Consider the following 288358-nt stretch of genomic DNA (forward strand, 5'->3'; position numbering starts at 1 on the left):
CGTGGGAGGGTGAGCCTTCTCATGTAGCTTTCCTTCGATACAAGCACTGCAAGCACGATCTTTGGCAAAACTAACATTTGTTAGTCCACGGACATGGTCCCCCTTGAGAAGACTTTGCAAAGATCTCATATTGACATGGGCTAAACGGCGATGCCAAAGCCATCCCACGTCAACTTTAGCCATTAGGCATGTCGCGGTCTTAGTGGGTCGCTCCGAGAAGTTAATCACATAGAGACCATTCTCGACATGCCCAACAAAGGCTACTTTAAGAGTCTTGCTCCACAAGAGGGCCACGGTATCAATATCAAAGAAAGTGGCAAAGCCCATGAGTGCAAGTTGACGAACGAAAAGTAAATTGTATGCAAGGGACTCAGCAAGCATGACCTTCTCGATCGTGAGATCATGAGAAATGACAACCTTGCCAAGTCCCAATACCTTAGAGGACGAGGCATCACCCCACTCGACATTGGTGGGCATAGATGGAATCTTGTGCACGTCCACCACCAAGTCCTTGCTTCGGTCATATGATTAGTGGCTCCACTATCGAGCAACCATGATCCCCCACCGGAAGCAAACACCTACAAGAGATCAATGCTTGGTTTTAGGTACCCATTTTGTAATGGGTCCTTTGATGTTAGTGACAAGGGTCTTAGGAACCCAAATAGACCATTCAATGTACTCATAAGGAGAACCAACAAATTTAGCATAAACATGTCCATCACTAGCACGACATAACACATAAGAAGGGTTAAAGTCGCCGGCTTTGTTGGAAGGGGTGGCATTGCCCTTCTGGACACCGCCACCCTTCACATTGTTCTTCTTCTCCTTAGAAGAACCCTCTCCCTCCTTCACAAAAGTTTGCTTGAGAGGAGGAGGTCGTTTGGCCTTGTCATTCTTCTTCTTGTTCTTGGACTTGGGTGCGAACCCAATTCCCTCCTTGGCCATAACTTCCTTTTGATTTCTCAAAAGGTCGTTGAGGCTCTTCTCACCTTGTATGCAAGACACAAGGCCTTTCTCAAGTTGCTCCTTCAACTTTGCATTCTCCTCAACAAGGTGCATATGCTCACAACAAGGGTTAGTAGCATTTGCATTATCAATTAAAACCATATGAGGAAAAGTGGCTTTCTCCTTGGTTAGCTTCACTTGGAGTTGATCATGAGACTCTTTAAGACTAGCATGCGTACCCTTCAAGGCCTTGTGAGCCTTGTTAAGTATATCAAACTCTTCCTTGAGTCTAGCAAGATCAACCCCAAGTTTGGCCTTCTCGGAATTTAGCACACGAGATACAACAAGAGCATGACCAAGATCTTTCTTTAGTTTAGCATGGTCGTCGTTGTGTGACTCCTCAAGAGCCAAACGGTGACCACACTCTTCCTCAAGAGCATTAGAGAGATCCGATATCTCATCGGCATAGTCACGACTATGCCCCTCCATCTTAGAGACGGTTTCTTCATGATCCTCGATCATGTCATTGGCTTCACCAAGTTGTTCCAAGAGAGCAACAAAGTGCTTCTTGGATTTACCGTTGAGCTTACTCATAAACGACTCAAATTCATTTTCCTCCTCATTAGGCCCCTCATGTTCATCAATGCAATCCGTCAAAGAAGGATTGGTAATGATGGTAGTTTTGATGTTGGGGGTTACCTTGTTGGTGGCTTTAGCCATGAGGCACTTGGCGGTGATGTTCTCATTGGGTGAGTCGAAGAGAGACACCCGTGGAGTTGTCGCAATGGCAATGGAGGCCATGGCAACTGACTCACCGTCTTCATCATCATCATCATCCTCATTGTACTCTTCTTGTGCCACCAACCCCTTGGGAGGAGTCTTCTTGGTGAAGTTACTCTTGTTGGGGAAGGACTTGGCCTTGTCTTTTCGAATGAGCTTGCCACCATTGTCTTCCCTCTTCTCATATGGGAAGTCCGCAACAAAGTGACTCACATTGCCACAATTATAGCAAGTCCTCACTCGTTGCTTGCCCTTCGTGCCACTTGAGTTGTTCTTGTTGAAGTTGGGCCTCGTGTTCTTCTTGCTCCAAAATTGCCTTGAAGCAAGAGCCATGTGCTCATGATAAGCATACTTTGTATCTTCGGGTTTGCTCTCCTCTTCTTCCTCTTTGTCCTCTTCTTCCACACTTGCCTTGGCCTTCAAAGCAAGGTTGGGCTTCTTTGCTCTTTGAGAATGCAACACCGCATTGTCGACGGTCTTGTCCAAGATCCTCATTGCCACAAACTCATCCAACACTTCACTTGAGGACAAGGTGTGGAAGTCCGGCCTTTGACAGATGACGGAGGACATGGCCTTGTGGTAAGGCATCATAGCCTTGAGAAACTTGCGCTTGATCCAATTGTCATCCGTATCCTTGCTCCCATGATCTCGGAGTGAGACGCGAGAGTGGTTAATCTCTGATAAAGCTCACGAGGTTCTTCATCTTCATTCATTGCAAACTCATCGGCTTCATCTTGCACCACTTCATAGTTGGATCATTGAATGCTTGCGATTCCCTTGTAAAGAGAAACAACATGGTGCCATGCTTCCTTGGCCACGGTGAAGGGTCGAAGATGTGCAATATCTTCGGGTGGAATTGCATCTTGGATAATGAAGAGAGCATTCTCATTGAATTGATTATCCGCGGCTTCTCTCGGGGTGAAGTTGCTTTGGTCATGCGGATAGAAACCTTCTTCAATGATTCTCCAAAGATTAGTATTAACATGGTTTAAATGGCGCTTAAAGCGATAGACCCAAGCGTCAAAATCCTCATTTTTCTCAATTTTAGGGGGAGAACCGGCATGATTCAAATGAGTGGAAGGAACCGGTCCACCATAAGTAAGCGGAGGTTCAACATGGGCAAAGATGCCATTTCCACTTCTACCACTAGATAAAGGAACTTTGTCATTAGTAGCTTCCCCCTTGTCGGAGTTAGCATCCGTCACCTTGTTAGTGGGATCGATCACTTCCAACAGTGTGGTTGATAATTTAAGGCCATCAAGAAAGTTCTTAAGCATGCCTTTGACCTCAGTCGTCATGGAGGTTTTCAATGTGTCCAAAGCCACATTAAACTCCTCACGTTAGACCGAGGTTTCCCCATCGGCCGTAGACGAGGACGGAATCACACCGGGGTGCTCCTCCTCACCTTCTACGGTGTCAACCATACTCTTCAGACGCCAAAGTCCTTAATAAAGAGACGATGATCTAATACCAATTGAAAGGATTGATATAGTTGACTAGAGGGGGGGGGTGAATAGGCAACTAACAATTTTTAGCTTTTCTTTACCAATTTAAACTTTGCATCAAAGTAGGTTGTCTAGATATGCAACTAGGTGAGCAACCTATATGATGCAACAACAACAAGCATACAAGCAAGCAAAGGATACAACACAATATAAGCTTGCACAAGTAAAGGTACGAGATAACCAAGAGTGGAGCCGGTGAAGACAAGGATGTGTTACCGAAGTTCCTTCCTTTTGAGGGGAAGTACGTCTCCGTTGGAGCAGTGTGGAGGCACAATGCTCCCCAAGAAGCCACTAGGGCCACCGTATTCTCCTCACGCCCTCACACAGTGCGAGATGCCGTGATTCCACTATTGGTGCCCTTGAAGGTGGCGACCAGACCTTTACGAACAAGGTTGGGGCTCTCTCCACAACTAAATTGGAGGCTCCCATCGAAACCACGGAGCTTCACCACAATAGAATGTGGCTCCGAGGTGACCTCAACCATCTAGGGTGCTCAAACACCCAAGAGTAACAAAATTCACACAAGAATGTATGGGGGAAGAAAATATCCTTTGGTGGAAGTGTAGATCTAGGTCTCCTCCTTCAATCCCTAGCAAATCATCGAGTTTGAGTGGCTAGAGAGAGAGAGATCGGGCAAGAGAGCTTGAGTGGCATTAATGGTGGAGTGAGAGAGGCGAGAGGTAAATGTGGTAGGTGGAATAACCACCCTTATATAGCAAACCCTAAAATCCAACCGTTACTGCGAAATCAGCATTGCAGCGGTACAACCGCTCCTCGTCCCGGTACAACCGGAACTCATGGTTTACCTGCAGAACCCTACCAGGCGGTACAACCGGGCGAGCAGGCGGTAGTACCGGTCGGTGTGAACAACCGGAACAACCGTGCATCCACTGCTCAACCACCGCTTTGAAATAGTAGGGTGTCACCCTGTGTGCGGTGATCGAGCGGTATAGCACTGGTGCAACCGCCTGGCCTTGGACGCTTGGGTGGCTAAGTCCCAAGCGGTAGAACCGCTCAGGTCACCGGTGGTACCGGTGTGCGGGGCACAACCGGACCAACCGGGCCACCACCACCCAAGTACCACATCAAAACGGAAGTCTGTCCGGTTGTTGAGCGGTACATGGCCGGTACAACCACCACAGTCATTTTTGAGCTTGGTGGCGGTACCACCGCCCGGCAGCAGCGGTACAACCGCTCGTTCATGGCTGGGTTGTTCAACCCCAGGGTATCACCCCTAGGGTGGAGGTTGGGTAAGCGCCAATAGCCAGCGGTACAACCGCTCGCACGAGCGGTTGTACCGCTGGGAGAACACAACAAGTAGTAGAGAAAGAATGGGAGCTCTCTCTCTCATAAGACAAAGAAGGCAAAGGAGGGTGTGGCAAGTGTGTACGTGAAAAGATCCCCCCAACTCCTTCCATTGTGAATTCCCTCTTGATAGTATGGGTTCCCTACGACCAAAGAGATAAACACGTAGAAAACACCGTCTTCGATCTTTTCCTTCCAGAGAGAATAGCTAACCGATGTAAGCCTAATCACCGAGAACCTGAAGCACTTAGCGCACGATTAGACCAACAAAGGGTTGTCATCATCATCCAAAACACAAAGTAGGGAAATGCCTTTACAAATAGAACAACCACTGGTGCGCGTCGGTCCTAAACTAATGGTTTAAAAACCCTTTCCGCGACGGCATTTGGAACCATCGCCAAGTGAGTGTGGGTGATAGGGGGGTCCATCCCACATGACCCAGAAACCGTCGGGGATATGCCCTCCTGGCACACACGCTCGGCAAAATGAGGTTGTGTGCGACCGACGAGCGCTCAAATACGGAAATACGTATAGTAGAGCTAAATTTTTTCTGGTCGCAAGTACATCCCACACAGTCAGTCCTCGCTAAACGTTTCCATTCGTATGTACATCCCACACAATCGCTCCAAGGAAAACATTTTCGTTCACAGGTACATCACACACAATTTTTCCCATTAAATCGTTTGTGATAGCGTTGCCATTGCACATGATATTAATAATTTTACCGTTTGCGTTATTGAATGCATCACACACGGTACGTACAAGAAACTGTGTGGCAAAGGCTGTCCATCACACACACTTTTTATGTGGTAAACGTTTGCGCAAGGTGGCCTAACGCAAATAGTTTTCAAGAGAAAGTCGTGTGTGCAGTGGAGATTGATCGCACACGTAGTGGATCCTAGAAACGTTTCTGATCTCCACGTATATCACAGACGTTTCACTTTCGCAAACTGTGTGCAGTGTAATCCTTAATTAATCCCTAATTAATCCAATTAATCCCTAATTTAAAAATTAGATGTTTTGAATTTGAAAGTAGGCAATCACTTATTTCATACCCAACCATGTTTATTACAAATATAGGTTCAACCACGAATCCATAATTCAATGCACAGGTACATATACTTAAGAACTACAGAAGCACAAAGTAAAGAATGATGAACCATAGTTGTACTAAAGACTGTAAAGAGAGAGGCGAAAGACATTCTGGTTGCTGGAGAAGGTGAAGCGGAATGCCCATATTGTGCCCTCCTCCATGCGTAATGCGCGCACGACTCTAGGCCAACCCCTTGTGATGGCTGCCCGTCCATCCTTCACTATCTTCATTAGGACTTCTCGATGCTCATTGTAGTCTGGATGAAATACTTTAACCTTCATTGTGTGTCCACCAATCATGTACTTTGCGAGGTAATCTTGAGTGAACTGCTTCGGGAACCACTGGGAACGAAAAACATTCAGACATTGTTGTCTAACAACTCATTATGGGCAGTAAAAAGAGAAGGCTGCAGAGTTTGTAGTTACCATCCTACAACTCACTGTTGTGTTGGATAGAGCATAAACAAATAATTTGCTTTCCACCATTCGTATCTTTTTGCTAATAATCCTTATCAGTTTCCTCACTTGATGCTTGTTCATCAATATCTCAATGCCCCATACGCAAAAGGGTCGATGCATGGATCCTTGCCAAGGGCATATGTACCTACAAGCAACAAGTCAATATTGGAAGCTAACTAGTGTCCAAGCCTGGATCTATATGCACTACATTATGGAATGACGGGGGGAGTACAAGCCGAGGGATGAAGCTAACCTCAGCGGAAAATGGTGGCCACTCCCGTTGTTGTCCTGCATAAGTAGTGGAAAGGCATGATAAGTACAACAATCTTAACATCAAACAAGTATAGCAAAGGTAAACAACATCATCTCCAAATGATAGCTTGAATAAAATGGAAGGCGATGTTAGCGACAGTAGGCTTAACAGCCATCAAATATTGCAATTCAAACTGGTATTGTTGAAAATGAATAGAACATAGGTAATGCTTAAACGTCACACTGGATAAATGTGTAAAACTGAAATAAAGGGCATGTGTTAACTACACCAGGAATAACTGGAACCAAATATAGCCATTCAAACTAGTATCGATGTAGTCGAGTGACACAGTTCCGACTTGCACATAATGAACAACACATTGTGAATGACTGAAATAAACAAGGCATAAATGACCAGTATAACAACCAAATATAGCCATTGAAAACTGGACAGAGTCTCACTGCAACCAACCTAACAAGCAAATACAGATAAACAGGGCATATGCTTGAAAACTGGACAAATGCTCACTGCAACCAACCTAACAAGCAGATAAAGATAAACAAGGCATCTGCTTGATAACTGGACAAATGCTAAAAAAAGTAACCTAACAACCAAATGTAGATAAACAAGGCATCTGCTTGATAACTAGACAAATGCTAAAAAAAATCAACCTAGCAACCAATTATAGAGAAACAAGGCATCTGCTTGATAATTGGACAAATACTCACCACAACCAAACTAAGAACCAAATACATATAAACAAGGCAACTGCTCGATAACTGGAAAAATGCTCACTCCAACCAACCTAACAACCAAATACAGATAAACAAGGCATCTACTCACTATAAACATCCAAATATAGCCATTCGTGAAACTAAAGTGGACAATTCATACTTAAATATCACATAGACCTATTGAACAATACATTTTTGCATAACTGAAATAATTAAACACGGCACAGTTAAAGCACCACACGACAAATGCTACTACAATGAAGGGTACGGGTTGGCAAGCTAGAAAAGGTAAGATTTGCTGATAGAATGTTGCCTCACATTTCATGGACGGGATACTTCCAGTTGGAAGAGCACATGCCCATGGTGCGCTCTCTGATGTCACAGTTGGGCTGTTTCACCTTGGAAGAACCTTCGTGGGTGCCCTCCTCGTGGTCGTGGTCGTGGTCGATGAGATCTGACTTGGCAATTGAGGATCCCAAGCCACCGTCGTAGAACGTGTCCTTCAGAAGTGACAAAATGGGCTCGATGGTGTATAAAGTTCGCAAATCCTTGACCGCTTGGTGGAGGAGATCAGCGGCAGGGCTGTCGAAGAGATCGACGGCGGTTGAACCAGAGGGGTTGGGGATGGACCACTTAACCCGTGACATGGCCCGCGTGAAGCCGTCGGTGTGGACGAGCTTGATGTTGTAGCTAGCTTTCCCGAGATACAGTAATATGCTAGCCCGCTGACATGAAGCCTTCAACATGGCAATGTAGTCAATGTCTTCACTAACTTCCGCGACTACGTGTTGCTCCGGGATCGACAGGTCGGGGCGAACGGCGGCCACCTCGCCAACGTCCCCCGGAGAGGCCATGATAAACCTCTTCTTGGTCGAATGCTCGTCGGGCTCCTCGAGATACGTGGTAGAGCTTAGGCTGCGACATTCTGGAGCAGGGATGTGGATCTGGCGGGGAGGGACAACGCAGGACTCATCTAAAAACTCAGGGAGTGGGGCGACGGTATGGGAATCGCTGGGTAACCTGAACTTTATTATCTAAGCTAGGAGGAACGGGCAGACCGACAGGGTTGGAGGCGGCGGCGGCGGCCGCGAGCTAGGGTTCGAGGGGGGGGGGGGGGGGGGAGGGGGCGGGAGGGGTGTAGGTGGGGGACTGTGGAGGGGGAGGTGGTGTTTTAGGATATGCCATGGCTATTGAAAATTTTAGTAATGGTGGGTGGAGATGGTGGTGGACGAGGGAGGGTGACGGTTCAAATGCCTCGGCTACTGCAATTTTACTATAAGGTCGGTGCTGGAGGAGTGTGGGCGACGGTTGAAGTACGACGGTTACTATAATTTGGGTAAAGGAATTTATGCGGGGCGAGAGTGCCCAAGATCGCGCACGGTCCAATAATAATATGCATGTATGATAATAAGGAAAAGTGGCGCAGATCCGCCGATTTTTGCAACGCCAAGGCGGGTAGTTTGTTTTTTATATTTCTAGCTAGCTGGTCTATCACACACGGTTCGTCCTAATTTCCAAATGAACTTACCCGCCTTTAGCTTGCACAGGTGGTGGTTTTACAGCGCACTTGCATCACACACGGTTAAGCCAGTACCTCCACCCTTTGCTCGCGCTTGCGCGGTCGTGGTGATTTCAGCGCACTTGCACCGCACACGGTTGAGCCAGTACCTCCACCCTTTGCTCGCGCTTGCGCGGTCATGGTGATTTCGGTGCACTTGCATCGCACACGGTTGAGCCAGTACCTCCACCTTAATTTGCTCGCGCTTGCACGGTCGTGGTGATTCACACCACACTTGTATCGCACACGGTTAAGATATTATACCCCATGTCCGTTGAGGGTCATCAGAGTCTTTGCAGCAAAAAATAACGTTAGAGAGGGTCAAAAGATAGCCACACCAGCATGTGGCCCGAATATATATGGTGTGAAAAGGGTGGTCTGTGATGTTCAAAATTCCAATGCACAACTTTGACCCCGCGGGCCCACGGTTGGGTGCGTCGTTGAAGATCGATGAGAGGGGCCAAAAGTCAAGAACCACCTGGAAGTGGCCAAATATATGTACGAACATTGGGGATGTTTAAAACTTTAAATACACAATGCATAACTTTGGTGGCGCCTGCCTCGCAAACCCGAAAGCACCCTAACAACCACCTAGCTACAATATATATAATGACATAATGTCGTACCTAGCTAGGATGCTTGGCCCACCACCTCCCACTTCGTGTCAGCGGGGTGGATGCACGTAATGATCGATACTTTGGTCATACATGCATGTCGCCATGACCTACCATAAGACGGACCAATGAATCTTTTGTTTGGTCAAACGACAGTTGTTGTTGTCGATAAACCGCTTGGGCCAATAGATTGGTCATAAAAATCACACGAGAGGGACCACAAAACCAGCACCTCTTTGCATGCGGCCCAAAATGATGTACGTTGGGAAGGGGGGATGTGTGTTTTCAATATAGAATAATGTACAATTTAGATGTGGTGCCTACCTCTCAATACAGACAACAACCTGTAGCGACCTGACCCGAATGGATCAAGTCTCTGTGCTTAAGTGTCATCCCTGGATCGGTATGCTGACACACACAGTACTCGAAGGATTTATAACAGAGGTAAATCACATGTAATAAAGTAACATAAATACTATTACCTCAATCCATATAGCGAAAGCAACAAGGTTGTGGATTCCCATCAACACCAACGGCAAAGTTGAGTGTAGAAATCGTAACCCTAACGTATCACTTACTCATCATAAGAAACCTGCAACATGAGACGTTGCAGCCCGAAACGGGTCAGTACATTGAATGTACTGGAAAATTCACACTATAGAGCAATGCTGAAGTATGGCTATCACTACATGCATATATGGCTGGTGGAAAAGCTCTATGGTTATAAGGTTTTTGCGAAAAGCCAATTTTTCCCTACTGCAAAGGAATAAATTTTATTAACTATCATGGTGGTTGTTAAACACTGAGAATGGCTGACAGCATTCTCAATCCCAATTAAGCATCATCATTAAAACCCAACAAAATTAATTTAAAATAACATGATGAGATTCACATGATATCCAGGTACTAGATACTCAAAACGTCCATAACCGGGGACACGGCTAACCATGATTAGTTTGTACTCTCTGCAGAGGTTTGCGCACTTTTCCCAACAAGACTCGATCGCCTCCGTTTGATTTCTTGCACTACATGGTGTTTGAGAAAACGGATGACCGATACATAGTCTTTCAGAAGTGCTAGCACCTTACGACGTGATAGACCGTACCAACCTACATCCCCTACATCTGCTAGTCTACCACTGTAAGAGTTCGCACGACTTAGTCAACTATGCCAGAGCCCATAATGGCTTGTGGCTGCACACGAAAGTTTCTAGCATGAATAATCTCATGATCCCTTTGAGCCTGGGTGGCGGTCCAAAAGAAAACAGGCAAGTCCTGTAAACCAGGTGCCTCAATCCACCCAGATGTGTGTTTAAGTTGCCACCTTAGATAAACCATTAATTAACAATACTCACATCTGTCATGGATATCACTCACCCAATCCACGTCTACCAGCATAGCATGGCATGATAAGCAAATGTAGAAGTAACTCCCAAGGGTTTGATAATAAACAGGTAATAGGTACTACCTCAACTACTTCCCATCCCACAGTTTAATTAGATCCTAACCATGTAATTGTTTGAGGATTGATCTAATGCGATAAAAACTGGGTAGTAAGAGGTATGATCAAAGTGTGAACTTGCCTGCAATGTTGATGAAGATGATTCGCACTCAAAACTCTTGATAGTTCTACTCATCACACTCCGGTCAATCTATCGTAAGCAAGCAATGGTAACCACACATAAGCAATCACTCAAAAGATCGGGAAAAACGAAGAAGACAGTTCGGAAAACATCAAAACCAAGCAAATAGCTCTTGCAAGATAAAACAATTTCTAACAGTACAAAAATTATGTGAATTTGGCCTTATCAGAAAGTTTAGGTGAAGAGCTTCGATTTGCAAAAAGAATCAATTAAATCGGAGTTATAAAACTCAAGTTATGATCAAACGAAGTTCAAACTCAAATCTGATCTATTTCAAATTTTAAACTTTTAAAAAACATGTTTGAGTTGGATTACTGGATAGAGGAGATCGTAACGAAAAAGTGGGCGTTGGTTTCATCTAACTTGGATGAACGAGTAAAAAGTTATGGCTATTTGAAAAATCAAGGCCAAGCTGTTTAACGGAAAAAAAATAGCTACGGCTAAGGTCTAATGTATAAATACGTAGACTAATTGATAATCTAATTATTCTATTGTATTAATCTATAAATAATAAACTACAAAAGTATAAAAAGACCAAAAAGATACCTTTATAAGACAGAGAAAAGACAACTTCGGAGAGAAAAGACAATTTCCATAAGTCGCGCCGGAGAGGAGAAAAATATTTTTTTAAAATGAATCTAGTCAAACCAAATTTTTTTTGTTGTTGTTCGACAAACCAAAATATTGATTTAACCTGAATCGGATGATTTTTGGAGGTTCTATGCGTTTATATTTATAGATGGAAAAGAGGTTTAAGAGTTAAAGGTTAGCCAATGTGGGACTAAACGTAGACGTAATTTTTTTTTGAGCATCTAAACGTAGACGTAATTAAACGAAACAGACAAGAAAAAGGCTAACGCCTCGCACAGGCCTAAAAGCCCATCGGCCGGCCGCACGCGTACGTGCTGCATTTTTTTTGCCAAAGGAAAATAAAATCTGAAAAGGAAAAGGCTGGCTGGGCCTGGCCCATATAGGATAAAGAAAAAGAAAAGATGGGGCGCCCACTGGTACTATGATGTGCACGTGGGCGACTGTTAGTTTCAGGCGCGCGCGCAGTTTTTGTTATTGTTTTTTTAAACAGAAAGTGGTAAACTGAAAAACGAAAATAAAAGTAAGTTTGTACATAGGCATATTATATATCATAATTTTTAGAAAAATATTTTCTACAACTTGAACATTTTTCTAGCATCAAATAAAATACACACAAATTCCAATAATACAAACAGTGCTACTGGTCTAATAAAATCCAATAAAAATCATTTTAAAAATACCAAAATGATTTCAAATTTATTTCTCTCCAATTTTATGATGTAGGGAATCATGTTACCCTAATTTCCATATATTTCATTTTTGGAGAAAAATAATTTGAATAAAACTCAAATAACTCCGAATTGAAAATAATTTCAAAAGGACTTTGAATTTGATCCTTTTAAACTCCCAACTCATATTTCATATAATTTGAAGAAGTCATATTATCTTCTCTCGTGAAAATCATTGAGTTGCTTGAAGTTTCTGAATTGGAAATATTTTTCCAAATGGAATTCAAACACTCTTTTCATTTAATTAAATGGAAGAAGTCATGTCATCTTCTCTCTAGGGTTTTGTGGTGAAAAGAATTTCAATTCACGGAGATCATAAAATGCAAAATGAAAGTTTGGGAAAGTCCTTTTATTCCCTCTCATTTAACTTTCAAAAAGTTTCGTATTTCACTCAATTTCACTCAAGCAATCAAACAATCAATCAAATCTATCTATTTAATATAACATTCCAAAATTTAGAATTTTGGGATGTTACACAACCATTAAGGCAAGGTAGTTAAGGACGAGATACATACGCAGGGTTTGATGTAGGTCGAACCCAGAAATCTGAGCATCTGGGAGGGAATCCTGACAACGCATGAGCTTGAGCTTTGGTTGACCGACATTTGATGGTGACTGACCCTAACACGAACTAGGAGGAATCCATTAATGGCCAACACATACCCCTCATTATCGGTCAAAGAGATGATATATATACACTCGGGGAGCCCACAGATATCCGTGTCATCACAAAAAACCGCACAAGGGAGATGTGGTCGATCATAAGACCCCTTATACACTGCATGCGGCCCGAAAATATGTATGGGTACGATGGTATATGATGTGTTTAAATCCCAAATGCACAACTTCGATGGGCCACACGAACTACATTACAAACCGAACACCATACCCGACTCCAAGCCTGGTTCAATACCTATGATTTCAGTTTCCCAACTTCGAGGCGGGGGCGGCGGGGAGGGGGGGTCGTCCCACGCATGCGCTCAAACTTTATTTTGTCTAGCATGGGACACACACACACACACACACACACACACACACACACATATATATATATATATATATATATATATATCTATACATCTATAAACCTATATAGTGTGCGAATAACTTTGAAAGTTGCTCGTTGGATGAAGCCAATCTGACGGTACAGAGATGGCAAATCCGAGCACTACTGGCCATTGGATATCATCTACATTCCACCAGATTCTGCCACATGTACAATCTAGAAGACTCCATGGTTGAACTTAAGCATAATGCACAAACCTCAAAACACAAGCACTTCTCCTTTGTTCTCTAGAATCTTCCATATCTTAATTGCCCAAACCTTTTTTTTCTAAATGAATTGTCACTTTTTGTTTTTACCTTTACAATGCACAATTCCATGAATCTTAAAATGGTTTTTTTATGAAACTAATTGATTTTGGATGAGATGAACTATAAGAATTAAACGAACATCTACATCATGCATATCTAGGAGAAGAGGCGGGAAATCGATGAGAGGAGTGGCGAGAAACGGTAGCCTGTTTTGAATGAAAACCTAGTAGAGAAGGAAGCGTGAGCTACACGACGCATGCGCACAATGCTTACCCATGTACTGCATGTGCTGTCGAAAGGGCTCAGGGTTGCCGTTCGATCTGGGAGCATCCAATGGTGCACACGTACGATCCGTGGGGTTTGGGTTCTGGCCAGTCAGAACGCACGACTCAGATCATGAGCGTAGTGGGGGGGGGATATCATACGGAAACCAACATTCGGTGGAAACCGGTGAAAAACATGAGAAAAAGATGTTTTGAAGTTTCAAAAAAATGCGGGATGATAAAAGGATGATGTTTTATTGCCACACAAAATTTCAAGTTGAAACACATTACGAGATGTGAGCTATGAAAAAGACAAAATCAGTGTTGAATAGTGCCGAACAGTAATGTCACTATTTAGGGTGGAATTTGTCTTTTTCATAGCTCACATCTCGTAATGTTTTTCAACTTGAAATTTTGTGTCACAATAAAACATCACCTTCTTAACATCCCACATTTTTTTCAGATTTTTATGAAACTTTAAAATATAGTTTCCACAAAGTTTTCACTGAATATCGACTTTCATGAGTGAACCGCGTGCTATTTGAAAACATTTCATGATAAGAATCTCGGTTTTTAAATCCCCGTAAACCCAAAACTAAGCTGAAAATCATGAAACCTGCCATAGTGTCATGACATGGCACTTATATGTCGAGGAATTTTTTTCGTCCATTGTGGCGCAAATTTTATTACAAGCCTCTTACGAACCGGAGCTTCTCTCAAAGAAGCCTCGTGGTTCCGATAGGGAAACGTGTCCTTCTTGTGGGCGAAACGTAATCACTGCCTCTTTTTGCCTTGTGTTTTCTTCTATGGGCAAGATGGGACGACATGATATCCGTGCTGAAATTTAAACTTATCCAGGGTTCGTTGGCCTTTTTATACACTAATTGAGTTTCCTAGGCATTTAATGTCCATAATTCAAATCTGAACTACAAATACATGCTCCAGTTCACCAAAAGGGCTAGAAAAATTATACATGTGTCCTTGGGTGCATGTGTACGTCCCATGCCAGGAATGGGAATGAATTGCAACCGTACCGGTGTCATGGCTCATCTTCAAACATTTCGAATCTCGGTTTTTAAGTCCCCATAAATCCTAAACTCACCAGAAAGTCATCAAAGGTGGCATGGTGTCACGTCATGGCACAAATATGTTGTGGTAAAAATATTGTCCAATTTGGGCCAAGCTTTATTACAAACCTCTTACAAAAACTGGAGCTTCTCTCAAAGAAGCCTCGTGGTTCTGATAGGAAAACGTGTTCCCCTTGTGGGCAAAACGTAATCACTGCCTCTTTTTGTCTTGTATTTTCTTCCACGGGCAACATGGAACAACAGGATATCGGTGCTGAAATGCAAACTTATTCAGGGTTCGTTTGGCCTTTTTATACACTAATGGAGTTTCCTAGGCATTGAATGTCCATAATTCAAATATGAACTACAAATACATGCTCCAATTCACCAAAATGGCTAGAAAAATTATACATGTGTCCTTGGGTGCATGTTTAGGTCTCATGCCAGGAATGGGAACGAATTACAACTGTACCAGTGTCCTGGCTCGTCCTCAAACATTTCGAATCTCGGTTTTTAAGTCCCCATAAATCCTAAACTCACCAGAAAGTCATCAAAGGTGGCATGGTGTCACGTCATGGCACATATATGTCATGGTAAAAACATTGCCAATTTGTGCCAAGCTTTATTACAAACCTCTTACAAGCTGGAGCCTCTCGCAAGAACCCTCGTGGTTTCGAAAGGGAAACGTGTCCCCTTGTGGGCCAAACGATAATCACTCCCTCTTCTAGCCTCGTATTCTCTTCTACACGCGACACGAAACAACTGGAGATTCGTGCTGAACTTTGAAATTATTCAGGGTTCGTTTGACCTTTTTTATTCATTAATTGAGTTTTCTAGGCATTTAATGTCCATCATTCAAATCCGAACTACAAATACATGCTCCAGTGCACCAAAATGGCTAGAAAAAACATACATGTTTCCTTGAGGTGCATGTTTAGGTCCCATGGAATGAATGTGAATGAATTCAACCATCTCGTCGTCCTGGCTTGGCCACAAACATTACGAATCTTGGTTTTTAAATGTCTGCAAATCCAAAACTCATCAGGAAATCATGAAACTTGGCATGGTGTCACTACATGGTACATATAATTGTCCAATTTGGGCGAAGCTATATTACAAGCCTTTTACAAACCGGAGCCTATCACTACCCTAGTGGTTCCATTAGGGAAACATGCCCTCTTATGGGTGAAACGATAATCGCTGCCTCTTCTCGCCTTGAACTTTGTTTTCTACAGGCAACATAGAATAACAGGAGTGTCGGGCTAAAATTTGAAACTGTTCAGGGTTCGTTTGGCCATTGTATATATATTACTAATTACTAAGTTTTCTATGCGTTTAATGTAGTCCATAATTCAAATTTGAACTACAACCACATGCTCCAGTGAAGCAAAATGGGTGGGAAATCGTACATGTGTCATTGGATGCATATTTAGGTCTCATTTAAGGAATGAGAATGAATTACAAACTTGTCGTCATCCTGAAACAATGAGAATATCAGATTTTTCAATCCCAGTAAATCAAAAAGTCACCCAAAAAACATGAAACTTGGCATGGTTTCATGACATGGCACATATATGCCGTGGTAAAAAAATCGTCCAGTTTGAGAAGAGGCACACACATTAGTAGCCAACGAAGTCCTTTTTGAAACAAAAAGCTGACACGTTAATATCGCAAACAATTGTATTACATTAACCATGTGGAAATTTAACCATACTCGGTGGCGTGCGTGTGATACGTCTCTGTTGTATATACTTTTCCAAACACTTTTGCCCTTGTTTTGTACTCTAACTTGCATGATTTGAATGAAACTAACCCGGACTGACGCTGTTTTCAGCAGAATTGCCATGATGTTATTTATGTGCAGAAACAAAAGTTCTCAGAATGACCTGAAACTTCACGGAACAACTTATCAGAAATAATAAAAAATCCTTGCAAAAGATGAAGGCCAGGGGGCCCACCACCTGTCCACGAGGGTGGGGGGCGCGCCTGCCCCCCTAGGGCGCGCCCCCTACCTTGTGGGCCCCCTGGAGCTCCTCCGACGCCAACTCCAACTCTATATATTTGCTTTCGGGGAGAAAAAAATCAAGGAGAAGAAATCATCGCGTTTTACTATACGGAGCCGCCGCCAAGCCCTAAAACCTCTCGGGAGGGCTGATCTAGAGTCCGTTCAGGGCTCCGAAGAGGGGGATTCGTCACCGTTGTCATCATCAACCATCCTCCATCACCAATTTCATGATGCTCACCGCCGTGCGTGAGTAATTCCATCGTAGGCTTGCTGGACGGTGATGGGTTGGATGAGATCTATCATGTAATCGAGTTAGTTTTGTCAGGGTTTGATCTCTAGTATCCACTATGTTCTGAGATTGATGTTGCTATGACTTTGCTATGCTTAATGCTTGTCACTAGGGCCCGAGTGCCATGATTTCAGATCTGAACCTATTATGTTTTCATGAATATATGTGTGTTCTTGATCCCATTTTGCAAGTCTATAGTCATCTACTATGTGTTATGATCCAGCAACCCCGAAGTGACAATAATCGGGACCACTCCCGGTGATGACCATAGTTTGAGGAGTTCATGTATTCACTATGTGCTAATGCTTTGTTCCGGTACTCTATTAAAAGGAGGCCTTAATATCCCTTAGTTTCCATTAGGACCCCGCTGCCACGGGAGGGTAGGACAAAAGATGTCATGCAAGTTCTTTTCCATAAGCACGTATGACTATATTCGGAATACATGCCTACATTACATTGATGAATTGGAGCTAGTTCTGTGTCACCCTATGTTATGACTGTTACATGATGAACCGCATCCGGCATAATTATCCATCACCGATCCAATGCCTACGAGTTTTCCATATATTGTTCTTCGCTTATTTACTTTCCCGTTGCTATTGTTACCATCACTACAAAACACCAAAAATATTACTTTTGCTTCTGTTACCTTTGTTACCGTTACCACTACTATCATATTACTTTGCTACTAAATACTTTGCTGCAGATACTAAGTTATCCAGGTGTGGTTGAATTGACAACTCAACTGCTAATACTTGAGAATATTCTTTGGCTCTCCTTGTGTTGAATCAATAAATTTGGGTTGAATACTCTACCCTCGAAAGCTGTTGCGATCCCCTACACTTCTGGGTTATCAGCGTGCAACTCTTTGATTAGATGGGACGAGTGCGAGAAGTCCGCCGTGCAGGCTCGATGGGACGCGTGCATCCTGTCCACCTCGCAGGCTCGACGGGACACGTGCGAGCAGCAAGGCCGCCCATGCTCACCGGGAAGTGATCTCTTTGACCTCCATGCACCAGCCGCCGCCCGCCTCGCTCACAACTTCTCCATTAGTGGGTTAATTAAAGCACCTGGACGGATGGTATTTGCTTGTGATCCCATAGCAGCATTTTCTTTGTTCGTGTTTTCAACTCGTATTCCGCCCTAATTTAAATTGCCACATAGGGCAACGGATAATACGACCACAAATAAAATGGCAACGGATAATACGACGGCATATTTACAATGGCGCAGATAATAATTGTCTTACATATTCTGGATAATTTAAAATGCCACATGTGGCAAAGCCCAGAAGACACAGGGGCAAGAGAAGAAGGAAATTGCAGACAACGATCTGGGTCGCTACTGTCTCTACTCGTCGATGGATCGCCGGGCGGTGAAATCCTCCAGCTCCTTCTTCAATTCCTCACGACTTTGCTTGAAAGCAGCCACAGATTCCTCCACCTCCTGCTCGCACTCGATCCGGAGCTTCCTCATGCCACCCATCAGTTCCTCGACGACTACTTCCAGCGTCATCTCCGAGGCACTGCTCTGCTCATGCAGCATCTTCCAGCCGGCGGCCTCCTCCTCCAAGGCGACCAACTTGAGGAGCTTTTCATTGTCACCCATGAGTTGTTGGACGAGGCCGGTCTCCTTGTCAACCGAGGCATCACTGATCTTGAGCAGCTTCATCAAGCTGTCGACCAGCTCCTGCTGCGTAGTGATACCAGCGAGAATGTCATCATCGCCGGTGAAGGACTTCAGGAACGCCGGCTCATCGCGATGGCCGATGCCGTGAATGTGCTTGTGAGAGCCCTCGCGTGCCCGTGAGAGCTCGTTCGAGAGCTCCGCAGCGCGCCGGGACATCTCTGCTGCGGCTGCGGCTTCGCGCTGGGACATCTCTGCTGCGGCTGTGGCTTCACGCCGGGACATCTCTGCTGTGGCTGTGGCTTCGCGGCGGGACCTCTCTAGTGCTTCCGCAGCCTTGGTCTTTGCTGCCTGGTTATATGTCCACCCTAAACTTCTCCTACCGGTCATGGCTGAACGACTTGACAGAAAAAACCAGTTTTGTGGGTGATGAGGAGAGGAACTGTGAAGTAATTTTCGAGTGGGTGGTTTTTATAGTCCGGTGCTAAGTGTGGACACATATTAGTTTGATAATTGTGAACATATTTGCAATTACTTATTGCGTTGTAATCAGCAATGTGAAGAGAAACAAGGTTAAAATTTATTGATGGCAGAAGGTTGACCACGTGGTTGCTCGACGTTGAGGCGGCCGCGGCGCGCTCCGCTCTAGCGTCCCTGCGCGCGCTCTGCTCGCCATTGAGGCAAAGTTACAATGTCAACTGTTAATAATTCTTAATAATTGTCTTACATATTCAGGATAATTTAAAATGCCAAATGCGGCAAGGCCCAGAACACTCACGACCTGCATATGCATACAATTATAATAAAATATAAGCTAAAAGGCTGAGTTGGCGGCCTTCTGACGATGGTCTTCTCGCACTCCATGATCAGCATAGCACCCTTCTGGCCGTTCACTCCAAATGTCCCGACCCGCCTCCGCCTACGGAGCTACTGGCGCTGGGAGGCTCTTTGGGCTGTTGGGCCTCTTCCAGAAGAGCTTGACAGCGTGCAATTGCGCGCATGACAACTCTGCGGAACCGCTCCATTTCCATGTCTCTGGCCTGGTAGCAAATTCCATCGATCACCTGCATCCTCAAGATATCACGTTGGTGATGTTCTACTTCGTCGGGGACGTCAACTCTGCCAAGGATGCGCTCGAGCCTGGCCACCACATCATCGGGATCGAGGTTGACATGGCCGCCGCGGGCAATGATGAAGCCGCAGGCTCCTTTGTCTTGACTGAATCACAAAGGTCCTCTGCCCATTCCTTGCGGGGCATCAGGCTCTCGATGAGCACTGGGGACGGTGGCTCTTCGAGTGGGTCGTCGATCATGCCGCCGAGCAACTCTGGATCTTTGGATGGTGGATGGAAAACTGCTCATCACACCTCCTCTGCAATATGTCGATTGTGCTCCCAAGGACTGTGACGCCGATATCGCTGCTGATGGGCCATGGTGCCTGCACCAGCCGATGAAGCTCTTGCTCCCCGACCTGCTCCAGCTCGCTCTCCTCGCCGAAGATGTAAGGCAGTTAGGCGTCGACGTCAAAGCTTTGGTCGTTGCCTGGCATGCTTGGAATAACTAATGGTAGATGGGTGAGGACTAGATCTTCGCAGAGTGTCGCGGCGGTGCATTGCCGCCTGCGTTATATGCAGCAAGCCGTTAGCTAGTGGCGGGAAACCGGTGAGGGAATAGGCGTGGATTTTACAATTCACCCATGTGGAGTGCGGGAAGCATTCGCTGGAGCGCGGGAAGACTAAGTGGAGCACACAAACAAGCCGAATACTGTATCCAGTGCCACATGTTATTTATCACACAAAGTGTTAACATAAGGAAACGTATGTGTAACTTACTAATCAACGCACACGAGTACTCGTAGACGCATCGTGTGCGATACTCCTAGCCACCGCAAGCAACTAGTTTGCATTTTTCAAAGTTTTTTCTACACACAGAATCGCACACGAACTAACTGTATTAACCATCTGTGTTGTAAATTCTTATCGCAAACAGTTCATCCGACTCAGTTGTTTGCCACATATCACACACTTCTTGTTAAGTTGAACCGTTTCTGTTGCGTTCGGTAATTGAAAACAGTTCGTCTGAGTGAACCATATGCCCTATATGACGCACACCTTGATCTGCCCGTTTCTGTTGTTCTACCTCATCGCAAACAGTTCGAACGGGTTAACCGTGTGCCCTTCATCGCACACGCAACTAAAATCTGAATCGTGTTTGATGCATCCTCCATCTCTAACATTTTGCACCTTTTTTAACAGTTTTTTTACATCTCCGTTTGTGATTGATGCACCGCACACAGTTTCGTGAAAGGGTCTCTGATCGTAGTGTCGCGTTAGCAGCATCCTGCAGTAGTGAACCATTATTCTCTGATTTAAATGAATAACCGTCTCGCATCAAACAAGATCTAGATATAATGTTCATGCTTAACGCTGGCACCAAATAACAATTATTCAGGTCTAAAACTAATCCCGAAGGTAGATGTAGAGGTAGCATGCGACGACGATCACATCGACTTTGGAACCATTTCCCACGCGCATCATCACCTTGTCCTTAGCCAATCTTCACTTAATCCGTAGCCCCTGTTTCAAGTTGCAAATATGAGCAACAAAACCAGTATCAATTACCCAGGCACTACTGCGAGCATTAGTAAGGTACACATCAATAACATGTATATCAAATATCTGTCACTTTGCCATCCTTCTTATCCGCCAAATACTTGGGGCAGTTCCGCTTCCAGTGACCAGTCCCATTGAAGTAGTAGCACTCAGTCTCAGGCTTAGGTCCAGACTTGGGCTTCTTCACTTGAGCAGCAAATTGCTTTCCATTCTTCTTGAAGTTCCCCTTCTTCCCTTTTGTAGGATCGGAAGTATGTCTAGATGGGGGGGGGGTGATTAGACTACTTGACCAAATAAAAATCTATCCTTTTCCCAATTTTAGTTCTTGGCAGATTTTAGCTATCTTAGCACAAGTCAAGCAATCTCCACACAATTCAAGCAATCATGCAAAAGAGTATATGAGCAGCGGAAACTAAAGCATGCAACTTGCAAGAATGTAAAGGGAAGGGTTTGGAGGATTCAAACGCAATTTGGAGACATGGATGTTTTGGCGTGGTTCCGATAGGTGGTGCTATCGTACATCCACGTTGATGGAGACTTCAACCCACGGAGGGTAACGGTTGCGCGAGTCCACGGAGGGCTCCACCCACGAAGGGTCCACGAAGAAGCAACCTTGTCTATTCCATCACGACCGTCGCCCACGAAGGACTTGCCTCACTAGCGGTAGATCTTCACGAAGTAGGCGATCTCCTTGCCCTTACAAACTCCTTAGTTCAACTCCACAATCTTGTCGGAGGCTCCCAAGTGACACCTAGCCAATCTAGGAGACACCAGTCTCCAAGAAGTAACAAATGGTGTGTTGATGATGAACTCCTTGCTCTTGTGCTTCAAATGATAGTTTCCCCAACACTCAACTCTCTCTCACAGGATTTGGATTTGGTGGAAAGAAGATTTGAGTGGAAAGCAACTTGGGGAAGGCTAGAGATCAAGATTCATATGGTAGGAATGGAATATCTTGAGCTCAACACAAGTGTAGGTGGTTCTCTCTCAGAACATGTGTATTGGAAGTGTAGAGGTGTTCTGATGGCTCTCTCCACGAATGAAGAGTGGGTGGAGGGGCATATATAGCCTCCACACAAAATCTAACCGTTACACACAATCAACCAAACTCGGTGGGACCGAATTGTTAAACTCGATCGGACCGATTCAGCAAACCTAGTGACCGTTAGGATTTTCGGTGGGACTGAGATGCAACTCGGTAGGACCGATATGGTTAGGGTTTGGGCATAACGTAATCTCGGTGTGACCGATTACACAAACTTGGTGGGACCGATTTTGGTAATAAGCTAACCAGAGAGTTGGTCAGGCAAACTCGGTGGGACCGATTCGCTCTTTTCGGTGAGACCGAAATGTTACGAAAAGGAAACAGTGAGTTTACATTGCAATCTTAGTGGGACCGATCGCTCACTTCGGTTAGACCGAAATGTTACGAAGGGAAACAGAGAAATTGCAATCCCATCTCGGTGAGACCCAGATCCCTATCGGTGAGACCGAATTGCTAGGGTTTGTGGCAGGTGGCTATGACATGTGAAGCTCGGTGGCACCGGATAGAAAAAATCGGTGGGGCCGAGTTTGACTTTTGGTTTAGGTCATATGTGGATGTGGGAAGATAGTTGAGGGTTTTGGAGCATATCACTAAGCACATGAAGCAAGAGGCTCATTAAGCAACACCTCATCCCTCCTTAATAGTATTGGCTTTTCCTATAGACTCAATGTGATCTTGGATCACTAAAATATAAAATGTAGAGTCTTGATCTTGAAGTTTGAGCCAATCCTTTGTCCTTATAATTTTGAGGGATCCACTTTCCTCATCCATGCCATGCCATCCATTGAGCTTTTCCTGAAATACTGATCTTGGAATAGTGTTAGCTCAATGAGCTATATGTTGTTAGGAATTACCAAAACCACCCAGGGATAGTTGCACTTTCAATCCCCCCCGTTTTGGTAATTGATGACAACATATAGATCAAAGCTTCGACAAATGATAATAAGAATGAAATATATCGTCGCTTTGAGAAGTATGTGATAAGCAAGAGCTCCCCCTAAATTTGTGCATATTTTAAGATTTGCTTTGGACTGCAAATGCAAAATAAGTTAGGATCATGGGTTACTCTTCCATGTCACATACATCTTGGTGGAGCGCTCAAAATGATAAGAATTAAATACATGCACTCATCACCAAGCAAAGTGAATGATCAAAATAAGAGTAAACTGATAATAACATCCAACAAGCATTAAGTGTAGCTTATGATCAAACACATGATCATCAATGTCTCATAGATTAAGGCATAGTATCTCAAGCACTCAAAAGCAAATAAAGTTTCAACCAAGAAGACAAGAGAGAACAAATGCAAACTCTCTCTCTCTCGAAGCCTATGATCTATACATTTTCTCTCCCTTTGGCAACAAGTTACCAAAAAGTTCATAGGAAATGCATAGCACTAAATGACTCTCAGGCTTGGTCTTTAGTTGGTGGAGTCCGGATGACGCCAAGGACGAAGGCTTCAGTAGAAGTGGTTGGAGCTGCCGGGGTAGGAGCTGGAGCTGGTGGAACCGAAGCTGTAGCTGGTGCAGAAGTGGTGGCTCTGGTGTCAGGAACTGGCACTGTAGACGATCTTTGAGCTCTGGGCACTCTGGCAAATGCATCAGTTGTGGTCTTTCCCTCCCTCTCCTGCATATCATCCTGTAATTGCTCCACCGCAGACTGAATCTCAGTTACTTTTACATCTAGGTCATAGAACTTTTGTTCCATGATTCTTTCTAGGCTCTCTTGGTTTCGAGTCAGGGTGGCCAGTCCTTTCTCAATTCTCACAGTGGATGCTATCAGGTAACTGAGCTGCTCCTGCTTGTTCTTCAAGAAGTACTCAGATGCCTCCTCTTGAGTTGGCATCTTGGAAGCTTTCTCCATTTTTGCCTTCTCCTTCTTTGCTTGAGCATGTGCAGATGATGGTTCATTCTCATTCATGACAACTTGATTGTCCTCAAAATCTGGATGGATGGGCAGGTGTTCCTTATCCAGCAGGTATGTGACTGTGCCCATCTTTGAGTTAATCAACTCCTAAATTTGTGGGGCATATCCACAACTCCTCTTCTGATCAGCTGCTGTCCTCTTGATGGTTTCAACCATGAGGCTCATCACCTTGAATTTCTGTGGCACATCAAATATGTGAAGCAAGTTTATTGCATGGCCTCAGATCATCTTGTGATCACCTGACTTGGGCAAGAGAGTGTGCCTTAGAATCCAGTTGATTGTTGGCAGCCCTGACAGAAGGAAGTGCACTGAGCCAAACTTGAAGGTTTCAAGTGCTTTGTCTGGGATCTCCTTGTACATGTTTGACATGGAATTGTGACCCATCTTCTTCTTGGCATAGACATCCAAGTCATCTTCCTGCTCTTCTGGGGCATTGATCAGCTGTGCCCATTCAGCAACTGTAGACTGATATCTAGTGCCTTCTGACATCCAAACTATCCTGCCATCTGGATAGAAATGTGATGTGGAGTAGAATTGCATAATGAGCTCCTCATTCCACTTTGTGAGCTTTTGCCCAACAAAGTCTGCAACTCCACAAGCTTTGAAGCTGTCAAGCACTCCAGGATAGTGTTCTTCATTCTCCTTGATATATTCCCAGTCAACCCATCTCATGTCACACACTATGGGCTTCTTATCCAGCAGCACTGTCTCATAGAAATCCTTCTGTTCCTTGGTGTGAAACCTGTAATCCATAGCAGTTCTTCTCCTTGAAGCATATGGATTTTCCTCTCTCCACTTCCTTAGCCCTAAATCTCTTCTAATTTTCATGTCCTCAGCCACAGGATGAGCATCATTGTGGTCTGGGATCTTGGGCTTGAGCTCTGTTAATATCATCTTTCAAAATGGAATCAGGAGTCATAGGAAGCAAAGTAATATTTTTATCATTATGAACAAGAGTATACTAATTGTTTCTACCATGGTGTACATATTTTTTATCAAATTGCCATGGTCTACCAAGTAATAAGGAACATGCTTGCATAGGTACCACATCACAATCAACATAATCAGCATATGTAGAGATACTAAAATGCAGACGAACAGTACGTGTTACCTTAACCTTGCCGCTGTTGTTGAACCATTGGATGTAGTAAGGATGTGGATGTGGTCTTGTGGTGAGAGATAGATTCTCCACCATCTCCATGCTAGCCAAGTTGTTGCAGCTCCCTCCATCGATGATGACGCGAATAGAAGGTTCCTTCACAACTCCCTCTGTATGGAACAAATTATTCCTCTGATTTTGCTCAGCTTGTGTAACCTGCACACTCAAAACACGTTGAGCAACTAAACATTCATACCGTCAGCATCTTCAGCAGCCATGTATTGTGTATCATGATCAGAATCATCTCCACCGTGTTCCTCATGTGTAATAAGAGCCAAAGTCTCCTCAGCATAGTCACTAGCGGACTCATACCCACCATCCTCCGTAGCAATCATCACACGCTGAGATTTGCATTCTCTCGCAAAATGTCCTGTTCCCTTACAATGACGACAAATAATATCACTTGTGTGCCCTGTTGACGCCATGGAAGAAGAAGAGCTCTATGCAGGTCCGGCAGGTGTGCTCTTGGCAGATAGTGGTGGTTGTGCCTGCTTTCGTGTATCACGGTTGGAGGTGGCACCTGAAGGAGGTGATGGTGCAGTGGAAGTAGATGATGCACGTGGTGTCCATGATGAAGGTCGACCTGCAGAAAAGTTAGTGCGCGCCAATGCTTGTCGATCCTGCACTTCACGTTCAGCTTTACAAGCAAGATGGAATAAACGAGTGATATTATTATAATCCTTATAGTCTAGAATGGTCTGAATCTCTCTATTTAATCCACCCAGAAAACGTGCAAGCATAGCTTCATTCTCCTCAACAATACCACATCTAATCAAGCTAGTTTGTAGTTCCTGATAATATTCTTCTACCGAATTTTTTCCTTGTCTTAAGCGCTGCAATTTTTGAAGTAATTCATGTTGATAATATGGTGGAACCCAACGAGTATGCATAGCAGTTTTCAAAGCAGCCCAAGTAGCTGGAACAGGATATAATCGACAATGTTCAGACCACCAAACACATGCAAAGCTAGTGAAAGCACAAACAGCAGTAGGAACACGTCTCTCGTCAGGATATTGTAAACATGTAAATCGTTGTTCAGTTTCTAACTCCCAAGTAAGATATATATCAGGAACATATCTACCCTCAGATGGTGGAATATTCAATTTCAGATTAGGGAGATGGTCATGATCTCGTACCTGAAGTGGTGGTGCAGGCCTACCATTGCGATTATATACCTGAGGTCGACCTGTTGGTGGTGGTGCTGGTGGCTGCACGTAGTTCTGATTTTGATCAACCTCATCCTCATAATCACCCGCATACTCATCATCCTCCTAGGTACCAGCAGTAGCAGTAGCAGGAGCCAAAGAAGCATGAACAACAGGTACAACAGCACCAGAAGTTTGGCCATCCTCAAGAGGAACACGCTGCACTCGTCCATACTGATTCGGAAGGGGGCGTTGTTGTTGTCGTTGCAGAGGTGCAATAGGTGCAGTCGGCGGTGGTTGTGGAAAATGCGCGAGCAATTCATTAAATTTGTTATCAAGCTTTGTTTCGAACGTCTTCTCAATGCCATCTATCTTCTCCATGGCCTCTTCAAATCTGTTTAGCACATCTTGTACCTGTCCACTCATCATTTGCTGAAATTTATCATGTAACTCTTTATTCGTCATGTTCTCCCAGTCAGTCTCATCGGCTTGTGATCCTGGCATGGTTAGCAGCAATAGAAACACACAAGAATATGATCCTACAGACTACTAACAAGAGGTGGTGGTGGGTGTCACAAATTCGTCAAGCAAATCTCAAATTCTTACCAGTTCTTACCCAGCAGCAGGCGGTGATCGGCAACCGTTGTAGTCAAAACTCTCAAAAGCTTGGATAGAGCGATTGCCAGGGAGAGTCAAACGCACGACGTAGATGTATGTGGAGCTGGGAAGGCTTATAATATGGTAGCAAAAAGGGTCAGCAATAATCAATTCAGAGATGCAAAGTTGAATAAACGCTCAACGACGGTACTGTGCTGGTCCTAGGCTAGACCGTGCTAGAGACGCGAGCCTAGAACACTAACAAAATCACGGTGCTGCACGTAAACAAGGGAGGAGCACACTCTGATTTTTTTCTCTCTTTTTTTCTTTTTTTGCACTTTTTTCCTCTTTTTTTTGCTCCGCAACATTTTTTTTTGAAAAGTCTATAAATGTCCTAAAAACTGCCTAGCCAGAATTTTCCAGACTTAGTTTTTTTTGAAACTGGAACTATTTTTCTTCTGCGGATGGCTCAGAAATTGGGGAGTCCTCCGCTGTCACGACTCGGAGTATCACGGGATCTGGAAATCGAGAACAAAGCAACAATTACTGGACTCGGACTAGGACTGGTGGCGGAGATGAATCTGGTGGAAACTCAGACTGGTGGCGGATATATGCAGGGCGGTGGAACACGGACTGTGGCGAATCTGTGATGGAGGTAGACTCGGATTAGCGTGATGGCGGTGGATATGTGGTATATGGCAGCGGCGATGACGATGGTGGTATATGGCAGCGGTGATGACGATGGTGGTATATGCCAGCGGTGATGATGGTGGTGCGGCGGCGGCGTGACAACTTGTGAACAGAACTCGAAACTCTAAAGGACTAGACGCTAAGACCAGCAACTTGACACGACGATGCAACCGCAAATTCGACAAAGCAAAATACTGAAAAGACTATGCAAAGGCTCAGACTGGTTCGGATATGATGAACTAACCCTAATTTTTTTGTGGCTTTTTCGTGGACTGTAGGTATGAAGAACAGACTCGATCTAAACTATGAAAAACTATAAAATCTCACCGAGCAACCTGAAAATCTGATACCACTTGATAGAGGCAAAGGTGTCCCGTCTTTCGGTGAGATGATGGATATCACTTTGGTGGAAATCGACTTTGACGATCCGACTACGAACGTGCGAGGACGTCGCGCCTTAGCAATCGCTAAACCAACTCCGAGAGGTTATTGACCACGCCAGAGCACGATCAACCTGACCACGAGGGTCTGTTTCCTGGGAGCAAAAGAAGAACAAGCAAGAAACTGAGATTGCAATCTAGATACTGCGAATATAAGATGAAAGCTTTATTGATCAAGGTGGGGTTCTGTGACGCCTTGGTCTGGTCGTTGAACACAAACGAAGTGCGCGAAGTTGCAGCTATGGCGAACTTTTAATCTAAGCAAAACCCAAAGTCTAAACGGTGCCCTAAGGGCTGTATATATGGAGAAAGAGGGGGGGGGGAATTTCGTGGCCCTTGGTGAAGGGGTCCGAAACCAACCCTATCTCTTGTTTCCCCACACATACGGACTCTAAAAACAGCCTATACTTATGTATTTCAAAATTACATGGGCCTGGCCCAATAACAAGGTGACGCAACATCTAGAATAGCCTCTGGACGAAGTTTATGAAGTGGCATCTTGTATATTTCGTCCAAGGCTTCATGTACTCATTATGGTGGCTTCAAAGTCCTGAAATCATCACTTGTAACTCCGTTCTTGTTCCCCTTGCGCATGCCATCATCTCCATGCTTGTTCTTGCTCCAATGTTCATCCTTCTCCAAGCTAGGCCCTTCATTAGTAAGCAAAACAAATGTATCCAATTTAGGCAACATCATATTCTCATGAACATTAGAATCATTACCAAGAAATGAAAGTACCTGGTAATTTAGTTGGCGTGTGCGAGCTCTAGTAATTGGTCCAGTATGTATAGCAGCAGGCGTTGTGGGTGTAACAATGGTATTGATGTCCTCATCAGCTTCGTGACGAGATAAAGCGGAAAACTTGGAACTCCAGAAAAGAAAAGATGAAACACTAGAACCGAGAATTACTTCATCATGAACAATCTCCGAAAGAAAAAGAATTGAATAACCTCGAGGAAATAAGAATAAGATTTATTGTATGCTTATCCTTCATCAAATTAAATTGATGACAAGCAATGGATTTGGCATACTACTTATTCCCATAGAAAGGATTAAGAGAGATATAGCGCAAACTTGAGAAGGTATTGATGGAACCACCGGTGGAATTTGGAAACAACGAATGAATTAATATGATAACGAAGGAAGTGAAATATTGAACGAACCACCATAAGAATTGAAAATGAACGTAGAAAAGGCACAATTCATCGGGAAGAATTGGAAAATGAATGAAGATACTTGAGGGGATTTAGATACAAGTGAATGAATAGATGACGAGCTGATTGGAGAATACTTGAATGATGCACCGGTAAGATTTGGAGAATGATAGCTACGCCCTGAGAATGAAGAATTATGACATGATGGCCTTCGGAGGAAAGAAATGGAAACAACTCATGAAATGCTCCGGATGGTAAGAAAAGAATTGTCACAATCAAAACAATTATGAGGATAGCATGAAGCTAGAACCATGAATCTTCAAGAGAATGGACCAAGATTTAGAGGAAACACTTCTTCGGTCTTCTGTGTTGAGAAAGACGATGAGAAACACCACCAAGAGTTGTTGATCCACTCTGGGAGAATGAAAAACAAAGAGGTTGAGCCAACAATGAAAAGAATTTGAAAGCGATCTTGGAGAAGGAATATGACTGATGATAATTCATTCTTACGTCAAGCTTCGAAAAGAATTTGGGAATAGCTCCGGGAAAATTAGAAGAGTCGGGTAAGATCCTGGGAAAAGACCTATGGGTTAGGGCCCACTCAAAAGAAAACACCATTGAACAATTTTAAAGAGAGGTTGCACCGGTTGAATTAAATGGCTTGAATGAGATAACAACCTCGAAATATCTTGAACGTATTGAGAATGGAAACACAAGTCTTGTGAGATATCTTCAGCACTCCGGAAAAAAATGAATAGGGAGAAGTGAATGATTAAGAGGTGCATCGGCATGAGAAAGCATTAGAAACGAGAAAAGGAATATGATGAATATCGAAAGCTTGAGTTGGGTCCACCGGAGAAGAAAGAACAAAGAAGGATGATGAACTTGAAACTGTTGAGCATCTTCATGGGAAATCACCGGATAAGAACATCGAAAGAAAAGAATGAAGAGACTTCTCTCAAATAAAAAGGATACATGATTAAGAAATCTGAGTCCTTGAAGAAAAAGGGTGGGAGGGCGGGAAAACAAAGGCAACTTGGGACGGATGAAACGTACACCGTTGAGAAAAACTTAGAATTAATCTTGCGGATGTTGAAATGATCGGATCCACTTAAAGAGAAGCACGCCGGTTGGAAAAGAATTAACATGACGACCTCGATAATCAAGAAGGATTAGTATTCACATAGCAATATGAGAACACCGTTTAGGGAAGGTATGGATTCAACATTTGACTTTGAAGCAACTCGAATACCACAAATAAAACAAAACAAAGGATTTCGCTTGCAGAATAAGCCGGAACAAATACATATGATAGAGTTTACCCAATCTCATATCATGCATCTATCGGAAAGATATTCTAGGAGCTACTTGAATTCCCACCTATAAACTCCCGAAACTTTCTGGTTATGCAATCAGGTGTTGGGGATACAGGGGACACAAAATATATCACCCAAACTAACAATACCTAGATCCAGCTGTATCCATCCGTCAACACATAACCAAGAAAAATCCGGAAATCGTGTACCTCAACCTTCGAAAAGCATCCGTTATACAAGCTATGGCAATACTCCCGAACTCCCCAGTACTGGGTGGCATCGAGGTTATCTCACCAACAACTGCATAAAAGAGATTTTCAATGTCGGCAAAACTCAGGTATTCCAGAACTGCAACGATAAAATTGTGACGACAACACCTCGGAGCTCAACTCCCCGGAACACTGCCACAACCCCTAATGTCAGGAGGCACAAAGAACAATGTTCTCGTCACAAGACTATCGGAACGATACCAAGATACCCGTGTGATCGTAAAAAAATTTCGTGAAATTTGAGGAGAGGAAAGACAAAACATCTACATCAGGAGGCCTCACCAGAGCGACCAAGGGAATGAGGAGTAAAAAGAATCCTACTCTCCGATACATATAATCCTAAGACTCAAAATAGTTTTCTTCTAGACTCAACAACGGCCAACAAACAAGGGGGCTCCTAGGGTCGGTCGAGGCTCTGATACCAACTTGTCACGCCCAAGATGCGACCCTATCCTAAAGGAACTCGAAGGTCCCACCAAGGATAGAAGCGCATCTTGAAGACGCTTTTGCAAGGTGGATATCATTACATCAACATTACATAATAGTGGGGATACATCCAATACATACAATGCCACATGAATACAACAATACAACAATACAACATACAAGATCAACATCCGACTACGGATGAATCATAAACAGAAACTCAAACAATATCCACCCTGCTAGCCCAGGCTGCCGACCTGGAACCTATCCCCTGATTGAAGAAGAAACAGAAGGAGAACTCCAAAACAAGCAAACATCGCTCTCGCGTCATTATCATCGCAAAACCTGTACCTGCAACTGTTGTGTAGTAAACTGTGAGCCGCGAGGACTCAGCAATCCCATTACCATGGGTATCAAGACTAGCAAAGCTTAAAGGATAAGGAAGGGGCAAAGTGGTGAGGTTGCAGCAGCGACTAAGCATTTATGGTGGCTAACTTACGAAACAAGAGCGAGAAGAGGAGCTTAGCAAGCGGTCGTCAACTAGTAATGATCAAGAAGTGATCCTGAGCTCCTACTTACGTCAGACATAACCCAGAAACCGTGTTCTCCTCTCGGTCAACCCCGAAAAGAGACACTCACGGTTACGCACACGGTTGGTGTATTTTAGAAGAGTTTGCTTCAAGTTTACTACAACCAGACATTAACAAATTCCCATCTGCCACATAACCGCGGGCAGGCTTTCGAAAGTTCAAACCCTGTAGGGGTGTCCCAACTTAGCCCATGATAAGCTCTCACGATCAACGAAGGATATTCCTTCTCCCGGGAAGACCCGATCAGTCTCGGAATCCCGTTTACAAGACATTTCGGCAATGGTAAAACAAGACCAGCAAGACTGCCCGATGTGTCGACAATCCCGATAGGAGTCGCATGTATCTCGTTCTCCGGACACACCGGATAAGCGAAGCGTACAGGTACCGACGTAACCCAAGTTGCCAAGGGATGGTCCCGCACGGTGCTCTAGTTTGGACCAACACTTAGACAAGCATTGGCCCTGGGGGGCTAAAATAAAGATGACCCTTGAGAGCGCGACTCCCAAGGGAAAAGTAGGTGGTGGTGAGGCAAATGGAAAAACCAAGGTTGGGCCTTGCTGGAGGAGTCTTATTCAAAGCAAACTGTCAAGGGGGTCCCATAAATCACCCAACCACGTTAGGGACGCAAAATCCGGGAACATAATACCGATATGACGGAAACTAGGGCGGCAAGAGTGGAACAAAACACCAGGCATAAGGCCGAGCCTTCCACCCTTTACCAAGTATATAGATGCATTAATAATATAAGAGATATTGTGATATCCCAACATAAACATAAACCAACATGGAGCAATCTTCATCTTCACCTGCAACTAGCAACGCTATAAGAGGGGCTGAGCAAAAGCGGTAACATAGCCAAACAACGGTTTGCTAGGAAGGGTGACAAAGGTTAGAGGTTCATGGCAATTTGGGAGGCTTCATAAGCAAGTGGTAGGTAACGCGGCATAGCGATAGAACGAAGCAACTAGCATAGCAATGATAGTAATGAGATCCAAGGTGACGGTCATCTTGCCTGAAATCCCGCTAGGAAGAAGAACGAGTCCATGAAGAAGATGAAGCCACGAAGACGAACCAAGCGTAGAAGAACGAATCCTCAGGATCGCAACGAAACAGGAACTAACGAGAAGAAGCGATACCGGAAAGAAACAAACAACATGGTAAACACACAAGCATAATCATGGCATTATGCACAATCAAGTATGATGCATGTCCGGTTTAATGAGGCATGGCATGGCAAAGTGCAACAAACAATACTACAAATTAAGTGGAGCTCAATATGCAACGAGTTGCATATTGACGAAACACCACATGCAATTATTTAGTTTGATCTCGTTATAAGCTACTCAACAATATTAAATGTTGTTAAACATGGCAAGGGGTGAAGCATAAGTAAACTAACTATTTAGGCAAGTTTAAATGAGGCCGGAAACAACAAACAACAAATTCGGAAAATCCTCATGTCCATAATTTGACTTAGCTGCTGTTCTGCCCTAAACCATATTTTATTGTTGTTAAACAGGAAAATAAAGTCCACCATGTTAGACTAGGCATTTTTCCACCCCATTTACATATAAAGTTTATTTAAAACCGAGCTACGGTTATTTAGTTATGAAATAAATCATTTTAACATGGCATTTGAGCAAATTTAATCAAACAACATTTTAAACATTTTAAACATGGATGAAAATAGCAGATTATGAAACTAGATGAAAAACTAAGCATTTTGCATATATAAGTTGTTTTAATCTGATGCATGGTTTGTGAGATATTAAATGCATGAACATGAGGGTTTTTCTGTAAAATTGCAGTTTTGGATAATTAGCAAAATCATGGAACAGGAAAAAAACATGACACGGGCCAAATCCACTGGAACTGGGCCAGACTAGTGAGCGTTGGATCTGGGACTGCTCACCAAGTGGCCTTGGGCCATTCGGTGTAGAGGCCGCTGGCTGGGCCGGATCTGGAGGAGCTGCAGGACTTGGCGCTGGATGAGCGAGGCGACTGGTCAACGGAGCGGCTGAATCGAGCGGGACTTGGTGCTACGGTCGTCCTTGAAGCAGAGGAAGTAGGTGTGCGACGACGCCGGGGACAGCAAGGAGGTGGGCTCCGGACGGCGGGTCGAGGGACTTGGGGTGGAGGAAGGAGGTCCGGCGGGGCGCGGGTCTCCAGGGCGTCGGATCCGGCCGGCGGGAGCCCATCTCTGATGATGGTGGCGCCGATGATGCTCCTGCAGGGCTCCAGCGACAAGGCAAGGCGGCGGCCACGGACTTGGCGAAGGAGGGGAGCTCCGGGACAAGCGGGACGCGGGGATGGACGCGGGAGGACGGATCCGTCCGTCTCCCGGCTGGCCTTGTGCAAACGGCGGCGAGGGGGCAGTGGCCAACCATGGTTGTCCTGGTACAGAGAGGGAGAGGCATGAGAGACGAGGGAGATAACCAGAGGGAGGAGGGACGGAGGAGAAGGAAGGAACCACAGGAAGGAAGGGAAGGGAGAGGTGGTGCGACGGGACCGGCCTGGTGGTGGTTGCCGGCATCGAGGTTCGCCGGGGCAGCGGGGTCGCGAGGTTGGAGGAGCTCGAACCTCAGGAGCGCTCCACAGGGCTGGATCGAGAGCGGCTATTCTGGGAGGCTGGAGGCGACGCTGGTTGGGGACGAGGAGGTGGAGCTCGGGCGCCGTGGCCTGGGGGTTGGTCGCCGGCTCAGGCAGAAGAGCTCGCCGGCTCACGCGAGGGAACAAGGCCGAGCGCTCCTGCTCGGGGCGTCGGGCAGCTTCACGATCAAAGGGGATCGAGGGGAGGAGAGGTGTCTTCGGGCGCCTGGTGCTGAAAACAAGGGGCGTGGTCGGATTGGCTGCGTGGAATTGATGGATTGGATCGGGGAATCCCGAGGAAGAGGGTGGCAGCGGCAGGGAATAGGTGGATGGGATAGGTTAGGACTAGGGTTGGGCTGTTTATATAGTAGGTTGATTTTGGGTAGGGGTTCTCTCGTCCCTCCGATCGCAATCGGATGATCGAGAAATAAATAGGTAGGGAGTCCAAACAAGAAAACGGAGATGTTTTATAGATGTTAGGAGATGATCTGAATGCAACGGTGACGACTGAGCGATTTGGGTTCGGGGCAGTTCCGGACACGGGCGAGGGGTCGATGCACTGTACAAAGAGACTCCGATTTAGGCAAGAGGGCAAACGAAGAACAATGTTGGTCTCGGAACGGTCAACGAAAGCAGGGAGGGACGCGGCAACTATGAGTGGATGCAAGTTTTAAAAACAATGACGGCAACGAGTGCCGATGCAATGCGGATGATGCAATGAGATGAGATGCATGACATGAATAAAATGCAAAACAAAAGACAAAAACCCAACCACGGAGGAAATAATATATCGCATCTCCGGAAAAGGCAAGAGTTGGAGTTACGAATATGGAAAATTGTATCCGGGGCGTTACAATAAGCTTTTACTTGTGTCGGTGTGAGAACCGACAAGGATTGGTACCAATAGTGCTATTTCATTGTCCGCATTTGAGTGAACTTGATTCATCATCAACATCGGTCAAAGGTCCATTGGTATAAGTTCTTCTCCTTCTACCACTCACATTTTTGCTTGGAATGATGGATAGGCCAAGTACTTCTACCAACCCACTCTTCCTCGAGCAAGACGACGACATGTCATCATACGTCACCAAGAGCCACCTCTTTGGTGCACAATGAGAATTGCACCAAGAACAACAAGCAATGAGCGACTGCATCGACAACCTCGCCACCGACTTGCGACTCTCCGAGCAACGTACAAGAGACTACTTCAACAACAAGTTCGACGCTCACAAGCAAGAGAATGATGCAAGAATGGACGAGATCCGCGCCTTGATGAGGAACCGGCATCATTCCACTACTTCATCCTCAAGACGGAGCCGCTTGAGTCGACACTCCAATGACACCTTCTACGACTCAAGTACACCGTCATCGAACACTCTTCGACGAGCCGCGCATCAAGATCGTCATGCATCTCGCAACCCGCTACATGACAAGCATTCACAAGAGCAGGTCGATGAGCCAGTCTCTCGTCCTCAATCAAACCAAGCCGCTTTTGCCCAAGCTCAACAAAGACAACGACTACGACGCCAAGATGAAGAACAAACGCGCCTACACCAAGAAGAACAAGATGCCGAGGCTCAACGTCTTCAACAACAACAACGAGAAGCGCAAGCTCTTGAGGCGCAATGTGCCCTCCAAGAATCAAGTCGAGCCATCGCCAACCGCAACCGCGAACGGCGCAATCGAGAGGAAGCCCTTCGAGAAGAAATCGAAGAGAGGAACTACCAACCCCATGTGCAACGTCAAGTTCCTCAAGCTCCTCCACAAGCTCGTCAAGCTCCATCTCAACATCAAGTTCAACAAGAGCAAGTTGATCATGGTCTTCCTCCACGCCAAGAGCAACATGAAGATGATTACCCTCCTCGTCAAGGGCGTCATCATCACCATCGCCAACAACATAATGAAGAGCAATGCTATGGAAAGCTCAAATTCACCATGCCCAAGTTCAATGGAAGCAATGATCCCGAAGAGTACCTCTCATGGGCATTGAAGGTTGACAAATCTTCCGGTTGCACAACTACGATGAAGAGAAGAAGATCCCAATGGCATCACTTGAGTTTCAAGACTATGTGCTCATATGGTGGGAACAAATCCTTGAGCGCCGCCGAGCAAGAGGTGAACCTCCAATCACCACTTGGACTCAAATGAAAGATGTCATGCGAGCACGTTTTGTGCCCACCCACTACAACCGCGACCTCTTCAAGAAACTCCAACTCCTCAAGCAAGGAACAAAGAGTGTTGAAGAATACTACAAGGAAATGGAGATAGCCATGATTCGAGCCAATCTGAAGGAAGATGATGAGCAAACAATGGCACGTTTCTTGAATGGACTCAATCATCCCATCAAGAAGATCGCCGACTTCCAACCCTACTCCAACCTCATTGAGCTCGTGCATCAAGCTACAAAGGCGGAACATCAAGTGCAAGATGACTTCAAGTATGCCAAGTACTCATCCAAGACCTACAGCTTCTCCAACTACCAAGCTTCAACAACTACTCCAACATCTACTTCAACCAAGCCTTCTCCAAGCAATTACGACAAGTCAAGTTACAAGAAAACTTCGGCAAGTTCAAGTCGTCTTCCTCCTACTACAAGCAACTTCAAGCCGCGTGCTTCATCATCTACTCCAACCGATGAGACCGTCAAGACAAGCTCCTTCAAGTGTTTCACTTGCAGCGGCCGAGGTCACAAGTCCTTTGAGTGCACAAACAAGCGCACCATGATCTTCAACGACGACGGCACCTACGACTCCATGAGTGAAGGAGAAGTGGAAGCCCTTGCGCAAGTGGCCATGCACCGACAAGTGAACAACGAGGACGAAGATGAACAAGTCTTTTGTGATGAAGATTCAAGTCCCGCTCTTGTTGTCTCCAAGGCCTTGACTCTTCAACATCAACAAGAAGAAGACCAACGATGCCACATCTTCCACACAAAGGCAGGCATCAATGGAAGGTCCGTCAAGGTCATCATCGATGGAGGTAGTTGTCACAACTTGGCAAGTGAAGAACTATGCTCCAAGCTTCAATTAGTCAAGAGGAAGCACCCACACCCCTACAAGGTTCAATGGCTAAGTGAATTCGGCACTATCCGAATAGAGCATACGGTCCAAGTCTCCTTCAAAATTGGTGCATATGAGGACACTTTGGAGTGTGATGTGGTCCCAATGACCATTTGCCACCTCCTTCTTGGTCGACCATGGCAATTCGACCGTGGTGTCATCCACAATGGGTGTACCAATCACTATAGCTTCAAGATGAAAGGGAAGGAGTATGTGCTACGACCTATGTCTCCTAGTCAAGTGCTAGCCGACAAGCAAGCCACCCATCATGGAGAGAAAAGTGAGAAAGTGATCCACCAAAAAGTGAGCGAGAGCCACAAGCCAAACTTGAGCGACTCTTCGCCTAGAGAGAAAAACCTCATCCTATTTGCCACCAAAAGTGAGATGAGAGAAGTGTGTGAGAACCCATCAAGTGTGATGCACTTTGTCCTTGTGTGCAAGGATGGAGAACCAAAAACTAACACCATTCACGAGCTACCTTTGGTGTTTCAATCTCTTTTGCAGGAATTTCAAGATGTTTTCCCCGACGAGCTACCTCCGGGTCTACCTCCTCTACGAGGCATTGAGCATCGAATCGACCTCATCCCCGGAGCGCCTCTACCAAACAAAGCTCCATACCGAGTCAATGCAGAAGCAACCAAGGAGATTCAACGGCAAGTACAACAACTAATCGACAACAGTCATGTACGTGAAAGCTTAAGCCCTTGTGCCGTTCCGGTTATACTTGTGCCTAAGCCCGATGGCAGTTTCCGCTTGTGTTCCGATTGTAGACCTATAAATGCTATTACCGTTCGGTATAGGCATCCCATTCCTCGCTTAGATGATATGCTTGATGAACTTAGTGGAGCCAACTTTTTCTCAAAAATTGATCTTAAAAGTGGCTATTATCAAATGCACATACAAGAGGGTGATGAATGGAAAACTGCTTTCAAAACCAAATTTGGCTCCCGGTACTTTTGTGCATCTCATGCATTATGTCCTTCGGCCTTACATTGGAGTCTTTGTTGTGGTTTACTTCGACGATATTCTTGTGTTTAGCAAAACCATGAAAGAACATCTTAATCATGTTAGGGCTGTTTTGCAAACCCTTCACAAGGAAAGCCTTTATGCAAACATGAAAAAGTGCACATTTGGTGTTGACAAAGTGGTTTTCTTGGGTTTTGTTGTCTCTTCCAAGGGTGTCCATGTTGATGAAACTAAAATTGAAGCAATTAAAACTTGGCCCCAACCCACCAATTTGCAACAAGTGCGTAGTTTTCTTGGTCTTGCGGGTTTTTATCATCGCTTTGTGAAAGATTTTAGCACAATTGCCTCTCCTTTGCATGCCTTGAGTAAGAAAAATGCTCCTTTTGTTTGGGGATCTTTGCAATCCACCACTTTTGATGAGCTCAAGTCTTTGCTTACTCATGCTCCGATTCTTGCTTTGCCCAACTTTGACAAAACTTTTGAGGTTCATTGCGATGCAAGTGGTACCGGAATTGGTGGAGTTTTGATGCAAGAAAAATGAGCAATTGCATATTTTAGTGAAAAACTCTCCGGTGCTCAACTTAACTATCCCATATATGATAAAGAATTGTATGCTTTAGTGCGTGTGCTACATGTTTGGGAACATTATCTTAGACCTCATGAGTTTGTCATCCATACCGATCATGAAACGCTTAAGTACTTAAAAGGTCAAACTAAGTTGAACAAGCGTCATGCCAAATGGAGTGAATTTATTGAATCTTTCCCATATGTGATCAAGTACATTAAGGGTAAGGAAAATGTAGGTGCGGATGCGCTTTCGCGCATATGCACGCTAGTCACTAAACTTGAGTTGAATGTTATTGGCTTTGAGCACATAAAAGACTTGTATGCAAATGATCCATCTTTTGCTACTCCTTATGCTAAATGCTTGACACATACATCTTGGGAACAATATTACATCAAGGATGGTTATCTTATGAAAGCTAACAAACTATGCATTCCCGAGTCTTCTCTTTGTTTGCTCCTTTTGCAAGAGGCTCATGGAGGCGGACTCATGGGACACTTTGGACGCGACAAGACATTCGCCACGCTCTCCAAGAACTACTTTTGGCCCAAGATGTTCCGTGACGTCTCACGCTTCACCACCCGATGCTCTACATGTCGCAAAGCTAAGTCTAAAGCTCAATCCCATGGTCTTTACATGCCTCTTCCTATTCCTTATCAACCTTGGGAAGACATTAGCATGGATTTTGTACTTGGTTTACCTAGAACTAAAAATGGCAAGGATTCCGTGTTTGTTGTTGTGGACCGATTTTCTAAGATGGCACATTTCATTCCTTGCAACAAGATAGACGATGCTTCACACGTTGCACATCTCTTTTGTAGGGAAATCTTGCGCCTCCATGGAGTACCAAAGACAATCGTCTCCGGCCGCGACGTCAAATTCTTGAGTTACTTTTGGAAGACGCTATGCGCCAAGCTCGGAATCAAGCTCTTGTTCTCATCCGCATACCATCCTCAAACCGATGGCCAAACGGAGGTGACGAACCGGACACTATCCACTCTACTTCGCGTGTTGATCAAGAAGAACATCAAGGAGTGGGAGGCCTGTCTACCCATCGCCGAGTACGCCTACAACCGTGCAAGACATTCGACTACCGGCAAGTCCCCCTTTGAGGTCGTCTACGACTTCAACCCGTTGTCCCCTTTGGACATTCTACCTCTACCTCTACAAGAGCGCACCAACATGGATGCGCGTGCACGAGCAAGCTACATCAAGAAGATGCATGGAGATACAAGGAACGTCATCGAGCGCCAAGTACAATGACTAGCAACCAAGCTCAACGTCAACAAGCAACCCATGATCTTCAACATAGGCGATCTCGTGTGGCTACACCTTCGCAAGGACCGCTTCCTCAACGAACGCAAGTCCAAACTTCTCCCTCGAGCCGATGGACCATTCAAGGTGCTAGCACGCTACAACGACAACGCCTACAAGATTGAACTCCCACGAGACAAGTATAACGTGAGCGACATCTTCAACATCAAAGACCTCACGCCTTTCCATGGTGATGAAGATTTTGATCCGAGGTCGGATCTTTCCCAAGGGAGGGGAGATGATGCGGAGCATCCTTCCATCATCCCCATGGACTCTACATCGACACATCCAACCCCATGAGGACCCATGACGAGGGCTCAAGCACGTGCTATTCAATTCGAGGTAACTCTCTCCTTGTTGAACTTCCCTTTGACCCACTTGAGACATGGCTACTACCTCAAACGGAGATGCTCTGTGTACTTAGGTACCAATAAAGTAACCAAGGAGAAGTTACGACGCAAGATGAACATCGAGAACATGTAGACGATCTGCCCATCCCAGAAGGACCGGAACAACCGCCCGACCACTGCCCGGGCGGAACAACCGGCCAGCTACCGCCCAACAACCGGCCCACCTTCTGTGATCAAGCGGAGCAAGGCAGGTGCCGCACCAGTTTTACCGGTTTCTGCTGAAATACCGGAACAACCGCCTCGACATCCGGTACAACCGCTGGCTCCTTCAACGTCCATCTCCAGAAGCCAGCACCTGACCTCCCAGCGGTAGTACCGCCTTCCGCGTCCGGAACTACCGCCCTGCATGAGCTCTCAGCGGAACTACCGGCCCTATGACCGGTACTACCGGCCTGCCTGCGCGCAGTACAAGGGGTTTCGCCCCATGTATCCTCTCCCACTTACCCCTTCGTGGCTTAGCACTATATATACTCGTCTCCTAGCTTCGTATTAGGGTTAGCATTGATTTAGCTCATATTTTGTGTGAGAGCCCTTGCTCATCCACTTGGCTACTTCTCCTCGGAGCTCAGGACCTCTTCGGAGAAGATCCCCCAAGCGGATTCAAGTCCCCTTCAAGGGAAGAGCATCAAGACCTCCTCTTGGAGAAGAACGGCTACTCGTGTATCTTTCCTTTGTTGATTTTGAATCTTGTGCTACCTTATGTGTTCGGTGATCTAGCCCTTGTGTGATCGATACTTGTCGGTTTAGTGTTTCTCTTGTGTGATTTCCTTGTGTTCTTCCGCTCGTTCGTCGTGTTCTCCTCGTAGGATCCCCTACAAACGTGAAAGATCTCCGTATAGGGCACCGCCCTACATCATAGGGGCTCCAAAAACGTGATCAACGTGGCTCTGATACCAAGATGATGTACGGCGGTGCCCTGTGCGGAGATCTTTCACATTTGGAGCGGATCCTACGAAGAGAGCACGACGAACAAGCGGAAGAACACAAGGAAAACACACAAGAGAAACACTAAACCCACAAGTATCGATCACACAAGGGCTAGATCACCGAACACATAAGGTAGCACAAGATTCAAAATCAACAAAGGAAAGATACACGAGTAGCCGTTCTCCTCCGTGAGGAGGTCTTGATGGTCTTCCCTGGAAGGGGTCTTGAATCCGCTTGGGGGATCTTCTCCGAAGAGGTCCTGAGCTCCGAGGAGAAGTTGCCATGTGGATGAGCAAGGGCTCTCACACAAAATATGAGCAAAACCAATGCTAACCCTAATATGAAGCTAGGAGACGAGTATATATAGTGCTAAGCCACGAAGGGGTAAGTGGGAGAGGATACATGGGGCGAAACCCCTTGTACTGCGCGCAGGCAGGCCGGTAGTACCGGTCATAGGGTCGGTAGTTCCGCTGAGAGCTCATGCGGGCGGTAGTTCCGGACGCGGAAGGCGGTACTACCGCTGGGAGGTCAGGCGCTGGCTTCTGGAGATGGATGTCGAAGGAGCCAGCGGTTGTACCGAATGTCGAGGCGGTTGTTCCGGTCTTTGAGCAGAAACCGGTAAAACCGGTGCGGCACCGGCCTTGCTCCGCTTGATCACAGAAGGTGGGCCGGTTTTTGGGCGGTAGCTGGCCGGTTGTTCCGCCCGGGCGGTGGTTGGGCGGTTGTTCCGGTCCTTCTGGGCTGGGCAGATCGTCTACATGTTCTCGATGTTCATCTTGCGTCGTAACTTCTTGATGCGGAGCATCCCACGATCATCCCCATGGACCTACAACTGTCTCATCAAGAGCCAAGAGGACCCATGACACGAGCACGAGCTAGAGCTCTCGAGAACGAGGTGACTTCCTTCCTTAGTGATATCACATATGATCCACTCGGGACATGGCTACTACCTAAGTCCGATATGCTATGCATCATTAGGTGTCAAGAGGAGCCTTCCGAAGATGCACGCGAAGACGGACAAGCCGCCAAGTCCATGTATGAAGAGGACCACGGAAACGGGCAAGTTCACCTTCCAGGACCCGGACATCCGGCCAAGACCCCGGACATCCGGCCCCTGGGGATGCCAACACAGCAGCCGCAGCCCAGCCAGGAAAACTACAGGGCCCGGACATCCGGCCCTAGGCCCCGGACATCCGGCCTCCCACGAAGCTCCGGAAATCCGGCCCCGGCCTGGAAATCCGGCCTCACCTATCCAGAGAGCACAGAAGCTCGCCCCACCAGCCCGGACATCCGGCCCCCAGCCTGGACATCCGGCCGCCCACGAAGCCCCGGAAATCCGGCCCTTTGCCGGGAAATCCGGCGCCCCGCACCAGAGACTACAGAAGGTTGCGCCGCTAGCCCGGACATCCGGCCTCCCCAGAAGCCCCGGACATCCGGCCCGACGCGCGGACATCCGGCCTCGCCTGCGCGTGAACAGTGAAGGGCCTAAGCCCATGTACCCTTTCACCCTGTAGACTATATATACTCCATCCCCTTCCTCTTTCTAGGGTTAGCATTGGTTTAGCTCATATTTTGGTGTGAGAGCCCTTGCTCATCCACTTGGCTACTTCTCCTCGGAGCCCAGGACCTCTACGGAGAAGATCCCCCAAGCGGATTCAAGACCCCCTTCTAGGGTGGACCCCATCAAGACCTCCTCTCGGAGAAGAACGGTTACTCGTGTATCTTTCCTTTGTTGCTTTTGAATCTTGTGCTACCTTATGTGTTTAGTGATCTAGCCCTTGTGTGATCGAATCTTGTCGGTTTAGTGTTCCTCTTGTGTGTGTTTTCCCTTGTGTTCTTCCGCTTGTTCATCGTGTTATCCTCGTAGGATCCCCTCCAAACGTGAAAGATCTCCGCATAGGGTTCCACCCTACATCACTTCTCCTTGGTTACTTTCTTGGTTCCTCGGATTGAATAGCACGTGCTTGAGCCCTCGTCATGGGTCCTCGTGGGGTTGGATGTGTCGATGTAGAGTCCATGGGGATGATGGAAGGATGCTCCGCATCACCTTTGTTGTTCATGTACCTTATGGATCTTGTGTGTTTGATTGTCTAGTGTATGTGTGATTGGACTTGTTCTTGAGTGTTCCTCTTGTTTTCCCTCTTGTATTCATCTTGTTCTTTGGGATTCCCCCTCCAATTCGTGAAAGATCTCCCCATAGGTTTCCACCCTACATCACTTCTCCTCGGAGATCGCGCCTCCTCAGAGAAGATCCTTCCAAGGGATTCAAGACCCCCTCTAGGGTGGACCCCATCAAGACCTCCTCACGGAGAAGAACGGCTACTCGTGTATCTTTCCTTTGTTGATTTTGAATCTTGTGCTACCTTATGTGTTCGGTGATCTAGCCCTTGTGTGATTGATACTTGTCGGTTTCGTGTTCCTCTTGTGTGTTTTCCTTGTGTTCTTTCGCTCGTTCGTCGTGTTCTCCCCATAGGATCCCCTCCAAACGTGAAAGATCGCTGATTAGGGTTCCGCCCTACATCATCTTGGTATCATGAGCCACGTTGATCATGTTTTTGGAGCCCCTACCCCGTGTTTTCTAGCTTGATTTTGTTGTTTTTGTCCTTAATCCGAAAATTCCTCACCAGAAATAGCCCCAATTTTTTTTTTGTAATTTGTTGGTGAGTTGAGATTTTGTTGGATTTGGTCCGTGGATTTGAGTTGCTACGTGTGGATCTTGCCTTTCAAACCTTCCCCACCCTTTTCCATCCATCATTCCGGTCAACTTTGACCTCACCATCTTCTTCTTCCACCTCAAAATCGCCACGGCCCAACCTGCGTTGACCCCGACCACCGGACGTACGACTTTTCCGGACAACCGGAACCTCCTGTCCTGATTCAAATTTACGGATGACCGGACCCTGCCGGACATCTGACAACCGGACGACCGGAAAAACCGGACATCCGTGAAACCCTGTCAAAACTGAAATTCGTAAGTGCAGCCACCACCACCACCCCACCTTCCACCACATCTTCCAAAACTACATACACCACCATCCTCCCCAATACATCCTATGACGATTTTGCCACATTTTGGTCCTTGAGATTTTGAGTTGTGGTTCCCGTGTCCTATTGTGTTTCGGCTATATAGGTACGGTTCGACTTCAACATCACCACCGCTCATCTTCGCCAAGGACTCATCATCGCCAAGGACGGTAACCTCGACGACATCTTTGTCATCTCTCGCAATTGCATTGTTAACCATCATAGCCCATCTTTTGCGTTCTTATCCATCGAGACTAGCCATTGAGTATTGCCGGCAATGTGACTTGTGCACATTAGTGATCATACTCCATAGCATACATACCATACCACCGTGGTCAATATCTTGGGATCCACTTGTATGTCACAAAAGTTGTCATAGCATACACAATTGCTATCTTGGTTCGTGAAGTTTTGCATGAGAAAAGAGCTCAAAAGTGAAAGAGCCACCAAAGCTTTTAAGCAAAGAGGAAAGATAAGCAAAGAGCTTATGAGCAAGAACCATAGCATCATACCACATTAAGATTGTCATATTGGATCATCTTGGATCATAGCACCGAAATACCATACATATAGCATACATGGGATAGAGATAGTTGCATTTTTGCCTCGTAGGTTGTGCACAAGTTTCGTATCCGCCTATAGTGCAATCGTGCTAGCATCTCTCTAGTATAGTGCAACAAGAGCATTTTCGTGGATTCCACATTTTGGCTCACTTTTGGTTTGCAGAATCCCACTTATCTATTTGCCTGTGTGTTTCCGTGTACCACTATTTGCTTGGTCTACTTGTTGCATTTGCAAATTTGTGAACCTTTTCCAACATTATTGATGCTCACTTACAATTGCATCAAACTTTGTGCCACCATCCTCACCAAGCTCCACCATAAGCTTTTATTTGTGTAGGTGTGAGAACCGACAAGGATTGGTACCAATAGTGCTATTTCATTGTCCGCATTTGAGTGAACTTGATTCATCATCAACTTCGATCAAAGGTACATTGGTATAAGTTCTTCTCCTTCTACCACTCACATATTTTTCTTGGAATGATGGATAGGCCAAGTACTTCTACCAACCCACTCTTCCTCGAGCAAGACGACGACATGTCTTCATACGTCACCAAGAGCCACCTCTTTGGTGCACAACGAGCGTTGCACCAAGAGCAAAAAGTAATGAGTGACCGCATCGACAACCTCGCCACCGACTTGCGACTCTCCGAGCAACATACACGAGACTACTTCGACAACAAGTTCGACGCTCACAAGCAATAGAATGATGCAAGAATGGACGAGATCCGTGCAATGATGAGGAAACGACATCATTCCACTACTTCATCCTCAAGATGGAGCTGCTCGAGTCAACACTCCGACGACACCTTCTACGACTCAAGTACACCGTCATCGAACACTCTTCGACGAGCCGCGCATCAAGACCGCCATGCATCACGCAACCCGTTACGTGACAAGCATTCACAAGAGCAAGTCGATGAGCAAGTCCTTCGTCCTCCATCTAACCAAGCCGCTTTTGCCCAAGCTCAAGAACGACAAAGACTATGGCGCCAAGAGGAAGAACGAGTGCGTCTCCACCAAGAAGAACAAGACGCCGAGGCGCAACGTCTTCAACAACAACAACGCGAAGCGCATGCTCTTGAGGCGCAACGTGCCCTTCAAGAATCAAGTCGAGCCATCGCCAACCGCAATCGCGAACGGCGCAATCAAGAGGAAGCCCTTCGAGAAGAAATCCAAGAGAGGAACTATCACCCGCGCGTGCAACATCAAGTTCCTCAAGCTCCTCCACAAGCTCGTCAAGCTCCACCTCAACCTCAAGTTCAACAAGAGCAAGTTGATCATGGACTTCCTCCACACCAAGAGCAACATGAAGACGATTATCATCCATGTCAAGGACGTCATCATCACCATCGCCAACAACACAATGAAGAGCAACGCTATGGAAAGCTCAAATTCACCATGCCCAAGTTCAATGGAAGCAATGACCCCAAAGAATATCTTTCATGGGCATTGAAGGTCGACAAAATATTTCGTTTGCACAACTATGAGGAAGAGAAGAAGATCACTATGGCATCACTTGAGTTCCAAGATTATGTGCTCATATGGTGGGAACAAATCCTTGAACGCCGTCAAGCAAGAGGTGAACCCCCAATCACCACTTGGGCTCAAATGAAAGAAGTCACGAGAGCACATTTTGTGCCAACCTACTACAACCGCGACCTCTTCAAGAAACTCCAACTCCTCAAGCAAGGAAAAAAGAGTGTTTAAGAATACTACAAGGAAATGGAGATAGCCATGATTTGAGCCAATGTGAAGGAAGATGATGAGCAAACTATGGCACGCTTCTTGAATGGACTCAATCATCCCATCAAGAAGATCGGCGACTTCCAACCATACACCACCCTCATTGAGCTCGTGCATCAAGCTACAAAGGCGGAACGTCAAGTGCAAGATGACTTCAAGTACGCCAAGTACTCGTCCAAGACCTACGGCTTCTCTAACAACCAAGCTTCAACACCTCCTCCAACATCTACATCACCCAAACCTTCTCCAAACAACGACGACAAGCCAAGTTACAAGAAAAATTCGACAAGTTCAAGTCATCCTCCTCCTACTACAAGAAACTTCAAGCCGCGTGCTTCGTCATCTACTCCGACCGATCAGACCGTCAGGACGAGCTCCTTCAAGTGTTTCACTTGCGGCGGCTGAGGCCACAAGTGATGTAGGGCGGAACCCTAATCGGGGATCTTTCATGTTTGGAGGGGATCCTACGGGGAGAACACGACGAACGAGCGGAAGAACACAAGGGAAACACACAAGAGGAACACGAAACCGAGAAGTATCGAGCAGACAAGGGCTAGATCATCGAACACATAAGGTAGCACAAGATTCAAATCAACAAAGGAAAGATACACGAGTAGCCGTTCTTCTCTGTGAGGAGGTCTTGATGGGGTCCACCCTAGAAGGGGGTCTTGAATCCGATTGGGGGATCTTCTCCGTAGAGGTCCTGAGCTCCGAGGAGAAGGTAACCAAGTGGATGAGCAAAGCTCTGACACAAACATGAGCTAAACTATTGCTAACCCTAGAAAGGTGGGGAAGAAAGAGTATATATAGTCTAGGGGGCGAAGGGGTACAAGGGCTGCGGCCCAATCAAAGTCAACACACAGGCGTCAGACGTCCGGAAGTCACTGGCCATCTGGAGGTTCGTGAGGGTCCGGACGTCCTGTGGCCTTCGGACGTCTGTAGATTCGGTTCGGGCGTGCATCGGTCGGACGTCCGGAGGCTTCGGTCGTCCGTGAGTTTCCATTCGGGTGCCCAGCTGCCGGACGTCCGGAGGGCGTCGGTCGTCCATGGCCTGGGAGTCGTCGGACGTCCGAACTTGGTCGGACGTCCGATGCCTGTAGCTTCAGCAGATTCTCTTCTTCTACTTCAACATGCTTGGGGTCCTCGTCGTCTTGGCTCTTGCAGGTAGTTGTCCCTTGGCTCATCTCCATGTACCTGATTACACATAGAGTTTCCGAATGAGGTAGTAGCCATGTCTCGTGAGTAGGAAGAGGGAGTTCGGAGAGGAGCGAGTTCACCTTTTCTTCGATAGCCTTAGCTCGGGCTCGAGTCATGGGTCCACGTGGTGTTGAGGAAGATGTAGGTGCGTCCATGGGGATGAGTGAGGGATGCTCCGCATCATCTCCCCCCCCCCTTGAGAGAGATCTGACCTCAGATCAAAAGCTTCATCTCCATGGTATGGTGCGAGGTCCTTCACGTTGAAGATGTCGCTCACATTGTACTTGTCTCGAGGTAGGTCGATCTTGTAGGCATTGTCGTTGTAGCGTGCTAGCCGTAGACGAAGCTGTAGAGGAAGAGGTAGAATGTCCAATGGGGACAACGGGTTGAAGCCATAGACGACCTCGAAGGGGGACTTGCCGGTAGTCAAACGTCTTGCACGATTGTAGGCGTACTCGGCGATGGGTAGACATGCCTCCCACTCCTTGATGTTCTTCTTGATCAAGACGCGAAGTAGAGTGGAGAGTGTGCGGTTCGTCACCTCCGTTTGGCCGTCGGTTTGAGGATGGTATGCTGATGAGAACAAGAGCTTGATTCCGAGCTTGGCGCATAGGGTCTTCCGAAAGTAACTCAAGAACTTGACGTCACGATCGGAGACGATTGTCTTTGGTACTCCATGGAGTCGCAAGATTTCCCTACAAAAGAGATTTGCAATGTGTGAAGCATCGTCTATCTTGTTGCAAGGAATGTAATGTGCCATCTTAGAAAATCTATCCACAACAACAAACATGGAATCCTTTCCATTTTGAGTTCTAGGCAAACCAAGTACAAAATCCATGCCAATGTCTTCCCAAGGTTGATAAGGAATAGGAAGAGGCATGTAAAGACCATGAGATTGAGCTTTAGACTTAGCTTTGCGACATGTAGAGCATCGGTTGGTGAAGCGTGAGACATCACGGAACATCTTGGGCCAAAAGTAGTTCTTGGAGAGCCTGGCGAATGTCTAGTCGCGTCCAGAGTGTCCCATGAGTCCGCCTCCATGAGCCTCTTGCAAAAGGAGCAAACAAAGAGAAGACTCAGGAATAGATAGTCTGTTAGCTCTCATAAGATAACCATATTTGATGTAATATTGTTCCCAAGAAGTATGCGTCAAACACTTAGCATGAGGAATAGCAAAAGATGAATCATTAGCATACAAGTCTTTTATGTGCTCAAAGCCAATAACATTCAACTCAAGTTTAGTGACAAGCGTGCATATGCGTGAAAGTGCATCGACAACTGCATTTTCTTTACCCTTAATGTACTTGATCACATAGGGAAAAGATTCAATAAATTCACTCCATTTGGCATGACGCTTGTTCAACTCAGTTTGACCTTTTAGGTACTTAAGTGTTTAATGATCGGTATGGATGACAAACTCATGCGGTCTAAGGTAATGTTCCGAAACATGTAGCACACGCACTAAAGCATACAATTCTTTGTCATAAATGGGATAGTTAAGTTGAGCACCGGAGAGTTTTTCACTAAAATATGCAATGGCTCGTTTTTCTTGCATCAAAACCCCGCCAATTCCGGTACCACTTGCACCACAATGAACCTCAAAAGTTTTGTCAAAATTGGGCAAAGCAAGAATCGGAGCATGAGTAAGCAAAGACTTGAGCTCATCAAAAGCAGTGGATTGCAAAGTTCCCCAAACAAGAGGAGTATTCTTCTTACTCAAAGCATGCAAAGGAGCGGCAATGGTGCTAAAATCTTTCACAAAGCAATGATAAAAACCCGCAAGACCAAGAAAGCTACGCACTTGTTGCAAATTGGTGGGTTGGGGCCAAGTTTTAATTGCTTCAATTTTAGATTCATCAACATGGACACCCTTTGAGGATACAACAAAACCCAAGAAAACCACTTTGTAAACACCAAATATGCATTTTTTCATGTTTGCATAAAGATTTTCCTTGCGAAGGGTTTGCAAAACAGCCCTAACATGATCAAGATGCTCTTTCATGGTTTTGCTAAACACAAGAATATCGTCGAAGTAAACCACAACAAAGACTCCAATGTAAGGCCGAAGGACATAATGCATGAGACGCACAAAAGTACCTGATGAGGACATCAGTACCATTGTTACACCCACAGCCCCTACTACAACATATACTGGACCAATTACTAGAGCTCGCGCACGCCAATTAAATTATCAGGTACTTTCGTTTCTTGGTAATGATTCTAATGTTCATGAGAATATGATGCTGCCTAAATTGGATACATTTGTTTTGCTTACAAATGAAGGGCCTGGCATGGATAAGAGGGATGAACATTGGAGCAAGAACAAGCATGGAGTTGATGGCATGCGCAAGGGGAACAAGAACGGAGTTACAAGTGATGATTTCAGGACTTTGAAGCCACCATAATGAGTACATGAAGCCTTGGACGAAATATACAAGATGCCACTTCGTAAACTTCGTCCAGAGGCTATTCTAGGTGCTGCGTCACCTTATTATTGGGCCAGGCCCATGTAATTTCGAAATACATAAGTATAGGCTATTTTTAGTGTCCGTATGTGTGGGGTAACAAGAGATAGGGTTGGTTTTGGACCCCTTCCCCAAGGGCCACGAAATTCCCCCCTCTTTCTCCATATATACAGCCCTTAGGGCACCGTTTAGACTTTGGGTTTTGCTTAGATTAAAAGTTCGCCATAGCTGCAACTTCGCGCACTTCGTTTGTGTTCAACGACTAGACCAAGGCGTCACAGAACCCCACCTTGATCAATAAAGCTTTCCTCTTATATTCGCAATATCCAGATTGCAATCTTAGTTTCTTGCTTGTTCTTCGTTTGCCTGCAGGAAACAGACCTTCGTGGTCAGGTTGATCGTGCTCCGGCGTGGTCAATAACCTCTCGGAGTTGGTTTAGCGATTGCTAAGGCGCGACGTCCTCGCACGTTCGTAGTCGGATCGTCAAAGTCGACTTCATCCTAAATGATAGCCACCATCTCATCGAAAGACGGGACACCTTTGCCTCTCTCAAGTGGTATCCGATTTCTAGGTTGCTCGGTGAGATTTTACAGTTTTTCATAGTTTAGATCGAGTCTGTTCTTCATACCTATAGTCCACGAAAAAGCCAAAAAAAATTTAGGGTTAGTTCATCCCATCCGAACCAATCTGAGCCTTTGCATAACCTTTTCTATATTTGCTTTGTTGAATTTGCGGTTGCATCGTCGTGTCAAGTTGCTGGTCTTAGCGTCTAGTCCTTTAGAGTTTCGAGTTCTGTTCACAGGTTGTCACGTCGCCGCTGCCATATATCACCACCGCATCATCATCGCTGCTGCCATATACCACCACCGCACCAACTTCATCACCGCTGCCATATACCACCACCACATATTCAACGCCAATCCTAGTCCATATATGCCACCACATATCCGCCGCCATCACGCCAATCCGAGTCCACCTACAACATATATCCGCCACCAGTCCGAGTTCCACCAGATTCATCTCCGCCACCAGTCCGAGATTCCACCAGATTCCTCTCCACCACCAGTCCTTGTCCGAGTCCAGTAATTGTTGCTTTGTTTTGGATTTCCAGATCACGCCATACTCCAAGTCGTGACAGAGAAGGACTCCCCAACTTCCGTGTTACCCGCAGTAGAAAAATAGTTCCAAACTCAAAAAAAAAAACTAAGTCTGGAAAATTCTGGCTAGGCAGTTTTTAGACCATTTGTAGACTTTTTTGAAAAAAGTTTGTTGCGGAGCAAAAAAAAGAGGAAAAAAAGTGCAAAAAAAAGAAAAAAAAGAGAAAAAAATTCTAGAAGCAAAATTCAATCCGGCATAAGTTTTTTTTGTATAATCATCCATAAGTTCAAACCATGTGTAGGGCAATTACGTATCATTAATTTCACCCTCTCCCAAGCTTGTGCAACATGTTCATGATCAAGTTGCTTAAAATTCATAATATCATTTCTAAGAGAGATGATCTTAGCGGGATGAAAATACTTAGAGATAAAAGCATCTTTGCACTTATTCCAAGAATCAATACTATTTTTAGGCAAAGACGAAAACCAAGTTTTAGCACGATCTCTACGCGAAAAAGGAAATAGCTTCAATTTAACAATATCATTGTCCACATCTTTCTTCTTTTGCATATCACACAAATCAACAAAGCTATTTAGATGGGTAGCGGCATCTTCACTAGGAAGGCCGGCGAATTGATCTTTCATGACAAGATTCAGCAAAGCACCATTAATTTCACAAGATTCAGCATCGATAAGATGAGCAATCGGAGTGCTAAGAACATCATTGTTGTTGGTATTGGCAAAGTCACACAATTTTAGTATTATCTTGAGCCATCATGACAAACAAGCAATCCAACACACAAGCGAACAAGAAGCAAGCAAAAAAGAGGCGAACGGAAAGAGAGGGCGAATGAAACGGCAAGGGTGAAGTGGGGGAGAGGAAAATGAGAGGCAAATGGCAAATAATGTAATGCGAGGGATAAGAGTTTGTGATGGGTACTTGGTATGTCTTGACTTGTGCATAGACTCCCCGGCAACGGCGCCAGAAATGGCTCGTTGTCGGGAGATCAAATCTTGAGTTGACTTGGTGTACACCTCCCCGGCAACGGCGCCAGAAATCCTTATTGCTACCTCTTGAGCATGCGTTGGTTTTCCCTTGAAGAGGAAAGGGTATTGCAGCAAAATAGCGTAAGTATTTACCTCAGTTTTTGAGAACCAAGGTATCAATCCAGTAGGAGGCCACATGCAAGTCCCTCGTACCTACACAAACAAATAAGAACCTTTCAACCAACGTGATAAAGGGGTTATCAATCCCTTCACGACCACTTGCAAAAGTGAGATCTTATAGAGATGATAAGATAATATTTTTGGTATTTTTATGATAAGATTGAAAGTAAAGATTGCAAAGTAATATAGATTGGAAACTTATATGATCGAAAATAGATCCGGGGGACATAGGCTTCACTAGTGGCTTCTCTCAAGATAGCATAAGTATTACGGTGGGTGAACAAATTACTGTCGAGCAATTGATAGAAAAGTGCATAATTATGAGAATATCTAGGCATGATCATGTATATAGGCATTACGTCCGTGACAAGTAGACCGACTCCTGCCTGCATCTACTACTATTACTCCACACATCGACCGTGATGTAGGGCGGAACCCTATGTGGACGATCTTTCACGTTTGGAGAGGATCCCTACGAGGAACACGAAGAACGAGCGGAAGAGCACGAGGAAAATCACGGGGGAAAACACAAGAGAATCACTCAAACCAACAACATTCAATTACACATGCGCTAGTTCCACGAACACATAGAGATCACACGGTCCAAATCCAACAAAGGACGATACAAGAGGTAACCGATTCTTCTCCGTGAGGAGGTCTTGATTGTCTTCCCTTGAAGGGGTCTTGAATCCGCTTGGGGGATCTTCTCCGAAGAGGTCGTGAGCTCCGAGGAGAAGTAACCAAGTGGATGAGCAAGGCTCTCACACAAAATATGAGCTAAACCATTGCTAACCCAAACTAGGAGGAGGGGTGGTCTATTTATAGTCTAAGCCACGAAGGGGTAAGTGGGAAAGGGTTACATGGGCTTCGGCCCGAGTCTTTGCACGCAGGCAGGCCGGAAGTTCCGGGCAGGGCCGGAAGTTCCGTGCTCCGGAAGTTCCGTGCAGGTTCTGGCCGGGTTCTGGGCTATCCAGAGAGTTGGCGCGCTCGGGGCTGGTCTGTACTCTGGGGGCCAGAGGTTCCGTGCAGGCCGGAAGGTCCGGGCTTTCCAGAAGCTTGTCCCTGCTTCTTCTTCCTTCTCCTCTTCAATGCTTGGCCTTGGTCCTTGGATCCTCCATGGTCGTCTCGGTTGTACCTAAGTGTATGCGAGGTCCATGCATGAGGTAGTAGCCATGTCTCATATGTGGAAAGTGACGGTTCGAAGAGGAGTGAGTTCACCTTGTGTCCAATGGCGTATGGTCGAGGTCTCATCGTATGTCCTCTTGGGGCTTGGGGAGTAGTCGAAGTGTACATGGGGATGACTGTAGGATGCTCCGCATCATCTCCCCTCCCTTGGGAAAGATTCGACCTCGGATCGTGATCCTCATCACCATGGAAACGGTTGTCATGGACGAACTTGTAGTTGAACGGAGTTGAAGGCATGACGCAATCCAAGTACTCCAAGGTGTCTCCGGTATGTGGTACATGCAAAATGAGCAAACACAAGCGACACTCGGAAATACAATGGTTAGCGCACACAAAATGTCCATCAATTAAGCGTGAGTCCGTGCGAAGGGATAGTACGTGACAAAGCGCATGAAGCTTATCAAGATGATATAGAATGATATGCAAAGCATTCATGGGATAATTAGCATGGTGCACAAAGCGAAAAATTCTACCATTGTGCAAAATGATGTCATAGAGGGATGGTTTATCAATAGCATGAATATGGCAATGGATGCTCAATATGATTATGTTATCATGCAATTGATGGTAAGCAATGTGATCATTATGTATGAATATGCCATCAAGAAAGATCACAACAAATTTGCTAAGGAAATGCACAAGCTGATATATCATGGATGACATGGAAATAGGTGTAACAAGACAAGCATAATCGGTGTCAATCCATGCATAGGGTGCAAACTTGTGGTGAGCATGATATGTCCATCGAGCATGACATGTATGAGCACAAACAACAAATATGGAGGTGGTGGTATACCAATGCTCGATGCCGTGGCATGAGTGGAGTTTCAAAGGTGCATCCAATAAGTCCGAGCGCTCCTCAATGTGAAGGTCCATAGAGCCAATCTTCAATGTCGCTCCTCCGTTCACGAGATGTATCATGTAGAAAACAAGAAGGAAACAACAATGAAAGAGTGACCCATCCAATATGCGTAATTGAGGATGGCTCAAAAGGAAGGAATTCACCTTTAGGAGTTTCTCAAGAGTGTTGGAGTTGCACATCGTGTATGCCTTCTCATAACTAAGATGTCTCGTGATGGTACCACCTTGTGAATCCTTCAAAACGAAAGAACATGGCAAACACTCGGAAAAACAAATGAGGTTAGTGCAAATTCAACACCTATCATTCGTGTGGTAAGATACCCAACAAGTGTATGCATCATGCTCATCATAATAAAGGAAAAGGGAGCATTTCATAGTATGGAGGCATATGATGCAAGAACAACCAAATACAAGAGGCTCAAGTAAACATGCATGCATCACAAGTAAAGTGTCAAAGTCTCCAAGATCAATAAGCATAGTATGGTTGCACTCAATACAAGTGTATATGAAAGAGGCAACTAATGGACACAAGAGACAATGATCAAGATATATCAAGTGAGAGGCATGAACATATATGTCATCAACCCAAGAAAGTGAGTAATGGAACATGGGTGATGCGACAAAGCAAGCAATCATAGAGATCAAGTCAAGCAAGCTAGTAGTGCGAATATGCAATGTACTAGAAGGAATCATGGCAAGCATGTCATTGGTGCAAATAGTGGGCATGAATAATTCACATGTCATAGCACAAGCATAAAGGCAAGATATGAGCAAAATAGCATCAATAGCATGGGGCACATGATAAACATGGCAATAGCAACAAGGATCTCCACCAAGCATGCAAATACACATAGGAGTAGCATAATGGTGAATCATGGGTAGATGCAAGCAAGGGTCACAATTGCATGGCCAAGGTATAGAAGCAAGCATAGCATGCAAAGTGAACACGGTAAAATGAGCATAAGGTGAGAAGTGGTAAATAGCCCATAGCCATGTGAGAGACAAGTAAAAGAGATGCGCGTAGTCCTTTGCGGAGGGAATGGTGGTAAGGATAGTCCACGGGATCCCAAATCGTCATTGCTCTCAAGAGCTCGTTTCGTCAACTCTTGGGATTGAGAGGTTGACGAGTATATGTGAGTACCTACACAAAACAAAGGCAAAGGAAAAATTGTGTGTGCGTGGTATATGTACACATCATCCATCATGATGCGCACGTGCTTGTGTTGGTTAGCACTAAATAGCAAATGCTCAAATAAATGAGATGCACGATATAGAAACATGTCATCCATCATGAGAGGTTTGTTGTTATGCATGTCATAATGGAGACTCAAATTGTGTAATGCATCATGAGAAATATCTAGAGCATTTGATGTAGGGTGGAACCCTATGGGGAGATCTTTCACGAATTGGAGGGGGAATACCCAAGAACAAGATGAACACAAGAGGGAAAACAAGAGGAACACTCAAGAACAAGTCCAATCACACATCCACTAGACAATCAAACACACAAGATCCACAAGGTACATGAACAACAAAGGGAAATAAGATACATGGTAGAGTTCATCCCAAATCCTATGAAGGAGATGAGGGCTTGAATCCTAGAAGGATCTTCCCACGAAGGGGGGCTTGAATCCCTCGGGATCTTCTCCAATGGAGGCCTTGAACTCCAATGGAGTGTCTCTCTCAAGAGAAATCCCACAAGGGGAGATACATGAGCTAGGCTCTAGTGTTTAGATCTATCCTTAGCTAAGTCTAAATGGAGGAGATGAAGGAGTATATATAGTCCTAGGCAAAGAGAGGGATATGTGGGGGCGAAATGGTAAAACAAGGGCAAAGCCCGCAGCATCACACAGGGGGCCCCATGCGCACGGGTTAAGTGGAACCCGTGCACACGGGGTATCCAGAGACCTGACGCAAGGGCCCGTGCGCACAGGGTCCGTGAGGCTCATGGACACGGGGGTCTCGTGGGCACGGTACACGCCCGTGCGCACGGGGTCTTCAGGACCGCCAGCCTGGGAGGCCCGTGGGCACGGGGTCAGAGGGGCCCATGCGCACGGTGTCGCCTGGGAGCTGCTGCCTTCTTCTTGGCACTTCCTTCTCCGCTTCCAGGCTTCTCTTGAGGACGATGTAGGCGCTCGCTTGTGGATGACCTACTCCATGGCACGTTCATCACGAGGCTCAAACCTATATGGGCACATGGTTGGACGGTCAAGTAGTATACCATCCTCAAGGGAACTAAGAAGACACACATTAAGGATGGAATTCACCTTAGTATGATTGAAGTAGAAGTTGAACGTGTCTCTTAGCGATGGGATTCTTGACATGATGATATCCATAGGATGCTCCGCATCATCCCCTCCCCCTTGGGAAAGATCCGCCCTAGGATCAAAATCCAAATCACCATGGGAAAGAGATGATGTTGCCGTGTAGAAGTTGACAATCACCAAGCATTTGTCATCTTGTAGTTCCAAATGGGCACTCTCCAATGTCGCACCGTCTTGTAATTCCTTCAAAAGGAGCAAAGATAACAAGCACTTGGAAAAACAAACGTGGTTGGCATAAGAGCAAAACCAAGCATTCAAGAGGTGATTCACCCAACAAGTGTTGTCATCAAGCATATCATATGGTTTGACAAAGAAGTGTGGCATGGCATTTAAGCATGTAAATTGAGCACAATCAAGGTGATCATAGAAACAAGCATGCAAATGAGGGGTAGGAATGCTAATATGTTTGAGAAGTGAACAAGCCTCTACCTCAAGATCATAACAAGAATGCGCAACATGCTCAACAAAAGGTCTATGGTAGGCATAGGAATCATTCACGACACCAAGTATAATGAGATGTCTAAACACATGGGGCAAGTGCAAGACAATCCAAGCATAATGTGCATAGGGTGTAGTGAAGATATCGTGGCACTCAACACAAAGTAAAGAGCAATTGTTCAACATGTGTGAGGCAATCAAGTCAATCATGTGACAAACATGTAGATGGTTGTCATCAACCGCATGAAATAAGCAAGTATGAATCATTGGTGATGCAACAAAGCAAGCAATCATAGGAATCAAGTCAAGCAAGCTAGTATTGCGAAGATGCAACATACTAGAAGGAATCATGGCAAGCATGTCATGTGTGCAAATAGTGGGTATGAGTAAGTCACATGACATAGCACAAGCATGAAAGCAAGATATGAGGACAATAGCATGAATGTATTGGTGAGAAGCCATATGTAGGTAGCAACGGGGCATCATGACTCTCCCAACACAACAAGCATCAATAGCATGGGGCACAAAAAAATCATGGAAATAGCTACTAGTACCTCCACCAAGCATGCAAATACACAAAGAATTATCATAATGGTGAATCATGGGTAGATGCAAGCAAGGGTCACAATGGCATGCAAAGGCATAGGAGTAAAAATAACATGCAAAGTGAACACGGGAACATGAGCATAAGGTGACAAGTGGTAAATAGCCCATAGCCATGTGAGAGACAAGTAAAAGAGATGCGCGTAGTCCTTGCGCAAAAGGAATGGTGGGAATGAAAGTCCACGGGATCCCAAGTCATCATTGCTCTCAAGAGCTTGTTTCGTCAACTCTTGGGATTGAGAGGTTGACGAGTATACGTGAGTACCTACACAAAACAAAGACAAAGGGAAAATTATGTGTGTGTGGTAGATGTATGCATCATCCATCATGATGCATACGTGCATGTGTTGGTTAGCAAAAAATAGCCAATGCTCAAATAAATGAGATGCGTGATATAGAAACATGTCATCCATCATGAGAGGTTTGTTGTTATGTATAGCATAATGGAGACTCAAATTGTGTAATGCATCATGGGAAATATCTAGAGCATTGTTATTCATGGAATGCATATGGTGCACGCAATTATGGAATCATGCAAAGTATGGGATGTATCAAAATCTCCTAATATATATGAGGAAACTATGGGGGTCTCCTCATGAGCAATATTGGAAACATCATATGGAGAAAATGGACAACATCCAAAACCATGCATATCCGAAGCTAGGTGGGCATGGCATGGCATATGAGATAAATGATGCAAAGGGAGCATATCAATATCATCACAAGAGAAACAAATGCCAATAACCATGGGCTTGTCATCTATGCCATATGTGCAAATTGGGTTGATTTTAATGGCATATGCATAGTCACTATGAAGAGATTGCAAATAAGACATATGGTTGATCTCATGCATAGCATATGACAAGTCAAGCGGATTAGCAAACATGATGTGACCTAAAGAATTGTCACAAGAAATCCTATGTAACATGGCATCACAACTAATAGACTCCACATGAGAATCATCATATTCATCATAAATGGGCAAATAATCACATGGGGAAATCATACTAGCATGAATCATGGTACTAGGTGGATCAACATCATGCAAGCAATCAATCTCAAGAATGCCCACTAGTGGGACTAGAGCATCAGTGTCACCTTTGTTACCTTTGTCATTCCACTCAAGTGGTGTAGGTGAGTTGGGAAAGACCAAATGGTGGTCATCTTCATCTTGATGGAACCATGTGGGGGGTGCATCATATTCCACCATGGCCATCGTCTTGTCCAAAGGGAGGACGTAGTCGTCGCGAATCGGCGCGTCATCATATATGGGACCTAGCACCAAGTGAGAAGACACAATAGAGGTAGAGGTCAAGTTGTTAGAAATCGAAATGGCCTCATATGCCTCATCAACTACCTCACTCTCTCTATGTGGCGGTGACTCACTCACTCCCTCAAGGTAGGTGCACTCAATGTCGCATATGGTGTAGTCACTCATCTCACTCAAGTGGTGGTGGCGGTGTGATGTAGGGCAGAACCCTATGCGGAGATCTTTCACGTTTGGAGGGGGAACCTACGCGGAGAACACGATGAACAAGCGGAAGAACACGATGAAAAACACACAAGAGGAACACTAAACCAACAAGTATCAATCACACAAGGGCTAGATCACCGAACACATAAGGTAGCACAAGATTCAAAATCAACAAAGGAAAGATACACTAGTAGCCGTTCTTCTCTGAGAGGAGGTCTTGATGGGGTCCACCCTAGAAGGGGGTCCTGAATCCACTTGGGGGATCTTCTCCGTAGAGGTCCTGAGCTCCGAGGAGAAGTAGCCAAGTGGATGAGAAAGGGTTCTCACACCAAAATATGAGCTAAACCAATGCTGACCCTAACTAGGAGGTGGGAGAGGTCTATTTATAGTCTTAGTGCAAAAAGGGGTGAAATGAAGGGGTACATGGGCTTCGGCCTGCAACTGTGCGCAGACAGGCACCAGACGTCCGCTAGGGGCCGGTCGTTCGGTGGTTTAGGAAGGACCAGATGTCCGGAGTCGTTGGACGTCCGCTGGCCGGTCGTCCGGTGTCCTCGGATTTCCGCTGATTTCCATTCGGTGAAGGAGGCGCCGAACGTCCGGTATCTTCGGTCTTCCGCTGACTTCCGTTCTGTTGGGAGGGTGCCAGACGTCCGGTGATGCCGGTCGTCCGCTTGCTGGAGGTGGCCGGTCGTCCGGTCCGGGCCGGACGTCCGCTCGCTGGGGCCTGTGCTGGCTGGGACTTGGCGGCTGAGGCTTCAGGCGCCGGACGTCCGGTCCCGACCGGTCGTCCGGTTGCTGGAGCTTTCTCCGGAGGACCTTCTTCTTGACCTTCGCCGTTGGTAGCTTTGCCTCCTTGTACGATGGATGTAGATGCACCATGGCTTTCCTCCAAGTACCTAAGCACACATAGTGTTTCCGTTCGAGGTAGTAGCCATGTATCATGATTAGGACGAGGGAGTTCGAAGAGGATTGAGTTCACCTTTTCTTCAATAGCTTTAGCTCGAGCCCGAGTCATGGGTCCAAGTGGTGTTGAGGAAGATGTAGATGCGTCCAAGGGGATGAGCGAGGGATGCTCCGCATCATCTCCCCCCCTTGAGAGAGATCCAACCTCGGATCAAAAGCTTCATCTCCATGGTATGGTGCGAGGTCCTTGGCGTTGAAGATGTCGCTTACATTGTACTTGTCTCGAGGTAGGTCGATCTTGTAAGCGTTGTCGTTGTAGCGTGCTAGCACCTTGAAGGGTCCATCGGCTCGAGGGAGAAGTTTGGACTTGCGTTCTTTGGGGAAGCGGTCCTTGCGAAGGTGTAGCCACACTAGGTCACCAATGTTGACGACCATGGGTTGCTTGTTGACGTTGAGCTTGGTCGCTAGTCGTTGTACTTGGCGCTCGATGGTGTGCCTTGTATCTTCGTGCATCTTCTTTATGTAGCTTGCCCGTGCAATCGCATCCATGTTCGTGTGTTCTTGGAGAGGAAGTGGTAGAATGTCCAATGGGGACAACGGGTTGAAGCCGTAGACGACCTCGAAGGGGGACTTGCCGGTAGTCGAGTGTCTTGCACGATTGTAGGCATACTCGGCGATGGGTAGACATGCCTCCCACTCCTTGATGTTCTTCTTGATCAATACGCGAAGTAGAGTGGAGAGATTCTGGTTCGTCACCTCCGTTTGGCCGTCGGTTTGAGGATGGTATGAGGATGAGAACAAGAGCTTGATTCCGAGCTTGGCGCATAGGGTCTCCCAAAAGTAACTCAATAACTTGACGTCACGATCGGAGACGATTGTCTTTGGTACTCCATGGAGTCTCAAGATTTCCCTACAAAAGAGATTTGCAATGTGTGAAGCATCGTCTATCTTGTTGCAAGGAATGAAATGTGCCATCTTAGAAAATCTATCCACAACAACAAACACGGAATCCTTTCCATTTTGAGTTCTAGGCAAACCAAGTACAAAATCCATGCTAATGTCTTCCCAAGGTTGATAAGGAATAGGAAGAGGCATGTAAAGACCATGAGATTGTGCTTTAGACTTAGCTTTGCGACATGTAGAGCGTCGGTTGGTGAAGCGATTGACGTCTCGAAACATCTTGGGCCAAAAGTAGTTCTTGGAGAGCGTGGCGAATGTCTTGTCGCGTCCAAAGTGTCCCATGAGTCCGCCTCCATGAGCCTCTTGCAAAAGGAGCAAACGAAGAGAAGACTCAGGAATGCAAAGTTTGTTAGCTCTCATAAGATAACCATCTTTGATGTAATATTGTTCCCAAGTATGCGTCAAACACTTAGCATAAGGAATAGCAAAATATGAATCATTAGCATACAAGTCTTTTATGTGCTCAAAGCCAATAACATTCAACTCAAGTTTAGTGACAAGCGTGCATATGTGTGAAAGTGCATCGGCAACTACATTTTCTTTGCCCTTGATGTACTAGATGATATAGGGAAAAGATTCAATATATTCACTCCATTTGGCATGATGCTTGTTCAACTTAGTTTGACCTTTTAGGTACTTAAGCGTTTCATGATCGGTATGGATGACAAACTCATGAGCTCTAAGGTAATGTTCCCAAACATGTAGCACACGCACTAAAGCATACAATTCTTTGTCATAGATGGGATAATTAAGTTGAGCACCAGATAGTTTTTCACTAAAATAAGCAATGGCTCGTTTTTCTTGCATCAAAACTCCACCAATTCCGGTACCACTTGCATCACAATGAACCTCAAAAGTTTTGTCAAAATTGGGCAAAGCAAGAATCGGAGCATGAGTAAGTAAAGACTTGAGCTCAACAAAAGCGGTTGATTGCAAAGGTCCCCAAACAAAGGGAGTATTCTTCTTACTCAAAGCATGCAAAGGAGCGGCAATTGTGCTAAAATCTTTCACAAAGCGACGATAAAAACCTGCAAGACCAAGAAAGCTACGCACTTGTTGCAAATTGGTGGGTTGGGGCCAAGTTTTAATTGCTGCAATTTTAGATTCATCAACATGGACACCCTTTGAGGATACAACAAAACCCAAGAAAACCACTTTGTCAACACCAAATGTGCATTTTTTCATGTTTGCGTAGAGACTTTCCTTGTGAAGGGTTTGCAAAACAGCCCTAACATGATCAATATGCTCTTTCATGGTTTTGCTAAACACAAGGATATCGTCGAAGTAAACCACAACAAAGACTCCAATATAAGGCCAAAGGACATAATGCATGAGACGCACAAAAGTACCGGGAGCTTCCGATAAACCCATAGGCTTGACTAACCACTCATATAAACCAAATTTGGTTTTGAAAGTAGTTTTCCATTCATCACCCTCTTGTATGCGTATTTGATAATAGCCACTTTTAAGATCAATTTTTGAGAAAAAGTTGGCTCCACTAAGTTCATCAAGCATATCATCTAAGCGGGGAATGGGATGCCTATAGCGAACGGTAATAGCATTTATAGGTCTACAATCAGAACACAAGCGGAAACTTCCATCAGGCTTAGGCACAAGTATAACGGGAACGGCACAAGGGCTTAAGCTTTAACGTACATGACCGTTGTCGATGAGTTGTTGTACTTGCCGTTTAATCTCCTTGGTTTCTTCGGGATTGACTCGGTATGGAGCTTTGTTTGGTAGAGGCGCTCCGGGGATGAGGTCGATTCGATGCTCAATGCCTCAAAGAGGAGGTAGACCCGGAGGTAGCTCGTCGGGGAAAACATCTTGAAATTCCTGCAAAAGAGATTGAAACACCAAAGGTAGCTCGTGAATGGTGTTAGTTTTTGGTTCTCCATCCTTGCATACAAGGACAAAGTGCATCACACTAGATGGGTTCTCACACACTTCTCTCATCTCACTTTTGGTGGCAAATAGGATGAGGGTTTTCTCTCTAGGCGAAGAGTCGCTCAAGTTTGGCTTGTGGCTCTCACTCACTTTTTGGTGGATCACTTTCTTACTTTTCTCTCCATGATGGGTGGCTTGTTTGTCGGCTATCACTTGACTAGGAGACATAGGTCGTAGCACATACTCCTTCCCTTTCATCCTGAAGCTATATTGATTTGTACGCCCGTTGTTGAAGACACCACGGTCGAATTTCCATGGCCGACCAAGAAGGAGGTGGCAAACGGTCATTGGGACCACATCACACTCCAAAGTGTCCTCATATGCACCAATTTTGAAAGAGACTTGGACCGTATGCTCGACTCGTATAGTGCCGGAGTCACTTAGCCATTGAACCTTGTAGGGGTGCGGGTGCTTCCTCTTGATCAATTGAAGCTTGGAGCATAGTTCTTCACTTGCGAGGTTGTGCCAACTACCTCCATCGATGATGACCTTGACGGACCTTCCATTGATGCCGGCCTTTGTGTGGAAGATGTGGCATCTTTGGTCTTCTTCTTGTTGATGTTGAAGAGTCAAGACCTTGGAGACAACAAGAGAGGAGCTCGTATCTTCGTCACAAAAGACTTGGTTATCTTCATCTTCATTCACTTGCCTATGCATGGCCACTTGCTCAAGAGCTTCCATCTCTTCATCACTCATTGAGTCATAGGTGCCATCGTCTTTGAGGATCATGGTACGCTTGTTTGTGCACTCAAAAGACTTGTGGCCTCGGCCGCCGCAAGTGACACTTGAAGGAGCTTGTCTTGACGGTCTCATTGGTCGGGGTAGATGACGAAGCACGCGGCTTGATGTTGCTTGTAGTAAGAGGAAGACGACTTGAACTTGCCAAAGTTTTCTTGTAACTTGACTTGTCGTCGTTGCTTGGAGAAGGTTTGGTTGATGTGGATGTTGTAGGAGTTGTTGAAGCTTGGTTGTTGGAGAAGCCGTAGGTCTTGGATGAGTACTTGGCGTACTTGAAGTCATCTTGCACTTGACGTTCCGCCTTTGTAGCTTGATGCACGAGCTCAACGAGAGTGGAGTAGGGTTGGAAGTCGGCAATCTTCTTGATGGGATGATTGAGTCCATTCAAGAAACGTGCCATTGTTTGCTCATCATCTTCCTTGACATTGGCTCGAATCATGGCTATCTCCATTTCCTTGTAGTATTCTTCAACACTCTTTGTTCCTTGCTTGAGTAGTTGGAGTTTCTTGAAGAGGTCACGATTGTAGTAGGTAGGCACGAAACGTGCTCGCATGACTTCTTTCATTTGAGCCCAAGTGGTGATTGGAGGTTCAACTCTTGCTTGTCGCCGCTCAAGGATTTGTTCCCACCATATGAGCACATAGTCTTGGAACTCAAGTGATGCCATAGTGATCTTCTTCTCTTCATCGTAGTTGTGCAACCGGAAGATTTTGTCAACCTTCAATGCCCATGAGAGGTACTCTTCGGGATCATTGCTTCCATTGAACTTGGGCATTGTGAATTTGAGCTTTCCATAGCGTTGCTCTTCGTTGTGTTGTTGGCGATGGTGATGATGACGCCCTTGACGTGGATTACAATCATCCTCATGTTGCTCTTGGTGTGGAGGAAGTCCATGATCAACTTGCTCTTGTTGAACTTGAGATTGAGGTGGAGCTTGACGAGCTTGTGGAGGATCTTGAGGAACTTGACGTGGCACCCGTGGTTGATAGTTCCTCTCTTGGATTTCTTCTCGAAGGGCTTCCTCTTGATTGCGCCGTTCGCGATTGCGGTTGGCGATGGCTCGACTTGATTCTTGAAGGGCACGTTGCGCCTCAAGAGCTTGCGCTTCTCGTTGTTGTTGTTGAAGACGTTGAGCCTCGGCGTCTTGTTGCTCTTGGTGTAGACGGGCTCGTTCTTCTTCTTCTTGGCGACGGAGACGTTGTCGTTCTTGAGCTTGCGCAAATGCGGCTTGGTTTGATTGAGGACGAGGGACTTGCTCATCGAATTTCTCTTGTGAATGCTTGTCATGTAGCGGGTTGTGAGATGCATGACGGTCTTGACGCGCGGCTCGTCGAAGAGTGTTTGATGACAGTGTACTTGAGTCGTAGAAGGTGTCGTCTGAGTGTCAACTCGAGCGGCTCCATCTTGATGATGAAGAAGTAGAGTGATGCCGGGTCCTCATCAAGGCGTGGATCTCGTCCATTCTTGCATCGTTCTCTTGCTTGTGAGCGTCGAACTTGTTGTCGAAGTAGTCTCTTGTACGTTGCTCGGAGAGTCGCAAGTCGGTGGCGAGGTTGTCGATGCGGTCGCTCATTGCTTGTTGTTCTTGTGCAATGCTTGTTGTGCACCAAAGAGGTGGCTCTTGGTGACGTATGATGACATGTCATCGTCTTGCTCGAGGAAGAGTGGGTTGGTAGAAGTACTTGGCCTATCCATCATTCCAAGCAAAATGTGAGTGGTAGAAGGAGAAGAACTTATACCAATGTACCTTTGACCGATGTTGATAATGAATCAAGTTCACACAAATGCGGACAATGAAATAGCACTATTGGTACCAATCCTTGTCGGTTCTCACACCTACACAAATAAAAGCTTATGGTGGAGCTTGGTGAGGATGGTGGCACAAAATTTGATGCAATTGTAAGTAAGCGTCAATAATGTTGGAAAAGGTTCACAAATTTGCAAATGCAACAAGTAGACCAAGAAAATGATGGCACACGGAAACACACACGCAAATAGATAAGTGGGATTGTGCAAGCCAAAAGTGAGCCAAAATGTGGAATCCACAAAAATGCTCTTGTTGCACAATACTAGAGAGACGCTAGCACGATTGCACAATAGGCGGATACGGGACTTGTGCACAACCTACTTGGCAAAAATGCAACTATCTCTATCCCATGTATGCTATATGTATGGTATTTCGGTGCTATGATCCAAGATGATCCAATATGACAATCTTAGTGTAGTATGATGTTATTGTTCTTGCTCATAAGCTCTTTGCTTATCTTTCCTCTTTGCTTAAAAGCTTGGGTGGCTCTTTCACTTTTGAGCTCTTTTCTCATGCAAAACTTCACGAACCAAGATGACAATTGTGTATGCTATGACAACTTTGTGACACACAAGTGGATCCCAAGATATGCACCACGGTGGTATGGTATGTATGCTATGGAGTATGATCACTAATGTGCACAAGTCACGTTGCCGGCAATATTCAAAGGCTAGTCTCGATGGGTAAGTAACGCAAAAGATGGGCTATGATGGTTATCAATGCAATTGCATGTATGACAAAGATGTCGGCGATGTTACCGTCCTTGGCGATGATGTGACCCTTGCGAAGATGAGCCGTGGCGATGATGATGTCCAACCGTACCTAGATAGCCGAGACACAAAAGGATACGGGAACCACAACTCAAAATTTCAAGGACCAAAGTGTGGCACAATCGCCATAGGATGTATTGGGGAGAATGGTGGTGTATGTGGTTTTGGAAGATGTGGTGGAAGGTGGGGTGGTGGTGGAGATTGAACTGAAGAATTTCAGTTTCGTCAGGGTTGCCCGGTCGTTCGGTTTTTCCGGTCGCCCGGCCATCGGACGTCCAGCAGGGTCCGGTCGTCCGTTAATTTGATTCGGGACAGGGGTTCCGGTCGTTCGGTGGTCGGGGTCAACGCAGGTTGGGTTTGGGGTGATTTTGAGGAGGAACAAGATGATGGTGAGGTCAAAATTGAGTGGAGTTATGGATGAAAAAGGGTGGGGAGGGTGGGGAAAGCTAGATCCACAAGTAGCAACTCAAATCCATGGACCAAATCCAACAAAATCTCAACACACCAACAAATTACAAAAAAATTTTGGGGCTATTTTTGTGGAGATTTTTGAAATTAGGAAGAAAACAACAAAATCAAGCTAGAAAACACGGGGTAGGGGCTCCAAAAACGTGATCAACGTGGTTCATGATACCAAGATGATGTAGGGCGGAACCCTATGCGGAGATCTTTCACGTTTGGAGGGGGAACCTACGCGGAGAACACGATGAACAAGCGGAAGAACACGAGGAAAAACACACAAGAGGAACACTAAACCGACAAGTATCAATCACACAAGGGCTAGATCACCGAACACATAAGGTAGCACAAGATTCAATATCAACAAAGGAAAGATACACGAGTAGCCGTTCTTCTCTGAGAGGAGGTCTTGATGGGGTCCACCCTAGAAGGGGGTCCTGAATCCGCTTGGGGGATCTTCTCCATAGAGGTCCTGAGCTCTAAGGAGAAGTAGCCAAGTGGATGAGCAAGGGCTCTCACACCAAAATATGAGCTAAACCAATGCTGACCCTAACTGGGAGGTGGGAGAGGTCTATTTATAGTCTTAGTGCAAAAAGGGGCGAAATGAAGGGGTACATGGGCTTCGGCCCGCAACTGTGCGCAGACAGGCACCAGACGTCCGCTAGGGGCCGGTCGTCCGGTGGTTCAGGAAGGACCGGATGTCCAGAGTCGTCGGATGTCCGCTGGCCAGTCGTCTGGTGTCCTCGGATTTCCGCTGATTTCCATTCGGTGAAGGAGGCGCCGGACGTCCGGTATCTTCGGTCTTCCGCTGACTTCCGTTCTGTTGGGAGGGTGCCGGACGTCCGGTGACGCCGGTCGTCCGCTCGCTAGAGGTGGCCGGTCGTCCGGTCCAGGCCGGACGTCCGCTCGCTGGGGCCTGTGCTGGCTGGGACTTGGCGGCTGAGGCTTCAGGCGCCGGACGTCCGGTCCCGACCGGTCGTCCGGTGGCTGGAGCTTTCTCCGAAGGACCTTCTTCTTGACCTTCGTCGTTGGTAGCTTTGCCTCCTTGTCCGATGGATGTAGATGCACCATGGCTTTCCTCCAAGTACCTAAGCACACATAGTGTTTCCGTTTGAGGTAGTAGCCATGTCTCATGATTAGGACGAGGGAGTTCGAAGAGGATTGAGTTCACCTTTTCTTCAATATCTTTAGCTCGAGCCCGAGTCATGGGTCCAAGTGGTGTTGAGGAAGATGTAGACGCGTCCATGGGGATGAGCGAGGGATGCTCCGCATCACGGTGGCTCTCCTCACATGGGAATTGGGGAAACTCATGAGATATGGGGCTAGTGGTGAAGTCACTCTCAAACTCAATATGGTGGCACAAGTCACTCAAGTCATTATACATCGCCGTGGTCGAAGGGAAAATCCCATGCTCAACCATCTCGTCGTGGTTGCCGTGGATGAAGGCCGAAGATGGCACATCATCACTCTCCTCCATGACCGAAGGGAAAATCCCATGCTCGATCTCTCATCACCGTCGTCGTGGATGAAGGCCGAAGATGGCACATCATCACTCTCGCCTCCTAAGATGGAAGCATCATCCTTGCTCGCCACCTTGTCGCTTGCCTCCAAAGCTTGGTCCTTGAAGGTCTCCGTAGTCGTACTCGTCGCTGCACTGTCTTGAAAAAAGAGTCGAAGTAGACTCGGCATCATCAATGCCACAAAGAGGGATGGCGGTGAAGTCGAACTTAGGAGCATCGTCTTGGAGCTCATCGGGCGTGGACATCTTAGTGGTACTAGCCTCATGCTCGTCGTGTTGGAGCTTGGTCTTCGAGAAGTGTGCTTGGGGTGGAGAAGCCTTGGCCTTCATGAGTTCTTGTTCCGCCTTGAGAGAACCAATGTAGTAGTCGTCGATGGACTTGTAGTTCTCGAGGAAGATAGTCTTGGAGATGTCGTTGTTCAATCCCATCATGAAGTGGAACTTCATCGAATGGGGTCGTCCATGCCAGCTCGTCGCAAGGCAATCTTCATCTCCTTGAAGTACTCGTCGATGGACTTGGATCCTTGTTTTCTGTTCTCCAATTGGCATCAAAGTTGTTCCATGTAGGTTGGAGGCACGAACTCTCGCCGTAAAGCTCTCTTCGTCTTGGGCCAACTCATGTCATAGGTCTCCGAAGGTGTGTGAAGCCACCATGTGGACGCGTAGTCGTGGAAGTTCCTTGTGGCGCACTTCACTTGATCTTCGGAAGGGACTTGATGTAGCTTGAGGTAGTCGTCCATCAAATGCTCCGACTCGAGGTACTCCTCGGGTTCTTGAGTCCCATAGAAAGGAATCTTGTGGTCGGTGTCGAGGTCGTAGTAGCTCGAGGGAGTAGTGGACTTGAGCTTGGGGAGCTTCTCTTGAGCGTAGTCTTGGGGTTCTTGTTGGCGAAGATGCCATTTGTCCGTAGGCGAAGATGCCTTGAAGTCACTTGGCGAAGATGCCAAGGGAGATGGTGAAGTCCTTGAGCGGTTGTTGGTGTAGAGCTCTTGACCTTCACGTTCTTGTTGTCGATGGTGTCGATGCCGATGTGATCTTGCCGGAGGTGGTAGCTCGGAAGCATGTGATCTTGAGCGTCTTCTCGAAGATGAGGAAGATCGCCTGTAGGACTTGATGAGGGCCTTGAGCTCCTCCATGCGCTTGTCCATCTTGGCGTTGATGAAGTTCTTCATAGCATCGAACTCGTCATTATTGTAGACGGAAGGTGAAATGCCTTGCCTATCCATCACAAGACTCGAGTAGAGGTGAGTAGGAAATGAGATAAACAATACCAAGTTACCTTTTCCAAAAGTTGAGGATGTATCTCGTTTCACTCAATGTGAGATGAAAGAATAGTGGAACTGGTAACGGACTTGTTCACTCACACCTATCAAGTAAAGCTTATGGAGTAACTTGGTGAGGATAGTGGCACAAAAATTTGATGCAAAATGTTAGCAAGAGTCAATAATGTTGGAAAAGATTCACAAATTCGCAAGTGAAACAAGTAGACCAATAGCAAATGTGGCACACGAAAACACACACACGGATAGATAAATGGGGTCGTGCAACCAAGGAGTGAGCTCAAAATGTGGAATCCACCAAAACGCTCGTGTTGCACAACTCAAGAGAGACGCTAGCACGATTGCTCAATAGGCGGATATGACACTTGTGCACAACCTATAAGATGCAAAATGGGCAAACTTCTATCCCAAGTATGCTATGTATGTATGGTTCCCGGTGTTTGATCCAAGATGATCGGATATGACAATCTTATATGCAATGTGGTATGATGCTATGGCACTTGCTTACAAGCTCTTTGCTCTCTTTTGTTTTGCTTAAAAGCTTATTCTTTCTCTTTTTTTTGTATGGCCAATTTGCACAATGCACAAACCAAGATAGCAATTGTGTATATGCGGGAACAATCTTGTGACACAAGAGATGATATGATGATACCAATATGATATGGTATGTATGCAATGGAAGGGTGGATCACTAATGTGCACAAGTAACGTTGCCGGCAATACTCAAATGGCTAGTCTCGATAGGCAAGTAACGCAAAATGGGCTAGGGGTTATCAATGCAATTGCAAGGGGAATATACAATGGTGTCGTCGAGGTTACCGTCCTTTGCGATGATGAGTGGCGGTGTTCTTTATGTAGATACCAAGATGATGGAGACTCGTCCCTAAGTAGCCGAAACACCTTAGGAAACGGAAAAACCGCGAACTCAAAATCTCAAATGACAAATGTCAAATGGTGGCAGAGGAAAGCAGTGGTGTTGCACTAGGCAATGCGGAAGTGGAGGTTATGGTGGTCGACTATACACGGTGTCGGAGTTGGAGGTCACCGTCCCTAAGTAGCCGAAACACCTTAGGAGACACAACTCACAACTCAAACAAAATTGGGCTAAGTTGGGATGGTGGAAGTGTATGGTGGGGAAGCCTATGTGGAAAAGGTGGTGGTGGTTGATGAAGAAGCAACCGTCCCTAAGTAGCCTAAACACCTTAGGATACTCAAGTCACCACTCAAACAACCACAAATGCTATATGGAGCGAAATGGGTTAGGTTGCGGGAGGCTATGTTGGGTTTTGCGGATGATATGGTGGAGGGCCTAGGCAAATATGCCACAATGTCAAAAATTTTATGGAGTCAAATGGTGTTGGAAACTATCTAGGTGGATGAGGGATGTCAATAGCTACTCAACGAGCTATAGAACGCGAAAATCGGACTCCGGATGTGGAAGATATGGCCGAAATGGTGAAGTGCTCGCGGCTGACCTGGGGGGCCGTGCACGGGGGTAGGAGCCCGTGGGCACGGGGTCCCATGCGCACGGTACAGGTCCATGGGCACGGGGTGTCCAGAGACTTTTCGGGGGCCCGTGCGCATGGGGTCTGGGGTCCGTGGTCACGGGGTGGGCGGAAATTTCGCAATTTCGGGGCAGAAAATGGAGATTTCTTGGGAAAAATTGGGGAGATTTTGGGGATGGATGGTGGGGAAAAGATGGGGGAAGGCTAGATCCACTTGAAACCAAGCAAATCCATGGATCAAATCCAACAAAACATCACCAAACTAACAAATCACAAAAAAATTTGGGGCTATTTTTGGTAGGGAATTTTCGAATTTAGCACAAAATCACACAAAACAAGGCTAGAAAACAAAGAGGGGGGCTCCAATTTTGTGATCAACCATGGCTCATGATACCAAGATGATGTAGGGTGGAACCCTATGGGGAGATCTTTCACGAATTGGAGGGGAAATCCCCAAGAACAAGATGAACACAAGAGGGAAAACAAGAGGAACACTCAAGAACAAGTCCAATCACACATCCACTAGACAATCAAACACACAAGATCCACAAGGTACATGAACAACAAAGGGAAATAAGATACATGGTAGAGTTCATCCCAAATCCTATGAAGGAGATGAGGGCTTGAATCCTAGAAGGATCTTCCCACGAAGGGGGGCTTGAATCCCTCGGGATCTTTTCCAATGGAGGCCTTGAACTCCAATGGAGTGTCTCTCTCTCAAGAGAAATCCCACAAGGGGAGATACATGAGCTAGGCTCTAGTGTTTAGATCTATCCTTAGCTAAGTCTAAATGGAGGAGATGAAGGAGTATATATAGTCCTAGGCAAAGAGAGGGATAAGTGGGGGCGAAATGGTAAAACAAGGGCAAAGCCCGCAGCATCACACAGGGGGCCCCGTGCACACGGGGTAAGTGGAGCCCGTGCGCACGGGGTATCCAGAGACCTGACGCAAGGGCCCGTCCGCATGGGGTCCGCGAGGCCCGTGGACACGGGGGTCCCATGGGCACGGTACACGCCCGTGTGCACGGGGTCTTCAGGACTGCCAGCCTGGGAGGCCCGTGGGCACGGGGTCAGAGGGGCCCGTGCGCACGGGGTCGCCTGGGAGCTGCTGCCTTCTTCTTGGTGCTTCCTTCTCCGCTTCCAGGCTTCTCTTGAGGACGGTGTAGGCGCTCACTTGTGGATGACCTCCTCCATGGCACGTTCATCATCAGGCTCAAACCTATATGGGCACATGGTAGGACGGTCAAGTAGTATACCATCCTCAAGGGAACTAAGAAGACACGCATTAAGGATGGAATTCACCTTAGTATGATTGAAGTAGAAGTTGAACGTGTCTCTTAGCGATGGGAGTCTTGACATGGTGATATCCATAGGATGCTCCACAGCAACATTATTATTCATGGAATGCATATGGTGCACGCAATTATGGGAATCATGCAAGGTATGAAATGCATCAAGATCTCCTAATATGTATGAGGAAACTATGGGGGTCTCCACATGAGCATTTATGGAAATATCACATGGAGAATATTGAAAACATCCAAAACAAAGCATATTTGGAACAATGTGATCATGGCATGACATAGGAGATGAATTGCGCAAATCATGTAAAGGAAGCATGGCAAAATCATCACAAGAGAAGCAAAAGCCAATGACCATCAACTTGTCATTTATGCCATAAGTGCAAATAGGATTTATTTTAATGGGGCATGCATAGTTACTATGTTGAGATTGAAATGCTGCAATATGGGAGATATCACTCATAGCATATGACAAGTTCAAAGGATTATCAAACATGATGTGACCAAAAGAATTTTCACATGATATCCTATGGAGCATAGCATCACAACTAGGCAACTCAACATGCTCATCATCATATTCATCATAAATAGGTAAGTCATGACATGAGGAAGTCGCACTAGCATGAAGCATGGGAATAGGTGGATCAACATTATGCAAGCAATCGATGTCAAGATAGTCCACTAGTGGGACAAGAGAAGTACCACTCCTATGTTACCTTTGGAAGGTCGCTCATGTGTTGTAGGTGAGGTGTTGAAGACCAAGTCGTGGTCAACTTCATCTTGATGGAACCATGTGGGGGGTGCATCTTTGTCCACCATGGCCATAGTCGTCTCCATTGGAGGGATGGACTCGTCGAGGATAGGTATGTCGTCATGTAGGAGACCTAGCACCAAAGAAGAAAACACACTAGGAGTAGAGGGTAAGTCGTTAGAAATCATATTGGCCTCACATGCCGTCTCAACTACCTCACTCACTACGTGTTGTGGCTCACTCACTCCCTCAAGAATGCACTCAATCATATGGTTGGTGGAGTCACTCAAATGGCTCTCAACCTCACATAGAATGTGTGGCATGCTCTCAAGTGTGGGACTAGTGGTGGTCACACTCATCGTCTCATAGGAAATGCACTCAATGTCATATAGGGTGGAGTCACTCATCTCACTCATGGGTTGGTGTCTCTCCTCACATGGCAATTGGGTCATCTCATGATATGTGGGTGTCGGAGATATGTTGGTGCAAATGTCTCCATGCTCAACTCCTATCGCCGCCTTGGTTGAAGGGATAGTCCCATGCTCAATCTTCTTGTCGCCGTCTTGTATGAGGCCCATATGATGTGGCACCTCGTAGCTCGTCTCCATGGCCGAAGGGAATTTCCCATGCTCGGCCATCTTCCTTGAGGGGCTTCCGAAGATGGAAGTGTCGCCCTCGCTCGTAGGTTGTCGCCTTGTTGTTGTAGATGTCAATGTAGGCAAACTCACGGGAAGTAGGCGAAGATGCCGTACATCCAAAGGCGAAGATGCCTTGGTAGCACTTGGCGAAGATGCCGAAGTGGTTGGTGTAGCCGTAGCTCCGTCGTGGTGGTGCTCGTTTCGCGGTCTTCTCTTATGCTCATGAAGCTTGGACTTGGCGTGAAGTAGGGCTTGTTCGGACTTGTACGTTTGCGCTTGTGGAGCATCTTCATGTTGATGTTGTCGTTCTCGCACTTGAGCTCGTAGTAGATGTCGTTCGTCGTCGTCGTGCACATGATGCTTCGAGGTGACTTGCCCTTCATGACAATGTGGATCACGAACGTGATGGTGGTCGCCATGGAGATGTGGACGTGGATGACTTGCGCTTGCATCTTGTTTGCGCTCCGAAGACTTGTGACTTGAACGTTGCCGCCTTGAGGATGATGAAGGGGAAGTAGACTAGATCAAGGCCCGAATCTCCTCCATCCTTGCATCTTGCTCCTCCTTTTGTGCGGAAAACTTGTTGTCGATGTAGTCCCTTTTCCTTGCTTCGGAGTGATGAATGTCAATGGAGAGGTTCTCGATGCGCTTTTGCAATCTTGATTGTGCGCCTTGCATTTGTCGTTGTAGATCGAAGATGGACGATTTGGTGATGTAGTTGTTCACGCCGTTGTTGTTGTGGAAGACCGGAGATGAAATGCCTTGCCTATCCATCACAAGACTCGTGCAAATATGAGTGGGAGAAAGAGAAGAACTTATACCAAATGTACCTTGACCGATGTTGAAAATGGATCAATGATCACTCAATGTGTAACAAGGAAATAGCGCAATTGGTACCAATTCTTGTCGGTTTCTCACACCTACACAAATAAGGCTTATGGTGGAGCTCGATGAGGATAGTGGCACAAAAATTTGATGCAAAAATGTTAGCAAGAGTAAATAATGTTGAAAGAGATTCACAAATTCGCAATCAAAACAAGTAGGCCAATAGCAATATGTGGCACACGGAAACACACACACAGATAGATAAATGGGGTCGTGCAACCAAGGAATGAGCTCAAAATGTGGAATCCACCAAAACGCTCGTGTTGCAAAACTCAAGAGAGACGCTAGCACGATTGCTCAATAGGCGGATACGACACTTGTGCACAACCTATTAGATGCAAAATAGATGGACTTTCTATCCCAAGTATGCTATGTGTGTATGGTTCCCGGTGTTTGATCCAAGATGATCGAATATGACAATCTTAATGCAATGTGGTATGATGCTATGGCTCTTGCTTACAAACTTCTTTGCTTTCTCTTTTGCTTGAAAGCTTTATTCTTTTTTTTGTATGGCCACTTTGCGAAATGCACAAACCAAGATAGCAATTGTGTATATGCGGGAACAAACTTTTGGCACACGAGATGATATGATACCAATATTGATATGGTATGTATGCAATGGGAGGTGTAGACCAATGATCACTAATGTGCACAAGTAACGTTGCTGGCAATACTCAATGGCTAGTCTCGATAGGAAAGTGACGCAAAAATGGGCTAGGGGTTAATAATGCAATTGCAAGGGCAATGTACAATGATGTCGTCGAGGTTACCGTCCGTTGCGATGATGAGCGGCGGTGTTCTTGATGTAGATACCAAGATGATGGAGACTCGTCCCTAAGTAGCCGAAACACCTTAGGAAACGGAAAAAACCACAACTCAAAATCTCAAGGACAAAAGTCAAATGGTGGTAGCGAAAAGCGGTGGTAGTTGCGGAAGTATTGATGGAAACCCGAGTAGCCGAAGTTGACCGGGTTATGGTGGTGGAAACGTATGATGGGCTATACACGGAGTCAAAGTTGAAAGCACGTCCCTAAGTAGCCGAAACACCTTAGGCGACTCGAATCACTACTCAAACAACCACATATGCAATGGGGAACACTAGGTTGTGGAAGGCTATGGTGGTATTGCGGAATATGTGGTGGAAGCCCTAGGCAAAGATGCCAAAGTACCAAAAATTTGATGGTGTCAAAAGGTGGTAAAACCAACTTGAGGACCTCGGGCACGTTGATAGCTTCAAAACGAGCCAAAGAACACCCAAATCGGAGTTTGGAGTGAAAAGTTATGATGAAAACGGTGAAGAAGGCTGATGCTGAAATTTTGGGGAAAGTTTCTGGTTAGGCCGGAAGTTCCGGGGTTAGGGCCGGAAGTTCCGGGCTCCGGAAGTTCCGGGGGGTGGCCGGAAGTTCCGGGGGTCGCGGAAAAAGTCTCGGGGAAGCCGGGGGATTTTGGGCAAACTTTCTGTTTAGCCCGGAAGTTCCGGGGTAAGGACGGAAGTTCCGGGGGACGGAAGTTCCGGGGGAGGCCGGAAGTTCCCGGGGTCGTGGAATTTCTTCCGGGACGAACCCTGAATTCCAGATCTGAGAACGGGGGCGGAAAAACTCGATTTCCAAGGTCAAAATTGGGGGGATTATGTGGATAGAAAGTGGGGAAACTTGGGGGAAAGCTAGATCCACTTGAAACACAACGAATCCATGGATCAAAATCAACAAAACATCATCGAAACCAACAAATCACAAAAAAATTTGGGGGCTATTTTTGGTGGGGATTTTCGGATATAGGACGAAATCTACAAAATCAAGCTAGAAAACAAAGGGTAGGGGCTCCAAAAACGTGATCAACGTGGCTCATGATACCAAGTTGATGTAGGGCGGAACCCTATGTGGACGATCTTTCACGTTTGGAGAGGAACCCTACGAGGAACACGAAGAACGAGCGGAAGAGCACGAGGAAAATCATGGGGGAAAACACAAGAGAATCACTCAAACCAACAAAATTCGATTACACATGCGCTAGTTCCACGAACACATAGAGATCACACGGTCCAAATCCAACAAAGGATGATACAAGAGGTAACCGATTCTTCTCCGTGAGGAGGTCTTGATTGTCTTCCCTTGAAGGGGTCTTGAATCCGCTCGGGGGATCTTCTCCGAAGAGGTCGTGAGCTTCGAGGAGAAGTAACCAAGTAGATGAGCAAGGCTCTCACACAAAATATGAGCTAAACCATTGCTAACCCTAACTAGGAGGAGGGGGTGGTCTATTTATAGTCTAAGCCACGAAGGGGTAAGTGGGAAAGGGTTACATGGGCTTCGGCCCAAGTCTTTGCACGCAGGCAGGCCGGAAGTTCCGGGCAGGGCCGGAAGTTCCGGGCTCAGGAAGTTCCGTGCAGGTTCCGGCCGGGTTCCGGGCTATCCAGAGAGTTGGCGCGCTCGGGACTGGTCTGGACTCCGGGGGCCGGAGGTTCTGGGCAGGCCGGAAGGTCCGGGGGCCGGAAGTTCCGGGCAGAGGCCGGAAGGTCCGGGCTTTCCAGAAGCTTGTCCCTGCTTCTTGTTCCTTCTCCTCTTCCATGCTTGGCCTTGGTCCTTGGATCCTCCATGGTCGTCTCGGTTGTACCTAAGTGTATGCGAGGTCCATGCATGAGGTAGTAGCCATGTCTCATATGTGGAAAGTGACGGTTCGAAGAGGAGTGAGTTCACCGTGTGTCCAATGGCGTATGGTAGAGGTCTCATCGTATGTCCTCTTGGGGCTTGGGGAGTAGTCGAAGTGTACATGGGGATGATCGTAGGATGCTCCGCATCAGACCACTATCCAGCATGCATCTAGAGTATTAAGTTCATAAGAACAGAGTAACACATTAGGTAAGATGATATGATGTAGAGGGATAAACTCAAGAAATATGATATAAACCCCATCTTTTTATCCTCAATGGTAACAATACAATACGTGTCATTTCCCCTACTGTCACTGGGATCGAGCACCGCATGATTGAACCCAAAGCTAAGCACTTCTCCCATTGCAAGAAAGATCAATCTTGTAGGCCAAACCAAACTGATAATTCGAAGAGACTTGCAAAGATAAGAAATCATACATAAGAGAATTTAGAGAAGATTCAAATATTAATCATAGATAATCTTGATCATAAACCCACAATGCATCGGATCTCGACAAACACACCACAAAAAGACTTACATCAAATAGATCTCCAAGAAGATCAAGGAGAAATTTGTATTGAGATCCAAACAGAGAGAAGAAGCCATCTTGCTAATAACTATGGACCTGAAGGTCTATGGTAAACTACTCACACATCATCGGAGAGGCTATGGTGTTGATGTAGAAGCCCTCCGTGATTGATTCCCCCTCCGACAGAGCGCCGGAAAAGGCCCCAAGATGAGATCTCACGGGTACAGAAGGTTGTGGCGGTGGAATTAGGTTTTCGTGGTGCTCCTTGATGGTTTCTGGGTACGTAGTGATGTGGAGCATCCTACGGTCATCCCCATGTACACTTCGACTACTCCCCAAGCCCCAAGAGGACATACAATGAGACCTCGAGCATACGCCATTGGACACAAGGTGAACTCACTCCTCTTCGAACCGTCACTTTCCACATATGAGAGATGGCTACTACCTCATGCATGGACCTTGCATACACTCAGGTACAACCGAGATGACCATGGAGGATCCAAGGACCAAGGCCAAGCATGGAAGAGGAGAAGGAAGAAGAAGCAGGGACAAGCTTCTGGAAAGCCCGGACCTTCCGGCCTCTGCCCGAAACTTCCGGCCCCCGGACCTTCCGGCCTGCCCGGAACCTCTGGGCCCCGGAGTCCAGACCAGCCCCGAGCGCGCCAACTCTCTGGATAGCCCGGAACCCGGCCGGAACCTGCCCGGAACTTCCGGCCTGCCTGCGTGCAAAGACTCGGGCCGAAGCCCATGTATCCCTTTCCCACTTACCCCTTCGTGGCTTAGACTATAAATAGACCACCCTGATGTAGGGCGGAACCCTATGGGGGAGATCTTTCACATTTGGAGAGAATCCCTACGAGGAACATGAAGAACGAGCGGGAAAGCACGATGGAAATCACGGGGAAAACACTAGAGAATCACTCAAACCAACATGATCAGTCACACATGTGCTAGATCGATGAACACAAAGGGAGATGCATGATCCAAAGTCAACAAAGGACGATACAAACGGTAGCCGTTCTTCTCCGTGAGGAGGTCTTGATGATGGTCTTCTCCACAAAGGAGGTCTTGAATCCAAGGTGGATCTTCTCTGAAGAGGGGCCGCGGTCTCTCACGAGGAGGAGATCCGATATGGATGAGCGAAGCTCTATCTAACAATGAGCTAAATCAACACTAACCCTAGCTAGGAGGAGGTGGGGGAGTTTATATAGCATATGTCCACGAAGGGGTAAGTGAGGAGGGGATACATGGGTCTCTGGCCCGACTCTGCGTGCAAGCAGGGCGGTAGTACCAGCCAAAGGGCGGTAGTACCGCTCAAGCGGTAGTGCCGCTTGGGCTGAGCGGTAGTACTGGGCCCGGATCCTGCGAACACTAGTACATGTCGGGATGAGCGGTAGTGGCGAGCGGCAGTGGGGGCGGTAGTACCGCTGGTCAGCGGTAGTACTGCTTACGCGGGGCGGTAGTACCGCTCGTCCTGGGTCTTCTTCCGTTGTTGCTTCCAGGCTTCCCTCGCGGACGGTGTAGTTGTTCCTTGGCGCTTGCACTCCTCCTCGTCGTCCTTAGTGTTCCGACAATACCTATGCATGCACACGAGTGGAGTGTCAAGTAGTATACCATCCTCGAAGGGGTCAAGTGAGCACGTGTAAAGGAGATGATTCACCTTTGTGTATGTGAAGTAGATGTCGCACGTGTCACTTGCCGAACGGACCTTGACATGGTGATGTCCATAGGATGCTCCGCATTATCTCCCCTCCCTTGGGAAAGATCCGACCTCAGATCGTGATCCTCATCACCATGGAAATGGTTGTCGTAGACGAACTTGTAGTTGGACGAAGTTGAAGACATGGCGCAATCCAAGTAGTCCAAGGTGTCACCGGAGTGATAGACATGCAAAAAGAGCAAACACAAGCAACACTCGGAAATACAATGGTTAGCGCACACAAAGTGTCCATGATTTAAGAATGAGTCCGTGCGGCAAGATTGGTCGTGACAAAATGCATGAAGCTTATCAAGATGATCTAGAATGAGATGCAAAGCATTCATGGGAACAAAAGCATGGTGCACAAAGCGACAAATTCTACCATTGTGCAAAATGATGTCATAGAGAGACGGTTCATCAATAGGATGAATATGATAATGGATGCTCAATATGATTATGTTATCACGCAATTGATGATAGGCAATGTGATCATTATGTATGAAGATGCCATCAAGAAAGATCACAACAAATTTGCTAAGGAAATGCACAAGCTCATATATCATGGATGACATAGAAATAGGTGTAACAAGACAAGCATAATCGGTGTCAATCCATGCATAGGGTGCAAACTTGTGGTGAGTATGATATGTCCATCGAGCATGACATGAGGAAGCACAATCAACAAATATGTATGTGTTGGTGCAATGTGTCAAAGGAGTGTTGATGTACCGATGCTCGATGTCGTGGCGTGAGTAGAAGTTTGAAGGTGCATCCAAGAAGTCCGAGCGCTCCTCAATGTGAAAGTTCATAGAGCCAATCTCCAATGTCGCTCCTCCATCCAATAGATGTAACATGTACACAACAAGAAGGAAACAACAATGAAAGAGTGACCCATCCAATATTCGTATTTGAGGATGGCTCAAAGAGAAGGAGTTCACCTTTATGAGGATGGTGAAAATGTTGGTGTCGCGCATCGTGTATGCCTTCGCATGACCAAGTTGTCGCATGACAGTACCGCCTTGTGGATCCTTCAAAATGAAAGAACATGACAAACACTCAGAAAAACAAATGAGGTTAGCGGAAGTGCAAAACCTATCATTTGTGTGGTAAGATACCTAACAAGTGTATGCATCATGCTCATCATAAGAAAGGACAAGGGAGCATTTCATAGTATGGAGGCATATGATGCGATAACAACCAAATACAATAGGCTCAAGTAAACAAGCATGCATCACAAGTAAGTTGTCAAAGTCTCCAAGAGCAATAAGCATAGTATGGTTGCACTCAATACAAGGTGATATAAGAGATGCAACTAATGGAGGCAAGAGACAATGATCATGGAAATCAAGTGAGAGGCATGAACATATATGTCATCAACCCAAGTGATAGAGGCGGGGTGTCCCGATCTTTCGATGAGAGAGGATAACTATCGATTTGGTGGAGACGACTTTGACGATCCGACTACAAACATGCACGACGTTGCGCCTTAGCAATCGCTAAACCAACTCCGAGAGGTTATTGACAACGCTGGGGCACGATCAACCTGACCACGAAGGTCTTTTCCTGCAAGCAATCGAAGAACAAGCAAAAATATGATTAAGCAATCTGAATATTGCGAGTATATATGAAGTATAGATGAAAGTGGGGTTTCATAAGCGGTCTTGGTCTGGTCGTTGGACACAAACGAAGTACACGAAGTTGCAACGATGGCTAACTTTTAACTAAATAAAACCCAAAGTCTAAACGACGCCCTAAGGGCTGTATATATGGGGGAAGAGGAGGGAATTTCATGGCCCTTGAGGGTGGGGTCCGAAACCAACCCTAACTCTTGTTTCCCCACACATACAGACTCTAAAAATAGCCTATACTTAAGTATTTCGAAATTACATGGGCCTGGCCCAATAATAAGGTGACGCAGCACCTAGAATAGCCTATGGACGAATATTATGAAGTGGCATCTTGTATATTTCGTCCAAGGCTTCATGCACTCCTTATGGTGGCTTCAAAGTCCTGAAATCATCACTTGTAACTCCGTTCTTGATCCCCTTGCGCATGCCATCAACTCCATGCGTGTTCTTGCTCCAATGTTCATCCTTCTCCAAACTAGGCCCTTAATTTGTAAGCAAAACAAATGTATCCAATTTAGATAGCATCATATTCTCATGAACATTAGAATCATTACCAAGACATGAAAGTACCTGGTAATTTAATTGGCGTGCGCGAGTTCTAGTAATTGGTCCCATATATGTAACAGTAGGGGTTGTGGGTGTAACAATGGTATTGATGTCCTCATCATCCTCCCCTTCTGGAAATGAAGTTGTCCTCGACGGAAGCTCATCTTCCTCACCCAAATAAGGCTTCAAATCTGCAATGTTAAAAGTGGGACTAACCCCAAAATCTGCAGGTAGCTCAAGTTTATATGCATTATTATTTATTTTCTCTAACACCTTAAAAGGACCATCAACACATGGCATTAGCTTTTATTTGCGCAAATTAGGAAATCTATCTTTACGCAAATGTAACCAAACAAGATCTCCAGGTGCAAACACAACATGTTTTCTACCCTTATCTCCAGCAAGTTTATATTTAGCATTCATACGCTCAATGTTTTCCTTAGTTAACTCATGCATTTTTAAAATCAATTCAGAACGTTCTTTAGCATCAAAATTAACCTTCTCCGGAGATGGAAGAGGCAACAAATCAATAGGTGCACGAGGTAGGAAACCATACACAATTTCAAAAGAGCACATCTTAGTAGTAGAATGCAATGAACGATTATAAGCAAATTCAATATGAGGCAAGCATTCTTCCCACATTTTCTTATTATTCTTCAAAACAACCCTAAGCATAGTAGACAATGTTCTATTGACTACTTCAGTTTGTCCATCAGTTTGGGGGTGACAAGTAGTACTAAAAAGCAGTTTAGTCCCCAACTTAGCCCATAAACATCTCCAAAAGTGGCTAAGAAATTTAGTATCACGATCTGAAACAATAGTATTTGGCACACCATGCAAGTGAATAATTTCATGAAAGAACAAATCAGCAACATTAACAGCATCATCGCTTTTATGACATGGTATAAAGTGTGCCATTTTCGAGAATCTATCCACGACAACAAATATGCTATCCCTCCCCTTCTTTGTTCGAGGTAAACCTAAAACAAAGTCCATAGATATATCCTCCCAAGGAACACTAGGTACAGGCAAAGGCATATATAAACCATGAGGATTGAGTCGTGACTTAGCTCTTTGACATGTAGTGCAGCGAGCAACAAAACGCTCAACATCCCATCTCATCTTTGGCCAAAAGAAATGTGTAGCAAGTATATCCTCCGTCTTCTTCACGCCAAAGTGTCCCATTAGTCCTCCTCCATGCGCCTCCTACAACAACAAAAGACGAATGGAGCTAGCTGGAATGCATAGCTTGTTAGAACAAAACACAAATCCATCATTAACGACGAACTTGTTCCATGTTCTACCTTCTTTACAATTCTGCAATACATCTATAAATTCAGCATCATGCACATATTGATCTTTGATGGTCTCCAAACCAAATATTTTAAAGTCAAGTTGTGAAAGCATAGTATAATGACGAGACAATGCATCAACAATAACATTTTCTTTACCCTTCTTGTGTTTAATGACATAAGGGAAAGTCTCAATGAATTCAACCCATTTAGCATGTCTACAGTTCAGTTTTGCTTGACTTTTAGTGTGTTTCAAAGATTCATGATCAGAATGTATAACAAATTCTTTGGGCCATAAATAATGTTGCCATGTTTCTAAAGTCCGAAAAAGAGCATATAATTCTTTGTCATAAGTAGAATAGTTCAGACTAGGCCCACTCAATTTTTCAGAAAAGTATGCAACAGGTTTGCCATCTTGTAATAACACACCTCCTAATCCAATTCCACTAGCATCACATTCAAGCTCAAAAGTCTTATTAAAATCAGGAAGTTGGAGTAAAGGAGCATGTGTCAAATTATCTTTCAATACCGTGAAGGCTTCTTCCTGTGAAGTACCCCAAACAAAAGGCACATCCTTCTTCGTAAGCTCGTTGAGAGGTGCAGCAATGGTGCTAAAATGTCTCACAAAATGCCTATAGAAACCAGCGAGTCCAAGAAAACTCCGCACTTGTGTGACCATCTTGGGCTGCTGCCAACTCTCAATAGCTTCAATCTTGGCTTTATCAACTTCAATTCCCTGTGGAGTAACAACATAGCCAAGAAAAGATACTCGGTCGGTGCAAAAGGTGCACTTCCCAAGGTTACCAAACAAACGTGCATCACGTAGAGCAATAAAAACAGCACATAAATGTTCCAAATATTCTTCCAAAGATTTGCTATAAATCAGTATATCATCAAAATAGACTACCACAAATCGTCCAATGAAAGCACGTAAAACTTCGTTCATTAGTCTCATGAAAGTACTAGGTGCATTAGTTAACCCAAAAGGCATGACTAACCACTCATATAAACCAAACTTAGTTTTAAATGTTGTTTTCCATTCATCTCCCAATTTCATACGAATTTGATGGTATCCACTACGCAAATCAACTTTGGAGAATATTGTAGAGCCACTCAATTCATCAAGCATATCATCTAGCCTAGGAATAGGATGACGATAACAAATAGTAATATTATTAATGCCTCTACAATCAACACACATACGCGACGTACCATCCTTTTTAGGCAGTAGTATAATAGGAACAACACAAGGACTAAGAGATTGACGTATATAACCTTTGTCGAGCAGCTCCTCTACTTGACACATAATCTCCTTCGTCTCCTCTGGATTGGTATGGTATGGTGCACGGTTGGGTAGCGATGCACCGGGAATTAAGTCAATTTGATGCTCAATCCCTCGAATAGGTGGTAATCCCGGTGGCACGTCCTGTGGAAAGACGTCAGCGAACTCCTGCAAAATGTTAGTGACAGCGGGGGGCAAAGAGGAAGGCACGTCCTCGAATGAAAATAATGCCTCTTTGCACACAAAAGCATAGCAAATAGATTTGCTAAAATCTAGCTCATCAGTATCAGATTTGGTGGCAAGTAAACATGCACTTTTCAATTTAATTTCAGAAGCAACACTAGATGGTTTATTATTAGGCTTCATTTGTTGCTCAAATTCTTTTGCCACAATCTGATTTTCCCTCTTATTTTTCTCCTGTTTTGCTTTATTAGCTCTATTAATATCATCTTTCAAAATGGAATCAGGAGTCATAGGAAGCAAAGTAATATTTTTATCCTTATGAACAAGAGTATACTGATTGTTTCTACCATGGTGTACAAAATTTTTATCAAATTGCCATGGTCTACCAAGTAATAAGGAACATGCTTGCATAGGTAGCACATCACAATCAACATAATCAGCATATGTAGAGATACTAAAATGCGCACGAACAGTACGTGTTACCTTAACCTTGCCGCTGTTGTTGAACCATTGGATGTAGTAAGGATGTGGATGTGGTCTGGTGGTAAGAGATAGCTTCTCCACCATCTCCATGCTAGCCAAGTTGTTGCAGCTCCCTCCATCTATGATGACGCGAATAGAATGTTCCTTCACAACTCCCTTTGTATGGAACAAATTATGCCTCTGATTTTGCTCAGCTTGTATAACCTGCACACTCAAAACACGTTGAGCAACTAAACATTCATACCTGTCAGCATCTTCAGTAGCCATGTATTGCGTCTCATGATCAGAATCATCTCCATCGTGTTCTTCATGTGTAATAAGAGCCAAAGTCTCCTCATCATAGTCACTAGCGTACTCATACCCACCATCCTCAGTAGCAATCATCACACGCTGAGATTTGCATTCTCTCGCAAAATGTCCTCTTCCCTTACAACGACGACAAATAATATCACTTGTGTGCCCTGTTGAAGCCATGGAAGAAGAAGAGCTTTGTGCAGGCCCGACAGGTGTGCTCTTGGTAGATAGTGGTGGTTGTGCCTGCTTTCTTGTATCACGGTTGGAGGTGGCACCTGAAGGAGGTGATGGTGCAGTGGAAGTAGATGATGCACGTGGTGTCCATGATGAAGGTCGACCTGTAGAAAAGTTAGTGCGCGCCAATGCCTGTCGATCCTGCACTTCACGTTCAGCTTTACAAGCAAGATGGAATAAACGAGTGATATTATTATAATCCTTATAGTCTAGAATGGTCTGAATCTCTCTATTTAATCCACCCAGAAAACGTGCAAGCATAGCTTCATTCTCCTCAACAATACCACATCTAATCAAGCCAGTTTGTAATTCCTGATAATATTCTTCTACAGAATTTTTTCCTTGTCTTAAGCGCTGCAATTTTTGAAGTAATTCACGTTGATAATATGGTGGAACCCAACGAGTACGCATAGCAGTTTTCAAAGCAGCCCAAGTAGCTGGAACAGGATATAATCGACAATGTTCAGACCACCAAACACATGCAAAGCTAGTGAAAGCACAAACAGCAGCAGGAACACGTCTCTCCTCAGGATATTGTAAACATGTAAATCATTGTTCAGTTTCTAACTCCCAAGTAAGATATATATCAGGAACATATCGACCCTCAAATGGTGGAATATTCAATTTCAGTTTAGGGAGAAGGTCATGATCTCGTACCTGAAGGGGAGCCCTAAAATTGCCTTTATTTGCATGTGGACGACCTGGTGGTTGTGGTGCTGGTGGTTGCACGTAGTTCTGATTTTGATCAACTTCATCCTCCTAATCTCCCACATAATCATCCTCCTCCGCATCAGCAGCAGGAGCCACAGAAGTATCGACAGCAGCACCAACAGTTTGGCCAAGCGCAAGAGGGACACGGGTCGCTCGGCGGAGGGCTCTTTCGCGATGTGGAGGTCGTCGGTGCTGTTGTTGTGGTTGTAGAGGTGCGTTAGGTGCAGCCGGTGGTGGTGGTGGAAGACACGCGAGCAATTCATTAAACTTGTTATCGAGCTTTGTGTCGAACATCTTCTCCATGCCATCTATCTTCTCCATGGCCTCTTCAAATCTGTTTAGCACATCCTGCACCTGTCCACTCATCATTTGCTGAAATTTATCATGCAACTCTTTATTCGTCATGTTCTCCCAGTCAGTCTCGTCGGCTTGTGATCCTGGCATGGTTAGCAGCAACAGAAACACAAATGAATATGATCCTACAGACTACTAACAAGAGGTGGTGGTGGGTGTCACAAATCCGTCAAGCAAATCTCAAATTCTTACCAGTTCTTACCCAGCAGCAGGCGGTGATCGGCAACCGTTGTAGTCAAAACTCTCAAAAGCTTGGATAGAGCGGTTGCCAGGGAGAGTCAAACGCACGACGTAGATGTATGTGGAGCTGGGAAGGCTTATAATATGGTAGCAAAAAGGGTCACCAATAATCAATTCAGAGATGCAAAGTTGAATAAACGCTCAACGACGGTACTGTGCTGGTCCTAGGCTAGACCGTGCTAGAGACGCGAGCCTAGAACACTAACAAAATCACGGTGCTACACGTAAACAAGGGAGGAGCACACTCTGAATTTTTTCCTCTTTTTTTTTCTTTTTTTTTGCACTTTTTTTTGCTCCGCAACAATTTTTTTTTTCGAAAAAGTCTACAAATGGTCTAAAAACTGCCTAGCCAGATTTTTTTTTGAAACTGGAACTATTTTTCTTCTGCGGATGGTACGGAAGTTGGGGAGTCCTTCTCTGTCACGACTCGGAGTATGGCGTGATCTGGAAATCCAAAACAAAGCAACAATTACTGGACTCAGACTAGGACTGGTGGCGGAGAGGAATCTGGTGGAATCTCGGACTGGTGGCGGAGATGAATCTGGTGGAACTCGGACTGGTGGCGGATATATGTTGCAGGTGGACTCGAATTGGCGTGATGGCGACGGATATGTGGTGGCGTATATGGACTCGGATTGGCGGTGAATATGTCATGATATATGGCAGCGGTGATGATGATAATGCGGTGGTGATATATGGCAGCAGCGATGTTGATGATGCGGTGGTGATATATGGCAGCGGCGACGTGACAACCTATGAACAGAACTCGAAACTCTAAAGGACTAGACGCTAAGACCAGCAACTTGACACGACGATGCAACCGCAAAATCAACAAAGCAAATACAGAAAAGATTATGCAAAGGCTCAGATTGGTTCAGATAGGATGAACTAACCCTAATTTTGTTTGGCTTTTTCATGGACTGTTGGTATGAAAAACAAACTCGATCTAAACTATGAAAAACTATAAAATCTCACCGAGCAACCTGAAAATCTGATACCACTTGATAGAGGCGGGGTGTCCCGATCTTTCGATGAGAGAGGATAACTATCGATTTGGTGGAGACGACTTCGACATCCGACTACAAACGTGCACGACGTTGCGCCTTAGCAATTGCTAAACCAACTCCGAGAGGTTATTGACCACGCTGGGGCACGATCAACCTGACCACGAAGGTCTATTCCTACAAGCAATCGAAGAACAAGCAAGAATATGATTAAGCAATCTGAATATTGCGAGTATATATGAAGTATAGATGAAAGTGGGGTTTCATAAGCGGTCTTGGTCTGGTCGTTGGACACAAACGAAGTACACGAAGTTGCAACGATGGCTAACTTTTAACTAAATAAAACCCAAAGTCTAAACGACGCCCTAAGGGCTGTATATATGGGGGAAGAGGAGGGAATTTCGTGGCCCTTGAGGGTGGGGTCCGAAACCAACCCTAACTCTTGTTTCCCCACACATACGGACTCTAAAAATAGCCTATACTTAAGTATTTCGAAATTACATGGGCCTGGCCCAATAATAAGGTGACGCAGCACCTAGAATAGCCTATGGACGAATATTATGAAGTGGCATCTTGTATATTTCGTCCAAGGCTTCATGCACTCCTTATGGTGGCTTCAAAGTCCTGAAATCATCACTTGTAACTCCGTTCTTGATCCCCTTGCGCATGCCATCAACTCCATGCGTGTTCTTGCTCCAATGTTCATCCTTCTCCAAGCTAGGCCCTTCATTTGTAAGCAAAACAAATGTATCCAATTTAGGTAGCATCATATTCTCATGAACATTAGAATCATTACCAAGAAACGAAAGTACCTGGTAATTTAATTGGCGCAGGCGAGCTGTAGTAATTGGTCCCGTATATGTAACAGTAGGGGTTGTGGGTGTAACAATGGTATTAATGTCCTCATCACCAAGAAAGCAAGAGATAGTGGAACATGGGTGATGCAACATAGCAAGCAATCATAGCGATCAAGTCAAGCAAGCTAGTAGTGCGAAGATGCAACGTACTAGAAGGAATCATGGCAAGCATGTCACTGGTGCAAATAGTGGGCATGACTAATTCACATGTCATAGCACAAGCATAAAGGCAAGATATGAGCAAAATAGCATCAATAGCATGGGGCACATGATAAACATGGCAATAGCAACAATGATCTCCACCAAGCATGCAAATACACATAGGAGTAGCATAATGGTGAATCATGGGTAGATGCAAGCAAGGGTCACAATTGCATGGCAAAGGTATAGAAGCAAGCATAGCATGCAAAGTGAAAACGGTAAGATGAGCATGAAGCGACAAGTGATATATAGCCCATAGCCGTGTGAGAGACAAGTAAAAGAGATGCACGTAGTCGATGCGCAAAAGGAATGGTGGGAATGAAAGTCCACAGGATCCCAAGTCATCATTGCTCTCAAGAGCTCGTTTCGTCAACTCATGGGATCGGGAAGTTGACGAGTATACGTGAGTACCTACACAAAACAAAGACAAAGGGAAAATTGTGTGTGCGTGGTAGATGTACGCATCATCCATCATGATGCATACGTGCTTGTGTTGGTTAGCACCAAATATCCAATGCTCAAATAAATGAGATGCGTGATATAGAAACATGTCATCCATCATGAGAGGTTTGTTGTTATGCATAGCATAATGGAGACTCAAATTGTGTAATGCATCATGAGAAATATCGAGAGCATTGTTATTCATGGAATGCATATGGTGCAAGAAATCATGGGAATCATGCAAAGTATGGAATGCATCAAGATCTCCTAATATGTATGAGGAAACTATGGGGGTCTCCTCATGAGCATTAATGGAAACATCACATGGAGAATATTGACAACATCCAAAACAATGCATATTTCGAACAATGTGATCATGGCATGACATAGTAGATGAATTGCGCAAATCATGTAAAGGAAGCATGGCAATATCATCGCATGAAAAACAAAAGCCAATGACCATCATCTCGTCATCTATGCCATAAGTGCAAATAGGATTTATTTTAATGGGGCATGTATAGTTATTATGTTGAGATTGAAATGATGTAATATGGGAGATCTCACTCATAGCATATGACAAGTTCAAAGGATTGTCAAACATGAAGTGACCAATAGAATTTTCACAAGATATCCTATGAAGCATAGCATCACAACTAAGCAACTCAACATGCTCATCATCATATTCATCATAAATAGGTAAGTCATGACATGAAGAAGTCGTACTAGCATGAAGCATGGGAATAGGTGGATCAACATCATGCAAGCAATCATTGTCAAGAGAGTCCACTAGTGGGACAAGAGAAGCACCATCACCTATGTTACCGTTGGAGCGTCGCTCATGTGTTGTAGGTGAGGTGTTGAAGATCGTCTCGTTGTCATCTTCATCTTGATGGAACCATGTGGGGGTGCATCATTGTCCACCATGGCCATCGGTTTTCCTTTTGGAGGGATGGACTCGTCGAGGATAGGCATGTCGTCATGTAGGAGACCTAGCACCAAAGAAGAAAACACACTAGGAGTATTGGTTAAGTCATTAGAAATCATAGTGGCCTCACATGCCGTGTCAACTACCTCACTCACTAAGTGTTGTGGCTCACTCACTCCCTCTTGGATGCTCTCACTCATATGGTTGGTGGAGTCACTCAAATGGCGCTCAACCGCACATAGGATGTGTGGCATGCTCTCATCTGTGGGGCTAGTGGTGGTCACACTCATCCTCTCATAGGAAATGCACTCAATGTCATATATGGTGGAGTCACTCATATCACTCATGGGTTGGTGGCTCTCCTCACATGACAAATGGGGCAGCTCAACATATGTGGGTGTCGGAGAGGTGTAGGTGCAAATGTCTCCATGCACGGTCGCGTAGCTTGACTCGGAGTATGAGTCCAATATGGGCGCCGTCTTCATGTTGTAGAAGAAATTCGCGCTCGTCGCCGTGGTCGAAGGGGATGGTCCTTGCTCGACCGTCTTGTCACCGTCTTGGTGTTGGAGGCCCATATGATGTGGAACCTCGTAGCTCGTCTCCATGACCGAAGGGAATGTCCCATGCTCGGCCATCTTCCTTGAGGGGCTTCCGAAGATTGAAGTGTCGCCCTGGCTCGTAGGCGTACACGTGGGAAGTAGGCGAAGATGCCGTACGTCCAAAGGCGAAGATGCCTTGATAGCACTTGGCGAAGATGCCGAAGTGGTCGTTGTAGCCGTAGCACCGTCTTTGTGGTGGTCGTCTCGCGATCCTCTTGTGTGCTCTTGAAGCTTGGACTTGGCGTGAAGTAGGGCTTGTTGGGACTTGTGCATTTGCGCTTGTGAAGCATCTTCATGATGATGATGTCGTTGTCGTGCTTGAGCTCGTAGAAGATGCCATTCGTCGTCGTTGTGCACATGATGCTTGGAGGTGACTTGCCCTTCATGACGATGTTGATCACGAATGTGATGGTGGTCGCCATGTCGATGTGGACGAGGATGATTTGCGCTTGCATCGTTTCCGCGCTCCGAAGGCTTGTGTCTTGAATGTCGCCGCCTTGAGGATGACAAAGGGGAAGAAGACTTGATCAAGGCCCTAATCTCCTCCATCCTTGCATCTTGCTCCTCTTTATGTGGGGAAAGCTTCTTGTCGATGTAGTCCCTTTTCCTTGCTTCGGAGAGATGAATGTCGGGAGAGGTTCTCAATGCGCTCTTGCAATCTTGATTGTGCGCCTTGCGTTTGTCGTTGTAGATCAAAGATTGACGCTTTGGTGATGTAGTTGTTCATGCCGTTGTTGTTGTCGAAGACCGGAGAGGAAATGCCTTGCCTATCCATCACAAACTCGAGAAAATATGAGTGGGAGAAAGAGAAGAACTTATACCAAATGTACCTTGACTGGTGTTGAAGATGGATCAATGATCACTCAAATGTGTAACAAGGAAATATCACAATTGGTACCAATTCTTGTCGGTTCTCACACCTACACAAGTAAAGCTTATGGTGGAGCTCGGTGAGGATAGTGGCACAAAAATTTGATGCAAAATGTTAGCAAGAGTCAATAATGTTGAAAGAGATTCACAAATTCGCAAGAGAAACAAGTAGACCAATAGCAATGGATGGCACACCGAAACGCACACACGGATAGATAAATGGGGTCGTGCAACCAAGGAGTGAGCTCAAAATTTGGAATCCACGAAAAACGCTCGTGTTGCACAACTCAAGAGAGACGCTAGCACGATTGCTCAATAGGCGGATACGACACTTGTGCACAACCTATGATATGCAAAATGGATAAACTTTCTATCCCAAGTATGCTATGTATGTATGGTTCCCGGTGTTTGATCCAAGATGATCGGATATGACAATCTTATATGTAAAGTGGTATGATGCTATGGTTCTTGCTTATAAGCTCTTTGCTTATCTTTCTCTTTTGCTTAAAAAGCTTATTCTCTTTTTTTTCTATGGCCACTTTTGCACAATGCGCAAACCAAGATAGCTATTGTGTATATGCGGGAACAAACTTGTGACACAAGATATGATACCAATATATGCACCACGATGATATGGTATGTATGCTATGGGAAGTATGATCACTAATGTGCACAAGTAACGTTGCCGGCAATGCTCAAATGGCTAGTCTCGATAGGTAAGTAACGCAAAATGGGCTAGGGGTTAACAGTGCAATGGCAAGGGGAATATACAATGGAGGGATACCACGATACGAAGATGATATGGAGGTTACCGTCCGGCGATGATGAGTAGCAGCGTTCTTGAAGTAGATACCAAGATTATGTAGACTCGTCCCTAAGTAGCCGAAACACCTTAGGAAACGGAAAAACCGCGAACTCAAAATCTCACACGTCAAATGTGAAAATGGTGCTAGCGGAAAGCGGTGGTGGTTTGCACTTGGCAATGCGGAAGTGGAATGATGGGCTATACACGGTGTAAGAGTTGGAAGCACACGGTCCCTAAGTAGCCAAAACACCTTAGGAGACACAAGCCACAACTCGAAAAAGCTCAATCAACAATTGGATTAAGTTGGGTTGTCGGAAGTGTATGGTGGGCAAGACTATGCGGAAGTTATGGAGGTGGTGGTTGATGAACAAGCAACCGTCCCTAAGTAGCCTAAACACCTTTGGAGACTCAAATCTCAACACAACAAGATTGGGTTAAGTTGGGGTGGCGGAAGTGTATGGTGGGCAAGCCTATTCGGAAGTTATGGAGGTGGTTGATGAAGAAGCAACCGTCCCTAAATAGCCTAAACACCTTAGGAGACTCAAGTCACTACTCAAACAACCTCAAATGCTATGGTGAACAAAAAGGGTTAGTTTGCGGAAGGCTATGGTGGTATTGCGGATGATGTGGTGGAAGCCCTAGGCAAAGATGCCAAAGTACCAAAAATTTGATGGTGTCAAAAGGTGGTGAAACCAAGGTGAGGACCTCAGGCACGTCGATAGCTTCAAAACGAGCCAAAGAACACTCAAATCGGAGTTCGGAGTGAAAAGTTATGGGCAAAACAGTGAAACTCGGAATGCTGAAACTGGCATGGGCGGAAGTACTGCTCAGGAGGGCGGTAGTACCGCTCGTAAGCAGTAGTACCGCTAGGAATGGGCGGTAGTACCGCTCGTGTCGGGATTTTTTGACTGTTTCGGCTGAAACAGGGCCTAGCGGTAGTACCGTTCGCGGGGCGGTAGTACCGCTTATGTTGCTAAGCGGTAGTACCGCTTGGAGGGCGGTAGTACCGCTCGAGACGGGATTTTTCGCAAAATCTGGATCGGGGCGCGATTTTGGGGTGGAAATGGATGATTTCGGGGTGGAAATGGATGATTTCGGGGTCAAAATTGGAGAGATTTTGTGGATGGAAGGATGGGGAAACTTGGGGAGATGCTAGATCCACTTGAAACCAAGCAAATCCATGGATCAAAATCAACAAAACATCATCAAAACTAACAAATCACAAAAAAATTTGGGGGCTATTTTTGGTGGGGATTTTCGGATTTAGGACGAAAACAACAAAATCAAGCTAGAAAACACGGGGTAGGGGCTCCAAAAACATGATCAATGTGGCTCTTGATACCAAGATGATGTAGGGCGGAACCCTATGGGGACGATCTTTCACGTTTGGAGAGAATCCCTACGAGGAACACGAAGAACGAGCGGGAAAGCATGAGGGAAATCACGGGGAAAACACTAGAGAATCACTCAGACCAACAAGATCAGTCACACATGTGCTAGATCGATGAACACAAAGGGAGATACATGATCCAAAGTCAACAAAGGACGATACAAATGGTAGCCGTTCTTCTCCATCAGGAGGTCTTGATGATGGTCTTCTCCGCAAAGGAGGTCTTGAATCCAAGGTGGATCTTCTCCGAAGAGGGGCCGCGGTCTCTCACGAGGAGGAGATCCGATATGGATGAGCGAAGCTCTATCTAACAATGAGCTAAATCAACGCTAACCCTAGCTAGGAGGAGGTGGGGAAGTTTATATAGCATATGTCCATGAAGGGGTAAGTGAGGAGGGGATACATGGGCCTCTGGCCCGACTCTGCGTGCAAGCAGGGCGGTAGTACCGGCCAAAGGGCGGTAGTACCGCTCAAGCGGTAGTGCCACTTGGGCTGAGCGGTAGTACCGGGCCCGGATCGTGCGAACACTAGTACTTGTCGGGATGAGCGGTAGTGGTGAGCGGCAGTGGGGGCGGTAGTACCGCTCATCCTGGGTCTTCTTCCATCGTCGCTTCCAGGATTCCCTCGCAGATGGTGTAGTTATTCCTTGGTGCTTGCACTCCTCCTCGTCGTCCTTAGTGTTCCGACAATACCTATGCATGCACACGAGTGGAGTGTCAAGTAGTATACCATCCTCGAAGGGGTCAAGTGAGCACGTGTAAAGGAGATGATTCACCTTTGTGTATGTGAAGTAGATGTTGCACGTGTCACTCGCCGAACGGACTCTTGACATGGTGATGTCCATAGGATGCTCTGCATCACACCCCCTCCTCCTAGTTAGGGTCAGCAAAGGATTAGCTCATGTTTGTGTGAGAGCTTTGCTCATCCACTTGGTTACCTTCTCCTCGGAGACGTGCCTCCATCGGAGAAGATCCTTCCAAGCGGATTCAAGACCCCCTCTTGGGTGGCCCCCATCAAGACCTCCTCACGGAGAAGAACCCGGTTACCTCTTGAGATACGGGGCTAACCCGGTGTAGGCCGATCTTTCACGTTTGGAGTGGGATCCCTCGAAGAGCACGAAGAACACGGGGAAGAACAGGGAGAAATCACAAGGGGAAACACTCAAGAACAAGTCCAATCACACATCCACTAGACAATCAAACACACAAGATCCACAAAGGTACATGAACAACAAAGGGAAAGATACAAGGTAGCGTTCATCTCAAATCCAAGAGGAGATGAGGTCTTGACGATATCCTAGACGGATCTTCCCACGAGGGGGTCTTGATGATACCCCGCAGGATCTTCTCACATGGAGGTCTTGAACTCCATGGGAGTGGTAGTCTCTCTCTCTCAAGAGTAGAGGTAGGAGCAAAGCTCACCTAAGAATGAGCTATCATATTTGCTAACTATAGAAAGGAGGTGGAGGTGGTCTATTTATAGTCTAAGCCACGAAGGGGTAAGTGGGAGAGGGATACAAGGCCAAAGGCCCGCGGCTGCGCACAGGCAGGGAGGTAGTACCGGGCTCATGGGCGGTAGTACCGCTTTAGCAGTAGTACCGCTTGGGTGGCCTTAGCGGTAGTACCGCTTGGAGTGGGCGGTAGTACCGCTCGTTCTGGAGCGGCCAGGTTCTCTTCCTCCTTCTCTTCCATGCTTCCCTCACGGACGGTGTAGTCGTTCCTTGGCGCTTGCACTCCTCCTCGACATCCGTGAAGCTTTGACAATACCTATGCATGCACACGGGAGAAGTGTCAAGTAGTATACCATCCTCGAAGGGGTCAAGTGAACACGTGTAAAGGAGAAGATTCACCTTTATGTATGAGAAGTAGAGGTTGCACGTGTCACTTGCCAAACGGACTCTTGACATGGTGATGACCGTAGGATGCTCCGCATCATCCCCTCCCCCTTGGGAAAGATCCAACCTCGGATCAAAGACCAAATCACCATGGGAAAGAGATAGCATCGTCGTGTTGAAGTGGACGATCACCAAGTACTTGTCATCTTGAAGCTCGAAATGGGCACTCTCCAATGTCGCACCGTCTTGTGATTCCTTCAAAAGGAGCAAATGGAACAAACACTTGGAAAAACAAATGTGGTTAGCGTTAGTGCAAAACCAAGCATTCAAGAGGTGATTCACCAAACAAGTGTCGTCATCAAGCATAGCCTAGGGTGTGACAAAGGATTGTGACATGGCATGTAAGCATATGAATTGATCAAAATCAAGGTCATCATGGAAACAAACATGTAAACGTGAGGTAGTGATGCAAATATGTGTGACAAGAGAATAAGCATCTACCTCAAGATCATAGCAATCATGTATAAAGCGCTCGACAAATGGTCGATGGTAGGCATAGGAAGTATTCACAACACCAAATAAAATGAAGTGTCTAAACACATGGGTCAAGTGCAAGACAATCCAGGCATAGTGTGCATAGGGTGTAGTGAACATATTGTGACACTCAACACAATAGAAAGAGCAATTGTTCATCATGTGTGAGGCAATCAAGTCAAGCATGTAGCAATCAATGTGACTTGGCATATGGGAAGGAATGACATTGTTTCAACCAAACATGTGATAGGAGAAAGTAATCCAAGAATTGGATGCAACACACAAGGTATATATGTCATGAAGCATGGAAATGTGGCAATCATGGGTGAAAGCAATATCTCGCACATGCGTGCAAATGGTGCAAGCAACACATGAAGTATGATCCACAATATCCAAGCTCAAGAAGGATGTCACCTTGAAGGCGTGTCCTTGTGCATTCTTCACAATGCCGAAGTGGAAGCAAATACGGTGTAGAAGCGAGTCGTGGTAGAATGTATGAGGCTCGCTCTCAAGAGCTCGAATGGTCAACTCACGTGAAGTGGAAGTCGACACAAAGTCCAAGTATCCTACACATGCACAAAACAAAACAAAGAAAGTATGCGCATGGTAGACAAACACATCATCCATCATGATGGTTCTCATCTTTTGCACAAAACCATTAGAAGCACAAGTGCATGAATAATATGATGCAACAATGGCAATATTCATGGCACAAGGTATACGGTGCAAATAGGTAAGACAAACATGCATCACAAGGAATATGTCAAAATCTCCAAACATATGTGAGAATGCTATGGGGGAAAACTCATGAGCAAGACGAATAGCATGGTTGCACTCAATACATTGCAAATCTAGCATGAGAGAGGCAACATATGGAGATATGTGACAAGAAGCAATAACAATCATGTGCAAAGCTTATAGATGGTTGTCATCAACCGCATGAGATGAGCAAGTATGAATCATGGGTGATGCAACATGAGCAAGCATAGAGATCAAGTCGTGCAAACTAGTGGAGCGAAGATGCAACACACTAGAATAAATCATGGCAATCATGTCATGTGAGCAAATACTAGGCATAGACAATGCACATGACATATCGCAAGCACGAACACAAAGCAAGATGGAAGTATCATCATAGGAATGGTGCACAAAAGGAACATGGCAAGAAGAAGCAATATCTCCACCAAGCTTGCAAATACACATACAAGTACTGGAATCAATCATCATGTGTAATGCAAAGCATGGGTCACAAATGCATGTCAAAGGCATAGGAATGAGAATATCATGCAAACTGAACATGGCAAGATGGGCATATGATATGTAATGAACAATAACCCATAGCCAAGTGAGGGCCATGTAGAAGAAATGCGCGAAGTCTTTGCGCGAAGAGAGCAGTGGGAAAGACAATCCATGGGATGCCAAATCATTGTTGCTCTCTAGAGCTCGTTTTGTCAACTCGTGGGATTGCGAGGTCGACAAGTATTCATGGATACCTACACAAAAGAGACACAAACCAAAGAAATTGTGCGCGTGGTAAATGTACACATCATCCATCATGATGTGTATGTGCACGTGTGAGTTAGCACAAGATAAGCATCGCTCAAAGAAATTTGATGCATGTTATAAGAACATGTCATCCATCATGAGAGAATAGTTATTATGTATGACACAATGGGGACACAAATTGAGAATGCAAGTATATGGCACATCAATAGCATGGTTGTTCATGGGGAGCATATGGTGCACACAAGTATTGGGATCATGCAATGAATGGGATGGATCAAAATCTCCTAAAATGTACGAGGAAACTATGGGGGCCTCCTCATGAGCAATAGCGGAAACATCACATGGAGAAAATGGACAACATCCAAAACAATGCATATCCGAAGCTAGGTGGGCATGGCATGGCATATGAGATAAATGATGCAAACGGAGCATATCAATATCATCACAAGAAAAACAAATGCCAATAACCATGGGCTTGTCATCTATGCCATATGTGCAAATTGGGTTTATTTTAATGGCATATGCATAGTCACTATGAAGAGATTGCAAATAAGACATATGGTGTATCTCATGCATAGCATATGACAAGTCAAGCGGATTATCAAACATGATGTGACCTAAAGAATTGTCACAAGAAATCCTATGTAACATGGCATCACAACTAATAGACTCCACATGAGAATCATCATATTCATCATAAATGGGCAAATCATCGCATGGTGAAATCATACTAGCATGAAGCATGGTACTAGGTGGATCGACATCATGCAAGCAATCAATGTCAAGAATGTCCACTAGTGGGACTAGAGCATCACCGTCACCTTTGTTACCTTTGTCATTCCACTCAAGTGGTGTATGTGAGGTGGGAAAGACCAAATGGTGGTCAATATCATCATCTTGATGGAACCATGTGGGGGTGCATCATATTCCACCATGGCCATCGTCTTGTCCAAAGGGAGGACGAAGTCGTCGAGGATCGGCGCGTCATCATAAATGGGACCTAGCACCAAATGAGAAGACACAATAGAGGTAGAGGTCAAGTTGTTAGTGTTGAAAGTGGCCTCACATGACCTATCAACTATCTCACTCTCTCTATGTGGTGGTTCACTCACTCCCTCGAAATAGGTGCACTCACACTCACGTATGGTGGAGTCACTCATCTCACTTAAGTGGTGGGGGTTGTGGCTCTCCTCACATGGGATTTGTGGCAACACATCATATATAGGGCTAGTGGTGAAGGCACTCTCACTCTCAATATGGTGGCACAAGTCACTCAGGTCATCATATGTCGCAGTGGTCGAGGTGAAATACCCAACCATCTCATCGCCGTCGCCATGGATGAAGGCCGAAGATGGCACATCATCACTCTCCTCCATGACAGAAGGGAAAATCCCATGCTCGATCATCTCGTCATCGTCGCCGTTGATGAAGGCCGAAGATGGCACATCATCACTCTCGCCTCCAAAGATGGAAGCATCATCCTTGCTCGCCACCTTGTCGCTTGCCTCCAAAGCTTGGTCCTTGAAGGTCTCCGTAGTCGTACTTGTGGCCGCACCATCTTGAAAAAGCGTCAAGGTAGACTCGGCATCATCAATGCCACAAAGAGGGATGGCGGTGAAGTCGCACTTGGGAGCATCGTCTTGGAGCTCGTCGGGCTTGGTCATCGTGGTGGTACTAGCCTCATGCTTGTCGTAGAGCTTGGTCGCCGCGAAGTGTGCTTGGGGTGGAGAAGCCTTGGCCTTCATGAGTTCTTGTTCCACCTTGAGAGCACCAATGTAGTAGTCGTCGATGGACTTGTAGTTCTCGAGGAAGATAGTCTTGGAGATGTCGTTGTTCAATCCCATCATGAAGTGGAATTTCATTGACATGGGGTCGTCCACGCCGGCTCGTCGCAAGGCAATCTTCATCTCCTTGAAGTACTTGTCGATGGACTTGGATCCTTGGGTGGTGTTCTCCAATTGGCGTCGAAGTTGTTCCATGTAGGTTGGAGGCACAAACTCTCGCCGCAAAGCTCTCTTCGTCTTGGGCCAACTCATGTCGTAGTACTCCGAAGGTGTGTGAAGCCACCAAGACAAGGCGTAGTCATGGAAGTTTCTTGTGGTGCACTTCACTTGATCTTCGGGAGGAACTTGATGTAGCTTTAGGTAGTCGTCCATTAAAGGCTCCCACTCGAGGTACTCCTCGGGTTCGTGAGTCCCATAGAAAGGAATCGCGTGGTCGATGTCGAGGTCGTAGTAGCTCGTGGAAGTCGCGGACTTGAGCTTGGGGAGCTTCTCTTGAGCGTAGTCTTGAGGTTCTTGTTGGCGAAGATGCCGTATGTCCGTAGGCGAAGATGCCTTGAAGTCGCTTGGCGAAGATGCCAAGGGAGATGGTGAAGTCGTTGAGCGGTTGTTGGTGTTGAGATCTTGACCTTCATGTTATTGTTGGTGATGGTGTCGATGCCGATGTGATCTTGCCGGAGATGGTAGCTCGGAAGGATGTGCTCTTGAGCGTCTTCTCGAAGATGAGGAAGATCTCTTGTAGGACTTGATGAGGGCTTTGATATCCTCCATTTTAGCTTGCATCTTGGCGTCGTAGCTATTTTCCATGGCATCGAACTCGTCGTTGTTGTTGTAGACCGAAGGTGAAATGCCTTGCCTATCCATCACAAGACTTGAGTAGAGGTGAGTAGGAAATGAGATAAACAATACCAAGTTACCTTTTCCCAAAGTTGAGGATGTATCCCGTTTCACTCAATGTGAGATGAAAGAATAGTGGAATTGGTACCGGACTTGTTCACTCACACCTATCAAGTAAAGCTTATGGTAGAGCTCGGTGAGGATAGTGGCACAAAAATTTGATGCAAAATGTTATCAAGAGTCAATAATGTTGAAAGAGATTCACAAATTCGCAAGAGAAACAAGTAGACCGATGGCAATGAACGGCACACTGAAACACACACACGGATAGATAAATGGGGCCGTGCAACCAAGAAATGAGCTCAAATGTGGAATCCACCAAAACGCTCATGTTGCACAACTCAAGAGAGACGCTAGCACGATTGCTCAATAGGCGGATACGACACTTGTGCACAACCTATAAGGTGCAAAATGGATAAACTCTCTATCCCAAGTATGCTATGTATGTATGGTTCCCGGTGTTTCTCACACAATGATCCAAGATGATCAAATATGAACCATATGATATATTTTGATGCTATGGCTATTGCTTACAAGCTTCTTTGCTCTTTCTCTTTTGCTTAAAAGCTTTATTATTATTATTTTTCTACGACCACTTTTGCACAATGCACAAACCAAGATAGCAATAGTGTATATGCGGGAACAAACTTGTGACACAAGATATGATACCAATATGATATGGTATGTATGCTATGGATGGTGTAGATCACTAATGTGCACAAGTAACGTTGCCAGCAATACTCAAATGGCTAGTCTCGATAGGTAAGTTACGCAAAATGGGCTAGGGGTTATCAATGCAATTTGCAAGGGGAATGTACAATGGTGTCGTCGAGGTTACCGTCCTTTGCGATGATGAGTGGCGGTGTTCTTGATGTAGATACCAAGATGATGGAGACTCGCCCCTAAGTAGCCGAAACACCTTAGGAAACGGAAAAACCGTGAACTCAAAATCTCAAACGTCAAATGTCAAAATGGTGGTAGCGGAAAGCGGTGGTAGTGTGCACTTGGCAATGCGGAATTGGAATGATGGGCTATACACGGTGTCGGAGTTGGTAGCACGGTCCCTAAGTAGCCGAAACACCTTAGGAGACACAACTCTCAACACAACAAGATTGGGTTAAGTTGGGGTGGCGGAAGTGTATGGTGGGAAAGCTTATGCGGAAGTTATGGAGGTGGTTGATGAAGAAGCAACCGTTCCTAAGTAGCCTAAACACCTTAGGAGACTCAAGTCACTACTCAAACAACCTCAAATGCTATGGTGAACAAAAAGGGTTAGTTTGCGGAAGGCTATGGTGGTATTGCGGATGATGTGGTGGAAGCCCTAGGCAAAGATGCCAAAGTACCAAAAATTTGATGGTTTCAAAAGGTGGTGAAACCAAGGTGAGGACCTCGGGCACGTCGATAGCTTCAAAACGAGCCAAAGAACACTCAAATCGGAGTTCGGAGTGAAAAGTTATGATGAAAATGGTGAAACTCAGAACGCTGAAACTGGGTTGGGCGGTAGTACCGCTCGTAAGCGGTAGTACCGCTTGGAATGGGCGGTAGTACCGCTCGTGTCGGGTTTTTTCGCAAAATCTGGCTCTGGGAGGGGCGGTAGTGCCGCTTGGAAGGGCGGTAGTACCGCTTGGAGGTGCTAAGCGGTAGTACCGCTTGGAAGGGCGGTAGTGCCGCTCGTGTCGGGATTTTTCGCAAAATCTGGATCGGGGCGTGATTTTGGGGTGGAAATGGATGATTTTGGGGTCAAAATTGGAGAGATTTCGTGGATGGAAGGTGGGGAAACTTGGGGAGGTGCTAGATCCACTCGAAACCAAGCAAATCCATGGATCAAAATCAACAAAATATCATCAAACCAACAAATCACAAAAAAAATTGGGGGCTATTTTTGGTGGGGATTTTCAGATTTAGGACGAAATCAACAAAATCAAGCTAGAAAACAAAGGGTAGGGGCTCCAAAAACGTGATCAACGTGGCTCATGATACCATATGATACGGGGCTAACCCGGTGTAGGCCGATCTTTCACGTTTGGAGTGGGATCCCTTGAAGAGCACGAAGAACACGGGGAAGAACAGGGAGAAATCACAAGGGGAAACACTCAAGAACAAGTCCAATCACACATCCACTAGACAATCAAACACACAAGATCCACAAAGGTACATGAACAACAAAGGGAAAGATACAAGGTAGCGTTCATCTCAAATCCAAGAGGAGATGAGGTCTTGACGATATCCTAGACGGATCTTCCCACGAGAGGGTCTTGATGATATCCCGCAGGATCTTCTCACATGGAGGTCTTGAACTCCATGGGAGTGGTAGTCTCTCTCTCTCAAGAGTAGAGGTAGGAGCAAAGCTCACCTAATAATGAGCTATCATATTTTATAACCCTAGAAAGGAGGTGGAGGTGGTCTATTTATAGTCTAAGCCACGGAGGGGGTAAGTGGGAGAGGGATACAAGGCCAAAGGCCCGCGGCTGCGCACAGGCAGGGCGGTAGTACCGGGCTCATGGGCGGTAGTACCACTTTAGCAGTAGTACCGCTTGGGTGGCCTTAGCGGTAGTACCGCTTGGAGTGGGCGGTAGTACCGCTCGTTCTGGAGCGGCCAGGTTCTCTTCCTCCTTCTCTTCCATGCTTCCCTCGCGGACGGTGTAGTCGTTCCTTGGCGCTTGCACTCCTCCTCGACATTCATGAAGCTTTGACAATACCTATGCATGCACACGGGAGAAGTGTCAAGTAGTATACCATCCTCGAAGGGGTCAAGTGAACACGTGTAAAGGAGAAGATTCACCTTTATGTATGAGAAGTAGAGGTTGCACGTGTCACTTGCCAAACGGACTCTTGACATGGTGATGACCGTAGGATGCTCCGCATCAGCTTGTATCGTCCTTTGTTGATCGTGGATCATGTATCTCTCTTTGTGTTCATCGATCTAGCGCATGTGTAATCGTATCTTGTTGGTTTGAGTGATTCTCTTGTGTTTTTCCCCATGATTTCCCTCGTGCTCTTCCGCTCATTCTTCGTGTTCCTCGTAGGGATCCTCTCCAAACGTGAAAGATCGTCCACATAGGGTTCCACCCTACATCATCTTGGTATCATGAGCCACGTTGATCACATTTTCGGAGCTCCTACCCTTTGTTTTCTAGCTTGATTTTGTTGATTTCGTCCTAAATCCGAAAATCCCCACCAAAAATAGCCCCCAATTTTTTTTGTGATTTGTTGGTTTGGATGATGTTTTGTTCATTTTAATCCATGGATTCATTGTGTTTCAAGTGGATCTAGCATTCCCCACCTTTTTCCCCATTTCCATCCACAAAATCCCCCCAATTTTGACCTTGGAAATCGAGTTTTTCCGCCCTTGTTCTCAGATCTAGAATTTAGGGTTCGCCCCGGAAGAAATTCCACGACCCCCGGAACTTCCGTCCTTACCCCGGAACTTCCAGGCTAAACAGAGAGTTTACCCAAAGTCCCCAGACTTTTTTCGCGGCCCCCGGAACTTCCGGCCACCCCCGAAACTTCCGGAGCCCAGAACTTCCGGCCCTAACCCCGGAACTTCCGGCCTAACCCGAAACATTCCACAGAATTTCAGCATCAGCCTGCTTCACCATTTTCATCATAACTTTTCACTCCGAACTCCAATTTGAGTGTTCTTTGGCTCGTTTTGAAGCTATCGACGTGCCCGAGGTCCTCACCTTGGTTTCACCACCTTTTGACTCCATCAAATTTTTGAAAATTTGGCATCTTTGCCTAGGCCTTCCACCATAACATCCGCATTGCCACCACCGACTTCTGCAACCTAACCCATTTTGTTCCCCAGCATTGGCTTGCCCACCATACACTTCCGCCACCCAAACTTAACCCGATTTTATTTGTGTTGTGAGTTGTGTCTCCTAAGGTGTTTCGGCTACTTAGGGACCATGCTTCCAACTCCGACACCGTGTATATCCCATCATACCCTTCCACATTAACCCATTTTGACCGGGTTTCCACCAATACTTCCGCAACCACCACCGCATTCCCGCTACCACCATTTGACTCTTGCCCTTGAGATTTTGAGTTGTGGTTTTTCCGTTTCCTAAGGTGTTTCGGCTACTTAGGGACGAGTCTGTATCATCTTGGTATCTACATCAAGAACACTGCCACTCATCATTGCCATTGACGGTAACCTCTATATCATCTTGTTATAGTGGTATCCCTCCATTGTATATTCCCTTGCAATTGCATTGATAACCCCTAGCCCATTTTGCGTTACTTGCCTATCGAGACTAGCCATTTGAGTATTGCCGACAATGTTAATTGTGCACATTAGTGATCATACTTCCCATAACATACATACCATATCATCGTGGTGCATATCTTAGTATCATATCATGTGTCACAAGTTTGTTCCCGCATATACACAATTTCTATCTTGGTTTGTGCATTGTGCAAAAGTGGCCATAAAAAAAGAGATAATAAAGCTTTTAAGCAAAAGAGATAGCAAAGAGTTTGTAAGCAAGTGCCATAGCATCATACCACATCGCATATAAGATTGTCATATCCAATCATCTTGGATGATCTTGAGAGAAACGCCGGGAACCATACATACATAGCATACTTGGGATAAAAGTCCATATATTTTGCATCTTATAGGTTGTGCACAAGTGTCGTATCCGCCTATTGAGCAATCGTGCTAGCGTCTCTCTTGAGTTGTGCAACACGAGCATTTTGGTGGATTCCACATTTTGAGCTCATTCCTTGGTTGCACGGCCCCCTTTATCTATCCGTGTGTGCATTTCCGTGTACCTTCATTGCTATTGGTCTACTTGTTTTGCTTGCAAATTTGTGAATCTCTTTCAACATTATTGACTCTTGCTAACATTTTACATCATTTTTGTGCCACTATCCTCACCGAGCTCCACCATAAGCCTTATTTGTGTACATGTGAGAAACCGACAAGAATTGGTACCAATTGTGCTATTTCCTTGTTACACATTTGAGTGATCATTGATCCATCTTCAACATTGGTCAAGGTACATTTGGTCTAGTTCTTCTCTTTCTCCCACTCATATTTGCTCGAGTTTTGTGATGGATAGGCAAGGCATTTCATCTCCGGTCTTCGACAACAACGACGGCGTGAACAACTACATCACCAAAGCGTCAATCTTCGATCTACAACGACAAACGCAAGGCACACAATCAAGATTGCGAGAGCGCATCGAGAACCTCTCCATTGACATTCATCTCTCCGAAGCAAGAAAAGGGACTACATCGACAAGAAGCTTTCCGCACATAAAGAGGATCAAGATGCAAGGATGGAGGAGATTAGAGCCTTGATCAAGTCTTCGTCCCCTTCATCATCCTCAAGGCCGCGACGTTCAAGTCACAAGTCTTCGGAGCGCAAACAAGATGCAAGCGCAAGTCGTCCACGTCCACGTCTACATGGCGACCACCATCACGTTCGTGATCAACATCGTCATGAAGGGCAAGTCACCTCCAAGCAACATGTACACGACGACGACGAACGACATCTACTACAAGCTCAAGCACGACAACGACATCATCATCATGAAGATGCTCCACAAGCGAAAATGCAAATGTCCCAACAAGCCCTACTTCACGCCAAGTCGAAGCTTCATGAGCACAAAAGAAGAGCGAGACGACCACCATAAAGACAGCGCTACGGCTACATCAACCACTTCGGCATCTTCGCCCAGTGTTCTCAAGGCATCTTCGCCTTTGGACGTACGACATCTTCGCCTACTTCCCACGTGTACGCCTACATCGACCTCATCAAGTCCAAGGCGACCACCTACGAGCAAGGGCGACACTTCCATCTTTGGAAGCCCCTCAAGGAAGATGGCTGAGCATGGGAAAGTCCCTTCGGTCATGGAGACAAGCTACGAGGTGCCACATCATATGGGCCTCATGCAAGACGGCGACAAGAAGGTTGAGCATGGGTCTATCCCTTCAACCAAGGCGGCGATAGGAGTTGACCATGAAGACATTTGCACCAACATCTCTCCGACACCAACATATCATGAGATGACCCAATTGCCATGTGAGGAGAGCCACCAACCCATGAGTGAGATGAGTGACTCCACCCTATATGACATTGAGTGCATTTCCTATGAGAGGATGAGTGTGACCACCACTACTCCCACACTAGAGAGCATGCCACACATCCTATGTGAGGTTGAGAGCCATTTGAGTGACTCCACCAACCATATGAGTGAGAGCATCATATTGGGAGTGTGTGAGCCACAACACTTAGCGAGTGAGGTAGTTGACACGGCATGTGAGGCCACTATGATTTCTAATGACTTAACCTCTACTCCTAGTGTGTTTTCTTCTTTGGTGATAGGTCTCCTACATGACGACACGCCTACCCTCGATGAGTCCATACCTCCAATGGAGATACCGATGGCCATGGTGGACAATGATGCACCCCCCACATGGTACCATCAAGATGAAGATGACAACAACTTGGTCTTCAACACCTCACCTACAACACATGAGCGACCTTCCAAAGGTAACATAGGTGACGGTGCTTCTCTTGTCCCACTAGTGGACGCTCTTGACATTGATTGCTCCCATGATGTTGACCCACCTATTCCCATGCTTCATGCTAGTGAGACTTCTTCATGCCTTGACTTACCCATTTACGATGAATATGATGATGAGCATGTTGAGTTGCCTAGTTGTGATGATATGCTTCATAGGATATCATGTGAAAATTCTATTGGTCACATCATGTTTGACAATCCATTGAACTTGTCATATGCTATGAGTGAGATCTCCCATATTGCATCATTACAATCTCAACATAGTAACTATGCATGCCCCATTAAAATCAATCCCATTTGCACTTATGGCATAGATGACGAGATGATGGTCATTGGCTTTTGCTTCTCTTGTGATGATATTGCCATGCTTCCTTTACATGATTTGCGCAATTCATCTACTATGTCATGCCATGATCACATTGTTCCAAATATGCATTGTTTTGGATGTTATCAATATTCTCCACGTGATGTTTCTATTCTTGCTCATGAGGAGACCCCCATAGTTTCCTCATACATATTAGGAGATTTTGATGCATCTCATACTTTGCATGATTCCCATAATTGCGTGAACCATATACATTCCATGAATAACAACGCTCTACATATTTCTCATGATGCATTACACAATTTGAGTCTCCATTATGCTATACATAACAACAAACCTATCATGATGGATGACATGTTTCTATATCACGCATCTCATTTATTTGATCATTGGATATTTGGTGCTAACCAACACATGCACGTATGCATCATGATGGATGATGCGTACATCTACCACGCACACACAATTTTCCCTGTGTCTTTGTTTTGTGTAGGTACTCACGTATACTCGTCAACATCTCAATCCCATGAGTTGACGAAACAAGCTCTTGAGATCAACGATGACTTGGGATCCCGTGGACTATCATTCCCACCATTCCTTTTGCGCAAGGACTACACACATCTCTTTTACTTGTCTCTCACACGGCTATGGGCTATTTACCACTTGTCACCTTATGCTCATTTTCCCGTGTTCACTTTGCATGTTATTTTTACTCCTATGCCCTTGCCATGCAATTTTGACCCTTGCTTGCATCTACCCATGATTCACCATTATGATAATTCTATGTGTATTTGCATGCTTGGTGGAGATACTAGTAGCTATTGCCATGATTTCTTTGTGCCCCATGCTAATGATGCTTGTTGTGTTGGGATAGTCATGATGACCCATTGCTATTTACATATGGCCTCTCGCCAATACATTGATGCTATTTTGCTCATATCTTGCCTTTATGCTTGTGCTATGACATGTGAATTATTCATGCCCACTATTTGCACCAATGACATGCTTGCCATGATTCCTTCTAGTACGTTGCATCTACGCACTACTAGCTTGCTTGACTTGATCTCTATGATTGCTTGCTTTGTCGCATCACCCATGTTCCATTACTTGCTTTCTTGGGTTGATGACATATATGTTCATGCCTCTCACTTGATTTGTCTTGATCATTGTCTCTTGTCTCCATTAGTTGCATCTCTCATATCACCTTGTGTTGAGTGCCAACTTGCTATGCTTATTGATCGTGGAGACTTGGAAATATTACTTGTGATGCATGCTTGCTTACTTGAGCCTATTGTCTTTGGTTGTAGTTGCATCCTATGCTTTCATACCATACCACACCTTGTTCATTCTTATGATAAGAATGATGAAAACACTTGTTGGGTATCTCGCCCCTCGAATGATAGGTCTTGCATTTGCACTAACCTCATTTGTTTTTCCGAGTGTTTGTCATGTTCTTTCATTTTGAAGGATTCACAAGGCGGTACCATAAAAAGACATTTTGGTTATGTGAAGGTGTACATGATGTGCAACACCAACATTTGCGAGAATCTCCTAAAGGTGACCTCCTTCCCTTTGAGCCATCCTCAAATACACATATTGGATGGGTTATTCTTTCATTGTTGTTTCCTTTTTCTTGTCTACATGATACATATATTGGATGGAGGACCGACATTGGAGATGGACTCTACGGACCTTCAAGTTGAGGAGTGCCACGACATCGAGCTATGGTACAACACCACCCATGACAAATTTGCACCCTATGCATGGATTGACACACATTATGATTGTCTTGTTGCACCTATTCCCATGTCATCCATGATATATGAGCTTGTGCATTTCCTTAGCAAATTTGTTGTGATCTTTCTTGATGGCATATTCATACATAATGGGCAGATTGCTTACCATCAATTTCATGATAACATAATCATATTGAGCATCCATTTCCATATTCATGCTATTGATAAACCATCCCTCTATGACATCATTTTGCACAATGGTAGAATTTGTCGCTTTGTGCACCATGCTAATTATCCCATGAAGGCTTTGCATATCATTCTATATCATCTTGATAAGCTTCACGCGCTTTGTCACGTACTATCCCTTCGCACGGACTCACGCTTAATTGATGGACATTTTGTGTGCGCTAACCATTGTATTTCCGAGTGTCGCTTGTGTTTGCTCATTTATCATGTACCACATACCGGAGACACCTTGGAGTACTTGGATTGCGTTATGCTATCAACTCCGTCCAACTACAAGTCCATCCACGACAACCGTTTCCATGGTAATGAGGATCACGATCCGAGGTCGGATCTTTCCCAAGGGAGGGGAGATGATGCGGAGCATCCTACGGTCATCCCCATGTACACTTCGACTACTCCCCAAGCCCCAAGAGGACATACAATGAGACCTCGACCATACGCCATTGGACACAAGGTGAACTCACTCCTCTTCGAACCGTCACTTTCCACATATGAGACATGGCTACTACCTCATGCATGGACCTTGCATACACTCAGGTACAACTGAGACGACCACGGAGGATCCAAGGACCAAGGCCAAGCATGGAAGAGGAGAAGGAAGAAGAAGCAGGGACAAGCTTCTGGAAAGCCCGGACCTTCCGGCCTCTGCCCGGAACTTCCGGCCCCCGGACCTTCCGGCCTGCCCGGAACCTCCGGGCCCCGGAGTCCAGACCAGCCCCGAGCGCGCCAACTCTCTGGATAGCCCGGAACCTGCTCGGAACTTCCAGAGCCCGGAACTTCCGGCCCTGCCCAGAACTTCCGGCATGCCTGCGTGCAAAGACTCGGGCCGAAGCCCATGTAACCCTTTCCCACTTACCCCTTCGTGGCTTAGACTATAAATAGACCACCCCCTCCTCCTAGTTAGGGTTAGCAAAGGATTAGCTCATGTTTGTGTGAGAGCTTTGCTCATCCACTTGGTTACCTTCTCCTCGGAGACGTGCCTCCATCGGAGAAGATCCTTCCAAGTGGATTCAAGACCCCCTCTTGGGTGGCCCCCATCAAGACCTCCTCACGGAGACGAACCCGGTTACCTCTTGTATCGTCCTTTGTTGATCATGATCGTGTATCTCTCTTTGTGTTCATCGATCTAGCGCATGTGTAATCGAATCTTGTTGGTTTGAGTGATTCTCTTGTGTTTTCCCCATGATTTCCCTCGTGCTCTTCCGCTCGTTCTTCGTGTTCCTCGTAGGGATCCTCTCCAAACATGAAAGATCGTCCACATAGGGTTTCGCCCTACATCACGTAGGTATATATAGGAGGAAGAAGTAGGTCGGCGGAGCCACGAGGGGCCCACGAGGGTGGAGGGCACGTCTAGGGGGTAGGCGCGCCCCCTGCCTCGTGGCCTCCTCGTGGATTTCTTGACGTCCACTCCAAGTCCTCTGGATCATGTTTGTTCCAAAAATCATGCTCCCGAAGGTTTCATTCCGTTTGGACTCCGTTTGATATTGTTTTTCTGCGAAACACTGAAATAGGCAAAAAAACAGCAATTTGCACTGGGCCTTGGGTTAATAGGTTAGACCCAAAAAAATAATAAAAGTGTATAAATAAGCTCATTAAACATCCAAAACAGAATATATAATAGCATATAGCAATCAAAAATTATAGATATGTTGGAGACGTATCACCAAGCAAACACATCGATATTCGCCCGCAGGAAGGCAACGAGCGCACTTTCCTATTTGTCATCAAGGGTGGCACTGATAGTAAAGGTACCATCAGCGCCAGCCCTGTCGGGACCTTTTTCACAGGAGGTGTGGTGGCCTTGGATCTCTTGCTGTTTGAACTCTCCGGCAAGTCATCAACAAGCGCAACATACCCACGAAGAGGTACGCTTCCCGGATTCGTTGCCGGTATCCCTGTTATCCTTCTTCTTTCCTTTGACTTCCTTGGCGGAAGTTATGTCTTTTGCAGCCTCTGTCGCGACTGCGTCCCGGTACATACGCAAATAATTGCGTCCTTCTCATCTGACGGAATGGAAATTACTCCAACTGGTCCTGGTATCTTCAAGGTGTTGTAGGCATAATGGGATGCCGCCATGAATTTTGCCAGAGCTGGGCGTCCAAGGATTCCATTGTATGACAGGGGGATGTCGACCACATTAAACACAACCTTCTCAGTCCGGTAGTTCAACTCTCCTCCGAATGTCACTAGCAACATGATCTTTCCCTTAGGATGACTCCTGACAGGGTTGATTCCTTGAAATGTTCCTGTGACCTTGAGTTCTTCCTCTGCTATCTGAAGTTTGCTGATGACTTTGGGGAAAATAGGATTCAACCCGGCCCCGCCATCAACCAACATTTAGATGAAATTTTTAATGCCTTTTTGCACTGATGACAACTTACTTGGAGGGTCTTGCTCAACCCATAGGTAGGTATGGTGGACTCTCAAAATAAGATTTGGGTTTAAGGGCTTTTGGATGCACAAGTAGTATCTCTACTAAGTGCGGAATTTTTGGCTAGCAAAGGTAGGAAGCAAGCACCACATGTTAAAGGATCAATGACAATATAACTTCTATGTGAATATGAACAAACATAAATCATTAGGTTGTCTTCCTTGTCCAACGTCAACTATTTTGGCATATAATATTTTGATGGGGGCTCACAATCATAAAAGATGTCCAAGATAGTATATTTGCATTTGAATCTTCTCTTCTCTTATTAATTCTTTCATGAATTGCATCATTGACCAATGCTATGTTTGTCAATCTCCAATAAATTTTACCACTTATACTTTTCCTTATGTGATGTCATTACTTACCATAAGATTAGCATATGATCTTTTTCATTTATTTCCTTCTTTTTTATTGAAACATAAAAGTAAAGCAAGCGAAACTCTAACTAAACTTTATTATATATCTCAAACACGATTACAGAGATAGATAGATCACTAGGCAAATACTCGAAGAAAGATCGAACTAAACTTCTATTCAAATAAATCAAAAGATAACTAAAGATCGAACTAAGATAAATAAGGGTAAAGATAGTGGTGGTGATACGATACCGGGGCACCTCCCCCAAGGTTGGCACAAGCCAAGGGGGGGGTGCCCATACCCGATATTCAAGTCTCCTTTGGTGGTGAAGAAGAAGGTGGTGGTGATGAGGTAGTAGCGAGCTTGTCAAGCTTGGGTTGGAGGCTAAAGTTGGTATCCCTGAGATCCTCATTCTCTATCTCAAGCTTTATTATCCTCTTGCATAATGCCTCCTTGCTTTACAGCTTGAGTCGAGGAGGGATTGGTTTGTCTTCATCCTCCTTGTTTGTGAACCATATATAGGGATATGTGTCTTTGAAGATATTTTTGTCTCGAGGCTGAAAAGAAACTGGGCAATCCTCCTATGAATCTTGAGACGACATATTTTCAGATATATCCGAAAAACATGGAGAAAGAAGAACAAAAGATTTCTCCATGATACGGTGGTCAGTAGGTTCGGGGGGTATATAAAGATTTTTTATCTTGGGAAACAAGCAAACGGGAGAAAAACAGAGTCCGGAAGGAAACCGAGGTGGGCACAACCCACCTGGGCGCGCTTGGCTACTAGGTGCGCCCTGGTGTCTTGTGCCCACCAAGGTTGCCTTCCTGGTTGTTTCTTATATTCCTAATTTTTGTAATATTCCAAAACTGACAAAAAATATTTTTGCGGATTTTTCGGAGTCCGTTTACTTACCATATCACATACCTCCTCTTTTTTTCACGGTTCTAGAGTGTTCCGGAGGGTTTCTTTTATGTGTGTCATGGTTTGAATAATATTGCTTTCAACATTAATGGGCGTACCTGAGATATAGTGTTTAATGCTTTGCCCATTGACCACCTTTAGGTTAGTACCTTCGGAATTATTTATTTTGATACCTCCAGAATGATAAACAGCTTCGATAATATATGGTCCTTCCCATTTAGAGAGAAGTTTCCTTGCAAAGAATCTGAAACGAGAGTTGTACAAAAGAACATATTCTTCCACTTTATATTCCCGCTTTTGGATTCTTTTGTCATGCCATCTTTTAACTTTTTCTTTCAATAGTTTGGCATTTTCATTAACTTGGGTTCTCCATTCATCTAATGAGCTAATATCAAATAACCTCTTTTCACCGGCAAGTTTGAAATCATAGTTGAGTTCTTTAATTGCCCAATACGCTTTATGTTCTAACTCAAGAGGCAAATGACAAGCTTTTCCATAAACCGATTTATAAGGAGGCATACCCATAGGATTTCTATAAGTTGTTCTGTAGGCTCAAAGTGCATCATCCAATTTCTTAGACCAATTCTTTCAGTACCTATTGACAATCTTTTGTAATATTAGCTTTATTTATCTATTGCTAAGTTCAACTTGACCACTAGATTGTGGATGATAAGGTGATGCAATTCTATGGATAACATCATATTTAGCGAGCATTTTACGGAAATCACCATGAATAAAATGTGAACCACCATCAGTCATTAAATATCTAGGGACTCCAGACCTTGGGAAAATAACTTCTTTAAGCATTTTAATGGAAGTGTTATTGATACGCGGCAAACCCGGTGTAGGCCGATCTTTCACGTTTGGAGTGGGATCCCTCGAAGAGCACGAAGAACACGGGGAAGAACGGGGAGAAATCACAAGGGGAAATACTCAAGAACAAGTCCAATCACACATCCACTAGACAATCAAACACACAAGATCCACAAGGTACATGAACAACAAAGGGAAAGATATAAGGTAGAGTTCATCTCCGTGAGGAGGTCTTGAAGGGGTCCGCCCAAGAGGGGGTCTTGATGATATATCCCGTAGGATCTTCTCCTAGATGGAGGTCTTGGCCTCCAATGGAGTAGGGGTCTCTCTCTCTCAAGAGTAGAGGTAGGAGCAAAGCTCACCTAAGAATGAGCTATCATATTTGCTAACCCTAGAAAGGATGAGGGGAAGGTCTATTTATAGTCTAAGCCACGAAGGGGTAAGTGGGAGAGGGATACAAGGCCAAAGGCCCGGCTGCACACAGGCAGTGTCGAACGTCCGGTCAGGGTCGGACGTCCGGTCGCTCGCGGGGGTCCGGACGTTCGGAGGGCGTCGGACTTCCGACGTTTTGGCTCTGGACAGGAGGTGCCGGTCGTCCGGCCGGCTTCGGTCGTCCGGTTCCTGGTACTTGTCGGACGTCCGGTGGTTGTCGGTCGTCCGGCCGCTGGAGAGTGTCGGACGTCCGGTGGCTTCCGGTCGTCCGACCGCTGGGGACTCCGCAGCTCCGTCTTTTTCCGTCTTCTCTTCCAGGCTTCCCTCGCGGATGGTTTAGGTGTTCCTTGGCGCTTGCACTCCTCCTCGTCATCCGTGAAGCTCCGGCAATACCTATGCATGCACACGAGTGGAGTGTCAAGTAGTATACCATCCTCGAAGGGGTCAAGTGAACACGTGTAAAGGAGAAGATTCACCTTTATGTATGAGAAGTAGAGGTCGCACGTGTCACTTGCCAAATGGACTCTTGACATGGTGATGACCGTAGGATGCTCCGCATCATCCCCTCCCCCTTGGAAAAGATCCGACCTCGGATCGAAAACCAAATCACCATGGGAAAGAGATGGCGGTGCCGTGTCGAAGTGGTCGATCACCAAGCACTCATCGTCTAGTAGCTCGAAATGGGCACTCTTCAATGTCGCACCGTCTTGTGATTCCTTCAAAAGGAGCAAATGGAACAAACACTTGGAAAAACAAATGTGGTTACCGTTAGTGCAAAACCAAGCATTCAAGAGGTGATTCACCAAACAAGTGTCGTCATCAAGCATAGCAAATGGTGTGACAAAGGATTGTGACATGGCATGTAAGCGCATAAATTGAGCACAATCAAAGATATCATGGGGACAAGCATGTAAATGGGAGGTAGAGATGCAAATATGTGTGTCAAGAGAATAAGCATCTACCTCAAGTTCATAGCAAGCATTCATAAATTGCTCAATGAAAGGTCTATGGTAGGCATATGAATCATTCATAACACCAAGTAAAATGAAGTGTCTAAACACATGGGACAAGTGCATGACAATCCAAGCATAATGTGCATAGGGTGTAGTGAAGATGGAGTGGCACTCAACACAATAGAAAGAGCAATTCTTCATCATGTGTGAGGCAATCAAGTGAATCATGTGACAAGCAAAGGGACATGACATATGTGAAGAAATGATATTGGTGCAACCAACCATATGATAGTATCAAGTAGTCCACGAATTGGATGCAACACATAAGGTATATATGTCATGAAGCATGGAAATGTGGCAATCATGGGTGAAAGCAATATCTCGAGCATGCATGCAAACGGTGCAAGCAACACATGAAGTATGATCCACAATATCCAAGATCAAGAAGGATGTCACCTTGAAGGCGTGTCCTTGTGCATTCTTCACAATGCCGAAGTGGAAGCAAATGCGGTGTAGAAGCGATTCGTGGTAGAATGTATGAGGCTCGCTCTCAAGAGCTCGAATGGTCAACTCACGTAAAGTGGAAGTCGACACAAAGTCCAAGTATCCTACACATGCACAAAACAAAACAAAGAACGTATGCGCATGGTAGATGAACACATCATCCATCATGATGGTTCTCATCTTTTGCACATAACCATTAGAAGCACAAGTGCATGAATAATCTGATGCAACAATGGCAATATTCATGGCACTAGGTATATGGTGCAAAGAAGTAAGACAAGCATGCTTCACATGTAATATGTCAAAATCTCCAAACATATGTGAGAATGCTATGGGGACAAACTCATAAGCAAGACGAATAGCATGGTTGCACTCAATACATGGCAAATCTAGCATGAGAGAGGCAACATATGGAGATATGTGACAAGAAGCAATAACAATGATGTGCAAAGCATGTAGATGGTTGTCATCAACCGCATGAAATGAGCAAGTATGAATCATAGGTGGTGCAACAAGGCAAGCAAACATAGTAATCAAGTCGTGCAAACTAGTGGAGCAAAGATGCAACACACTAGAATAAATCATGTTAATCATGTCATGTGAGCAAATAATTGGCATAGGGAGTGCACATGACATATCACAAGCACGAACTGATGAGGACATGACTACCTTGGATACAACCAAAAATATTGCATACATGCATATTTGTTAGGTGATTTCTAGTGTCAACTATTCAATAATCTATTTATATTATCCAGAACAAAAATACTTCACACACTTTTGTGTTTTGTCTAATTGCAGGTGTATGGGACATTTGTACAATCCACATATGAAGATAAGGGAAAAATAGAAGTTTAGGTGCTGTTCAAAAAGTCCCTTCACGTCACTTTTGGGCCAAGAGAAGATAGAGTCCAAGTCTCTCACGTTCTGGATTCAGATTCGGACTGCACAGACATACCTGACTCAAAACGGCAAGAACTTTTTCATACGGACTCCGAATTGGGTGATTCTTTTTTTGTTGGAAAGTAGAGTTCGTCCTCTTTCCACTCCAATTGGATTCACCTTTAAATTCGCCCGGAGCATTGAGATATGAATGAAACAATCTGACGCTGCAGCAGAATCCGAGTCAAACAACAAGTCCAAAGGTGTTGCATCACCTTCACTTGGGCCCATGAGCCTTGTACGACCTAGGGTTGGTTTTAGGCTGCCTTGGGACGTCCTCCCACCTCCTTGGCCGCCACCCTTTGCTCCTATATAAGTAGATCCACCTAGTAGCTTTTTCCTTGGGATTTGTTTAGTTAAAAGTTAGCCATTGCAACTTCGTGTACTTCGTTTGTGTCCAACGACCAGATCAAGACCGCTTACGGATCCCCACCATTATCAATACTTCATATATATTCGCAATATTCAGATTGCTTTATCATATTCTTGCTTGTCCTTCGATTGCTTGCAGGAATAGACCTTCGTGGTCAGGTTGATTGTGCTCCGGCGTGGTTAATAACCTCTCGGAGTTGGTTTAGCGATTGCTAAGGCACAACGTCGTGCACGTTTGTAGTCGGATCATCAAAGTCGTCTCCACCAAATCAATAGTTATCATCTCATCGAAAGATCGGGACACCCATTGCCTCTATCAAGTGGTATCAGTTTTCAGGTTGCTCAGTGAGAATTTCTAGTTTTCCTTAGATTAGATTCATTTTCTTACCTATTGTCCAAGAAAAAGCCACAAAAAAGTTAGATCTATTCATCCTTTTGCCCAAGCCAGTCTGAGCCTTTGCAATTTTCTTTTCATTGTTTGCATTATTGAATTATCGGTTGCATCATCGTGTCAAGTTGCTGATCTTAGGGTCTAGTTCGTTTAGAGTTTCGAGTTCTGTTCACATTAGTCACGTCGCCGCTGCATCGTTATCCCTTCCGTTGTCCACCACACCATCCATCAATTTCCACCACATGTTACCCATAGTTCGTTGTCACAATCATAGTTGAGGTCGTTCACATCTTCGCTTGATCCAATCTGCATCTTATCTAGTTTGTCTTGAAAAGAGGGAGAGAAAAAAAGACAGAGAAAAAAAAGAGAAAAAAAAGAAAAAAAGTCAGAGAAAAAAAAAGAGAAAGAAAAAGAAAAAAACGTGTGAGAAAAAAAAAGAGAGAAGAAAAAAAAACAAAATTCGGATCTATCTAGACTCAATCTCGTAGTTGAATTCGGATTGGAATTTGTTTTGTGCACTGTTCAGTAAAACAGGCATAACTTCCTCATACGAAGTCCGTTTTGGCTCCACGAGTACTCAAATGAAATCTAGCGATGAGACGCATCTAAATAGTTGCAGAGACTAGTTCAATATTTGACACCTCCAAATCAGCTTCTAAATAGGTCTTTTTGCCCTTCGAAGTTCGCGGACACATCTTATTCCAGTTTTTCAGGCCAGTTTTAGAATTCTTTGACTCCTCATATCAATTCGGAATTGAGTGATTATTTTCGCATTGGAAAGCTTGAGTTAGTAGCATTATGTGAAAAAGTTATTAGAAAATTGGCTCAAACTTTTCAAGAGGAAAGTTGGAGAGAGAGTTGTTGTATATCCTACTTGGCAGTTGTTTTTCATCATTATCTTTACTGTCGTTGTGATCTTGTTGTCCAGAGCTACTTAGTATTCTTCATTGATGCTAGTTGTGCTACGCCGTGACCTCATTAGTGTTCTAGGCTCGCGTCTCTAGTCCGTTCTAGCCTAGGACCAGCACAGTACCGTCGTTGAGCGTTTATTCAACATTGCATCTTTGAATTGATTATTGCTAATCTTTTGCTACCATATATAGCCAACCCAGCTCCACATATTTCTACACCGTGTATACGTATGTTCCCCTGGCAATCGCTTTACACAATCTTCAGAGTTATTTGACACCGCTGGTTGCCTGTCACCACCTGCCGCATGGTAAGAACTTGTAAGATATTGATATTTGCTTTACTGTGAGCACTTTACAACCACATCCTAGTAGTTCATAGGAACATTATTCTCGAATTTTGTTTCTTGTTTCTACTAATCATGACAGGTTTCGGAGACAGAAGTTCTTGGACGACGGACACATCATCACCATCACGAGAGTTGGGACAACACACACAAGCACATGGTTAGGTTATCTCTTTACCGTCATTTGGGGGTAGATTTAATCCTGTTATTTATCTAGCTTGGGCTCTTGAAGTAGAACAAGTTTTTAGTCACCATGACTTTTCTGAACTTCAGCGAGTACGAGCTGTCACTAGAGCATTTACTAGTTTTGCTTCTGTTTGGTGGAGTGTGCATTGTAAGAAAAACATTGATAACCAACCCACAACTTGGAAAGATTTGAAAGATGTAATGAGACAACAATTTTTCCCTCCTTATTATCGCCGTGAATTGCTTCGCAAATTTGAACAATTTAAACAAGGCAACAACACTGTTCATGCTTACTACCAAGAGTTCAAATCTTATATGCATCATTGTGACATAGAAGAATCTGAGGATGATACAATGAATAGATTTTTTGGTGGTTTGAACCATGATATTCAGGCACGATTTCAGTATATTCCTCGTTGCATTACTGGTATGTATGTTCGTGCTTGTACCTTTGAGAGACAGTTACATGAGGATGCATTGGGTGACTACAACAACTACTATTCTAGTTCATGCTCACCACCACCGCTTGGTTCCTCCACCGTTGCACCTACTAGAGCAGCCACACCTCAGATTGTGAGCGCGACATCACCTCAAGAGTATGGTACATTGCCATCATCCATACCTACATCAGCTACATCTTTGCAACAAGGTAACTGTAAAGGTATTGATGATATAACTTCACATGAGAATGATGCATGCCTAGTTAACTTGAATACATTATGTGTTGAGTTACCTGTTGATTTGAGCGCATCACCTATTTTAGAGAATCATGTTACTGTCATGAATGCGTCATGTGATCAAGCAACTGAAATACCAACAATTTTGAGTGCACACAATGAATTAGTTGTTGATGCAAAAGAACCAATGTTTAATCATTTTGATATGACCTCTAATCTTGGTGATGATTCTGTGTCAAATGACTTATTGCATGTTGGCTTATTTAAGAATGTTGTAGCATGTAAATTTGATGCAAGTAAGGTTTATTCACCAATATTGGGATGGTTTAATGATGAATATTGTCAATCTTTTCATATGAATAAGAGCATCACTTATATGTGCAAACTGAGTTGCAATACTTTCATGCCTTCTACTTCTTGTGATAATATTTTGGCTTTATATTTTATTCACTATGAAAGTTACTCATGTATACATGTGTCATATGTGCAAATTCCACGGGAAGTAAAAATTGATGACATATACATATACAACATGTACACCTTGTCTCTTTTGTTAGCCACATTTCAGATAAAGCAACGCCGAGGACGGCTTTATTTTCAAGAAGGGGAGGATGATGAGGACATGACTACCTTGGATACAACCAAAAATATTGCATACATGCATATTTGTTAGGTGATTTCTAGTGACAACTATTCAATAATCTATTTATATTATCCAGAACAAAAATACTTCACACACTTTTGTGTTTTGTCTAATTGCAGGTGTATGAGACATTTGTACAATCCACATATGAAGATAAGGGAAAAAGAGAAGTTTAGGTGCTGTTCAAAAAGTCCCTTCACGTCACTTTTGGGCCAAGAGAAGATAGAGTCCAAGTCTCTCACGTTCTGGATTCAGATTCGGACTGCACAGACATACCTGACTCAAAACGGCAAGAATTTTTTTCATATGGACTCCGAATTGGGTGATTCTTTTTTTGTTGGAAAGTAGATTTCGTCCTCTTTCCACTCCAATTGGATTCACCTTTAAATTCGCCCGGAGCATTGAGATATGGATGAAACAATCTGACGCTGCAGCAGAATCCGAGTCAAACAACAAGTCCAAAGGTGTTGCATCACCTCCACTTGGGCCCATGAGCCTTGTACGACCTAGGGTTGGTTTTAGGCTGACTTGGGACGTCCTCCCACCTCCTTGTCCGCCACCCCTTGCTCCTATATAAGTAGATCCACCTAGTAGCTTTTTCCTTGGGATTTGTTTAGTTAAAAGTTAGCCATTGCAACTTCGTGTACTTCGTTTGTGTCCAACGACCAGACCAAGACAGCTTACGGATCCCCACCATTATCAATACTTCATATATATTCGCAATATTCAGATTGCTTTATCATATTCTTGATTGTTCTTTGATTGCTTGCAGGAATAGACCTTCGTGGTCAGGTTGAATGTGCTCCGTCGTGGTCAATAACCTCTCGGAGTTGGTTTAGTGATTGCTAAGGCACAACGTCGTGCACGTTTGTAGTCGGATCGTCAAAGTCGTCTCCACCAAATCGATAGTTATCATCTCATCGAAAGATCGGGACACCCTCACCTCTATCATGAACACAAAGCAAGATCATAGTATCATCATAGGGGTGGGTCACAAATGGAACATGGCAACAACAAGCAATATCTCCACCAAGTTTGCAAATACACATAAAAGTATGAGAGTCAATCATCATGTGTAAAGCAAAGCATGGGTCACAAATGCATGGCAAAGGCATAGGAATGGGCATATCATGCAAAGTGAACATGGCACGATGGGCATATGATATGTAATGGACAACAACCCATAGCCAAGTGAGGGACATGTAGAAGAAATGCGCGAAGACTTCGCGTGAAGAGAGCGGTGGGAAAGGCAATCCATGGGATCCCAAATCATCGTTGCTCTCTAGAGCTCGTTTTGTCAACTCGAGGGATTGCGAGGTCGACAAGTATTCATGGGTACCTACAAAAAAGAGACACAAACCAAAGAAATTGTGCGCGTGGTAAATGTACACATCATCCATCATGATGTGTATGTGCACGTGTGAGTTAGCACAAGATAAGAATCGCGCAAAGAAATTTGATGCATGGTATAAGAACATGTCATCCATCATGAAAGAATAGTTATTATGTATGACACGATGGGGACACAAATTGAGAATGCAAGTATATGGCACATCAATAGCATGTTTGTTCATGGGGAGCATATGGTGCACACAAGTATTGGGATCATGCAATGAAGGGGATGGATCAAATTCTCCTAACATGTATGAGGAAACAATCGGGTCTCCTCATGAGCAATATCAGAAACATCATATGGAGAAAATGGACAACATCCAAAACAATGCATATTCGAAGCTAGGTGGTCATGGCAAGGCATATGAGATAAATGATGCAAAGGGAGCATAACAATATCATCACAAGAAAAACACATGCCAATAACCATGGGCTTGTCATCTATGCCATATGTGCAAATTGGGTTTATTTTAATGGCATATGCATAGTCACTATGGAGAGATTGCAAATAATACATATGGTTGATCTCATGCATAGCATATGACAAGTCAAGCAGATTAGCAAACATGATGTGACCTAAAGAATTATCACAAGAAATCCTATGTAACATGGCATCACAACTAATAGACTCCACATGAGAATCATCATATTCATCATAAATGGGCAAATCATCACATGGGGAAATCATACTAGCATGAAGCATGGTACTAGGTGGATCAACATCATGCAAGCAATCAATCTCAAGAATGTCCACTAGTGGGACTAGAGCATCACCTTCACCTTTGTTACCTTTGTCATCCCACTCAAGTGGTGTAGGTGAGGTGGGAAATACCAAATAGTGGTCATCTTCATCTTGATGGAACCATGTGGGGGGTGCATCATAGTCCACCATGGCCATCGTCTTGTCCAAAGGGAGGACAGAGTCGTCGAGGATCGGCGCGTCATCATAAATGGGACCTAGCACCAAATGAGAAGACACAATATAGGTAGAGGTCAAGTTGTTAGAAATGCAAATGGCCTCACTAGACCTATCAACTATCTCACTCTCTCTATATGGTGGTTCACTCACTCCCTCAAAATAGGTGCACTCAATCTCACATATGGTGGAGTCACTCATCTCACTTAAGTGGTGGGGGTTGTGGCTCTCCTCACATGGGAATTGGGGCAGCTCATCATGTATGGGGCTAGTGGTGAAGTCACTCTCACTCTCAATATGGTGGCAAAAGTCACTCAAGTCATCGGACGTCGCCATGGTCTAAGGGAAAATCCCATGCTCAACCGTTTCATAGTCGTCGTCGTGGATGAAGGCCGAAGATGGCACATCATCGCTCTCGTCGTGGATGAAGGCCGAAGATGGCTTAACATCGCTCTCATCATGGATGAAGGCCGAAGATGGCACAACATCACTCTCGCCTCCTAAGATGGAAGCATCATCCTTGCTCGCCACCTTGTCGCTTGCCTCCAAAGCTTGGTCCTTGAAGGTCTCCGTAGTCGTACTTGTCGCCGCACCATCTTGAAAAAGAGTCAAGGTAGACTCGGCATCATCAATGCCAAAAAGAGGGATGGCGGTGAAGTTGCACTTGGGAGCATTGTCTTGGAGCTTGTCGGGCTTGGACATCATGGTGGTACTAGCTTCATGCTTGTCGTAGAGCTTGGTCGCCGCGAAGTTTGCTTGGGGTGGAGAAGCCTTGGCCTTCATGAGTTCTTGTTCCACCTTGAGAGCACCAATGTAGTAGTCGTCGATGGACTTTTAGTTCTCGAGGAAGATGGTCTTGGAGATGTCGTTGTTCAATCCCATCATGAAGTGAAACTTCATCGAAATGGGGTCGTCCACGCCGGCTCGTCGCAAGGCAATCTTCATCTCCTTGAAGTACGCGTTCTTGGACTTGGATCCTTGGATGGTGTTCTCCAATTGGTGTCGAAGTTGTTCCATGTAGGTTGGAGGCACGAACTCTCGCCGCAAAGCTCTCTTCATCTTGGGCCAACTCATCTCGTAGCACTCCGAAGATGTGTGAAGTCACCATGTCGAGGCGTAGTCGAGGAAGTTTCTTGTAGCGCACTTCACTTGATCTTTGGGAGGAACTTGATGTAGCTTGAGGTAGTCGTCCATCAAACGCTCCCACTCGAGGTACTCCTCGGGTTCTTGAGTCCCATAGAAAGGAATCTTGTGGTCGGTGTCGAGGTCGTAGTAGCTCGTGGAAGTCGCGGACTTGAGCTTGGGGAGCTTCTCTTGAGCGTAGTCTTGGGGGTGCTTGTTGGCGAAGATGTCGTATGTCCATAGGCGAAGTTGCCTTGAAGTCGCTTGGCGAAGATGCCAAGGGAGATGGTGAAGTCGTTGAGCGGTTGTTGGTGTTGAGCTCTTGACCTTCACGTTCTTGTTGGTGATGGTGTCGATGCCAATGTGATCTTGCCATAGATGGTAGCTCGGAAGCATGTGCTCTTGAGCGTCTTCTCGAAGATGAGGAAGATCGCTTGTAGGACTTGATGAGGGCTTTGATCTCCTCCATTTGAGCTTGCATCTTGGCGTCGGAGTTGTTGTTCATGGCATCGAACTCATCGTTGTTGTTGTAGACCGAAGGTGAAATGCCTTGCCTACCCATCACAAGACTCGAGTAGAGGTGAGTAGGAAATGAGATAAACAATACCAAGTTACCTTTTCCCAAAGTTGAGGATGTATCCCGTTTCACTCAATGTGAGATGAAAGAATAGTGGAATTGGTACTGGACTTGTTCACTCACACCTATCAAGTAAAGCTTATGGTAGAGCTCGGTGAGGATAGTGGCACAAAAATTTGATGCAAAATGTTAGCAAGAGTCAATAATGTTGAAAGAGATTCACAAATTCGCAAGAGAAACAAGTAGACCAATAGCAATATGTGGCACATGGAAACACACACATGGATAGATAAATGGGGTCGTGCAACCAAGAAATGAGCTCAAAATGTGGAATCCACCAAAATGCTCGTGTTGCATAACTCAAGAGAGATGCTAGCACGATTGCTCAATAGGCGGATACGACACTTGTACACAACCTATAAGATGCAAAATGGGTAAACTCTCTATCCTAAGTATGCTATGTATGTATGGTTCCCGGTGTTTCTCACACAATGATCCAAGATGATCAAGTATGATACCATATGATGTATTGTGGTATGATGCTATGGCTCTTGCTTACAAGCTTCTTTGCTCTCTTTCTTTTGCTTAAAAGCTTTATTTCTCTTTTTTTTCTATGTATGGCCACTTTTGCACAATGCACAAACAAAGATAGCAATTGTGTATATGCGGGAACAATCTTTGTGACACAAGAGATGATATGATACCAAAATGATATGGTATGTATGCAATGGATGGTGTAGATCACTAATGTGCACAAGTAACGTGGCCGGCAATACTCAAATGGCTAGTATCAATAGGCAAGTGACGCAAAATGGGCTAGGGGTTAACAATGCAATTGCAAGGGGAAAATACAATGGTGTCGTCGAGGTTACCGTCCTTGGCGATGATGAGTGGCGGTGTTCTTGATGTAGATAGCAAGATGATGGAGACTCGTCCCTAAGTAGCCGAAACACCTTAGGAAATGGAAAAACCGCGAGCTCAAAATCTCAAATGACAAATGTCAAATGGTGGTAGCGGGAATGCGGTGGTGGTTGCGCAAGCTCAATGGGATTGCGTAAATGCAATGGCGGTTTTGGAGTACGCAATGCGGAAGTGGAGGGTAAGGTGGTGGACTATACACGGTGTCGGAGTTGGAAGTTGCCGTCCCTAAGTAGCCGAAACACCTTAGGAGACACAAGCCACAACTCAAACAAGCTCAAACAAAATTGGGTTAAGTTGGTGTGGTGGTAAGTGTATGGTGGGTGATGCGGAGCATCCCACGATCATCCCCATGGACCTACAACCGTCTCATCAAGAGCCAAGAGGACCCATGACACAAGCACGAGCTAGAGCTCTCGAGAATGAGGTGACTTCCTTCCTTAGTGATATCACATATGATCCACTCGAGACATGGCTGCTACCTAAGTCCGACATTCTATGCATCATCAGGTGTCAAGAGGAGCCTTCCGAAGATGCACGTGAAGATGGACGAGCCGCCAAGTCCACGAATGAAGAGGACCACGGAAACGGGCAAGTTCACCCCCCAGGCCCCGGACATCCGGCCAAGACCCTAGACATCCGGCCCCTGGAGACGCCAACACAGCAGCCGCAGCTCAGCCACGAAGGCTACAGGGCCCGGACATCCAGCCCCCAGGCCCCAGACATCCGGCCTCCCACGAAGCCCCGAAAATCCGGCCCCAGCCCGGAAATCCGGCCTCGCCTAGCCAGGGAGCACAGAAACTTGACCTGCCAGCCCGGACATCCGCCCCCCCAGCCCGGACATCCGGCCTCCCACGAAGCCCCGGAAATCCGGCCCCAGCCCGGAAATCCGGCGCTCCGCACTGGAGACTACAGAAGGTTTCCCCGCCAGCCCGGACATCCGGCCTCCAGCCCGGACATCCGGACCCTCCTGAAGCCCCGGACATCCGGCCCGACGCCCGGACATCCGGCTCCGCCTGTCTGTGCACAGTAAAGGGCCAAAGCCCATGTACCTCTTCGCCCCCTAGACTATATATACTTCATACCCTTCCTCTTTCTAGGGTTAGCATTGGTTTAGCTCATATCTCGTGTGAGAGCCCTTGCTCATCCACTTGGCTACTTCTCCTTGGAGCCCAGGACCTCTACGGAGAAGATCCCCCAAGCGGATTCAAGACCCCCTTCTAGGGTGGACCCCATCAAGACCTCCTCTCGGAGAAGAATCAGTTCCTTTGTATCGTCCTTTGTTGATCTTGAATCTTGTGCTATCTTATGTGTTCGGTGATCTAGCCCTTGTGTGATTGATACTTGTCGGTTTAGTGTTCCTCTTGTGTGTGTTTTCCCTTGTGTTCTTCCGCTCGTTCGTCGTGTTCTCCTCGTAGGATCCCCTCCAAACATGAAAGATCTCCGCATAGGGTTCCGCCCTACATCATCTTGGTATCATGAGCCACGTTGATCATGTTTTTGTCGCCCCTACCCCGTGTTTTCTAGCTTGATTTTGTTGTTTTCGTCCTAATTCCGAAAATCCCCACCAAAAATAGCCCCAATTTTTTTTTTGTGATTTGTTGGTGTGATGAAGTTTTGTTGGATTTGATCCGTGGATTTCGTGTGTTGCAGGTAGATCTAGCATTCCCCCACCTATTCCACAATTTCCATCCACAAAATTGCCCGAATTTTGCCCCGGATTTGACCTCTCCACACGGTGTTCTTCGAGTTCGTCCATGGATCCAGAGCCCGGACATCCGGCCCGAACAGCCCGGACATTCGGCACCCCGGACATCCGGCTTCCAGCCCGGAAATCCGGCCCCTGGCAACAGCAACTCCCATCCACCACCCCGTTTACCGACTAACTCTCGCCAAATTTTGTCCCGGTGCCCTCATACACTTCCGCATACCTCCACCACTTCCGCATAACACCACCATAGCCTTTCCCGCTACCAACTCCGACAATTTTGCCAAATTTTGCTTCGAGAATTTGAGTTGTGGTTTCCGTATCCTTTTGTGTTTCTGCTATCTTGGTACGGTTCAACATCAACATCACCACCGCTCATCTTCGCCAAGGACTACTACGAACGGCTACATCAACATCACTTTGGTATCACCGTGACCTTGGATATCAACTTGGTATCGTGATATCATCATACTCTTTTGCAATTGCATTGATAACCCCATGGCCTTACTTTTGCGTCACTTACCCATCGAGACTAGCCCTTGAGTATTGCCGGCAACGTGACTTGTGCACATTAGTGTTCATACTTCCCATAGCATACATACTATCATCGTGTTGCATATCTCGACATCATCACTTGTGTCACAAAGTTGTTGTCGCATACAAAATTGCTATCTTGGTTCGTGAAGCATTGCATGAGAAAGAGCTCAAACATCAAAGAGCCAAACAAGCTTTTAAGAAAAAGAAGAAAGATAAGCACCGAGAAAGAACCATAGCATCATACAACATTAAGATTGACATACTCGATCATCTTGTATCAACACATCAAAACATCATACATATAGCATACTTGGGATAGAAGTCGTTGCATTTTTGCTTAGTAGGTTGTGCACAAGTTCGTATCCGCCTATTGTGCAATCGTGCTAGCGTCTCTCTAGTGTTGTGCAACAAGAGCATCTTGGTGAATTCCACATTTTGGCTCATCCTTGGTTACATAACCCCATCTTAGCTATTTGCGTGTGTGTTTCCGTGTACCATATCTTGCTATTGGTCTACTTGTTGCATTTGCAAATTTGTGAATCTTTTCCAACATTATTGAGTCTCACTTACAATTGCATCAAATTTTGTGCCACTATCCTAACCAAGCCCCACCATAAGCTTTTACTTGTGTAGGTGTGAGAAACGACAAGGATTGGTACCAATAGTGCTATTTCATTGTCCGCATTTGAGTGAACTTGATTCATCATCAACATCGGTCAAAGGTACATTGGTATAAGTTCTTCTCCTTCTACCACTCACATTTTTGCTTGGAATGATGGATAGGCCAAGTACTTCTACCAACCCACTCTTCCTCAAGCAAGACGACGACATGTCATCATACGTCACCAAGAGCCACCTCTTTGGTGCACAACGAGCGTTGCACCAAGAACAACAAGCAATGAGCGACCGCATCGACAACCTCGCCACCGACTTGCGACTCTCCGAGCAACGTACAAGAGACTACTTCGATAACAAGTTCGACGCTCACAAGCAAGAGAATGATGCAAGAATGAACGAGATCCGCGCCATGATGAGGAACCGGCATCATTCCACTTCTTCATCCTCAAGATGGAGCCGCTTGAGTCGACACTCCGACGACACCTTCTACGACTCAAGTACACCGTCATCAAACACTCTTCGACGAGCCGCGCGTCAAGACCGTCATGCATCTTGCAACCCGCTACATGACAAGCATTCACAAGAGCAAGTCGATGAGCAAGTTCCTCGTCCTCAATCAAACCAAGCCGCGTTTTCTCAAGCTCAAGAACGACAACGTCTTCGTCGCCAAGAAGAAGAAGAACGAGCCCGTCTACACCAAGAGCAACAAGACGCCGAGGCTCAACGTCTTCAACAACAACAACGAGAAGCGCAAGCTCTTGAGGCGCAACGTGCCGTTCAAGAATCAAGTCGAGCCATCGCCAACCGCAATCGCGAGCGGCGCAACCAAGAGGAAGCCCTTCGAGAAGAAATCCAAGAGAGGAACTATCAACCGCGCGTGCAACGTCAAGTTCCTCAAGTTCCTCCACAAGCTCGTCAAGCTCCATCTCAACCTCAAATTCAACACGAGCAAGTTGATCATGGTCTTCCTCCACGACAAGAGCAACATGAAGACGATTGCAATCCACGTCAAGGGCGTCATCATCACCATCGCCAACAACACAACAAAGAGCAACACTATGGAAAGCTTAAATTCACAATGCCCAAGTTCAATGGAAGCAATGATCCCGAAGAATACCTCTCATGGGCATTGAAGGTCGACAAAATCTTTCGGTTGCACAACTACGATGAAGAGAAGAAGATCGCTATGGCATCACTTGAGTTCCAAGACTATGTGCTCATATGGTGGGAACAAATCCTTGAAAGGCGACAAGCCAGGGGTGAACCTCCAATCACCACTTGGGCTCAAATGAAAGATGTCATGAGAGCACCTTTCGTGCCTACCTACTACAACCGCGACGTCTTCAAGAAACTCCAACTACTCAAGAAAGGAACAAAGAGTGTTGAAGAATACTACAAGGAAATGGGGATAGCCATGATTCGAGCCAATGTCAAGGAAGATGATGAGCAAACAATGGCACCTTTCTTGAATGGACTCAATCATCCCATCGAGAAGATTGCCGACTTTCAACCCTACTCCACCCTCATTGAGCTCGTGCATCAAGCTACAAAGGCGGAACATCAAGTGCAAGATGACTTCAAGTACGCCAAGTACTCGTCCAAGACCTACGGCTTCTCCAACAACCAATCTTCAACGACTCATCCAACATCTACATCAACAAAACCTTCTCCAAGCAACGACGGCAAGCCGAGTTACAAGAAAACTTTGTCAAGCTCAAGTCGTCTTCCTCCCACTACAAGCAACTTCAAGCCGCGTGCTTCGTCATCTACTCCGACCGACGAGACCGTCAAGACAAGCTCCTTCAAGTGTTTCACTTGCGGCGGCCGAGGCCACAAATCCTTTGAGTGCACAAACAAACGCACTATGATCCTCAACGACGATGGCACCTATGACTCAATGAGTGATTAAGAGACGGAAGCTCTTGAGCAAGTAGCCATGCATAGGCGAGTGAATGAAGATGAAGATGACCAAGTCTTTTGTGACGAAGATACGAGCCCCTCTCTTATTGTCTCCAAGGTATTGACTCTTCAACATCAACAAGAAGAAGACCAAAGATGCCACATCTTCCACACAAAGGCCGGCATCAATGGAAAGTCCGTTAAGGTCATCATCGATGGAGGTAGTTGCCACAACTTGGCAAGTGAAGAACTATGCTCCAAGCTTCAATTGGTTAAGAGGAAGCACCCGCACCCCTACAAGGTTCAACGGCTAAGTGACTCCGACACTATACGAATCGAGCATACGGTCCAAGTCTCCTTCAAAATCGGTGCATATGAGGATACTTTGGAGTGTGATGTGGTCCCAATGACCGTTTGCCACCTCCTTCTTGGTCGACCATGGCAATTCGACCGTGGTGTCATCCACAATGGGCGTACCAATCACTATAGCTTCAAGATGAAAGGGAAGGAGTATGTGCTACGACCTATGTCTCCTCGTCAATTGATAGCCGACAAGCAAGCCACCCATCATGGAGAGAAAAGTGAGAAAGTGATCCACCAAAAAGTGAGTGAGAGCCACAAGCCAAACTTGAGCGACTCTTCACATAGAGGGAAAAACCTCATCCTATTTGCCACAAAAAGTGAGATGAGAGAAGTGTGTGAGAACCCATCAAATGTGATGCACTTCGTCCTTGTGTGCAAGGATGGAGAACCAAAAACTAACACCATTCACGAGCTACCCTTGGTGTTTCAATCTCTTTTGCAGGAATTCCAAGATGTTTTCCCCGATGAGCTACCTCCGGGCCTACCTCCTCTACGAGGCATTGAGCATTGAATTGACCTCATCCCCGGAGCGCCTCTACCAAACAAAGCTCCATACCGAGTCAATCCCGAAGAAACCAAGGAGATTCAACAGCAAGTACAACAACTCATCGACAATGGTCACGTACGTGAAAGCTTAAGCCCTTGTGCCGTTCCCGTTATTCTTGTGCCTAAGCCCGATGGAAGTTTCCGTTTGTGTTCCGATTGTAGACCTATAAATGCTATTACCGTTCGCTATAGGCATCCAATTCCTCGCTTAGATGATCTGCTTGATGAACTTAGTGGACCCAACTTTTTCTCAAAAATTGATCTTAAAAGTGGCTATTATCAGATCCGCATTCAAGAGGGTGATGAATGGAAAACTGCTTTCAAAACCAAATTTTGGCTTATATGAGTGGTTAGTCATGCCTATGGGTCTATCGGAAGCTCCCGGTACTTTTGTGCGTCTCATCCATTATGTCCTTCGGCCTTACATTGGAGTCTTTGTTGTGGTTTACTTCGACGATATCCTTGTGTTTAGCAAAACCATGAAAGAGCATCTTGATCATGTTAGGGCTGTTTTGCAAACCCTTCACAAGGAAAGTCTTTCTGCAAACATGAAAAAATGCACATTTGGTGTTGACAAGGTGGTTTTCTTGGGTTTTGTTGTATCCTCAAAGGGAGTTCATGTTGATGAATCTAAAATTGAAGCAATTAAAACTTGGACCCAACCCACCAATTTGCAACAAGTGCGTAGCTTCCTTGGTCTTGCAGGTTTTTATCGTCCCTTTGTGAAATATTTTAGCACTATTGCCGCTCCTTTGCATGCATTGAGTAAGAAGAATACTCCTTTTGTTTGGGGATCTTTGCAATCCACCGCTTTTGATAAGCTCAAGTCTTTGCTTACTCATGCTTCGATTCTTGCTTTGCCCAATTTTGACAAAACTTTTGAGGTTCATTGTGATGCAAGTGGTACCGGAATTGGCAGAGTTTTGATGCAAGAAAAACGAGCCATTGCATATTTTAGTGAAAAACTATCCGGTGCTCAACTTAACTATCCCATCTATGACAAAGAATTGTATGCGTTAGTGCGTGTGCTACATGTTTGGGAACATTATCTTAGACCTCATGAGTTTGTCATCCATACCGATTATGAAACGCTTAAGTACTTAAAAGGTCAAACTAAATTGAACAAGCATCATGCCAAATGGAGTGAATTTATTGAATCTTTTCCCTATGTGATCAAGTACATTAAGGGTAAGGAAAATGTAGTTGCCGATGCACTTTCACGCATATGCACGCTTGTCACCAACTTGAGTTGAATGTTATCGGCTTTGAACACGTAAAAGACTTGTATGCTAATGATCCATCTTTTGCGACTACCTATGCTAAGTGTTTGACGCACACTTCTTGGGAACAATATTACATCAAGGATGGTTATCTTATGAGAGCTAACAAACTATGCATTCCCGAGTCTTCTTTTCATTTGCTCCTTTTGCAAGAGGCTCATGGAGGCGGACTCATGGGACACTTTGGACGCGACGAGACATTTGATACTCTCTCCAAGAACTACTTTTGGCCCAAGATGTTCCGCAACGTCAATCGCTTCACCAACCGATGCTCTACATGTCGCAAAGCTAAGTCTAAAGCACAATCTCATGGTCTTTACATGCCTCTTCCTATTCCTTATCAACCTTGGGAAGACATTAGCATGGATTTTGTACTTGGTTTGCCTAGAACTCAAAATGGAAAGGATTCCGTTTTTGTTGTTGTGGATAGATTTTCTAAGATGGCACATTTCATTCCTTGCAACAAGATAGACGATGCTTCACACATTGCAAATCTCTTTTGTAGGGAAATCTTGCGACTCCATGGAATACCAAAGACAATCGTCTCCGATCGTGACGTCAAGTTCTTGAGTTACTTTTGGAAGACACTATGCGCCAAGCTCGGAATCAAGCTCTTGTTCTCATCCGCATACCATCCTCAAACCGACAGCCAAACGGAGGTGACGAATCAGACTCTCTCCACTCTACTTCGCGTATTGATCAAGAAGAACATGAAGGAGTGGGAGGCATGTCTACCAATCGCCGAGTACGCCTACAATCGCACAAGACACTCGACTACCGGCAAGTCCCCTTTCGAGGTCGTCTACGGCTTCAACCCGTTGTCCCTATTGGACATTCTACCACTTCCTCTCCAAGAGCGCACCAACATGGATGCGAGTGCACGGGAAAGCTACATCGAGAAGATACATGAGGATACAAGACACACCATCGAGCACCAAGTACAACGACTAGCGACCAAGCTCAACATCAACAAGCAACCCATGGTCTTCAACATTGGTGATCTAGTGTGGCTACACCTTCTCAAGGACCGCTTCCCCAAAGAACGCAGGTCCAAGCTTCTCCCTCGAGCCGATGGACCTTTCAAGGTGCTAGCATGCTACAGCAACAACCCTTACAAGATTGACCTACCTCGAGACAAGTACAACGTGAGCGACATCTTCAACGTCAAGGACCTCGCACCATACCATGGAGATGAAGCTTTTGATCCGAGGTCGGATCTCTCTCAAGGGGGTGGGGGGGGGATATGATGTGGAGCATCCCACGATCATCCCCATGGACCTACAATCGTCTCATCAAGAGCCAAGAGGACCCATGACACGAGCACGAGCTAGAGCTCTCGAGAACGAGGTGACTTCCTTCCTTAGTGATATCACATATGATCCACTCGAGACATGGCTGCTACTAAGTCCGACATGCTATGCATCATCAGGTGTCAAGAGGAGCCTTCCGAAGATGCACGTGAAGACGGACGAGCCGCCAAGTCCACGGATGAAGAGGACCACGGAAACGGGCAAGTTCACCCCCAGGCCCTGGACATCCGGCCAAGACCCCGGACATCCGGCCCCTGGAGACGCCAACACAGCAGCCGCAGCTCAGCCACGAAGGCTACAGGGCCCGGACATCCGGCCCCCAGGCCCCGGACATCCGTCCTCCCACGAAGCCCCGAAAATCCGGCCCCAGCCTGGAAATCCGGCCTCACCTAGCCAGGGAGCACAGAAACTTGACCCGCCAGCCCGGACATCCGGCCCCCCAGCCCAGACATCCGGCCTCCCACGAAGCCCCGGAAATCCGGCCCCAGCCCGGAAATCCGGCGCCCCGCACCGGAGACTACAGAAGGTTTCCCCGCCAGCCCGGACATCCGGCCTCCAGCCTGGACATCCGGACCCTCCTGAAGCCCCGGACATCCGGCCCGACGCCCGGACATCCGGCTCCGCCTGTCTGTGCACAGTAAAGGGCCAAAGCCCATGTACCTCTTCGCCTCCTAGACTATATATACTTCATCCCCTTCCTCTTTCTAGGGTTAGCATTGGTTTAGCTCATATCTCATGTGAGAGCCCTTGCTCATCCACTTGGCTACTTCTCCTCGGAGCTCAGGACCTCTACGGAGAAGATCCCCCAAGCGGATTCAAGACCCCCTTCTAGGGTCGACCCCATCAAGACCTCCTCTCGGAGAAGAACCGGTTACTTTGTATCGTCCTTTGTTGATCTTGAATCTTGTGCTATCTTATGTGTTCGGTGATCTAGCCCTTGTGTGATTGATACTTGTCGGTTTAGTGTTCCTCTTGTGTGTGTTTTCCCTTGTGTTCTTCCGCTCGTTCGTCGTGTTCTCCTCGTAGGATCCCCTCGAAACGTGAAAGATCTCCACATAGGGTTCCGCCCTACATCAGTGGGCAAGGTTATGCGGAAGTGGCGGTGGTGGTTGATGAAGGAGCAGCCGTCCCTAAGTAGCCGAAACACCTTAGGAGACTCGAATGACAACTCAAACAACCATGAGGAACAAAATTGGTTTGGTTGCGGAAGTCGGTGGTGGAGTAGCGGATGATGTGGTGGAAGCCCTAGGCAAAGATGCCAAAATTCCAAAAATTTCATGGAATCAAATGATGTTGGTGGCATTTTTGTGGGAAGGGGGATGTTAAGAGCTTCAAAACGAGCTAAAGAACGTCAAAATCGGAGTTCGGATGAATTAGTTATGGGCAAAACAAAAATCAGCCGAAGTTGATATCTACAGGTAGCGGACGTCCGCTAATGGACGGATGTCCGGTGGCCGGACGTCCGGTGAGCTCGGAAATCCGCTAATTTCCATTCTGTTGGCTGGTTTTGGTCGTCCGGTAAGTTTGGACGTCCGGTCGTTCCTGCGGCTCCGGACGTCCGGTAAAGTGACGGTCGTCCGGTGGGTCGGGGTCAACGCGAGATCCGAGATCCGGAGCGCGATTTTGGGCGGAAAATGGAGATTTCGGGGTCAAAATTGAGGAGATTTCATGGATGGAAGATGGGGAAACTTGGGGAAATGCTAGATCCACTCGAAACCAAGCAAATCCATGGATCAAAATCAACAAAACATCATCACACTAACAAATCACAAAAAAATTTGTGGCTATTTTTGGTGGGGATTTTCGAAATTTGGGGAAGAACACAACAAAATCAAGCTAGAAAACATGGGGTAGGGGCTCCAAAACATGATCAACGTGGCTCATGATACCATATGATACGGGGCAAACCCGGTGTAGGCCGATCTTTCACGTTTGGCGTGGGATCCCTCGAAGAGCACGAAGAACACGGGGAAGAATGGGGAGAAATCACAAGGGGAAACACTCAAGAACAACTCCAATCACACATCCACTAGACAATCAAACACACAAGATCCACAAGGTACATGAACAACAAAGGGAAAGATACAAGGTAGAGTTCATCTCCGTGAGGAGGTCTTGAAGGGGTCCGCCCAAGAGGGGGTCTTGATGATATATCCTGCAGGATCTTCTCCTAGATGGAGGTCTTGGCCTCCAATGGAGTAGGGGTCTCTCTCTCAAGAGTAGAGGTAGGAGCAAAGCTCACCTAAGAATGAGCTATCATATTTGCTAACCCTAGAAAGGATGAGGGGAAGGTCTATTTATAGTCTAAGCCACGCAGGGGTAAGTGGGAGAGGGATACAAGGCCAAAGGCCCAGCTGCACACAGGCAATGTCGGACGTCCGGTCGCTCGCGGGGGTCCGGACGTCCGGAGGGCGTCGGACTTCCGACGTTTTGGCTCTGGACATGAGGTGCCGGTCGTCCGGTCGGCTTCGGTCGTCCGGTTCCCGGTACTTGTCGGACGTCCGGTGGTCGTCGGTCGTCCGGCCGCTGGAGAGTGTCGGACGTCCGGTGGCTTCCGGTCGTCCGGCCGCTGGGGACTCCGCAGCTCCGTCTTTTTCCGTCTTCTCTTCCTGGCTTCCCTCGCGGATGGTGTAGGTGTTCCTTGGCCCTTGCACTCCTCCTCGTCATCCGTGAAGCTCCGGCAATACCTATGCATGCACACGAGTGGAGTGTCAAGTAGTATACCATCCTCGAAGGGGTCAAGTGAACACGTGTAAAGGAGAAGATTCACCTTTATGTATGAGAAGTAGAGGTCGCACGTGTCACTTGCCAAATGGACTCTTGACATGGTGATGACCGTAGGATGCTCCGCATCAGTTATGATTAGCACTACTAGTTGTAATACCTTCCACCCACTTAGTAACATAATCAACAACAACCAAAATATGTGTATACCCACTAGAGGAAGGAAAAGGTCCCATATAATCAAAATCCCAAAAATCAAACGGTACAACAGCAAGAGAATAATTCATAGGCATTTCCTGACGCTTACCAATATTACCAATTCTTTGACATTCATCACAAGATAAAACAAACTTACGGGCATCTTTGAAGAGAGTAGGCCAATAAAAACCTGATTGGAATACCTTGTGAGCAGTTCTATCTCCCGCACGACGTCCTCCATAAGCTTCAAAATGACATTTCCATAGGATTTTTCCCTTTAATATCTCTAGGACATGACATTCTCTCAATTGCATCAACTTAAGCTTTATCCACCTCAATGCCTCGTTCAGTAATTTGATGTCCCAAGACAATACCTTCATTAACCATAAAGTGGCACTTCTCCCAATTCAAGACAAGATTAGTTTGCTCACATCTCTACAAAACTCGATCAAGGTTGCTTAAGGAATCATCAAAAGAAGTTCTGTCAATGAAAAAGTCATCCATGAAAACCTCAACGATCTTTTTACAAAAATCAAAGAATATAGCAGTCATACATCTTTTAAAGGTAGTAGGTGCATTGCATAAACCAAAAGGCATAGGTCTATAAGCATAAGTTCCAAAAGGACAAGTAAAGGAGGTTTTCTCGTGATCAGGTTGTGAAACAGGTATTTGAGAAAAACCACAATATCCATCAAGAAAACAAAAGTTTGTGTGCTTAGATAGTCTTTCTAGCATTTGATCAATAAAAGGTAAAGGGTAATGATCTTTTCTAGTTGCTTTATTTAATTTTTTGAAATCAATTAACATTCTATAGCCAGTAACAATTCTGATAGAGGCAAAGGTGTGCCGATGTTTCGATGAGATAGATATCGTTTTCTGTGGGAGTCGACTTTGATGATCCGACTACAAACGTGTGAAGACGTCGCGCCTTAGCAATCGCTAAACCAACTTCCGAGGGGTTATTGACCACGCCAGAGGACGATCAACCTGACCACGAGGGTCTATTTCCTGTGAGCGAGCGAAGAACAAGCAAGCAACTGAGATTGCAATCTGGATATTACGGATATAAGATGAAACCTTTATTGATTAAGGTGGATTTTTGTGACGTCTTGGTCTGGTCGTTGAACACAAACGAAGTACGCAAAGTTGCAGCTATGCCGAATTTTTAATCTAAACAAAACCCAAAGTCTAAATGATGCCCTAACAGCTGTATATATGGAGGAAGAGGGGGCGAATTTCGTGGCCCCTGGAGGAGGGGTCCGAAACCAACCCTAACTCTTGTTTCCCCACACATACGGACTCTAAAAACAACCTATAATCAAGTATTTCGAAATTACATGGGCTTGGCCCAATAATAAGGTGACGCGGCACCTAGAAGAGCCTGTGGACAAAATTTATGAAGTGGCATCTTGTATTTCGTCAAAGGCTTCATGCACTCATTATGGTGGCTTCAAAGTCCTGGAATCATCACTTGTAACACTGTTCTTGTTTCCCTTGCACATGCCATCATCTCCATGCTTGAACTTGCTCGAAGGTTCATCTTTCTTGTCTAAGCTAGGCCCTTCATTTGTAAGCAAAACAAATTTATCCAATTTAGGCAGCATCATACGCTCATGAACATTAGAATCATTACCAAGAAACAAAAGTACCTAGCAATTCAATTGGCGTGCGCGAGCTCTAGTAATTGGTCTAGTATGTATAGTAGCAGGGGTTGTGGGTGTAACAATGGTATTGATGTCCTCATCATCCTCCCCTTATTGAAACAAAGTCGTCCTCGACGGAAGCTCGTCATCCTCACCCAAATAAGGCTTCAAATATGCAATGTTAAAAGTGGGACTAACCCCAAAATCTGCAGGCAGCTCAGGTTTATATGCATTATCATTTATTTTCTCTAACACCTTAAAAGGACTATCATCACTTGGCATTAGCTTTATTTTGCGCAAATCAAGAAATCTATCCTTACGCAAATGTAACCAAACAAGGTCTCCAGGTGCAAACACAACATGTTTTCTACCCTTATCTCCAGCAAGTTTATATTTAGCATTCATACGCTCAATGTTTTCCTTAGTTAACTCATGCATTTTTAAGATCAATTTAGCACATTGTTTAGTATCAAAATTAACCTTCTCCGAAGTTGGAAGAGGCAACAAATTATAGGTGATTTTAATAAAATGCTGTGGGGTGTAAGCCCTGCAGTCTCCAGTCAAAAAAAAACAAATTATAGGTGCACGAGGTAGGAAACCATACACATTTCAAAAGGGAACATCTTAGTTGTAGAATGCAGCGGACGATTATAAGCAAATTCAATATGAGGCAAGCATTATTCCCACATTTTCTTGTTATTCTTCAAAACAGCCCTAAGCATAGTAGACAATGTCCTATTGACTACTTCAGTTTGTCCATCAGTTTGGGGGTAACATGTAGTACTAAAAAGTAGTTTAGTCCGCAACTTAGCCCATAAACATCTCCAAAAGTGGCTAAGAAATTTAGTATCACGATGTAAAACAATAGTATTTGGCACACCATGCAAGCGAATAATTTCATAAAAGAATAAATCAGCAACATTAGCAGCATCATCGCTTTTATGACATGGTATAAAGTGTGCCATTTTCGAAAATCTATCCACAAAAACAAATATGCTATCCCTCCCCTTCTTTGTTCGAATTAATCCTAAAATAAAATCCATAGATATATCCTACCAAGGAACACTAGGTATAGGTAAAGGCATATACGAACCATGAGGATTGAGTTGTGACTTAGCTTTTTGACATATAGTGCAACGAACAACAAAACGTTCAACATCCCGTCTCATCTTTGGACAAAAGAAATGTGTAGGAAGTATATCCTCCATTTTCTTCATGCCAAAATGTCCTATTAATCCTCCACCATGTGCCTTATACAACAACAAAAGACGAACGGAGCTAGCTAGAATGCATAGCTGGTTAGCACGGAACACAAATCCATCATTAACGATGAACTTGTTCCATGTTCATCCTTCTTTACAATTCTACATTACATCTATAAAATCAACATCATGCACATATTGATCTTTGATGGTCTCCCAACCAAATATTTTAAAGTCAAGTTGTGAAATCATAGTATAGCGGCGAGACAACGCATCAGCAATACCATTTTCTTTACCCTTCTTGTGTTTAATAACATAAGGAAAAGTCTCTATGAATTCAACCCATTTAGCATGTCTACGATTCAGTTTGGCTTGACTTTTAATATGTTTCAAAGATTCATGATCAGAATGTATAACAAATTCTTTAGGCCATAAATAATGTTGCCATGTTTCTAAAGTCCGAACAAGAGCATATAATTCTTTATCATAAGTAGAATAGTTCAGACTAGACCCACACATTTTTTTAGAGAAGTATGCAATAGGTTTGTAATCTTGTAACAACACACCTCCTGATGTAGGGTGGAACCCTAATCGGAGATCTTTCACGTTTGGAAGGGATCCTACGGGGAAAACACAACGAACGAGCGGAAGAACACAAGGGAAAACACACGAGAGAATCACTAAACCGACAAGTATCGATCACACAAGGGCTAGATCACCGAACACAAAAGGTAGCACAAGATTCAAAATCAACAAAGGAAAGATACACGAGTAGCCGTTCTTCTCCGTGAGGAGGTCTTGATTGTCTTCCCTTGAAGGGGTCTTGAATCCTCTTGGGGGATCTTCTCCGAAGAGGTCCTGAGCTCCGAGGAGAAGTAACCAAGTGGATGAGCAAGGCTCTCACACAAAATATGAGCTAAACCAATGCTAACCCTAGAAAGGACGAGAGGAAGGTCTATTTATAGTCTAAGCCTTCAAAGGGGTAAAAGAGGGGCGAAAAGGGTACATGGGCCTCGGCCCGGATTCGCTGTACACATGCAGGGCGGTAGTACCGGCCCTTGGGCGGTAGTACCGCTTGCAGAGCTTAAGCGGTAGTACCGCTGTGATGGGCGGTAGTACCGCTCTGGAGCCATTCGATCACTTGAGTTTGTCGGGTTCGGCAGTAGGGCGGCGAATGTAGAGCGGTAGTACCGCTTGTGGTACTAAGCGGTAGTACCGCTTGTCGAGGCGGTAGTACCGCCCGCTCTAGGCTGGGAAACTTCTCCTCTTGCTCTTGACATCCATCTTGTATCGTAGCTTCTTCCAGGTTGGTTCCTTGGTACCTAATCACACAAAGCATCTCCGCTTGAGGTAGTAGCCATGTCTCAAGTGTAGGAAGAGGGATTTCGGAGAGGAGCGAGTTCACCTTATCTTCAATAGCCTTAGCTCGAGCTCGAGTCATGGGTCCAAGTGGTGTTGAGGAAGATGTAGGTGCGTCCATGGGGATGAGCGAGGGATGCTCCGCATCATCTCCCCCCCTTGGGAGAGATCCGACCTCGGATCAAAAGCTTCATCTCCATGGTATGGCGCGAGGTCCTTGACGTTGAAGATGCCGCTCACATTGTACTTGTCTCGTGGTAGGTCGATCTTGTAGGCGTTGTCGTTGTAGCGTGCTAGCACCTTGAAAGGTCCATCGGCTCGAGGGAGAAGCTTGGACTTGCGTTCGTTGGGGAAGCGGTCCTTGCGAAGGTGTAGCCACAATAGATCACCAATGTTGAAGACCATGGGTTGCTTGTTGACGTTGAGCTTGGTCGCTAGTCCTTGTACTTGGCGCTCGATGGTGTGCCTTGTATCTTCGTGCATCTTCTTGATGTAGTTCACCCATGCACTCGCATCCATGTTGGTGCACTCTTGTAGAGGAAGAGGTAGAATGTCCAATGGGGACAACGGGTTGAACTCGTAGATGACCTTGAAGGGGGACTTGCCAGTAGTCAAATGTCTTGCCCGGTTGTAGGCGTACTCGGCGATGGGTAGACATGCTTCCCACTCCTTGACGTTCTTCTTGATCAACACGCAAAGTAGAGTGGAGAGTGTCCCGTTCGTCACCTCCGTTTGGCCGTCAGTTTGAGGATGGTATGCGGATCAGAACAAGAGCTTGATTCCGAGCTTGGCGCATAGGGTCTTCCAAAAGTAACTCAAGAACTTGACGTCACGATCGGAGACGATTGTCTTTGGTACTCCATGGAGTTGCAAGATTTCCCTACAAAAGAGATTTGCAATGTGTGAAGCATCGTCTATCTTGTTGCAAGAAATGAATTGTTCCATCTTAGAAAATCTATCCACAACAACAAACACGGAATCCTTTCCATTTTGAGTTCTAGGTAAACCAAATACAAAATCCATGCTAATGTCTTCCCAAGGTTGATAAGGAATAGGAAGAGGCATGTAAAGACCATGGGATTGAGCTTTAGACTTAGCTTTGCGACATGTAGAGCATCGGTTGGTGAAGCGTGAGACATCGCGGAACATCTTGGGCCAAAAGTAGTTCTTGGAGAGCGTGGCAAATGTCTTGTCGCGTCCAAAGTGTCCCATGAGTCCGCCTCCATGAGCCTCTTGCAAAAGGAGCAAACGAAGAGAAGAATCGGGAATGCATAGTTTGTTAGCTCTCATAAGATAACCATCCTTGATGTAATAGTGTTCCTAAGATGTATGCGTCAAACATTTAGCATAAGGAGTCGCAAAAGATGAATCATTAGCATACAAGTCTTTTATGTGCTCAAAGCCAATAACATTCAACTCAAGTTTAGTGACAAGCATGCATATGCGTGAAAGTGCATCCGCAACTACACTTTCCTTACCCTTAATGTACTTGATGACATAGGAGAAAGATTCAATAAATTCACTCCATTTGGCATGACACTTGTTCAACTTAGTTTGGCCTTTTAAGTACTTAAGCGTTTCATGGTCGGTATGGATGACAAACTCATGAGGTCTAAGATAATTTTCGCAAACATGTAGCACACGCACTAAAGCATACAATTCTTTGTCATAGATGGGATAGTTAAGTTGAGCACCGGAGAGTTCTTCACTAAAGTAAGCAATGGCTCATTTTCTTGCATCAAAACTCCGCCAATTCCGGTACCACTTGCATCACAATGAACCTCAAAAGTTTTGTCAAAATTGGGTAAAGCAAGAATCGGAGCATGAGTAAGCAAAGACTTGAGCTCACCAAAAGCGGTTGATTGCAAAGATCCCCAAACAAAAGGGGTATTCTTCTTACTCAAGGCATGCAAAGGAGCGGCAATAGTGCTAAAATCTTTCACAAAGCGACGATAAAAACCTGCAAGACCAAGAAAGCTACGCACTTGTTGCAAATTGGTGGGTTGGGGCCAAGTTTTAATTGCTTCAATTTTAGATTCATCAACATGGACACCCTCGGAAGAGACAACAAAACCCAAGAAAACCACTTTGTCAGCACCAAACGTGCATTTTTTCAAGTTTGCATAAAGACGTTCCTTGCGGAGGGTTTGCAAAACAGCCCTAACATGATTAAGATGCTCTTTCATGGTTTTGCTAAACACAAGAATATCGTCGAAGTAAACCACAACAAGGACTCCAATATAAGGGCAAAGCACATAATGCATAAGATGCACGAAAGTACCGGGAGCTTCCGATAAACCCATAGGCATGACTAACCACTCATATAAGCCAAATTTGGTTTTGAAAGCAGTTTTCCATTCATCACCTTCTTGTATGCGGATTTGATAATAGCCACTTTTAAGATCAATTTTTGAGAAAAAGTTGGCTCCACTAAGTTCATCAAGCATATCATCTAAGCGAGGAATGGGATGCCTATAGCGAACGGCAATAGCATTTATAGGTCTGCAATCGGAACACAAGCGGAAACTTCCATCGGGCTTAGGCACAAGTATAACAGGAATGGCACAAGGACTTAAGCTTTCACGTACATGACCATTGTCGATGAGTTGTTGTACTTGCCCTTGGATCTCCTTTGTTTCTTCGGGGTTGGCACGGTATGGAGCTTTGTTTGGAAGTGGCGTTCCGGGGATGAGGTCGATTCAATGCTCAATGCCTTGTAGAGGAGGTAGACCCGGAGGTATCTCATCGGGGAAAACATCTTGGAATTCCTGCAAAAGAGATTGAAACACTAAAGGTAGCTCGTGAGAGGTGTTAGTTTTTGGATCTCCATCCTTGCACACAAGGACAAAGTGCATCACACTCGATGGGTTCTCACACACTTCTCTCATCTCACTTTTTGTGGCAAATAGTATGAGGTTTTTCTCTCTAGGCGAAGAGGCGCTCAAGTTTGGTTTGTGGCTCTCACTCACTTTGTGGTGGATCACTTTCTCACTCTTCTCTCCATGATGGGTGGCTTGCTTGTCGGCTTTCACTTGACTAGGAGACATAGGTCGTAGCACATACTCCTTCCCTTTCATCTTGAAGCTATAGTGATTGGTACGCCCATTGTGGATGACACCACGGTCGAATTGCCATGGTCGACCAAGAAGGAGGTGGCAAACGGTCATTGGGACCACATCACACTCCAAAGTGTCCTCATATGCACCGATTTTGAAGGAGACTTGGACTGTATGCTCAATTCGGATAGTGCCGGAGTCACTTAGCCATTAAACCTTGTAGGGGTGCAGGTGCTTCCTCTTGACCAATTGAAGCTTGGAGCATAGTTCTTCACTTGCCAAGTTGTGGCAACTACCTCCATCGATGATAACCTTGACGGACCTTCCATCGATGCTGGCCTTTGTGTGGAAGATGTGGCATCGGTTGTCTTCTTCTTGTTGATGTTGAAGAGTCAAGACCTTGGAGACAACAAGAGCGGGAATTGAATCTTCATCACAAAAGACTTGGTCATCTTCGCCTTCGTTGTTCACTTGTCGGTGCATGGCCACTTGCTCGAGGGCTTCCATTTCTCCTTCACTCATGGAGTCGTAGGTCCTATCGTCGTTGAAGATCATGGTGCGCTTGTTTGTGCACTCAAAGGACTTGTGGCCTCGGCCGCCGCAAGTGAAACACTTGAAGGAGCTTGTCTTGACGGTCTCATCGTTTGGAGTAGATGATGAAGCACGCGACTTGAAGTTGCTTGTAGTAGGAGGAAGACGACTTGAACTTGCCGAAGTTTTCTTGTAACTTGACTTGTCGTCATTGCTTGGAGAAGGCTTGGTTGAAGTAGATGTTGGAGTAGTTGTTGAAGCTTGGTTGTTGGAGAAGCCGTAGGTCTTGGATGAGTACTTGGCGTACTTGAAGTCATCTTGCACTTGACGTTCCACCTTTGTAGCTTGATGTACGAGCTCAATGAGGTTGGAGTAGGGTTGGAAGTCGACGATCTTCTTGATGGGATGATTGAGTCCATTCAAGAAACATGCCATTGTTTGCTCATCATCTTCCTTCACATTGGCTCGAATCATGGCTATCTCCATTTCCTTGTAGTATTCTTCAACACTCTTTGTTCCTTGCTTGAGGAGTTGGAGTTTCTTGAAGATGTCGCGGTTGTAGTAGGTGGGCACAAAACGTGTTCGCATGACAACCTTCATTTGAGTCCAAGTGGTGATTGGAGGTTCACCTCTTGCTCGGCGGCGCTCAAGGATTTGTTCCCACCATATGAGCACATAGTCTTGAAACTCAAGTGATGCCATTGCGATCTTCTTCTCTTCATCGTAGTTGAGCAACCGGAAGATTTTGTCAACCTTCAATGCCCATGAGAGGTACTCTTCGGGGTCATTGCTTCCATTGAACTTGGGCATGGTGAATTTTAGCTTTCCATAGCGTTGCTCTTCATTGTGTTGTTGGCGATGGTGATGATGATGTCCTTGACGTGGAGGGTAATCATCTTCATGTTGCTCTTGGCGTGGAGGAAGACCATGATCAACTTGCTCTTGTTGAACTTGAGGTTGAGATGGAGCTTGACGAGCTTGTGGAGGAGCCTGAGGAACTTGACGTTGCACATGGGGTTGGTAGTTCCTCTCTTGGATTTCTTCTCGAAGGGCTTCCTCTTGATTGCGCCGTTCGCGGTTGCGGTTGGCGATAACTTGACTTGATTCTTGAAGGGCATGTTGCGCCTCAATAGCTTGCGCTTCTCGTTGTTGTTGAAGATGTTGTGCTTCGGCGTCTTGTTCTTCTTGGAGTAGGCGCGCTCGTTCTTCCTCTTGGCGCCGTAGTCGTTGTCGTTCTTGAGCTTGGGAAAAAGCGGCTTGGTTTGATTGAGGACGAGGGACTTGTTCATCGACTTGCTCTTGTGAATGCTTGATGGGGAGCATCCTTCGGTCATCCCCATGGACCTTCCATCGACTATCCAAGCTCCAAGTGGACCCATGACAAGAGCAAGAGCTCGTGCTATTCAATCCGAGGTGACATCACTCCTATTCGATTTCCCCTTTCCTACCAGTGAGACATGGCTACTACCTAAGTCCGAGACACTATGCGTGATCAGGTACAATGTTCAAGCCAAGGAACTAGGAGCTGAAGAAGAAACCACAGGCGCCAACTCTCTGGACAGCCCGGAACTTCCGTCCTCCCGGAGCTTCCGGCCCGCCCGGAGCTTCCGGCCTCCGACGACATTGACCAGCCTGGGCTTACCAAGAATCTGCTTAGCCCGGAACCTGCCCGGACCTTCCGGCCCCCGGAAGCCAGTCCAGCTCCTCCCGCGCCAACACTCTGCTTAGGCCGGACCCTGCCCGGACCTTCCGTCGCCCGGAACTTCTGGCCCCGCCCGGAACTTTCGGCCCTGCCTGCGCGCAGCCACTTGGGCCGAGGCCCGTGTACCCTTTCGCCCCGTAAACTATATATACTCCCCAACCTCCTCCTAGTTAGGGTTAGCATTGGTTTAGCTCATATTTCGTGTGAGAGCCCTTGCTCATCCACTTGGTTACCTTCTCCTCGGAGATCGCGCCTCCTCGGAGAAGATCCTTCCAAGGGATTCAAGACCCCCTCTAGGGTGGACCCCATCAAGACCTCCTCACGGAGAAGAACGGCTACTCATGTATCTTTCCTTTGTTAATTTTGAATCTTGTGCTACCTTTTGTGTTCGGTGATCTAGCCCTTGTGTAATCGATACTTGTCGGTTTAGTGTTCCTCTTGTGTGTTTTCCCTTATGTTCTTCCACCCGTTCGTCGTGTTTTCCCCGTAGGATCCCCTCCAAACGTGAAAGAACTCCGATTAGGGTTTCACCCTACATCATCTTGGTATCATGAGCCACGTTGATCATGTTTTTGGAGCCCCTACCCTATGTTTTCTAGCTTGATTTTGTTGTTTTCGTCCTAAATCTGAAAATCCCAACCAAAAATGGCCCCAAATTTTTTTGTGATTTGTTGGTGTGATGAAGTTTTGTTGTATTTGATCCACGGATTTGCTTTGCTTCGAGTGGATCTAGCTTTCCCTTCCTTTTCCCTTCTAATTTCTTCTTTTCCCCCTCAGGATTTGGGTTTTCCCCCTTTTTTTTCCGCCCAAACCCTCGATCTCCAAGTCCCTGTTCTTGGCAGAATCGCGACCACCGGAACTTCCGGCTCAGCCCCGAACTTCTGGCCCCCGGACCTTCCGGCCCAGCTCGGAACTTCCGGACCCCGGACCTTCCGTCTTGCCCGGAACTTCCGGCCTAGACAGAAAGGTCACTCATCTTCGGTGACTCCCGTTTCTTCGGCAACTCCGACCACGGTGCAGCGGCATCTTCGCCAATGTACTGAAGACCGTGCATCACATCATCCTCCACATTCGCATCTGTTTGGAACCTTTACCGTAAGAAAGGACGGTAATCTCGACGACATCTTTGTCCAAACCTTGCCATTGCATTGATAAACATCATAGCCATCTTTTGCGTTGCTTACCCATCGAGACTAGCCATTGAGTATTGCAAACAACGTGACTTGTGCACATTAGTGATCATCCTCCATAGCATACATACCATACTACCGTGGTGCATATCTTGGGATCCATTTGTGTGTCACAAAGTTGTCTTAGCATACACAATTACTATCTTGGTTCGTGAAGTATTGCATGAGAAAAGAGCTCAAAAGTGAAAGAGCCATCCAAGCTTTTAAGCAAAGAGAAAAGATAAGCAAAGAGCTTATGAGCAAGAACCATAGCATCATACTACATTAAGATTGTCATATTGGATCATCTTGGATCATAGCACCGAAATACCATACATATAGCATACTTGGAATAGGGATCGTTGCATTTTTGCATAGTAGGTTGTGCACAAGTTCCGTATCCGCCTATTGTGCAATCGTGCTAGAGTCTCTCTAGTATTGTGCAACAAGAGCATTTTCGTGGATTTCACATTTTGGCTCACTTTTGGTTTGCACAATCCCACTTATCTATTTGCGTGTGTGTTTTCGTGTAACCCTACTTGCTTGCTCTACTTGTTGCATTTGCAAATTTGTGAATCTTTTCCAACATTATTGAAGCTCACTTACAATTGCATCAAATTTTGTGCCACCATCCTCACCAAGCTCCACCACAAGCTTTTATTTGTGTAGGTGTGAGAACCGACAAGGATTGGTACCAATAGTGCTATTTTATTGTCCGCATTTGAGTGAACTTGATTCATCATCAACATCGGTCAAAGGTACATTGGTATAAGTTCTTCTCCTTCTACCACTCACATTTTGCTTGGAATGATGGATAGGTCAAGTACTTCTACCAACCCACTATTCATCGAGCAAGACGTCGACATGTCTTCATACGTCACCAAGAGCCACCTCTCTGGTGCACAAAGAGCGTTACACCAAGAACAACAAGCAATGAGCGACCACATCGACAACCTCGCCACCGACTTGCGACTCTTCGAGCAACATACAAGAGACTACTTCGATAACAAGTTTGATGCTCACAAGCAAGAGAATGATGCAAGAATGGGCGAGATCCGCGCCTTGATGAGGAAACGACATCATTCCACTACTTCATCCTCAAGACGGAGCCGCTCGAGTCGACACTCCGATGACACCTTCTACGACTCAAGTACACCGTCATCGAACATTCTTCGACGAGCCGCGCGTCAAGACCGTCATGCATCTCGCAACCCGCTACATGACAAGAATTCACAAGAGCAAGTCGATGAGAAAGACCCTCGTCCTCATTCAAACCAAGCCGCTTTTGCCCAAGCTCAAGAACGACAAAGACTACGGCGCCAAGAGGAAGAACGAGCGTGTCTACACCAAGACAAACAAGACGCCGAGGCTCAACGTCTTCAACAACAACAACGAGAAGCGCAAGCTCTTGAGGCGCAATGTGCCCTTCAAGAATCAAGTCGAAAGATCGCCAACCGCAATTGCGAACGGCACAATCAAGAGGAAGCCCTTCGAGAAGAAATCCAAGAGAGGAACTACCAATCACGTGTGCAAAGTCAAGTCCCTCAAGCTCCCCCACACGCTCATCAAGCCCCACCCCAACCTCAAGTTCAACAAGAGCAAGTTGATCATGGACTTTCTCCACACCAAGAGCAACATGAAGATGATTGTCATCCACGTCAAGGGCGTCATCATCACCATCGCCAACAACACAATGAAGAGCAACAATATGGAAAGCTCAAATTCACCATGCCCAAGTTCAATGGAAGCAATGACCCCGAAGAATACCTCTCATGGGAATTGAAGGTCGACAAAATCTTTTGTTTGCACAACTATGAGGAAGAGAAGAAGATCGCTATGGCATCACTTGAGTTCCAAGACTATGTGCTCATATGGTGGGAACAAATCCTTGAACGCCGACAAGCAAGAGGTGAACCTCCAATCACCACTTGGGCTCAAATGAAAGATGTCATGAGAGCACGTTTTGTGCCAACCTACTACAACCGCGACCTCTTCAAGAAACTCCAACTCCTCAAGCAAGGAACAAAGAGTGTTGAAGAATACTACAAGGAAATGGAGATAGCCATGATTCGAGCCAATGTGAAGGAAGATGATGAGCAAACAATGGCACGTTTCTTGAATGGACTTAATCATCCCATCAAGAAAATCGCCGACTTCCAACCCTACTCCACCCTCATTGAGCTCGTGCATCAAGCTACAAAGGCGGAACATCAAGTGCAAGATGACTTCAAGTACGCCAAGTACTCGTTCAAGACGTATGGCTTCTCCAACAACCAATCTTCAACAACTCCTCCAACATCTACATCAACCAAAACTTCTACAAGCAACGACGACAAGTCAAGTTACAAGAAAACTTCGACAAGTTCAAGTCATCCTCCTCCTACTACAAGCAACTTCAAGCCGCGTGCTTCGTCATCTAGTCCGACCGATGAGACCGTCAAGACAAGTTCCTTCAAGTGTTTCACTTGCGGCGGCTGAGGCCACAAGTCCTACGAATGCACCAACAAGCGCACCATGATCCGACGACGGCACCTATGACTCAATGAGTGATGAGGAGATGGAAGCTCTTGAGCAAGTGGCCATGCACCGGCGAGTGAAGGAAGATGAAGATGATCAAGTCTTTTGTGATGAGGATTCGAGCCCCGCTCTCGTGGTTTCCAAGGTCTTGACTCTTCAACATCAACAAGAAGAAGACCAACGATGCCACATCTTCCACACAAAGGCTGACATCAATGGAAGGTCCGTCAAGGTCATCATCGATGGAGGTATTTTCCACAACTTGGCAAATGAAGAACTATGCTCCAAGCTTCAATTGGTCAAGAGGAAGCACCCGCACCCCTACAAGGTTCAATGGCTAAGTGACTCTGGCACTATACGAGTTGAGCATACGGTCCAAGTCTCCTTCAAAATTGGTGCATATGAGGACACTTTGAGGTGTGATGTGGTCCCAATGACCGTTTGCCACCTTCTTCTTGGTCGACCATGGCAATTCGACCGTGGTGTCTTCCACAACGGACGTACCAATCGCTATCGCTTCAAGATGAAAGGGAAGGAATATGTGCTACGACCTATGTCTCCTAGTCAAGTGATAGCCGACAAGCAAGCCACCCATCATGGAGAAAAGAGTGAGAAAGTGATCCACCAAAAAGTGAGTGAGAGCCACAAGCGAAACTTGAGTGCCTCTTCGCTTAGAGAGAAAAACCTCATCCTATTTGCCACCAAAAGTGAGATGAGAGAAGTGTGTGAGAACCCATCTAGTGTGATGCACTTTGTCCTTGTGTGCAAGGATGGAGAGCCAACAACTAACACCTCTCATGGGCTTCCTTTAGTGTTTAAATCTCTTTTGCAGGAATTCCAAGATGTTTTTCCTGATGAGCTACCTCCGGGTCTACCTCCTCTTCGAGGCATTGAGCATCGAATCGACCTCATCCCCGGAGCGCCTCTACCAAACAAAGCTCCATACCGAGTCAATGCCGAAGAAACCAAGGAGATACAACGGCAAGTACAACAACTCATCAACAACGGTCATGCACGTGAAAGCCTAAGCCCTTGTGCCGTTCCCGTTATACTTGTGCCTAAGCCCGATGGAAGTTTCCTTTTGTGTTCCGATTGTAGACCTATAAATGCTATTACCGTTCGCTATAGGCATCCCTTTCCTTGCTTAGATGATATGCTTGATGAACTTAGTGGAGCCAACTTTTTCTCAAAAATTGATCTTAAAAGTGGCTATTATCAAATCCGCATTCAAGAGGGTGATGAATGGAAAACTGCTTTCAAAACCAAATTTGGCCTATATGAGTGGTTAGTCATGCCTATGGGTTTATCGGAAGCTCCCGGTACTTTTGTGCGTCTCATGCATTATGTCCTTCGGCCTTATATTGGAGTCTTTGTTGTGGTTTACTTCGACGATATTCTTGTGTTTAGCAAAACCATGAAAGAGCATCTTGATCATGTTAGGGCTGTTTTGCAAACCCTTCGCAAGGAAAGTCTATATGCAAACATGAAAAATGCACATTTTGATGCGGAGCATCATGCCATCATCCCCATGGACTCTACACCAACACATCAAGCCCCACGAGGACCTATGACAAGAGCAAGAGCACGTGCTTTGGAAACCGAGGTGAACTCCTTCCTACTAGATTTGCATATGGACATGAGTGGAACATGTGTAGTACCTCACCATAATGTGCTATGCCTCCTTAGGTATGAAGAGGAACATCACCAAGTCACTCAGGATCATCACCAAGGAGAGGGAGGACCACCCCGAGGCCACGAGAACCAAGAAGAAGATCAACAGCAGCAGCACAGGAGGCTCTAGGTGACCGTGCGCACGGGCCCCCAAGACCCCGTGCCCATGGGCTATCCAGAGAGTTGACGCTGGAGCACCCTGTGCGCACGGGCTTGTACCGTGCGCACGGGCCCAACTTACCCCGTGCGCACGGGCTCATCAGGGTGGACGGCTGTGATCGCCTGTTCGAGCCCCTCTCCACCTCCTTCGACCCAAGGCCTATATAAACCGTACCTAGGGCTATGTTTAGGGTTAGCAAAGTATTAGATGAGATATTTGTGAGCTTTGCTCCTTTCTACCTTCCCTTGTGGAATCAAGACCCCCTACGGAAGAATCCTTGTGGATTTCAAGACCTCCTCAAGGAGTAGACTATCTCCAAGACCCCATCTCCTTTGGATTTGGGATGAACTTTGCCATTGTATCTTTCCTTTGATTGTGTTTGTGACTTGTGGATCTTGTGTTGTTACTCTAGTGGATGTGTAATCGGGAATTGTTGGAGTGATTTCCTCTTTGTGTTCTTGTTGTTTCTCCCCTTTTCCCCCTCCAAGTGTAAAAAGATCCCACCTAGGGTTCTACCCTACATCATCTTGGTATCGTGAGCCACGTTGATTCACATCTTGGAGTCCCTACCTTCCACTTTCTATCTTGATTTCGTTGGTTTCGTCCTAATCCGAAAATCCCCACCAAAAAATAGCCCCAAAATTTTTCTTGCAATTTGTTTGATCTTGTGAGATTTGGTTGTTTTGATCCACGAATTTGGTGTTTGGCAAGTGGATCTACTCGCCCACCATCTTGCCCACCCACCAAACCCTCCAATTTATCCTCAAGTTTGGAAATACCACCGGATCCCGAGCTGTTCTTCCGCCAGCGGAGGACCCCGTGCACACGGGCCCTCGAGACCCCGTGCACACGGGACCCCGTGCACACGGGCCTCACTTACCCCGTGCGCACGGCCTATCCAGGGAGTTTTCGCCCATTTTCTTTTTCTTCCTTTTATTTCCCCACCACTCTTGTGTTCTTCCGCACCACTCCACGTGTTTGTTTGAGTTTCGGACCGCGGTTTCTCTTGTGTCCTAAGGTGTTTCGGCTACTTAGGCGCATTTGGGACATCATCATCACCGCCAAGCAATCATCGACTCCGACAACACATCTCCATCACTACCATAAGCAAGGACGGTAACCTCGACGACACCTTGTACCCCTTGCCATTAACTTGATAGCTTCGAGCCCTTTTGCGTAGCTTACCCATCAAGACTAGCTTGTTGAGTATTGCCGGTCCACGCCTTAGTGCACCATTTAGTGTTCCGTCCATCCCGTGCATTTTCCACTTGTTACCTCATTGTGTGGCTCGCATATCAAGCTTCGTGGCTTAGTCAAAAAAAAGCTTTTAAGCAAAAGAGAAGAGAAGCAAAGAGCTTATAAGCAATAGCATCGAGCCTCTTAGCATACGTGCATCATCTTGGTCATTACAAACATAAGCATACTTGGGATAGTGAGACGAGCGGTTTCTCTTTTAGGTTGGTGCACTAGCGTATCTAGCCCATTAGTGCAATCGAGCTAGCGTCTCTCTAGTATTCGCACAACAAGAGCATTTTCCGTGGTTGCACCTTTGAGCTCACCCCTTGGTTGTGTGGATCCCATTTATCTTCCGTGTGTGTGTTCCTAGTGATATCATTGGGTTTGATCTATTTGTCTTCCTTGACATTTGTGAATCTTCTCAACTTTATCGATATCTTGACTAACATTTGCTTGAAATTTTTGCCACCATCCTAACCGAGCTCCTCCATAGACCATTTACTTGTAGGTGTGAGAAACATTTCCCGGTACCAATTCCCCTATTATAACATCACGTTGGATTGTACTTGTTGCATCCACAATCTTCAGAAAAGGTAACTTTAGTTTTGTTCTCTCATTTTCCTACTCACCACCACTTTCATATGATGGATAGGCCAAGTACCTCTACCAACCCACTCTCCATCGACCAAGACGACGACATGTCATCCTTCGTCACCAAGAGCCACCTCTTTGGTGCACAACGGGCGCTACATCAAGAGCAACAAGCAATGAACAACCGCATCGACAACCTCGCCACCGAGTTGCGACTCTCCGAGCAACGTACACGGGACTACTTCGACAACAAGCTCGACGCGCACAAGCAAGAGAACGATGCAAGAATGGACGAGATCCGTGCTTTGTTGGTCAACCGGCCTCCTTCGACTTCTTCCTACTCAAGACGGAGCCACTCAAGTCGACACTTCGACGACACCTTCTCCGGCACAAGTACACCATCATCAAACACTCTTCGACGAGCCGCGCATCAAGACCGTCATGCATCTCGAAACCTGCTACATGCCAAGCATTCACACGAGCAAGTCGATGAGCAAGTTCCTCGTCCGCGTTCCAACCAAGACGCTTTTGCTCAAGCTCAAGAACGACAACGACTACGGTGCCAAGAGGAAGAACGAGCGCGTCTACACCAAGAAGAACAAGACGCCGAGGCTCAACGTCTTCAACAACAACAACGTGAAGCACAAGCTCTTGAGGCGCAACGTGCCCTTCAAGAATCAAGTCGAGCCGTCGCCAACCGCAATCGCGAACAGCGCAATCAAGAGGAAGCCCTTCGAGAAGAAATCCACGAGAGGAACTACCAACCACGCGTGCAACGTCAAGTTCCTCAAGCTACTCCACAAGCTCATCAAGCTCCTCCTCAACCTCAAGTTCCACAAGAGCAAGTGGATCATGGACTTCCTCCACGCCAAGAGCGACATCTCGAGGAACGAGCATTTGAGGATCCTCCTCCACGACAAGAGCAAAATCAAAACCGCTACTTCGACGAAGAACTCCGCTACGGCAAGCTAAAGTTCACCATGCCCAAGTTCAACGGAAGCAATGACCCCAAAGAGTACCTCTCATGGGCATTGAAGGTCGACAAAATCTTCCAGTTGCACAACTACGATGAAGAGAAGAAGATCGCCATGGCATCACTCGAGTTCCAAGACTATGTTATCATTTGATGGGAACAAGTGATTGAGCGACGACGTACAAGAGGCGAGCCACCAATCACAACTTGGACGGCCATGAAGGATGTCATGAGAGCTCGTTTCGTGCCTACTCACTACAATCGTGATCTCTTCAAGAAGTTGCAACTCCTCAAACAAGGCACGAAGACGGTGGAAGAATACTACTAAGAAATGGAGATTGCCATGATTCGAGCCAATGTCAAGGAAGACGACGAGAAACAATGGCATGCTTCTTAAACGGCCTCAACCATCCAATCAAGCGGATTGCCGACTTCCAACCATACTCAGACCTCCTCGAGCTAGTGCATCAAGCGACCAAGGCCGAGCGACAAGTCCAAGATGACTTCAAGTATGCCAAGTACTCATCCAAGACCTACGACTCCTCTTATCAAGCTACCGCGACTCCGACAACTCCTACTTCAACTCGAGCTTCACCAACTACCGGTGACAAGTCAAGCTACAAGAAAACTTCGACAAGTTCAAGTCGTCCTCCTCCTACTTCAAGCAACTTCAAGCCGCGTGCTTCATCCTCTACTCCGACAGATGAGACCGTCAAGACAAGCTCCTTCAAGTGTTTCACTTGCGGCGGTCGAGGCCACAAGTCCTTTGAGTGCACAAACAAGCGCACCATGATCTTAAACGACGACGACACCTACGACTCCATGAGTGAAGGAGAAATGGAAGCCCTTGAGCCAGTGGCCATGCACCGACAAGTGAACAACGAAGACGAAGATGATCAAGTCTTTTGTGATGAAGATTCAAGTCCCGCTCTTGTTGTCTCCAAGGTCTTGACTCCCCAACATCAACAAGAAGAAGACCAACGATGCCACATCTTCCACACAAAGGCCGGCATCAATGGAAGGTCCGTCAAGGTCATCATCGATGGCGGTAGTTGCCACAACTTGGCAAGTGAAGAACTTTGCTCCAAGCTTCAATTGGCCAAGAGGAAGCACCCGCACCCCTACAAGGTTCAATGGCTAAGCGACTCCGGCACTATACGAATCGAGCATACGGTCCAAGTCTCCTTCAAAATTGGTGCATACGAGGACACTTTGGAGTGTGATGTGGTCCCAATGACTGTTTGCCACCTCCTTCTTGGTCGACCATGGCAATTCGACCGTGGTGTCATACACAATGGGCGTACCAACCACTATAGCTTCAAGATGAAAGGGAAGGAGTATGTGCTACGACCTATGTCTCCTAGTCAAGTGACAGCCGTCAAGTCAGCCACCCATCATGGAGAGAAGAGTGAGAAAGTGATCCACCCAAAAGTGAGTGAGAGCCACAAGCCAAACTTGAGCGCCTCTTTGCCTAGAGAGAAAAACCTCATACTATTTGCCACAAAAAGTGAGATGAGAGAAGTGTGTGAGAACCCATCAAGTGTGATGCACTTTGTGCTTGTGTGCAAGGATGGAGAACCAAAAACCAAAACCTCTCACGAGCTACCTTTAGTGTTTCAATCTCTTTTTCAGGAATTCCAAGATGTTTTCCCAGATGAGCTACCTCCGGGTCTACCTCCTCTACGAGGCATTGAGCATCGAATCAACCTCATCCCCGGAGCGCCACTTCCAGACAAAGCTCCATACCATGTCAACCCCGAAGAGACTAAGGAGATCCAACGGCAAGTACAACAACTCATCGACAACGGTCATGTACGTGAAAGCCTAAGCCCTTGTGCCGTTCCCGTTATTCTTGTGCCTAAGTCCGATGGAAGTTTCCGCTTGTGTTCCGATTGTAGACCTATAAATGCTATCACCGTTCGCTATAGGCATCCCATTCGTCGCTTAGATGATATGCTTGATGAACTTAGTGGGGCCAACTTTTTCTCAAAAATTGATCTTAAAAGTGGCTATTATCAAATCCGCATACAAGAGGGTGATGAGTGGAAAGCTGCTTTCAAAACCAAATTTGGCTTATATGAGTGGTTAGTCATGCCTATGGGTTTATCGGAAGCTCCTGGTACTTTCGTGCGCCTTATGCATCATGTGCTTCGCCCTTATATTGGAGTCTTTGTTGTGGTTTACTTCGACGATATTCTTGTGTTTAGCAAAACAATGAAAGAGCATCTTGATCATGTTAGGGCTGTTTTGCAAACCCTTCGCAAGGAACAACTTTATGCGAACTTGAGAAAATGCACGTTTGGTGTTGACAAAGTGGTTTTCTTGGGTTTTCTTGTCTCTTCCAAGGGTGTCCATGTTGATGAAGCTAAAATTGAAGCAATTAAAACTTGGCCCCAACCCACCACTTTGCAACAAGTGCGTAGCTTTCTTGGTCTTGCAGGTTTTAACGTCGCTTTGTGAAAGATTTTAGCACTATTGCCACTCCTTTGCATACTTTGAGTAAGAAGAATACTCCTTTTGTTTGGGGACCTTTGCAATCCACTGCTTTTGATGAGCTCAAGTCTTCGCTTACTCATGCTCCAATTCTTGCTTTGCCCAATTTTGACAAAACTTTTGAGGTTCATTGTGATGCAAGTGGTACCGGAATTGGCGGAGTTTTGATGCAAGAAAAACGAGCCATTGCTTACTTTAGTGAAAAACTCTCCAGTGCTCAACTTAACTATCCCATATATGACAAAGAATTGTATGCATTAGTGTGTGTGCTACATGCTTGGGAACATTATCTTAGACCTCATGAGTTTGTCATCCATACCGATCATGAAACACCTAAGTACCTAAAAGGCCAAACTAAGTTGAACAAGTGTCATGCCAAATGGAGTGAATTCATTGAATCTTTCCCATATGTGATCAATTACATTAATGGTAAGGAAAATGTAGTTGCCGATGCACTTTCATGCATATGCATGCTTGTCACCAAACTTGAGTTGAATGTTATCGGCTTTGAGCACATTAAAGACTTGTATGCTAATGATTCATCTTTTGCGACTCCTTATGCTAAATGTTTGAATCATACATCTTGGGAACACTATTACATCAAGGATGGTTATCTTATGAGAGCTAACAAACTATGCATTCCCAAGTCTTCTCTTCGTTTGCTCCTTTTGCAAGAGGCTCGTGGAGGCGGACTCATGGCACACTTTGGACGCGACAAGACATTCGCCACGCTCTCCAAGAACTACTTTTGGCCCAAGATGTTCCGTGACGTCCAATGCTTCACCAACCGATGCTCTACATGTCGCAAAGCTAAGTCTAAAGCTCATTATCATGGTCTTTACATGCCTCTTCCTATTCCCTATCAACCTTGGGAAGACATTAGCATGGATTTTATACTTGGTTTTCCTAGAACTCAAAATGGAAAGGATTCCGTGTTTGTTGTTGTGGATAGAATTTCTAAGATGGCACATTTCATTCCTTGCAACAAGATAGACGACGCTTCACATGTTGCAAATCTATTTTGTAGGGAAATCTTATGCCTCCATGGAGTACCAAAGACAATCATCTCCGATTGTGATGTCAAGTTCTTGAGTTACTTTTGGAAGACCCTATGCGCCAAGCTCGGAATCAAGCTCTTGTTCTCATCCGCATACCATCCGCAAACCGACGGCCAAACGAAGGTGACAAACCGGACACTATCCACTCTACTTCGCGTGTTGATTAAGAAGAACATCAAGGAGTGGGAGGAGTGTCTACCCATCGCCGAGTACGCCTACAACCGTGCAAGACATTCGACTACCAGCAAGTCCCCCTTCGAGGTCGTCTACGGCTTCAACCCGTTGTCCCCTTTGGACATCCTACCTCTTGCTCTACAAGAGCGCACCAACATGGATGCGAATGAACGAGCCAACTACATCAAGAAGATGCATAAGGATACAAGGCACGCCATCGAGCGCCAAGTACAATGACTAGCGACCAAGCTCAACGTCGACAAGCAACCCATGGTCTTCAACATTGGTGATCTTGTGTGGCTACACCTTCGCAAGGACCGCTTCCCCAACGAACGCAAGTCCAAGCTTCTACCTCGAGCCGATGGACCTTTCAAGATGCTAGCACGCTACAATGACAACGCCTACAAGATCGACCTACCTCGAGACAAGTACAATGTGAGCGACATCTTCAACGTCAAAGATCTCACGCCGTACCATGGAGATGAAGATTTTGATCCGAGGTCGGATCTCTCCCAAGGGAGGGGAGATGATGCGGAGCATCCTTCCATCATCCCCATGGACTCTACACCAACACATCAAGCCCCACGAGGACCTATGACAAGAGCAAGAGCACGTGCTTTGGAAACCGAGGTGAACTCCTTCCTACTAGATTTGCATATGGACATGAGTGGAACATGTGTAATACCTCACCATAATGTGCTATGCCTCCTTAGGTCTGAAGAGGAACATCACCAAGTCACTCAGGAGCATCACCAAGGAGAGGGAGGACCACCCCGAGGCCACGAGAACCAAGAAGAAGATCAATAGCAGCAGCACAGGAGGCTCCAGGTGACCCCGTGCGCACGGGCCCCCAAGACCCCGTGCCCATGGGCTATCCAGAGAGTTGACGCTGGAGCACCCTGTGCGCACGGGCTTGTACCGTGCGCACGGGACCAACTTACCCCGTGCGCACGGGCTCATCAGGGTGGACGGCTGTGATCGCCTGTTCGAGCCCCTCTCCACCTCCTTCGACCCAAGGCCTATATAAACCGTACCTAGGGCTATGTTTAGGGTTAGCAAAGTATTAGATGAGATATTTGTGAGCTTTGCTCCTTTCTACCTTCCCTTGTGGAATCAAGACCCCCTACGGAAGAATCCTTGTGGATTTCAAGACCTCCTCAAGGAGTAGACTATCTCCAAGACCCCATCTCCTTTGGATTTGGGATGAACTTTGCCATTGTATCTTTCCTTTGATTGTGTTTATGACTTGTGGATCTTGTGTTGTTACTCTAGTGGATGTGTAATCGGGAATTGTTGGAGTGGTTTCCTCTTTGTGTTCTTGTTGTTTCTCCCATTTTCCCCTCCAAGTGTGAAAAGATCCCACCTAGGGTTCTACCCTACATCACATTTGGTGTTGACAAAGTGGTTTTCTTGGGTTTTGTTGTATCCTCAAAGCGTGTCCATGTTGATGAATCTAAGAGTGAAGCAATTACAACTTGGCCCCAACCCACCAATTTGCAACAAGTGCGTAGCTTCCTCGGTCTTGCAGGTTTTTACCGTCGCTTTGTGAAAAACTTTGGCACTATTGCCGCTCCTTTGCATGCTTTGAGTAAGAAGAATACTCCTTTTGTTTGGGGATCTTTGCAATCAACCGCTTTTGATGAGCTCAAGTCTTTGCTTACTCATGCTCCGATTCTTGCTTTGCCTAATTTTGATAATACTTTTGAGGTTCATTGTGATGCAAGTGGTACCGGAATTGGCGGAGTTTTAATGCAAGAAAAACGAGCTATTGCATACTTTAGTGAAAAACTATCCGGTGCTCAACTTAATTATCCCATCTATGACAAGGAATTATATGCTCTAGTGCGTGTGCTACATGTTTGGGAACATTACCGTAGACCTCATGAGTTTGTCATCCATACCGATCATGAAACGCTTAAGTACTTAAAAGGTCAAACTAAGTTGAAAAAGCGTCATGAAAAATGGAGTGAATTTATTGAATCTTTTCCCTATGTGATCAAGTACATTAAGGGTAAAGAAAATGTGGTTGCCGATGCCCTTTCACGCATATGCACGCTTGTCACTAAACTTGAGTTGAATGTTATTGGCTTTGAGGACATAAAAGACTTGTATGCTAATGATCCATCTTTTGCGACTACCTATGCTAAGTGTTTGACGCACACTTCTTGGGAACAATATTACATCAAGGATGGTTATCTTATGAGAGCTAACAAACTATGCATTCCCAAGTTTTCTTTTCGTTTGCTCCTTTTGCAAGAGGCTCATGGAGGCGGACTCATGGGACATTTTCGAAGAGGACATCCGCCACGCTCTCCAAGAACTACTTTTGGCCCAAGATGTTTCGAGACGTCTCACACTTCACCAACCGATGCTCTACATGTCGCAAATGATGTAGGATTGAACCCTATAGCATCAATCTTTCACGTTTAGAGTGGATCCTACGGGGAAACACGAAGAACAGGCGGAAGCACAAAGGGAAAACACGGGTAAAACGAGAGGGAATCACTAAACTGACAAGGAATCAATCACACAAGTGCTAGATCACCACACACAAAGAGACACACGAAATCCAAAGTCAACAAAGGACGATACAAACGGTAGCCGTTCTTCTCCGTGAGGAGGTCTTGATGATGGTCTTCTCCGCAAAGGAGGTCTTGAATCCAAGGTGGATCTTCTCCGAAGAGGGGCCGCGGTCTCTCTCGTGGAGGAGATCCGATATGGATGAGCGAAGCTCTATCTAACAATGAGCTAAATCAACGCAAACCCTAACTAGGAGGAGCTGGGGGAGTATATATAGTGCTAGCCCACGAAGGGGTAAGTGAGAGGGGGATACATGGGCCCTTGGCCCTTTCTCTGCGCACAGGCAGGTGCCAGATGTCCGGGCTGGGGCCGGATGTCCGGGGCTTCGTGACGGGCCGAATGTCCGGGCTGGGAGGCCGGATGTCCGGGCTGGGAGGCCGGATGTCCGGGCTCCCAGAGAAAGGGCCAAGGGCCCATGTATCCCCCTCTCACTGACCCCTTCGTGGGCTAGCACTATATATACTCCCCCACCTCCTCCTAGTTAGGGTTAGCGTTGATTTAGCTCATTAGATAGAGCTTCGCTCATCCATATCGGATCTACTCCACGAGAGAGACCGTGGCCCCTCTTCGGAGAAGATCCACCTTGGATTCAAGACCTCCTTTGCGGAGAAGACCATCATCAAGACCTCCTCATAGAGAAGAACGGCTACCGTTTGTATCGTCCTTTGTTGACTTTGGATTTCATGTATCTCTTTGTGTGTAGTGATCTAGCACTTGTATGATTGATTCCTTGTCGGTTTAGCGATTCTATCTCGTTTTCCCCGTGTTTTCCCTTTGTGCTTCCGCGTGTTCTTCGTGATTCCCCGTAGGATCCACTCCAAACGTGAAAGATCGACGCTATAGGGTTTCGCCCTACATCATCTTGGTATCATGAGCCACGTTGACCACGTTTTTGGAGCCCCTACCCCATGTTTTCTAGCTTGATTTTGTTGATTTCGTCCTAAATCCGAAAATCCCCACCAAAAATAGCCCCCAAATTTTTTTGTGATTTGTTGGTTTGATGATGTTTTGTTGATTTTGATCCATAGATTTGCTTGGTTTCGAGTGGATCTAGCATTTCCCCAAGTCTCCCCACTTTCCATCCACAAAATCTCTCCACTTTTGCCCCTGAAATCATCAATTTCCGCCCCCAAATCGAGTTCCTCGAGTTCATCCTCGGATTTCGAGCCCGGACATCCGGCCCAAGCCCCGGACATCCGGCCATCCCGGAAATCCGGCCAATAGCCCGGACATCCGGCTCCTGGAGTGCATTTTCGCACCAGTTTCTGGACATCAGGTCCCGGAAATCCGGCCCGACCCCCGGATGTCCGGCCCCTGGGATTTCAGTTTTTTCTGTTTCACCGTTTCGGCCATAACTAATTCATCCGGAGTCCGATTTTGACGTTCTTTAGCTCGTTTTGAAGCTATTGACATCCCCCATCACGCAAAAATACCAACAACATCATTTGACTCCATCAAATTTTTGAAAATTTGGCAAGTTTTCCTAGGCCTTCCACCATATCATCCGCATAGCCACCACCGACTTCCGCAACCTAACCCATTTTGTTTGTGTTGTGAGTTGTGTCTCCTAAGGTGTTTCGGCTACTTAGGGACCGTGTGCTTCCAACTCTTACATCGTGTATAGCCCATCATCCCACTTCCGCATTGCCAAGTGCAAACCACCACCGCTCTCCGCTACCACCATTTTGACATTTGACGTTTGAGATTTTGAGTTCACGTTTTTTCCGTTTCCTAAGGTGTTTCGGCTACTTAGGGACGAGTCTCCATCATCTTGGTATCTACATCAAGAACACCGCTACTCATCATCGCCGGACGGTAACCTCCATATCATCTTGGTATCGTGGTATCCCTCCATTGTATATTCCCCTTGCCATTGCATTGTTAACCCCTAGCCTTACTTTTGCGTTACTTGCCTATCGAGACTAGCCATTTGAGTATTACCGACAACGTTACTTGTGCACATTAGTGATCATACTTCCCATAGCATATATACCATATCATTGTGGTGCATATATTGGTATTATCTCTTGTGTCACAAGTTTGTTCCCGCATATACACAATTGCTATCTTGGTTTGTGCATTGTGCAAAGTGGCCATAGAAAAAAAAAGAAATAAAGCTTTTAAGCAAAAAAGAAAGAGAGCAAAGAGCTTGTAAGCAAGTGCCATAGCATCATACCACATTACACATAAGATTGTCATATCCGATCATCTTGGATCATCTTGAGAGAAACACCGGGAACCATACATACATAGCATACTTGGGATAGAACTTTATCCATTTTGCATCTTATAGGTTGTGCACAAGTGTCGTATCCGCCTATAGAGCAATCGTGCTAGCGTCTCTCTTGAGTTGTGCAACACGAGCGTTTTCCGTGGATTCCACATTTTGTGCTCATTCCTTGGTTGCACGACCCCATTTATCTATCCGTGTGTGTGTTTCCGTGTGCCATTCTTTGCTATTGGTCCATTTGTTTCACTTGCGAATCTCTTTCAACATTATTGACTCTTGCTAACATTTTTGCATTAAATTTTTGTGCCACTATCCTCACTGAGCTCCTCCATAAGCTTTACTTGTGTAGGTGTGAGAACCGACAAGGATTGGTACCAATAGTGCTATTTCATTGTCCGCATTTGAGTGAACTTGATTCATTGTCAACATCGGTCAAGGTACATTGGTATAAGTTCTTCTCTTTCTCCCACTCATATTTGCTCGAGTCTTGTGATGGATAGGCAACACATTTCATCTCCGGTCTACGACAACAATGACGGCGTGAACAACTACATTACCAAAGCGTCTATCTTCGATCTACAACGACAAGTGCAAGGTGCACAATCAAGATTGCGAGAGCGCATCGAGAACCTCTCCATCGACATTCATCTCTCCGAAGCAAGGAGAAGGGACTACTTCGACAAGAAGCTTGCCGCACATAAAGAGGAGCAAGATACAAGGATGGAGGAGATTCGGACCTTGCTCAAGTCTACTTCCCCTTCGTCATCTTCAAGGAGGCTACATTCAAGCCACAAGTCTTCGGAGCGCAAACAAGATGCAAGCGCAAGTCGTCCAAGTCAACATCTACATGGCGACCACCATCACGTTCGTGATCAACATCGTCATGAAGGGAAAGTCACCTCCAAGCATCATGTGCACGACGACGACGAATGCCAAGGAGCTCAAGCACGACAACGACATCATCATCATGAAGATGCTCCACAAGTGCAAATGCACAAGTCCCAACAAGCCCTACTTCACGCCAAGTCGAAGCTTCATAAGCACAAGAGAAGACCGCGAGACAAGCACCACCAAGACGGCGCTACGGCTACAACAACCACTTCGGCATCTTCGCCAAGTGAAATCAAGACATCTTCGCCTTTGGACGTACGACATCTGTGCCTACTCCCCACGTGTACGCCTACATCGACTTCATCAAGTCCAAGGCGACCACCTACGAGCGAGGGCGACACTTCCATCTTCGGAAGCCCCTCAAGGAAGATGGCCGAGCATAGGAAACTCCCTTCGGTCATGGAGACGAGCTATGAGGTGCCACATCATATGGGCCTCCAACACCAAGACAGTGACAAGATGGTCGAGCAAGGGCCATCCCCTTCGACCACGGTGATGAGCGCGAAACTCTTCAACAACATGAAGACGACACCCACATTGGACTCATACTCCGAGTCAAGCTACGCGACCGCACATGGAGACATTTGCACTTACATCTCTCTGACACCCACATATGTTGAGATGCCCCATTTGTCATGTGAGGAGGGCCACCACCCCATGAGTGACATGAGTGACTCCACCATACCTGACATTGAGAGCATTTCCTATGAGAGGATGAGTGTGACCACCACTAGCCCCACACATGAGAGCATGCCACACATCCTATGTGAGGTTGAGCGCTATTTGAGTGACTCCACCCACCATACGAGTGAGAGCATCCTTGAGGGAGTGAGTGAGCCACAACACTTAGTGAGTGAGGTAGTTGACACGGCACATGAGGCCACTATGATTTCTAACGACTTAACCTCTACTCCGAGTGTGTTTTCTTCTTTGGTGCTAGGTCTCCTACATGACGACATGCCTATCCTCGACGAGTCCATTCCTCCAGTGGAGATGACGATGGCCATGGTGGACAATGTTGCACCCCCACATGGTTCCATCAAGACGAAGATGACAACGAATGGATCTTCAACACCTCACCTACAACACATGGGCGATGCTCCAAAGGTAACATAGGTGATGGTGCTTCTCTTGTCCCACTAGTGGACTCTCTTGACAATGATTGCTCCCATGATGTTGACCTACCTATTGCCATGCTTCATGCTAGTGAAACTTCTTCATGCCTTGACTTACCTATTTATGATGATTGTGATGATGAGCATGTTGAGTTGCCTAGTTGTGATGCTATGCTTCATAGGATATCATGTGAAAATTCTATTGGTCACATTATGTTTGGTAATCCTTTGAACTTGTCATATGCTATGAGTGAGATCTCCCATATTGCATCTTCACAATCTCAACTTAGTAACTATGGATGCCCCATTAAAATAAATCCCATTTGCACTTATGGCATAGATGACGAGATAATGGTCATAGGCTTTTGCTTCTCTTGTGATGATATTGCCATGCTTCCTTTACATGATTTGCACAATTCATCTACTATTCCATGCCATGATCATATTGTTCCAAATATGCATTGTTTTGGATGTTGTCAATATTCTCCATGTGATGTTTCCATTAATGCTCATGAGGAGACCCCCATAGTTTCCTCATACATATTAGTAGATCTTGATGCATTTCATACTTTGCATGATTCCCATAATTGCGTGCACCATATGCATTCCATGAATAACAATGCTTTAGATATTTCTCATGATGCATTACATCCTTTGAGTCTCCATTATGCCATACATAATAACAAACCTATCATGATGGATGACATGTTTCTATATCACGCATCTCATTTATTTGAGCGTTGGATATTTTGTGCTAACAAACACACGCATGTGCGCATCATGATGGATGATGTGTACATCTACCACGCACACACAATTTTCCCTTTGTCTTTGTTTTGTGTAGATACGCACGTATACTCGTCAACATCTCAATCACATGAGTTGACGAAACGAGCTCTTGAGAGCAATGATGACTTGGGATCCCATGGACTATCCTTACCACCGTTCCCTTCGTGCAAGGACTACGCGCATCTCTTCTACTTGGCTCTCACACGGCTATGGGCTATTTACCACTTGTCACCTTATGCTCATTTTACCGTGTTCACATTGCATGCTATGCTTGCTCCTATGCCTTTGCCAAGCAATTGTGACCCTTGCTTGCATCTACCCATGATTCACCATTATGATACCTCTATGTGTATTTGCATGCTTGGTCGAGATCCTTGTTGCTATTGCCATATTTATCATGTGCCCCATGCTATTGATGCTATTTTGCTCATATCTTGCTTTCATGCTTGTGCTATGACATGTGAATTATTCATACCCACTATTTGCACACATGACATGCTTGCCATGATTCCTTCTAGTATGTTGCATCTTCGCACTACTAGCTTGCTTGACTTGATCGCTATGATTGCTTGCTATGTTGCATCACCCATGTTCCACTATTACTTGCTTTCTTGGGTTGATGACATATATGCTCATGCCTCTCACATGATATATCTTGATCATTGTCTCTTGTGTCCATTAGTTGCCTCTTTCATATCCACTTGTATTGAGTGCAACCATACTATGCTTATTGGTCTTGGAGACTTTGACACCGTACTTGTGATGCATGCTTGTTTGATTGAGCCTATTGTACTTGGTTGTTCTTGCATCATATGCCTCCATACTATGACACGCTCCCTTGTACTTTCTTATGATGAGCATGATGCATACACTTGTTGGGTATCTTACCACTCGAATGATAGGTTTTGCATTTCCGCTAACCTCATTTGTTTTTCCGAGTGTTTGTCATGTTCTTTCATTTTGGAGGTTTCACAAGGCGATGCCGTTATGCGACAACTTGGTCATGCGAAGGCATACACGATGTGCAACACCAACATTTGCGAGAATCTACTAAAGGTGAACTCCTTCCCTTTGAGCCATCCTCAAGTTTTCATATTGGATGGGTCACTCTTTCATTGTTGTTTCCTTCTTGTTGTCTACATGATACATCTCGCGACCGGAGGAGCGACATTGGAGATTGGCTACATGGACCTTCACATTGAGGAGCGCTCGCACTTATGGGATGCACCTTCAGAATTCCAGTCATGCCACGACATCGAGCATTGGTACATCAACACTCCTTTGACACATTGCACTCACACATCCATATTTGTTGATTGTGCTCATACATGTCATGCTCGATGGACATATCATACTCACCACAAATTTGCGTCTTATGCATGGTTTGGCTCACATTATGATTGCCTTGTTGCATCTTGTATTTCGATGCCATCCATGATATATGAGCTTGTGCACTTCCTTAGCAAATTTGTTGTGATCTTTCTTGATGGCATATTCATACATAATGATCACATTGCCTACCATCAATTGGATGATAACATAATCATATTGCGCACCCATTGCCATGTTCATGCTTTTGATGCACCATCCCATTATGATATCATTTTGCACAATGGTAGAATTTATCGCTTTGTGCACCATGCTAATTACCCCATGAATGCTTTGCATATCATTCTAGATCATCTTGATAAGCATCATGTGTCTTGCCATGCACTATCTTGCCGCACGGACTCATTCTTACATGATGGACACTTTGCGTGCGCTAACCATTGTATTTCCGAGTGTCGCTTGGGTTTGCTCTTTTTGCATGTCTATCACTCCGGAGACACCTTGGAGTACTTGGATTGCGCAATGCCTTCATCTACGTCCGACTACAAGTCCGTCCACGACAACCGTTTCCATGGTGATGAGGATCACGATCCGAGGTCGGATCTTTCCCAAGGGGGGGGGGGAGATGATGCGGAGCATCCCACGTTCATCCCCATGTACACTCTGACTACTCCCCAAGCCCCAAGGATACATAAGATGAGACCTCGACTATGCGCCATTGGACACAAGGTGAACCCGTTCCTAAATGCTTCCCTTTCCATTCGCGTGAGACATGGCTACTACCTCATGCATGGACCTTGCCTAAACTCAGGTACAACCGAGATGCCCATGGAGAATCAAAGGACAAAGGCCAAGCATGGAAGAGGAGAAGGAAGAAGAGCCAGCTGCTACAGGCCCCGGACATCCGGCCCCAGCTCGGACATCCGACCCTTCCCGCAAGCCCGGACATCCGGCCCGACCCCGGAAATCCGGCACCCATCATAGAACGCATCCGAAGCTGAAGCCCGTCAGCCCGGACATCCGGCAGAGGCCCAGACATCCGGCTCTTCCCGAGCCGCCGGACATCCGGCCCACAGCCCGGACATCTGGACCCCGCCTGTCCAGAGAGCAACCGCAGGGCACCCAGGCCAGCTCGGACATCCGGCCTCCCAGCCCAGACATCCGGCCCGTCACGAAGCCCCGGACATCCGGCCCCAGCTCGGACATCCGGCACCTGCCTGTGCGCAGAGAAAGGGCCAAGGGCCCATGTATCCCCCTCTCACTTACCCCTTCGTGGGCTAGCACTATATATACTCCCACAGCTCCTCCTAGTTAGGGTTAGCGTTGATTTAGCTCATTGTTAGATAGAGCTTCGCTCATCCATATCGAATCTCCTCCACGAGAGAGACCGCGGCCCCTCTTCGGAGAAGATCCACCTTGGATTCAAGACCTCCTTTGCGGAGAAGACCATCATCAAGACCTCCTCACGGAGATGAACGGCTACCGTTTTTATCGTCCTTTGTTGACTTTGGATTTTGTGTATGTCTTTGTGTGTGGTGATCTAGCACTTGTGTGATTGATTCCTTGTCGGTTTAGCGATTCTCTCCCATTTTCCCAGTTTTTTCCCTTTGTGCTTCCGCGTGTTCTTTGTGATTCCCCGTAGGATCCACTCCAAACATGAAAGATCGAAGCTATAGGCTTCCACCCTACATCAGCAAAGCTAAGTCTAAAGCTCAATCTCATGGTCTTTACATGCCTCTTCCTATTCCTCATCAACCTTGGGAAGACATTAGCATGGATTTTGTACTTGGTTTACCTAGAACTCAAAATTGATAGAGGCAAAGGTGTCCCGTCTTTTGATGAGATGGTGGCTATTGTTTAGGATGAAGTCGACTTTGACGATCCGACTACGAACGTGCGATGACGTCGCGCCTTAGCAATCGCTAAACCAACTCCGAGAGGTTATTAACCACGCCGGAGCACGATCAACCTGACCACGAAGGTCTGTTTCCTGCAGGCAAACGAAGAACAAGCAAGAAACTAAGATTGCAATCTGGATATTGCGAATATAAGAGGAAAGCTTTATTGATCAAGGTGGGGTTCTGTGATGCCTTGGTCTGGTCGTTGAACACAAACGAAGTGCGCGAAGTTGCAGCTATGGCTAACTTTTAATCTAAGCAAAACCCAAAGTCTAAACGGTGCCCTAAGGGCTGTATATATGGAGAAAGAGGGGGGAATTTTGTGGCCCTTGGGGCAGGGGTCCGAAACCAACCCTATCTCTTGTTTCCCCACACATACGGACTCTAAAAACAGCCTATACTTATGTTTTTCGAAATTACATGGGCCTGGCCCAATAATAAGGTGACGCAGCACCTAGAATAGCCTCTGGACGAAGTTTATGAAGTGGCATCTTGTATATTTCGTCCAAGGCTTCATGTACTCATTATGGTGGCTTCAAAGTCCTGAAATCATCACTTGTAACTCCGTTCTCATTCCCCTTGCGCATGCCATCAACTCCATGCTTGTTCTTGCTCCAATGTTCATCCCTCTTATCCATGCAAGGCCCTTCATTTGTAAGCAAAACAAATGTATCCAATTTAGGCAGCATCATATTCTCATGAACATTAGAATCATTACCAAGAAACGAAAGTACCTGATAATTTAATTGGCGTGAACGAGCTCTACTAATTGGTCCAGTATATGTTGTAGTAGGGGCTATGGGTGTAACAATGGTACTGATGTCCTCATCATCCTCCCCTTCTTGAAATGAAGTCGTCCTCGACGGAAGCTCATCTTCCTCACCCAAATAAGGCTTCAAATCTGCAATGTTGAAAGTGGGACGAACCCCAAAATCTGCAGGCAGCTCAAGTTTATATGCATTATCATTTATTTTCTCTAACACCTTAAAAGGACCATCAGCATGTGGCATTAGCTTTGATTTGTGCAAATTAGGAAACCTATCCTTACGCAAATGTAACCAAACAAGATCTCTAGGTGCAAAGACAACATGTTTTCTACCCTTATCTCCAGCAAGTTTATATTTAGCATTCATACGCTCAATGTTGTCCTTAGTTAACTCATGCAATTTTAAGATCAATTCAGCACGTTGTTTAGCATCAAAATTAACCTTCTCCGAAGATGGAAGAGGCAACAAATCAATAGGTGCACGAGGTAGGAAACCATACACAATTACAAAAGGGCACATCTTAGTAGTAGAATGCAATGAACGATTATAAGCAAATTCAATATGAGGCAAGCACTCTTCCCACATTTTCTTATTATTCTTCAAAACAGCCCTAAGCATACTAGACAATGTTCTATTGACTACTTCAGTTTGTCCATCAGTTTGGGGGTGACAAGTAGTACTAAAAAGCAGTTTAGTCCCCAACTTAACCCATAAAAATCTCCAAAAGTGGCTAAGGAATTTAGTATCACGATCGGAAACAATAGTATTTGGCACTCCATGCAAGCAAATAATTTCCCGAAAGAACAAATCAGCAACATTAACAGCATCATCGATTTTATGACATGGTATAAAGTGTGCCATTTTCGAAAATCTATCCACGACAAAAAATATGCTATCCCTCCCCTTATTTGTTCGAGGTAAACCTAAAACAAAGTCCATAGATATATCCTCCCAAGGAACACTAGGTACAGGCAAAGGCATATATAAACCATGAGGATTGATGATAGAGGCAAAGGGGTCCCGTCTTTCGATGAGATGGTGGCTGTCGTTTCGGAGGAAGTCGACTTTGACGATCTGACTACGAACGTACGAGGACGTCGCGCCTTAGCAATCGCAAAACCAACTCCGAAAGGTTATTGACCACGCCGGAGCACGATCAACCTGACCACGAAGGTCTGTTTCCTGCAGGCAAACAAAGAACAAGAAAGAAACTAAGATTGCAATTTGGGTATTGCGAATATAAGAGGAAAGCTTTATTGATCAAGTTGGGGTTCTGTGACGCCTTTGTCTGGTCGTTGAACACAACCGAAGTACGCGAAGTTGCAGCTATGGCGAACTTTTAATCTAAACAAAACCCAAATTCTAAACGATGCCCTAGGGGCTGTATATATGGAGGAAGAGGGGGGGGGGGAATTTCGTGGCCCTTGGAGGAGGGGTCTGAAACCCACCCTAACTCTTGTTTCCCCACACATACGGACTCTAAAAACAGCCTATATTGAAGTATTTCGAAATTACATGGGCCTGGCCCAATAATAAGGTGACGCAGCACCTAGAATAGCCTCTGGACGAAATTTATGAAGTGGCATCTTTTATATTTCGTCCAAGGCTTCTTTCACTCCTTATGGTGGCTTCAAAGTCCTAAAATCATCACTTGTAACTCCGTTCTTGTTCCCCTTGCGCATGCCATCAACTCCATGCTTGTTCTTGCTCCAATGTTCATCCTTCTTCAAGGTAGGCCCTTCATTTGTAAGCAAAACTAATGTATCCAATTTAGGCAGCATCATATTCTCATGAACATTAGAATCATTACCAAGAAATGAAAGTACCTGGTAATTTAATTGGCATGCGCGAGCTCTAGTAATTGGTCCATTATATGTAACATTAGGGGTTATGGGTGTAACAATGGTATTGATGTCCTCATCACCCTCCCCTTCTTGAAATGAAGTCGAACTCGGCGGAAGCTCATCTTCCTCACCCAAATAAGGCTTCAAATCTGCAACGTTGAAAGTGGGACGAACCCCAAAATTTGCAGGCAGCTCAAGTTTATATGCATTATCATTTATTTTCTCTAACACCTTAAAAGGACCATCAACACGTGGCATTAGCTTTGATTTGTGCAAATTAGGAAACCTATCCTTACGCAAATGTAACCAAACAAGATCTCCAGGTGCAAAGACAACATGTTTTCTACCCTTATCTCCAGCAAGTTTATATTTAGCATTCATACGCTCAATGTTTTCCTTAGTTAACCCATGCATTTTTAAGATCAATTCAGCACGTTGTTTAGCATCAAAATTAACCTTCTCTGAAAATGGAAGAGGCAACAAATCAATAGGTGCACGAGGTAGGAAACCATACACAATTTCAAAAGGGCACATCTTAGTAGTAGAATGCAATGAAAGATTATAAGAAAATTCAATATTAGGCAAGCATTCTTCCCACATTTTCTTATTATTGTTCAAAACAGCCCTAAGCATACTAGATAATGTTCTATTGACTACTTCAGTTTGTCCATCAGTTTGGGGGTGACAAGTAGTACTAAAAAGCAGTTTAGTCCCCAACTAAGCCCATAAACATCTCCAAAAGTGGCTAAGGAATTTAGTATCACGATCTGAAACAATAGTATTTGGCACACCATGCAAGCGAATAATTTCCCGAAAGAACAAATCAGCAACATTAACAACATCATCGCTTTTATGATATGGTATAAAGTGTGCCATTTTCAAAAATCTATCCACGACAACAAGTATGCTATCCCTCCCCTTCTTTGTTAGAGGTAAACCTAAAACAAAGTCCATAGATATATCCTCCCAAGGAACACTAGGTACAGGCAAAGGCATATATAAACCATGAGGATTGAGTCGTGACTTAGCTTTTTGACATGTAGTGCAGCGAGTAACAAAACGCTGAACATCCCGTCTCATCTTTGGCCAAAAGAAATGTGTAGCAAGTATATACTCTGTCTTCTTCACGCCAAAGTGTCCCATTAATCCTCCTCCATGCGCCTACTGCAACAACAAAAGACGAACAGAGCTAGCAGGAATGCATAGCTTGTTAGCACGGAACACAAAGCCATCATTAACAACGAACTTGTTCCATGTTCTTCCTTCTTTACAATTCTGCATTACATCTTTAAAATCAACATCATGCACATATTGATCTTTGATGGTCTCCAAACCAAATATTTTGAAGTTAAGTTGTGAAAGAATAGTGTAGCGACGAGACAAAGCATCAGCAATAACATTTTCTTTACCCTTCTTGTGTTTAATGACATAAGGGAAAGTCTCAATGAATTCCACCCATTTAGCATGTCAACGATTCCGTTTAGCTTGACTTTTAATATGTTTCAAAGATTCATGATCAGAATGTATAACAAATTCTATGGGTCATAAATAATGTTGCCATGTCTCTAAAGTCCGAACAAGAGCATATAATTCTTTATCATAAGTAGAATAGTTCAGCCTAGGCCACTCAATTTTTCAGAAAAGTATGCAACAGGTTTGCCATCTTGTAATAACACACCTCCTAATCCAATTCCACTAGCATCACATTCAAGCTCAAAAGTCTTATTAAAATCAGGAAGTTGGAGTAAAGGAGCATGTGTCAACTTATCTTTCAATACCGTGAAGGCTTCTTCCTGTGCGGTACCCCAAACAAAAGGCACATACTTTTATGTAAGCTCGTTGAGAGGTGCAGCAATGGTGCTGAAATCTCTCACAAAACGCCTATAGAAACCAGCGAGTCCAAGAAAACTCCTCACTTGTGTGACCGCTTTGGGCTGCGGCCAACTCTCAATAGCTTCAATCTAGGCTTTATCCACTTCAATTCCCTATGGAGTAACAACATAACCAAGAAAAGATACTCGGTCGGTGCAAAAGGTGCACTTCCAGGTTACCAAACAAACGTGCATCACGTAGAGCAATAAAAACAGCACGTAAATGTTCCAAATGTTCTTCCAAAGATTTGCTATAAATCAGTATATCATCAAAATAGACTACCACAAATCGTCCAACGAAAGCACGTAAAACTTCATTCATTAGTCTCATGAAAGTACTAGGTGCATTAGTTAACCCAAAAGGCATGACTAACCACTCATATAAACCAAACTTAGTTTTAAATGTCGTTTTCCATTCATCTCCCAATTTCATACGAATTTGATGGTATCCACTATGCAAATCAACTTTGGAGAATATTGTAGAGCCACTCAATTCATCAAGCATATCATCTAGCCTAGGAATAGGATGACGATAACGAATAGTAATATTATTGATGCCTCTACAATCAACACACATACGCGATGTACCATCCTTTTTAGGCACTAGTATAATAGGAACATCACAAGGACTAAGAGATTCGCGTATATAAACTTTGTCGAGCAGCTTCTGTACTTGATGCATAATCTCCTTCGTCTCCTCTGGATTGGTACGGTATGGTGCACGGTTGGGTAGCGATGCACCGGGAATTAAGTAAATTTGATGGTCAATCCCTCGAATAGGTGGTAATCCCGGTGGCACGTCTTGTGGGAAGACGTCAGCAAACTCCTACAAAATGTTAGTGACAGTAGGGGGCAAAGAGGAAGGCACGTCCTCGAATGAAAATAATGCCGCTTTGCACACAAAAGCATAGCAAACAGATTTGGTAAAATCTAGCTCATCAATATCAGATTTGGTGGCAAGTAAACATGCACTTTTCAATTTAATTTCAGAAGCAACGGTAGATGGTTTATTATTAGGCTTCATTTGTTGCTCAAATTCTTTTGCCACAATCTGATTTTCACTCTTATTTTTCTCCTGTTTTGCTTTATTAGCTCTATTAATATCATCTTTCAAAATGGAATCAGGAGTCATAGGAAGCAAAGTAATATTTTTATCCTTATGAACAAGAGTATACTGATTGTTTCTACCATGGTGTACATATTTTTTATCAAATTTCCATGGTCTACCAAGTAATAAGGAACATGCTTGCATAGGTACCACATCACAATCAACATAATTAGCATATGTAGAGATACTAAAATGCACACGAACAGTACGTGTTACCTTAACCTTGCCGCTGTTGTTGAACCATTAGATGTAGTAAGGATGTGGATGTGGTCTTGTGGTGAGAGATAGTTTCTCCACCATCTCCATGCTAGCCAAGTTGTTACAGCTCCCTCCATCTATGATGACGCGAATAGAACGTTCCTTCACAACTCCCTTTGTATGGAACAAATTATGCCTCTGATTTTGCTCAGCTTGTGTAACCTGCACACTCAAAACACGTTGAGCAACTAAACATTCATACCTGTCAGCATCTTCAGCAGCCATGTATTGTGTCTCATGATCAGAATCATCTCCACCGTGTTCCTCATGTGTAATAAGAGCCAAAGTCTCCTCATCATAGTCACTAGCGGACTCATACCCACCATCCTCAGTAGCAATCATCACACGCTGAGATTTGCATTCTCTCGCAAAATGTCCTCTTCCCTTACAACGACGACAAATAATATCACTTGTGTGCCCTGTTGACGCCATGGAAGAAGAAGAGCTCTGTGCAGGCCCGGCAGGTGTGCTCTTGGCAGATAGTGGTGGTTGTGCCTGCTTTCTTGTATCACGGTTGGAGGTGGCACTTGAAGGAGGTGATGGTGAAGTGGAAGTAGACGATGCACGTGATGTCCATGATGAAGGTCAACCTGTAGAAAAGTTAGTGCGCGCCAATGCCTGTCAATCCTGCACTTCATGTTCAGCTTTACAAGCAAGATGGAATAAACGAGTTATATTATTATAATCCTTATAGTCTAGAATGGTCTGAATCTCTCTATTTAATCCACCCAAAAAACGTGCAAGCATAACTTCATTCTCCTCAACAGTACCACATCTAATCAAGCCAGTTTGTAATTCCTGATAATATACTTCTACCGATTTTTTTCCTTGTCTTAAGCGCTGCAATTTTTAAAGTAATTCACGTTGATAATATGATGGAACCCAACGAGTACACATAGCAGTTTTGAAAGCAGCCCAAGTAGCTGGAACAGGATATAATCGACAATGTTCAGACCACCAAACACATGCAAAGCTAGTGAAAGCACAAACAGCAGCAGGAACACGTCTCTCCTCAGGATATTGTAAACATGTAAATCGTTGTTCAGTTTCTAACTCCCAAGTAAGATATATATCAGGAACATATCTACCCTCAAATGGTGGAATATTCAATTTCAGTTTAGGGAGATGGTCATGATCTCGTACCTGAAGGGGAGCCCTAAAATTTCCATTATTTGCATGTGGACGACCTGGTGGTTGTGGTGCTAGTGGTTGCACATAGTTCTGATTTTGATCAACTTCATCTTCGTAATCTGATGCGGAGCATCCTATGGTTATCACCATGTCAAGAGTCCGTTTGGCAAGTGACATGTGCGACCTCTACTTCTCATACATAAAGGTGAATCTTCCCCTTTACACGTGCTCACTTGACCCCTTCGAGGATGGTATACTACTTGACACTTCTCCGTTGTGCATGCATAGGTATTGTCAGAGCTTCATGGATGTTGAGGAGGAGTGCAAGCGCCAAGGAACAACTACACCATCCGCAAGGGAAGACTGGAAGCGACGACGAAAGAAGACGGAGACAACCCCCAGGACCCGGACATCCGGCTAGGACCCCGGACATCCGGCCCCTGGAGCTTCACCCACAGCAGCCGTCCAACCTCCAAGTACCTACAGGACCCGGACATCCAGCCCGCAAGCCTGGACATCCGGCGCCTCCCGACAGCCCGGACATCCGGCCATAAGCCCGGAAATCAGACGCCCCTATCCAGAGAGCACCGAGGCTGACCTCACCAGCCCAGACATCCGGCCCATGCCCCGGACATCCGGCCTCCCATGAACGCCCGAACATCCGGCCCCCAGCCCGGACATCCGGCGCCTGCCTGTGCGCAGAGTCGGGCCGAAGGCCCATGTATCCCCTCCTCACTTACCCCTTCGTGGACTAGCCTATATATACTCCATCCCCTTCCTCTAGTTAGGGTTAGCAAATATGATAGCTCATTCTTAGGTGAGCTTTGCTCCTACCTCTACTCTTGAGAGAGAGAGACCCCTACTCCATTGGAGGCCAAGACCTCCATCTAGGAGAAGATCCTGCGGGATATATCATCAAGACCCCCTCTTGGGCGGAGCCCTTCAAGACCTCCTCACGGAGATGAACTCTACCTTGTATCTTTCCCTTTGTTGTTCATGTACCTTGTGGATCTTGTGTGTTTGATTGTCTAGTGGATGTGTGATTGGACTTGTTCTTGAGTGTTTCCCCTTGTGATTTGTCCCCGTTCTTCCCCGTGTTCTTCGTGCTCTTCGAGGGATCCCACTCCAAACGTGAAAGATCGGCCTACACCGGGTTAGCCCCGTACCATATGGTATCACGAGCCACGTTGATCATGATTTCGGAGCCTCCCCGTTGTGTTTTCTAGCCTAGTTTTGTTGATTTCGTCCTAAGTTCGAAAATCCCCACCAAAAATAGCCCCAATTTTTTTTTGTGATTTGTTGGTTTGATGATGTTTTGTTGATTTTGATCCATGGATTTGCTTGGTTTCAAGTGGATCTAGCATCTTCCCAAGTTTCCCCACTTTCCATCCACAAAATCTCCCCAATTTTGCCCCCAAAATCATCAATTTCCACCCCAAAATCGAGTTCCTCGAGTTCATCCTCGGATTTGGAGCCCGGACATCCGGCCATCCCGGAAATCTGGCCAATAGCCCGGATATCCGGCTCCTGGAGTGCATTTTCGCACAAGTTTCTGGACATCAGGTCCCGGAAATCCGGCCCGACCCCCGGATGTCCGGCCCCTGGGATTTCAGTTTTTTCCGTTTCACCATTTGGGCCATAACTAATTCATCCGGAGTCCGATTTTCACGTTCTTTAGCTCGTTTTGAAGCTATTGACATCCCCCATCCCATAAAAATACTACCACCACCATTTGACTCCATCAAATTTGTAACACCCCGGATGTAACTTTCCATCTTTGTATCTCCAACTCTTGCCATTTTCGGCTATGTGATATGATTTTCCCTCCGTGGTTGGGTTTTGTCTTTTGTTTTGCATTTTATTCATGTCATGCATATCATATCATGTTATCATGTGCATTTCATTTTGCATACGTGTTCATCTAAAGCAATCGCGACAGAAGAGTTACTATGATAGCAAGCACCGTGACTTGGCTTTTGAAATCGAAGACCATGTCTACCTCCGCGTCTCTCCAATGAAAGGCACTCGTCGCTTCAGTATCAAAGGGAAGCTTGCCCCTAGATACGTGGGTCCTTTCAAGATCATTGGCAAAAGAGGCGATCTCGCGTATCAACTTGAGCTTCCATCCAACTTTGCAAACATGCACGATGTGTTTCACGTGTCACAGCTTCGCAAGTGCTTCAAGACTCCTGAGCGCACTATCAACTTAGAGGAAATCGACCTCCAAGAAGATCTCTCTTATCATGAGCACCCCGTTGCTATTCTTGAAGAAACCGAGCGCAAGACTCGCAACAAGTCAATCAAATTCCTGAAAGTGAAGTGGTCACACCATTCCGACCGAGAAGCCACCTGGGAGCGCGAGGATCACCTCCGTTCCGAATATCTGGAGTTCTTTCAGTCCTAGATCTCGGGACAAGATCCTCTTGTAGTGGTGGAGTGTTGTAACACCCCGGATGTAACTTTCCATCTTTGTATCTCAAACTCTTGCCATTTTCGGTTATGTGATATGATTTTCCCTCCGTGGTTGGGTTTTGTCTTTTGTTTTGCATTTTATTCATGTCATGCATATCATATCATCTTACCATATGCATTTCATTTTGCATACGTGTTCATCTCATGCATCCGAGCTTTTTCCCCGTTGTCCGTTTCGCAATCCGACACTCCCACATGCACCAGCGCACCCCTCTTGTCTCTTTTCATGTGCGGGTGTTAAACATTATCGGAATGGACCGAGCCTTGCCAAGTGGCCCTGGTATAGCACCGGTAGACCACCTGTCAAGTTTTGGGTCATTTGGAGCTCGTTTGATACTCCAACGGTTATCCGCATATCCGCAAAGGCCTCTTTTGAGTTGCAGCCCAACACCCCTCCAAAACAGCCCAATAACCCATCTAACTCCCCTCCATCCTCTCAGTCGTTCGATCAAGATCGTGTGGGCGAAAACCGCACCCTATTTGGGCACTCCTAGCTCCCTCTACCTCTATATATAGATCCCTCCCCCGAAATTCACGGGCAAACCCTAGCAGATTCGTCCCCGCCGCCACCGGACACGTCCGGCCGCAGCCGGACACGTCCGCCTCTCCGCCCCCAGCCAACCGCGACGTGCCACGTGGCACTCCGGCCTTCGCCGCCGCCGCCGGCCCGTGCAGCCCGCGCGAGGCCCGCTCGGCCGCGCGCCCGCCGCCCGCCGCCGCGGCCCCGCGTCGCGCTCCCACCTCGTCCATCGTCCGCCGCCGCCTTCCGGTCGCCTTCGCCCGCCGTCTGCCGCCGCGGCCGCCCGCCCGCGTCAGCCGCCTCCGGCCTCGCGCGACCCGGCCGAGCAACTCCGGCGATGTGCACGCCCGCGGAGGAGCTCGACGCCGGCCGCCTCCTCCTCGCCCCGGCCAGGTCCGCCGCCCCTCCGGCCGCCCTGGCCTCTCTCCACCCGTCCTCCGGCTTCCCCAAGCTCCGGCGACGTCCGCGCTCTCCGGCGATCCTCGATCCGGCCAGATCCGATCTAATCTGGCGGTTGACTTTCTTCTCCCCCGTTTTTCACTAAGTCTTTTTCTGTCAGAAAATTGTTGCATCTTCATCGCATCACATCTTTGCATCCGTAGCTCCGTTTTGGGCGTGTAATATGTCAAATTGTTTGTCTCGAAGAGTACATCATTTCATTCCATTGCATCATTTACATTTGAGCTCATCTTGATTCCCGAAATGCTGTTTAAAGAGGACTTCATAATGTTAGCTTCAGAATCTTATCAGCACGAGCTCTTTTGTCATTTTTGCCATGATTGATGTGTGCATCCTATGGACTTGGTCCCTAAATGTGTTTTGAACTAGGCTATGTATTCTTTACAGAGGTTCTTACCATGTATTTTTATGATAAATGTGGTGACTAGCACAAGCATGCAAACTATGCATCGTGATAATGCTGATTTTAGTTCCTGTTCTGCTGTAATTTTGATGCCATGTAAACATGTTGCTACAGAGAGATTCATGCATAATTTGAGATACTTCAGTAAGGGTGTTTTGGAAACATGGTTATGCTCTATCCATCCATGATCCTGGTTGCAATTATGGATTAGTCTAGCATTTCATTTTCGTGCTCTACTTTTGCTTCAAAATGTTTCCTGGCAGATTGTTTACATGTTATTCAATTTGGCCGAGGTTGTTGTAGTTGATCCGGATATGCTATGATGTTGTTTCTTGCCATGTATAGCTTCTATGTCATGTCTTCTTGATGGATGTATGCTTAGTTTATCATGAAATGCTCTGTAGTGAGTGCATCGAGCTCACGAAGGTGCCTTCGTAATTATTTCAATGCCATGCTTTGTTTGCTGAAATCTGTTAACGGAACTTGCTATGTTTACGTGGGTGCCATCATATTTTCTGATCCTTCTTAGCTTATGGTCAGTAAGGGACTTTTGATCTATGCTTTGAGTAGATTCATGCCATGCCTTAGTTTGCTATTATAAGTTCCTGTAGCATGTCGATAACCTGCTCTGAACATTGCTTCGTGCTGCTGTTTATGCCATGTCCAGCCTGTTAATTTTTGCACTTTCTCCATGCTTGTTTGAACCTGTTATGATGTGATTTAGCCATAGCTCAGTGTTCCTCTTTTGTAAATCATCTCATGTAGATCATTGCCATATGCTTTGTTTTTATGTTGGGGTGCTGTAACATAGTTTCTTGTTGCATGCTAAGTAGCATCGTGTTGTTAATCGCAGCTTTGTGCCATACTTGTCTTGCTTGCCATTTGCAAACCGTACATCCGTTTCCGGTGATCTTTATATAGATTTCAACCGAAATCATCTCATCTTTCCAGCGGCATACTTGGTTTGCCAAGTGGATGCCTTGTTCATCATCTTCCCTTCCGAAGCACGCGTATGCATTGCATATCACATCTCGCATATCATGACATGTTTTGCATCATGTTGTTTGTGCATTGCACCGTGATTTATTGTGGTTCCTTGCTTGTGTTCTTACTTTGGGTAGAGCCGGGAGACGAGTACGTGCACGAGGAACCTGTTGAGTACGCTTACGAGGATCCAGCCTTCAACAACTATGAGAACCTTGCAGGCAAGATGACCATACCTTCGATATCACTTTTATCTCTGCTTGCTAGTACTCGCTCTATCGCTATGTTAGCTCTACCTGCCATTGTTTACCATGCCTACCTATTGCCATGTCAAACCTCTAACCATCCTGTCCTAGCAAACCGTTGATTGGCTATGTCACCGCTTTTGCTCAGCCCCTCTTATAGCATTGTTAGTTGCAGGTGAAGATGAAGTTTGTTCCTGGTCGGAACATGGATATTTTGGGATATCACAATATACCTGTTTAATTTAATGCACCTTATATACTTGGTAAAGGATGGAAGGCTCGGCCTTATGCCTGGTGACTTGTTCCACTCTTGCCGCCCTAGTTCCCGTCATACCGGTGTTATGTTCCTTGATTTTGCGTTCCTTACACGGTTGGGTGATTTATGGGACCCCCTTAACAGTTCACTTTGAATAAAACTCCTCCAGCAAGGCCCAACCTTGGTTTTACCATTTGCTACCTAAGCCCTTTTCCCTTGGGTTTTCGCGGGCCCAAGGGTCATCTTTATTTTAACCCCCCCGGGCCAGTGCTCCTTCTAGTGTTGGTCCGAAATGAGCCGCCTGCGGGGCCACCCCGGGGAAACTTGAGGGCTGGTTTTACTCGTAGCCTGTCTCATCCGGTGTTGCCTTGAGAACGAGATATGTGCAGCTCCTATCGGGATTTGTCGGCGCATCGGGTGGCTTTGCTGGTCTTGTTTTACCATTGTCGAAATGTTTTGCGAACCGGGATCCCGAGACTGATCGGGTCTTCCCGGGAGAAGGTCTATTCCTTCGTTGACCGTGAGAGCTTGTGATGGGCTGAGTTGGGACACCCCTGCAGGGTATATAAACTTTCGAAAGTTGTGCCCGCGGTTATGAGGCAGATGGGAATTTGTTAATGTCCGGTTGTAGATAACTTGACACTTGACTTCATTAAAATGCATCAACCGCGTGTGTAGCCGTGATGGTCTCTTCTCGGCGGAGTCGGGAAGTGAACACGGTTTGTGTTATGCTTGACGTAAGTAGTTTCAGGATCACTTCTTGATCGCTTCTAGCTTCTCGACCGACGCGTTGCTTCTCTTCTCGCTCTCACTTGCGTATGTTAGCCACCATATATGCTTAGTGCTTGCCGCAGCTCCACCATATCACACCTTTTCCTACCTATGAGCTTTAATAGTCTTGATCTCGCGGGTGTGAGATTGCTGAGTCCCCGTGGCTCACAGATTCTGCCAAAACAGATGCAGGTACCGATGATACCAGCGCAGATGGCGCAACTGAGCTGAAGTGGGAGTTTGACGAGGCCCTTGGTCGTTACTATGTATCGTTTCCAGACGATCAGTAGAGGTGCCCAGTCGGGGCGATTGGGGATCTAGCATTTGGGGTTGTCTTCTTTTCATTTGAACTTGACCGTAGCCGGTCTATGAGTGTACTTGGAATGATGTATGATCTTAATTTATGTATTGTGTGAAGTGGCGATTGTAAGCCAACTCTCTTTATCCCATTCTTGTTCATTACATGGGATTGTGTGAAGATGACCCTTCTTGCGACAAAACCACCATGCAGTTATGCCTCTAAGTCGTGCTTCGACACGTGGGAGATATAGCTGCATTGTGGGTGTTAGAAGTTGGTAATCAGAGCCATCCCCGACTTAGGAGCCCCCTGCTTGATTGTTTGCTGGCGATGTTGAGTCTAGAACAAAAATGTTTTGAGTCTTAGGATTATATATATCGGAGAGTAGGATTCTTTTTACTCCTCAGTCCCTTCGTCGCTCTGGTGAGGTCTCTTGACGTAGATGTTTTGACTTTCCTCTTCTCAAATTTCACTAAAAAAAATTTAGGATCACGCGGGTATCTTGGAATCGTTCCGATAGTTTTGTGACGAGAACATTGTTCTTGGTGCCTCCTGACATTTAGGGGTTGTGGCAGTGTCCCGGGGAGTTGAGCTCCGAGGTGTTGTCGTCACAATTTTATCGTTGCAGTTCTGGAATACCTGAGCTTTGCCGACATCGAAAATCTCTTTTGTACAGTTGTTGGTGAGATAACCCCGATAACCCAGTACTGGGGCGAGCTCGGGAGTATTGCCATAACTCGTATAACAGATGCTTTTCGAAGGTTGAGGTACACGATTTCCGAAGGTTTCTTGGTTATGTGTTGACGGATGGATACAGCTGGATGTAGGGATTGTTAGTTTGGGTGAGATATATTGCTTCCCCTGTATCCCCAACACCTGATTGCATAACCGGAAAGTTTTGGGAGTTTATAGGTGGGATTCAAGTAGCTCTAGCATTTCTTCCCGCAGATATTTGGTTTGTGATTGGGTAATCCTTACCACTTATTTGTTCCAGTTGTACCTTGTTTATTTCATTCATCAATCTCTTATCAAGTGGCTTCTCACCTTAATGGACATGTGATGTTTACTTTGGAATTCATTTGTTCATCTTTGTTCGAATGTTTATTGTGAAGACTATATGTTGCAATTTCTATCCGTTGATTCAACTTGTCTATCTGTCTATCAAGATGCTAACGGATGTCACCCTCTTCAGGATGGCTCCGCCAACGCGTTAGAATCCGGAACGCAATGATGGGAGTCAGGCGAACCCTCCACCTCCACCTCCGCCTCCGGAGGCATGGCAAGCTTTGATGGCAGCCTCTAATGCCCATGCTCAGATGATGATCCAGCTCATGCAAGAGCGCAACCAAGGCCAAGGCAACCAAGGGAATCAAGGTCAAGGGCAGTTCAATCATCAGCCTCAGTTTCCAACCCTCAACCAATTCCTTGCAAATCAGCCAAAGTCTTTCAGCTACTGTGTCGAGGCCACAGACGCCGATGACTGGCTCGTGGATATCAACAAGCATTTTGATTGCAGCAATGTCAGGCCTGAGGACTATGTCAAGTTCGCTTCTTTTTAGCTCAAGGATCAGGCAGCTGATTGGTTCCAGCAATACAAGGATTCCAGAGGTGGTCGAGTGATTACTTGGACTGATTTCTGTCGGGACTTTAAAGCCCACTGTATTCCTACCAGTGTTGTTGAGAGCAAGCGTGAGGAGTTCCGCAATCTCAAGCAAGGCAACATGTCAGTGTACGAATACAACAAGCAGTTTAGAAACTTGCCCGCTTTGCTAAGCAAGATGTTCCAGATGAGAAGAGTATGATCTATCAATTCAGAGGTGGCCTTAGAGAGGATCTGCATTTAGCTCTCTTTCTTATTGAGCCTACTCAGTTTGATCAATTCTACAATATGGCACTCAAGCAAGAAGGTGCTCAGCTCAAGTGTGAGGCTTCTAAGAAGAGAACCAGAGATGCAGTGCAATCTTCTTCTTCCTCACAAGTGGCAGCTAAGCAGCAGAAGTTCTACCTGCCTCCTCCTCCGTTTCTTCATCCTTACCAACAGAAGAACTCAGGTGGTCGTGGATCTTCCCACCCACCCAACCCAAGCTATCAGAACAAGTCTCAGCCTCAAGCTCCAAGGTCAAATGCTCCTTATCATCGTCCGCTCCCAGAAGTGACTTGCAACAAGTGCCAGCAGAAAGTTCACTACGCGAACAAATGCTTAAATCAAAGGCGCCTTCCTCCTCCTCCTCCTGTGAGATCTTCAAGCAATGCAGTGGTCAAGCATAATCCAAAGTCTGCAAAGGTGAACATGATGAATGCAGCTCAGGCAGAGGATTCTTCAGATGTGATCATGGGTAATCTTCCTGTTAATGATATTCCTGCAAAAGTCTTATTTGATACTGGTGCATCGCATTCTTTCATGTCATATCCTTTTGCATCGAAGCACAATTTTGACACAGAGGAGTTACCTAGAGCTATGCAAGTTATTTCTCCAGCCAAGCGTTTGAGATCTACCTTATTGGCTCCAAATGTCGGTATCAAGATGGGCGACTATAAATTTCTGTCTTCTCCAATTGTTCTTGGCGATTCTGATATTGATCTAATTCTCGGGATGGACTGGCTTTCTAAGCACAAGGCTCAGCTTGATTGTGCTGCCAGGAAAATTCAATTGACACACCTTTCTGAGGATGTTATCATCTATGCCGCTCGTGATAACACCATTCAGTTGTTTTCTCTCAATGAGAAGGGCGAATTGCATGCTATTTCTCAAATTCCAGTCGTTTGTGAGTACCAAGATGTCTTTCCAGAAGAGCTTCCGGGTATGCCTCCTCATCGGCTAGTCGAGTTCGTTATTGATCTTGAGCCCGGTACAGAACCCGTTTGCAAGCGTCCATACAAGCTTGGACCCAAGGAGCTGAAGGAATTGAAGAAGCAGCTCGATGAACAAGAGCATCTGGGTTTGATCAGACCGAGTTCTTCCCCATGGGGTTGTGGAGTTCTTTTTGTCCAGAAAAAGGATGGCACGGACCGACTTTGCGTCGATTACCGTCCATTGAACAAGAAGACAATCAACAACAAGTACCCACTTCCCAACATCAATGAGCTTTTCGAGCAACTCAAAGGTGCTAAAGTCTTCTCCAAGCTTGACCTTCGTATGGGTTATCATCAGATTCGCATTCGTGAACAAGATATTCCCAAGACAGCATTCAGAACAAGCTATGGTTCTTATGAATATACTGTCATGTCTTTCGGCCTCGTCAATGCTCCTCCAACGTTCTCTCGCATGATGAACTTTATCTTGAACCCCTACACCAATGAATTTGTTCTGGTGTATCTCGATGATATTTTGGTCTTCTCCAAGAATAAGCAGGATCATGCCAAACATTTGCGATTGGTGCTCGACAAGCTCAGAGAGCATCAATTCTATGCGAAGTTTTCCAAATGTGAGTTCTGGCTTGATGAAGTTCTTTATCTTGGTCATATCATCTCTGCCAAGGGCATTGCTGTTAATCCCGCAAAGGTTTCTGCAGTTCTGAATTGGGAACCTCCTCAGAATGTCAAACAGCTTCACAGCTTTCTTGGTCTTGCAAGTTATTGTCGAAGATTCGTTGAGAACTTCTCAAAGATTGCAAAGCCTCTTTCCAAACTCCTCCAGAAGCATGTTAAGTATGTCTGGACGCCTGAGGGTGACGTCGCTTTCAACACCCTCAAAGAGAAGCTAGTCATAGCTCCTATTTTGACTCCTACTGATGAATCCAAGCCATTCGAAGTATTCTGTGATGCTTCCCTTCAAGGTCTCGGTGCTGTGTTGATGCAAGAGAAGAAAGTTGTGGCCTATACCTCTCGTCAGTTGAAGCCCAACGAAAAGAACTACCCCACTCACGATCTTGAGTTGGCGGCAGTTGTCCATGCTTTGATAACATGGAGACATCTCTTATTGGGAAGTCAAGTGGACATTTTCACCGATCACAAGAGCCTCAAGTATATCTTCACTCAACCCAACCTTAACCTCAGGCAAACTCGATGGTTCGAAATGATTCAAGAGTACAATCCAAGTATCGAATATACTCCTGGCAAGACGAATGTGATTGCAGATGCTCTGAGCAGAAAGGCTTATTGCAACAGTCTAATTCTCAAGCCGTTTCAACCGGATCTTTGTGAAGCCTTCCGCAAGCTGAATCTTCAAGTTGTTCCTCAAGGCTTTCTTGCCAACCTCATAGTCTCTCCTACTTTGGAAGATCAAATTCGTGAGGCACAACTCCTAGATACCATGGTGAAGAAGGTGAAACGTGGTATTGACAAGGGCATTCCCAAATACAAGTGCTATCGCTTGGATGACAAAGATACTCTTTTCTTCGAGGATCGAATTGTGGTTCCAAAAGGTGATCTGAGAAAAGTCATCATGAATGAGGCACACAATTCCCTCCTATCCATTCATCCTGGAAGTACAAAGATGTACCATGACCTCAAGCAGTCATATTGGTGGACTCGAATGAAGCGAGAAATTGCTCAATTCGTGAATGAATGTGATGTCTGCAGAAGAGTGAAAGCAGAACACCAAAGACCAGCTGGTCTCCTCCAACCTCTTGCTATTCCGGAATGGAAGTTTGACCATATTGAGATGGACTTTGTGACTGGTTTTCCTAAGTCCAAGTGTGGAAATGATGCTATCTTCGTTGTCATTGACAAGCTTACCAAAGTGGCTCATTTCCTTCCTATCAAAGAATCTATCACAGCAGCTCAGCTGGCAGAGCTATACACCTCCAGAATTGTCTCCTTGCACAGCATTCCACAATTGATATCTTCAGATCGTGGAAGCATCTTCACTTCTAAGTTCTGGGACTCCTTCCAGTCGGCCATGGGCACCAACATTCGTTTCAGCACAGCTTTCCATCCTCAAACAAGTGGCCAAGTCGAGCGAGTCAATCAAATCCTTGAAGATATGCTTAGGGCTTGTGTCATCTCTTTCGGTATGAAGTGGGAAGATTGTCTTCCATATGCCGAGTTTTCCTACAACAACAGCTTCCAAGCGAGTTCGGGCAAGGCCCCATTCGAAATTCTCTATGGCAGAAAGTGCCGTACTCCTCTCAATTGGTCTGAGACAGGTGAACGCCAACTTCTTGGCAACGACTTGATCACAGAAGCCGAAGATATGTGCAAAGTCATTCGTGAGAATCTCAAAGCCGCGCAATCGCGACAGAAGAGTTACTATGATAGCAAGCACCGTGACTTGGCTTTTGAAATCGAAGACCATGTCTACCTCTGCGTCTCTCCAATGAAAGGCACTCGTCGCTTCGGTATCAAAGGGAAGCTTGCCCCTAGATACGTGGGTCCTTTCAAGATCATTGGCAAAAGAGGCGATCTCGCGTATCAACTTGAGCTTCCATCCAACTTTGCAAACATGCACGATGTGTTTCACGTGTCACAGCTTCGCAAGTGCTTCAAGACTCCTGAGCGCACTATCAACTTCGAGGAAATCGACCTCCAAGAAGATCTCTCTTATCATGAGCACCCCGTTGCTATTCTTGAAGAAACCGAGCGCAAGACTCGCAACAAGTCAATCAAATTCCTGAAAGTGAAGTGGTCACACCATTCCGACCGAGAAGCCACCTGGGAGCGTGAGGATCACCTCCGTTCCGAATATCCGGAGTTCTTTCAGTCCTAGATCTCAGGACAAGATCCTCTTGTAGTGGTGGAGTGTTGTAACACCCCGGATGTAACTTTCCATCTTTGTATCTCAAACTCTTGCCATTTTCGGCTATGTGATATGATTTTCCCTCCATGGTTGGGTTTTGTCTTTTGTTTTGCATTTTATTCATGTCATGCATATCATATCATGTCATCATGTGCATTTCATTTTGCATACGTGTTCATCTCATGCATCCGAGCTTTTTCCCCGTTGTCCGTTTCGCAATCCGACACTCCCACATGCACCGGCGCACCCCTCTTGTCTCTTTTCATGTGCGGGTGTTAAACATTCTCGGAATGGACCGAGCCTTGCCAAGTGGCCCTGGTATAGCACCGGTAGACCACCTGTCAAGTTTCGGGTCATTTGGAGCTCGTTTGATACTCCAACGGTTATCCGCATATCCGCAAAGGCCTCTTTTGAGTTGCAGCACAACACCCCTCCAAAACAGCCCAATAACCCATCTAACTCCCCTCCATCCTCTCGGTCGTTCGATCACGATTCTGTGGGCGAAAACCGCACCCCATTTGGGCACTCCTAGCTCCCTCTACCTCTATATATAGATCCCTCCCCCGAAATTCACGGGCAAACCCTAGCAGATTCGTCCCCGCCGCCACCGGACACGTCCGCCTCTCCGCCCCCAGCCAACCGCGACGTGCCACGTGGCACTCCGGACTCCGCCGCCGCCGCCGGCCCGCGCAGCCCACGCGAGGCCCGCCCGGCACGCGCGCCCGCCGCCGCCGCGCTCGGCCGCATGCCCCGCGCCCGACCCGGCCGGCCGCCGCCCGCCGCCGCGGCCCCGCGTCGCCCCGCCGCCTCGTCCATCGTCCGCCGCCGCCTTCCAGTCGCCTCCGCCCACCCTCTGCCGCCGCGGCCGCCCGTCCGCGTCAGCCGCCTCCGGCCTCGCGCGACCCGACCGAGCAACTCCGGCGACGTGCGCGCCCGCGGAGGAGCTCGACGCCGGCCGCCTCCTCCTCGCCCCGGCCAGGTCCGGCGCCCCTCCGGCCGCCCCGGCCTCTCTCCGCCCGTCCTCCGGCTTCCCCAAGCTCCGCGACGTCCACGCTCTCCGGCGATCCTCGATCCGGCTAGATCCGATCTAATCCGGCGGTTGACTTTCTTCTCCCCCGTTTTTCACTAAGTCTTTTTCTGTCAGAAAATTGTTGCATCTTCATCGCATCACATCTTCGTATCCGTAGCTCCGTTTTAGGCGTGTAATATGTCAAATTGTTCGCCTCGAAGAGTACATCATTTCATTCCATTTAATCATTTACATTTAAGCTCATCTTGATGCCCGAAATGCTGTTGGAAGAGGGCTTCATAATGTTAGCTTCAGAATCTTATCAGCACGAGCTCTTTTGTCATTTTTGCCATGATTGATGTGTGCATCCTATGGACTTGGTCCCTAAATGTGTTTTGAACTAGGCTCTGTCTTATTTACAGAGGTGCTTACCATGTATTTTTGTGATAAATGTGGTGACTAGCACAAGCATGCAAACTAGGCTTCGTGATAATGCTGATTTTAGTTCCTGTTCTGCTGTAATTTTGATGCCATGTAAACATGTTGCTACAGAGAGATTCATGCATAATTTGAGATACTTCAGTAAGGGTGTTTTGGAAACATGGTTATGCTCTATCCATCAATGGTCCTGGTTGCAATTATGGATTAGTCTAGCATTTCATTTTCGTGCTCTACTTTTGCTTCAAAATGTTCCTGGCAGATTGTTTACATGTTATTCAATTTGGCCGAGGTTGTTGTAGTTGATCCGGATATGCTATGATGTTGTTTCTTGCCATGTATAGCTTCTATGTCATGTCTTCTTGATGGATGTATGCTTAGTTTATCATCAAATGCTCTCTAGTGAGTGCATCGAGCTCACGAAGGTGCCTTCGTAATTATTTCAATGCCATGCTTTGTTTGCTGAAATCTGTTAACGAAACTTGCTATGTTTACGTGGGTGCCATCATATTTTCTGATCCTTTTTGGCTTATGGCCAGTAAGGGACTTTTGATCTATGCTTTGAGTAGATTCATGCCATGCCTTAGTTTTCTATTATAAGTTCTTGTAGCATGTTGATAACCTGCTCTGAACATTGCTTCGTGCTGCTGTTTATGCCATGTCCAGCCTGTTAATTTTTGCACTTTCTCCATGCTTGTTTGAACCTGTTATGATGTGATTTAGCCGTAGCTCAGTGTTCCTCTTTTGTAAAGCATCTCCTGTAGATCATTGCCATATGCTTTGTTTTTATGTTGGGGTGCTGTAGCATAGTTTCTTGTTGCATGCTAATTAGCATCGTGCTGTTAATCGCAGCTTTGTGCCATGTCTTGCTTGCCATTTGCAAACCGTACATCCGTTTCCGGTGATCTTTATATCGATTTCAACTGAAATCATCTCATCTTTCCAGCGGCATACTTGGTTTGCCAAGTGGATGCCTTGTTTATCATCTTCCCTTCCGAAGCACGCATATGCATTGCATATCACATCTCGCATATCATGACATGTTTTGCATCATGTTGTTTGTGCATTGCACCGTGATTTATTGTGGTTCCTTGCTTGTGTTCTTGCTTTGGGTAGAGCCGGGAGAAGAGTATGTGCACGAGGAACCTGTTGAGTATGCTTACGAGGATCCAGCCTTCAACAACTCTGAGAACCTTGCAGGCAAGATGACCATACCTTCGATATCACTTTTATCTCTGCTTGCTAGTACTCGCTCTATCGCTATGTTAGCTCTACCTGCCATTGTTTACCATGCCTACCTATTGCCATGTCAAACCTCTAACCATCCTGTCCTAGCAAACCGTTGATTGGCTATGTCACCGCTTTTGCTCAGCCCCTCTTATAGCATTGTTAGTTGCAGGTGAAGATGAAGTTTGTTCCTGGTCGGAACATGGATATTTTGGGATATCACAATATCTCCTATTTAATTTAACGCACCTTATATACTTGGTAAAGGGTGGAAGGCTCGGCCTAATGCCTGGTGACTTGTTCCACTCTTGCCGCCCTAGTTTCCGTCATACCGGTGTTATGTTCCTTGATTTTGCGTTCCTTACACGGTTGGGTGATTTATGGGGCCCCCTTAACAGTTCGCTTTGAATAAACTCCTCCAGCAAGGCCCAACCTTGGTTTTACCATTTGCCACCTAAGCCCTTTTCCCTTGTGTTTTCGCGAGCCCAAGGGTCATCTTTATTTTAACCCCCCCCCCCCCCCCCCGAGCCAGTGCTCCTTCGAGTGTTGGTCCGAAATGAGCCACCTGCGGGGCCACCTCGGGGAAACTTGAGGGCTGGTTTTACTCGTAGCCTGTCTCATCCGGTGTTGCCCTGAGAATGAGATATGTGCAGCTCCTATCAGGATTTGTCGACGCATCGGGTGGCTTTGCTGGTCTTGTTTTACCATTGTTGAAATGTTTTGCGAACCGGGATTCCGAGACTGATCGGGTCTTCCCGGGAGAAGGTCTATTCCTTCGTTGACCGTGAGAGCTTGTGATGGGCTGAGTTGGGACACCCCTGCAGGGTATATAAACTTTCGAAAGCCGTGCCTGCGGTTATGAGGCAGATGGGAATTTGTTAATGTCCGGTTGTAGATAACTTGACACTTGACTTCATTAAAATGCATCAACCGCGTGTGTAGCCGTGATGGTATCTTCTCGGCGGAGTCCGGGAAGTGAACACGGTTTGTGTTATGCTTGACGTAAGTAGTTTCAGGATCACTTCTTGATCACTTCTAGCTTCTCGACCGACGCGTTGCTTCTCTTCTCGCTCTCACTTGCGTATGTTAGCCACCATATATGCTTAGTGCTTGCCGCAGCTCCACCATATCACACCTTTTCCTACCTATGAGCTTTAATATTCTTGATCTCGCGGGTGTGAGATTGCTGAGTCCCCATGGCTCACAGATTCTACCAAAACAGATGCAGGTACCGATGATACCAGCGCAGATGGCGTAACTGAGCTGAAGTGGGAGTTTGACGAGGCCCTTGGTCGTTACTATGTATCGTTTCCAGACGATCAGTAGAGGTGCCCAGTCGGGGCGATCGGGGATCTATCATTTGGGGTTGTCTTCTTTTCATTTGAACTTGACCGTAGCCGGTCTATGAGTGTACTTGGAATGATGTATGATCTTAATTTATGTATTGTGTGAAGTGGCGATTGTAAGCCAACTCTCTTTATCCCATTCTTTTTCATTACATGGGATTGTGTGAAGATGACCCTTCTTGCGACAAAACCACCATGCAGTTATGTCTCTAAGTCGTGCTTCGACACGTGGGAGATATAGCCGCATCGTGGGTGTTAGAATTTTTTTTGGAACTTTGGCATCTTTGCCTAGGGCTTCCACCACATCCTCCGCATAACCACCACCGACTTCCGCAACCTAACCCAAATTGTTCCCTATAGCATTAGTGGTTGTTTGAGTTGTGAGTTGAGTCTCCTAAGGTGTTTAGGCTACTTAGGAATGGTTGCATCTTCATCAACCACCACCACCACCATAACTTCCGCATAGGCTTGACCACCATACACTTCCGCCATCCCAACTTAACCCAATTTTGTTTGTGTTGAGAGTTGTGTCTCCTAAGGTGTTTCGGCTACTTAGGGACCGTGCTTCCAACTTCGACACCGTGTATAGTTCACCACCTTACCCTCGACTTCCGCATTGCGTCTCAAAACCCCATCATTGCATTTCTGCAATCCCATTGAGCTTCCGCAAAACCACCACCGCATTCCCGCTACCACCATTTGACATTTGTCCTTGAGATTTCGAGTTGTGGTTTTTCCGTTTCCTAAGGTGTTTCGGCTACTTAGGGACGAGTCTCCATCATCTTGGTATCTACATCAAGAACACCGCCACTCATCATCATAAAAGGATGGTAACATCGACGACACCATTGTATATTCCCCTTGCAATTGCATTGATAACCCCTAGCCCATTTTGCGTCACTTGCCTATCGAGACTAGCCATTTGAGTATTGCCGGCCACGTTACTTGTGCACATTAGTGATCTACACCATCCATAGCATACATACCATATCATATTGGTATCATATCATCCATTGTGTCACAATATCGTTCCCGCATATACACAATAGCTATCTTGGTTTGTGCATTGTGCAAAAGTGGCCATAGAAAAAAAAGAGAGAGAATAAGCTTTTAAGCAAAAGAGAAATAGCAAAGAGCTTGTAAGCAATAGCCATAGCATCAAAATATATCATATTGTATCATATCCGATCATCTTGGATCATCTTGAGAGAAACACCGGGAACCATACATACATAGCATACTTGGGATAGAAAGTTTATCCATTTTGCATCTTATAGGTTGTGCACAAGTGTCGTATCCGCCTATTGAGCAATCGTGCTAGCGTCTCTCTTGAGTTGTGCAACACGAGCGTTTTGGTGGATTCCACATTCTGAGCTCATTCCTTGGTTACACGACCCCATTTATCTATCCATGTGTGTGTTTCCGTGTGCCACATAATGCTATTGGTCTACTTGTTTCGCTTGCGAATTTGTGAATCTCTTTCAACATTATTGACTCTTGTAACATTTTGCATCAAATTTTTGTGCCACTATCCTCACTAAGCTCTACCATAAGCTTTACTTGATAGGTGTGAGTGAACAAGTCCGGTCCCAATTCCACTATTCTTTCATCTCACATTGAGTGAAACGGGATACATCCTCAACTTTGGGAAAAGGTAACTTGGTATTGTTTATCTCATTTCCTACTCACCTCTACTCGAGTCTTGTGATGGACAGGCTAGGCATTTCACCTTCGGTCTACAACAACAACGATGAGTTCGATGCCACGAACAACAACTCCGACGCCAACATGCAAGCTCAAATGGAGGAGATCAAAGCCCTCATCAAGTCCTACAAGCGATCTTCCTCATCTACGAGAAGACGCTCAAGAGCACATCCTTCCGAGCTACCATCTCCGACAAGATCACATCGGCATCGACACCATCACCAACAAGAATGTGAAGGTCAAGAGCTCTACACCAACAACCGCTCAATGACTTCACCGTCTCCCTTGGCATCTTCGCCAAGCGACTTCAAGGCATCTTCGCCAACAAGAACCTCAAGGCTACGCTCAAGAGAAGCTCCCCAAGCTCAAGTCCGCGACTTCACCGAGCTACTACGACCTCGACATCGACCATGCGATTCCTTTCTAGGGGACTCAAGAACCCGAGGAGTATCTCGAGTGGTAGCGTTTAATGGACGACTACCTCAAGCTACATCAAGTTCCTCCCGAAGAGCAAGTAAAGTGCGCCACAAGAAACTTCCACGACTACGCCTCAACTTGGTGGCTTCACACACCTTCGGAGTACTACGACATGAGTTGGCCCAAGACGAAGAGAGCTTTGCGGCGAGAGTTCGTGCCTCCAACCTACACGGAACAACTTCGACGCCAATTGTAGAACACCATCCAAGGATCCAAGTCCATCGACGCGTACTTCAAGGAGATGAAGATTGCCTTGCGACGATCCGGCGTGGACGACCCCATTTCGATGAAGTTCCACTTCATGATGGGATTGCACAACGACATCTCCAAGACCATCTTCCTCGAGAACTACAAGTCCATTGACGACTACTACATTGGTGCTCTCAAGGCGGAACAAGAACTCATGAAGGCCAAGGCTTCTCCACCCCAAGCACACTTCGCAGCGACCAAGCTCTATGACAAGCATGAGGCTAGTACCACCACGATGTCCAAGCCCGATGAGCTCCAAGACGATGCTCCCAAGTTTAACTTCACCGCCATCCCTCTTTGTGGCATTGATGGTGCCGAGTCTACTTCGACTCTTTTTCAAGACGGTGTGGCGACGAGTATGACTACGGAGACCCTCAAGGACCAAGCTTTGGAGGCGAGCGACAAGGTGGCGAGCAAGGATGATGCTTCCATCTTTGGAGGCGAGAGTGATGATGTGCCATCTTCGGCCTTCATCGACGGCGACGGCGACGAGATGATCGAGCATGGAATTTTCCCTTCGGTCATGGAGGAGAGTGATGATGTGCCATCTTCGGCCTTCATCCATGGCGACGACGACGAGATGGTTGAGCATGGGATCTTCCCTTCGACCACGGCGATGTATGATGACTTGAGTGACTTTTGCCACCATATTGAGAGTGAGAGTGACTTCACCACTAGCCCCATATATGACGAGTTGCCCCAATTCCCATGTGAGGAGAGCCACAACCCCCACCACTTGAGTGAGATGAGTGACTCCACCATATGTGACTTTGAGTGCACCTACCTTGAGGGAGTGAGTGAACCATCACATAGAGAGAGTGAGGCCACTTCGATTTCTAATGACTTAACCTCTACCTCTATTGTGTCTTCTCATTTGGTGCTAGGTCCCATTTATGATGACGCGCCGATTCGCGACGACTACGTCCTTCCTTTGGACAAGACGATGGCCATGGTGGAATATGATGCACCCCCCACATGGTTCCATCAAGATGAAGATGACCACCATTTGGTCTTTCCCACCTCACCTACACCACTTGAGTGGAATGAACAAGGTAACATAGGTGAAGGTGATGCTCTCGTCCCACTAGTGGACTATTTTGACATTGATTGCTTGCATGATGTTGATCACCCTATTGACATGCTTCATTCTAGTACGATTTCCCCATGCGATGATTTACCCATTTATGATGAATATGATGATTCTCATGTGGAGTCTATTAGTTGTGATGCCATGTTACATAGGATTTCTTGTGACAATTCTCTAGGTCACATCATGTTTGACAATCCGCTTGACTTGTCATATGCTATGCATGAGATCAATCATATGTCATATTTGCAATCTCATCTTAGTGACTATGCATATGCCATTAAAATTAACCCCATTTGTACTTATGGCATAGATGACAAGCTCATGGTTATTGGCATTTGTTTTTCTTGTGATGATATTGATATGCTACCTTTGCATCATTTATCTCATATGCCATGCCATGACCACCTAGCTTCGGATATGCATTGTTTTGGGTGTTGTCCATTTCCTCCATATGATGTTTCCAATGTTGTTCATGAGGTGACCCCCATAGTTTCCTCACACATGTTAGGAGATTATGATCCATCCCTTCCATTGCATGATCCCCACAATTGTGTACACCATATGCTCCCCATGAATAAACATGATATTGATGTGCCATATACTTGCATTCTCAATTTGTGTCCACATCGTGTCATACATAATAACTATTCTTTCATGATGGATGACATGTTCTTATACCATGCATCAAATTTCTTTGAGCGATGCTTATCTTGTGCTAACACTCACGTGCACATACACATCATGATGGATGATGTGTACATTTACCACGCGCACAATTTCTTTGGTTTGTTTCTCTTTTGTGTAGGTACCCATGAATACTTGTCGACCTCGCAATCCCACGAGTTGACAAAACAAGCTCTAGAGAGCAAGGATGATTTGGGATCCCATGGATTGCCTTTCCCACCGCTCTCTTCACGCAAAGACTTGGCGCATTTCTTCTACATGGCCCTCACATGGTTATGGCTTATTGTTCATTACATATCATATGCCCATCTTGCCATGTTCACTTTGCATGATATGCTCATTCCTATACCTTTGACATGCATTTGTGACCCATGCTTTGCATTACACATGATGATTGATTCTCGTACTTGTATGTGTATTTGCAAGCTTGGTGAAGATATTGTTTGTTCTTGCCATGATTGCTTTGTGCCCCATTCCTATGATGACACTATGATCATGATTTGTGTTCGTGCTTGCGATATGTCATGTACATTGCCTATGTCTATTCTTTGCTCACATGACATGATTGCCATGATTTCCTCTAGTGTGTTTCATCTTTGCTCCACTAGTTTGCACGACTTGATTACTATGATTGCTTGCCTTGTTGCATCACCGATGATTCATACTTGCTCACTTCATGCGGTTGATGATAACCATCTAAATGCTTTGCACATGATTGTTATTGCTTCTTGTCACATATCTCCATATGTTGCCTCTCTCATACTAGATCATTTTCCATGTATTGAGTGCAACCATGATTGTCTTCTTGCTCATGAGATTGCCCCCATAGCATTCTCACACTTGTTTGGAGATTTTGACATATCCCTTGTGAAGCATGCTTGCCTTACTTCTTTGCACCATATACCTAGTGCCATGAATATCGCCATTGTTGCATCATATTATTCATGCACTTTTGTTACAAATGGTTTTGTGCAAAAGAAGAGAACCATCATGATGGATGATGTGATTATCTACCATGCGCATACGTTCTTTGTTTTGTTTTGTGCATGTGTAGGATACTTGGACTTTGTGTCGACTTCCACTTCACGTGAGTTGACCACTCGAGCTCTTGAGAGCGAGCCTCATACATTCTACCACGACTCGCTTCTACACCGCGTTTGCTTGCGCTTCGGCACTGTGAAGAATGCACAAGGACATGCCTTCAAGGTGACATCTTTCTTGAGCATGGATATTGCGCATCATACTACTTGTGTTGCTTGCACCGTGAGACTTATTGGTCATCTTGGACCACTTGATTGCGCACTTGCTATAGATCTTGCTTTGACTTGCCATTATCACATTCCCATGCATCATGATATATATGCCTTGTGTGTTGCATCCAATTCTTGGATTACTTGCCCCTATGATATGCTTGGTTGCACCAATGTCATTTCTTCACATATGCCATGTCCCTTTGCTTGTCACATGATTCACTTGATTGCCTCACACATGACGAACAATTGCTATTTCTATTGTGTTGAGTGCCACACTATATTCACTACACCCTATGCACATTATGCTTGGATTGTCTTGCACTTGACCCATGTGTTTAGACATCTCATCTTATTTGGTGTTGTGAATGATTCCTATGCCTACCATCGACCATTTGTCGAGCGCTTTATGCATGCTTGCTATGACCTTGAGGTGGATGCTTATGCTCTTGTCACACATATTTGCATCTCTACCTCACATTTGCATACTTGTCCCCATGATATCTTTGCTTGTGCTCAATTGATATGCTTACATGCCATGTCGCAATCCTTTGTCACACCCGATGCTATGCTTGATGACGACACTTGTTTGGTGAACCACCTCTTGAATGCTTGGTTTTGCACTAACGCTAACCACATTTGTTTTTCCAAGTGTTTGTTGTTCTTGCTTCTTTTGAAGGAATCACTAGACGGTGCAACATTGGAGAGTGCCCATTTCGAGTTTCAAGATGATGAGTGCTTGGTGACCGACCACTTTGACACAGCACCGCCATCTCTTTCCCATGGTGATTTGGTTTTCGATCCGAGGTTGGATCTTTTCCAAGGGGGAGGGGATGATGCGGAGCATCCTACGGTTATCACCATGTCAAGAGTCCGTTTGGCAAGTGACATGTGCGACCTCTACTTCTCATACATAAAGGTGAATCTTCCCCTTTACACGTGCTCACTTGACCCCTTCGAGGATGGTATACTACTTGACACTTCTCCCGTGTGCATGCATAGGTATTGTCGGAGCTTCATGGATGTTGAGGAGGAGTGCAACCGCCAAGGAACAACTACACCATCCACAAGGAAAGCCTGGAAGCGATGACAAAAGAAGACGGAGACAACCCCCAGGACCCGGACATCTGGCCAGGACCCCGGACATCCGGCCCCTGGAGCATCACCCACAGCAGCCGCCCAGCCGCCAAGTACCTACAGGCCCCGGACATCCGGCCCGCAAGCCCGAACATCCGGCGCCTCCCGATAGCCCGGACATCCGGCCATAAGCCCGGAAATCCGATGCCCCTATCTAGAGAGCACCGACGCCGACCTCACCAGCCCGGACATCCGTCCCATGCCCCGGACATCCGGCCTCCCACGAACGCCCGGACATCCGGCCCCCAGCCCGGACATCCGGCGCCTGCCTGCGCGCAGAGTCGGGCCAAAGGCCCATGTATCCCCTCCTCACTTACCCCTTCGTGGACTAGCCTATATATACTCCATCCCCTTCCTCTAGTTAGGGTTAGCAAATATGATAGCTCATTCTTAGGTGAGCTTTGCTCCTACCTCTACTGTTGAGAGAGAGAGACCCCTACTCCATTGGAGGCCAAGACCTCCATCTAGGAGAAGATCATGCGGGATATATCATCAAGACCCCCTCTTGGGCGGACCCCTTCAAGACCTCCTCACGGAGATGAACTCTACCTTGTATCTTTCCCTTTGTTGTTCATGTACCTTGTGGATCTTGTGTGTTTGATTGTCTAGTGGATGTGTGATTGGACTTGTTCTTGAGTGTTTCCCCTTGTGATTTCTCCCCGTTCTTCCCCGTGTTCTTCATGCTCTTCGAGGGATCCCACTCCAAACGTGAAAGATTGGCCTACACCGGGTTAGCCCCGTATCATAATCTCCCACATAATCATCCTCCTCTGCATCAGCAGCAGGAGCCACAGAAGTATCGACAGCAGCACCAACAGTTTGGCCAAGCGCAAGAGGGACACGGCTCGCTCGGCGGAGGGCTGTTTCGCGACGTGGAGGTAGTCGTTGCTGTTGTTGTGGTTGTAGAGGTGCGTTAGGTGCAGCCGGTGGTGGTGGTGGAAGACGCGCGAGCAATTCATTAAACTTGTTATCGAGCTTTGTTTCGAACGTCTTCTCCATGCCATCTATCTTCTCCATGGCCTCTTCAAATCTGTTTAGCATATCTTGCACCTGTCCACTCATCATTTGCTGAAATTTATCATGCAACTATTTATTCGTCATGTTCTCCCAGTCAGTCTCATTGGCTTGTGATCCTGGCATGGTTAGCAGCAATAGAAACACACAAGAATATGATCCTACAGACTACTAACAAGAGGTGGTGGTGGGTGTCACAAATCCGTCAAGCAAATCTCAAATTCTTACCAGTTCTTACCCAGCAGCAGGCAGTGATCGGAAACCGTTGTAGTCAAAACTCTCAAAAGCTTGGATAGAGCGATTGCCAGGGAGAGTCAAACGCACGACGTAGATGTATGTGGAGCTGGGAAGGCTTATAATATGGTAGCAAAAAGGGTCAGCAATAATCAATTCAGAGATGCAAAGTTGAATAAACGCTCAACGACGGTACTGTGCTGGTCCTAGGCTAGACCGTGCTAGAGACGCGAGCCTAGAACACTAACAAAATCACGGCGCTGCACGTAAACAAGGGAGGAGCACACTCTGAATTTTTTTTCTCTTTTTTTTACTTTTTTTTGCACTTTTTTCCTCTTTTTTTTGCTCCGCAACAATTTTTTTTCGAAAAGTCTACAAATGGTCTAAAAACTGCCTAGCCAGAATTTTCCAGACTTAGTTTTTTTTTGAGTTTGGAACTATTTTTCTACTGCGGGTAACACGGAAGTTGGGGAGTCCTTCTCTGTCACGACTTGGAGTATGGCGTGATCTGGAAATCCAAAACAAAGCAACAATTATTGGACTCGGACTAGGTCTGGTGGCGGAGAGGAATCTGGTGGAATCTCGGACTCGTGGCGGAGATGAATCTGGTGGAACTCGGACTGGTGGCAGATATATGTTGCAGGTGGACTCGGATTGGCGTGATGGCGGCGGATATGTGGTGGCGTATATGGACTAGGATTGGCGGTGAATATGTGGTGGTGGTATATGGCAGCGGTGATGAAGTTGGTGCGGTGGTGGTATATGGCAGCAGCGATGATGATGCGGTGGTGATATATGGCAGCGGCGACGTGACAACCTGTGAACAGAACTCGAAACTCTAAAGGACTAGACGCTAAGACCAGTAACTTGACACGACGATGCAACCGCAAATTCAACAAAGCAAATACATAAAAGATTACGGAAAGGCTTAGGTTGGTTTTTTGGCTTTTTCATGGACTATAGGTATGAAGAACAGACTCAATCTAAACTATGAAAAACTGTAAAATCTCACCGAGCAACCTAGAAATCTGATACCACTTGATATAGGCAAAGGTGTCCCGTCTTTCGATGAGATGGTGGCTATCGTTTAGGATGAAGTCCACTTTGACGATCCGACTACGAACGTGCGAGGACGTCACGCCTTAGCAATCGCTAAACCAACTCCGAGAGGTTATTGACCACGCCCGAGTTTGATCAACCTGACCACGAAGGTCTGTTTCCTGCAGGCAAATGAAGAACAAGCAAGAAACTAAGATTGCAATCTGGATATTGCGAATATAAGAGGAAAGCTTTATTGATCAAGGTGGGGTTCTGTGACGCCTTGGTCTGGTCGTTAAACTCAAACGAAGTGCGCGAAGTTGCAGCTATGGCGAACTTTTAATCTAAGCAAAACCCAAAGTCTAAACGGTGCCCTAAGGGCTGTATATATGGAGAAAGAGGGGGGAATTTCGTGGCCCTTGGGGAAGGGGTCCGAAACCAACCCTATCTCTTGTTTCCCCACACATACGGACTCTAAAAACAGCCTATACTTATGTATTTCGAAATTACATGGGCCTGGCCCAGTAATAAGGTGACGCAGCACCTAGAATAGCCTCTGGACGAAGTTTATGAAGTGGCATCTTGTATATTTCGTCCAAGGCTTCATGTACTCATTATGGTGGCTTCAAAGTCCTGAAATCATCACTTGTAAATCCGTTCTTGTTCCCCTTGCGCATGCCATCAACTCCATGCTTGTTCTTGCTCCAATGTTCATCCCTCTTATCCATGTCAGGCCCTTCATTTGTAAGCAAAACAAATGTATCCAATTTAGGCAGCATCATATTCTCATGAACATTAGAATCATTAAAAGAAACAAAAGTACCTGATAATTTAATTGGCGTGCGCGAGCTCTAGTAATTGGTCCAGTATATGTTGTAGTAGGGGCTATGGGTGTAATAATGGTACTGATGTCCCCATCAAAAATGGAAAGGATTCCGTGTTTGTTGTTGTGGATAGATTTTCCAACATGGCACATTTCATTACTTGCAACAAGATAGACGATGCTTCACACATTGCAAATCTCTTTTGTAGGGAAATCTTGCGACTCCATGGAGTACCAAAGACAATCGTCTCCGATCGTGACGTCAAGTTCTTGAGTTACTTTTGGAAGACCCTATGCGCCAAGCTCAGAATCAAGCTCTTGTTCTCATCCGCATACCACCCTCAAACCGACAGCCAAACGGAGGTGACGAATTGCACACTCTCCACTCTAGTTTGCGTCTTGATCAAGAAGAACATCAAGGAGTGGGAGGCATGTTGATGCGAAGCATCCCACGTTCATCCCCATGTACACTCCGACCACTCTCCAAACCCCAAGAGGACATATGACGAGACCTCGAACATACACCATTGGACACAAGGTGAACTCGCTCCTCTTCGAACCATCACTTTCCATATGTGAGACATGGCTACTACCTCAAATATATGTGCTATGCATGACTAGGAACAAAGAGGAAGACCATGGACAAGATGGCGAGGACACCAAGTACAAGAACTACCGAAGAAACTCCAGCGAGCGGACGTCCGGCCTACAGCGGACGACCGGCCCCTGAAGACCCGAGCCGAATCTGCGGAAGACCGGAGCCAACGGACGACCGGCGACCGGACGACCAGAAATCATCGAACGTCCGGTGTCCCTGGACCCGAGCCAAATCAACGGAAGTCCGAAGAACCCCGGACGTCCGGACGCCCACGAGCCACCAGACGACCGGCCCCCAACGGACGTCCGGTACCTGTCTGCACACAGTGTTCGGGCCTGAGGCCCATGTACACCTTCACTTCGCCCCCATTTGCACTAAGACTATAAATAGACCTCTCCCTCCTCCTAGTTAGGGTTAGCAAAGGATTAGCTCATGTTTGTGTGAGAGCTTTGCTCATCCACTTGGTTACCTTCTCCTCGGAGCTCAGGACCTCTTCAGAGAAGATCCCCCAAGCGGATTCAAGACCCCTTCAAGGGAAGACCATCAAGACCTCCTCACGGAGAAGAACCCGGTTACCTCTTGTATCATCCTTTGTTGATCGTGGATCGTGTATCTCTCTTTGTGTTCATTGATCTAGGGCATGTGTAATCGAATCTTGTTGGTTTGAGTGATTCTCTTGTGTTTTCCCCGTGATTTTCCTCGTGTTTTTCCGCTCGTTCTTCGTGTTCCTCGTAGGGATTCTCTCCAAACGTGAAAGATCGTCCACATAGGGTTCCGCCCTACATCATCTTGGTATCATGAGCCATGTTGATCACGTTTTTGGAGCCCCTACCCCATGTTTTCTAGCTTGATTTTGTTGTTTTCATCCCCAATTTCGAAAATCCCCACCAAAAATAGCCCCAAATTTTTTTGTGATTTGTTAGTGTGATGATGTTTTGTTGATTTTGATCCATGGATTTGCTTGGTTTCGAGTGGATCTAGCATTTCCCCAAGTTTCCCCACCTTCCATCCATGAAATCTCGACAATTTTGCCCCCAAAAACCCAAAATTCTGCCCAAAATCGTGTCCCGAAACTCGCATCTCATGTTGACCCCGATCCACCGGACGACCGTCACTTTCCGGACGTCCGAAGCCTCAGGAACGACCGGACGTCCGCAACTTACCGGACGACCGGAACCAGCCAACAGAATGGAAATTAGCGGATTTCTGAGCTCACCGGACGTCCGGCCACCAGACATCCGTCCATTAGCGGACGTCCGCTACCTGTAGATATCAACTTCGGCTGATTTTTGTTTTGCCCATAACTAATTCATCCGAACTCCGATTTTGACGTTCTTTAGCTCGTTTCGAAGCTATTGACATTCCCCTTCCAACAAAAATACCACCAAAACCATTTGTGATACGGAGCATCCCACATTCATCTCCATGTACACCTTCATGGCACATCAAGCCCCAAGTGGACCTACCGAGGTGAACCCGCTCTTCTTCAAGAATATCATGAATATCCATTGGACTTGCTTGCTACCTCACCAAAGAGCTCTATGTGTCCTTAGATACGAAGATCGACGACCACAAGCTGGTGAGGAACATCCCAAAGGAGTAGGAGAAGGACCCCAAGGCCACAAGAAGGAAGAAGGAGGGCAACGAGACCAACTCTGCACTTCCCAGGCGACCCCGTGCCCACGGGCCTCGAAGACCCCATGCACACGGGCTACTCAGAGAGTTTGCACTGGAGCACCCCGTGCGCATGGGCCTGTACCATGCCCACGGGACCCCAGTGCGCACGGGCCCAACTTACCCTGTGCGCACGGGCTCATCAGGATGGACGGCTGTGATCTCCAATCCGAGCCCCTCTTCCTCCACTTCGTCCCCAAGACTATATATTCCGTACCTAGGGCTATGTTTAAGGTAAGCAAAGGATATGTTAGAGATATGAGAGCTTTGCTCCATGGATCCACTCCACTAGGAGATCAAGACCTCCTCTTGGAGTGACCTACCTCAAGACCCCCTCATGGGTGGCCCCTATCAAGACCTCCTCACGGAGGAGAACCCAGTTACCTCTTGTATCGTCCTTTGTTGATCGTGGATCGTGTAACTCTCTTTGTGTTCATCGTTCTAGCGCATGTGTAATCGAATCTTGTTGGTTTTAGTGATTCTCTTGTGTTTTCCCTGTGATTTCCCTCGTGCTCTTCCGCCCGTTCTTCGTGTTCATCATAGGGATCCACTCCAAACGTGAAATATCATCCCCATAGGGTTCCACCCTACATCATCTTGGTATCATGAGCCACGTTGATCACGTTTTTGGAGCCCCTACCCTGTGTTTTCTAGCTTGATTTTGTTGTTTTTGTCCTAAATTCGAAAATTCCCCACCAAAAAATAGCCCCAATTTTTTTTGTGATTTGTTGGTTTAGTGTTGATTTTGTTGGATTTGATCCATGGATTCGGTGTTTAGCAAGTAGATCCACCCCTCTACCACCTTCCCCTACCTTCCATCCTTCGAATTTGGCCTCAAATTCGAGTTTTCCCCACGGATCTGGAGCTGTTCGTCCGCTCTCAGAGGACCCCGTGCGCACGGGCCATCGAGACCCCGTGCACACGGGCCCCCGTGCACACGGGCCTGCCAGACCCCGTGTGCACGGCCCTTCCAGTGTGTTTGTTCTGCTGTCCCTTCGTCCTCCACACCACCCCTACCCCCACCTCAACCCCAGCCACGAGATCCATCCATTTGGAGCCCAAATCGCCAAGAAATCCGCCAAACCCGCGAGTCCCAGGCGACCCCGTGCCCTCGGTGTGTGTACCGTGCGCACGGGACCCCGTGCCCACGGGCCCTAGACCCCGTGCGCACGGCCCCTCTAGGCCAGCCACGAGCAGTTTGCAGTTTTGCCCATAACTTCCACATCCGGAGTCTGATTTTCGCGTTCTTTAGCTTGTTGAGTAGCTATTGACATCCACCATACACCTAGTTAGGTCCAACACCATTTGACTCCATCAAAATTTTGACACTTTGGCATCTTTGCCTAGGGCTTCCACAACATCATCCGCATAGCCACCACCATAGCCTTCCGCAACTTAACCCAATTTTGTTTGAGCTTGTTTAAGTTGTGTGTTGTCTCCCCTAAGGTGTTTCGGCTACTTAGGGACGGCAACTTCAACATTGACTCGCATAACCCATTTTGACCGGGTTTCCGCCGATACTTCCGCAACCACCATATCCTCCACTTCCGCATTGCCCAGTGCACCACCACCGCTTCCCGCTACCACCATTTGACTTTTGTCCTTGAGATTTTGAGTTCGCGGTTTTTACGTTTCCTACGGTGTTTCGGCTACTTAGGGACGAGTATCCATCATCTTGGTATCTACATCAAGAACACGGCCACTCATCATCACAAAGGACGGTAACCTCGACGACACCATTGTATATTCCCCTTGCAATTGCATTGATAACCCCTAGCCCATTTTGCGTTACTTGCCTATCGAGACTAGCCATTTGAGTATTGCCGGGCCACGTTACTTATGCACATTAGTGATCTACACCTCCCATTGCATACATACCATATCACATTGGTATCATATCATCCTTTGTGTCACAATATCGTTCCCGCATATACACAATAGCTATCTTGGTTTGTGCATTGTGCAAAAGTGGCCATAGAAAAAGAAGAAGAAGAATAAGCTTTTAAGCAAAAGAAAAGAGAGCAAAGAGCATGTAAGCAAGTGCCATAGCATCATACCACATTGCATATAAGATTTTCATATCCGATCATCTTGGATCAAACACCGGGAACCATACATACATAGCATACTTGGGATAGAAGTTTATCCATTTTGCATCTTATAGGTTGTGCACAAGTGTCGTATCCGCCTATTGAGCAATCATGCTAGCGTCTCTCTTGAGTTGTGCAACATGAGTGTTTTGGTGGATTCCACATTTTGAGCTCATTCCTTGGTTGCATGACCCCATTTATCTATCCGTGTGTGTGTTTCCGTGTGCCACATTTGCTATTGGTCTACTTGTTTCACTTGCGAATTTGTGAATCTTTTCCAACATTATTGTCTCTTGCTAACATTTTTGCGTCGAATTTTTGTGCCACTATCGTCACCAAGCTCCACCATAAGCCTTATTTGTGTATGTGTGAGAAACCGACAAGAATTGGTACCAATTGTGCTATTTCCTTGTTACACATTGGGTGATCATTGATCCATTTTCAACATCGGTCAAGGTACATTTTGTATAAGTTCTTCTCTTTCTCCCACTCATATTTGCTCGAGTCTTGTGATGGATAGGCTGTTGGGGAACGTTGCAGAAAATTAAAAAATTTCCTACGGTTTCACCAAGATCCAATTATTAGTTCATATAAGCAACGAGTGAAAGGAGAGATGCATCTACATACCACTTTGTAGATCGCGAGCGGAAGCGTTCAAAAGAACGGGGTTGAGGTAGTCGTTCTCGTCGTGATCCTATCACCGGAGATCCTAGCGCCGAACGGACGGCACCTCTGCATTCAACACACGTACGGTCAGCGTGACGTCTCCTCCGTCTTGATCCAGCAAGGGGGAAGGAGAATTTGATGAAGATCCAGCAGCACGACGGTGTGGTGGTGGATGCAGCAGAACTCCGGCAGGGCTTCGCCAAGCAACTGTGGGAGGAGAAAGAGGTGTAGCAGGGGGAGGGAGGCGCCAGGACTTCAGGGTGCGGCTGCCCCTCCCTCCCCCCTTTATATAGGCCCCCTGGGGGGCGCCGTCCCTGGAGATCTGATCTCCCAAGGGGGCGGCGGCCAGGGGGGTGGAGTACCCCCCAAGGCAAGTGGGGCGCCCCCCACCCTAGGGTTTCAACCCTAGGCGCAGGGGGTGGGCCAAGGGGGGTGCACCATCCCACTATGGGCTGGTTCCCCTCCCCACTTCAGCCCATGGGGCCCTCCGGGATGGGTGGCCCCACCCGGTGGACCCCCGGGACCCTTCCGGTGGTCCCAGTACAATACCGGGTAACCCCGAAACTTTCCCAATGGCCGAAACAACACTTCCTATATATAATTCTTTACCTCCGGACCATTCCGGAACTCCTCGTGACGTCCGGGATCTCACCCGGGACTCCGAACAACTTTCGGTTTGCTGCATACTTATATTCATACAACCCTAACGTCATCGAACCTTAAGTGTGTAGACCCTACGGGTTCGGGAGACACGTAGACATGACCGAGACAGCTCTCAGCAATAACCAACAGCGGGATCTGGATACCCATGTTGGCTCCCACATGCTCCTCGATGATCTCATCGGATGAACCACGGTGTCAAGGATTCAAGCAACCCCGTATACAATTCCCTTTGTCAATCGGTACGTTACTTGCCCGAGACTCGATCGTCGGTATCCCAATACCTCGTTTAGTCTCGTTACCGGCAAGTCACTTTACTCGTACCGTAATGCATGATCCCATAACCAAACACTTGGTCACTTTGAGCTCATTATGATGGTACATTACCGAGTGGGCCCAGAGATACCTCTCCGTCATGCGGAGTGACAAATCCCAGTCTCGATCCGTGTCAACCCAACAGACACTTTCGGAGATACCTGTAGTGCACCTTTATAATCACCCAGTTACGTTGTGACGTTTGGTACACCCAAAGCACTCTTACGGTATCCGGGATTTACACGATCTCATGGTCAAAGAAAAAGATACTTGACATTGGAAAAGCTCTAGCAAACGAACTACACGATCTTGTGCTATGCTTAGGATTGGGTCTTGTCCATCACATCATTCTCCTAATGATGTGATCCCGTTATCAATGACATCCAATGTCCATAGTCAGGAAACCATGACTATCTATTGATCAACGAGCTAGTCAACTAGAGGCTCACTTGGGACATGTTGTAGTCTATGTATTCACAGTATTACGATTTTCGGATAATACAATTATAGCATGAATAAAAGACAATTATCATGAACAAGGAAATATAATAATAATCCTTTTATTATTGCCTCTAGGGCATATTTCCAGCAGTCTCCCACTTGCACTAGAGTCAATAATCTAGTTACATTGTGATGAATCGCACACCCATAGAGTTCTGGTGTTGATCATGTTTTGCTCGCGGAAGAGGTTTAGTCAGCGGATCTGCGACATTCAGATCCGTACGCACTTTGCAAATTTCTATGTCTCCATCCTGAACATTTTCACAAATGGAGTTGAAGCGACGCTTGATGTGCCTGGTCTTCTTGTGAAACCTGGGCTCCTTGGCAAGTGCAATAGCTCCAGTGTTGTCACAGAAGAGTTTGATCGGCCCCGACGCATTGGGTATGACTCCTAGGTCGGTGATGAACTCCTTCACCCAAATTGCTTCATGCGCTGCCTCCGAGGCTGCCATGTACTCCGCTTCACATGTAGATCCCGCCACGACGCTCTGCTTGCAGCTGCACCAGCTCACTGCTCCACCATTCAACATAAACACGTATCCGGTTTGTGACTTAGAGTCTTCCAGATCTGTGTCGAAGCTAGAATCGACGTAACCCTTTACGACGAGCTCTTCATCACCTCCTTAAACGAGAAACATGTCCTTAGTCCTTTTCAGGTACTTCAGGATATTTTTGACCGCTGTCCAGTATTCCTTGTCGGGATTACTTTGGTACCTTCCTACCAAACTTACGGCAAGGTTTACATCAGGTCTGGTACACAACATGGCATACACAATAGATCCTATGGCTGAAGCATAGGGGATGACACTCATCTCTTCCTTATCTTTTGCCGTGGTCAGGCATTGAGCCGAGCTCAATCTCACACCTTGCAATACAGGCAAGAACCCTTTCTTGGACTGATCCATTTTGAACTTCTTCAAAATCTTATCAAGGTATGTGCTTTGTGAAAGACCTATGAGGCGTCTCGATCTATCCCTATAGATCTTGATGCCTAATATATAAGCAGCTTCTCCAAGGTCCTTCATTGAAAAACTCTTATTCAAGTAGGCCTTAATGCTGTCCAGAAGTTCTATATCATTTCCCATCAAAAGTATGTCATCTACATATAATATGAGAAATGCTACAGAGCTCCCACTCACTTTCTTGTAAACGCAGGCTTCTCCATAAGTCTGCATAAACCCAAACGCTTTGATCATCTCATCAAAGCGAATGTTCCAACTCCGAGATGCTTGCACTAGCCCATAAATGGATCGCTGGAGCTTGCATACCTTGTTAGCATTCTTAGGGTCGACAAAACCTTCCGGCTGCATCATATACAGTTCTTCCTTAAGATAGCCGTTAAGGAATGCCATTTTGACGTCCATTTGCCATATCTCATAATCATAGTATGCGGCAATCGCTAACATGATTCGGACGGACTTCAGCTTCGCTACGGGAGAGAAAGTCTCATCGTAGTCAACCCCTTGAACTTGCTGATAACCTTTAGCGCCAAGTCGAGCTTTATAGATGGTAACATTACCATCCGCGTCTGTCTTTTTCTTAAAGATCCATTTATTTTCTATCGCTCGCCGATCATCCGGCAAGTCTGTCAAAGTCCACACTTTGTTTTCATACATGGATCCTATCTCAGATTTCATGGCTTCAAGCCATTTGTTGGAATTTGGGCCCGCCATTGCTTCTGCATAGTTCGAAGGTTCACCGTTGTCTAACAACATGATTTCCAAGACAGGGTTGTTGTACCACTCTGGTGCGGAACGTGTCCTTGTGGACCTACGAAGTTCAGTAGGAGCTTGATCTGAAGTATCTTGATCATCATCATTAACCTCCTCTCTTGTCGGTGCAGGCACCATAGGAACATCTTCCTGAGTTGTGCTACTTCATGTTTCAAGAGGTAGTACTTCATCAAGCTCTACTTTCCTCCCACTTAATTCTTTCGAGAGAAACTCTTTTTCCAGAAAGGACCCGTTCTTGGCAACAAATATCTTGCCTTCGGATCTTAAGTAGAAAGTATACCCAATGGTTTCCTTAGGGTATCCTATGAAGACGCATTTTTCCGACTTGGGTTCGAGCTTTTCAGATTGAAGTTTCTTGACATAAGCATCGCATCCCCAAACTTTTAGAAACGACAGCTTAGGTTTCTTCCCAAACCATAATTCATATGGTGTCGTCTCAACGGATTTAGACGGTGCCCTATTTAAAGTGAATGTAGCTATCTCTAGAGCGTATCCCCAAAATGATAGCGGTAAGTCGGTAAGAGACATCATAGATCGCACCATATCCAATAAAGTGCGATTACGACGTTCGGACACACCATTACGCTGAGGTGTTCCAGGAGGCGTGAGTTGTGAAACGATTCCACATTCCCTTAAGTGCGTACCAAATTCATGACTTAAATATTCTCCTCCACGATCTGATCGTAGGAACTTTATCTTTCGGTCACATTGATTCTCTACCTCATTCTGAAATTCCTTGAACTTTTCAAAGGTCTCAGACTTGTGTTTCATTAAGTAGACATACCCATATCTACTCAAGTCATCAGTGAGAGTGAGAACATAACGATATCATCCGCGAGCCTCAACGCTCATTGGACCGCACACATCAGTATGTATGATTTCCAACAAGTTGGTTGCTCGCTCCATTGTTCCGGAGAACGGAGTCTTGGTCATCTTGCCCATGAGGCATGGCTCGCATGTGTCAAACGATTCATAATCTAGAGACTCTAAAAGTCCATCAGCATGGAGCTTCTTCATGCGCTTGACACCAATGTGACCAAGGCGGCAGTGCCACAAGTATGTGGGACTATCGTTATCAACTTTACATCTTTTGGTATTCATACTATGAATATGTGTAATATTACAGCCGAGATTCATTGAGAATAAACCATTGACCATCGGAGCATGACCATAAAACATATCTCTCAAATAAATAGAATAACCATTATTCTCGGATTTAAATGAGTAGCTATCTCGTATTAAACGAGATCCTGATACAATGTTCATGCTCAAACTTGGCACTAAATAACAATTATTGAGGTTTAAAACTAATCCCGTAGGTAAATGTAGAGGTAGCATGCCGACGGCGATCACATCGACCTTGGAACCATTCCCGACGCGCATCCTCACCTCGTCCTTCGCCTGTCTCCGCTTATTCCGTAGCTCCTGCTGTGAGTTACAAATATGAGCAACGGCACCGGTATCAAATACCCAGGAGTTACTACGAGTACTGGTAAGGTACAAATCAATTACATGTATATCAAATATACCTTTAGTGTTTCCGGCCTTCTTGTCTGCTAAGTATTTGGGGCAGTTCCGCTTCCAGTGACCCTTCCCTTTGCAATAAAAGCACTCAGTCTCAGGCTTGGGTCCATTCTTTGACTTCTTCCCGGCAACTGGCTTACCGGGCGCGGCAACATCCTTGCCGTCTTTCTTGAAGTTCTTCTTGCCCTTGCCCTTCTTGAACTTAGTGGTTTTATTGACCATCAACACTTGATGTTCCTTCTTGATTTCTACCTCTGGTGACTTCAGCATTGAAAATACTTCAGGAATGGTTTTCACCATCCCTTGCATATTCTAGTTCATCACAAAGCTCTTGTAGCTTGGTGGGAGCGACTGAAGGATTCTGTCAATGACTGCCTCGTCCGGGAGGTTAATGTCCAGCTTGGACAGGCGGTTGTGCAACCCAGACATTTTGAGTATGTGCTCACTGATAGAACTATTTTCCTCCATCTTACAACTATAGAACTTGTCGGAGACTTCATATCTCTCGACCCAGGCATGAGCTTGGAAAACTAGTTTCAGCTCCTCAAACATCTCATATGCTCCGTGTTGCTCAAAACGCTTTTGGAGCCCCGATTCTAAGCTGTAAAGCATGCCGCACTGAACGAGGGAGTAATCATCAGCACGAGACTGCCAAGCATTCATAATGTCTTGGTTCTCTGGAACAGGTGCATCACCTAGCGGTCCTTCTAGGACATATTGTTTCCTGGCAGCTATGAGGATGATCCTCAGGTTCCGTACCCAGTCCGTATAGTTGCTGCCATCGTCTTTCAGCTTGGTTTTCTCTAGGAACGCGTTGAAGTTCATGTTGACTTGAGCGTTGGCCATTTGATCTACAAGACATATTTGCAAAGATGTTTAGACTAAGTTCATGATAATTAAGTTCATCTAATCAAATTATTTAATGAACTCCCACTCAGATTTGACATTCCTCTAGTCATCTAAGTGTTACATGATCTGAGTCGACTAGGCCGTGTCCGATCATCACGTGAGACGGACTAGTCATCGTCGGTGAACATCTCCATGTTGATCGTATCTTCCATACGACTCATGTTTGACCTTTCGGTCTCTGTGTTCCGAGGCCATGTCTGTACATGCTAGGCTCGTCAAGTTAACCCTAAGTGTTTTTGCATGTGTAAAACTGTCTTACACCCGTTGTATGTGAACGTAAGAATCTATCACACCCGATCATCATGTGGTGCTTCGAAACGACGAACTTTAGCAACGGCGCACAGTTAGGGGAGAACACTTTCTTGAAATTTTAGTAAGGGATCATCTTATTTACTACCGTCGTTCTAAGTAAACAAGATGCATAAACATAATAAACATCACATGCAATTATATAGTAGTGACATGATATGGCCAATATCATATAGCTCCTTTGATCTCCATCTTCAGGGCTCCATGATCATCTTCGTCACCGGCATGACACCATGATCTCCATCATCATGATCTCCATCATCATGTCTTCATGAAGTTGTCACGCCAACAACTACTTATATTTCTATGGCTAACGCGTTAAGCAATAAAGTAAAGTAATTTACATGGCGTTCTTCAATGACACGCAGGTCATACAAAAAATAAAGACAACTCCTATGGCTCATGCCGGTTGTCATACTCATTGACATGCAAGTCGTGATTCCTATTACAAGAACATGATCTCATACATCACATATATATCATTCATCATTCATCACAACTTTGGCCATATCACATCACAAGACACTTGCTGCAAAAACAAGTTAGACGTCCTCTAATTGTTGTTGCAAGTTTTACGTGGCTTCTATAGGTGATCTAGCAAGAACGTTTTCTTACTTACGTTTAAGCCACAACGTGATTTGTCAACTTCTATTTACCCTTCATAAGGACCCTTTTCATCGAATCCGCTCCAACTAAAGTGGGAGAGACAGACACCCGCCAGCCACCTTATGCAACTAGTGCATGTCAGTCGGTGGAACCGGTCTCACGTAAGCGTACGTGTAAGGTTGGTCCGGGCCGCTTCATCCCACAATACCACTGAAGCAAGATAAGACTAGTAGCGGCAAGCAAGTTGACAAGATCTACGCCCACAACAAAATTGTGTTCTACTCGTGCAATAGAGAACTACGCATAGACCTAGCTCATGATGCCACTGTTGGGGAATGTTGCAGAAAATTAAAAATTTTCCTACGGTTTCACCAAGATCCATCTATGAGTTCATCTAAGCAACGAGTGAAAGGAGAGATGCATCTACATACCACTTTGTAGATCGTGAGCGGAAGCGTTCAAAAGAACGGGGTTGAGGTAGTCGTTCTCGTCGTGATCCTATCACCGGAGATCCTAGCGCCGAACGGACGACACCTCCGCGTTCAACACACGTACGGTCAGCGTGACGTCTCCTCCGTCTTGACCCAGCAATGGGGAAGGAGAGGTTGATGAAGATCCAGCAGCACGACGGCGTGGTGGTGGATGCAGCAGAACTCCGGCAGGGCTTCGCCAAGCAACTGTGGGAGGAGGAAGAGGTGTAGCAGGGGGAGGGAGGCGCCAGGACTTTAGGGTGCGGCTGCCCCTCCCTCCCCCCCTTTATATAGGCCCCCTGAGGGGGGGGGCGCCGGCCCTGTAGATCTGTTCTCCCAAGGGGGCGGCGGCCAGGGGGTGGAGTACCCCCCAAGGCAAGTGGGGCGCCCCCCCACCCTAGGGTTTCAACCCTAGGCGCGGGGGGTGGGCCAAGGGGGGCGTACCAGCCCACTATGGGCTGGTTCCCCTCCCTACTTCAGCCCATGGGGTCCTTCGGGATGGGTGGCCCCACCCGGTGGACCCCCGGGACCCTTCTGGTGGTCCCGGTACAATACCGGGTAACCCCGAAACTTTCCCGATGGCCGAAACAACACTTCCTATATATAATTATTTACCTCCGGACCATTCCGGAACTCCTCGTGACATCCGGGATCTCATCCGGGACTCCGAACAACTTTCGGTTTGCTGCATACTTATATTCATACAACCCTAGCGTCACCAAACCTTAAGTGTGTAGACCCTACGGGTTCGGGAGACACGTAGACATGACCGAGACAGCTCTCGGGCAATAACCAACAGCGGGATCTGGATACCCATGTTGGCTCCCACATGCTCCTCGATGATCTCATCGAATGAACCACGATGTCAAGGATTCAAGCAACCCCGTATACAATTCCCTTTGTCAATCGGTACGTTACTTGCCCGAGACTCGATCGTCGGTATCCCAATACCTCGTTCAGTCTCGTTACCGGCAAGTCACTTTACTCGTACCGTAATGCATGATCCCATAACCAAACACTTGGTCACTTTGAGCTCATTATGCTGGTGCATGACCGAGTGGGCCCAGAGATACCTCTCTGTCATGCGGAGTGACAAATCCCAGTCTTGATCCGTGTCAACCCAACAGACACTTTCAGAGATACTTGTAGTGCACCTTTATAATCACCCAGTTACGTTGTGACGTTTGGTACACCCAAAGCACTCTTACGGTATCCAGGAGTTACATGATCTCATGGTCAAAGGAAAAGATACTTGACATTGGAAAAGCTCTAGCAAACGAACTACACGATCTTGTGCTATGCTTAGTATTGGGTCTTGTCCATCACATCATTCTCCTAATGATGTGATCCCGTTATCAATGACATCCAATGTCCATAGTCAGGAAACCATGACTATCTATTGATCAACGAGCTAGTCAACTAGAGGCTCACTAGGGACATGTTGTAGTCTATGTATTCACACGTGTATTACGATTTCCGGATAATACAATTATAGCATGAATAAAAGACAATTATCATGAACAAGGAAATATAATAATAATCCTTTTATTATTGCCTCTAGGGCATATTTCCAACATAGGCAAGGCATTTCCTCTCCGGTCTTCGACAACAACGATGGCGTGAACAACTACATCACCAAAAGGTCCATCTTCGGACTACAACACGAAATGCAAGGAGCACAATCCACCTTGCAAGCGCGGATTGAGAACCTCTCCATCGACATTCATCTCTCCGAAGCAAGGAAAAGGGACTACATCGACAACAAGCTTGCCGCACAAAAGGAAGAGCAAGATGCGAGGATGGAAGAGATTCGAGCCTTGATCAAGTCTTCTTCCCCTTCGTCATCTTCAAGGCGGCGACGTTCAAGCCACAAGTCTTCGCAGCGCCCAAGCGATGCAAGAGCAAGTCGTCCACGTCCACATCTCCATGGCGACCATCATCACGTTCGTGATCCACATCGTCATGAAGGGCAAGTTACCTCCAAGCATCATGTGCACAACAGCGACGAACAACATCTCCTACGAGCTCAAGCACGACAACGACATCATCAACATGAAGATGCTCCACAAGCGCAAGTGCACAAGGCCCAACAAGCCCTACTTCACGCCAAGTCCAAGCTTCAAGAGCACAAAAGAAGACCGCGAGACAACCACCACCAAGACGACTCTACGGATACATCAACCACTTCAGCATCTTCGCCAAGTGTTCTCAAGGCATCTTCGCCTTTGGACGTACAGCATCTTCGCCTACTTCCCATGAGTTCGCCTACATCGACAACTTCAACAACAAGGCGACCACCTACGAGCGAGGGCGACATTTCCATCTTCGGAAGCCCCTCAAGGAAGATGGCCGAGCATGGGACATTCCCTTCGGTCATGGAGACGAGCTATGAGGTGCCACATCATATGGGCCTCCAACAACAAGACAGAGACAAGAAGGTTGAGCATGGGACTATCCCTTCAACCAAGGCGACGATAGTTGTTGAGCATGGAGACATTTGCACCAACATCTCTCCGGCACCCACATATCATGAGATGACCCAATTGCCATGTGAGGAGAGCCACCAACCCATGAGTGAGATGAGTGACTCCACCCTATGTGACATTGAGAGCATTTCCTTTGAGAGGATGAGTGTGACCACCACTAGCCCCACACATGAGAGCATGCCACACATCCTATGTGAGGTTGAGCGCCATTTGAGTGACTCCACCAACCATATGAGTGAGAGCATCCTTGAGGTAGTGAGTGAGCCACAACACCTAGTGAGTGAGGTAGTTGCCACGGCACACGCGGCCACTATGATTTCTAACGACTTACCCTCTACTCCTAGTGTGTTTTCTCCTTTGGTGCTAGGTCTCCTACATGACGACATGCCTATCCTCGACGAGTCAATACCTCCAATGGAGACGACGATGGCCATGATGGACGATGATGCACCCCCCACATGGTTCCATCAAGATGAAGATGACAATGAGACGATCTTCGACACCTCACCTACAACACATGAGCGACGCTCCAAAGGTAACATAGGTGATGGCGCTTCTCTTGTCCCACTAGTGGACTCCCTTGACATCGATTGCTCCCATGATGTTGACCCACCTATTACCATGCTTCATGCTAGTGAAACTCCTTCATGCCTTGACTTACCTATTTATGATGAATATGATGATGAGCATGTTGAGTTGCCTAGTTATGATGCTATGCTTCGTAGGATATCATGTGAAAATTCTATTGGTCACGTCATGTTTGACAATCCTTTGAACTTGTCATATGCTATGAATGAGATCTCCCATATAGCCTCATTTCAATCTCAACATAGTTACTATGCATGCCCCATTAAAATAAATCCCATTTGCACTTATGGCATAGATGACAAGATGATGGTCATTGGCTTTTGTTTTTCTTGTGATGATATTGCCATGCTTCCTTTACATGATTTGCGCAATTCATCTACTATACAATGCCATGATCACATTGTTCCAAATATGCATTGTTTTGGATGTTGTCAATATTCTCCATGTGATGTTTCCATTAATGCTCATGAGGAGACCCCCATAGTTTCCTCATACATATTAGGAGATCTTGATACATTTCATACTTTGCATGATTCCCATGATAGTGTACACCATATGCATTCCATGAATAACAATGCTCTAAATATTGCTCATGATGCATTACACAACTTGAGTCTCCATTATGATATACATCATAACAAACCTATCATGATAGATGACATGTTTCTATATCACGCATCTCATTTATTTGAGCATTGGATATTTGGTGCTAACCAACACAAGCACGTATGCATCATGATGGATGATGTGTACATCTACCACGCACACACAATTTTTCCTTTGTCTTTGTTTTGTTTAGGTACTCATGTCTTCTCGTCAACTTCTCAATCCCATGAGTTGACGAAACGAGCTCTTGAGAGCAATGACGATTTGGGATCCCGTGGACTATCCTTACCACCGTCCCCCTTCGCGCAAGGACTATGCGCATCTCCTCTACTTGGCTCTCACACGGCTATGCACCATTTACCACTTGCCACATTATGCTCATTTTACCGTGTTCACTTTGCATGCTATGCTTGCTTCTATGCCTTTACCATGCAATTGTGACCCTTGCTTGCATCTACCCATGTTTCATCATTATGCTCCTTCTATGCGTATTTGCATGCTTGGTAGAGATCCTTGTTGCTATTGCCATGTTTATCATGTGCCCCATGCTATTGATGCTTGTTGTGTTGGGAGAGTCATGATGCCCAATTGCTATTTACCTATGGCCTCTCGCCAATACATTCAAGCTATTGTCCTCATATCTTGCTTTCATGCTTGTGCTATGACATGTGAATTATTCATGCCCACTATTTGCACCAATGACATGCTTGCCATGATTCCTTCTAGTATGTTGCATCTTCGCACTACTAACTTGCTTGACTTGATCGCTATGAATGCTTACTATGTTGCATCACCCATGTTCCACTATCACTTGCTTTCTTGGGTTTATAACATATATGTTCATGCCTCTCACATGATTTATCTGGATCATTGTCTCTTGTGTCCATTAGTTGCCTCTTTCATGTCCACTTGTATTGAGTGCAACCATACTATGCTTATTGATCTTGGAGACTTTGACACCTTATTTGTGATGCATGCTTCTTTACTAGAACCTATTGTATTTGGTTATTCTTGCATCGTATGCCTCCATACTATGAAATGCTCCCTTGTCCTTTCTTATGATGAGCTTGATGCAAACACTTGTTGGGTATCTCACCCCTCGAATGATAGGTCTTGCTTTTGCACTAACCTCATTTGTTTTTCCAAGTGTTTCTCATGTTCTTTCATTTTGAAGGATTCACAAGGCGGTACCATAAAGAGACATTTTGGTTATGTGACGGCGTACATGATGTGCAACACCAACATTTGTGGGAATCTCCTAAAGGTGAACTCCTTCCCTTTGAGCCATCTTCAACTATGCATATTGGATGGGCCATTCTTTCATTGTTGTTTCCTTCTTCTTGTCTACATGCTACATATATTGGTTGGAGGACCAACATTGGAGATGGACCCTTCTGACCTTCAAGTTGAGGAGTGCCACGACATCGACCTATGGTACATCCATGCCTACCGTGTACATGGCGGTACGTTTACGATCCGAGGTCGGATCTTTCCAAAGGGGGAGGAGATGATACGGAGCATCCAACGTTCATCTCCATGTACACCTTCATGGCACATCAAGCACCAAGTGGACCTACCAGAGTTAAGGTGAACCCGCTCTTCTTCGAGAATATCATGAATATCCATTGGACTTGCTTTCTACCTCACCAAACAGCTCTATGTGTCCTTAGATACGAAGACCGACGACCATGAGCTGGTGAGGAACATCCCAAAGGAGTAGGAGAAGGACCCCAAGGCCACAAGAAGGAAGAAGGAGGGCAACGAGACTAACACTGCACTCCCCAGGCGACCCCGTGCCCACGGGCCTCGAAGACCCCATGCACACGGGCTACTCAGAGAGTTTGCGCTGGAGCACCCCCTGCGCACGGGCCCAACTTACCCCATGCGCACGGGCTCATCAGGATGGACGGCTGTGATCTCCAATCCGAGCCCCTCTTCCTCCACTTCGTCCCCAAGACTATATATTCCGTACCTAGGGCTATGTTTAGGGTAAGCAAAGGATATGTTAGACATATGAGAGCTTTGGTCCATGGATCCACTCCACTAGGAGATCAAGACCTCCTCTTGGAGTGACCTAGCTCAAGACCCCCTCATGGGTGGCCCCTATCAAGACCTCCTCACGGAGAAGAACCCGGTTACCTCTTGTATCGTCCTTTGTTGATCGTGGATCGTGTACCTCTCTTTGTGTTCATCGTTCTAGCGCATGTGTAATCGAATCTTGTTGGTTTTAGTGATTCTTTTGTGTTTTACCCGTGATTTCCCTCGTGCTCTTCCGCCCGTTCTTCGTGTTCATCGTAGGGATCCACTCCAAACGTGAAAGATCATCCCCATAGGGTTCCACCCTACATCAATTTGACTCCATAAAATTTAGTGAATTTTGGCATCTTTGCCTAGGGCTTCCACCACATCCTCCGCTACTCCGCCACCGACTTCCGCAACCTAACCAATTTTGTTCCTCATGGTTGTTTGAGTTGTGATTCGAGTCTCCTAAGGTGTTTCGGCTACTTAGGGACGGTTGCTTCTTCATCAACCACCACCGCCACTTCCGCATAACCTTGCCCACCATACACTTACCACCACACCAACTTAACCCAATTTTGTTTGAGTTTGTTTGAGTTGTGGCTTGTGTCTCCTAAGGTGTTTCGGCTACTTAGGGACGGCAACTTCCAACTCCGACACCGTGTATAGTCCACCACCTTACCCTCCACTTCCGCATTGCGTACTCCAAAACAACCATTGCATTTACGCAATCCCATTGAGCTTCCGCAACCACCACCGCTTTCCGCTACCACCATTTGACATTTGTCATTTGAGATTTTGAGTTCGCGGTTTTTCCGTTTCCTAAGGTGTTTCGGCTACTTAGGGACGAGTCTCCATCATCTTGGTATCTACATCAAGAACACCGCCACTCATCATCGCAAAGGGCGGTAACCTCGATGACACCATTGTATATTCCCCTTGCAAATTGCATTGATAACCCCTAGCCCATTTTGCGTTACTTGCCTATCGAGACTAGCCATTTGAGTATTGCCGGGCCACGCTACTTGTGCACATTAGTGATCTACACCATCCATTGCATACATACCATATCATATTGGTATCATATCATCCATTGTGTCACAATATCGTTCCCGCATATACACAATAGCTATCTTGGTTTGTGCATTGTGCAAAAGTGGCCATACATAGAAAAATAATAATAAAGCTTTTAAGCAAAAGAGAAAGAGCAAATAAGCTTGTAAGCAAGTGCCATAGCATCATACCACATTGCATATAAGATTGTCATATCCGATCATCTTGGATCATCTTGAGAAACACCGGGAACCATACATACATAGCATACTTTGTTACACCCACGATGCAGCTATATCTCCCACGTGTCGAAGCACGACTTAGAGGCATAACCGCATTGTGGTTTTGTCTCAAGAAGGGTCATCTTCACACAATCCCATGTAATGAACAAGAATGGGATAAAGGGTTGGCTTACAATCGCCACTTCACACAATGAACATATAATAAACCATACATCATTCAGAGTACACACATATAATCCGACTACGGACGAAGCCAAAAGAAAAGAAGATAACCCAACTGCTAGATCCCCGATCGTCCCAACTGGGCTCCACTACTGATCAACATGAAACGAAACATAGCAACAACTAAGATCTTCGTTGAGCTCACATCTAAGCTCGGTTGCATCATCTGCACTGGTATCATCGGCACCTGCAACTGTTGTGATAGTATCTGGTGAGTCACGAGGACTCAGCAATCTCAAAACCCGCGAGATCAAGACTATTTAAGCTTATGGGTAGGAAAGGCTAATGAGGTGGAGTTGCAGCAACGACTCAGCATATATGGTGGCTGACATACGCAAATAAGAGCGAGAAGAGATCAAACGGAACGGTCGTGAAACTAGCAATGATCAAGAAGTGATCCTGAACTCCTACTTATGTCAAACATAACCCAAAACCGTGTTCACTTCCCGGACTCCGCCGAAAAGAGACCATCACGGCTACACACGCGGTTGATGCCTTTTAATTCGTATTTGGTGTCAAGTTATCTACAACCGGACATTAATAAATTCCCATCTGCCTCATAACCGCGGGCATGGCTTTCAAAAGATTATACCCTGCAGGGGTGTCCCAACTTAGCCCATCACAAGCTCTCACGGTCAACGAAGGATATACCTTCTCCCGGGAAGACCCGATCAGACTCGGAATCTCGGTTCACAAGACATTTCGACAATGGTAAAACAAGACCAGCAAGACCACCCGCTGTGCCGACAAATCCCGATAGGAGCTGCACATATGTCGTTCTCAGGGCACACCGGATTGTACAAACTTCCGGTAGGCCAGCCCTGAGTTGCCCATGGTGGCCACCGGCGGCTGACAGGTTGGACCAACACTCACGACGAGCACTGGCCCCGGGGGGGGGGGGGTAAAATAAAGATGACCCTTGAGTCTGCAGAACCCAAGGGAAAAAGGCTTAGGTAGGCAAATGGTAAAACCAAGCTTGGGCCTTGCTGGAGGAGTTTTATTCAAAGCAAACTGTCAAGGGGGTCCCATAAATCACCCAACCGCGTAAGGAACGCAAAATCCGGGAACATAACACCGGTATGACGGAAACTAGGGCGGTAAGAGTGGAACAAAACACCAGGCATAAGGCCGAGTCTTCCACCCTTTACCAAGTATATAGATGCATTAATTCAATAAGAGATATTGTGATATCCCAACATAATCCTGTCCATCATGGAGCAATCTTCAACTTCACCTGCAAGTAGCAATGCTATAAGAGGGCTGAGCAAAGCGGTAACATAGCCAAGCAATGGTTTGCTAGGAATGGTGAAAAGGTTAGAGGCTGACATGGCAATTTGGGAGGCATGGTAAACAAGAGATAGGCAGCGCATCATAGCGATAGAACGAAGCAACTAGCAAGCAAAGATAGAAGTGATATCAAGGGTAATGGTCATCTTGCCTGAAATCCCGCAAGGAAGAAGAACAAGTCCATGAAGAAGACAAACACACGTAGTCGAACGAATCCTCACAACTCCGGAACGAAACCGAAGCTAACGAGAGAAGCAAACCGGAAAGAAGAAAACAACATGGTAAACACACAGGCATAAACATGGCATGATGCACAAACAAGTATGATGCATGTCCGATTTAATGAGGCATGACATGGCAAAGTGCAACAAACAATACTACAAGTTAAGTGGAGCTCAATATGCAACGAGTTGCATATTGATGAAACACCACATCACTTATTTAGTTTTAATCTCATTTAAGCTACCAAACAATATTAAATGTTGTTAAACATGGCAAGAGGTGAAGCATAAATAAACTAACTATTTAGGCAAGTTTAAATGAGGCCGGAACCAACAAACAACAATTCCGGAAAGTCCCCATGTCATTTAGTGGTTTAATGCAAACACAATTTTGAACATTTTAAATGTTGTTATCATGATGCGGATGACATATGCAAGTTTTATGCAAATTTTATGAAAATGTTGACATGAGCATGATACGAGGCATTTGTCACCATGGCGGAAGGAAAAAGGTGCCACGGCGGTGAAACAAAAATGGTGCCACGACAACATATCCGAAAATGATGCCACGACAACATATCCGAAAATGATGCCACGGCAACATATCGGTTCCGGGAACTCGATTGAGATACTGATGCAAGAGAGAAGTGTGCGGATGAGTGTGTCATGCAAAAGGTGGTGGGGTGATCCCGGGTTCCGGGTTCCCACGGGTTGACGGCATGGCAAACGAGGAGGAACTTGCAATGACGATTCGGCCACGGTGCAAACATATCGTACATCTCATACATGCAAGGGCATCTCATCGCGGTCGTCTTGGGGTTATACCTTTGAAGCGAGCGTTTTCGGGGCGGATCGAGTTCGGTGCGGTGTAGATGGAAGTAGACGTTCTTGGGACGGTCGTAGTGGAAGTAGACGTTCTCGTGATGTAGTGGAAGTAGTTGTTCTCGGACGTCGTGGAAGTAGTCGTTCTCGTTTCGTAGTCGTACATGTCGGCGGTAGTGGAAGTAGTTGTACTCGTGTCGTAGTGGAAGTAGTGGTGCTATCGGTCATCGGCGACGGTAGTTGTACACGACAATCATAGTGGAACTTGGTGATCCGAAGGGGTACTTGACGAAATCCACCTCGAATGTAGTCGTACACGTGTAGTCGGACTTGACAAAAAAATGCACACCGGCTGCAGTCGTGGTACTTGGCTGCGACAAAACGAGCAGGGGAGGCGGGCGACGGAGCAAGGTGGTGGTCGCGTTCAGGCGAGCGACGGGGCACGGTAGAGACGCGGAAAGGAGATCTGGCAGGGACCAAGGCGGCGGCAGGGGAGGACCCTGGAGGCGGGGCGACGAGCTCGATAGCGGGGCCAGCAGCAGGCACCCACGGGAGGCCAAGGCCGGCGGAGGAGTGGTGCAGGACGGCGATGCAGGGCGGCGGCCTGCTGGCTCGGGTGGCACGCGGCCATGGCAAGGAGGCGAGGCAGAGGAGGGGCACTCGAGGCAGGGCTACGGGAGCCGGCGGGGACGCGGGGGAGCAAGGTGGTGGTGGTGGAGGATGCGGGGCGTCCGGCCGAAGGCATGGCCATGGACGACGGTGAGGTAGGTCAAGGGAGGCGGCGGTCGCTTGGCGGAGGGAGGAGGCAGTGGCGACGAGCTCGAGGAACTGCTCTCCTTGAGCGCTCGGGCGACGGGGACGGATGGCACCAGTGGATGGAGGAGGCGGCAAGGGGAAAGGGAGAGGGGATCGCGCGAGGAGGGAGGAGCGGTCGAGCGAAGAGGCGCGGCTTCCTGGCGCTGGTTGCGAGCGTGCGCGAGGTGAGAGACGAGAGGGAGATAGGGATCGAGAGAGATGCGGGATCGGGCGATGGGGTTTGCGGCGCTGAGGGAGGAGACGAGGGAGAGATGGATCGAGGGGATCGGTTGGGGCTAGGGTTAGAGCAGCGGTTGCGGCTGGGCCTTGGGCCGGCTGTGTTAGACCTGGGCCTAAGAGGCTGGTTGGGTCGGCCCAGGTGGAGAAAGAAGTGGCCAGAGGCCTGGCGCTCTCTCACTAATGAATAATAAAACAAAATAGAGAAAAGAAAGAAAAGAAAGAGAGGTTAGGGGAAAGATTTGCGCATGGGGATAATTTTCCCGGACTCGCAAAAATATGCTCGTTCCAAGAAAAATAGAAAGGCCATGATTGAAAGATTTAAATTCAAACTCATTTGAATTTAATTCAAATGGGTTTGAACTAGGACTAGGTTTTTTAAGTGTCCAAAAATGTTCGGATTTTGGTGGAGCTCCGGAAAATGACAAAAGAATTTATGGGCAAGGTTGGAGACCAAACTTGAAGCAGAAAAGGAACGAAATTATTTTGCAAGTGTGTTTATGGGTGATTCCGAAATTAAAGAAATATTTAATATAGCTCCCTAAAATATTGGGAGAATATGTTATAAAGAGAAGTCACCCTTCCCTCTATTTAAATGGATCGAAGATCCATACAATTTATTTAAAAGAGTTATAAATTAATGATATGATGGCATGATGACAAGATGCAATGCAAGAGATCGCATGATGAATGCACAAACAAAACAAATCACACGACAAAACTCGGAATAGCTGGAAGTATTCTGGAGCGTCGGTCTCGGGGCGTTACAACACTCCACCACTACAAGAGGATCTCGTCCCGAGATCTAGGATGGCACCGGAGAGAAACGGAAGAGGAAGAGAAGAGGTAAAACTAAGTTGCTTCTTCAAGAAAAGAGTGAAACCAAAGAACCTTGAGAGGTAGAACAAATTGAAAGAAAGAACACAAGGTAGTTGAACACAATTGAGAGCACTGTAGCAGAAAATAGAAACAAGGAACACCATGTGAACCTTGGAGGTTGCAAAGCTATGAATGACGAGTACAATGGACAAGAAGGAATTGGAACCACTCTGGTTGAAACGAGATAAACAAGGAACAAGGAAGATCAAATTCGGACATCACTCCCGTTGAACATGGAAGGAATATAACATGAACTTGAGAAGATGGGATGATACTTGATGAAATCAACAACACACTACCTCCGGAACGAAAGAATAGAAGCTAGATTGTTGGGATAAACGGACGGAGAAGAAAATGACAACTTTTGCCACAAATGAACTTGAAAGCATCCTTGCAAAGTAGGATTTAACGGAGTTGTTGGAAAATCAACAACGAAAAGCACAAGCTTGTTGTGGGCTTATGGAAAACATCTCAAAATTATGAGGTGACAACCGGCCACTAACGGAAACAATTGCTTGCTTGAGATCAACGAAGAGATGAAAAATGCTTTTGCCGAGAGGATAGGAGAAAACTTGGATCATTGATAAGCACCACAATACAACATTCCTTAGGGAAGGATTTAGGTGAAATCTATACCAAGATAACTCCAGCGAAGAGATTGATGGATTTAAAACACCTCGTTTTGACAACATGTGAATCGAGAAACATGAAGGAAATTGTCAAGAGTGACATAACACCACCTCAAAAGATAAGGTAGAAAGAGTTGCACTTTGGAATGCAAGATGAAGAATGCTTGAACCCCTCAAAACAAAACATGTGTTGAGCACCATGTTTATTTAGAGTGTAGCTTGGCGGATCTTAACTTTGAGAGAAAAGTTGAAGAACAATTGAAGAATGAAAAGAATCCTTGACGAACCACCATGTAGAGCCTCCATGAAGAACTCCGGTAATAAAAGGATGATAGAAAGAAAGACAAGTTGAAAACACAAGGTGAAGCCTTGCGATGATTTAGATGGAGCTTCGCAACGAGATAACCGAGAAAACTTGGAACTCCGGAAAAAGAAAAGGTGAAACACTAGAACCGAGAAATGTGACATGATGAACAACTCTGGAAAGAAGAAACTAGATCACTTGGATGAAACAATAATAAGAATTACGTTATGCGCATCCTTCACCAATTTAAATTGATGACAAGCAATGGATTTGACATACTACTTATTCTCGTGGAGAGGATTAAGATAGATATGGTGCAAACTTGGGAAGGTCTTCAACGAACCACCGGTAGGATTGGAAAGAACGAATGAATCTATATGATAACGAAGGAAGAGAACTCTTGAACAAACCACCGTAAGAATTGAAAATGAACGAAGAAAAGATAAAGAAACACCGGGAAGAATTAGAAAATGAACCAGGATACTTGAGAGAATTTAGATACAAGTGAACGCAGAGATCCCGAGCTGATTAGATAATACTTGAATGATGCACCGGTATGATTTGGAGAACGAGAGCTGAAAGCTTGAATGAATAATTCTGAGATGATGGGCTCCGGAGAATCAAACTGAAAAGACTCCTAAAATGCTCCGGATGGTTGAAAAGAATTCTCACAATCGAAAACAATTATGAGAGGATGTCATCAAGCTAGAACCACGAATCTTCAAGAGAACGGACCAAGATTTAGGAGAAATCCTTCTTCGGTCTTCAAATGTTGAGAATGATGATGAGAACCACCATGAATTGTTGAGATACTCCGGGAGAATGAAAAATAGAAAGGTTGAATCAACGATGAAATAATTTGGAAGATCTTGGAGAAGGACATATGACTGATTAAATTCATTCTTACATCAAACTTGGAAATGAATTTGAGAATCGCTCCTGATAATTAGAAGAGTCAGGTAAGATCCTGGGAAAAGACCTGTGGGTTAGGGCCCACTCAAGAGAAACACCATTGAAATGATTACTTGAAAGGGATATTGCAACGGTTGAGTTAAATGGCCTGAATGAGATAACAACCTCAAAATAACTTGAACTGATTGAGAATGGAAACACGAATCTTCCGAGATATCTTGAGCATTCCGAATAAGAATAGAGAGAGGCGAACAATTACGAGGTGCACCGGCATGGGATAGCATTTGAAACGAGGAAAGGATATGATCGACAAAGCTTGAATTAACTCCACCGGAGAAGAAAAGAGAACAAAGAATGATAAACTTGAAGCTCCTGGCCAACTTCATGAAAATCACCGGGTAAGAACATTGATTGCAAGGAGTGAAGAGGCTTCACATGAATAAATGGATACTTGATTAACAAATCTGAGTCCTTGAAGTTAAGGGTGGGAGGGTGGGAAAACAAAGGCAACTTGGGACTGATGAAACAAACACCGTTGAGAAAACTTAGAATTGATCTTGCGGATGGGGAGAATGATCGGATCCACTTGAAGAGAAGCACACCGGTCGGAAACAATTGACATGACAATCTTGATGATCAAGAAGGATTAGTATTCACATAGCAATATGGGAACACCGTTTAGGAAAAGGTATGGAATCAACACTTGACCTCGAAGCAACTCGAATACCACAAATAAAAACAAAACAAAGGATTTGGCTTGCAGAATAAGCCGGAACAAACATATGATAGAGATTCCATCCAAAGTTTTCGTGGTGGGGCCCACACGGGCTCGAGTGTACAGCACCATCATGTACAAGGCAGTGCACCTGACATACGAAGTGTCCCCAAACCAGCATAGCCAAGGGTTCTTTAAGACACAACGAGACCACTGTAAAACGAACATGGAAAGGCGGACCACTAGACGTCAAACCCCAATCTCATATCATGCATCTGTCGAAAAGATATTCTAGGAGCTACTTGAATTCCCACCTATAAAACTCCCGAAACTTTCTGGTTATGCAATCTGGTGTTGAGGATACAGGGGAAGCAATATATATCTCACCCAAAACTAACAATACCTACATCCAAGCTGTATCCATCCGTCAACACATAACCAAGAAACCTTCGGAAATCGTGTACCTCAACCTTCGAAAAGCATATGTTATACAAGTTATGGCAATACTCCCAAACTCCCGCCCCAGTACTGGGTGGCGTCGAGGTTATCTCACCAACAACTGCATAAAAGAGATTTCCGATGTCGGCAAAACTCAGGTATTCCAGAACTGCAACGATAAAATTGTGATGACAACACCTCGGAGCTCAACTCCCCGGGTCAAAGCCACATAATAGACAGGAGGCACCAAGAACAATGTTCTCGTCACAAAACCATCGGAATGATTCCAAGATACCCGCGCGATCCTAAATTTTTTTTGTGAAATTTGAGGAGAGGAAAGTCAAAACATCTACGTCAGGAGACCTCACCAGAGCGACGAAGGGACTGAGGAGTAAAAAGAATCCTACTCTCCGATATATATAACCCTAAGACTCAAAACATTTTTGATCTAGACTCAACAACGCCAGCAAACAATCAAGCAGGGGGCTCCTAAGTCGGGGATGGCTCTGATTACCAACTTGTTACACCCACGATGCGGCTATATCTCCCATGTGTCGAAGCACGACTTAGAGGCATAACCGCATTGTGGTTTTGTCGCAAGAAGGGTCATCTTCACACAATCCCATGTAATGAATAAGAATGGGATAAAGGGTTGGCTTACAATCGCCACTTCACACAATGAACATATAATAAACCATACATCATTCAGAGTACACACATATAGTCCGACTACGGATGAAGCCAAAAGAAAAGAAGATAACCCAACTGCTAGATCCTCGATCGTCCCAACTGGGCTCCACTACTGATCAACATGAAACGAAACATAGCAACAACTAAGATCTTCGTTGAGCTCCCATCTGAGCTCGGTTGCATCATCTGCACTGGTATCATCGGCACCTGCAACTTGTGTGATAGTATCTGGTGAGTCACGAGGACTCAGCAATCTCAAAACCCGTGAGATCAAGACTATTTAAGCTTATAGGTAGGAAAGGGTAATGAGGTGGAGTTGCAGCAACGACTCAGCATATATGGTGGCTGACATACGCAAATAAGAGCGAGAAGAGAGCAAACGGAACGGCCGTGAAACTAGCAATGATCAAGAAGTGATCCTGAACTCCTACTTACGTCAAACATAACCCAAAACCGTGTTCACTTCCCGGACTCCGCCGAAAAGAGACCATCACGGCTACACACGCGGTTGATGCATTTTAATTCGTATTTGGTGTCAAGTTATCTACAACCGGACATTAACAAATTCCCATCTGCCTCATAACCACGGGCACGGCTTTCAAAAGATTATACACTGCAAGGGTGTCCCAACTTAGCCCATCACAAGCTCTCACGGTCAACGAAGGATATACCTTCTCCCGGGAAGACCCGATCAGACTCAGAATCCCGGTTCGCAAGACATTTCGACAATGGTAAAACAAGACCAGCAAGACCACCCGCTGTGCCGACAAATCCCGATAGGAGCTGCACATATCTCGTTCTTAGGGCACACCGGATTGTACAAACTTCCGGTAGGCCAGCCAAGAGTTGCCCCTGGTGGCCACCGGCGGCTGACAGGTTGGACCAACACTCACGATGAGCACTGGCCCGGGGGGGGGGGTAAAATAAAGATGACCCGTGAGTCTGCAGAACCCAAGGGAAAAAGGCTTAGGTAGGCAAATGGTAAAACCAAGGTTGGGCCTTGCTAGAGGAGTTTTATTCAAAGCGAACTGTCAAGGGGGTCCCATAAATCACCCAACCGCGTAAGGAACGCAAAATCCGGGAACATAACACCTGTATGACGGAAACTAGGGCGGCAAGAGTGGAACAAAACACCAGGCAAAGGCCGAGTCTTCCACCCTTTACCAAGTATATAGATGCATTAATTAAATAAGAGATATTGTGATATCCCAACATAATCCTGTCCATCATGCAGCAATCTTCAACTTCACCTGCAACTAGCAACGCTATAAGAGGGCTGAGCAAAGCGGTAACATAGCCAAGCAACGGTTTGCTAGGAAGGGTGAAAAGGTTAGAGGCTGACATGGCAATATGGGAGGCATGGTAAACAAGTGATAGGTAGCGCAGCATAGCAATAGAACGAAGCAACTAGCAAGCAAAGATAGAAGTGATATCAAGGGTAATGGTCATCTTGCCTGAAATCCCACAAGGAAGAAGAACGATTCCATGAAGAAGACAAACACACGTAGTCGAACGAATCCTCACAACTCCGGAACGAAACCGAAGCTAACGAGAGAAGCAAACCGGAAAGAAGCAAACAACATGGTAAACACACAGGCATAAACATGGCATGATGCACAAACAAGTATGATGCATGTCCGATTTAATGAGGCATGACATGGAAAAGTGCAACAAACAACACTACAAGTTAAGTGGAGCTCAATATGCAACGAGTTGCATATTGACGAAACACCACATCACTTATTTAGTTTTAATCTCGTTTAAGCTACCAAACTATATTAAATGTTGTTAAACATGGCAAGAGGTGAAGCATAAATAAACTAACTATTTCGGCAAGTTTAAATGAGGCCAGAACCAACAAACAACAATTCCGTAAAGTCCCCATGTCATTTATTAGTTTAATGCAAACACAATTTTGAACATTTTAAATGTTGTTATCATGATGCGGATGACATATGCAAGTTTTATGCAACTTTTATGAAAATGTGGACATGAGCATGATACGAGGCATTTGTCACCATGGCGGAAGGAAAAAGGTGCCACGGCGGTGAAACAAAAATGGTGCCACGGCAACATATCCGAAAATGATGCCACGACAACATATCCGAAAATGATGCCACGGCAACATATCGGTTCCGGGAACTCGATTGAAATACAGATGCAAGAGAGAAGTGTGCGGATGAGTGTGTCATGCAAAAGGTGGTGGGGTGATCCCGGGTTCCGGGTTCCCACGGGTTGACGGCATGGCAAACGAGGAGGAACTTGCAAAGACGATTAGGACACAATGCAAACATATCATGCATCTCATACATGCAAGGGCATCTCATCGCGATCGTCTCGGGGTTATACCTTTGAAGCGAGCGTTTTCGGGGCGGATCGAGTTCGGTGCGGTGTAGATGGAAGTAGACGTTCTCGAGACGGTCGTAGTGGAAGTAGACGTTCTCGTGATGTAGTGGAAGTAGTTGTTCTCGGACGTCGTGGAAGTAGTCGTTCTCGTTTCGTAGTCGTACATGTCGGCGGTAGTGGAAGTAGTTGTACTCGTGTCGTAGTGGAAGTAGTGGTGCTATCGATCATCGCGACGGTAGTTGTACACGTCAATCGTAGTGGAACTTGGTGGTCCGAAGGGGTACTTGACGAAATCCACCTCGGATGTAGTCGTACACGTGTAGTCGGACTTGACAAAAAAATGCACACCGGCTGCAGTCGTGGTACTTGGCGGTGACAAAACGAGCAGGGGAGGCGGGCGACAGAGCAAGGTGGTGGTCGCGTTCAGGCGAGCGACGGGGCATGGTAGAGATGCGGCAAGGAGCTCCGGCAGGGACCAAGGCGGCGGCAGGGGAGGACCCTGGAGGCGGGGCGACAAGCTTGACAGCGGGGCCAGCAACAGGCAACCGCGGGAGGCCAAGGCCGGCGGAGGAGCGGTGCAGGACGGCGATGCAGGGCGGCGGCCTGCTTGCTCGGGTGGCACGCGGCCATGGCAAGGAGGCGAGGCAGAGGAGGGGCACTCGAGGCAGGGCTACGGGAGCCGGCGGGGACGCGGGGAAGCAAGATGGTGGTGGTGGAGGACGCGGGGCGTCCGGCCGAAGGCATGGCCATTGACGACGGCGAGGTAGGTCGAGGGAGGCGGCGGTCGCTTGGCGGAGGGGAGCAGTGGCGACGAGCTCGAGGAGCTGCTCTCCTTGAGCGCTCGGCGACGGGACGGATGGCCCCGGTGGAGGGAGGAGGCGGCGAGGGGAAAGCGAGAGGGGATCGCGCGAGGAGGGAGGAGCGGTCGAGCGAAGAGGCGCGGCTTCCTGGCGCTGGTTGCGGGCGTGCGCGAGGTGAGAGACGAGAGGGAGATGGGGATCGAGAGAGATGCGGGATTGGGCGATGGGGTTTGTGGCGCTGAGGGAGGAGACGAGGGAGAGATGGATCGAGGGGATCGGTTGGGGCTAGGGTTAGAGCAGCGGTTGCGGCTGGGCCTTGGGCCGGCTGGGTTAGAGCTGGGCCTAAGAGGCTGGTTGGGTCGGCCCAGGTGGAGAAAGAAGTGGCCAGAGGCCTGGCGCTGCCAGAGGCCTGGCACTCTCTCACTAATGAATAATAAAACAGAATAGAGAAAACAAAGAAAAGAAAGAGAGGTTAGGGGAAATATTTGCGCATGGGGATAATTTTCCCGGACTCGCAAAAATATGCTCGTTCCAAGAAAAATAGAAAGGCCATGATTGAAAGATTTAAATTCAAACTCATTTGAATTTAATTCAAATGGGTTTGAACTAGGACTAGGTTTTTGAAGTGTCCAAAAATGTTCGGATTTTGGTGGAGCTCCGGAAAATGACGAAAGAATTTATGGGCAAGGTTGGAGACCAAACTTGAAGCAGAAAAGGAACGAAATTATTTTGCAAGTGTTTTTATGGGTGATTCCGAAATTAAAGAAATATTTAATATAGCTCCCTAAAATATTGGGAGAATATGTTATAAAGAGAAGTCACCCTTCCCTCGATTTAAATGGATCGAAGATCCATACAATTTATTTAAAAGAGTTATAAAATTAATGATATGATGGCATGATGACATGATGCAATGCAAGAGATCGCATGATGAATGCACAAACAAAACAAATCACACGACAAAACTCAGAATAGCTGGAAGTCTTCTGGAGCGTCGGTCTCGGGGCGTTACATACTTGGGATAGAAAGTTTATCCATTTTGCATCTTATTTATTGTGCACAAGTGTCGTATCCGCCTATTAAGCAATCGTGCTAGCGTCTCTCTTGAGTTGTGCAACATGAGCGTTTTGGTGGATTCCACATTTTGAGCTCATTCCTTGGTTGCACGACCCCATTTATCTATCCGTGTGTGTGTTTCCGTGTGCCATTCATTGCTATTGGTCTACTTGTTTCTCTTGCGAATTTGTGAATCTCTTTCAACATTATTGACTCTTGCTAACATTTTGCATCAAATTTTTGTGCCACTATCCTCACCGAGCTCCACCATAAGCCTTATTTGTGTAGGTGTGAGAAACCGACAAGAATTGGTACCAATTGTGCTATTTCCTTGTTACATCATTGAGTGATCATTGATACATTCTCAACATCGGTCAAGGTACATTTGGTATAAGTTCTTCTCTTTCTCCCACTCATATTTGCTCGAGTCTTGTGATGGATAGGCAAGGCATTTCATCTCCAGTCTTCGACAACAACGACGGCGTGAACAACTACATCACCAAAGCGTCTATCTTCGATCTACAACGACAAGTGCAAGGCGCACAATCAAGATTGCGAGAGCGCATCGAGAACCTCTCCATCGACATTCATCTCTCCCAAGCAAGGAGAAGGGACTACTTCGACAAGAAGCTTGCCGCACATAAAGAGGAGCAAGATGCAAGGATGGAGGAGATTCGAACCTTTCTCAAGTCTACTTCCCCTTCATCATTGTCAAGACGGCAACTTTCAAACCACAAGTCTTCGGAGTGCCCAAGTGATGCAAGCGCAAGTCGTCCACATCTCCATGGTGACCATCATCACATTCATGATCCACATCGTCATGAAGGGCAAGTCACCTCCAAGCATCATGTGCACGACAACAATGAATGACATCTACTACGAGCTCAAGCACGACAACGACATCATCATCATGAAGATGCCACACAAGCACAAGTGCACAAGTCCAACAAGCCCTACTTCACGCCAAGTCGAAGCTTCATGAGCACAAAAGAAGACCGCGAGACGACCACCACCAAGACGGCGCTATGGCTACATCAACCACTTCGGCATCTTCACCAAGTGCTCTCAAGGCATCTTCGCCTTTGGACGTACGGCATATTCGCCTACTTCCCACGAATATGCCTACAACGACTTCATCAAGTCCAAGGCGACCACCTACGAGCGAGGGCGACACTTCCATCTTCGGAAGCCCCCCAAGGAAGATGGCCGAGCATGGGATATTCCCTTCGGTCATGGAGACGAGCTATGAGGTGCCACATCATATGGGCCTCCAACACCAAGACGGTGACAAGACGGTCGAGCAAGGGCCATCCCCTTCGACCACGGCGACGAGCGCGAACCTCTTCTACAACATGAAGACGGCGCCAAGATTGGACTCATATTCCGAGTCAAGCTACGCGACCGTGCATGGAGACATTTGCACCAACATCTCTTCGACACCCACATATAAAGAGATGACCCAATTCCCATGTGAGGAGAGCCACATGAGTGATATGAGTGACTCCACCATATGTGACATTGAGTGCATTTCCTATGAGAGGATGAGTGTGACCACCACTAGCCCCACACATGAGAGCATGCCACACATCCTATGTGAGGTTGAGCACCATTTGAGTGACTCCACCAATCATATGAGTGAGAGCATCCTTGAGGGAGTGAGTGAGCCACAACACATAGTGAGTGAGGTAGTTGACACGGCATGTGAGGCCACTATGATTTCTAACGACTTAACCTCTACTCCTAGTGTGTTTTCTTCTTTGGTGCTAGGTCTCCTACATGACGACATGCCTATCCTCGACGAGTCCATCCCTTCAATGGAGACGACGATGGCCATGGTGGACAATGATGCACCCCCCACATGGTTCCATCAAGATGAAGATGACAACAAGACGATCTTCAACACTTCACCTACCACACATGAGCGATGCTCCAACGGTAACATAGGTGATAGTGCTTCTCTTGTCCCACTAGTGGACTCTCTTGACATCGATTGCTCCCATGATGTTGACCCACCTATTACCATGCTTCATGCTAGTGAAACTTCTTCATGCCTTGACTTACCTATTTATGATGAATATGATGATGAGCATGTTGAGTTTCCTAGTTGTGATGCTATGCTCCATTAGACATCTTGTGAAAATTCTATTGGTCACTTCATGTTTGACAATCCATTGAACTTCTCATATGCTATGAGTGAGATCTCCCATATTGCATCATTTCAATCTCAACATAGTAACTATGCATGCCCCATTAAAATAAATCCCATTTGCACTTATGGCATAGATGACGAGATGATGCTCATTGGCTTTTGTTTTTCATGTGATGATATTGCCATGCTTCCTTTACATGATTTGCGCAATTCATCTACTATGTCATGCCATGATCACATTGTTCCGAATATGCATTGTTTTGGATGTTGTCAATATTCTCCATGTGATGTTTCCATTAATGCTCATGAGGAGACCCCCATAGTTTCCTCATACATATTAGGAGATCTTGATGCATTTCATACTTTGCATGATTCCCATGTTAGTGTACACCGTATGCATTCCATGAATAACAATGCTCTAGATATTTCTCATGATGCATTACATCCTTTGAGTCTCCATTATGACATACATCATAACAAACCTCTCATGATGGATGACATGTTTCTATATCGCGCATCTCATTTATTTGAGCATTGGCTATTTTGTGCTAACAAACACACGCACGTGCACATCATGATGGATGATGTGTACATCTACCACGCACACACAATTTTCCCTTTGTCTTTGTTTTGTGTAGGTACGCACGTATACTCGTCAACATCTCAATCACATGAGTTGACGAAACGAGCTCTTGAGAGCAAAGATGATTTGGGATCCCGAGGATTATCATTCCCACCGTTCCTTTCACGCAAGGACTACGCGCACCTCTTCTACTTGGCTCTCACACGGCTATGGGCTATATACCATTTGTCCCCTTATGCTCATTTTACCGTGTTCACTTTGCATGTTATACTTGCTTCTATGCCTTTGCCATGCAATTGTGACCCTTGCTTGCATCTACCCATGATTCACCCTATGTGTATTTGCATGCTTGGTGGAGATCCTTGTTGCTATTGCCATGATTTTGTTGTGCCCCATGCTATTGATGCTTGTTGTGTTGGGAGAGTCATGATGCCCCATTGCTATTTACATAGGACTTCTTGCCAACACCATGAACCTACTTTCCTCATATCTTGCTTTCATGCTTGTGCTATGACATGTGAATTATTCATACCCACTATTTACACACATGACATGCTTGCCATGATTCCTTCTAGTATGTTGCATCTTCGCACTACTAGCTTGCTTGACTTGATCTCTATGATTGCTTGCTTTGTCGCATCACCCATGTTCCATTCTTTCTCGCTTTCTTGGGTTGATGACATATATGTTCATGCCTCTCACATGATATATCTTGTTTATTGTCGCTTGCCTCCAATAGTTGCCTCTATGCTTCATGATCTTGGAGACTTGGACACTTCACTTGTGATGCATGCTTGTTTACTTGAGCCTATTGTGTTTGGTTGTTCCCGCATCATATGCCTCCATACTATGAAATGCTCCCTTGTACTTTCTTATGATGAGCATGATGCATACACTTGTTGGGTATCTTACCACACGAGTGATAGGTTTTGCACTTCTGCTAACCTCATTTGTTTTTCCGAGTGTTTGTCATGTTCTTTCATTTTGACGGATTCACCAGGCGGTAACATCACGAGACAACTTGGTTATGTGAAGGCATACAAGATGCGCAACTCCATCATCCTTGAGAACCTCCTAAAGGTGACCTCCTTCCCTTTGCGCCATCCTCAAATACACATATTGGATGGGTCATTCTTTCATTGTTGTTTCCTTCTTCTTGTCTACATGATACATCTCGCGAATGGAGGAGCGACATTGAAGATTGGCTCTATGGACCTTCAAGTTGAGGAGTGCGACGACATCGAGCTATGGTACAACACCACCCATGACAAATTTGCACCCTATGCATGGATTGACACACATTATGATTGTCTTGTTGCACCTATTTCCATGTCATCCATGATATATGAGCTTATGCACTTCCTTAGCAAATTTGTTGTGATCTACATTGATGGCATATTCATACATCATGATCATATTGTCCACCATCAATTGCATGATAACATACACATGTTGAGCATCCATTGCCATATTCATGCTATTGATAAACCATCTCACTATGACATCATTTTGCACCGTGGTTGCATTCATCATATTTACAACACATTTGTGTGCACAATGATTGCATTTCCTCCCATGAATGCTTTGCATATCATTCTAGATCATCTTGATAAGCTTCATGCATTTTGTCACGACCAATCTTGCCGCACGGACTCATTCTTGCATGATGGACACTTTGTGTGCGCTAACCATTGTATTTCCGAGTGTTGCTTGTGTTTGCTCTTTTTGCATGTCTATCACTCCGGCGACACCTTGGACTACTTGGATTGCGCCATGTCTTCAACTTCTTCCAACTACAAGTCCATCTACGCCAACCGTTTCCATGGTGATGAGGATCACGATCCGAGGTCGGATCTTTCCCAAGGGAGGGGAGATGATGCGGAGCATCCCACGTTCATCCCCATGTACACTCCGACCACTCTCCAAACCCCAAGAGGACATATGACGAGACCTCGAACATACACCATTGGACACAAGGTGAACTCGCTCCTCTTCGAACCATCACTTTACATATGTGAGACATGGCTACTACCTCAAATATATGTCTATGCATGACTAGGAACAAAGAGGAAGAACATGGACAAGATGGCGAGGACACCAAGTACAAGAACTACCGAAGAAGCTCCAGCGAGCGGACGTCCGGCCTACAGCGAAAAAGACCGGCCCCTGAAGACCCGAGCCGAATCTGCGGAAGACCGGAGCCAACGGACGACCGGCGACCGGACGACCGGAAATCATCGGACGTCCGGTGCCCCTGGACCCGAGCCAAATCAACGGAAGTTCGAAGAACCCCGAACGTCCGGACGCCCATGAGCCACCGGACGACCGCCCCCCAGCGGACGTCCGGTACCTGTCTGTGCACAGTGTTCGGGCCTGAGGCCCATGTACCCCTTCACTTCGCCCCCATTTGCACTAAGACTATAAATAGACCTCTCCCTCCTAGTTAGGGTTAGCAAAGGATTAGCTCAAGTTTGTGTGAGAGCTTTGCTCATCCACTTGGTTACCTTCTCCTCGGAGCTCAGGACCTCTTCGGAGAAGATCCCCCAAGCGGATTCAAGACCCCTTCAAGGGAAGACCATCAAGACCTCCTCACGGAGAAGAACCCGGTTACCTCTTGTATCGTCCTTTGTTGATCGTGGATCGTGTATCTCTCTTTGTGTTCATCGATCTAGCGCATGTGTAATCGAATCTTGTTGGTTTGAGTGATTCTCTTGTGTTTTCCCCGTTATTTTCCTCGTGTTCTTCCGCTCGTTCTTCGTGTTCCTCGTAGGGATTCTCTCCAAACGTGAAAGATCGTCCACATAGGGTTCCGCCCTACATCACATGTCTACCCATCGCCGAGTACACCTACAATCGTGTAAGACATTCGACTATCGGCAAGTTCCCCTTAGAAGTCGTCTACGGCTTCAACCCGTTGTCACCATTGGACATTCTACCTCTTTCTCTACAAGAGCGCACCAACATGGATGCGAGTGCACGGCAAGCTACATCAAGAATATGCATGAGGATACAAGACAAACCATCGAGTGACAAGTACAACGTGTAGCGACCAAGCTCAACGTCAACAAGCAACCCATGGTCTTCAACATTGGTGATCTAGTGTGGCTACACCTTCGCAAGGATCGCTTCCCCAACGAACGCAAGTCCAAGCTTCTCCCTCGAGCCGTTGGACCTTTTCATGAGGACATCAGTACCATTGTTACACCCACAGCCCCTACTACAACATATACTAGACCAATTACTAGAGCTCGCGCACGCCAATTAAATTATCAGGTACTTTCATTTCTTGGTAATGATTCTAATGTTCATGAGAATATGATGCTGCCGAAATTGGATACATTTGTTTTGATTACAAATGAAGGGCCTGGCATGGATAAGAGGGATGAACATTGGAGCAAGAACAAGCATGGAGTTGATGGCATGCACAAGGGGAACAAGAACGGAGTTACAAGTGATGATTTCAGGACTTTGAAGCCACCATAATGAGTACATGAAGCCTTGGACGAAATATACAAGATGGCACTTCATAAACTTCGTCCAGAGGCTATTCTAGGTGCCGCGTCACCTTATTATTGGGCCAGGCCCATGTAATTTCGAAATACATAAGTATAGGCTATTTTTAGAGTCCGTATGTGTGGGGAAACAAGAGATAGGGTTAGTTACGGACCCCTCCACCAAGGGCCACGAAATTCACCCCCTCTTCCTCCATATATACAACCCTTAGGGCACCGTTTAGACTTTGGGTTTTGCTTAGATTAAAAGTTCGCCATAGCTGCAACTTCGCGCACTTCGTTTGTGTTCAACGACCAGACCAAGGCGTCACAGAACCCCACCTTGATCAATAAAGCTTTCCTCTTATATTCGCAATATCCAGATTGCAATCTTAGTTTCTTGCTTGTTCTTTGTTTGCCTGCAGGAAACAGACCTTCGTGGTCAGGTTGATCGTGCTCCGACATGGTCAATAACCTCTCGGAGTTGGTTTAGCAATTGCTAAGGCGCGACGTCCTCGCACGTTCATAGTCGGAATGTCAAAGTCGACTTCATCCTAAACGATAGCCACCATCTCATCGAAAGACGGGACACCTTTGCCTCTATCAAGTGGTATCAGAGCTCCTGCCACCTCCAGCCGTGATACAAGAAAGCAGGCACAACCACCACTATCTGCCAAGAGCGCACCTGCCGGGCCTACACAGAGCTCTTCTTCTTCCATGGCATCCACTGGGCACACAAGTGATATTATTTGTCGTCGTTGTAAGGGAAGAGGTTATTATGCGAGAGAATGCAAATCTCTGCGTGTGATGATTGCTACTGAGGATGGTGGGTATGAGTCCGCTAGTGACTATGATGAGGAGACGTTGGCTCTTGTTACACGTGAAGAACACGGTGGAGATGATTCTGATCATGAGACGCAATACATGGCTCCTGAAGACGCTGACAGGTATGAATGTTTAGTTGCTCAACGTGTTTTGAGTGTGCAGGTCACACAAGCTGAGCAAAATCAGAGGCATAATTTGTTCCATACAAAGGGAGTTGTGAAGGAACATTCCGTGCGCGTCATCATAGACGGAGGGAGCTGCAACAACTTGGCTAGCATGGAGATGGTGGAGAAGCTCTCTCTCACCACAAGACCACATCCACATCCTTACTACATCCAATGGTTCAACAACAGCGGCAAGGTTAAGGTAACACTTTACTGTTCGTGTGCATTTTAGTATCTCTACATATGCTTATTATGTTGATTGTGATGTGGTACCTATGCAAGCATGTTCCTTATTACTTGGTCGACCATGGCAATTGATAAAAATTCTGTACACCATGGTAGAAACAATCAGTATACTCTTGTTCATAAGGATAAAAATATTACTTTGCTTCCTATGACTCCTGATTCCATTTTGAAAGATGATATTAATAGAGCTAATAAAGCAAAACAGGAGAAAGATAAGAGTGAAAATCAGATTGTGGCAAAAGAATTTCAGCAACAAATGAAGCCTAATAGTAAACCATCTAGTGTTGCTTCTGAAATTAAATTGAAAAGTGCATGTTTACTTGCCACCAAATCTGATATTGTTGAGCTAGATTTTAGCAAATCTGTTTGCTATGCTTTTGTGTGCAAAGAGGCATTATTTTCATTCGAGGACGTGCCTTCCTCTTTGCCCCCTGCTGTCACTAACATTTTGCAGGAGTTCGCTGACGTCTTTCCACAAGACGTGCCACCGGGATTACCACATATCCGAGCGATTGAGCATCAAATTGACTTAATTCCCGGTGCATCGCTACCCAACCGTGCACCATACCGTACCAATCCAGAGGAGACGAAGGAGATTATGCGTCAAGTACAGGAGCTGCTCAACAAAGGTTATATACGTGAATCTCTTAGTCCTTGTGTTGTTCCTATTATACTAGTGCCTCAAAAGGATGGTACGTCGCGTATGTGTGTTGATTGTAGAGGCATTAATAATATTACTATTCGTTATCGTCATCCTATTACTAGGCTAGATGATATGCTTGATGAATTGAGTGGCTCTACAATATTCTCCAAAGTTGATTTGCGTAGTGGATACCATCAAATTCGTATGAAATTGGGAGATGAATGGAAAACAGCATTTAAAACTAAGTTTGGTTTATATGAGTGGTTAGTCATGCCTTTTGGGTTAACTAATGCACCTAGTACTTTCATGAGACTAATGAACGAAGTTTTACATGCTTTCATTGGACGATTTGTGGTAGCTATTTTGATGATGTACTGATTTATAGCAAATCTTTGGAAGAACATTTGGAACATTTACGTGCTGTTTTTATTGCTCTACATGATGTACGTTTGTTTGGTAACCTTGGGAAGTGCACCTTTTGCACCGACCGAGTACCTTTTCTTGGCTATGTTGTTACTCCACAGGGAATTGAAGTTGACAAAGCCAAGATTGAAGCTATTGAGAGTTGGCCGCAGCCCAAAACGGTCACGCAAGTGAGGAGTTTTCTTGGCCTCGCTGGATTCTATAGCCGTTTTGTGAGAGATTTCAGCACCATTGCTGCACCTCTCAACGAGCTTACAAAGAAGGATGTGCCTTTTGTTTGGGGTACCACACAGGAAGAAGCCTTCATGGTATTGAAAGATAAGTTGACACATGCTCCTTTACTCCAACTTCCTGATTTTAATAAGACTTTTGAGCTTGAATGTGATGCTAGTGGAATTGGATTAGGAGGTGTGTTATTACAAGATGGCAAATCTGTTGCATACTTTTATGAAAAATTGAATGGGCCTAGTCTGAATTATTCTACTTATGATAAAGAATTATATGCTCTTGTTCGGACTTTAGAAACATGGCAACATTATTTATGGCCCAAAGAATTTGTTATACATTCTGATCATGAATCTTTGAAACATATTAAAAGTCAAGCTAAACTGAATCGTAGACATGCTAAATGGGTTGAATTCATTGAGACTTTCCCTTATGTCATTAAACACAAGAAGGGTAAAGAAAATGTTATTGTTGATGCATTGTCTCGTCGCTATACTATGCTTTCACAACTTGACTTCAAAATATTTGGTTTGGAGACCATCAAAGATCAATATGTGCATGATGCTGATTTTAAAGATGTATTGCAGAATTGTAAAGAAGGGAGAACATGGGACAAGTTCGTTATTAATGATGGCTTTGTGTTCCGTGCTAACAAGCTATGCATTCTTGCTAGCTCTGTTCGTCTTTTGTTGTTGCAGGAGGAGCATGGAGGATTAATGGGACACTTTATTGTGAAGAAGACGGAGGACGTACTTGCTACACATTTCTTTTGGCCAAAAATGAGACGGGATGTTGAGCGTTTTGTTGCTCGCTGCACTACATGTCAAAAAGGTAAGTCACGACTCAATCCTCATGGTTTATATATGCCTTTGCCTGTACCTACTGTTCCTTGGGAGGATATATCTATGGACTTTGTTTTAGGTTTACCTCGAACAAAGAAGGGGAGGGATAGCATATTTGTTGTCGTGGATAGATTTTCAAAAATGGCACACTTTATACCATGTCATAAAAGCGATGATGCCGTGAATGTTGCTGATTTGTTCTTTCGGGAAATTATTCGCTTGCATGGTGTGCCAAATACTATTGTTTCAGATCGTGATACCAAATTCCTTAGCCACTTTTGGAGATGTTTATGGGCTAAGTTGGGGACTAAACTGCTTTTTAGTACTACTTGTCACCCCCAAACTGATGGACAAAGTGAAGTAGTCAATAGAACATTGTCTACTATGCTTAGGGATGTTTTGAAGAATAATAAGAAAATGTGGGAAGAATGCTTGCCTCATATTGAATTTGCTTATAAGCGTTCATTGCATTCTACTACTAAGATGTGCCCTTTTGAAATTGTGTATGGTTTCCTACCTCGTGCACCTATTGATTTGTTGCCTCTTCCATCTTCGGAGAAGGTTAATTTTGATGCTAAACAACGTGCTGAATTGATCTTAAAAATGCATGAGTTAACTAAGGACAACATTGAGCGTATGAATGCTAAATATAAACTTGCTGGAGATAAGGGTAGAAAACATGTTGTCTTTGCACCTGGAGATCTTGTTTGGTTACATTTGCATAAGGATAGGTTTCCTAATTTGCGCAAATCAGAGCTAGTGCCATGTGCTGATGGTCCTTTTAAGGTGTTAGAGAAAATAAATGATAATGCATATAAACTTCAGCTGCCTGCAGATTTTGGGGTTAGTCCCACTTTCAACATTGCAGATTTGTAGCCTTATTTGGCTGAGGAAGATGAGCTTTCGTCGAGGACGACTTCATTTCAAGAAGGAAGCTGATGAGGACATCAATACCATTGTTACACACACAGACCCTACTATAACATATACTAGACCAATTACTAGAGCTCGCGCACGCCAATTAAATTATTAGGTACTTTCGTTTCTTGGTAATGATTCTAATGTTCATGAGAATATGAGGCCGCCTAAATTGGATACATTTGTTTTGCTTACAAATGAAGGGCCTGGCATGGATAAGAGGGATGAACATTGGAGCAAGAACAAGCATGGAGTTGATGGCATGCGCAAGGGGAACAAGAACGGAGTTACAAGTGATGATTTCAGGACTTTGAAGCCACCATAATGAGTGCATGAAGCCTTGGACGAAATATACAAGATGCCACTTCATAAACTTCGTCCAGAGGCTATTCTAGGTGTTGCGTCACCTTATTATTGGGCCAGGCCCATGTAATTTCGAAATACGTAAGTATAGGCTATTTTTAGAGTCCGTATGTGTGGGGAAACAAGAGATAGGGTTAGTTTCGGACCCCTCCACCAAGGGCCACAAAATTCACCCCCTCTTCCTCCATATATACAGCCCTTAGGGCACCGCTTAGACTTTGGGTTTTTCTTAGATTAAAAGTTTGCCATAGCTGCAACTTCGCGCACTTCGTTTATGTTCAATGACCAGAACAAGGCATCACAGAACCCCACCTTGATCAATAAAGCTTTCCTCTTATATTCGCAATATCCAGATTGCAATCTTAGTTTCTTGCTTGTTCTTTGTTTGCCTGCAGGAAACAGACATTCGTGGTCAGGTTGATCGTGCTCCGGCGTGGTCAATGACCTCTCGGAGTTGGTTTAGTGATTGCTAAGGCGCGACGTCCTCGCACGTTCGTAGTCGGATCGTCAAAGTTGACTTCATCCTAAACGATAGCCACCATCTCATCGAAAGACGGGACACCTTTGCCTCTATCACCTTTCAAGGTGCTAGCACGCTACAACGACAACGCCAACAAGATCGACCTACCACGAGACAAGTACAATGTGAGCGACATCTTCAATGTTAAGGACTCACACCGTACCATGGTGATGAAGATTTTGATCCGAGGTCGGATCTTTCACAAGGGGGGGAGATGATGCGGAGCATCCTTCGGTCATCCCCATGGACCTTCCATCTACTATCCAAGCTCCAAGTGGACCCATGACAAGAGCAAGAGCTCGTGCTATTCAATCCGAGGTGACATCACTCCTATTCGATTTCCCCTTTCCTTCCAGTGAGACATGGCTACTACCTAAGTCCGAGAAACTATGCGTGATCAGGTACAATGTTCAAGCCAAGGAACGAGGAGCTGAAGAAGAAACCACAGGCGTCAACTCTCTAGACAGCCCGGAACTTCCAGCCTCAGCCCAGAACTTCCGGCCCCCGGAGCTTCCGGCCCGCCCGGAGCTTCCGGCCTCCGACGACATCGACCAGCCCGGGCGTACCAAGAATCTGCTTAGCCCAGAACCAGCCCGGAACCTGGCCTGGACCTTCCGGCCCCCGGAACTTCCGGCCCGCCCAGACCTTCCGGACCTCAGAAGCCAGCCCAGCTCCTCCCGCGCCAACACTCTGCTTAGGCCGGACCCTGCCCGGACCTTCCGTCGCCCGGAACTTCCGGCCCCGCCCGGAACTTCCGGCCCTGCCTGCGCGCAGCCACTTGGGCCGAGGCCCGTGTACCCTTTTGCCCCGAAACTATATATACTCCCCCACCTCCTCCTAGTTACGGTTAGCACTGGTTTAGCACATATTTTGTGTGAGAGCCCTTGCTCATCCACTTGGTTACCTTCTCCTCGGAGATCATGCCTCCTCGGAGAAGATCCTTCCAAGGGATTCAAGACCCCCTCTAGGGTGGACCCCATCAAGACCTCCTCACGGAGAAGAACGGCTACTCGTGTATCTTTCCTTTGTTCATTTTGAATCTTGTGCTACCTTTTGTGTTCTGTGATCTAGCCCTTGTGTAATCGATACTTGTCGGTTTAGTGTTCCTCTTGTGTGTTTTCCCTTATGTTCTTCCGCCCGTTCGTCGTGTTTTCCCTGTAGGATCCCCTCCAAACGTGAAAGATCCCCGATTAGGGTTCCGCCCTACATCAATGCTTGTCATGTAGCGGGTTGCGAGATGCATGACGGTCTTGATGCGCGGCTCGTCGAAGAGTGTTCGATGACTATGTACTTGAGTCGTAGAAGGTGTCATCAGAGTGTCGACTCGAGTGGCTCCGTCTTGAGGATGAAGAAGTGGAATGATGTCGGTTCCTCATCAAGGCGCGGATCTCGTCCATTCTTGCATCATTCTCTTGCCTGTGAGCGTCGAACTTGTTATCGAAGTAGTCTCTTGTACGTTGCTCGAAGAGGTGCAAGTTGGTGGCGAGGTTGTCGATGCGGTCGCTCATTGCTTGTTGCTCTTGGTGCAACACTCGTTGTGCACCAAAGAGGTGGCTCTTGGTGACGTATGATGACATGTCGTCGTCTTGCTCGAGGAAGAGTGGGTTGGTAGAAGTACTTGGCCTATCCATCATTCCAAGCAAAAATGTGAGTGGTAGAAGGAGAAAAACTTATACCAATGTAGCTTTGACCGATGTTGATGATGAATCAAGTTCACTCAAATGCGGACAATGAAATAGCATTATTGGTACCAATCCTTGTCAGTTCTCACACCTACACAAGTAAAAGCTTATGGTGGAGCTTGGTTAGGATAGTGGCACCAAATTGATTGCAATCGTTAGGTTGACTCAAAGATGTTGAAAAAGATTCGCAATTCGCAAATGCAACAAGTAGACCAAGCAAGTAAGGGTACATGGAAACACACATGCAAATAGATTAGTGGGATTGTGCAAACCAAAAGTGAGCCAAAATGTGGAGTCCACGAAAATGCTCTTGTTGCACAATACTAGAGAGACGCTAGCACGATTGCACAATAGGCAGATACGGAGCTTGTGCACAACCTACTAGGCAAAAATGCAACGATCTCTGTCCCAAGTATGCTATATGTATGGTATTTCGGTGCTATGATCCAAGATGATCGGATATGACAATCTTAATATAGTATGATGCTATGGTTCTTGCTTATAAGCTCTTTGCTTATCTTTCTCTTTTGCTTAAAAGCTTGATTGGCTCTTTGATGCGGAGCATCCCTCGGTCATCCCCATGGACCTTCCATCGACTATCCAAGCTCCAAGTGCACCCATGACAAGAGCAAGAGCTCGTGCTATTCAATCCGAGGTGACATCACTCCTATTCGAGTTCCCTTTTTCTTCCAGTGAGACATGGCTACTACCTAAGTCTGAGACGCTATGCATGATCAGGTACAGCGTTCAAGCCAAGGAACCAGGAGCTGAAGAAGAAACGACAGGCGTCAACTCTCTGGACAGCCCGGAACTTCCGGTCCTCCCGGAGCTTCCGGCCTCCGACGACATCGACCAGCCCGGGCGTGCCAACTATCCGGTTAGCCCGGAACCTGCCCGGAACCCGGCCCGGACCTTCCGGCCCCTGGAACTTCCGGCCCACCCGGACCTTCCGGCCCCCGGAAGCCAGCCCAGTTCCACCCGTGTCAACTCTCTGCTCAAGCCAGACCCAGCCCGGACCTTCCGTCGCCCGGAACTTCCAGCCCCGCCCGAAACTTCCGGCCCTGCCTGCGCGCAACCACTTGGGCCGAGGCCCGTGTACCCTTTCGCCCCGTAAACTATATATACTCCCCACCTCCTCCTAGCTAGGGTTAGCATTGGTTTAGCTCATATTTTGTGTGAGAGCCCTTGCTCATCCACTTGGTTACCTTCTCCTCGGAGATCGCGCCTCCTCGGAGAAGATCCTTCCAAGGGATTCAAGACCCCCTCTAGGGTGGACCCCATCAAGACCTCCTCACGGAGAAGAACGGCTACTCACGTATCTTTCCTTTGTTGATTTTGAATCTTGTGCTACCTTATGTGTTCGGTGATCTAGCCCTTGTGTGATCAATACTTGTCGGTTTAGTGTTTCTCTTGTGTGTTTTCCTTGTGTTCTTCCGCTTGTTCGTTGTGTTCTCCTCGTAGGATCCCCTCCAAACGTGAAAGATCTCCGATTAGGGTTCCGCCCTACATCATCTTGGTATCATGAGCCACGTTGATCACGTTTTTTGAGCCCCTACCCCGTGTTTTCTAGCTTGATTTTGTTGTTTTCGTCCTAAATCCGAAAATCCCCACCAAAAATAGCCCCCAATTTTTTTTTGTGATTTGTTGGTGTGATGAAGTTTTGTTGGATTTGGTCCATGGATTTGCTTTGCTTCGAGTGGATCTAGCTTCCCCTACCTTCTTCCCTTCTAATTTCTTCTTTTTTCCCTCGGGATTTGGGTTTTTCCCCAATTTTTCCGCCCAAACGCTCGATCCCGAAGTCCCTGTTCTTGGCAGAATCGCGACCATCGGAACTTCCGGCCCAGCCCGGAACGTCCGCCAGCCGGACCTTCCGGCCCAGCCCGGAACTTCCGGACACCAGACCTTCCGTCTTGCCCGGAACTTCCGGCCTAGACAGAAAGGTCGCGCATCTTCGGCGACTCCCGCTTCTTCGGTAACTCCGACCACGATGCAGCGGCATCTTCGCCAATGTACTGAAGACCGTGCATCACATCATCGTCCACATTCGCATCCGTTTGGAACCTTTACCGTAAGCAAGGACGGTAATCTCGATGACATCTTTGTCCAAACCTTGCCATTGCATTGATAAGCATCATACCATCTTTTGCGTTGCTTACCCATCGAGACTAGCCTTTGAGTATTGCAGGCAACGTGACTTGTGAACATTAGTGATCATACTCCATACCATACGTACCATACTACCGTGGTGCATATCTTGGGATCCATTTGTGTGTCACAACATTGTCATAGCATACACAATTGTTATCTTGGTTCATGAATTTTGCATGAGAAAAGAGCTCAAAAGTGAAAGAGCCACCCAAGCTTTTAAGCAAAGAGGAAAGATAAGCAAAGAGCTTATGAGCAAGAACCATAGCATCATACTACATTAATATTGTCATATTGGATCACCTTGGATCATAGCACCGAAATACCATACATATATCATACTTGGGATAGAGATCGTTGCATTTTTGCATAGTAGGTTGTGCACAAGTTCCGTATCCGCCTATTGTGCAATCGTGCTAGTGTCTCTCTAGTATTGTGCAACAAGAGCATTTTCATGGATTCCACATTTTGGCTCACTTTTGGTTTGCACAATCCCACTTATCTATTTGTGTGTGTGTTTCCGCGTACCCCTTCTTGCTTGGTCAACTTGTTGCATTTGCAAACTTGTGAATCTTTTCCAACATTCTTGAAGCTCACTTACAATTGCATCAAATTTTGTGCCACCATCCTCACCAAGCTCCACCATAAGCTTTTATTTGTGTAGGTGTGAGAACCGACAAGGATTGGTACCAATAGTGCTATTTCATTGTCCGCATTTGAGTGAACTTGATTCATCTTCAACTTCGGTCAAATGTACATTGGTATAAGTTCTTCTCCTTCTACCACTCACATTTTTGCTTGGAATGATGGATAGGCCGAGTACTTCCATTAACCCACTTTTCCTCGATCAAGGCGACGACATGTCATCATACGTAACCAAGAGCCACCTCTTTGGTGCACAACAAGCGTTGCACCAAGAGCAACAAACAATGAGCGACCGCATCGACAATCTCGCCACCGACTTGCGACTCTCCGAGCAACGTACAAGAGACTACTTCGATAACAAGTTCGACGCTCACAAGCAAGAGAATGATGCAAGAATGGACGAGATCCGCGCCTTGATGAGGAACCGGCATCATTCCACTTCTTCATCCTCAAGACGGAGCCGCTCGAGTCGACACTACGACGACACCTTCTACGACTCAAGTACACCGTCATCGAACACTCTTCGACGATCCGCGCGTCAAGACCATCATGCATCTCGCAACCCACTACATGACAAGCATTCACAAGAGCAAGTCGATGAGCAAGTCCCTCGTCCTCAATCAAACCAAGCCGCTTTTGCCCAAGCTCAAGAATGACAACGACTACGGCACCAAGAGGAAGAATGAGCGCGTCTACACCAGGACGAACAAGACGCCGAGAAGCGCAAGCTCTTGAGGCGCAACGTGCCCTTCAAGAATCAAGTCGAGCCATCGCCAACCGCAATCGCGAACGGCGCAATCAAGAGGAAGCCCTTCGAGAAGAAATCCAAGAGAGGAACTACCAACCAAGTGTGCAACGTCAAGTTCCTCAAGCTCCTCCACAAGCTCGTCAAGCTCCACATCAACCTCAAGTTCAACAAGGGCAAGTTGATCATGGACTTCCTCCACACCAAGAGCAACATGAATATGATTGTCATCCATGTCAAGGGCGTCATCATCACCATCGCCAACAACACAATGAAGAGCAATGATATGGAAAGCTCAAATTCACCATGCCCAAGTTAAATGGAAGCAATGACCCCGAAGAATACCTCTCATGGGCATTGAAAGTCAACAAAATCTTTCGGTTGCACAACTATGAAGAAGAGAAGAAGATCGCTATGACATCACTTGAGTTCCACGACTATGTGCTCATATTGATACGGAGCATCCTACGGTCATCACCATGTCAAGAGTCCGTTTGGCAAGTGACACGTGCAACCTCTACTTCTCATACCTAAAGGTGAATCATCTCCTTTACACGTGTTCACTTGCACCCTTCGAGGATGGTATACTACTTGACCCCTCTCTCGTGTGCATACTTAGGTGTGAGCGGAGCTACACATTCATCATGGAGGAGTCCAAGCGCAAGAGAACAACTACACCATCCAAGACGGAAGCCTGGAAGCGAAGAAGGAAGTGCCAAGAAGAAGGAAGCAGCTCCCAGGCGACCCCGTGCGCACGGGCCCCTCCGACCCCTTGCCCACGGGCCTCCCAGGCTGGCGGTCCTGAAGACCCCGTGCGCACGGGCGTGTACCGTGCCCACGGGACCCCCGTGTCCACGGGCCTCACGGACCCCGTGCGCACGGGCCCTTGCGTCAGGTCTCTGGATAACTCGTGCGCACGGGGCCCCCTGTGTGATGCTGCGGGCTTTGCCCTTGTTTTACCATTTCGCCCCCACTTATCCCTCTCTTTGCCTAGGACTATATATACTCCTTCATCTCCTCCATTTAGACTTAGCTAAGGATAGATCTAAACACTAGAGACTAGCTCATGTATCTCCCCTTGTGGGATTTCTCTTGAGAGAGAGACACTCCATTGGAGTTCAAGGCCTCCATTGGAGAAGATCCCTAGTGGATAAAGACCCCCTTGAGGGAAGGGTCTATCTAGATCATCAAGCCCTCATCTCCTTCATAGGATTTGGGATGAACTCTACCATGTATCTTATTTCCCTTTGGTTGTTCATGTACCTTGTGGATCTTGTGTGTTTGATTATCTAGTGGATGTGTGATTGGACTTGTTCTTGAGTGTTCCTCTTGTTTTCCCTCTTGTGTTCATCTTGTTCTTGGGGATTCCCCCTCCAATTCGTGAAAGATCTCCCCATAGGGTTCCACCCTACATCATCTTGGTATCATGAGCCATGGTTGATCACGAAATTGGAGCCCCCTCTTTGTTTTCTAGCCTAGTTTTGTGTGATTTCGTCCTAATTTCGAAAATTCCCCACCAAAAATAGCCCCAATTTTTTTTGTGATTTGTTGGTTTTGGTGATGTTTTGTTGGATTTGATCCATGGATTTGCTTGGTTTCAAGTGGATCTAGAATTCCCCCATCTTTTCCCCACCATCCATCCCCAAAATCTCCCCAATTTGGCCCTAGAAATCTTCAATTTCCGCCCCAAAATCGCGAAATTTCCGTCCACCCCGTGCCCACGGACCCCAGACCCCGTGCGCACGGGCCCCCAAAAAGTCTCGGGACACCCCGTGCCCACGGACCTGTACCATGCGCACGGGACCCCGTGCCCACGGGCTCCTACCCCCGTGCGCACGGCCCCCCCAGGTCAGCCGCGAGCACTTCACCATTTCGGCCATAACTTCCACAACCGGAGTCTGATTTTCGCGTTCTTTAGCTCGTTGAGTAGCTATTGACATCCCCCATCCACCTAATAGGTACCATCACCATTTGACTCCATCAAAATTTTGACATTTTGGCATCTTTGCCTAGGCCTTCCACCATATCATCCGCAAAACCACCATAGTCTTCCGCAACCTAACCCGTTTCGCTCCATATAGCATTTTTGGTTGTTTGAGTGGTGACTTGAGTCTCCTAAGGTGTTTAGGCTACTTAGGGACGGTTGCTTCTTCATCAACCACCACCACCAGTTCCACCTAGGCTTACCCACCATACACTTCCACCATCCCAACTTAACCCAATTTTGTTTGAGTTGTGAGTTGTGTCTCCTAAGGTGTTTCGGCTACTTAGGGACGGTGACCTCCAACTCCAACACCGTGTATAGTCCACCACCATAACCTCCACTTCCGCATTGCCTAGTGCATCACCACCACTTTCCGCTACCACCATTTGACATTTGTCATTTGAGATTTTGAGTTCGCGGTTTTTCCGTTTCCTAAGGTGTTTCGGCTACTTAGGGACGAGTCTCCATCATCTTGGTATCTACATCAAGAACACCGCCACTCATCATCACAAAGGACGGTAACCTCGACGACACCATTGTATATTCCCCTTGCAATTGCATTGATAACCCTTAGCCCATTTTGCGTCACTTGCCTATCGAGACTAGCCATTTGAGTATTGCCGGCAATGTTACTTGTGCACATTAGTGATCCACCCTTCCATTGCATACATACCATATCATATTGGTATCATCATATCATCTCTTGTGTCACAAGATTGTTCCCGCATATACACAATGGCTATCTTGGTTTGTGCATTGTGCAAATTGGCCAAAAAAAAGAATAAACTTTTAAGCAAAAGAAAAGAGAGCAAAGAGCTTGTAAGCAAGTGCCATAGCATCATACCACATTGCATATAAGATTGTCATATCCGATCATCTTGGATCAAACACCGGGAACTATACATACATAGCATACTTGGGATAGAAAGTTTATCCATATTGCATCTTAGAGGTTGTGCACAAGTGTCGTATCCGCCTATGGAGCAATCGTGCTAGCGTCTCTCTTGAGTTGTGCAACACGAGCGTTTTGGTGGATTCCACATTTTGAGCTCACTCCTTGGTTGCACGACCCCATTTATCTATCCGTGTGTGTGTTTCCATGTGCCTCATTTGCTATTGGTCTACTTGTTTCACTTGCGAATTTGTGAATCTTTTCCAACATTATTGACTCTTGCTAACATTTTGCATCAAATTTTCGTGCCACTATCCTCACCAAGCTACTCCATAAGCTTTACTTGATAGGTGTGAGTGAACAAGTCCGGTACCAATTCCACTATTCTTTCATCTCACATTGAGTGAAACGAGATACATCCTCAACTTTGGGAAAAGGTAACTTGGTATTGTTTATCTCATTTCCTACTCACCTCTACTTGAGTCTTGTGATGGATAGGCAAGGCATTTCACCCTCGGTCTACAACAACAACGACGAGTACGATGCCACAAACAATTCCAACGACGCCAAGATGGACAAGAAATGGGAGGAGCTCAAGGCCCTCATCAAGAAACGCAAGCGGTCTTCCTCATCTTCGAGAAGACGCTCAAGTGCAAAGACTTCCATGCTACCATCTCCGGCAAGTACACACAAGCATCGACATCGACAAGACCATGAAGAGCGACCTACTGGACGAGAGTTGGCTTCTCTGCCACCCCCGTGCACACGGGCCCTCAACCCCCGTGCACATGGGACCCCGTGCACACGGCCTCCAGCACCCCCGTGCGCACGGACTACACAGAGCCACGACATCAACCTCAAGACTACGGCTTCTTCAACACCGATGGCATCTTCAACAAGTGACTACAAGGCATCTTCGCCTTCGGACGTACGACATCTTCGCCTACTCCATGAGCTCAAGTCCACTACTCCCTCGAGCTACTACGACCTCGACACTGACTACAAGATTCCTTTCTATGGGACTCAAGAACCCGAGGAGTACCTCGAGTGGGAGCGTTTGATGGACGACTACCTCAAGCTACATCAAGTCCCTTCCGAAGATCAAGTGAAGTGCGCCACAAGAAACTTCCACGACTACGCCTCGGCATGGTGGCTTCACACACCTTCAGAGAGCTATGAGATGAGTTGGCCCAAGACGAAGAGAGCTTTGCGGCGAGAGTTCGTGCCTCCAACTTACACGGAACAACTTCGACGCCAATTGGAGAACACCATCCAAGGATCCAAGTCCATCGATGCGTACTTCAAGGAGATGAAGATTGCCTTGCGACGAGCCGCCGTGGACGACCCCATTTCGATGAAGTTCCACTTCATGATGGGATTGAACAACGACATCTCCAACACTATCTTCCTCGAGAACTACAAGTCCATCAACGACTACTACATTGGTGCTCTCAAGGCGGAACAAGAACACAAGAAGGCCAAGACTTCTCCACCCCAAGCAAACTCCGTGGGGACCAAGCTCTACGACAAGCATGAGGCTAGCACCACCAAGATGTCCAAGCCCGACGAGCTCCAAGACGATGCTTCCAAGTTCGACTTCACCTCCATCCCTCTTTGTGGCATTGATGATGCCGAGTCCTCCACGACTCTTTTTCAAGATGGTGCGGCGACGAGTTCGACTACGGAGACCTTCAAGAACCAAGCTTTGGAGGCGAGCGACAAGGTGGCGAGCAAGGATGATGCTTCCATCTTAGGAGGCGAGAGTGATGTTGTGCCATCTTCGGCATTCATCCACGACGAGAGTGATGTTGAGCCATCTTCGGCCTTCATCCACGACGAGAGTGATGTTGAGCCATCTTCGGCCTTCATCCACGACGAGAGTGGTGATGTGCCATCTTCGTCCTTCATCCACGGCGACCACGACGAGATGGTTGAGCATGGGATTTTCCCTTCGACCACGGTGACGTATGATGACTTGAGTGACTTGTGCCACCATATTGAGAGTGAGAATGACTTCACCACTAGGCCCATATATGATGTGTTGCCACAAATCCCATGTGAGGAGAGCCACAACCCCCACCACTTGAGTGAGATGAGTGACTCCACCATATGCGACATTGAGTTCACCTACCTTGAGGGAGTGAGTGAGCCACCACCACACAGAGAGAGTGAGGTAGTTGATGAGGCATATGAGGCCATTTAGCTTTCTAACAACTTAACCTCTACCTCTATTGTGTCTTCTCCTTTGGTGCTAGGTCCCATATATGATGACGCGCCGATTCGCAACGACTACGTCCTCCCTTTGGACAAGACGATGGCCATGGTGGAATATGATGCACCCCCCACATGGTTCCATCAAGATGAAGATGACCACCATTTGGTCTTTCCCACCTCACCTACACCACTTGAGTGGAATGAACAAGGTAACAAAGGTGAAGGTGATGATCTTGTCCCAACAGTGGACATTCTTGAGATTGATTGCTTGCATGATGTTGATCCACCTAGTACCATGATTCATGCTAGTATGATTTCCCCATGTGATGATTTGCCCATTTATGATAAATATGATGATTCTCATGTGGAGTCTATTAGTTGTGATGCCATGTTACATAGGATTTCTTGTGACAATTCTTTAGGTCACATCATGTTTGCTAATCCGCTTGACTTGTCATATGATATGCATGAGATCAACCATATGTCTTATTTGCAATCTCTTCATAGTGACTATGCATATGCCATTACAATAAACCCAATTTGCACATATGGCATAGATAACAAGCCCATGGTTATTGGCATGTGTTTCTCTCGTGATGATATTGATATGCTTCCTTTGCATCATTTATCTCATATGCCATGCCATGACCACCTAGCTTCGGATATGCATTGTTTTGGATGTTGTCCATTTTCTCCATGTGATGTTTCCGCTATCGCTCATGAGGAGGCCCCCATAGTTTCCTCGTACATTTTAGGAGATTTTGATCCATCCCATTCATTGCATGATCCCCATACTTGTGTGCACCATATGCTCCCCATGAATAAACATGCTATTGATGTGCCATATACTTGCTTGCTCAACTTGTGTCCCCATCGTGTCATACATAACAACTATTCTTTCATGATGGATGACATATTCATATACCATGCCTCAAATTTCTTTGAGCATTGCTTATCTCGTGCTAACTCACACATGCACATACACATCATGATGGATGATGTGTACATTTACCACGCGCACAATTTCTTTGGATTGTGTCTCTTTTGTGTAGGTACACATGAATACTTGTCAACCTCGCAATCGCACGAGTTGACAAAACGAGCTCTAGAGAGCAATGATGACTTGGGATCCCATGGATTGCCTTTCCCACCGCTCTCTTCACGTGAAGTCTTCGCGCATTTCTTCTACATGGCTCTCACATGGTTATGGGTTATTGTCCACTACATATTATATTCCCATCTTGCCATGTTCACTTTGCATGATATTATCATTCCCATGCCTTTGCCATGCCTTTGCATGATATTGTTTCTACTACTTATATGTGTATTTGCAAGCTTGGTGGAGACATTGCTTGTTATTGCCATGTTCCATTTATGACCCATTCCTATGATACTACTATGATCTTGCTTTGTGTTCGTGCTTGCGATATGTCATGTGCATTACCGATGCCTATTGTTTTCTCACATGACATGATTGCCATGATTTACTCTAGTGTGTTGCATCTTTGCTCCACTAGTTTGCACGGCATGATTGATATGCTTGCTTGTCTTGCATCACCCATGATTCATACTTGCTCATTTCATGCGGTTGATGACAACCATTTCCATGCTTTGCACATGATTGTTATTGCTTCTTGTCACATATCTCCATATGTTGCCTCTCTCATGCTAGATGATTTGACATGTATTGAGTGCAACAATGATTCTAGTCTTGCTAATGAGATTGCCCCCATAGCATTCTCACATATATTTGGAGATTTTGACATATTCCTTGTGAAGCATGATTGCCTTACTTCTTTGCACCATATACCTAGTGCCATGAATATTGCCATTGTTGCATCATATTATTCATGCACTTGTGCTTCTAATGGTTTTGTGCAAAAGATGAGAACCATTATGATGGATGATGTGTTTGTCTACCATGCGCATACTTTCTTTGTTTTGTTTTGTGCATGTGTAGGATACTTGGACTTTGTGTCGACTTCCACTTCACGTGAGTTGACCATTCGAGCTCTTGAGAGCGAGCCTCATACATTCTACCACGACTCACTTCTACACCATATTTGCTTCCACTTCGGCATTGCGAAGAATGCACAAGAACACGCCTTCAAGGTGACATCCTTCTTGAGCTTGGATATTGTGGATCATACTTCATGTGTTGCTTGCACCATTTGCACACATGTGCGAGATATTGCATTCACCCATGATTGCCACATTTCCATGATTCATGACATATATACCTTGTGTGTTGCATCCAATTCTTGGATTACTTTCTCCTATCACATGTTTGGTTGCGACAATGTCATTCCTTCCCATATGCCAAGTCACATTGATTGCTACATGCTTGACCTGATTGCCTCACACGTGATGAACAATTGCTCTTTCTATTGTGTTGAGTGCCACAATATGTTCACTACACCCTATGCACATTATGCTTGGATTGTCTTGCACTTGACCCATGTGTTTAGACACTTCATTTTATTTGGTGTTGTGAATACTTCCTATGCCTACCATCGACCATTTGTCGAGCACTTTATACATGATTGCTATGATCTTGAGGTAGATGCTTATTCTCTTGTCACACATATTTGCATCACTACCTCACGTTTACATGTTTGTTTCCATGATGACCTTGATTTTGATCAATTCATATGCTTAAATGCCATGTCACAATCCTTTGTCACACCCTATGCTATGCTTGATGACGGCACTTGTTTGGTGAATCACCTCTTGAATGCTTGGTTTTGCACTAACGCTAACCACATTTGTTTTTCCAAGTGTTTGTTCCATTTGCTCCTTTTGAAGGAATCACAAGACGGTGCGACATTGGAGAGTGCCCATTTCGAGCTTCAAGATGACAAGTACTTGGTGATCGTCCACTTCAACATGGCGACGCTATCTCTTTCCCATGGTGATTTGGTCTTTGATCTGAGGTCGGATCTTTCCCAAGGGGGAGGGGATGATGCGGAGCATCCTACGGTCATCACCATGTCAAGAGTCCGTTTGGCAAGTGACACGTGCAACCTCTACTTCTCATACATAAAGGTGAATCATCTCCTTTACACGTGTTCACTTGCACCCTTCGAGGATGGTATACTACTTGACCCCTCTCTCGTGTGCATACTTAGGTGTGAGCGGAGCTACACATTCATCATGGAGGAGTCCAAGCGCAAGAGAACAACTACACCATCCAAGACAGAAGCCTGGAAGCAGAGAAGGAAGCGCCAAGAAGAAGGCAGCAACTCCCAGGCGACCCCGTGCGCACGGGCCCCTCCGACCCCGTGCCCACGGGCCTCCCAGGCTGGCGGTCCTGAAGACCCCGTGCGCACGGGCGTGTACCGTGCCCACAGGACCCCCGTGTCCACGGGCCTCACAGACCCCGTGCGCACGGGCCCTTGTGTCAGGTCTCTGGATACCCCGTGCGCACGGGCTCCACTTACCCCGTGCGCACGGGGCCCCCTGTGTGATGCTGCGGACTTTGCCCTTGTTTTACCATTTCGCCCCCACTTATCCCTCTCTTTGCCTAGGACTATATATATCCCTTCATCTCCTCCATTTAGACTTAGCTAAGGATAGATCTAAACACTAGAGCCTAGCTCATGTATCTCCCTTTGTGGGATTTCTCTTGAGAGAGAGACACTCCATTGGAGTTCAAGGCCTCCATTGGAGACGATCCCTAGTGGATAAAGACCCCCTTGAGGGAAGGATCTATCTAGATCATCAAGCCCTCATCTCCTTCATAGGATTTGGGATGAACTCTACCATGTATCTTATTTCCCTTTGATTGTTCATGTACCTTGTGGATCTTGTGTGTTTGATTGTCTAGTGGATGTGTGATTGGACTTGTTCTTGAGTGTTCCTCTTGTTTTCCCTCTTGTGTTCATCTTGTTCTTGGGGATTCCCCCTCCAATTCGTGAATGATCTCCCCATAGGGTTCCACCCTACATCACATATGGTGGGAACAAATCCTTGAACGCCGACAAGCAAGAGGTGAACCTCCAATCACCACTTGGGCTCAAATGAAAGATGTCATGAGAGCATGTTTTGTGCCAACCTACTACAACCGCGACCTCTTCAAGAAACTCCAACTCCTCAAGCAAGGAACAAAGAGTGTTAAAGAATACTACAAGGAAATGGAGATAGCCATGATTCAAGCCAATGTGAAGGAAGATGATGAACAAACTATGGCACGTTTCTTGAATGGACTCAATCATCCCATCAATAAGATCACCGACTTCCAACCATACTCCACCCTCATTGAGCTCGTGCATCAAGCTACAAAGGCGGAACGTCGAGTGCAAGATGACTTCAAGTACACCAAGTACTCGTCCAAGACCTACGACTTCTCCAGCAACCAAGCTTCAACACCTCCTCCAACATCTACATCAACCAAACCTTCTACAAACAACGACGACAAGGCGAGTTACAAGAAAAATTCGACAAGTTCAAGTCATCCTCCTCCTACTACAAGCAACTTCAAGCCGCGTGCTTCGTCATCTACTCCGACCAATGAGACCGTCAAGACAAGCTCCTTCAAGTGTTTCACTTGCGGCGGCCGAGGCCACAAGTCCTATGAATGCACCAACAAGCGCACCATGATCCTCAACGACGATGGCACATATGACTCAATGAGTGAAGAGGAGATGGAAGCTCTTGAGCAAGTGGCCATGCACCGGCGAGTGAACGAGGATGAAGATGATCAAGTCTTTTGTGATGAGGATTCGAGCCACTCTCTCGTTGTCTCCAAGGTCTTGACTCTTCAACATCAACAAGAAGAAGACCAAATGGTGTAGGGTGGAACCCTATAGCGTCGATCTTTCACGTTTGGAGTGGATCCTACGGGGAATCACGAAGAACACGCGGAAGCACAAAGGGAAAACATGGGGAAAATGAGAGAGAATGACTAAACCGACAAGGAATCAATCACACAAGTGCTAGATCACCACACAAAAAGAGATACACGAAATCCAAAGTCAACAAAGGACGATACAAACAGTAGCCGTTCTTCTCCGTGAGGAGGACTTGATGATGGTCTTCTCCACAAAGGAGGTCTTGAATCCAAGGTGGATCTTCTCCGAAGAGGGGCCGCGGTCTCTCTCGTGGAGGAGATCCGATATGGATGAGCGAAGCTCTATCTAACAATGAGCTAAATCAACGCTAACCCTAACTAGGAGGAGGTGGGGGTCTATATATAGTGTTTGCCCATGAAGGGGTAAGTGAGAGGGGATACATGGGCCTCTGGCCCGTATCTGCGCGCAGGCAGGCGCCGGATGTCCGGGCTGGGGGCCGGATGTCCGGGTGTCCGCGGGAGGCCGGATGTCCAGGGCGCGGGCCAGATGTCCAGGCAGGTGTGGCCGGTCTCGGAGCTCTCTGGATAGCGGGGTCCGGATGTCCGGGCTGGGGGCCGGATATCCGGCGGCTCGGGAAGAGCCGGATGTCCGGGCCTCTGGACGGATGTCCGGGCTGAAGGGGTTCAGCTTCGTGTGTCTTCTGCGGTGAGCGCCGGATTTCCGGGCTGGGGCCGGATGTCCGTGCTTGCGGGAGGGGCCGGATGTCCGGGGCCTGGCAGGATGTACGGGCCCTGTAGCCTTTCTCCGGTTCCTCTCGTCGTGCTCCTTCATCCTTGTACTTGGGGACTTGTCCATCATTCCGAGCATCTCCGAGAGGGTCTCCTTGGTACCTAGGCATGTGTAGTGTCCTTGCATTAGGTAGCAACCATGTCTCACATGAATGGAAAGGAGAAGCATTTAGGAGCGGGTTCACCTTAGGTCCAATGACGTAGGCTCCAGTGTACATGGGGATGATCGTCGGACGCTCCGCATCACCAAAGATGCCACATCTTCCACACAAAGGCCGGCATCAATGGAAGGTCCGTCAAGGTCATCATCGACGGAGGTAGTTGCAACAACTTGGCAAGTGAAGAACTATGCTCCAAGCTTCAATTGGTCAAGAGGAAGAACCCGCACCCCTACAAAGTCCAATGGCAAAGTGACTTCGGCACTATACGAGTCGAGCATACGGTCCAAGTATCCCTCAAAATTGGTGCATATGAGGATACTTTGTAGTCTGATGTGGTCCCAATGACCGTTTGCCACCTCCTTCTTGGTCGACCATGGCAATTCGACCGTCGTGTCTTCCACAACGGGCGTACCAATCACTATAGCTTCAAGATGAAAGGGAAGGAATATGTGCTACGACCTATGTCTCCTAGTCAAGTGCTAGCTGACAAAAAAGCCACCCATCATGGAGAGAAGAGTGAGAACGTGATCCACCAAAAAGTGAGTGAGAGCCACAAGCCAAACTTGAGCGCCTCTTCGCCTAGAGAGAAAAACCTCATCCTATTTGCCACCAAAAGTGAGATGAGAGAAGTGTGTGAGAACCCATCAAGTGTGATGCACTTTGTCCTTGTGTGCAAGGATGGAGAGCCAACAACTAACACCTCTCATGAGCTACCTTCAGTGTTTAAATCTCTTTTGCAGGAATTCCAAGATGTTTTCCCCGATGAGCTACCTCTGGGTCTACCCCCTCTTCGAGGCATTGAGCATCGAATCGACCTCATTCCCGGAGCACCACTCCCAAACAAAGGTCCATACCGAGTCAATCCCGAAGAAACCAAGGAGATTCAACATCAAGTACAACAACTCATCGACAACGGTCATGTACGTGAAAGCTTAAGCCCTTGCACCATTCCCGTTATACTTGTGCCTAAGCCTGATGGAAGTTTCCGCTTGTGTTCCGATTGTAGACCTATAAATGCTATTACCGTTCGCTATAGGCATCCCATTCCTTGCTTAGATGATATGCTTGATGAACTTAGTGGAGCCAACTTTTTCTCAAAAATTGATCTTAAAAGTGGCTATTATCAAATCCGCATACAAGAGGGTGATGAATGGAAAACTGCTTTCAAAACCAAATTTGGCTTATACGAGTGGTTAGTCCTGCCTATGGGTTTGTCGGAAGCTGCCGGTACTTTTGTGCGTCTCATGCATTATGTACTTCGGCCTTATATTGGAGTCTTTGTTGTGGTTTAGTTCGACGATATTCTTGTGTTTAGCAAAACCATGAAAGAGCATCTTGATCATGTTACGACTGTTTTGCAAACTCTTCGCAAGGAAAGTCTTTATGCAAACATGAAAAAATGCACATTTGGTGTTGACAAAGTGGTTTTCTTGGGTTTTGTTGTATCCTCAAAGGGTGTCCATGTTGATGAATCTAAAATTGAAGCAATTAAAACTTGGCCCCCAACCCACCAATGTGCAACAAGTGCGTAGCTTTCTTGGTCTTGCGGGTTTTTATCGTCGCTTTGTGAAAGATTTTAGCACTATTGCCGCTCCTTTGCATGCCTTGAGTAAGAAGAATACTCCTTTTGTTTGGGGATCTTTGCAATCCACCGCTTTTGATGAACTCAAGTCTTTGCTTACTCATGCTCCGATTCTTGCTTTGCCCAATTTTGACAAAACTTTTGAGGTTCATTGTGATGCAAGTGGTACCGGAATTGGCGGAGTTTTGATGCAAGAAAAACGAGCCATTGCATATTTTAGTGAAAAACTCTCCGGTGCTCAACTTAACTATCCCATCTATGACAAAGAATTGTATGCTTTAGTGCGTATGCTACATGTTTGGGAACATTACCTTAGACCGCACGAGTTTGTCATCCATACCGATCATGAAACGCTTAAGTACTTAAAAGGTCAAACTAAGTTGAATAAGCGTCATGCCAAATGGAGTGAATTTATTGAATCTTTTCCCTATGTGATCAAGTACATTAAGGGTAAAGAAAATGTAGTTGCCGATGCCCTTTCACGCATATGCACGCTTGTCACTACACTTGAGTTGAATGTTATTGGCTTTGAGGACATAAAAGACTTGTATGCTAACGACCCATCTTTTGTTATTCCTTATGCTAAGTGTTTGACACATACTTCTTGGGATCAAGGATGGTTATCTTATGAGAGCTAACAAACTATGCATTCCTGAGTCTTCTCTTCGTTTGCTCCTTTTGCAAGAGGCTCATGGAGGCGGACTCATGGGACACTTTGGACACGACAAGACATTCGCTGCGCTCTCCAAGAACTACTTTTGGCCCAAGATGTTCCACGATGTCTCATGCTTCACCAACCGATGCTCTACATGTCGCAAAGCTAAGTCTAAAGCTCAATCTCATGGTCTTTACATGCCTCTTCCTATTCCTTATCAACCTTGGGAAGACATTAGCATGGATTTTGTACTTGGTTTGCCTAGAACTCAAAATGGAAAGGATTCCGTGTTTGTTATTGTGGATAGATTTTCTAAGATGGCACATTTCATTCCTTGCAACAAGATAGACGATGCTTCACACATTGCAAATCTCTTTTGTAGGGAAATCTTGCGACTCCATGGCATACCAAAGACAATCGTCTCCGATCGCGACGTCAAGTTCTTGAGTTACTCTTGGAAGACCCTATGCGCCAAGCTCGGAATCAAGCTCTTGTTCTCATCCGCATACCATCCTCAAACCGACGGCCAAACGGAGGTGACGAACCGCACACTATCCACTCTACTTCGTGTCTTGATCAAGAAGAACATCAAGGAGTGGGAAGCATGTCTACCCATCGCCGAGTACGCCTACAACCATGCAAGACATTCAACTACCGGCAAGTCCCCCTTCGAGGTCGTCTACGGCTTCAACCCGTTGTCCCCATTGGACATTCTACCTCTTCCTCTACAAGAGCGCACCAACATGGATGCGAGTGCACGGGCAAGCTACATCAAGAAGATGCATGAGAATATAAGACAAACCATCGAGCACCAAGTACAACGACTAGCGACAAAGCTCAACGTCAACAAGCAACCCATGGTCTTAAACATTGGTGATCTAGTGTGGCTACACCTTCGCAAGGACCGCTTCCCCAACGAACGCAAGTCCAAGATTCTCCCTCGAGCCGATGGACCTTTCAAGGTGCTGGCACGCTACAACGACAACACCTACAAGATCGGCCTACCACAAGACAAGTACAATGTGAGTGACATCTTCAACATCAAGGACCTCGCACCGTACCATGGTGATGAGGATTTTGATCCGAGGTCGGATCTTTCACAAGGGGGGGGGGAGATGATGCGGAGCATCCCTCGGTCATCCCCATGGACCTTCCATCGACTATCCAAGCTCCAAGTGGACCCATGACAAGAGCAAGAGCTCGTGCTATTCAATCCGAGGTGACATCACTCCTATTCGAGTTCCCTTTTTCTTCTAGTGAGACATGGCTACTACCTAAGTCCGAGATGCTATGCATGATCAGGTACAACGTTCAAGCCAAGGAACCAGGAGCTGAAGAAGAAACGACATGCGTCAACTCTCTGGACAGCCCGGAACTTCCAGCCACAGCCTGGAACTTCCGGCCCGCCCGGAGCTTCCGGCCTCCGACGACATCGACCAGCCTGGGTGTGCCAACTATCTGGTTAGCCCGGAACCGGCCCGGAACCCGGCCCGGACCTTCCGGCCCCCGGAACTTCCAGCCCACACGGACCTTCCGGCCCCCGGAAGCCAGCCCAGTTCCACCCGCGCCAACTCTCTGCTCAAGCCGGACCCTGCCCGGACCTTCCGTCGCCCGGACCTTCCAGCCCCACCCGGAAGTTCCGACCCTGCCTGCGCGCAGCCACTTGGGCCGAGGCCCGTGTACCCTTTCGCTCGGTAAACTATATATACTCCCCCACCTCCTCCTAGCTAGGGTTAGCATTGGTTTAGCTCATATTTCGTGCGAGAGCCCTTGTTCATCCACTTGGTTACCTTCTCCTCGGAGATCGCGCCTCCCAGGAGAAGATCCTTCCAAGGGATTCATGACCCCCTCTAGGGTGGACCTCATCAAGACCTCCTTGCGGAGAAGACCGGCTACTCATGTATCTTTCCTTTGTTGATTTTGAATCTTGTTCTACCTTATGTGTTCGGTGATCTAGCCCTTGTGTGATCAATACTTGTCGGTTTAGTGTTTCTCTTGTGTGTTTTCCTTGTGTTCTTCCGCTTGTTCGTCGTGTTCTCCTCATAGGATCCCCTCCAAACATGAAAGATCTCCGATTAGGGTTCCGCCCTACATCACTCTTTCTCTTTTGAGCTCTTTTCTCATGCAAAACTTCACGAACCAAGATAGCAATTGTGTATGCGATGACAACTTTGTGACACACAAGTTGATGCCAAGATATGCACCACTTTGGTATGGTATGTATGCTATGGATTATGATCGCTAATGTGCGCAAGCCACATTGCCGGCAATACTCAAAGGCTAGTCTCGATGGGTAAGCAACGCAAAAGATGGGCTATGATGGTTATCAATGCAATTGCGAGATATGACAAAGGTGTCGTAGAAGTTACCGTCCTTGGCGATCATGAGTCCTTGACGAAGATGAGCGGTGGTGATGTTGATGTCGAACCGCACCTATATAGCCGAAACACAATAGGACATGGGAACCACAACTCAAATTCTCAAAGACCAAAAACAACAATGTTGGTAGCGGAAAGCGGAGGTGGTATAGCGGATGATGTGGTGAAAGCCCTAGGCAAAGATGCCAACATTCGGAAAATTAGATGGTGGCTAATGATGTTGTAGACTATCTAGGTGGATGGCGGATGTCAATAGCTTCTCAACGAGCTAAAGAACGCGAAAATCGGACTCCGGATGCGAAAGTTATGGGCAAAACGGTGAAACTCGGAACGCTGAAACTGGTTGGGCGGTAGTACCGCTTGGGGGCGGTAGTACCGCTTGCCGCGCTTAAGCGGTAGTACCGCTAGGGGAGCGGTAGTACCGCTGGTGTCGGGATTTTTCGCAGATCGAAATGGGGCGTGATTTTGGGGCGGAAAAGGATGATTTTGGGAGCAAAATTGGATGGATTTTGTGGATGGAAAGAGGTGAAACTTGGGGAGATGCTAGATCCACTCGAAACCAAGCAAATTCGCGGATCAAAATCAACAAAACATCATCAAAACTAACAAATCACAAAAAAATTTGGGGCTATTTCTGGTGGGGATTTTCGGATTTAGGACAAAAACAACAAAATCAAGCTAGAAAACACGGGGTAGGGGCTCCAAAAACGTGATCAACGTGGCTCATGATACAAAGTTGATGTAGGGTGGAACCCTAATCTAAGATCTTTCACGTTTGGAGGGGATCCTACGGGGAAAACACTACGAACGAGTGGAAGAACACACGGGAAAACCCACGAGAGAATCACTAAACCGACAAGTATCGATCACACAAGGGCTAGATCACCGAACACAAAAGGTAGCACAAGATTCAAAATCAACAAATGAAAGATACACGAGTAGTCGTTCTTCTCCGTGAGGAGGTCTTGATTGTCTTCCCTTGAAGGGGTCTTGAATCCGCTTGGGGGATCTTCTCCGAAGAGGTCCTGAGCTCCGAGGAGAAGTAACCAAGTGGATGAGCAAGGCTCTCACACAAAATATGAGCTAAACCAATGCTAATCCTAGAAAGGACGAGGGGATGGTCTATTTATAGTCTAAGCCTTCAAAGGGGTAAAATAGGGGCGAAAAGGGTACATGGGCCTCGGCCCGGATTCGCTGCACACAGGCAGGGCGGTAGTACCGGCCCTCGGGCGGTAGTACCGCTTGCAGAGCTTAAGCGGTAGTACCGCTGTGATGGGCAGTAGTACCGCTGTGGAGCCGTTCGATCACTTGAGTTTGTTGGGTTCGGCGGTAGGGCGGTGGATGTAGAGCGGCAGTACCGCTTGTGGTACTAAGCGGTAGTACCGCTTGTCGGGGCGGTAGTACCGCTTGTCGGGGCGGTAGTACCGCCTGCTCCAGGCTGGGAAACTTCTCCGCTTGCTCTCGACGTCCATCTTGTACTGTAGCTTCTTCTTGGTTGGTTCCTTGGTACCTAATCACACAAAGCATCTTCGCTTGAGGTAGTAGCCATGTCTCAAGTGTAGGAAGAGGGATTTCGGAGAGGAGCAAGTTCACCTTATTTTTAATAGCCTTAGCTAGAGCTCGAGTCATGGGTCCAAGTGGTATTGAGTAAGATGTAGGTGCGTCCATGGGGATGAGCGAGGGATGCTCTGCATCATCTCCCCCCACTTGGGAGAGATCCGACCTCGGATGAAAAGCTTCATCTCCATGGTATGGCGTGAGGTCCTTGACGTTGAAGATGTCGCTCACATTGTATTTGTCTCGTGGTAGGTCGATCTTGTAGGCGTTGTCGTTGTAGGGTGCTAGCACCTTGAAAGGTCCATCGGCTCGAGGGAGAAGCTTGGACTTGCGTTCGTTGGGGAAGCGGTCCTTGCGAAGGTGTAGCCACACTAGATCACCAATGTTGAAGACCATGGGTTGCTTGTTGACGTTGAGCTTGGTCGCTAGTCGTTGTACTTGGCGCTCGATGGTGTGCCTTGTATCTTCGTGCATCTTCTTGATGTAGTTAGCCCATGCACTCGCATCCATGTTGGTGCGCTCTTGTAGAGGAAGAGGTAGAATGTCCAATGGGGACAACGGGTTGAAGCCGTAGACGACCTCGAAAGGGGACTTGCCGGTAGTCGAATGTCTTGCTCGGTTGTAGGCGTACTCGGTGATGGGTAGACATGCTTCCCACTCCTTGACGTTCTTCTTGATCAACACGCAAATTAGAGTGGAGAGTGTCCGGTTCGTCACCTCCGTTTGGCCGTACCACAAATCAGTATATCATCAAAATAGACTACCACAAATCGGCCAATGAAAGCACGTAAAACTTCGTTCATTAATTTCATGAAAGTACTAGGTGCATTAGTTAACCCAAAAGGCATGACTGACCACTCATATAATCCAAACTTAGTTTTAAATGTTGTTTTCCATTCATCTCCCAATTTCATATGAATTTGATGGTATCCACTACGGAAATCAACTTCGGAGAATTTTGTAGAGCCACCCAGTTAATCAAGCATATCATCTAGCCTTGGAATAGGATGACGATAACGAATATTAATATTATTAATACCTCTACAATCAACACACATATGCAATGTACCATCCTTTTTTGGCACTTGTATAATAGGAACAACACAAGGACTAAGAGATTCGCGTATATAACCTTTGTCAAGCAGCTCATGTACTTGACGCATAAACTTCTTCGTCTCCTCTGGATTGGTACGGTATGGTGCACGGTTGGGTAGTGATGCACCGGGAATTAAGTCAATCTAATCCTCAATCCCTCGAATAGGTGGTAATCCCGGTGGCATGTATTGTGGAAAGACGTCAGCAAACTCCTGCAAAATGTTAGTGACAGCAGGATTGATGCGGAGCATCCTTCCATCATCCCCATGGACTCTACACCGACACATCAAGCCCCACGTGGACCCATGACAAGAGCAAGAGCACGTGCTTTGGAAACCAAGGTGAATTCCTTCAAACTAGATTTTCATATGGACACGAATGGAACATGTTTACTACCTCACCAAAATGTGCTATTGATGCGGAGCATCCCTCACTCATCCTCATGGATGCACATACATCTTCCTCAACACCACGTGGACCCATGACTCGAGCCCGAGCTAAGGCTATCGAAGAAAAGGTGAACTCGCTCCTCTCCGAACTCCCTCTTCCTACTCACGAGACATGGCTACTACCTCATTCGGAAACTCTATGTGTAATCGGGTACATGGAGATGAGCCAAGGGACAACTACCTGCAAGAGCCAAGACGACGAGGACCCCAAGCATGTTGAAGAAGAAGAAGAGAAGCTTCTGAAGCTATAGGCATCGGACGTCCGACCAAGTCCGGACGTCCGACGACTCGCAGGCCACGGACGACCGACGCCCTCCGGACGTCCGGCAGCTGGGCACCCGAATGGAAACTCACGGACGACCGAAGCCTCCGGACGTCCAACCGATGCACGCCCGAACCGAATCTACGGATGTCCGAAGGCCACCAGACGTCCGGACCCTCGCGAACCTCCGGACGACCGGTGACTTCCGGACGTCCGACGCCTGTGTGTTGACTTTGATTGGGCCGCAACCATTGTACCCCTTCGCCCCCTAGACTATATATACTCTTTCTTCCCCACCTTTCTAGGGTTAGCAATAGTTTAGCTCATGTTTGTGTGAGAGCTTTGCTCATCCACTTGGTTACCTTCTCCTCGGAGCTCAGGACCTCTACGGACAAGATTCCCCAACCGGATTCAAGACCCCCTTCTAGGGTGGACCCCATCAAGACCTCCTCACGGAGAAGAACGGCTACTCATGTATCTTTCCTTTGTTGATTTTGAATCTTGTGCTACCTTATTTGTTCGATGATCTAGCCCATGTGTGATCGATACTTGTCGGTTTCGTGTTCCTATTGTGTGTTTTCCTTGTGTTCTTCCGCTCGTTCGTCGTGTTCTCCCCATAGGATCCCCTCCAAACGTGAAAGATCCCCGATTAGGGTGCCGCCCTACATCATCTTGGTATCATGAGCCACGTTGATCACGATTTTTGAGCCCCTACCCCGTGTTTTCTAGCTTGATTTTGTTGTTTTCTTCCTAATTTCGAAAATCACCACCAAAAATAGCCCCAATTTTTTTTTTGTAATTTGTTGGTGAGTTGAGATTTTGTTGGATTTGGTCCGTGGATTTGAGTTGCTACGTGTGGATCTAGCTTTTCCCGCCCTCCCCACCCTTTTCCATCCATCCATCCGCTCAATTTCGACATCACCACCTTCTTCCACCTCACAATCACCCAGTTCATCCCGAGTTGACTTTCGTTCACCGGACGTCCGACCTTTCCGGACGACCGGAGCCCCTGTCCCGATTCGACTACACGAATTTCCGAGCCCCGTCGGACATCCGACGACCGAACGACCGCACTTTTCGGACGTCCGTCGAACCTGACGAAACTGAAATTCTTCAGTTTATCCACCCCCACCACCCCACCTTCCACCACATCTTCCAATACCACTTACACCACCATCCTCCCCAATACCTCCTATGAGTATTATGCCCCATTTTGGTCCTTGAGATTTTCAGTTGTGGTTCCTGTGTCCTATTGTGTTTCGGCTATCTAGGTATGGTTCGACATCATCATCACCATGACTCATCTTCGCAAGGGTCACATCATCGCCAAGGACGATAACATGGTCGACATCTTTGTCATACCTTGCAATTGCATTGCTACCCACATGGCCTTACTTTTGCGTAGCTTACCCATCGAGACTAGCCATTGAGTATTGTCGGCAACATGACTTGTGCACATTAGTGATCATACTCCATAGCATACATACCATACCACTGTGGTGCATATCTTGGGATCCATTTGTGTGTCACAAAGTTGTCATAGCATACACAATTGCTATCTTGGTTCGCGAAGTTTTGCATGAGAAAAGAGCTCAAAAGTGAAAGAGCCACCCAAGCTTTAAAGCAAAGAGGAAAGATAAGCAAAGAGCTTATTAGCAAGAACCATAGTATCATACTACATTAAGATTGTCATATTGGATCATCTTGGATCATAGCACCGAAATACCATACATATAGCATATGTGGGATAGAGATAGTTGCATTTTTGCCTAGTAGGTTGTGCACAATTTCCGTATCCGCCTATTGTGCAATCGTGCTAGCGTCTCTCTAGTATTGTGCAACAAGAGCATTTTCGTGGATTCCACATTTTGGCTCACTTTTGGTTTGCACAATCCCACTTATCTATTTGCGTGTGTGTTTCTGTGTACCACTATTTTCTTGGTCTACTTGTTGCATTTGCAAATTTGTGAACCTTTTCCAACATTATTGACGCTCACTTCTAATTGCATCAAATTTTGTACCACCATCCTCACCAAGCTCCACCATAAGCTTTTATTTGTGTAGGTGTGAGAACCGACAAGGATTGGTACCAATAGTGCTATTTCATTGTCCGCATTTGAGTTGATGAGGACATCAATACCATTGTTACACCCACATCCCCTGCTGCTATACATACTGGACCAATTACTAGAGCTCGCGCACGCCAACTAAATTACCAGGTACTTTCGTTTCTTGGTAATGATTCTAATGTTCATGAGAATATGATGCTGCCTAAATTGGATACATTTGTTTTGCTTACAAATGAAGGGCCTAGCTTGGAGAAGGATGAACATTGGAGCAAGAACAAGCATGGAGATGATGGCATGCGCAAGGGGAACAAGAACGGAGTTACAAGTGATGATTTCAGGACTTTGAAGCCACCATAATGAGTACATGAAGCCTTGGACGAAATATACAAGATGCCACTTTAAGGTGTTGTGTCACCTTATTATTGGGCCAGGCCCATGTAATTTCGAAATACATAAGTATAGGCTGTTTTTAGAGTCCGTATGTGTGGGGAAACAAGAGATAGGGTTGGCTTCGGACCCCTTCCCCAAGGGCCACGAAATCCCCCCCCCCTCTTTCTCCATATATATAGCCCTTAGGGCACCGTTTAGACTGGGGGTTTTGCTTAGAATAAAAGTTCGCCATAGCTGCAACTTCGCGCACTTCGTTTGTGTTCAACGACCAGACCAAGGCGTCATAGAACCCCACCTTGATCAATAAAGCTTTCATCTTATATTCGCAATATCCAGATTGCAATCTCAGTTTCTTGCTTGTTTTTCGTTTGCTCGCAGGAAACAGACCCTCGTGGTCAGGTTGATCGTGCTCTGGCGTGGTCAATAACCTCTCGGAGTTGGTTTAGCGATTGCTAAGGCGCGACGTCCTCGCACGTTCGTAGTCGGATCGTCAAAGTCGATTTCCACCAAAGCGATATCCATCATCTCATCGAAAGACGGGACACCTTTGCCTCTATCAAGTGGTATCAGATTTCCAGGTTGCTCGGTGAGATTTTATAGTTTTTCGTAGTTTAGATCGAGTCTGTTCTTCATAACTATAGTCCACAAAAAAGCCAAAACAAATTAGGGTTAGTTCATCCTATCTGTACCAGTCTGAGCCTTTGCATAGTCTTTTCAGTATTTTGCTTTGTTGAATTTGCGGTTGCATCGTCGCGTCAAGTTGCTGGTCTTAGTGTCTAGTCCTTTAGAGTTTCGAGTTCTGTCACAGTTTGTCACGCCGCCGCCGCACCATCTTCATCGCTGTTGCCATATCCCACCACCGCTGCCATATCCCACCAACGCTGCCTTATACCACCACCGCTGCCATATACCACCACCGCTGCCATATCCCACCAACGCTGCCATATACCACCGATCCATATCCTACCACCAAATATCCACCACCAATCCGAGTTCTTTTCGTATTAGGTTTTTTTCCGAGATCCATCTAATTTCCGTTTCGTGTTTCCTTGCCTGCGTAGGTTTCGGAAAAAAAAATTCGGCGACCCCCGGGCAGTTTTTAGGCCAAAATTTCGGCGACCGAAAATATTTTTTCCCTATCCTATTTTTAGGTCCCCAGGAGTGTTTTGAGACATTCGCCATCATAGTGATTTTTCGTCGCACTTTTTCGTCGTCGCTGCCCTGATTTCCGAAAATAAATTGTCAAAAAATTTTGTGCCCATCCTGTCAGTTTGACCTGGGAAGAGTTTTGAGACACTCGCCATTATAGTGATTTTTCGCAAAAAAAAGCAGCGCAAAAAAAAAGAGCAGCACAAAAAAAAGAGCGAAAAAAAATTCCAGAGTGTGCTTTTCCCTTGTTTACGTGCAGCGCCGTGATTTTGTTAGTGTTCTAGGCTCGCGTCTCTAGCACGGTCTAGCCTAGGACCAGCAAAGTACCATCGTTGAGCGTTTATTCAACTTTGCATCTCTGAATTGATTATTGCTGACCCTTTTTGCTACCATATTATAAGCCTTCCCAGCTCCACATACATCTACGTCGTGCGTTTGACTCTCCCTGGTAATCGCTCTATCCAACCTTTGAGAGTTTTGACTACAACGGTTGCCGATCACCGCCTGCTGCTGGGTAAGAACTGGTAAGAATTTGAGATTTGCTTGACGGGTTTGTGATACACCACCACCTATTCCTAGTAGTTTATAGGATCATATTCTTGTTTGTTTCTATTTGCTGCTAACCATGGCAGGATCACAAGCCGATGAGACTGATTGGGAGAACTTGATAAACAAACAGCTACATGCTAAATTTCAGCAAATGATGAGTGGATAGGTGCAAGATGTGCTAAACAGATTTGAAGAGGCCATGGAGAAGATAGATGGCATTGAGAAGACGTTCGAAACAAAGCTTGATAACAAATTTAATGAATTGCTCGCGCGTTTTCCACAACCACCGCTGACTGCACCTATTGCACCTCTGCAACGACAACAACAACGCCCCCTTCCGAATCAGTATGGACGAGCGCAGTGTGTTCCTCTTGAGGATGGCCAAACTTCTGGTGCTGCTGTACCTGTTGTTCATGCTTCATTGGCTCCTACTACTGCTGCTGCTGGTACCCAGGAGGATGATGACTATGCGGGCGATTATGAGGATGAGGTTGATCAAAATCAGAACTACGTGCAGCCACCAGCACCACCACCAGCAGGTCGACCTCAGGTATATAATCACAATGGTAGGCCTGCACCACCACTTCAGGTACGAGATCATGACCATCTCCCTAAACTGAAATTGAATATTCCACCATTTGAGGGTAGATATGTTCCTGATATATATCTTACTTGGGAGTTAGAAACTGAACAACGATTTACATCTTTATAATATCCTAAGGATAGACGTGTTCCTGCTGCTGTTTGTGCTTTCACTAGCTTTGCATGTGTTTGGTGGTCTGAACATTGTCGATTATATCCTGTTCCAGCTACTTGGGCTACTTTGAAAACTGCTATGCGTACTCGTTGGGTTCCACCATATTATCAACGTGAATTACTTCAAAAATTGCAGCGCTTAAGAAAAGGAAAAAATTCGGTAGAAGAATATTATCAGGAATTACAAACTGGCTTGATTAGATGTGGTATTGTTGAGGAGAATGAAGCTATGCTTGCACGTTTTCTGGGTGGATTAAATACAGAGATTCAGACCATTCTAGACTATAAGGATTATAATAATATCACTCATTTATTCCATCTTGCTTGTAAAGCTGAACGTGAAGTGCAGGATCGACAGGCATTGGCGCGCACTAACTTTTCTGCAGGTCGACCTTCATCATGGACACCACGTGCATCATCTACTTCCACAGCACCATCACCTCCTTCAGGTGCCACCTCCAACCGTGATACACGAAAGCAGGCACTACCACCACTATCTGCCAAGAGCACACTTGCCGGACCTACACAGAGCTCTTCTTCTTCCATGGCGTCAACAGGGCACACAAGTGATATTATTTGTCGTCTTTGTAAGGGAAGAGGACATTTTGCGAGAGAATGTAAATCTCAGTGTGTGATGATTGCTACTGAGGATGGTGGGTATGAGTCCGTTAGTGACTATGATGAGGAGACTTTGGCTCATATTACACACGAGGAACACGGTGGAGATGATTCTGATCATGAGACACAATACATGGCTGCTGAAGATGCTGACAGGTATGAATGTTTAGTTACTCAACGTGTTTTGAGTGTGAAGGTTACACAAGCTGAGCAAAATCAGAGGCATAATTTGTTCCATACAATTGGAGTTGTGAAGGAACGTTCTATTCGCGTCATCATAGATGGAGGGAGCTGCAACAACTTGGCTAGCACGGAGATGGTGGAGAAGCTATCTCTCACCACAAGACCACATCCACATCCTTACTACATCCAATGGTTCAACAACAGCGGCAAGGTTAAGGTAACACGTACTGTTCGTGTGCATTTTAGTATCTCTACATATGCTGATTATGTTGATTGTGATGTGGTACCTATGCCAGCATGTTCCTTATTACTTGGTAGACCATGGCAATTTGATAAAAATTATGTACACCATGGTAGAAACAATCAGTATACTCTTGTTCATAAGGATAAAAATATTACTTTGCTTCCTATGACTCTTGATTCCATTTTGAAAGATGATATTAATAGAGCTAATAAAGCAAAACAGGAGAAAACTAAGAGTGAAATCAGATTGTGGCAAAAGAATTTGAGCAACAAATGAAGCCTAATATTAAACCATCTAGTGTTGTTTCTGAAATAAAATTGAGAAGTGCATGTTTACTTGCCACTAAATCTGATATTGATGAGCTAGATTTCAGCAATTCTGTTTGCTATGCTTTTGTGTGCAAAGAGGCATTATTTTCATTCCAGGACGTGCCTTCCTCTTTGCCTCCTGCTGTCACTAACATTTTGCAGGAGTTCGCTGACGTCTTTCCACAAGACGTGCCACCGGGATTACCTCCCATTCGAGGGATTGAGCATCAGATTGACTTAATTCCCGGTGCATCCTTACCCAACCGTGCACCATACCGTACCAATCCAGAGGAGACGAAGGAGATTATGCGTCAAGTACAGGAGCTGCTCGACAAAGGTTATATACGCGAATCCCTTAGTCCTTGTGTTGTTCCTAATATTCTAGTGCCGAAAAAGGATGGTACATCACGTATGTGTGTTGATTGTAGAGGCATTAATAATATTACTATTCGTTATCGTCATCCTATTCCTAGGCTGGATGATATGCTTGATGAATTGAGTGGCTCTACAATATTCTCCAAAGTTGATTTGCGTAGTGGATACCATCAAATTCTTATGAAATTGGGAGATGAATGGAAAACAGCATTTAAAACTAAGTTTGGATTATATGAGTGGTTAGTCATGCCTTTTGGGTTAACTAATGCACCTAGTACTTTCATGAGATTAATGAACGAAGTTTTACGTGCTTTCATTGGACGATTTGTGGTAGTTTACTTTGATGACATATTAATTTATAGCATATCTTTGGAGGAACATTTGGAAGATTTACGTGCTGTTTTATTGCTCTACGTGATGCACGTTTGTTTGGTAACCTTGGGAAGTGCACCTTTTGCACCGACCGAGTATCTTTTCTTGGCTATGTTGTTACTCCACAGGGAATTGAAGTTGACAAAGCCAAGATTGAAGCTATTGAGAGTTGGCCACAGCCCAAAACTGTCACACAAGTGAGGAGTTTTCTTGGCCTCGCTGGATTCTATAGGCGTTTTTGAGAGATTTCAGCACCATTGCTGCACCTCTCAACGAGCTTACAAAGAAGGATGTGCCTTTTGTTTGGGGTACCACATAGGAAGAAGCCTTCACGGTATTGAAAGATAAGTTGACACATGCTCCTTTACTCCAACTTCCTGATTTTAATAGGACTTTTGAGCTTGAATGTGATGCTAGTGGAATTGGATTAGGAAGTGTGTTATTACAAGATGGCAAACCTGTTGCATACTTTTCTAAAAAATTGAGTGGGCCTAGTCTGAATTATTCTACTTATGATAAAGAATTATATGCTCTTGTTCAGACTTTAGAAACATGGCAACATTATTTATGGCCCAAAGAATTTGTTATACATTCTGATCATGAATCTTTGAAACATATTAAAAGTCAAGCTAAACTGAATCATAGACATGCTAAATGGGTTGAATTCATTGAGACTTTCCCTTATGTCAGTAAACACAAGAAGGGTAAAGAAAATGTTATTGTTGATGCATTGTCTCGTCGCTATACTATGCTTTCACAACTTGACTTCAAAATATTTGGTTTGGAGACCATAAAAGATCAATATGTGCATGATGCTGATTTTAAAGGTGTATTGCAGAATTGTAAAGAAGGAAGAACATGGAACAAGTTCGTCGTTAATGATGGATTTTTGTTCCGTGCTAACAAGCTATGCATTCCAGCTAGCTCCATTCGTCGTTTGTTGTTGCAGGAGGCGCATGGAGGAGGACTAATGGGACACTTTGGCGTGAAGAAGACGGAGGATGTACTTGCTACAAATTTCTTTTGGCCAAAGATGAGACGGGATATTGAGCGTTTTATTGCTCGCTGCACTACATGTCAAAAAGCTAAGTCACGACTCAATCCTCATGGTTTATATATGCCTTTGCCTGTACCTAGTGTTCCTTGGGAGGATATATCTATGGACTTTGTTTTAGGTTTACCTAGAACAAAGAAGGGGAGGGATAGCATATTTGTTGTCGTGGATAGATTCTCGAAAATGGCACACTTTATACGATGTCATAAAAGCGATGATGCTGTTAATGTTGCTGATTTGTTCTTTCGTGAAATTATTCGCTTGCATGGTGTGCCAAATACTATTGTTTCTGATCGTGATACTAAATTTCTTAGCTACTTTTGGAGATGTTTATGGGCTAAGTTGGGGACTAAACTGCTTTTTAGTACTACTTGTCACCCCCAAACTGATGGACAAACTGAAGTAGTCAATAGAACATTGTCTACTATGCTTAGGGCTGTTTTGAAGAATAATAAGAAAATGTGGGAGGAATGCTTGCCTCATATTGAATTTGCTTATAATCGTTCATTGCATTCTACTACTAAGATGTGCCCTTTTGAAGTTGTGTATGGTTTCCTACCTCGTGCACCTATTGATTTGTTGCCTCTTCCATCTTCGGAGAAGGTTAATTTTGATGCTAAACAACGTGCTGAATTGATTTTAAAAATGCATGAGTTAACTAAGGAAAACATAGAACGTATGAATGCTAAATATAAACTTGCTGGAGATAAGGGTAGAAAACATGTTGTGTTTGCACCTGGAGATCTTGTTTGGTTACATTTGCGTAAGGATAGATTTCCTGAGTTGCGCAAATCAAAGCTAATGCCACGTGCTGATGGTCCCTTTAAGGTGTTGGAAAAAATAAATGATAATGCATATAAACTTGAGCTGCCTGCAGATTTTGGGGTTAGTCCCACTTTTAACATTGCAGATTTGAAGCCTTATTTGGGTGAGGAAGATGAACTTCCGTCGAGGACGACTTCATTTCAAGAAGGGGAGGATGATGAGGACATCAATACCATTGTTACACCCACAGCCCCTGCTGCTATACATACTGGACCAATTACTAGAGCTCACGCACGCCAACTAAATTACCAGGTACTTTCGTTTCTTGGTAATGATTCTAATGTTCATGAGAATATGATGCTGCCTAAATTGGATACATTTGTTTTGCTTACAAATGAAGGGCCTAGCTTGGAGAAGGATGAACATTGGAGCAAGAACAAGCATGGAGATGATGGCATGCGCAAGGGGAACAAGAACGGAGTTACAAGTGATGATTTCAGGACTTTGAAGCCACCATAATGAGTACATGAAGCCTTGGACGAAATATACAAGATGCCACTTCATAAACTTCGTCCAGAGGCTGTTCTAGGTGCTGTGTCACCTTATTATTGGGCCAGGCCCATGTAATTTCGAAATACATAAGTATAGGCTGTTTTTAGAGTCCGTATGTGTGGGGAAACAAGAGATAGGGTTGGTTTCGGACCCCTTCCCCAAGGGCCACGAAATCCCCCCCCCCTCTTTCTCCATATATACAGCCCTTAGGGCACTGTTTAGACTGGGGGTTTTGCTTAGAATAAAAGTTCGCCATAGCTGCAACTTCGTGCACTTCGTTTGTGTTCAACGACCAGACCAAGGCGTCACAGAACCCCACCTTGATCAATAAAGCTTTCATCTTATATTTGCAATATCCAGATTGCAATCTCAGTTTCTTGCTTGTTCTTCGTTTGCTCACAGGAAACAGACCCTCGTGGTCAGGTTGATCGTGCTCTGGCATGGTCAATATCCTCTCGGCGTTGGTTTAGCGATTGCTAAGGCGTGACGTCCTCGCACGTTCGTAGTCGGATCGTCAAAGTCGATTTCCACCAAAGCGATATCCATCATCTCATCGAAAGACGGGACACCTTTGCCTCTATCATGAGTGAACTTGATTCATCATCAACATCGGTCAAAGGTACATTGGTATAAGTTCTTCTCCTTCTACCACTCACATATTTTGCTTGGAATGATGGATAGGCCAAGTACTTCTACCAACCCACTCTTCCTCGAGCAAGACGATGACATGTCTTCATACGTCACCAAGAGCCACCTCTTTGGTGCACAAAGAGCGTTGCACCAAGAGCAACAAGCAATGAGCGACCGCATCGACAACCTCGCCACCGACTTACGACTCTCCGTGCAACGTACAAGAGACTACTTTGACAACAAGTTCGACGCTCACAAGCAACGGAATGATGCAAGAATGGACGAGATCCGCGCCTTGATGAGGAACCGGCATCATTCCACTTCTTCATCCTCAAGACGGAGCCGCTCGAGTCGACACTCCGACGACACCTTCTACGACTCAAGTACACCATCATCAAACACTCTTTGACGAGCCGCGCGTCAAGACCGTCATGCATCTCGCAACCCGCTACATGACAAGCATTCACAAGAGCAAGTCGATGAGAAAGTCCCTCGTCCTCAATCAAACCAAGCCGCTTTTGCCCAAGCTCAAGAACGACAACGACTACGGCGCCAAGAGGAAGGACGAGTGCGTCTACACCAAGAAGAACAAGACGCCGAGGCGCAACGTCTTCAACGACAACAACGAGAAGCGCAAGCTCTTGAGGCGCAACGTGCCCTTCAAGAATCAAGTCGAGCCATCGCCAACTGCAATCGCGAACGGCGCACTCAAGAAGAAGCCCTTCGAGAAGAAATACAAGAGAGGAACTATCAACCGCACGTGCAACGTCAAGTTCCTCTAGCTCCTCAAGCCCCACCTCAACCTCAAGTTCAACAAGAGCAAGTTGATCATGGACTTCCTCCACGCCATTAGCAACAGGAAGATGATTGTCATCCACGTCAAGGGCGTCATCATCACCATCGCCAACAACACAATGAAGAGCAACGATATGGAAAGCTCAAATTCACCATGCCCAAGTTCAATGGAAGCAATGACCCCGAAGAATATCTCTCATGGGCATTGAAGGTCGACAAAATCTTTCATTTGCACAACTATGATGAAGAGAAGAAAATCGCCATGGCATCACTTGAGTCCCAAGACTATGTGCTCATATGGTGGGAACAAATCCTTGAGAGGCGACAAGCAAGAGCTGAACCCCCAATCATCACTTGAGCTCAAATGAAGGATGTGATGCAAGCACGTTTTGTGCCAACCTACTACAACCGCGACCTCTTCAAAAAACTCCAACTCCTCAAGCAAGGAACAAAGAGTGTCGAAGAATACTACAAGGAAATGGAGATAGCCATGATTCGAGCCAATGTCAAGGAAGATGATGAACAAACAATTGCACGTTTCTTGAATGGAGTCAATCATCCCATCAAGAAGATCGCCGACTTCCAACCATACACCACCCTCATTGAGCTCGTGCGTCAAGCTACAAAGGCGGAACGTCAAGTGCAAGATGACTTCAAGTACGCCAAGTACTCGTCCAAGACCTACGGCTTCTCCAACAACCAAGCTTCAACACCTCCTCCAACATCTACATCAACCAAACCTTCTCCAAACAACGACGACAAGCCAAGTTACAAGAAAAATTCGACAAGTTCAAGTCGTCCTCCTCCTACTACGAGCAACTTCAAGCCGCGTGCTTCGTCATCTACTCCGACCGATGAGACCGTCAAGACAAGCTCCTTCAAGTGTTTCACTTGCGGCGGCCGAGGCCACAAGTCCTACGAATGCACCAACAAGCGCACCATGATCCTCAACGACGATGGCACCTATGACTCAATGAGTGATGAGGAGATGGAAGCTCTTGAGCAAGTGGCCATGCACCGGTGAGTGAACAAAGATGAAGATGATCAAGTCGTTTGTGATGAGGATTTGAGCCCCGCTCTCGTTGTTTCCAAGGTCTTGACTCTTCAACATCCACAAGAAGACGACCAAAGATGCCACATCTTCCACACAAAGGCCGGCATCAATGGACGGTCCGTCAAGGTCATCATCGATGGAGGTAGTTGCCACAACTTGGCAAGTGAAGAACTATGCTCCAAGCTTCAATTAGTCAAGAGGAAGCACCCACACCCCTACAAGGTTCAATGGCTAAGTGACTCCGGCACTATACGAGTTGAGCATACGGTCCAAGTCTCCTTCAAAATTGGTGCATATGAGGACACTTTGGAATGTGATGTGGTCCCAATGACGGTTTGCCACCTCCTTCTTGGTCGACCATGGCAATTCGACCGTGGTGTCTTCCACAATGGACGTACCAATCACTCTAGCTTCAAGATGAAAGGGAAGGAATACGTGCTACGACCTATGTCTCCTAGTCAAGTGTTAGCCGACAAGCAAACCACCCATCATGGAGAGAAGAGTGATAAAGTGATCCACCACAAAGTGAGTGAGAGCCACAAGCCAAACTTGAGCGCCTCTTCGCCTAGAGAGAAAAACCTCATCCTATTTGCCACCAAAAGTGAGATGAGAGAAGTGTGTGAGAACCCATCAAGTGTGATGCACTTTGTCCTTGTGTGCAAGGATGGAGAGCCAACAACTAACACCTCTCATGAGCTACCTTTTGTGTTTCAATCTCTTCTGCAGGAATTCCAAAATGTTTTCCCCGATGAGCTACCTCCGGGTCTACCTCCTCTTCGAGGCATTAAGCATTGAATCGACCTCATCCCCGGAGCGCCTCTACCAAACAAAGCTCCATACCGGGTCAATCCCGAAGAAACCAAGGAGATTCAACATCAAGTACAACAACTCATCGACAACGGTCATGTACGTGAAAGCTTAAGCCCTTGTGCCGTTCCCGTTATACTTGTGCCTAAGCCCGATGGAAGTTTCCGCTCGTGTTCCGATTGTAGACCCATCAATGCTATTACTGTTCGCTATAGGCATCCCATTCCTCGCTTAGATGATATGCTTGATGAACTTACTGGAGCCAACTTTTTCTCAAAAATTGATCTTAAAAGTGGCTATTATCAAATCCGCATTCAAGAAGGTGATGAATGGAAAACTGCTTTCAAAACCAAATTTGGTTTATATGAGTGGTTAGTCATGACTATGGGTTTATCGGAAGCTCCCGGTACTTTTGTGCGTCTCATGCATTTTGTGCTTCGGCCTTATATTGGAGTCTTTGTTGTGGTTTACTTTGACGATATTCTTGTGTTTAGCAAAACCATGATAGAGCATCTTGATCATGTTAGGGCTGTTTTGCAAACCCTTCGCAAGGAAAGTCTATATGCAAACATGAAAAATGCATATTTGGTGTTGACAAAGTGGTTTTCTTGGGTTTTGTTGTATCCTCAAAGGTCAAACTAAGTTGAACAAGCGTCATGGCAAATGGAGTGAATTTATTGAATCTTTTCCCTATGTGATCAAGTACATTAAGGGTAAAGAAAATGTAGTTGCCGATGCACTTTCACGCATATGCACGCTTGTCACTAAACTTGAGTTGAATGTTATTGGCTTTGAGCACATAAAAGACTGGTATGCTAATGATTCATCTTTTGCTATTCCTCATGCTAAGTGTTTGACGTATACTTCTTGGGAACAATATACATCAAAGATGGTTATGTTATGAGAGCTCGCAAACTATGTATTCCCGAGTCTTCTCTTCGTTTGCTCCTTGTGCAAGAGGCTCATGGAGGCGGACTCATGGGACACTTTGGACGCGACAAGACATTCGCCACGCTCTCCAAGAACTACTTTTGGCCCAACATGTTCCGCGACGTCTCACGCTTCACCAACTGATGCTCTACATGTCGCAAAGCTAAGTCTAAAGCTCAATCTCATGGTCTTTACATGCCTCTTCCTATTCCTTATCAACCTTGGGAAGACATTAGCATGGATTTTGTACTTGGTTTGCCTAGAACTCAAAATGGAAAGGATTCCGTGTTTGTTGTTGTGGATAGATTTTCTAAGATGGCACATTTCATTCCTTGCAACAAGATAGACGATGCTTCACACATTGCAAATCTCTTTTGTAGGGAAATCTTGCGACTCCATGGAGTACCAAAGACAATCGTCTCCGGTCGTGACGTCAAGTTCTTGAGTTACTTTTGGAAGACCCTATGCGCCAAGCTCGGAATGAAGCTCATGTTCTCATCAGCATACCATCCTCAAACCGACGGCCAAACGGAGGTGACGAACTGCACACTCTCCAGTCTACTTCGCGTCTTGATTAAGAAGAACATCAAGGAGTGGGAGGCATGTCTACCCATCGCCGAGTACGCCTACAATCGTGCAAGACATTCGACTACCGGCAAGTCCCCCTTCGAGGTCGTCTACGGCTTGAACCCGTTGTCCCCATTGGACATTCTACCTCTTCCTCTACGGCTTCTTCTATGGCTAGCACGCTACAACGACAACGCCTACAAGATCGACCAACCTCGAGACAAGTACAATGTGAGCGACATCTTCAACATCAAGGACCTTGCACCATACCATGGAGATGAAGCTTTTGATCCGAGGTCGGATCTCTCTCAAGGGGGGGGGGAGATGATGCGGAGCATCCCTCACTCATCCCCATGGTCGCACCTACATCTTCCTCAACACCACGTGGACCCATGACTCGAGCCCGAGCTAAGGCTATCAAAGAAAAGGTGAACTCGCTCCTCTCCGAGCTCCCTCTTCCTACTCACGGGACATGGATACTACCTCATTCGGAAACTCTATTTGTAATCAGGTACATGTAGATGAGCCAAGGGAGAACTACCTGCAAGAGCCAAGACGACGAGGACCCCAAGCATGTTGAAGAAGAAGAAGAGAAGCTACTGAAGCTACAGGCATCGGACGTCCGACCAAGTCCGTACGTCCTACGACTCCCAGGCCACGGACGACCGACGCCCTCCGGACGTCCGGCAGCTGGGCACCCGAATGGAAACTCACAGACGACCGAAGCCTCCGGACATCAGATCAATGCACGCCCGAACCGAATCTACGGACGTCCGAAGGCCATCGAACGTCCGGACACTCGCGAACCTCCGGACGACCGGTGACTTCTGGACGTCCGACGCCTGTGTGTTGACTTTTATTGGGCCGCAGCCCTTGTACCCCTTTGCTCCCTAGACTATATATACTCTTTCTTCCCCACCTTTCTAGGGTTAGCAATAGTTTAGCTCATGTTTGTGTGAGAGCTCTGCTCATCCACTTGGTTACCTTCTCCTCGGAGCTCAGGACCTCTACGGAGAAGATCCCCCAAGCGGATTCAAGACCACCTTCTAGGGTGGACCCCATCAAGACCTCCTCACGGAGAAGAACGGCTACTCCTGTATCTTTCCTTTGTTGATTTTGAATCTTGTGCTACCTTATGTGTTCGATGATCTAGCCCTTGTGTGATCGATACTTGTCGGTTTCGTGTTCCTCTTGTGTGTTTTCCTTGTGTTCTTCCGCTCGTTCGTCGTGTTCTCCCCGTAGGATCCCCTCCAAACGTGAAAGATCCCCGATTAGGGTTCCGCCCTACATCAGCTATGCCTCCTTAGGTATGAAGAGGAACATCACCAAGACACTCAGGAGCATCACCAAGGAGTGGGAGGACCACCCCGAGGCCACGCAACCCAAGAAGAAGGGCAACAACAGCTGCACAGGAAGCTCCAGGCGACCTCGTGCGCATGGCCCCCCGAGACCCCGTGCCCACGGGCTACTCAGGGAGTTGGCGCTGGAGCACCCCGTGCGCATGGGCCCAACTTACCCCGGGCGCACGGGCCTCCCAGGATGGTCGGCTGAGATCACTTCTTCGGCTCCTCTTCATCTCCTTCGACCCCTATGCTATATATTCCGTACCAAGGACCAAGTTAGGGTTAGCAAAGTATTAGATGAGATATTTGTGAGCTTTGCTCCTTTCTACCTTCCCTTGTGGAATCAAGACCCCTTAGGGAAGAATCCTTGTGGATTTCAAGTCCTCCTCAAGGAGTAGTGATGCGGAGCATCCGACGATCATCCCCATGTACACTCGAGCCTACGTCATTGGACCTAAGGTGAACCCTCTCCTAAATGCTTCTCCTTTCCATTCATGTGAGACATGGTTACTACCTAATGCAAGGACACTACACATGCCTAGGTACCAAGGAGACCCTCTCGGAGATGCTCGGAATGATGGACAAGTCGCCAAGTACAAGGATGAAGGAGCACGACGAGAGGAACCGGAGAAAGGCTACAGGGCCCGGACATCCGGCCAGGCCCCGGACATCCGGCCCCTCCCGCAAGCCCAGACATCCGGCCCTAGCCCGGAAATCCGGCGCTCATCGCAGAAGACACCCGTAGCTGAACCACTTCAGCCCGGACATCCGGCCAGAGGCCTGGACATCCGACTCTTCCCGAGCCGCCGGATATCCGGCCCCCTGCCCGGACATCCGGACCCCGCTATCCAGAGAGCTCCGAGACCGGCCACACTGATGCGGAGCATCCTACGGTCATCACCATGTCAAGAGTCCGTTTGGCAAGTGACACGTGCGACCTCTACTTCTCATACATAAAGGTGAATCTTCTCCTTTACACTTGCTCACTTGACCCCTTCGAGGATGGTATACTACTTGACACTTCTCCCGTGTGCATGCATAGGTATTGTCGGAGCTTCACGGATGTTGAGGAGGAGTGCAAGCGCCAAGGAACAACTACACCATCCCCAAGGGAAGCCTAGAAGCGACGACGGAGACAACCCCCAGGACCCGGACATCCGACCCCTGGAGCATCTCCCACAGCAGCCGCCTAGCCGCCAAGTACCTACAGGCCCCGGACATCCGGCCCGCAAGCCCAGACATCCGGCGCATCCCGACAGCTCGGACATCCGGCCATAAGCCTGGAAATCCGACGCCCCTATCCAGAGAGCACCGAGGCTGACCTCACCAGCCCGGACATCCGGCCCATGCCCCGGACATCCGGCCTCCCATGAACGCCCGAAAATCCGGCCCCCAGCCCGGACATCCGGCACCTGGCCGCACGCAGAGGCGGGCCAAAGGCCCATGTATCCCCTCCTCACTTACCCCTTCGTGGACTAGCCTATATAAACTCGATCCCCTTCCTCTAGTTAGGGTTAGCAAATATGATAGCTCATTCTTAGGTGAGCTTTGCTCCTACCTCTACTCTTGAGAGAGAGAGAGACTACCACTCCCATGGAGTTCAAGACCTCCATGTGAGAAGATCATGTGGGATATCATCAAGACCCCCTTGTGGGAAGATCCATCTAGGATATCATCAGGACCTCCTCTTGGAGATGAACCTTACCTTGTATATTTCCCTTTGTTGTTCATGTATCTTGTGATCTTGTGTGTTTGATTGTCTAGTGGATGTGTGATTGGACTTGTTCTTGAGTATTTCTCCTTGTGATTTCTCCCCGTTCTTCCCAGTGTTCATCATGTTCTTCGAGGGATCCCACTCCAATCGTGAAATATCAGCCTACACCGGGTTAACCCCGTATCATATGGTATCATGAGCCACGTTGATCACGTTTTTGGAGCCCCTACCCCGTGTTTTCTAGCTTGATTTTCTTGATTTCGTCCTAAATCCGAAAATCCCCACCAAAAATAGCCCCCAAAATTTTTGTGATTTGTTGGTTTGATGATGTTTTGTTGATTTTGATCCATGTATTTGCTTGGTTTCAAGTGGATCTAGCATCTCCCCAAGTTTCCCCACTTTCCATCCACAAAATCTCCCCAATTTTGCCCTCAAAATCATCAATTTCAGCCCAAAAATCGAGTTCCTCGAGTTCATCCTCGGATTTGGAGCCCGAACATCCGGCCCGAGCCCCGGACATCCGGCCAGCCCGTAAATCCGGCCAATAGCCCAGACATCCGGCTCCTGGAGTGCATTTTCGCACAAGTTTCTGGACATCAGGTCCCGGAAATCCGGCCCGACCCCCGGATGTCCAGCCCCTGGGATTTCTGATTTCCCCGTTTCACCGTTTCGGCCATAACTAATTCATCCGGAGTCCGATTTTGACGTTCTTTAGCTCGTTTTGAAGCTATTGACATCCCCCATCCCACAAAAATACAAACAGCATCATTTGACTCCATCAAATTTTTGAAAATTTGGCAAGTTTGCCTAGGCCTTCCACCATATCATCTGCATAGCCACCACCGACTTGCGCAACCTAACCCATTTTGTTCCCCATAGCATTAGTGGTTGCTTGAGTAGTGATTCGAGTCTCCTAAGGTGTTTCTGCTACTTAGGGACGATTGCTTCTTCATCAACTACCAACACCACTTCCGCATAGGCGTGCCCCCATACACTTCCGCCACCCCCAACTTAACCCAATAGTTGTTTGAGCTTGTTTGAGTTGTGGCTTGTGTCTCCTAAGGTGTTTTGGCTACTTAGGGACGGCAACTTCAACTCCAACACGTGTATAGCCCACCATTCCACTTCCTCATTGCCAAGTGCAAACCACCACCGCATTCCCGCTACCACCATTTTGACATTTGTCCTCGAGATTTTGAGCTGTGGTTTTTCTGTTTCCTAAGGTGTTTCGGCTACTTAGGGACGAGTCTCCATCATCTTGTTATCTACATCAAGAACACCACCACTCATCATCGCCAAGGACGGTAACCTCGACGACACCATTGTATATTACCCTTGCAATTGCATTGATAACCCCTTAGCCCATTTTGCGTTACTTGCCTATCGAGACTAGCCATTTGAGTATTGCCGGCAACATGACTTGTGCACATTAGTGATCATACTTCCCATAGCATACATACCATATCATATTGGTATCATCATATCATCTCTTGTGTCACAAGCTTGTTCCCGCATATACACAATTGATATCTTGGTTTGTGCATTGTGCAAAAGCGGCCATAGAAAAAAAATAAAGCTCTTAAGCAAAAGAAAGAGAGCAAAGAAGCTTGTAAGCAAGTGCCATAGCATCATACCACATTGCATATAAGATTGTCATATCCGATCATCTTGGATCATCTTGAGAGAAACACTGGGAACCATACATACATAGCATACTTGGGATAGAAGTTTATCCATTTTGCATCTTATAGGTTGTGCACAAGTGTCGTATCCGCCTATTGAGCAATCGTGCTAGCGTCTCCCTTGAGTTGTGCAACACGAGCGTTTTCCGTGGATTCCACATTTTGTGCTCATTCCTTGGTTGCACGACCCCATTTATCTATCCGTGTGTGTGTTTCCGTGTGCCATTCTTTGCTATTGGTCCATTTGTTTCACTTGCGAATTTGTGAATCTTTTTCAACATTATTGACTCTTGCTAACATTTTGCATCAAATTTT

This window comes from Triticum aestivum, chromosome 4B (genome assembly GCF_018294505.1).
Source record: "Triticum aestivum cultivar Chinese Spring chromosome 4B, IWGSC CS RefSeq v2.1, whole genome shotgun sequence".
NCBI lineage: Eukaryota > Viridiplantae > Streptophyta > Magnoliopsida > Poales > Poaceae > Triticum > Triticum aestivum.